The 288,358-nt window shown below is 38.9% G+C and overlaps 1 protein-coding gene and 2 pseudogenes across 2 annotated transcripts; 2 read left to right on the top strand and 1 right to left on the bottom strand.

The window, feature by feature from the left end:
* Positions 1-11,525: 11,525 nt before the first annotated feature.
* SLITRK4 (SLIT and NTRK like family member 4) lies at positions 11,526-23,206 on the bottom strand. 2 transcript variants are annotated; one of them, XM_059678909.1, is made up of 2 exons: positions 22,865-23,206; positions 11,526-18,367 (listed from the first exon to the last, which is right to left on the bottom strand). In XM_059678909.1, exon 2 carries the CDS (start codon positions 18,315-18,317, stop codon positions 15,804-15,806), a length of 2,514 nt encoding a protein of 837 aa, XP_059534892.1. In that variant the 5' UTR covers positions 18,318-18,367; positions 22,865-23,206; the 3' UTR covers positions 11,526-15,803. The 2 variants fall into 2 exon arrangements, with proteins under 2 accessions (XP_059534892.1, XP_059534893.1); XM_059678910.1 differs by lacking the exon at positions 22,865-23,206 and adding an exon at positions 22,019-22,203.
* An 82,168-nt stretch (positions 23,207-105,374) lies between these two features.
* LOC132225264 (ATP-dependent RNA helicase DDX1-like) lies at positions 105,375-107,790 on the top strand (annotated as a pseudogene).
* Positions 107,791-161,549: 53,759 nt separating this feature from the next.
* LOC132224535 (neurofilament light polypeptide-like) lies at positions 161,550-286,482 on the top strand (annotated as a pseudogene).
* The last annotated feature ends 1,876 nt before the right edge of the window (positions 286,483-288,358 follow it).

Here is a 288,358-nt window from a genome sequence, read left to right as displayed (position 1 = left end):
CTTAAGAAAAGCAAAATCTAGTCGAGCTTGTCAAATAAAACAACAAATCTGAACTTTGTTAAGTAGAGAATTTATTGGAAATAATTATTGCATGTAGGATGAAAGGGATAATCGCAATAAAGGGAAACTTGCAATAGGGTGAAGACTTTGATCATGAGATCTGCAAGTGTCTCAATGGTCAGGGATGAAAGGGCTTTCCTTTTACAGGGAAAGATAAACAAGGCTAGAAATAACTAGGTGTGAGGAGTGGTATGAGCAAGGGTGGCATGATGGGATGGAAGGTCAGAGAATGTTTTACTCTCAAGTGGAGGCTTTAGGCTGCTAGTTCAGGCTGAAGGTGGGTAAAAATTCAGAGGTCAGGAGAAAGAGGAGAAGGCTGACAAAATATGGTCAATTCTAGTTAGTGGGCATTTTGTTATGATTTTTCAATGGGTTTAAACATTTCAGCTAATCATTTTTGAGATAAAGGATGGAAATTTGGTGTATCTATGTCTGTAGTTATTATAAGAATTCAAGGGACTCATTCACAAGACTGCACTAAATCTAGGGGAAGAGTGGTTCTTGGCTGTAAGTTCTTTCAGGGAACACAAAAGTGTTGGGGAGTTATTTCTTAACCACTGATCTTTTCCAGGAACACATGGCTCAGGTAATGCAACACTGTTAAGGGATAAGACCTGTACATAATTGAAAATGACCAAAGCCATGCTCTTATATAGGACTGTTCAAAGAACTTTCAGAATAGAGAGGAGAGGTCCACTAACTGGGGATCAGGGCAGGTGACCCAGGAGAGTTGATATTGTGGCTGAGCCTTGTGGGGTATTGATTTGTCTGCCAGAATAGCACTTCCCTTCTAGTTTTCTCTCTCTCCCTACCCCAAGACCCTCATGCACATACCCTCTAACCATGAAGTTCAAATGAGAACTGTCATCTTATAATTTAATTCACTCATTCAATGAAATTATTAAGTACCTACTTCTTACCAGACATTGATCTGGGTACTAGGAATATAGAGTGAACAAAACACATGGACTTTCCTGCTCTTGTGTACCTTATGTTCTAGAGGAGGAAGATGTGAAATATATGTCCTGAGTATATCTTAAATGAGTGAATTCCTTTCTCTCGCACTCTATCTTCCTTTAAGCCATTACTTAAAAGTTATAGATCATTTGGTCACTAATACTTTGGGTCCTCATTCTCCTCCTTACTCTGCATTCAATTATTTGTGCTTTTGTGGGTTTCTCCTCTCATCTTCTAGGCCCATACTATTTACCATGTACAGCAGTGTTTCCCAAGCTCTTTTTCCATCCCACTGGACAGCTGGGTTTTGATACTTCTATTAATAATAATAGCTCATATTAGTAATGATTCTGAAAACAGTGGTGGAGGTAAGACTTTTGAAAAATATATGTGATTACCCCTCCCTGAAATTTTGTTTTACATTTTAAGGCAGAGCATGCATCCTTACTCCCCAGTGGAAAATCACTGATCTAGACTACAGCAATAGTATCCATGGAAGATTAGGTTATTGTTTAGCAAATAATCATTTCCTCCCCTCTAACCTCCATTGGAGGAGTATTTATCCATGTCCCTTTGATGTTGGGCTTGCTTGTGTTCTTGCTTTGGTCAATGACATGATCGCAAGTAGGGGCTTGGTAAGTACTTGTGTGGTTAGTCTTGCCCTTTGTGCTGTGACACTGCTATGAGGAAAGCTTCATAATGGTGTTCAGGATAATGTTCAGTTGGGCCTAGAACAGCGGTTCTCAATCTGTGGGTCGCGACCCCTTTGACTCTCGAACGGCCCTTTCACAGGGGTCGCCTAAGACCATCCTGCATATCATGTCAGATATTTACATTACGATTCATAACAGTAGCAACATTACAGTTATGAAGTAGCAATGAAAATAATTTTATGGTTGGGTCACAACATGAGGAACTATATTTAAAGGGCCGGAAGGTTGAGAACCACTGGCCTAGAAGAATGAGAGACACACGAAGAAGACAGAACTTAACCTGAAGATTGTAGACAAGTCCACCTAGATCCTCTAAACTGCACACCTGCAGTCTACAGCAGCACCTCTGTAGCTAATCCACAGACCCATAGCCTGGAGCTGAGCCACTCCAGCCAACTCGTGATGCCTACTGCTGAGTTTTTTGTTTGTTTATTTTATTTTTTAATTTTTATTGGGGTGACATTGGTCAACATGAACATATAGGTTTCATATGTGGATTTCTAAGTTACAAAATCTATATATAGCACCATGTGTCCACCACCCAAAGTCAAATCTTCTCCTGTCACCTCATATTGGGACCCTCTTCTCCCCCAGAGGGAGAGATGTGCTGCTGAGTTTTGAGATAGTTCTTTTGTGCAGCAAAAACTGACTAATGCCCTAATTTTATAATTATCTTAGTAACATCCTCGTTATCTTCTTGCCTTCAAAATCACCTCTCCAATTTCCACAGAGTATCAGACTTTTCTTCCTAAAATAAAAAAGCTTAGATTATATCTCTCAACTTCTCAAAAATCCTCAATGGTTCCCATTGCCCAAAGAACAAAATACAAATATCTTCACATGGAACCCAATTCCTTAATAATTGACTCCAAACTACCTCTCTCAAACTTCATCTACTGTCATACCAATTACTACATTTATTGATTTAATAAATAGCTGTTCATCACCCACTATATTCCAGGTACTATGCTGGATACTGGGGATATAAGATGAACAGAATATGGATCCCACACTTCAGGAGCCCTTATTTTAATTAGAGAGACAGATAAGAAAACATGCAGTTTTGATACAAGGTGCAAGTGCTAATACAGGGGTCAGCATAGGGTACTATGGGGATGTATAGGAAGGGCTTCCTGAGGGAGGTAGCACTAAGATCTAAGATAACAATAGAAGTCAGTGTAGCAAAGATAGGAACAAAGGGTAGTTTAGGCAGAGGAATACAGCTATATGTTCAAAAGCCTGAGGACAATAGAGCATAGCACGTTCACATAATGGCAGCAATTTAGTTCAGTATGCCACATAGAATATTAATGGAGAGAAGGTAATAATGGCATGAAGTAAGACTAGAGAAGACAAGCAGAGGCCCAGACATGCTGGCTATGTTATACCATGCATGGTAAATAATTTACATGTTTTAGGAGCCATGCAGTGCAGAGAAAAGTTTGGCATCTATAGCCAGAATGCCTGGGTCTGTTTTCCAGCTCGGTACTTACTAGTGTGTAAGCTTGGGCAAGTTTTCAAAATCTCCCATTGTCTCCATTTCTTCATCTGTAAATTGGAGATAATAGTAACTTCAAGGTCTGGAGAATTCTCCAAGACTCCCATTTTTGTGCCTCATCTTTGTGGGGCAACACCACTGAGCATAAAGCCTCTCAAAAAGTAATGAAGTTTGGTGACCTTTCATCACAGCCCAACCTGACACCCTCTGGTGTTAACTCTAGATGCTCACTTTGACCTCCTGCCCTATGTATGACCTTGTGGCTGGTTTTGCTGTTTCCATGCCTCTCCTCTGGACTCATAAGGTCTTCCTTGCACTGACATTTTGCTTTCAATTTGTCCAGTATCCTGGTCCTGATTCTTGTCTCATTTCTTAGACTGTCTTCATCTGTGAAGTTTTCACCTGTGATTCTGTATTCTCTTAGGACATGGAGTCCCACAGCTGTTCCAACATCTGTCTTGAAGGCAATCCAAGTAGACTAGTACCAGGAAAGCCTAGTGAGATAACATGATGTCTCTCAGCAACACTGGACACAGTTGACCTCCATCCTTCTTGTAGCACTCATTCTCATTGCTCCCAGGACCCCACAGCCTCCTGGTTTTTCCTCCAGCTGTCTGGTTCTGATTTCTGCCTTGTTCAGGTGCTTTCTCATCCAAGTTACTTCAACAGCAGTGATTCTCACAATTTAATGTCAATGAGAATAAACCAGGAAGCTAGAAAATGCACATTCCTGGGCCCTGCCCACAGATATTCTGATTCAGAAGGGGCCTGAGAGTCTAGATTTTAATATAGATGGTGCACAGATAACATTGAAAAAACAAAGCTCAGAAATACCCGCACTTATTGCTGAGCCTTGTTTTCTAATTCTGTGATCTCCTTCTATGACCTTCAGTGTCAGTGATGATGATTCTCAAATCTATCTTTGGCCTAAACTGCTCCTCAGAGCTCTTGCTAGACAAAGTCAGCCATCTATCCGACAACTTGAAGACTTCCAGCAATTTCAAATTTAACATATTCAAAATGGAACTTGTACTCTCTTCATGTCTATCCTCCACAGCCACTTCTTCCATAGAATTCCTCATCTCAATGAATTATATATTCATTAGCCCAGTTGCTCATGGCAGAGAACTCTGAGAATCCTCTTTAACTTCATGTCATTCTTAACCCTCATATCCAGTCTATTGGCAAGATCTTCAGAGTTTACATTTAAAATATGACTCATAATTATATACTTCCTTCATCTTTAACAGTTTAGATCACCTTTTTTTTTTTTTTGTACTACTGCAAGAGCTTCCTTACTGGTTTCTACCACTTATACTCTGATCTTCTCTTCCTCTGGTTTCATCTTCAATATAACAGTCAGAAGCCTGTCTTAAATAAGCATAATCATGTCACCTCTCTTGCTTTTTGAAACCTTCATTGACATCCCAAAGCATCTGGAAGTCAGAATCCCTTCACAATCTAGCCTAGCGGTCAGTTGGCACTGATGACCTTTGGGACAAATACATTCCACCATCATTTTTAGTTTTTAGGAAGAAAGAGGGAGAGAGATTGAGAGAGATTACTTTATTGTTCCACCCTTTTATGCATTCATTGATTTTTTGTGCATGTGCCCTGACCAGGGATAGAAACTGAGACCTTGGTGTAACCCTCAACCCTGATATAATGGGACAACTATCTAACCACTGAGCTAATGGACTAGGGCCTACCACCTTTTTGTTAATAAAGTTTTGTGGAGACACAGCCACACCCATTTATTTACTTATTATCTACTAAAGGCCCAGTGCACGAAATTCGTGCACTCAGGGGGGTCTCTCAGACCAGCCTGTGCCCTCTTGTAGTACAGGAAACCATGGGGAGCAGACCTAAGCTGTCAATTGGACATCCTTAGCACTGCCATGGAGGTTCCCACTACTCTCTCTGCGCTCACCAGCCGTGACCTCAGCTTCTGGCTGAGCAGCTCTCCCCTTGTGGGAGCACATTTACCACTTAGGGGAAGCTCCTACATTGAGTGCCTGCCCCCTGGTGGTCAGTGCACATCATAGTGACTGGTCATTCTGCCATTTGGTCAATTTGCATGTTAGCCTTTTATTATATAGGATGGCTACTTTTATGCTGCAATGGCAGAACTGACTAATAACAAAGACCATATGGTCCACAAAGCCTCAGGTATTTGCTATCTGGCCCTTTGCGAAACAAGTCAGATAACTCCTCTTCTAGTCCCCGCCTATCTCACCAGCAGCACATAAGATAATTGTATTTTGGGGTCTTAGCCCGTGCTGTTCCCTTGGCTTCATATGCCTTTCCTTAACCCCACTCTTTAACAACTAATTTGAACTAACTCTTCAGGGCTTTAATTTAAATGTAATTTTTATAGGTAAGCCTTAGCTAACTTCCCTCCCCCTTCTCCTCACTCCAATATGCATAAGGTTGAATGAAGAAAAGCATATCAGGAATCTAACCTTGGTGTTTAGGAGAATAAGTTTAAGCGAGTCTTCCAATTCCAATTGATCTGAGCTGCACCAGCTTTACACATGGTATTACTGAAGGATAGCAAGAGAGGCCTCCTGGTGCACTGCTTATCATACACCTGAAATGCCCACATTTGTTCTACTAACTTGGTATGCTCCTCTACTCCTGGTATCCTCTCTTAAAAATGCATATAACTCTAAGAGCACTGACATACTAATGTGCATGTGAATTAGCTGCCTGTATCTGAATGCAAATCAGAGAGAAAGAAAAACATTAAACAGAATCAGCATTGTAATGAGAGTGGGGCTTCACGGGCAGTGAGTAGGGTGAAGTGGTGGCCTCAGTGGACACATAGATAGAGAGGGAAGCCAGAAGATCAATATGCCTTGCTCTAACAAACACTTTACCAAATCAGCAACAAAGCAAAGTACATATTTTTATTTTTTTATTATTATCTACTTAAACATAAAATTAATTAGGCAAGGGTTGTTTATACATTAACACTGTACTGTGACTATTTATAAGTGAAGTATGATTCTAAAGGGTAAAACTGCTAATTTTGAATAAGTTACTAAGTAATACCTGAAGGAACACTCTTTGTGATTAAATGGGTCAGTGAGTGCACAGTAGTCAATTTTGGAGGGTTCTAGTTAAAGTGTTGAATGAAAAAAAAAATTGCATTTCAGAGTGATCTTGGATGTATTCAGAATCTTTAAAAACTAACACCCAAAATAAACAATCCAAAACTCTTGAAGTCTGAAGATTTTTTCCCTTTCCTTTTTATGAAACCTCCTGTCTCTATGGAACACAATTTGAATAGAAATATCTGAGTGCCTTTTTAAAAATAGCTTAGATTATTTGAAGTTGCTATTCTTAATATAGTCTGTTGAGCTATAACCTGAACTAAAATTCTTTGGAATAAATTTCAATTCTATCTAATTGAGGGTAAATGAAAAATAGACTCAACTCCAATTAGAGAAGATGATATAAGAAGTAACCTTTATGTTTCATTTGCCAGTCTCAAGAAATAACCTCAAAATTAAAATGTAGGATTCAAATAATAAATATAAGCATGCCTTATCATTTCTAGTGTGAGGTTGTTACTAGAGTGCCATCTTCAGTGCAATGTACAGAGGAGGTGTTTTGGGTTTTTTGTTTTGTTTTGTTTTGTTGCTTTGTACAAAATTAAACATTAAAGTCTTCTTTTTGGAATGCTGACACATTGAAAACACTAAAAATTAAAGGGAACTTTATGTCTCTTCTAAAATGATGCTTAATATATAACTGGTATTTTGGGTTATTGATTTGTTATTCTCGTATCTAGTAGATATAATCTATTAGTAATTACTAGATTGAATATTTAAATGTTTGAGACAAAATATATATTTGATAGTTTTGACTTGCTTGATAAATTATTTTAGTGTATACACCAGAGAAACCTAGGAGCTTAGAGTTAGAAGTGTCTTCCAAGATCTAGTCCAAGCTTGCATTCAAATAAATTTTCTTGAATAATATTTATCCTTCTTGTTAGAATCATTCTCACTTTGGACACTTCCATGGATAAAGAACTCTGTATGTTGTATCTAGCTCATTCCAGTTATAGGCTGCTAAACAATCTTATGGAAAATGTTCTTATGCTACATTAGACTGTCTCCCTGAAGTCTCACCAACAGATCCTCATTCTCCCCTCTGGAACTTTCAAATAGAGCAGTGTAATGGAAATAGCATCATCCTGTGAGTCAGTAGAATCAGGTGGTAGACCAGAATGGCTATAATATGTTATTTGACCTTGAACAAGTCACCTTCCCTCTCTAGCCCTAGTTGCTCTTTCAAAAGAAATGGGATTGGGACCAAATGGTCTGATTTGAAAATTCAATGAGTTGTGTATGCTCCCATCTTTCTATGATGGTGTTTAAATATTAAAGGTGACTTTTAGCCAACAGGATTTTGGTTTAACACTGCTCTGATAACCTTTGAGATGGAATAAAGACTATTTAGTTCAGCCTTACTTGGCTACAGTAAGAACATTATCTTAGAAACTGGTCTTCTCCAATGTGATTATATTCAAATGAGTAGCTGAAATCAGATAGGCATGTGGGATTAAATACTAGTAACCTAGTTAATGTTCACATTCTACAGCACAGTCCAGGCAACCAAGATGACTGTGCAGAGAATGGAAATGCCTTTGAACTTGAGTCCTACTTCCTTCACAATGCACATATTCAAACCTACAAAAAGTCAAGAAGTTCAAAGGAAGGTGATCTACCATGACGTAATTTTAATAAAATGCCTCATTTTGTTTCTTTAAGGACACTAATTTTCTTAATTCCCATGTTATTTTTTAAATATTTTTATTGATTTCAGAGAGGAAGGGAGAGGAAGAGAGAGGCAGAAACATCAATGATGAGAGAGAATTGTTCATCAACTGCCTCCTGCACACCCCAGCAGCTGTATCAAATCTGAGCAAAGAAATATTTTCTTAGAGTGTGAGGAAAAAATAGTAGCCATGTGGCAAACCTACCCACATGTCAGCAATAATATACTTGCTGGGATTCCAGAGTGAAAACTGATTTCTTTGAGTCCAGCTCAGAAGCTAAAGTATTATACTTCACTTCCAGTGTAAGAATATAAAATACAAGGTTGACTTTTTTACTGATAACTCACTCTGTCTTCTTATAATTCTTTCTGTGTCAGCAGGACTTCCTTTTAAATCAATCACTTAATGTATTAACTTCTCTTTATTTCTAGAAGTTACCAAAGGAAATGAGCAGAGAGAAGTGTCCTGATTCTTTCTATAAATAACTGTGACTTTCCAAGGTGGAGATTGCCTTCTACATTGAGGGAAAGCTATGAGTAAAACAACTCATAGTTGTGACCCAGAAGATAACCAGTAAATAAAAACAAATATAGCAATGTAGAATACATATGCAATTGAAATGTTCTTTGGTTGTGATAGTTTTGCAATGGCGAATATATGCTTGGACATAGAATCCTAGATTTTTTGTGTGTACTGCCACTAAGTTTCAAACAACTGTGAAAAAATCTTCTTAAGCTAGTCCATGCCATAGATGACAAAGGCTGTTTATACCACCAGAAAAGAAGAATTTCCAGCAGAGAGAACTTGACAAATGTGATACATCCTGCTATGAAATAAGGGGACCCATGGCACAGACATAGCTTCCCAGGGGTTCTTTGCAGGAAATAGCTTCCGAAATATGCACTTGGTAATCTGTATTGAAATACAATTTCTGAAAACAAACCAAAAGGCCTAGCTGCTTGTTACCACTCAAAATGCTTGTATTTATTTATTTTGCTCCCTATCAAAATTCATTATATGCACTCAGTTGGTGTTGCTCAGTGGTTGAGTGTCAACCTATGAACCAGGAGGTCATGGTTTGATTTGTAGTCAGGGTGCTAGCCCAGGTTGCAGGCTCGATTCCCAGTAAGGTGGTTTGAAGGAGGCAGCTGATCAATGATTCTCTCTCATAATTGATGTTTCTATCCCTCTCTCCCTTTCCCATCCTCTCTGATATATATATACACTATGCATGTTTCACCTTTTGTTCTCATTAAACACAATACTACTTATTATTTTTTACAGCTAGAACTATATCAGGAGGCCCTGAAAATCTGTCAATCCATGATGTTAGTCATCCCAGGAAAAAATTCTATGGGGGCTGGAAAGGTAACTAGCTATTTTAATTGACCACTGAATTATTTGAAAACATATGAATTACTGGTGTTGTGTTGATATAGCATACATTTCATATATTTAAAAGAAACCAGAGAGAATAAGGAAAAATATGATTTGATTTTTTCTCTCTTAATAGTCCTTAGCCTTTATCCTCCCCAATCTTAGCTTAAGTACAGAGCTGTTTAGTCAGTAATCTTCAATATACTTTCTTCTCTTTTTTAACCTCCATGCTCTAATAATTTCTAATCTAATTCCCACCCTGGGGTTCTTTATTTTGGATCTAGATACCCCTCCATGATTCTCTGAATAATATCTGTGAAGGATGGTAGCAGGATTGATTTACATCGTGGTCAGCTACCTGGGAATTATGTACTGCAATACACACTAAGTAAGCTTATAGAATGAGGATAATAATGATGATAAAGTTAACAAATAAGGAAAATCAAAGCCAGATCTCAAGGTAATAGACATTATTGAAATCCAAGTAAGTCCTGGTAGATGGACTGGATCTACTTTTTACTATACATAATAAAATGATCAGGTTTCAATTTAAAGTGAAACAAAAAGAAGAAAAAAATATCATTTTGTCCACCAAATACCTACTTTGATTTGAAAAACCTAGGTAGTTGAGGCAGAAATGTTGTATTTGTTTACATCAATTGAATAATTCCTTTTGTGCATAATTCACTGTTTCTGTGCATTCGTGTGTGTGTGTGTGTGTGTGTGTGTGTGTGTGTGTGTGTGTGTGTTTATAGATATGCCTAGCCTATCCTGTAAACTAATAAACAATTGTACCAGCTAAAAATCAGATTATTTACATTTCTTTGGATGTTGAGCTTCACTAATTTCATGCTAATGAACACACTGAATGGCTACAAATATGACCTATAAGAAAAAACTTTTATTAGTGAAAACAGCATTAAAGTTACTGATTATCAACTTCGAATTTTACCACAGGGGTTCAATTTACATGAAACTATGATTGAAATATACATTGCAATTCTTATTAGGGAGAGCAGAGCTTATTCTGATTTCCAAAGACTTCCATGAGCAGTTTCCACTGTACAGCATGGCTTCCTTAGGCTGTTAACTAGCAGGATAAGAAATTATCTAGCATCTGTGAGTTGCCAACTAAGAGAAATATATTGTTCAGGAGCTTTAGAAGACTATTTCCTTCCTATAACTAGTTGAAACGTGATATTTTATATTTTTTCATTACATATTCATGTAATTTCTCTGAAGGCCTTGTTCATGAGTTTTTTTTTAAGTTAAACAAGTATTTCTCACTTTTTATGTATTACTAAAATCATCAAAATTTCTATTTAGCCAATGTGTCTATAAAAGCAAACTAAGGTGGAGGGCTGAGTAATTCTTTCCTGGTTCTGGATTCTGTAGCCAGTGGATCTGGTAATTATGATTTAATAAAAAATTGAAATTGTTTTATTCTCAAAAGCAATTATTTGGTTCAAAGTATTGAAGTAGTTGTCTCAGAGCCCCACTTCATTTTCCCTCTGTGGACATAAGAACAGCAGTCTAAAAATAACATTTAAATATTAAAAAGTCATAGTGTTTCATATCAGGCAATTCAGTTTGCTTTCCTTGATTTCCCCTTCTGAAATGCAATCTTATCAACCAGTGGAAACTAAGACAAAACGAAATTTAAAAATAGATTGAGGGTAGTTTTATACAAAATAAGCTATTAAAATTCATTTAACCTCCCATTTGCTTTTAATTTAACAAAGGACAGATCCCCGGCAAATCTGTAATTGAAGGTTAACAATTATCAGATGAATTTGATATATGTCGCCAGTAATTCCCGGTAAATGAAGCCACAAACAGGATATTTTAGTTCAGTCCATCTGACCATAGTGACTAATTGAATGAGCACTGGAAATGAAGCCAAACCTTTATTTGATGCCACTTGTCTACATAACTGAGTGGCTGGACCCAAAGCCCCAATGTTCAGTACTCAGAAAGAACTAAAATAAGTCATATAAGCATGTGATGTATATCCTGTGATACATAAAACTTTTAGTCCAAAAGTATTTGTATAAGCTGCCTATACTGTTTACATTTTCAGCATAGCTAGGTACAGACATAAAGCCACAACAATATTAAATTATATTACCTCTCTTTATATCTCTTTCTATAAGGAACTGTGCCTATAACCCACTTTATTGGTCAATACAGTCTGTTTATAATCTTTGCTACCCTCAAAGGAACCATAATGCAGTTGGCTCCTGTTTCTCAATCATAATGACCCTGGTAAAATAATGGACTGATGATTTTGATCATGTTTGAAAAATACAAATCACAATCCACCCGATAAATAGGTCGGTAACCAGTAATCAGTCAAGCTGGCCATGAATTATAGTGATCATAAAGTTTTTCTAAAAGTATTTCAATCAATAATTAAGACAATATTATATTTGCTTGTCTGCAGTTATGTCAGATTCCAACTGATTAATCAGAATGAGCAAGAATCAAAGCATGTTGATCTTGGCACTGTCCTACTCTTCTCCAAAGAGGCTGCCAGTGGAAGGGAACACAGATTGTAAAGATGTTTGAAAAGAAAGCATCTCTTAACATAGATTTAACAATTAAGTTGAATACAAACAGTATTCTAAAGCTCTATGTCTTACCCTCAAATCTAGGTGAAAAGATCAGTTCGGTTACTGCTTTATTTCTTCTGAAAAATAATGGAAAGATAAATATATTTAACAAACTGTGGCTTCAGAAATACCATTGTAGCAAACAATTTTATTAATACTTTCATAAAAATGGCATTTAGTAAATTTTCTCTAATACCTTGATGTTATTAAAAGCAAACAAAAGTCATTAAAACAGTTCCTTTCTGTTTGATTACTAATAATCAAATCAGGGTAAAAACAATACAATGTGTTTTCTTTACTTTATTTCAAAATAGTGATTATAAATACATTTTAATATATTTTCTCCCCCAGCTCTTTGGATGTGACAACAATAACAACAACAAGAACAACAAAAAACCTCACTGTGCTCATTTCATACAATGTCAATGTACAAATCATGCAAAAGATATTATAGATTAATATTACTGCCATACATTTCTAGATGTGTTCTCTTATTTCAGCAATACCTGTTGACATTACTCATGAGGCCATGCCCTGTATAATTTATGCATTCTTATGGCTTAAAGAAATGAAATATTTTTAAAAGCAACAAAAGAATGTTGGTCTTAAATGATTTTCTAATTAATATATTTATTGAGTTTATTATGCAGAATGGAAAACTAAATATAGAATATAAATTGCCTTATAGACTTCAATCACTATATTTTAATAGCTGCTTTCTCATAAAATTACACAAAGATTTACTTTTAAAGAATTGAATCATCTTTATTGATTTCATAAAAAAATAATTTAAAACTTGATTTATATTACATGAACATAATATATTGTCTCAACCCCTTCACTGAATTATATGCTCTAATTTACTTTGCAACTATTCTAATAGAGTCCAAGCACATGACACAGTGCCAAGAAGCCCACGATGTGTCAGACCACATTAGAAATGAACACTTCTTGGATTTTCTATATTTGAATCAAAACCAAAAATGCTGTATTGACATATATATCACTCCTTCAGGGGTTAAACTAACATCAAGGTTATAGTTGAAGTCAAGAAAATGAAGATACAGAATTTTAACTGCTCTTGTACTCAACTAAAAACTTATGCCTAACAACATTATCATAAAATATACAAGTAGAACTAATGAGAGACAGGTGCAAAATAGTATACACTGTATAATGTAGGCACAATGACTTTAGTTAAGGAGAATATATCAACCTTAACCAAGGATTTGTTACTGTCATTCACTTACAATTAGATCCTCCAAATAACCACATACATTTAAATTACTTTTTAAAAAGTTGAACATTTACACCTTTCAGCAGAAGAGTTTGAGATAGCCAATATGCTACAGGAAGCTTTGAGATAGTGGCAGGTCCTCCTGCCATTGACAATTGCAGAAACCTTGAATCATCTTCAAAGCATCACCACACTGAATAAAATGCATCATCCGAATGACCTATGATCCCCAGATCATGGATGGAGCTTTTTGATTCCTCCCATAAGTGTCTACTTAAGATTTTTCAATCCATCCACACTTTATTGACAGGATAAACCTTTTCATCTTTATCCTGTCAGTATGCATTAGGAGCCCTTTAACCCAATGATGCATGCAAGCATGGTAATGGTATATTAAAAGTCCTTATGAAATTATAGATGAAAACAAGCTGTTGGGCACACATCTTCATGTCCTTTCTTTCAAGGTCAGAAAGTATTTGTTTGTATTTTTTAAATATTCATATAAAGTTTTCACAGACATTGTCATGAAAATTAAAACTACACATTAAAGTATTAAGAGCACCAGCACATACATATGGAGACTATTTTTTTTTGCTATTTTAAAAAAATCTCCAATTATCGATATGTATGCATACACACACACACACACACACACATACACACACACACACGTCCAAGAATGCCAAGTTGTCTGTTTGTTTGTTTATCTTGGAACAAACATAGAAAGCCCTCACATTAGTAATCAATAAATGGACTGCTGTTACAACTTTAATCATAATATCATTTTAGAAGCTGTACTAAAACATTTGCCACTTGAAATTCATGAAGAATATATATGTTGTTTACCTTCTTGGTCATCTTACTTATGAATACAGTAGTTATAAGAGATGGAGCACAAAAAAATATACATACACAGGCAGACCAAGAAGGCAATGTGTTTCAGGATGTCACTGCTAATCGGGAGCTCCTAAAAATCTTCAAATATCTCCCATTATCAAGTATTTCCTTCCTTTGACCAAGTTTGACTCAGCAGTTAACAGCACAAGCAAACACAGTGGCATATCATTTGTAGTTGCAGAGTGTAAACTCATCTGAGATCAATGAAAGCATTTTACAGTGTGGCTTTGGTAGCCAAGAATACCATGATGTTTACTGTTCTATTTGGTTATCTGATAGTAGTCAGAATGATGAAAGAACAGGAATACTGATGCATATGAGATATAACTATTAACCTTACTCATTACTTTTTTAAATATTTGCCATTAAAACTATTTGAATTAAGCTCATATAATCCTGAAAAGCAAGACAACTGATGGCGAATAACAACTGCCCCAGACAAGATACTATAAAAAACTAAGGGATCTATTTTAAAATGCACAATCGGTAACAAATCTGAAGAGATAATATGCTAAATTCTCAAGAATAGCACAGAACTGCTTTTTTTTTTAATATTTTTGTTGCTTTTTGTTTTTTTTCTTTTCTTTTGTTTTTAAATTATACCTGATCACAATGTCCAGAATATTTCTGTACACATAAGCTTCAGTTTCAGTTTGGTATATTTTCTCTGTCTAAATTTATACTTATTGATAAATTCCCTGTGATCAGGAAAACAAGTCAGGCATATTAAATACATATTAAGGAGTACATATTTTTCTATTTAGTATACAAAGTACTTCATAAATATGAATTATGTTACAAAAATAGCTTTGGGTGCGCTCACACGGTAAGCACTTTGCTTATTTTGGACAACCTTTAAGGATTGTGGGTATTTCACATAACTGAGAACAAACTCTAATGTTAGTTTAAGTTGAGCCATGTTTAATTCTGATAAACGTCACGTATTTCTTAAGATCACCACAAACGCTATGTAACTCACGTTGATTTTTTTTCTCTCTTAGGTTTTATGTATAGACAGGTAATGCTTAAAGTGTTCAAATTTATTTTATACTTATGCAATGCATGGTATATTTTAAAGAAATATTTGCACAATTTAACATTATAAATCCAGTGGTTTCAAGATGCAGGCCATAAAGGTTATCGATTTACAAATACTATCGAATGTTCTCTCTTTGCATGCTTTTTGTTTTACTTTTCAGATAATCTTTACAGAGAGTTGTTACAATGCCACAAATCAGAAGGAGTATTCCAGTTCCACCAACGTAATCTACGTGCAAGATGAAGGATCCAGTTGAAGTGTGAACACTGGTACCAGTTTTCTTGACTTTGCTTTACAAAGCACAAAGAGAGGAAGGTTTTGCATTGGGGTACAAAACAGATTTGCCTCTTGAGGTTAAATTCAGTGTATTATGTATATAAAGCATCCCTTTGGCAATAGAGTTTGCAGTATCCCCACAGGACTCCACAGTATAGGTTTTATGCAGTAAAATCTATTGGAGAATCTCTTCTACTGGACACATCTTTGCAGCTACAGTTAATGAGACACCCTTGGAAACACCTGCCTCTATGCCTATTGATAATATAGTATTTGGAAGTTAGAAATCAACAAAAGGCACTTTCATCATTAAATAAATGTCCTCTGCATGAAATAAAATTGTGTGACCTAGATCTTGTTCAAAGCTGTCTGCTCCTCAAGGACTTGTAGGTAGTCGGGGGTACTCTGGAGTTTTGCCTTCAGTTCGAAATACTCACTGCTCTTCCTTTGCTCCACCACAATTTTACTGTGGTTGCCGCCTATCAATGACTTCTTGTTTTTCTTGTCTTGTTTTTCTGGATAACGGATCTCAAAGCCACTGACACCTATGCTGTTGTACTCCTTTTTGCTTTCGAGAAAATTCTGAATAAACACATTGGAATCCCTGCTCGGGAATAATTCATCCAGCTCATCAATTGTGCTCAATCTCTTCCTGCTATCCACATGTAACAAATCTTTCTCCTTGTCGGCAACATTTCTCATGATGACTTTCTGTCCTGGGGGATCTGAAAACATGAAGCCAGTTTCTGACTCTTTCAAGCCACAGGTGTGGCTCTTGCTCATCTGTTCTATGGTTTGTGGAATGAAAGCTTCTGTGCTCAGTCCATCTTTTTTATTGGTTTTGTGGTCATGCTTCCTCAGCTGCAGCTGCATGGAACCACACTCTGCATTCCCCAGGCCCTCATGCTTCACCGTGGGTTTCTTGTTTCGTCGCAGCACAAAAACAAGAAGGCAAAAAGCAACGAACACAGTTAAAATGAGGACCACTAAGATACTTAAGATTAAAATCGACAGAGGCACTGGACCTCCAGGAGGACTTCGAATGGGTCCCAGCGGGGTGGTGAAGGTAATGGCAGGTGCAGGGCTCGTGAATGGTGCAGATGGCTTGTTTAAGAGTTTGGGACATAAGATTTCATTTTTGAGGGACTTCAGTTCAATGTTGGCAAACTGAACGGGTGTTTCACATTTTAGTTCTTTCACAACAATCCCGTCATTCAACTTCTCCAGCCACAGCTTTAATGCCACCAAGTCACAAGTGCAGTCCCATGGGTTGCCCTCCAAGTCAATCTGTGTCAGAGACTGCAGCTGATCAAGAACCCCGCTGACAGGTAGGTACATGAATTTGTTGTTCCTCAGGTTCAGTCTCGCAAGGGGTGCTCCAGAAAAAATGTAAACGGGCAGGCTCTTTAAGAGATTGTTGTTTAAGTATAGTAGCTGCAAGTTTGGCAGCGAGTCAAAGGTGCCCGCTAAGATTTCTTTAATCAAGTTGTATTCCAAGTACAGATACTGCAGGTTATGAAGGCCTGAAAATATTTCAGGATAGAGTCTTTCAATCTGGTTGCCATTGAGATACAGCCTGCGTAAATTAGTGAGATTATGGAATACATCTCCCTTTATCACTGTAATCTGATTACTGCCTAAATGGAGCAAATCAAGTCCTTCAAACTCAGCAAAGTCTGAGATGTCCACATCTTTGATGCTGTTGCCATTGACATGCAACTTCTTGGCATTTAAAGGTTTCGGTATCAGTTCAGACATGGACTGTATATTTTTCTCTTGGCAGTTGACACTCAGTCCAAAATCCGAAGGATGTGTTTTGCAAAAGCAAGGCGCTGGACAAGGTGTAAGAGGAGGCACCCTTGTTTGGTAAGACACAATCTGACTAAGATTGCGGTTGGAGAGGGCTTTGCCTGCCACGATTCCAGAGATCTTGGAAGGATTGGTAGTTTTCGGTGGTTTGGTCACTAATCTGTGGAAGGATGTTTGAGTAGTGTGGCCATTGGGAGTGGTATAGCCGGTTTCCAGCTGAGATGGAGGCAGGATCCGTACATCAAAATCACTGCCTGTGCCCATGGGGCATAATTCTTGCTTGTTGGTTTCTTTTAAAAGCCTTCCATATAAGTCACTGGGAGTTTCACAGATAGCTTCTCCTATGTAAATGTTATATGGCATATTCTCCAGCCAAGCTTTTAAAGGCAACAAATCACAGCTGCAGTTCCAAGGGTTATCTTCCAGTTGCAATTCGACAACTCGGCCTATGTGTTCCAGAACTCCGATATAGGGGAGCTTCTGAATTCTGTTTCCTCGTATGTCCAGATGGGTCAAAGATGCGAATCGAAAAATATTATCAGGAAGGAATGAAATCAGATTGTCATTAAGAATGAGAACTTTCAGTTTGTGGAGCTTATTGAAGGCTCCTCGTTCAATATACTTGATTAAATTGTAGTCAGCCTGGAGATACTCCAAGTTCTCTATGCCAAGGAAAGTGTCAGCTCGGAGAATCTTTAATTCATTGTTGTTCAAGTGCAACTGCTTTAATGCACTGAGCCCAAGAAAGGCTCCTCCCTCAATGTTCTGCAGTTTATTATTTCCCAGCTGCAGGGATACTGCGTGTGAAAAATTCAAGAATGTATTTGGATAGAGGATATTTAAAAAATTGTTTTGGAAATTGAGGTGATAAAAATTTGACCAAGGCGGTTTCAGCTGGTTTGGTCGGTAGACTGAAACCTTCTCACAGTTGACATAGAGCACATTCTCCACTGACACACAGGAGCACACATTGCAAATTTCCACTGATATGTCAGAATCTGCATTTGTCGAAGAAATCAGGGCTGACAAAATCAGAAAGAGCCAAAGAAACATCTTCTTGCAATCAACATGCAATTTTATGCTTCTGAATAAAGAGAAATAACCTAAAAAATAAGAAGAAAACATTTTTTCAATGATTATTACTAGAAAAATTACTTGTATTTATAAATACAGTAACTAAAAATATGGCATGTGATAGCAAACACGTGACTATAGTTATTAGGTTTGAATTTTTAAGGTACCAAAAGCTCTGAGTATTCTCACTTAGTCGAACACTAACCACCAAAAATGCCATACATTTTATTTCCATACCTGTAGTTTATACAAAATTTGCATGTGCAGAACACATGACAAACAACAGCAAAAGACTGTTGATCATACTTAAACCTTAAAAATCTGAAATATTTTCTCTACTTGGACCACCAAACTGTGCCCTTGAACAAACACAGACCTTAAGCTTTCTATTTTCAACTCTAATGACTGATCCAACCCAGTCATGTCAGCCATGTAGTTAGCATCACAAAGGCATTTCAGCTTGTAAATGTCTACTCTCTAGGCTTCAGCTGGATAAGAGGCTGAGCAGAGAAAATATTAGATCCCTGAGTTCAACAGAGGATGCCAATGGGATAATTGGGTTGCTGTAAAGGGGAAAGTCAAAAGGCCAAGGTGGAAGGAGCCCTGGGAAGAGATCTGCCTGAACTTCAGCCCACTGGGAAGCACTTGCCATAAATCAGTTCATTCCTGTACACTGCTGCCTTAAAAAACCCACAGATGACCCTGTGAGGTTTAGAAAAGAACCGAGTAGGGAAGGCCAAGTTTTAGATTCTATTCTGATAAATAAACAGTATCTAGTTTCCTATCAGTGATCTTCCAAACAGGGAAAAAATACCTTTTGTCTTTGAGTCCCTGAAAACAGGAGAGAAACATACTTGCTCCTGCACTGTCTAGCTGATGTCCAGACAGCTTTCCCTCCCCCCAAGAACTGGTTGTCCTGCCTACCTGGCCCTCTTCCATTCCTTCATGTGCCATTTTGAACCCAGGTCTGACAGGCACTTGGCTCAAATGCTTATCTCTTTCACTTTGATCACAGATTGCCACTGCTGAGGAAGATGTAACACACTACGATTGTTGAGTGGCTATAGCTGCAGCCCCAAATACATTTATTACAGCAAATGTTTGTCCTAAAATCATCATTTCCCAAACACCACTTTCCAAATATTAGTACCCCATGCCTCTGTCTATAAACAAATCAAGAATCAATTTAGTGGAGTTTAATGCTTAGCAAATTAACCTGTTTTAGCCAATTCCTTAAATACCACATGCATACACAAAGATATGCAAATGCTTCATGGAAAAGATTAAAAGGGACAACATGGATTCTTGTTTTATTGATGCCATTTTAGCCACGTAAGTCTTTTCCATCTTGAATGGAAAGCTGGCTGCAATTTCAATATGGTTATCACCAAGTATTAATTAAATTACTCAGGAACACACAATGAGGGAATGATACAAAGCCAGAAGTGTCACACAGAAATGCCTTTGTGTCTTTTGCCCACGAGGAATTAGCTAGTGGTAAAATGAACATGTCTCAAGGTAGACAACCCAATAGACACGACTGAGAAAGATTTGCATTTTAAGTAGTTTGGTTCAGCATACAGGCAGCACTGCCTAGATGCTCATTGGCTGACTTATGGAAATGCATTCCCCCATTCACCATGACAGCTTGATTGATAGTGCAGAAAGAAGTCATAATTCTTACGTATGACATCATTCAAACCAACTTGCATTGTAAAAGCAAATTTTCACTTGATCTTTTTGCTTTGCTATAGATATGGTTTTCAACAGCCAACCAGGTTCGGTTGAGTCATTTCTTGTTATAAGCCCCCCAACCCCCCCCCCCCAAAAAAAAAAAAACCCCAAAGTAACCAAATTAAAAACAAAACAACAACAACAAAAATAACCTGAATTCAGTACACAAATAATAACAAGGAGCATCAACTGAACTGAAATTGCATTAGGAGCTACCCTCCTGCTCCTAATTTCTACTTTAAGTAAGCGGGGGTGGGGTTGAAAGGTACAAGGACTAGCTAGGAACTTCCCAAATGCAGGTCTGTGAAACGGAGGAAGCCAAAGCAGCTGGAGAAGCTAGCAAGGGAGCTGAGGAGTCCTCAGAGAGAAGGGGAGAGGGAAAGGGCAAGAGACCACGGAGAAGTGGAAAGAGGAGAAGGGAGGGAGCAAGAGGGGAAGGGGGAATTGCATGTAAAAAAAAGAAACGTCACATTCACATGGTACCACTAAAACATGCCCACTTAAAAAAAAATAGGGAGGGGGAATGAAGAGGGGAGGCAACAGAAAAAGAAAACACAAAGTATGAGTTGGGTACCAAAGTCATCTCTGGGGCTGCCAAGAGCTGCCCGGTTCTCCCCCCGCCGCCCCCCCCCCCCCTTAGGCTTCCAAGGCTGGCCAGGACTGCATAAAACTAGCCTTACCACAAAACCAGTATCTACCACAGTGCTGCGCCTGGCGCTCCGCGCGCTCCTGTGGAGGGAGCTGGCCTGTGGGGAACAAACGACCCAGGAGGGTGGGCCGAGGTGGCACCCCTGGAGCTGGCACAGGAAACCTCCGTCCGCCGCCTAAGGCAGAGGGGGTGCTCTGCTGGGGAAGGCGGTCACTGCCGCCCACTGTTCGCTACCTCACCTCGAGCCGGCAGCGATGCGCCTGGAGGGGCCATTGGCGATAGCGCTTACCGCAATGTTTTGCCGCATCCCGTTGCCCGGAGCCGGCACCAGCCCCCTCCCGGGTCCCGCCCCAGAGCTGCGGCCTCTAGGGTCAGGCAGCGGAGGCGAGTACCGCTGGGGATGTCGAGGGGGCTTCAGCTCATCTGCGCACACATTTCTTCTAGCGCTCTCCTCCCATAAGGGGCAACTGCTGGAGTTTCCATTGGCCTCTCTAGACCCGGGCGTGCGTGCGGTGGTTGGAGAAGAGATGACTAGCTCGGGCCACGAGGGCAATAGCCGCTGGGGTGTCACTGGCCCACTTGTCATAGGCAGAGTGACCCTGTCCTACCTTGGCCAAGAGCGGCGGTCCAGGATCCCCCTTGCCCGCCCCCCACCCCCCAGCCCACAGCCAGGCCAGCCACAAAATGCTGCTCTCACCAAGCCAGAAATCAGCTCAACATTTGGGCATCTTGTAAAGTCGCGCTGCCAGCACTTGCCCAGCTTTGCAGGGCTTTTAGAGTTACCCACCGGCTTCTCTCGTATCGTATCCCCTTTCTTGCAGGGTGCCAGCTGTCTTCCACCAGCTCCCGGGCTACTGCCCGGAGCCCCAGGTTCACGTTCGCCTAGAGGACCTGCGATAGGGGCACAGAAGACAAAGCCCAGCGCACCGTCCCTAGACTAGGACACTTTCCCCGCCGCCCCAGCCTCCCTGGGGGCAGCGAAGCTAAGGACATCGGATTCCTTCGGCCCTCAGGGACTTGTGACCACTCCGTGGACAGGCAAGAGGGAGCGGCGGCGGAGTAGCCACTACGGCCGCTTTGGCCACTCAGCCAGCCCCAAACCAACACGACCCAAACTAAAAATAATAAGCTACCGGCCCCCCTCCGCGCAAGAGCGCGCGCGTGTGCGCGCGCGCGCACACACACACACACACACACACACTCGAACACACACACTCACAGGCACTAGCGAGCTAAGCGGGGAAGAGGCAGCGTGTGTTGGTGCAGTTATCTCAGCCCCCGCTGGAAATTCACCCACCTCCGGAGCCTGGTGGCTCTTGTAGGGCCTCGGGCGCCGCGATCCGCGCTACAGTTTCAGCGAGGGTCACTGCGCGATCCCAGCTCCAGCTCGTAGGCACCCGCTCGTCCGTCAAACCCACGGAGCAGTCGGGGCAGGCAAGCTGGCGGGCAGCAGCGCGAGCGCGCACACACCCGGCCAGACACCGCGCGTGCACCCAGCCTCTCTTACAAGGGCTGCACCTTTACATACACTTGCTTAATCCCCGCCCCCGCCACCCCCACCTCCCTCCCCCCCCCCCCAGCACACGCGCGGCCCTCCCTACCGACACTCAAACACCTCGACCCCCGCACATTCCTGAGCTCCTCCGTCCCCCACCTAGACACCCCCACTTGATTTCTACCCACACGCCAGGAAAGAGCACACTTTCCTCCTGGCATCCGCCCCCTCTTTATGCCTAAAACATCCCCTGGGGAGGAGCGACCCCTTTTCTCTCGCAAAGAGACACTGGTTCCCTAATGCGAGGGCGCCAACCTCCATCCCCCCACCACATACACGCACACTCGAGTCCTTTCTCCTCCCCCAGTCCCCTAAGAACAAGGCGCGCGCGCGCACGCACACACACACACACACACACACACACACACACACACACACAACGAGCGGGCGTTCCTTTGAGAGAGCAACCAAGAACCCAGCAAAGCCAAAGAAACATCGAAGAGCCAGGGGGAAGATGGGTCGAGGGAGGTAGACAGGGGCGTCGAGTCTCCGAGAAACTGAATAATTCCAGGATCCAGGGGGGTGAGTCAACAACAATGACATTCAAAGGCAACAATTGCACTTGGGTTTTGTATCACGGTACGGTACCTTTGGCTAATTGTCACCAGGCAGAACAGAGGGCCCCGGGAGTACTTCTTCAGTAGCGGGCGATCCTGGATGGAGTCTTCTTTGTGGCCAGTTTCCCGGGATCCAGTAGTATTTGCACTCCCCCTACCTGTCTGCGCGTAAGGGGCTGGGGGCTTTAAGGCAAAAGTGTGAAGCTTTAGTCCAAAGTGAGACTATTTCCTGGATTTAGGAGTCGGTTAATTCTCTGTACCTCAGAGCTCTGCGAGCCTTTGGTGTCGAACAGGTTAAGCAGGGTGATTAAGGAGCAGGGGGTGGGGAGAGGGGGATAGAGGTAGAGGAAAGAGAGGTATGGGACTGGGAGAGATGCCGCACTTGCTACCAAAAGAAGAAGAAGAAAAAAAAAATCTGCTTTGGCTACTGAGCATGCCCAGTCCCTAGCTCAAGCCCTATAAGGGAGGCATTGTGTGCGTTCCACTTCTCCGGGCTTTGGTGGTGACCAGGAGGAGACTTTGGTTAGGGAGGGTGGTGGTGAATGGGAGACTTAGGGGAAGGGAAGCAAGGTTTAAAGCTTTGGGGCTGTGCAGAAGGGTTTGTGAAGAGACCCTCGGGATACCTCCCAGAGACAGGAAAGGAGACAAAATGGTCTAAGAAAAGTCACTTCAGTAGCCCCTTCACTGTCATGTCTGCACTAAAGAGGCTCTTGCAGTTGCATCTCAAACATCCATCCAGAGTCTGCAAATCCCGCGTGTGGATAGTCTAGGGCAGACCCCTTTTTTCTACCCATTTGTTAGTGCTTCCACCAGAGAGTAGGAATATCCCCGGGAAGAGCTAATGTTCCAACCAGTTTCGTGCAGATTGGTAATTGAGTCCTTATGTTTGATAAGAAAGCAAATTTAACTATGTTGGCTATCTTGTCTGTATTTCAAATACCTTGTTTTCCTAACAAGAAACGGCTGAATCTGTCCTTTAGCTCCCTTCCCCCCTAACCTTGCAGTTTTGTAGGGCTTGGCAAAGAAAAACAACTCTTTTTCTTTACTTTGTGTCTGTGGGAATAAACTGGCTTTAGGTAAATAGAGCTAAGTTATAAGTGGGAAGTATTTCCCTAGGACTCCTAGTAGTCCACTCTTTCACACATTTCAGGTAGTACTGCAGGGCCCATTTATTAAGGATCTAATCCACTTATTCAAATTCCAGCAGCTCTATCTACTACAGGGATAGCCAGTACCCAGAAATGCTTTTACTTAGAAATGAAAACCTCTTTTAAGCTAAAACTAGCAAGAGCTTTGAAACCAGAATTTGGCTGTCTGCCTGAACTCCTACAGTTAAACATTTACCATAATTGGTTGATGTTTAAAGGCCTCAAATTGAGGCAAAAAAATCCAATGAGCAAAGGATTTATTACATTATTTGTGACTACTGCCTTACCTTCTATATCATTTGTAGTATCTATTCATGTGGTTATTCTTTTTTAATTTTTGTCATTTCATGAGGCTGCCTTTAGGTTATAATGTTGCAAATGTTTTCTGGACACAGTATTAATACAGAGATGCACATGCATTATTTAAATGAATATTTAAATAGATATGTGTATATAGGCATATTTCTTTGTGACCTTGGTGAATATTGCATCTTTTATAAAGAACCTTTTCTTCACCTCCACTCTCATTGCTCTTAAAATTTTCATCTTTCTCTTTTAAAATCAACCTAGAGGCAGAAATTGAGTGGGGAGCAATGGTAAAATTTTCTATATTTAATGGGAAATCCATTATGAAATAACATTGCTTAAGGAAACATGAAAGAATCTGTCCATAACAACATATGTAATTGTGCAACTCCTCTTGGTAAGGTGAAATATGTTTCCTTCATAGGTAACAGCTGCAGTACGTTGAAAAATCCCTTTACTGTTGTACATTTGAACAATACAGACCCTGCTAATTAAGAACTCACATTTGTACTATATTGTACAATGAAATGTGAAAATGGTAATGGATACCAAAGCAAGTTGGCATTCATTCTAAATGCAAAGGTTTCAGGAAGCTACAATATATTTTATTAGGATAGGTGAATTGTTTGTCCTTTACTATAAATGTTAACAAGATTCAATAGGATGAGCCAAACATTTTTTACCTGAAACTATAATGCACATTCCAACTATATCATAGCTGAAAAGGCCAGGTTTGGACAGTAAATATCAGATGATTTAAATGTTTGTCTTTATCAACTTTAAAAACTTTTGAGAGTTGACTATATTTGACTGCAATAACTGTGGAATGTTCTCCATATGGATCTGGAGACAAAAATCTGAAAAAACATCAATACATTAAAGTTAATAATAGTGCTAGTAATCTTATTAACATTGACTCATTAAAATGAATGCTTTAGTTTGCTGCTTAAATGTGATAACGTGGGTACTCAAAGAAATAATATAGAAGTAACAGCTTCCATGCCTTTTGTTTCTTTTGCATTCAGAGTAATTTAAAAAAACCAACCCTTTAGTCCTGCAGTCTCCTTTCTATCTCTTGGAGCTACACGTGATATCCATAGGACAACAGTAAACTTAGGGAAATTGCTAGCTTAAGAAAAGGAAAGTAAATATATAAATAAATAAAAGTGTTAAGGAAACTTCAGCACTATTTATGGAGATCAAAAGAAAAACAAAATTGGTGTTCTAAAATGCATGAATGCAAATATGGTGAGCCAGATTTGTCATAGCTTCAGTTTTTCTTCATGTTCCACTGCCCTTAACCTTGGCTTTGAAGGGAGTAGACCTGGAAACACAGTACTGTGCTGATGCACTGTGTCTCTCTCCTTCAGGGCAAATAAAGAACTGCACCAGGAATTTCACCAAGCTTCTGGACAGCCTTAATTCCAAAGGCAGCTCTAGTAAATCAAACACTAACAACAAAAAATAACTCCAACAAAATGTGGCCCTAGTCAGTGGTCTTTCACTTTCATTGTATTTTTCATTTACTCTACCTTATCCTGCTGCTGCTTAAAATCAAATTAGCCTTAATATTGGTATCCAGGTATCACAGATTATTCAGTGTATCTTAATTCAAAAATTTATTTATACTCTGGAATTTAAAATAATTACAAACTTGGCATATCTCTAAGTGGAATACAAAACAAGCTCTTAGGATGTTAATATATCTTCTTCAAAGATGTTTCTATGATCAAATGAATTTAGGAGACCCTGATAAAGCTAAGCATTTTTTTTTAATTTGGGAATTCAATTGTATTGAAAATGAATTCTGACTTAGAAGGGAAAAGGGCTAGGTAGAGCATGTACAATTTCTCATACTTATTTGACAATGTAATCCTTTTTCAGATATACTTTGAGAACCCTTGTACTAATTGCTCATTTTTTTGCAAATTTTATGGAACTTAGAAGCTGAAAAGTAGCTTTCAGATCATAATCTAATTCATACCGTAGTTGCTCCTATCTATTGAGTGCCACTTCTTCTTAGTCATGTTGTCCCAAAACATCATTTTGTTCTATGAACAATACTACAAGGGAGAGATTCTTCTTAAAAAACAAAGTTCAGGGAAGTTAAGTGATTTCCCCAAGATCACACAGTGAGTAAGTGACAGTCAAGATTTGACCCCAGGTTTTTGAGGTTTTCCTGAAACTGTACTATTCCTTGCGCATAGACGAATCAAAGCATTTTTAATTTTGAAAGCTTAATAGATAAACCAAGCTTAAAGAATAAACCAATAAAGGACATGAACATAAGTTGTGCACTACAGGCACTACAGGGTCTCTTAAGTCAGCTGATTTTACCCTTCCCCAATAGTGGGCTTATTCCATTCACCCTGCTCTTTCAATTTTTATACCTGAGTTGGTTCTGAACCTGTAATGATATCTCAAGTGTCTCCTTTGCTACTGCCAAATGCAGCCATGAAGCCCGGCTTGTGTAGCTCAGTGGTTGAGCGTCGACCTAGGAACCAGGAGGCTGCAGTTCGATTCCTGGTCAAGGCATATGCCTGGAATGCAGGCTCGATCTCTGATCCCAAGGATGGGGCAGACTATCAATGTTTGTCTCTCGTCATTGATGTTTCTATCTCTCCCTCTCCCTTCCTCTATGAAATCAATAAAAATATATTAAGAAATTAAAAAATAAAGCAGTAAGATTCATCCCTACAGTTATTCCAGAGTTAATATTATATCTGGTAACCTGGTTTTTTGTTTGTTTGATTGTTTTGTTTTTCAGAACCTAAGAGGTCAGCTGTTAATGTATTAAGGTCTGAGTACTCCAGGCATTGGTTGATTTTTCACAGGATATTCCATTCACAAATTCTTTCTGGAGGATTAATAGAAAAGAATATGCTAATTGGAAGGATCTTTGTAATTTTAGCTCTTAGTGAGTACTTGTTTATATGGCTCACTAGTACCACTTTGTATTCGTTAGAATATCATTTTTCTTAGCCACAGATGCAGACATAATAGTATCTGTTCTGTTTACCCATTTCTTTCTGAGTATTTTCTAACTTGAAGAAATCTCATCTTTCTAACATCAGAAATTAAGGCCTAGAAACAAGCACAACTGCCCTCAGACAACAAACAGATAATAAATATTGTGAAGTAAAAAATAGGGAGTTAATAGCCAGACAATCTACTGTGAGAATTATTCCCATGGGCTGTACAAGTTCCATAACACCAACCAGAGCTTTGTCAGAAAGATAGAACGTTTATGAGAATCCTTCCATTTTTACCATGCTCAATTCTATCTGGGAACCAGAATACCGTCACCAGCCAGAAAAACATGTTTTCATTTTGCAAAAATATTGAGGGTCATTTTTCCCAATGCTTTTATGCTTTTATTAGAGTATTATTTTTCCTTAGAAATTTAAACTTAAACTTTTCCTTCAAAATTGATCTGGGTTAAAGCCCTTTCCTTTTTGTTTTAGAGGTTACTTTTGTAAATTCAAAACGTGGTCAAAATCAGGAGCACAAAGCAAGGCAGAAAAGGCATAATATGAATATCTGAGTTATGGTGTGACTGTATCACAATCACTATATCAAAAATAAAATTTATCCTTTTCTGAGGCTCAAAGGGTAAAGTCAGAGGAAAGCATGACATCTATGTGAGCCAGTGTTATTTGTCTGTGATTGACTATCTTCTTTTTCATTTCAAAATTGAAGCTTGTATTTCCCCAATCTGACTCAAATTGAGTAATGCCTACCCAGATAAGGTCTTCTTGAGAAAATGGTCCTCAGTTATGTGCCTAGGGATCATGTCATTTCTGAGAATTCCTGCTATATCTGTAATGTGCATAGTATTGTTGCTTAGTCACAGAGTTTGAGGGTTTAAAGGGACCTTAATATTCTTATGGTTTAACCATTCCCAATCAAGCTGAACTCTTTATCAGAATAACACTCAATGCTTGAATATACTCAATGATGGGGAGCTCACTGACTGTAGAAGCTCCACTGAATCATCTAGAAAATTAATTACAAAATTTTTGAAATCTTTGCTGTATTGTAAATGTGAAAGGAACATAAAAATAGAACAATGGGAATTTTAAAAAGCATGAAATTTGCAACCAGATGACTTGGGGTGAAATTCTTGCTTCACTATTTAATAATTCTATGATTTAGGTCAGTTAACTTTACTGAGCATTCACTGCCTCAGCTGTAAAATGGGTATGGCAAACTCAGTCTCCTTGAGTTTTATGAGAATTAACTAAGATGTTTACAAAATACCTAGAATAGTGCTTTTCTGTCACAGGACTATTTTCTCTTCTTCATGGATAGAACAAACTACTTAGACAAAAAACATAGTATATAGACTACATATTTGTTTTCTACTCTAGTCTATCAAAGGATGATGAGTAGAAGAATGTTATGGGATTGTTTCTTTGTTTTGTTTATTTCTAATTATTTCAAAAGCTAGAAACTATTATGTAAAAATAAATTCATTGGAGCTTATACTTCCTGTTATCTTTTAGTTAGTTTTCTATTTTCATCATGTTGTTAAACATTAAATTCAACAACAACCTCTGTAGAGCTGAACATTACAAACATCAGGATTATTTTTGGTCTTGCTTGCCAGAGCATCTTCTGCTCTTCAGCCCCACAATAAGTGGGGAATAACATTATTTAAACAAAGTTCCTCATAATGGCCCTGGAGAGAATATTAAAAATATATATTCTGGAGTGTATCACTGAATATATTTTTGGAAAAACAAATAAAAAGGGAGAAAGAAACAGGAGGGAAGGAACCAAGTATATATAGCTGTTATTTGTAGCTTTATTTGTAACATGTACAAAAAAGCTCAAGAACTTAGGGGCACTAATTTTATCATTTTTATCTATAGAAAACAGGTATTTTTAGAAACTTAATTACTTGAAAACCTAGCTTTATTCTAGCCATAAGATTATTTTGTCACCAGAATGGCATATGTTGTTTTTAGATAAAAGAAAGTTGATCTGACAAGATGTGATTAGTAATAACTAAGATCACATTTGTGTGATAAATTATACATAAAGTAACTCAATCTCCACCACTCAATAACTATTCAGATGGATATAGTATATATATGCATGTATCTGAGTTACTGTTAATTTATTTTTCTTAGAATATTCATTGTTGGAAATGTTGAACTCTAACTTATATTATTTGTATTCTATTTGTAATTCCCTATAGTAACAATATTCTATTGTAAAAAATGTTCAAGGTATGAGCTCTAACCAATGTATTTTTCACAGAGTAAAAATTCTTAGGCATTTTTCTTCTTACAGCTAAAGCTATTCTTTAAATTTTTACCATCTTTATCTGTGAAAGAATATGCAGAAAACCAAAACTATAGGATCCAAGAGCTCAGAACAATGAGGAAAATAAAAATAAAAATAGGCCATATAATGATGACTTCTCTCATTTCTCTGTGTTTCAAGAGATGTGAGTTTCCTGAACCTTGAAGGGAGAAGAGTCTTATTAATTGCCACTCTGACTTCTTGACAATCTCTCCTATATGGCAAATGTCAAGGCATCTCCATGAGGGGGCAGTGGTCTTGGGAGCCTGAACTCCCATTCTTATCCGTCCATGTATACTTAAGACTTCAAGTCAAAAGTAGAGGAAATGTCATTCTCTAGTCCAAAATATGGTGAATAGTCAGACTTGTGTTGGTCAGTTGACCAGTTATGCCTTGCGAATCCAAAGAGCTATAGCATTGGTAGAAATGTTTTTAAGTTAGCACTAACATTTAAACTGGAAGTTACATATGACAAGAACTTATAATCTGTGAATAAATATTTGTAAATTAGTTGTAGAATTTTGTAAAAGAAATTTCTAAAGGGGAGATGTCTTGCTATAAAAGAATTTAAATTTAGTAAACATATTATAAACCCTACAAAGATATACTTTCATTTATTATTTCCATAGTAATAAAGGACTGGCAAAAACTGGTGATCAAGCAGATTTCAAATCAAAAGGTAATTATTTTGGGGTCTCTTTTTAAGCATTATATAAGGTATCTCCAATTTATTACAGATTCAGCTTTTATCATTTATTAAGACAAATGGCAAGAATAGATTGTCCTAGAGGAGAAAATGGAGAAAATGGATAAAGGAGAAACAAATGACATTTTAGCATAGCCATGCATATGATTTATAAATTACACATAACTCTCAAGTAGCTTTTTCCCCTCATTCAAATCATTATCCACTTCAAGTAATTACAGTAAGTCCTCACTTAACATCATTGATAGGTTCTTGGAAACTATGGCTTCAAGTGAAATGGCATAGAACAAAACCAATTTTACCATAGGCTAAAATATATGAACAAGAGTTAAGTTCTTAGGTCACAAAAACATCACCAAACTTCTAAATAAAGATCTCAAACACTCCTAATATCAAACATTGAAATAAATGTAACCTGTACATACATTTAAGAAAGATTAATAAAAACAAGATAATTATTTTTCAACCCACTTATTCAGGGTGGCTGGTGGCTGGAGCCTATTATAGTTCAGGGAGCAAGGGTGACCCACCCTGGAGAGGACACCCTTCCATTGCAGGACAATTACATACACTTACAATCACTCATTCTGGGACAATTCAGATACACAATTCACCTCATGCAATCTTTGGGGTGTGGAAGGACACCAGATTCCCCAAGAAACCCATGTTGACATGAGGAGAATGTGTAAACCACAGTGACGGTGGCCACACCCAGGGAATTCATTTTTTTTTTCATTAACATTACAACATTGAACAAAATGACATTCATTATTTGAGAACTTGCTGTACTTTTTTTTTAACCAAACATTTTCTTTCTTTCCCACTGACTATAAATTATGTATTTGCATTCAGAGCTTTTCTGGAAAAAGTCAACTTTAATCCTGAAGAGTTTCTAGAGAGCCATGTTGCATATTTTTTAAAAATATCTTTATTGATTTCAGAAAGGAAGGGAGAGGGAAAGAGAGATAGAAACATCAATGATAAGAGAGAATCATTGATTGGCTGCCTCCTGCATGCCCGTACTTGGAACTGAGCCCGCAACCCAGGCATATGCCCTGACTGGGAATAGAACCCAGGACCCTTGAGTCCACAGGCCTGTACTCTAACCTCTGAGCCAAACCAGCTATGGCACCATGTTGCATCTTATACCACATAGACATAAACTCTTCAAAAGTATAACAAACCAGTACCACTCCCTCTCCCATGCCATCCCAATTGTTGATTTGGTAACTGCACATTGGGAGCATCAATATTAAAAAGAAATTAGCATGTTTCACTCTCTCTTTCCTAGGAATAGAAAATTGCCTTTTCTTTCAGACTCTGAGAACTCTATGAATTCAAGAACATAAGAAGTTTAGTTAAGGTAGCCTGACTGCAAATAATCTTCTCAAGCATAAAGTGCAGTTCATTTGAAATCTTTATTGAATATCTATTAATTACACATCAGGCTTTGAATACCAAGGTGAAAGGTATTGTCTTCCATCAAATGGCAAGGTCAACAACTTTTATGTCCTTCTGGAGATGACAGAGTCCAAAACTTTGGTATTCCTCATAATCTCTGAGTTTATTGATAAAGCAGATGGCACTATCCTATATACTAAAAGGCTAATATGCAAATCAACTGAATAGCAGAACAACCGGTTGCTATGACGTGCACTGACCACCAGAGGGCAGATGCTCAACAAAGCAGCTGCCCCCTGGTGGTCAGTGGGCTCCCACAGAGAGAACGCTGCTCAGCCAGAAGCTGGGTTCATGGCTGGCAAGTGCAGTGGCGGCGGCGGGAGCCTCTCCCGCCTTCGCAGCAGCACTAAGGATGTCCAACTGCTGGCTTAGGCCCACTCCCTGCAGGAAGCAGGCCTAAGCCAACAGTCAGACATCCCCCAAGGGCTCCCAGACTGCAAGAGGTCGCAGGCCAGGCTGAGGAACTCCCCCTCTGAGTGTACAAATTTCATGCACTGGGCCTCTAGTGTTATAATAAAAAAGCATTCTATAATGTATTGAATAGAAATGCCCTTGAATCACTCAATGCTCATTTTTAAACTTTACCAAATTTCTCACTTTTCTGAAATACTGTAGATGAAGGTAATAATGGTAGGCTTCCATGGCACATATTCAAGGAAATTAAGAAAATCAGAACATTGTCTTTCATCAAATGGCAAGGTCAACAACTTGTATGTCCTCTGGAGATGACAGAGTCCAAAACTTTGGTATTCCTCCAGAATACAGAGTCAAAATTTACCATGTGCCAGGCATATTTAGAAAGGACATTAATAGGAAATGTTCTATAAAATAAGAAATTCAATCATTTGAAAGGGCCAGAAATGGAAATAACCAATGTAGCCAAAAGAAACAAATGAAAGAAGACACCAAAACAGCAGAAATCTTTTCAAATTTGGTGTCCCATTTATGAAAGCTTCAAGAAGGGTGACATAAAAAGGAAGAAAGCTTATGTTTTTTCAGGGTGTGAACATTATAGAGGTGTGTTAGGACTTGGCTTCTAAGTAGAACTAAAGTGAAAAATAGTGACAACTATCTTCTCCACTTCATATATATATGGATCTAGTGATCAAGGAACAACTAAAAAAATTCCAACTTATTCTCAGAAAATAAAAGCTGCTGGCAATAATATCCTAAATATAGCAGGTATGGTTTTACATCATTTCTCTCTTTTTTATTGATATACACAAATGTGCCACAATATTTAAATGGGTCATTTGAAAAATATTTTAAGAGAGCTGAATCTTACCAAAATTATTTACTGAAAAGTGGGTTCCTTTATATTTATATTTTTTGGACTGTTTTAGTATGTCAAAACAGACTGGAGATTTATTTCATAGAGCTGTTTAGCCTTGGGACTCCTACCTCAGCCTGACAGTGATGCTTTCTAATGGTTGTTTATGGATGTCAAGACTTTACACCTTTTTTTTTCTGTTTGCTCTGATTATTTTTTTCTGACATGGTGTTTAATTTGTGCTTTTGCTTAGTCCACCACTAATAAACAATACTTGAGGGAATGTTGCATTTGAATTTGAGCAGAGATTTCATTAGAACTTTGATAGTCAGGATTTGCCATTACTTTTTTTTCAGTTTCATTGCTTTATTGCATAAGCAACCCACCATCCCCACCTGCCCTTCTTGGAAAAAGGAACAAAGCCAGAAAAGCAGCCATCCCAAAACATTTGCAGTTCAGCATCCTACACTGAAATCATCTTTTGCTAGTCAATGTCCTTGTAAGTTAATTTTTTTTTCTTTACAGAACTATTTGGGAAGAAAAAAAACTCCACATTTTCCCTGCTGTTGCTATTGTGTTATTATTTGACTGATTTTCAGTTTACTCGTCATTCATCTGGATTGGTGCCAGTATATTTCCCCAAAGGTTTAATATGGAAAATTATTTCTTTGGCCATTTTGAATCTTAGCTCAAAATTTTCCTTTTCCATATATAAGAAACTTCATAGCTATTTTTTTTATTAATGCTCACAACACTCTTGTAGATTATTTAAAAAGACATCATAACACAGTTTCTAATATAAGAAACAGACTAAAGCTAACTTGATTAAGTTACACTAGTTAACAAGTTAGGAGCTAGGAAAGAACAAAAGTAAACAATTGTTAAAATCCTGGGTTTCCTGGTTCTCAGTACAATGCACTAAAATGTTCTTCTAGCCCAGCTGGTGTTGCTCAGTGGTTGAGTGTCAACCTATGACCCAGGAGGCCATAGTTCAATTCCCAGTAGGGCACATGACTGACCAGTAGGGGGCATGCAGGAGGCAGCCAATAAATGATTCTCTCTCTCATTGATGTTTTTCTCTCTCCCTCTCTTCCTCTCTGATACATAAAGTATATGTATTTTATTTTATTTAAATATATTTTATTGATTTTTTTACAGAGAAGAAGGGAGAGGGATAGAGAGTTAGAAACATCGATGAGAAACATCGATCAGCTGCCTCCTGCACACCCCCTACTGGGGATGTGCCTGCAACCAAGGTACATGCCCTTGACAGGAATTGAACCTGGGACCTTTCAGTCCGCAGGCCGACGCTCTATCCACTGAGCCAAACCGATTATGGCCATGAAGTATATGTATTTTAAAATGTTCTTCTATGACTCTATTAAGGCAGGTAACTGTAATATATTCATCATTGATGAACATAAAACAGTTTGGGGATGCTGAAAGAAACTAAACTGGAACCAAGTCCTACTGTCAGGGTAAAGTGGAGTTGTTGGGACACTGCTGACAGGACCAGCAAGTAATCAGCAAGGATAAGGTCTTTTCTCTCTCCTCGAAATTTGCAGTCTTCCTCTAGCTCTCCAATTAGCAAAGCTTAATAAGGATCCAGTTAGCAAAGGGAACTGTGGTTCAGAGTCCCAGAGCCAGGATCACAGAGCCGTGTATAGAAGTGTGCATTTGGCCCTGAGAGCTCACTTTTTGGATACTTAGTATCCATAGCCACCCTTCTACACATATTCAGTTTCCATACATACAACAAAACTCTATGTTTTTTATCCTTTCTCCAAATAAAGATGTTTCTTCCCTGCCCGGCAGGCAGGCATAGCTCAGTGGTTGAGCAGTGACCTATGGACCAGGAGGTCACCATTTGATTCCCCATCATGGCGCATGCCTGGGTTGCAGCTCAATCCCATTTGTGGGGTGTGCAGGAGGCAGCTGATCAATGATTCTCTCTCATCCTTGATGTTTCTATCTTTCTCTCCTCCCTTCCTCTATGAAATCAATAATATATATATATATATATAACAAAAAAAGATGCTTCTCCCTTTCCCTCAAAGCCAAAGCAAAGCCCTGACAGTCACTATGTCCATCTCTAGCTGATATTAAATGCTCTTTTAAGTCCACCTAAACATTATGTAACCTAAAGAATAAGTTGCAAAGTTAACTGCTAGCACAATCTTGACATAAAATAACAAGGGAAAGAGAGGAGGAAGGGGGAAAAAAGAAACTGTATGTGTGAAATTTTGTGTACATATGTATATCATATATAAAATATTATATTTATAATATATAATAAGTACTATGTAATGTATGTTTTTGTGTGTGTATATATACACACATAAGCAAGGAGGAAATAAGCAAAGCTGCTCCAGTATGTTTTCCTTCATGAGGCTGTAAATAATATTACAACTACCTTCTTCCATTCTCCCTTTTGTGTTCCCTTTGCATTAAGTTAGGACTTAACTAGTCATTTTTTTTTCCTAATAAAGTGACCCAAACCTTCATTCTCAAAGCCTTTGAATGCTCAGTACTGCCCCTCCCCCTTTTTGCATTAGTTTTCCATTAACCTTTTCTGTTGGCCATGAAAGTATTAAGAATCAGCATGGAAGTACTAAGAAGGCAGTTCCAAACATAAACCTTTTTACTTATATTGCATATAACAGCAACCGAAACTATCATTGCTAATCAGAATTAATCTTCTAAGATCAAAAAACTATAGATGGCAGGTGACTTCATTGGCATATTGTTCAATAACATCATAGATTATTAAGTTAGAACTGTTACTGATGTCAGCCTTCCAGATCTCTTTGCCTGTTGTGGCCATAAGAGGCAACATGGGCTGTATCCTGAAGAATGACACAGTGGAAAGACCCATAGGCAGTAGCACACATTGTCCCGGGCAGCCTGGTTGAAAATGTGGAAAACTGAGCAAATTAATTTTGGTTAGAGTATTATATATATACATATATACTGCAGAGAGGAAGGAAGGGGAGAGAGAGATAGAAACATCAATGATGAGAGAGAATCATTGATCGGTTGCCTCCTGCACGCCCCATACTGGAGATCGAGCCCACAACCTGGGCATGAGCCCTGCCTGGGAATCGAACCATGACTTATTGATTCTTAGGTCGATGCTCAACCACTGAGCTGTGCCGGCCAGGTAGTTAGAGGTTTTTTTAATTAAAATTTAAAGTAATTACAACGATTTTCAAAATGCATTCACCTTCCATTTGTGATAGTAAACAAATTAAGGCTATGTCTAGTTGACTATGACACAACAGATAGATTTGACAATTCAATGATGGATCAATTTAGGTGAACTACACTGACCTTCTACAAGTTAAATATCTTTGGCCAAGACAAGCCTTCCAACCTTCCTTTTTTTTTTTTTTCCTTTACACAGACTTCACATATTGCCTTGTGTTTGTCTCATCTTTATTATTTCTGTCATACACTGTAGCCCCTAGGGGGTCTTCTTCACAGCTTCTCTCTTTGTCCCCCAAATATTCTTCTTAATTAAAGTGTTTTCCTATTAATCACTATGAGAATAAAAAAAAGATCGTGGTGACTAGAAATACCATTATCTCATTCATTCACCAAATCATTTTTTTAACACTTACTTTGTGCCAGGAACTATATGCTAAAGCACTAAGATTTCAGCAGTGGAACTAAACAGTCCCTGCCCTAATGGAGATTACAGTTTTAAGAAATTATGTGATGGTGGCTATATAGATCTCAGGCATATTTCAGTTTTTGTAGTCATTATCCCTTTTATATAAATTCTTACTCTCTTACTAGAATAGGACAGTATCTGTATTTTAAAAAAAAAATCACCCCCAACCTGATATATATATATATATATATATTTCAGAGAGGAAGGGAGAGGGATAGAGAGAAACATCAATGATTAGAGAGAATCATTGACTGGCTGCCTCCTGCACGCCCCCTACTGGGGAGGATGGAGCCCACAACCCAGGCATGTGCCCTTGCCCAGAATTGAACCTTGGACCCTTCTGTCCACAGACCTACGCTCTATCCACTGAGCCAAACCAGCTAGGGCCCGATTTGATATTATGTCATTGAACACTTGCCTTAACTTTTTAGACTCTGGTCCAAAGTAGATTCAGGACTGTACCATCATTATACGTGGAAAATTTGGCTATAATTTTGAGTTGTAGATATTTCTCTCTCTTCTAGGATCATTTTCACAATCTCTAAGTATGTTCCTCTTTGCCACCTAAACTTTACCTTTATGATCTTGCTTAAGACAAGTGGCTTCCAACCTATCTTCATTTCTTTCATCTCTCCTAGGAAGACTCCAAATCCAAGAAGTCTTACTCTCTTTCCTATTTCTGCCTCTGGCCTGAATTAATGATTTTCTTGAAAAAAATAAAAACATTAACCATATTTTAAGATTGGTTCTGTAGTCAAGTTAGTTGTGATGTTTTTCACCTATAGTTATAGTTTAATGAACTTTTATCTGTGAGCCTGATCTCTCTGTGTCTCACACTCATTAATAATCATGGAATTTCTTTATGTCAGGCACTATTTTAGGTGATTTTTATATATAATTCCACCTAATTCTCATAACAAGCTTTGAAGAAGGAAATTTTATTATCTCCATTTTATAGAAGAAGACATTTAGGTCCAGAGAGGATGAGGTAGGTTATTTAAGGCCACATTGAGGCTGTGATCTTAATGGTTGGTGTATTCTTTATTTATTTGTAATATGTTTTGATTGATTTGAGAGAGAGAATACGGGAGAGGAAGAGAGAAACACAGATCCACTATGTCATGCATGCATCCTATTGGGGATCGAGCCCACAATGCAGGCATGTACCCTGACCAGGAATGGAACCCATGACCTCTTGGTGCATGGGACAAGACTCAAACAACTAAGCCGCACCATCCAGGGCATGGTTGGTGTATTTTTTCAAGGTCTTGCTCTTAATATTTTGTTAAGATAATCAATAGCTGTAATATATGAGTTCCTGGTAAGATTTGACTGAATACAAGAACAATGTGACTTAATAGTGCCTGTGCAAATAGGCTTCATTAATGAAACACAGTATTTGTAATAGAGAAGGTGATAATTTGTTCTATTCTCTGTTGGAAATTCTATATCTGAAGTAATATATTCTATTCAGAGTACCATGTTTCACAAGTAATATTAAATCTAGAAAGTATCCAGGAAGAAACCTTTAGGTTTGGGAACCATGTTAGATGAGAAACCATTGAAGGGACTGATGGTGTTTTACCTGTGAAATTGGAAACTCTTACAGAAAAGACATTAAACTGCTATACATTTACAGAGGGCATAACTATGCTCAGTAAATGCATAGGAGAGAAAGGGATATTTGAACTCACATTAAGATGGTGTCTTATGATTAGAATGTCCAAAAGTGGAACGGGCTACTGCAGCAGAGTGGAAGTTGCCTATTTCCTGCAGGATTCATTTAGTTGAATCACTTTTGGAAAATGCTGAAAAAGAGATCTAGTATTGATTTAGTCATGTCCAATGAAAATCATTGATATATGAAAAAACAACTAGCATATTGGCATGCAACAAGTGTTACTGTTCAGGCCCATTATTTCCAAAAAGCAGATTCCACACCCTACCTATTCTCATATTTACTTACTAACTGAACCTTTCCTTCTTTTTGGCTAAACCTGACCATTTCCTATAATCATTTTTTTTTTTTGCTGTACCTCTAGTTATTTGCCTCTATTGCTCCCTTTGTCCAGAATCCTAACCTAGTCCCATCCATGCCTACAGAAGTCCTGGAAAAACACTTCAAGCTAGATATCAAATGCCATCTCCTCAACAAAGCTCATAATTGAGCTTGTCAACCAATTGTGCTTCCTCAAAACAGTGTACTTCACTATCTTTTAGAGTCAATCAATCATACCTAACATCCCTTCCATCAAATTGGACACTTTTCATGGAACTATTGTCTTAATCCATTTTTGTATTTACCTCCTATTCATACTAAATGAATTCACCTCACAAAGCAGGCAAAACCACTGTTTCTTAGATAACTTCTCATATTTATCTGTAAATTATGGTGATAACAGCATCAGACAGAATTTTAAATGATTTTTTCTGTCTCTTAAAATACATCCCATTGTAATCCCATGCAAATTACTGTAGAAGGTTTCTGGTGGTAAATTCAAAGCACATTAATCATCTTTTCTTTAAATAATTTTTAATCAACCAATATTATACAATTTTGCATGCAATTAAAAGTGTCATAGTGGTTGAGGAATCTTTGTTTCAGCATTTAAAACATATATTTTGGCCCAACCAGCATGCCTCAGTGGTTGTGCGGTGACCTATGAACCAGAAGGTCACAGTTTGAATCCAGGTCATGCCTGGGTTGTGGGTTTGATTCCCAGTGGTGGGGCATGCAGGAGGCAGCCGATCAATGATTCTCTCTCATCATTGATGTTTCTATCTCTCTCTCCCGCTCCCATCCTTTCTGAAATCAATAAAAAATATATATGGCTTACAATTTTTTATTTAATTTCTGTGCTATTGTTGAATCACTTATTTCAAACTTATGCTAGTCATCAAGGCAATACCAGTTGACAAAATTACCAAACGTTATAGGTAAGATAGCAAAGACACGACATTACTATATATTCATTTGTATTTACCTATTTGTTTAGGCTTTTTAAAATTAAAACTTAATTCAGCAGGTTTTTTCACAATAATCAGTTTTATAATGAAGCACAAAATATTCTATTTTTTGTATTTGCAACATGTTTCATTTCATTCTCCATTTTTATTTTTCCCTTATCTAAACTCTTATACATTAAATGTTTTGGGTTATCTAATCTCATTATATACCCTTGAAGTTCCACAATTTTGCAGAGTTTTCCCAGATTGCTTAAAGAAGTGCCAACCTTGTACTCTTCCAGCCCCCTTTGGTCATAAAGCTTCCTCCCATCTATACTAATAAAAGCCTAGGTGACCACCATGCCCTCATGTCATCACAAGATGGCTGCTTCTATGTCATCAAAAGATGGCCATCCCACGTCATCACAAGATGGCCACCCCCACATCATTGCAAGATGGCTGCCACAAGATGGCAACCACAAGATGGCAACCACAAGATGGTCGGCAAGGGAGGGAAATTGTGGGCAATCAGGCCAGCAGGGTAGGGCAGTTGGGGGCTAACAGGCCAGCAGGGGAAACCAGGCTGGCAGGAGAGGGCAGTTGGGGGTGACCAGGCATGCAGGGGAGTGATTAGGGGGCAATCAGGCTGGCAGTCAGGCAGGCGAGTGGTTAGGATCCAGCAGTCCTGGATTATGAGACATCCTCTGAGGGTCTTAGATTGGAGAGGTTCAGGCTGGACTGAGGGACACCCCACCCCCCAGTGCACAAATTTCATGCACTGGGGCTCTAGTGTTTCATAATCTACCCAACGATGTACTTTTCTGGAATGTCGCTGACTGGTACTTTGTTTCTCTCTCTTTCTCTATGTCTTGGTTTGATGGTTTGATTCCATTTTTGTATTTTTAATTGTTTTTATTGCCTATATAGGTTGCTAGGTTTCCAAAAAACAATCTGTGTAATTCACTTGGTAGAAGGCCATGCAAAAAAAATTTAATGGATACATTTTTTTTTAAAGGCAAACAGTAGCTATGCTTCCTTCAATTTAATATCTGTTGGTGTATAGAACAGGTTTGCTTCATTGAACTGTAATGGATTTGGCTGAATTAATATTTGTTCTGTTATGACTTGTTACTCTGTGTTTTCAAAAAAGAAAACAAAAATGTCTCCATAGATTTACTGTATTGTTTGTTTTATGGCTCACTTAATATCAGGAAGCTTTCACTTTAGTGGTATAGATATTATAGCAGCGCTATAAAGTACTAAAAACCTGCCTTACAGGTTGTTGTTTTTGTTGTTGTTTTGTTTTGTGTTTTTTTTTTGTAGTTAAAAACAAATTCTGACCAAAGATTTATATATATAAGCAGGTAGAAAAGCATGTTATCTTTTAATAACTATGCTCAGATATTAGGTAAAGCTATGTTCAACGTGTAATCTAATATGGACACAATATCATGACCACCATGCTAATAGTTTCTGGTACAGGTGCAAGAAGACTTTCACTAAACATGATCAGACAGTTATGCACCTGAAAAGAGCACACCATATAACTTTTAAATATATTTAGATGGTAAAATAAGTCTAACACCTCAATTTTGGTGTGCCGTTATAATCCATGCCAAAAAGGAAAACAAAGTTTATAAAAAGTTCACTTTCACATGTTCTGTTGAAATCTGCTGGCACCTTCAATTTTGACTATTTAAATACAGCTTTCTCCATCACAGCTGGTTGCCTGTGAATGAGAAATACTTAAATATACTGCTAAATTTTCTAAATGAAATTTTTAGAAACTCCACATTATGCATCTGCTTATGCAATTTCAGTTAAATTATAATACAGTATAGTAGTAATATATTTCTTACTTTGCTAATTACTTTATTAGCTAATTAGTATTAAAACAGACTGCCAGAATACCTAATAGGATTCCTTAACTGCTGCTTAGTGTTAAAGAGTAGAACTGCTACCACTGGTAATTCACTGAGAGATTTTTTAAATGTTCTTGCCATATTAATAATAATTACAAATGAGTTGCAATTAGATTCCTAAAGTATTAGTGCATGGTGCTGGCATGGGACTCACAACCTTTATGAGAATGAGTGACTAATATTTAACCTCCCTAACAAGTTACCTGTGATGAATTTGATGAGCCTAGGACACAGCGAGGAAATTCTCAAGCAAGATCAGTAGGTCAGAGAGTATAAACTCAAGGCCATGTGGGGTTTTTTTGTTTTCTTTTTAGTTTTTTTTTTGTGTGTGTGTGTGTGTTATTATTTTTCTTTGTATACTTCCTATTGTACCTAGCACAGTTCATTGCACACATAAGGTAGTCGACAATGATTTGCTCAATGAAATAATTGAACTATAAGAATTCAAGGTCTGTCCTGAGTCAGGATCCAATAGATAGTAAGCACTTACTTTTTTTCTTTATACCCTTGGGAAATTTTGGGTGGCTCACATCCATTTGTACATAAGTCCAAAAAACACGTCAACTGTGTATGAAGCATGCACCCTCTCCATAAAAATCTATATTTAGCTAGAGTGACAAAATATATAGAATTTTTAAAAAATGTAGATTTGTTTGAGTAACAGACCCATATGTGTATACTTATGATGACTTATATACACTTATATTTATAATAAAAATATTCATGTTGGAAACCTTTAACATATAGCTTAAGGAAACAAATATTCAAAAGGTTCAACATAAGCTTCATTTTGGCCTCCACATATTGAATTCCTCAGTCATTTTTCAGCTGTATGAGTATTACAGTGTCTTCTTCCCTGAAAACTATCATGTAACTGAAAAGGAACTAATTTTGGAGTCATGTAGACCTGTGTTTTAATCTTGGCCATTCCTTTTACTTTCTGTGTGGTCTTTTTGGGGTTCAATAACTTCACCTATGAAATAGTACAGAAATAGCATCTATACCACAGGCTTATGGTGATAATTCAGTGAAGTACACATTACATTATAGTTAGTCACGGTATACTAGTTACCTTGCACCTGCTTACGACAAACTGTCTACATATGCAGCTGGGAGAATTGTATATTGAAACCCATGAAACTTTATCTCAGTAGAATTTTTGTTTTTTCCCAAAATCACTTTAAAATCTATTTACATTATTAAACACCTGAGACAATTCTGGTATTCAGAATCTCTGTATTGTTTTGTTAAAAATTAAATTAAAAATAAAATCATGTATGAAGATGTACAACATGATGATTTGATAAACTTATACATATACATAGTAAAATGATTACTACAGTCAAGCTAATTAACATAGTTACCATTATTTTGCATGTGACCAAAAATATTTGTGAAGTCTAATCTCAGCAAATTTTTAGTATACAATACAGTATTATTAACTACTAGAGGCCTGGTGCATGAAAATTCATGCACTGGAAAGGGGGTTCCTCAGCCTAGCCTGCCCCCTCTCACAGTCTGGGAACCCTCAGGGGTGGGAGGTGACCCAGAGATCAGGGGAAGGTGAAGCCCCCATCACACCTCTGCTGCTGCCACTGCCGGCAGGGCAAGCCTTGGCCGGCCTTGGTTACCTGCACCTCGGGCTGGCCCTGGGTGGCTGGGGAGCTGAGGGGACTGGGGGACTCCGGCAACAGGTGTGCAGCAAGGCCGGGCCCGCCCCGGTGGGACTGAGGGGACTGGGCACTGCCATCTTGTGGCTGTGGGCACCGCCATCTTTGAAGGCATGAAAGTCAATTAGCATATTTCCTCCTTATTGTCTGTGGGCACCGCCATCTTTGTGACAGCATGAGGGTCAATTAGCATATTCCTTCTTTATTAGATAGGCTAGTCATCATGCTTCATATTAGATCTCTAGACTTATTCATCCTGCATAACTGCAGCTTTGTACCCTTTGATCAACATCTATTTCCCCCACATCACCACCCTTCTACTCTCTGTGTCTGTGTATTCAGCCTTTTTGTAGAGAATCTTTATTGTCAATTAGGACACTTTGTCAGCTAGGGCTCTTATCACCCAATAGTAGGCATTATCACATTTGAATTATGAGTATGTCTTATTAAGTCACTCAAACATAACAGAAGAACCAAAGGACACTCAACTAAGGAATGTTTTCAGATAATATGGACTAAGATGTCATTTCTACTACTCATAGGTTGGTCTCATAAACCAAACCAAATTGAATTTTCTAAGTCTCATGATCACAGTTGTAAGTCATTACATTGTTGCCTTTGGTAAATGCATCTTCTTAGGTAGCTTCAAGTCATTAACCATTAACACAATAGAAAACTAACACTTAGCCTTTGGATCTGGCTGCCAGCAGATATAGCACAGACTTAACCTAGTCATGAGAAAGGAGCAAAGGTTTATTCAGTTCAGCTGACCATACATTTGAAGAATGCATTGTGTAGTACAGTGAGTCTTCCAGACATTATATTTTGTAAGGGTCAACTTTGTGACCCTCTCAGGGAGGGAAATATCTATCTGGTGCCCTAGGGTGAATCCTAGAGTGTTGAGGCATAAACCCCGTTAATGAAGCTTCAGCCGGTTCATGATTGGTTATTTAGTGAAAGATTAGTGATAGGCTAGGCATAGAAGATAATACACAGGGCCAGCCTGAGGAGAAAAAATAGCTGACTAATCAGAATGAAGGGCACAAATAGGAAAAAAAAAATGGGAATGTGCATTTAGAATGTAAGCCACTGCTGGGAAATTCTGAGGCTACAAATGGGTGATTAAGTTGCTATAATACGTTCATGCTGATATGAGTGATGAGTGGTGGAAATCCTTTAAAAAATGAGATGAATTGTTTGATCAGAGATGAGTGAAAGAGGAATGTGAGTAATGGAAGTTCAATCATTGCACAAAGTAACCCACATCCTTTATTAGGATGAAACAGGAGGTTAAGAAAATACTGTTACACATTAAAACCAGATTTTCATAACACAGCGTTCTGTACCCCTTGCAGAAATAGAAAAATATCCTAAAATTCATATAGAATCTCAAGGGACTTGAAGAATTGCCAAAACAAACTTGAAAAGAACACAATTTGAGGACTCACACTTTCTGACTTCAAAACATATTACAAAGCTACAGTGGTCAAAATAGTGTGGTTTTTAGCATAAATGCAGACACAGAGAACAGTAGAGCAGAGTAGAAAACCAAGAAATAGAAGGGTGTTAAGATCACACAATAGGAAAGGGACAGAGTCTTCAACAAATGTTTGAAAAGCGGATGTCCACATGCAAAAAACTGAAGTTACCCTACACCATATTAAAAATATTAACTCAAAATGAATTAAAGAAATGAACATAAAACCTAAAATGACAACAATCTTAGAAGAAAACAGAGGGAAAAATCTTCATGAGATTGACACCAAAATTCTGAGCTACAAAAGGAGAAATAGATAAATGGGACTACTTTAAACTTAAAAACTTCTGCACTAAAGAAAAAACAAAACAAAAGGCAACCTATGAAATGAGAGAAAATAACTGAAAATCATGTGTCTGATAACTAGTTAATATTCAGAATATATAAACAACAACAACAAGTAACATGATTTAGAAAATGAGCAGTATATTTAAGTATTTCTCATTCACAGGCAACCAGCTGTGAATGAGAAATGGTCAACAAGCATATGAAAAGATGTTCAACATCATAATCATTAGAGAAATACAAATCAAAACTACAATGAGATATCACTTCACACACATTAGGATGGCTGTTATAAAAAACAAACAAACAAAAATAGAAAACAAGTATTGGAGAGGATGAAGCACATGTGCACTGCTGGTAGGAATTTAAAATGATGCAGATATTATGGAAAACAGTATGGAGGTTTCTCGAAAAATTAAAATAGAATTACCATATGATCCAGTAATGCTACATCTAGATATATATTCAAAATAATTCAAATCAAGATACCAAGGGGATAGTTGCACACCCATGTTCATCACAACATTATTCACAATATCCAAGAGTAGAAGCAGCCCAAATGTCCATTGTCTGATGAATGGATAAACAACTGTAGTATGTACATACAATGGGATATTATTCAGCCTTAAAAAGGAAGGAAATCCTGTCACATGATACAACATGGATGAACCTTGAGGACATTATGGTGAGTGAAATAAACCAGTTGCAAAAAGCAAATACTATGTGATTTCACATATACATGGTATCCAGAATAGTCAGAACCATGGAAACAGAAAGGAGAATGGTTAGTTGTCAGAGCTGGGAATAAGATGGAATGGATAGTTGTTTGCTGGGTTTCAGTTTTTGCAAGATTAAATGTTTCTAGGGATCTGTTACACAATAATGTAAATGTAGTTAAAACTACTGAACTTTATAATGGGAGATTGTTAAGAGCTTAAAGTTTATATTATGTACTTTTTACTACAATAAAAAAAATTAAAAATAGAAACTTAAATAAAATGTCCTGAGCCTCTGTGGCTGCAATTATAGCCATAGCAAACAACATTAATCTCCCTACAACCTTAAAAAGAAGGGCTGGCATATGTGATTTATATCAATGAATCAGGTGGTTTAACACTTTCCAAAGGTTACACAACCAGCTGGCTGCGAGGCAGAAGCCAGATCTGATTGTCCATCCAAAGGTGTCTACCACCTTACCCTCTGCTATGATGGCATCTCTTAAAAATTCTGGAAGAAATGAATGTCTCTCACATTGCCTCATCCCTTCTCTCCTCTGTTAGTTGAAAGAAAAGAAAATATTTTCCTTGGTCTTTTAGATGTGTACCAGACCAAGAAATGCTGCATGTAAGTAATGTGAATCCTGCTAAATAAAATGTATATGACATAATAGCACTAAAATATTTCAAAATACAAAACACTTCTGGAAAGAGATAAAAAAAAAATAATGAAAATGGAGTACTGCAAATATGTCTCCATTTGACACAGCCCCTGTTGAATGTCTATTTTTGAACCTGTAATATTTCCCACTGTGGTGTGTCCTGCCCCAAAATACATGTTCACTACTGATTTAGAAACATATTCAAAGTGATATTTAACCTTTGATTTTACCACAATTTTAGAAATCTGTTGTTATATTTTTTTTCAGCCACCAGGTGGCATGCGTTTTGCTGATAAAATATGCAATGAAAATGTATAATAAAAAATGTATCCTAAAGAGAAAAATTATATCAAGCCTTACATATCTAACAAAAAGATAATGATAGTCGATTGTATCATGAATTCAATCAATGAAAACTTACATGCTAATATATTTGATAATTATGAATATGTGACAAAGTCCTTAAGAGCTTTAGGGTAGACATTTATCTTAGTGGATAACTCACAGGTAAAATTAATTTATAATTAATTAAAGATAGTTGAGTACAATTATTTAAAATTAACTTAAGGCATTAACTTCACTAATGAGCTGGTCTTGTAAGATGGAGGTAAAATTATATTCTTTTCAATTATAATGTGTAACCTTGATTATCAATGAGAAGTTTACACACTATTACCCAAGTATCAAACTAAATAAAGGTAAAGATATGTTTCATTTTAAAAAAAACCATCAAATATTAAGAAAAATTAAAAGGCAATTATTCTCCCCACCCCAAAAAATCATTCTACAAAAGAATTTACAGCAGCGTTACCAAAAAAATAATTTCTTTAGAGTATTTACCTTTTCATCTGACATCACGTAAAATGGAAGAAAGGCCAACCCAATGCTTATTAGGTTGTAAAATTCCCCCTGGGGCTGTAGGAGATTTTGGAGATGTGGCAAGAGAATATCAACCATCATATTCCCTCTCAATGGTTTATTTTTCCTTGTACCTTCAAACCCTAATCCAGGTAGCTAAGCCCTTTTGGGTTCAGCATTCAGGAGAACCATCTGACAAGGCACAAAGCTGAGAATGTAGTATTCATAGCTTTGGTTTCCAAAAATGTATGCTCTTAGGGAATGGATAAGACTACTGGCATAGAAAATTATATATATAAAACAGCATTGTATGAGTGAGGGTGGGGTGGGAAGTTGAGGAAATAAATTTGTTTCTGGAGGCTAAAATAGATCTCCATGGCTAGAGAGGAGTAAGGCATCTGCAGATCCCAGCACAAGGGTGTCAATACTCTTCCTAAGTAGAACCCTGGGGAGGTGCCAAATCCAAGAGAATGAATGTTTGCGTGGTATGTCTAGCCCAGTGGCTCCCAACCTTTTTTTGGCCATGCCCCACCTAAGCATCTCTAAAAACCTGATGCCCACCCCCCCCCGTGACATATAATTCTTATTATTCAAAAAGTAAACTCTTATTCATGTGGAGGAAGCCTAAAAGCCCATTCACTTGGTCTAAACAAGCTTTCAAAGAAGATGGCATCTATGAAAGAAAAAAAATAAAAGAACTAAAAGACAGTGAAGTACTAAGGAAGAAATCACTAAGAAATTGCTAAAAAAATAATATGAAGTGATATGAAAAAAATAGCAAATAAAGTTTCAAAACATATGATAGAGAACTTAAATGCATAAATATGTCACTATATATCCTATATAATAAAAGGTTAATATGCAAATAGACCAAAAGGTGGAACAACTGGAACAATCGAACAACTGGTTGCAATGATGTGCTCTGACCACCAGGGGCCATATGAGGAACATGGTGGGCGTTGGCCGTGGCGGGATGGTGGAGCGGGTGAGTGGGGGCACCAGACCAAGACAGGGCATCCGTTTCTATCATCAAGCGAGCCTCTGGTGGTTACTGAAAATTCTTTGCTTCTACACACTACGATCCTGCCAGGTGCTTGCACCCACTGCTGGCGCCTGGTGCCAGTCCTGATCCCTTGGCGCCATCAGGGGTTGTGAGCAGCTACTGTCAGCCCAATTGCCCCTGAGAGCTTCTCCACCTCCCCCTGCTCCTGAGGGGTGATCAGAGCAGCAGCCGCCATTCACACCCATTGACGGCATCAGCCCTGCTAGCACCGGCTGCTGGCGCCGACCCCAACTGCTTTGTGCTGTCAGCCAGTGCAAGCAGGGCCTGCACTGTCAGCATGTGGGAGAAGCAGCATTGGGAGCGGGGCTGCTGGCAGACAGGGTACCAGGAGCTGCAGTGGGAGGGGGCATGGAGGATGGGCTGAGAACTGCCCCTGTGCCCACCTCAGTCTCGTGGCCCACAGTTCCTTTAAAGGTGCACAAATTCATGCACTGGGCCCCTAGTATTTATATATTGTATATGAGGCCCCTAGAACCATAATAAATGCAAAAACTTCACTGTTAATAACTCATTCCTGAATTGCTCCCCCTTAAAAATAAAATTGTCCCCCAGTGGGGCGTGTGCCCCATGTTGGGAATCACTGGTCTAGACACATGGGGCCTCAGTGACAGCCTTGAAGAGATGTGTCCACCTTAGAGTTGCAGGGAGGTAGCGGAGAGGGTCCTGTGTGTCAAAGAATGGCATGCAAGTACAGTGCATTATTGACAGACCTCAAGGGGCCACATGGGTGGAATGAGGGTGGTCAGCATACCTGTACAGTGACCAAGGGTCACATGAGATCATAAATGTCTCAAGGGTTATCTGCATAGACAGATGTCATCAAGGACCAGAGTCACCCTCTGGTCTATATCTTGGTCAGAAGTTAGCACGCCCTGCAACCCCATGGTAGGAAGGGAAACCCCAACCTTCCTAAGATGGTTTATTTAAGGCAAAGGAAATGAGAGCTTAAAATTGAAATTGTGTTGAGTCCTAAAAAAAATAATTAAGGTTGTATAGCTTCAGATATCTGATGCTATTAGTATTTTCTAAACTTAATTCCCTGAACTTAATTCTCTTTTGTTCTTCTGTAGTATTTGGTAAATTTCTCCTTTAAACATTAGCCTTTGTCAACTCTACAGGTAGGCACTGAAGAAAAAAAGTTTTATTTCCACAGGTGGACTGTAGTTTTACAAGAAGGGGAGAGCAAGTTACTTATGGGACCAACCTTGGATCGATGTGGTCCTTTAGAGGACCCCAGAGGAAGGTGAAACTCTAGATCAGTGGTTCTCAACCTGTGGGTTGAGACCCCTTTGGCGGTTGAACGACCCTTTCACAGGGATCGCCTAAGACCATCCTGCATATCAGATATTTACATTACGATTCATAACAGTAGCAACATTACAGTTATGAAGTAGCAACGAAAATAATTTTATGGTTGGGTCACAACATGAGGAACTGTATTTAAAGGGCCAGAAGGTTGAGAATCACTCCTCTAGATAGATGTATTCCTACCTGATGATTCTCCTAGAGTTAAAGGAGTCAAAAAATATTTTTCTGACATAAAATACTCATATTCTAAAGGGGAAATAGATGTGTCAATCAATGTATACAGAACTTGTTATCATTGAGTCTGAGAAGTGTCCCGATAGAGAACAGCACAAGATATTGCTAAGAAATATAAATGAACAAGGAGAACTATGTAATCCAACCAGACATAAATAAGCCTCACCTATATAGACTTTTATTGTCTGTAATTGTCAGGACATGTGTGTATATGTGTGTGTGTTTGTGTGTGTTTGTGTGTGTGCGTGTGTGTGTGTGTGTATTTATTGTGTATATGGGGTCATTTGCATAGTTTAAGGCTCTCTGGTAACAGATTCTTGATTGTAATCAGTAGGGTCTCTTCAACCCAGATATCTCTATATATAAAAGCCCAGCGACCATTACAACAAAATGACCGGATGACCAGAATGACCGGTCGCTATTACGTGTACTGACCAACAATGGGCAGATGCTCAATGCAGGAGCTGCCTCCTGGTGATCAGTGTACTCCCACAGTGGGAGCGCCACTCAGCCAGAAGTTGGGCTCATGGCTGGTGAGCGCATTGGCAGTGGCGGGAGCCTCTCCCGCTTCCGCAGCAGTACTAAGGAGCAGCGACCCAAGTGGTAAAGAGGGAGCAGGCGGGTAGTTCGGAGCAATGGGTCAGACATTCCCTGAGAGATCCCAGATTGTGAGAGGGCACAGGCCAGGCTGAGGGACCCAGTATCCCCCTCCCACACGAATTTCATGCATTGGACCTCTAGTTTATTTATAATAATAATTTAAAGCGTTCTTTAACTTGAGGGCTTCATGAGATTGACAAGAAGGTCTATTGAGAATATCTGTGCCCACACTCTGGAATGAGAAATTTATGTCTGCGTAATTATCTATAATAATCTCTGCAGGGACTACAGATTTTCTGATCTTGGTTTCCAGTATGACGGAGGGGAAAAGAGTTTTCATTCTTTCTAAATCCGTCCTTCTGTCTCATGAGTCCTGGTTTGTGTTGCAATGTCCATATCTTATTGGGGCTTCCTTAATTACGGATCTTGGAGAGTTCTTAACCATTGCTCACCAACACCAGGGATGGCTCCATAATGCCATGGCTCTCCATGTCTCTAGTTTGGGTACTTCAGGATTTGTGGTCCTTTTCTCTGAAACCTGCAATACTAGAAAGGGTTGTCTAACATTTGTTGAGTACCTACTATGTTTGAGAATCTCTTCTAAGCATTATACACATAGTAATTATTTTGATGCTCATAGTAATTATTTTGATGCTCATCACAGAGTGAATGAAGTGTCTCTTTTAACTTCAACTGAAACTGCAAATAGCTCCCTAGTTTTGTTCTGTCATAACAGTTCATAGTTTAGACCATTCAAAGCTCTCACAAGCAAGCAGAGTTGAGGACTTGACTGTGTTCATACTTCATTCTCAGTAACACGGGAGTGACACCAGGATTATCCAATCCTGGAGGTGTCAGAGAAGGTTTCTTTAAAAAAAAAAAGTCATGCTTCACTTTGAGTTAATAGGTGACTAGCAATTTTATGTGAAGGGTGGGGGTGAGAATAGCCCAGCAGAGAAAGCAGTTATGTAGAAAGAAACATTACTAGAACAAAAATTCTTGGCTTATTTTAGGAATGGCAAATTTTTTGTTCATCACATCTAGTGAAGGGGATTTTGTAGCAGAAGTCTGCATTTGACACAAGCACACCCTGAGGATGATGAGTCAAAGCAAGTCATTTAGTGATCAAGCCCAGGTGGCTGCCCAGTCTCTCCACGCAGCCTGCTGGTTCCCTACTCATTGCTACTTATATAGCAACTCTCAAAAAGTGGTGAAATTAAAATTTCTTTGTGGGGACAAAAGGCTATAAAAGAAATCCAAATGCTAGATGGAAATGTAGAGTCTAATAAAGCCATGTTCATTAGTCCAAAAATAGAAAATTAGAGCAAAATATGTAATAGTATGTGGAATTCAGTAGCAATTGGAACTCATAGCATAAATAGGTTCACTAAATATTGAATATGAGAACAAGAAAAAGTAATTCAGTAAACTACTCACCAAGTACTCCAGTAACAACTCAGAAAAATTTGAAAAATATATTTAATTTCCAATTGGATGTTTTAGTTTTTCTTTACTGAATTTTAAGAGAGAATTATTTTCTACTAGAGGCCCAGTGCATGAAATTTGTGCATTGGGGGGGGGGTGTCGCTCAGCCCAGCCTGCACCCTCTCCAATCTGGGACCCCTTGGGGGATGTCTGACTGCCGGTTTAGGCTCAATCCCTCTCACAATCTGGGACTGCTGGCTCCCAACCGCTCACCTGCCTGCCTGCCTGATTGCCCTTAACTGCTTCTGCCTGCCTGCCTGATCACCCCCTAACTGCTTCCCTGCCAGCCTGATCGATGCCTAACTGCTCCCCTGCTAGCCTGATTGCCCCCAACTGCCCTCCCCTGCAGGCCTGGTCGCCCCCAACTACCCTCCCTTGCAGGCCTGTTCACCCCTAAATGCCCTCCCATGCTGGCCTGGTCGCCCACAACTGCCCTTCCCTGCCAGCCATCTTGTGGTGGCCATCTTTGACCACATGGGGGCGGCCATCTTGTGCGAGGGAGTGATGGTGAATTTGCATATTACCTCTTTATTATATAGGATAATGGTTTGCAAAGTTGGAATATTTTAAGTCTTAGACCTGATTCAACAAAAATGTAAAGGGCCTACTATAGTGCAATTTTGTGTCCTACTGTGCTTCAGAAAATATTAACTTCAAGTTATTTTTCCTCAGATATATACTTTATGATAGCTATTTAATATGCTCTTATATCAATGCAATTCTTGCAGTAGACAACAGTTCATTGATCATTTGAGTTGTTGTTTATAATAAGGTTATCATAGACATTTTAGTAACATAAACATATTACTTCCTTGCTTTTATTAGTTACTTAGAGTAAATTTCCTTCTGCTGAATTGTTGGGCAAAGGGTATGATTATGTTATGTCTTGGTATGCATCACTAAATTATCCACTGAAAGGGCTGCATTAACATCTAGTGATACTAGCCATAAATAAGCTTATCTCTTCTCATAGTCTCTCCAGTATTGGGATTTATTATTTTACTTATTTAATATATAACACTTTGTATCTCGTTAGTGTTAAATTTTGCATTTTAAAACTCCTTAGCCAAGTTAAACTTATTTTTCATGTATGCTAGTATTTGTATTTCTTGTGAGAACAGATATGTCAGGTCAATTGATAATTTATCACCTGGGATTTTGGTGTCATTGCTTACCTCTCTTCATGTGGTTCCCATCTATTATATTTTACATTAAAAGATACAATTTTATTACATAACTTTTCTCCACTGGCTACTTTACCCATTCAGTAAGCTATCCTTGAAATGGAAAAGTAAGTAGAAGGGTGGGTACAAACAGCATACTTTTTAAAAATGCCATCATTAAGGAAGTTAATAAGTGATGAACAATAATTGTAAACCTTTTGAAATTTAGGGAAATAAAAGAATATTATGTCAACAATGCAAATAATTATGACATTACCATAGCAACTGTGATGGACTACTATAAAGTTGAATATTGAGATTCAGTTTCCATAAATATTCAAATATTTGATTACCTAATTGAAGCTTAGCTCAAATAAAGATTTCTTTAGACAATTTGACAATTTCTAAGCATGCTTTATCTGTAATTGGTTTTAGAGTCATGTAGGTATAATTGAAAACCTGGATGCTGGCTGTCAATATTTCATAAATGAATTTTCTAGGCTAGTTTGGCAACTGTGGTTGGATGGGATCAGTTAAAATTTCAAATAATGTTAATCCTCATGGAATTTGTAGACCAATTTTATGTTATTTTATAAAATGTGTAAGAATTGGGAGTTCTTTCATATAAAATATCCTATACCATTACCAATAGTAATAAAATGTAGGAGGCATTGAGTCATAATTTTGGTAACTAAAATATTTAACTACATAGACCGTGCATGTTATAATGATAAGTAAACAACTTAAGATGCTTAAATATACTATTCAGTATGATGGACAGTATTTGTCTAACATTTGTTGAGCATATACTAAATGAGAGAATCTCTTCTAGGCATTATACATATATCAATTATTTTAATACTCATCACCACACTGTAAATTAGTGTGACAAATGTCCCTCTACCCTTCTGAGATCTTGGCTGACACTCCCTGTAATAGAAAAACAGATTAGCAGAGAAAAAACAAACAAACAGGAGTTTATTAATATGTATACCTCATGTGTACATGGCAGACACCCTAGAAAAATGAACAACTAAAAGAGATGTCTTTAGAATCCAGGATTAATACCATCTTAAAAAGGAAAGGGGAGGGACAGTATAGATCTTTCAGGGAGGTGTAAATGATTTTTAGGAAAGTTGACTAGGACCTTAGAAGAACAGATGAGATGTATGATGGTTTGTGACAAAGTTTGTCTGACAAAGTGTTGACTTCTAGTCTCTTCTCCTGTGATAAGAATCAATCTTCCCTGGTTGCTGAAACTGCCAGGGAGAAGGGTCTTTGACAATTGGGTTCCTTTTGGAGGATCTGTGTTTGGGCAGATCAGGGAAGTTCTGAGAAAACCTCCCACTGCATTTGCTGTTTTCAAGTACCTACAGTTAAAAAGAATCAATATGTCAAAGTGGCATATTTTGGGGTGGCATATTCTACTATCCTTCAGTTAGTTACTGTTACTCTGTTTTATAGGTGAAGAAACAGAGGCATATAAAGCTTAAACTTGAACAAAAAGGTTACAATAGATGTATTTAGGTGGTGGGGATCCTCTCCTATTTCCCATTTTTCTATTATTTCCACATTTTCTATTATAAACTGCATTCCTTTTATACTGGTAAAAATTGAGTATGCTATTGAAAAATGTTTCATTTTTCATGCTGACAGGGACATATGTTGAGCTTCAGACCTGCTGAAATAGAAGACAAGTGTCAACTTCAGCCATCCAAATGGGCATTTTAGTAGCCATTCTAAGTGTATTCAGTTTTACCCACAGGGTACAAAGACAGAACAACCAACATGAGAAAAAGCTGCCCCTTCCTTTTTTGAAATAATAAAGAATAAAAAAGATGTAAGACATCATCGATCTCACAAGAGGGGTGTGAAAACAAACAGCCTCCTGGTGAAACCAACAAGAAAATTGTGGTTAGGTAGAGTTTTTCTTGGAGAAAAGGAAAACAATAGTTTGCTGCAAACCCCAGCTGAAAATATAAGATGTTGCAAAGATTTTTTTAGACCTGATGAGGATGTGAACTGCATTGAAAATACTCTCCCTTCCATTCTCAAACGTGAAGGCTTTGAATTCTGAGTCTTTCTTATAACACCGGTAAAACTAGCAAAGGAAAAGTGGCCACCTAAAAAGGCACCAAATAACATGATAAAAAGCAGTTCAATTTAATTCATCCTGACAAGCATTTATTGAGTGCATAATATGTACTGGGGCAGGCAGGGCTAGGCACTAATAATATAAAGATAAATAAAACAAGCTCTTTGGCTCATGGGAGGTTTTCCTCTATTGGATATGCAGGCATGAAACAGTTCATTTTAGCACAATGGGGTTAAGTGTAAGATGGTTTCAAAGAGCTGCTCTATTTGTGACATTCGGGGAAAATGGGATTAAATATATACCCTCAAGGGGCTGCAGTTGCTACTTCGTACAAGGACCTCCTTTATGTGCTAGGAGTTTGCCTAGTCTGTTAACTCTGTGAAGGCAAGGACTATGACTATTTTGCTCTCCACCTTACAACTAGAGCTTTAGTTAACTACCTGGCCTTGAGCAATTTTGCCCCCCCCCACACCCATCCACAGATGTTTTTGCTAGAACAGGTGTTGGGAAATTATGGACCCAAACCTGCCCTGTTTTTGTATGGCTCACAAGCTAGGATGGTTTTGATATTTTAAATGGTTACATAATGACCATGCTTTACTCCTTAGCCTGCAAAGCTTAACATATTTACTATCTGGTCCTTTACAGAAAAAAGTTTGCCAACCCCCATGCTGGAGCTTAGAGAGCAGAAATGGTGACTCAGTTGTAAGCAGCCCCTATTCACATCACCAGTCCTTGCCACATAAAAGGAAATTAAATCTGTGGTATATTTAGGGGGATCCCTACCGACTGTTAGAAGAATTAATAAGACCAATATTGTTCCAGATAGCTATGAGTTCTTTAGAGGTCATTGTCTTAACACAGTGGTTCTCAACCTTCCTAATGCCAGGACCCTTTAATACAGTTCCTCGTGTTGTGGTGACCCCTGATTTTATTGTTACAAATTTAACGTAATTAAAGCATAGTGATTAATCACAAAAACAATATGTAATTATATATGTGTTTTCCGATGGTCTTAGGCGACCCTTATGAAAAGGTCGTTCAACCGCCAAAGGGGCCGCGACTCACAGGTTGAGAACCGCTGGCTCAACATAAGGCCACGAGTAGATTCTGAACTATGTAAGTGCAAGAAAGGGTGTGAGTTATTTCTTCTCTATAATCCTCAACACCTGGTTTAGGGTCTGGAGCATAGTAGACACTCACTAAATCTTGGATGAGTGGATGAATAAATGAGTCACAGAGAAGATTGCTTTACATTTCAATTTGGGCTACACTGAAGTAAACCGCAGAGCTTTATTAATTTTCAAATTAAAAAAATATGTTAGTTCTGCAGATTTCTCTCTAGCCTGGTATCACTGGTTGTGACAAATCAGACCCCTCAACACACACGTTTTCCCCCATGTGTTTATGTCCATTGTTTCCATGGTTACCTGACTTCTATCTCCTCCCTGTCTCATGCAACTTTAATAGAAACTGCTTTAGTCATTTTGGTTTTTATCTTGATTTTCTTAACTTGTCTTTTAGACCTGAAATTCCCACTTCAGCACCTATGATTCGTTCAGCCAGAAGGCAATGAAAAAGATTTTGGTCCCAACTGAGAGTAGTGTCTCAGACAATAATACATTAAGTGTAGTAGTAGAGGGCATAACTAAGTGTCATTGCAGAGGAGGACACCTTCATCTTGCTTGGGTGAGTCAGGGAAGGCTTCAGAGAGGAGGTGACCATTTAGCTGAATCCTCAAGAAAGAGTTTTCCATGTGGGTGGGAGGAGAAGGGCATTTGAGGGAGAGGAGAGGGTGTTTATAAAGTCACAGAAGAGTCTGGCGATGTGGCTCAGTGGTTGAGCATCAACCTATGAACCAGGTCAGGGTTCAGTTCCCGATCAGGGCACATGCCCGGGTTGTGGGCTCAATCCCCAGTAGGGGACATACAGGATGCAGCTAATCCATGATTCTCTCTCATTATTGATGTTTCTATCTCTCTCTCCCTCTCCCTTCCTCTCTGAAAATAATAAAAATATATTTAAGAAAACTCATGATCATCTTACTAAAAAATAAATAAATAAAGGCACAAAAGAATAACAGCCTATGTAGTGTTCAGAAAGTTCTAGTAGTTCAGGGTTTCTTGAATAGAGAGTGTATGTGGAGGCCAAGTGGCAAGCAAGGCCACTTGGCCTCCACATAATATAATGGAGTGAAGACTTTACTTAGAGAGTGAAGAGGAGTCATGGGAGGACTTTTAGAACGGGATTAAAAGGAGAAAATTTGTATTTCAGAACAGGGGTAAGGAATCCTTTCCTGGAAAGGGCCAGATAATCAACATTTGAGGCTTTGTGGGCCATATGTCGGTTGCATATTCTTTTTCTTCTTTGTTTTTCTTTCTTCTCCTCCTTTTCCTCTTCTTTCTTCTCCTGTACCTCATCCTCTCCCTTCCTTTATAAGCCTTTGGGAAATGTAAATACCATTCTAACCTCAAGGGCCATATAAAAACAGACAAAGGGCTGGATTTTGACCTAAGGACACGGTTTGAGGACCTCCGTTCTAGAAGAGTGGTTTTAAAGTTTGAAGTCATTGCAGGCATTGTTCAATATTTATCTTTTGGAACTGTTGGGGGTAGAGGAATGGGGACAAGTGAGGTTGTGGGTCTGACTGGCAGTGTTGTCCACTCAGAAGCCTAGGCAGGGTTGTGGATTAGGGCACTGTAGCCTTCTTTTGAGGCACAGGTTGCTGAGAGAATGCTCAAAGCAAAGGCAGTTTCCTAGAAGTTTGCAGGCCAGCTCCACCGTCAATGACAACATGCAGTGGTTCAAAGAGTAGAGAAGGAAAAATGAGGCCAAAGGTTGACAGGAGTTCCATGAGGTATTCATGAAGCTTTTTATATGAAATCCATGGCTTCAGTGGGGGTGGGCTGGCAAGCAGTGGAAAGGGCAGATGCAGAGCAGAAAGTTACAGAAACAAATCATTAAACACCAAATTAACTAAACTACATATGGAACCATTTTAAAAAAATAACTCTAGCCCTAGCCGGTTTGGTTCAATGGTAGAGTGTCAGTCTGCAGACTGAAGTGTCCAGGGTTCGATTCCGGTCAAGGGTACATCTCCAGGTTGCAGGCTTGATCCCCGGTGGGGGGCTTGCAGGAGGCAGTCGATCAATGATTCTCGCTCATCATTGATGTTTCTATCTCTCTCTCCCTCTCTCGCTGAAATTAATAAAAATACATTTAAAAAAATAACTATCATTTTATGACTTAAAATTTATTTCATTTTATATATCATAAGTTCAAGCACTAATGATACTAACTTACAATGAGCAAGAAACCACAACATGCCAGGCACCATTTGAAATATACTATATGTTTTCTTCAAACCTCTTCTGAGCCCTGTAAGGCAGGAATAGTTATTAAGCCTGCCCATTTTACAGATGAAGACACTGAGGCAGAAATGCATGGACTAATTTGTTCAAGATGATACCCCTGAGATTTAAATGCAGGTACTCTGTTTGCAGAGCTTTCCTCTTCACCACCATACAGACTGCTCATCTAGGGAGAATGGAAGATTTGCTATTATAGTTCTTATAAGTTATCATCTACAAACTTACCACTTGTGTGCTTTCATATCTTTCCTCAGCAAGATGTTTTTAGATACTGTATTCACATCTACATTAATTTGCATGCTGACTTAAAACTAAAACTATCTAGAAAGTTTGTCCACTGCCTTTACCCGCAGGAAACAAATATCTTTTAAAGTTCAATCACCACATTAAACATTTACCATTTACCTTTCATACTCCCTCCTCTGAACTGAAATTTCCTTACCAGTCTCCAGCTCTGAATGCTATTTATATATGCAATTTGTTGAGTTAACACTTTTTAATATTATTCAAGAGCCCAGAAACCATGGCAAATTTTTGGAGGGGGGGAAATTCAAGTTTATAAATTCGGGTATTAAGCAAATTAGACCATATTATGACAAAGAGACCTTTGATTTTCATGCATGATGTGATAGAAAAAAGATAACAGAAAAATGTCATTCAAAGTTAATCTGCACATTCCATTTTTATCCTAATTGTGCGCATATGAAAAGGATCTCTGAACATTCAGAAGGGCTTTTCACTACTCATTAACCACACATAAATGCATGGGCAGTGGTTTGCCCCAGAAAATTGCCTTGAAGGTGACTTGAATGTATAGCTTCTGGTTAAAGGGCAAACCATTCCTCCTGGCCTCATCAAATTTTGGTTCTCTGTAGTTAGAATTGCTAATAATTGTGGAATTTATTACCAGTTCAGATGGCGTTTGGGTCATGGTCTGTGCAGCAGGGTCAAAGTAAAAAGAATACTGCCATGTGATTCAGTGTGAGACTTCAAACTACATTTAAATGGTTACAGCCCCGGCTCTTCAGAAATTAGATTCTAGAGAGCTCAGACTCATTTCCACAAATATATCTTTTGCCTTAGCTACATCAAACTACCTGAAAGCCCTCATACGTTTCAGTTTTTTGTTTGTTTTGCCTCTATACTAGTACATGTACATGTCCTCTCATTCTAAAACACTGTTTTCCACTTAAAATTTATACAAATAATTTTTAGGTATTTTTTCAGCTTAACAATGTTAATCAGCTTAACAATAACCCACAACCGTTGGACCAACTTATTTTTTCAGTTTAAACAATCTGTATTAATATTTAAAAATAAATTACATATGTGATACATAAAAACTGTGTGTTTTCCCTGTAATAGATTTAAACAACATGGAAATATACAGAGCTAAATATGAAAGTGTTTCTTTATCATTGGTACACTGTTTTGATATATATATATATATATATATATATATATATATATGTATATATATATGTATATGTATATATATATATATATAATTTAGAAAAATGCATAAATACGTAGATATGATATTTTTGTTTTTCTTTAAGGTCTGACTTTCTGTGTTTGCACTCCTAAATGTATAGTTTAGTTTTGCCAGCTATTGCACTTTATTTAAATGGAATAGTGTATGACATGTCTTATTTTCTTTACCTTCCATTTGGTTTGTGAAATGATTCATTAACTTTGTGTGGCTGCAGCCTGTGCAGTATGCTGCTCTGTGCCTATAGGAAGAAGAGGAGAAGGGAAGAGAGAAGGATACAATTAATTTTTTAATATTGATTTTTCCCACAACCTTGCACTATTCTTGTTAATTCTAATAATCTTTTCTGTAGATACATTAAAATTATCTAAACACAAAGGTGTAACAAATTTGTTCCTTTTCTACACTCCTCTCATCCTTTAAATCTTTTTTTTTTAAAATTGCTTTCTGCACTGTTTAGAACACCCAATGCAATATATATATAGCCTAAGGGACTGTCCTATCATTTGACTTCCGACCAATAGCTATGACACACACTGACCACCAGGGGGCAGATGCTCAACACAGGAGCTGTGGAGCTGTGGTGACTTGGCAGCTGCGGCTCTTGGGTGATGCACCTGGAACCAGAGAGGAGGGAGCCTGATTCTGGGGTGTGTCACCTGAGAACTGCCCTCTCACAATCTGGGACCCCTCAGGGGATGTCAGAGCTGGTTTCAGCCCGATCCCCACAGGGCCTCTAGTGTTGAATATAAGTGATATTAGCAGGTGTTCTTGTCTTAGTCCTGTTCTCAGGGAGGTTCATTTCGCCAATAAGTATATGTTTATTTTCATTGTTTGAACATCCTTTTGCAGACTAAGGGGATTTTCTTGTATTCCTAATTTGCTGAGAAGTTTATTTATTTATTTTAAAATCATGAGTGGATGTTGAACTTTATCAAATTTTTTTCTTAATCTACAAAAAGGATCCTAACTCCATTTTTTATCTGTTGGTTTTGAATTTCTAATGACGGAGCAACCTTGAATTTCTGTAACAAATGCAACTTTGATATGATGTATTATCCTTTATGTATATTGCTTTATTCATTTTGCTAATATTTTGCTTATGATTTCTGTATTATGTTAATGAATAAAATTGAATTTTTTTGTTTCTCCTTTCCTTATTAGAATTTGGTATATATAGTACACTAGGCACATAAAAAAGAGTTGGAATGTGTTCCTTTTACTATGTTTCTATTTTCTAGAAGAGCTTGTGAAAGATTGGAGTTTTTCTGTCTTTATTGTTAGTAGGCTGATAATTTAATACCTTTGATTATTTCAGGAATATTCAAATTTTCAATTTTTTAGCCCATATGGTTTTTGTATTTTTCTAAGAATTTTTTTTCCATTTGTTTACCTTTCAAAAAGATATTGGCATACAATTAATCAAAATATCACTTTATCTATAGAATTTGTCCCCTTCTCATAACTGAGAGCTGTTATTAATGACTTTTTTTTAAATCAATGTGTCCATAAATTTGTCAATTTTATTGTTTATTTTCTAAAAACAAACTCCTGATTGTGTTGATCTTCTCTATAACATTTTTCTATTTCACTTATTTCTGCTCTTAATTTTATTATATTTTTACATCTACTTTATTGAGTTTATTTTGTTTATTTTTCTCTTACAAACTGTTTTCCAAAGCAGCTTTATCATTTTACATTCTCGCCAGCAATGCACAAGGGCTCCAGTTTCTCTACATCCTCACCAATACTTATTATTATCTGTATTGTTGATATTGGTCATCCTAGTGGGTAGGAAGTGGTATGATACCGTGGTTTTGATTTGCATTGTCCTGATGGCAATTTATGTTGAATTTTTTTCTTGTGCTTATTGGTCATTGGTATATAATCTTTGGAGAAATATGTATTCAAATCCTTGGCTCATTTAAAAAAAATTGGGCTATTTGTCTTTTTATTATTAAGTTGTAAGAATATTTTATATATTCTAGATGTTAGTACCTTTTAAGATACATTATTTGCCATATTTCTTCTCCCATTATTTGGGCAGTCATTTCAATTTCTTGATTGTGTCCTTTAAAGCACAAAATGTTTTAATTTTTGACGAATCCCCATTTATGTATTTTTTTCTTTGGTTGCTTGTGCTTAAGTTGTTAAGAAAACATTGCTTACTTAACCCAAGGTCACAAATATTTACAACCATGTTTTCTTCTAAATGTTTTATAGTTTTGGCTACTATATTTAGGTCTTTGATTTGTTTTAATTTTGTATATGGCATGAAGTAGAGGTCAAAATTCATCTTTTGCTTCATTAAAGCCGTTGCAGATGTATGCCCAGATTTAATAAGAGGGAGCATAGCCTCAATTTCTCAGTGGCAGGCCATCAAGCTTGCATTGTAAGAAGAGACGGCGATATCGGATAAATATCAATGCTTCCATCTTTGTAGAATACAATCTGTCCTACATGGGGTCATTGAATAATCTAACTTTGGAGCTGGTCCATGAATTGCAACGGTATTCAAAATTGTATGTATAGTCATTCTTTTGAGGAGAAGGTCTATAGTTCAAATCAGAGCCATAATGGGGTCTATTTGCCAAAAAGTTAAATGCTAAAAGCTTTAACATTTAAGTGACTGGTAAATCTGTCATCTCATTGAAGGGTAGAGATTGTACAACAAGGAATCCAAATATTAATTTATAAAAATAAAGGCCTTTATGTGGATTTTCTCCACTAGGCTAATTGTGTGAAGATGGTAGAGAAAGCAGAGTAGGCGGGGCCCTTGTTCTATCCCCTCATGGCATATCAGCAGGTGCACTAATAACAGTACATGACCTTCACATGTCAGAGCTCAACTCTTGTCTAATTCAAATACTCTTAAATCCCTAAGCTGTCATATATCAAATTTTGAGTTGTTATAAAAGAAATGAGTGTTGTGCTATGCTATTTATTTTGAGTTGTTGCATGGTGGTGTTTCCAGCCAGTCATCAGTTCCTTTTGAGTAATGTTGCAAGTCTTAGTGAACATCAGGGTTATTGTACCACTAGTTGAATGTTTTATACTTATTTTATTTTGTCCTTATTATCTAATAAAATTAGAGGAAAATAGAAAATCGAATATACTGATGCACAAGTCTCATAAACTTAATATAATTGAGAGAAAAGAAAAATGGTTCCCTCTCAAAAGTTATAAATAAACCTTTAACTTCAATCAAACTTCAGCACAATAACTGTGTATTCACGTATGAAGGAAAATAACAAAATTAGGGGAACACATGAAATGATGAAGATGCATTGCAGTCAGGTTTTTATAGAATCTAGACTCAGTGGGATATAAACATGAAATGGATTTTCCCCCAGTTACTGTCTTCAACTACATTCTATCGAATCTCTCTTTTCTGTCCTTTAATAAAGTCTTGGACAAATTTCATAAGTTTCTGGGCTCTTTGGGTTATTAAAACTCAGAGTCCAGTTTACAGTTTCAATCTCAACCTTTATTTAACTTGCATTTCCCTTTCCTTCCCTTTCAACATAAACTGAATCTTGGACCCTGATCATTTAGGGTTGGCATGAAAGGGTCTAAAAGATACTTTCCTCTTTCAAAGCCTAACTTTTCCAGTGTGTTTAGGTAGACAGGTGGTGGGGGGAAATGGACACATTATCATATCTGCTTACCTCTTGTGATTGTGATTATATTCCCTTTTTGTTATTGGTTATTGCTGCTTCTCTGTTATCTCCTACTGGCTATCAAGATTCTAATCACTAGCTCCCTTGTGGGCCTATGTTTTAGTTTTGCAGGAGTTCAGTGGATTTGTTTATTTACATAGTTCTCTCGTGTGATGGATGAGGAAATGGTTCTCAACCTGTACAGTACAGTACTTTTCTACTACCCAGGAAATCTTAAGAATGTGTGAATGCATTATTAGTTGTCAAGGTAACTGAGACAGCACGCAGTATCCAGGGAACAGAAGTATTAAGTGTAATATGCAAAGGGATTAGAGTCAAGAACAATGCAGTCAAGGCATGAACAGTCCCAGGAGAATAGTAATATTCCCAATTCCAGTACCCTCCCCCTACCTTTGAGAAACACTGCTGAAATATTAAAATACTTCTTTATTCCTTGTCAAATATCAGATATCAGCTCCCTCATCCACTGCCTCACTAGTGCTCCTCTGCAGTGGCCAGCTCAGCCTCCAACCCAATATCCTACATAATCTAGAAAACATAGGGAAACCATCTGGCCTAGCAGGTAGCCCCCAGGATCCTGATTCCACACCAAGGCCAGAGTCTATTCTGGTTAGCTGATGCCTGCACATAAGCCCAATCATCCTTGCAACAACTGTTCTTGACTTTGATTCCTTTGCTTTTTCTTCTTCATATCTCTTAAACATTCTGGGAAGCTAAGGATAGAAAAGATTTGGGAATGATGGTTGGAGGTATTAGGACAAGACATGCTACCGCTTGATAAGTTTAGTGAACCCATAAGGAGGTGTCTGGCCACAATCCTTGCAGGCATCTTAAGAAGACAGGCTTGTTTGGCTCAGTGGATAGAGCATTGACCTGTGAACTGGAGGGTCCCGGGTTCAATTCCAGTCAGGGACACTTGCCCTGGTTGCAGGCTTGATTCCCCAGTGGGGAGTGTGCAGAAGGCAGCCAATCAATGATTCTCTCTCATCATTGATGTTTCTCTTTCTCTTCCTCTTTCTCTTTCTCTTTCTCTTTCTCTTTCTCTTTCTCTTTCTCTTTCTCTTTCTCTTTCTCTTTCTCTTTCTCTTCCTCTTCCTCTTCCTCTTCCTCTTTCTCTTTCTCTTTCTCTTCCTCTTCCTCTTCCTCTTCCTCTTTCTCTTCCTCTTCCTCTTCCTCTTCCTCTTCCTCTTTCTCTTTCTCTTTCTCTTTCTCTTCCTCTTTCTCTTTCTTTCTCTTTCTCTTTCTCTTTCCCTTTCTCTTTCTCTTTCTCTTTCTCTTTCTCCCTTTCCCTTCCTCCCCTGAAATCAATAAAAATATATTTAAAAAAAAAGACAGAGTACCTGGTGCCTCTTTGACCTCAGCTCTACGCTCCAAGTTGTCATTCTGGAGTAACAGGAAAAGTCTCACTCAACATCCTTTAACATCATAATAATAATTAAAAAATCTAGTTTCAAAGCGAGAAGTAATTAGAAACTTTTAACATTTTTAAATTAGTTCTCTGGGAATAGTGCCCAGTTTTCACAATTCTATTTTCCCTTCCCCTGGGAATGCATTATAAACAAATACTGGTGACCAAATATAGAAAAAATACATCCGATAAATTTAAATTCATGAAAAGTTTCCTAATTAGACTCTTCTGGGTCCTTGTGACTCCATGGAATAGTGAAGTAGTACTAGACTTGAAGTCAATACATTGGTTCAAATTATGCTTCTGCCATTAATGACTTGTTAATATGAATGAGACTGAAGTATCAAGGATGAAAGGGTTTAAGAAGTACCAATTGCCAGTTATAAAAATAGCCGCAGGGATGTAAACTATAGCATAGGGAATATAATCAATAATACTGTAATAACTATGTGTGGTGTCAGATGGGTACTAGATTTATTGGCTATATCACTTTGTAAGGTATATAAATGTCTACTCATTATGCTGCAATCCTGAAACTAAAATAATATTGATTGTTGAATGTAACTGAAAAATAAATTTAAAAAACAAACAGGAGTAGGGCCCTGAAAATAGATGATAGTGATAAACTTCCTAAATTTGATAACTAGACTGTTGTTAGCTAAAAGCAACTTCTTAGAGTATATGGGTATTCTGTGTTCTATTTTTTACAACCTTTTAAAAGTTTGGAATAATTTCAAAATAAAAAATGAACCACAAATTGATGGTCACTGGATGGGAGGAGGGTTGGGGGAGTGGGTGAAAAAAGTGGAGGGATTAAGAGGTAAAAATTGGTGCTTACAAAATGGTAACAGGGATGTAAAGTACAGTATATAGTTAACTAGAGGCCTGGTGCATGAATCCGTGCACCAGTCGGGTCCTTCGGCCTGACCTGCGGGATCAGGCTGAAACTGGCTCTCTGACATCCCCCGAGGGGTCCCAGATTGTGAGAGGGTGCAGGCCAGGCTAAGGGACCCCACTGGAGCATGATCTGGGCTGGGGAGGGACCCAGGAGGTTGGCCAGCCAGGGAGGGACCACAGGAGGGCTCCAGGGCGTGTCTGGCCCATCTAGCTCAGTCCTGATTGCTGGATCCCAGCAGCAAGCTAACCTACCAGTCAAAGCATCTGCTCCTTGGTGGTCAGTACATGTCATAGCAAGTGGTTGAGCAGCCTTAGCATATCATTAGCATATTATGTTTTGATTGGTTGAACTGACAATGGGATGACTGGACACTTAGCATATTAGGCTTTTATTATATAGGCTAATACTGGATAAATATGTATGGTGTAAAATGAGTAACAGACTTATCGGGGTGATCACTTCATAAAGTACATAAATGTATAATCATTATGTTGTACGTCTGAAACTAATATAATATTGTGTGTCAACTGTAACTGAAAAATAAATTTTAGCCTTGGCTGGGTGGCTTAGTTTGTTAGAGTGTTGTCCTAATACACCAAGGTTCCATCTCTGGTTAGGGCACACATAAGCAGCAACCAATGAATGCATAATTAAATGGAACAACAAATCAATCTCTCTCTCTCTCTCTCTCTCTCTCTCTCTCTCTCTCTCTCTCTCCCCCTTCCTCTAAAATCCTAAAATCAATAAATTAAAAATAAAGAAAAAAGACAGTAAAAAAAAAAGGAAAAAAGAAAGGATGAGCCTTAGGTTTGCACTGTGCAAATGTATGGGTCATGGTGTCATTACTGAGATGGGGTTGCTAGAGGAGCAGGTTAGAAAAAGATTATGAGTTTAGTTTTAGACATGTTCAATTTGAAATGCCTTTGAACTACCCAAGTAGAGATGTTCAGGAAGCAGATAGAGACTTTCTGGAGTTCAAAAGAAATGTATCTGAGCCGGAGTTATACATGTGGAAGTTAGGTGTATATGAATGATCATTGAAGCCATATGAGTGAAATGAATAATCTTAGAAGAACAAAGAGTCAAAGGTAGGAGGATCTAGGCATGCGTAATAAGGAATTGTATAGCATTTCATGTTTAGGTGGAAGAAAATGATTTAGTGCAGGAGCAGCAAGACATATAACAGGAAAAATCAGGAGACAGAAAGGTTAGTTTACTTTTTATTTTTACACACTCTTCTTTTTCCACTTTGTTTGATGCATTACCTGACATCCTTATCTATCTTATTAGCTAGACTTAATAACAGCAAGCTTTTCCTATGTTTCAGATGGATGTTGGTGCACACGTTGCTGTTCTTTTCATCTGCATTTTTCTGTTTTGAAAACTCTTTCCTCTGGAATGTCAAAGAGATGTTTCTGAAGCATGTGGTTCCATTGGTTTACTAAGAGAAAAAACACACAAAACGGATCCCTAAAAATGGTTTAAATGGCATATTTCACCCTATTCAGCAGAAGGCATTATTACCATTATTTTGTTATTACTTGAATTTTGTAGTTGTACATTTTCTCAGCAAAAAGGTGTAACTTTGAGCCCAATCTTGCATTCACTTTATGGGATTAGCTATTTGCATTTTCTTTAATTTAGTGACTGTGGCAATGTGCAAAGTTAAAGTAATATATATATATATTTCACCCTTGATCTTCTTGTCTTAGATTTATGAATAAATATATATTTATTTATATACTTTCCCTTGACCTTCTTTCAATAGGAATGTCATATTACTTCTGGGAGTGACAGATTGGTTTCTTCCCCCAATTCTATCCTCCTCTCCCCACCATACAGACAAACAAATATATATATACAGGTTTTTATATTCTTATTTGGTTTGTTTGGGAAATTGAAATTTCCCACACAAAGGTAAAACTAGAATACCTAATAAATAGGCTATCATTAAATAGCAAGCCACTAGAATTATTTGTGATGAATTCTCTTAATTCTATTCCTCAATAATATTCTATAATTCATAGCAGCCTTGTCTGGCTCCTTATAGTGATTTTGATGACCACAGAACCAAAAAAACAACTCATTAACTTTCATTTATTTCCTTTTATTTTGAGTTCACTGCAACTTAATTTAGTCCTGAAGAAACACATGCTGAAACAGTGCCAGAGATTGACTAAATACCATGGAGGTTAGCATTGCAAAAGCAGTCAAAACCAGAGCAAAATGTCCTTGAGTTTAAGGCTAAATTCAGCATGTCAACCAGGGTGATAACCTAAAGCTAACAACTTTGGAAGACTGGTCTGCTTCCACAGAAAAAGAAAAATGCTTATGTGTATGTGTAGAGTATTACAACATGACAGTTAAATTATAAAATAAAAACTTTGGTAAATATTCTCATCAGTTTTGTATTTTACCCAAGAACTTAGTCAGTTGCCACTCAGTAGGTAAAGATGCCAATAATGGTGTCCTCAAATGCAATCAACTGCATTCTTTAATATATATATATATATATATATATATATATATATATATATATATATGTATATATATATATATATATAATTTTACTGATTTCAGCAAAGAAGGGAGAGGGAAATAGAGATAGAAACATCAATGATGAGCGAGAATCATTGATTGGCTGCCTCCTGCATGCCCTACACTGGGGACTGAGCCTGCAACCGGGGCATATGCCCTGACTGTGGATCGAACCGTGTCCTCCTGCTTCATAGGTCGATGCTAAACCACTGAGCAACTCCAGCCAGGCTCAGCTGCATTCTAAGAGAACATGTTCTAATGAACCCATGCCATAATTCATGATTATGTGACCTGAGTGTGAGTGTGAAAGTGGGGAGAAAGGCACAGAGGAAGGAAACAATTAATTACTCCTATCAGGTATATGATTATCTATCTGTAAGAGGGTCAGGGATGGAAGGCTATCAAACAAACAACAAAACAAAACAACATTTTAGACAAATCTAAGCCCCAAAAGGAAATTGTTAAAAGGATAGTGAGTGACACCAAAAGTCAAAGGAAAAAGATTTCCACATATGCCTCTTTTACTTAGGTCTTTGATCAAATGTGGATTATTTTTCTAGGGCATGAGATAGGGGTGCAACTTCATTCTTTTGCATAAAGTTATACAGTAGTCTCAGTACCATATGTTGAAAAGAAAATCTTTTTCTTATTGAATTATTTTGACATCCTTGTCAAAAATCTATAGAGACAGAAAGTGGATTAGTGGTTGTCAGATGATGGAGAGAAGGAGTTTGGGAGAATGGGGAGCTATGGCTAAAGGGGAGAGTGTTTGAGTCATGGTGAAGGTATTCTAAAATGAGATAGTGGTTGCTAAAAAAATAAAAATAGAACTACCTTATGACCTAGTAATTCCTCTACTGGGTATTTATCTCAAGAAATCCAAAACACCAATTTGAAAAGATATGCACCCTATGTTGTTGCAGTGTTATTACAATAGCCAAACTATGTAAGCAACACATGTACCCATCAATAAATGATTGACTAAAGAAGATGTGGTACATATATACAATGGAATATTACCTGGACATACAAAAGAACGAAATCTTATCATCCTCAACAACTGTGCTGTACACCAGAAACTAATCTACACTAATAAAAGAGAAACATGGTAATTGGCGTACAACCGCTACCCTTCCCATTGGCTAATCAGGGCAATATGCAAATTAACTGTCAGCCAAGATGGCGGCCGGCAGCCAGGCAGCTTGAAACTAACATGAGGCTTGCTTGCTTCAGTGACGGAGGACTCCAACGTTCCCCGCCAGCCGCTGCAGGCCTCTGAGCCTGCAGTTTAAAACATTGTAACAAATATAGACGCTAAACAAAACCCCAGAAACCAGCTTTCAGCTGGCTGGGATCTCAGAGCTGGAGTAGATACAGAGTTTCAAGAACCGAAACAAAGTAGATACCTGCTTTCAGGAGCAGAGGCCTAAGAGCTGGAGCCTCAGAGCTAAAGCTGGCCCAGAATAAAAAAAAAAGAAAAGAAAAGAAAAAAAAGGAGCAGTTGGGAGCTTCAGTCCCAGCCTGAAAACAGCCCTCAGCCCCTCACCCAGACTGGCCAGGCACCCCAGTGGGGACCCCCACCCAAAAGGGTGTGTGACCAGCTGCAAACAGCCATCATCCCCTCATCCAGGCTGGCCATGCACCCCAGTGGGGACCCCCACCTTGATCCGGGACACCCTTCAGGGCAAACCAGCCAGCCCCCACCCATGCACCAGGCCTCTATTCTATATAGTAAAAGGGTAATATGCCTCCCAGCACTGGGATCAGCGGAGCTGAGAGGCCTCCTGGCACTGGGATCAGTGTGACAGGGGGCAGCGCCCAAACCCCCTGATTGCCCTGCGGCTCTGCATGTGACAGGGGGCAGGGCCACAACCTCCCTATCGGCCCTGCTCTGTTTGTGACAGGTGAAGGCACCCCAACCCCCTGATCGGCCCTGCTCTGTGGGTGATAGAGGGCGGCGCCCCAACTCCCCTATCGGCCCTACTCTGTGAGTGACAGGGGGGAGCTCCTCAACCCCCTGATGGGCCCTGCTCTGTGCATGACAGGGGGGAGCTCCTCAACCCCCTGATGGGCCCTGCTCTGTGCATGACAGGGGGTGGCACCACAACCTCCCCATCGACCTTGCCTTGAGTGTGACAGGGGGCGGTGCCCCAACCCCCCAATCGGCCCTACCCTGAGGGTGACTGAGGGTGGCATCCCAACCTCCTAATCCGCCCTGCTCTGTTCATGACAGGGGGCGGCGCCCCAACTCCCCAATCGGCCCTGCTCTGAGCCCAACCAGGTGCTGCACCTAGGGATTGGGCCTTCCCTCTGCCACCCGGGAGCAGGCCTAAGCCAGCAGGTCGTTATCTCCCAAGGGGTCCCAGAGTGCGAGAGGGTACAGGCCGGGCTGAGGGACTCCCCCCTCCCCCGGAGTGCACAAATTTTTGTGCACCGGGCCTCTAGTATAAAATGATATTGAATGTCAACCTTAATTGAAAAATAAAAACGAAAGAAAAAAATCTTTTGAGAAGAAAAATAAAATTAGATAATGGTGACAGTTGCACAATACCGTGAATATACTAAAAAAATGAATTGTATGCCTTTAATGCATGAATTATACAGTATGGCAATTATATCTCAATAAAACTGTTAAAATTTAACAAAATAATAATCTGTTTTTAAAAAAATCAAAAGAAGAGTTGATCAGTTGTGAAGTACAGGACCAAGGCAGTTCCAGAGATTGTGTAGCAAGAAATAACTGGCAGTTTCTTAAGGACCTTGCTTTCAGAGTGCCTTTTGCATAAACAGTTTTTTTTCTTATTAGTTTTGTATCATTCAGTACAAAATTCAACTTTTCAGAAGAGTAAATCAGGTTGGTCCAGCCTGAGGCACTTGCCTACTCATTGGGATAGGAGGCAGTGGGTGAGTGCCCTGGTTGTCAGTATATTAACATACTATGTGGAATAATAATAGCTAAGCCTAGCACATGGGATGATTTAGTCTGCATCAGTCACTATGTTAAGTGATTTGCATTTGACTTACTTAATATTCAAAATTACCCTATTAAGTGACTATGAGCATTATACACTCTGGACACTGAAATGGGAACCTAAGCTCATTACGGTTTAAAAAAATGCCCAAGGTCACAGCTACAAGGGAAGGAACTGTGATTCAGACCCAGGTGGTCTTGTGTTCTAGAGTCCATCCTTGGGTTAGTGTGCTTACCAAAGAAAAAGTGTTGTTACTGGAAAAAGAGAGAAGCAACACTGAGCTGACCAAAATGACACATGATGACCAGAGGATATAGTAAATTAGTAATTATTAAAGCCACGCTATGCCAGGAATTTTCACATATATGATCCCTCCCATTATGTTATTAATGTGCCTTATGAATCTACTCTTCACCCAGGAGGCTGCCTTATATGGGTTGCAACAACTTGAGTCCCTTGCCCTCTGGCTTCTGTTGGGTTCAGTGAATAAGAGGTGGGAAATTTAAGTAAAAGTGAAGCTAGCCCTAGCCAGTTTGGCTCAGTGGATAGAGCCTCGGCCTGCAGACTGAAAGGTCCCGGGTTTGATTCTGGTCAAGGGCACGTACCTCAGTTGCAGGGTCCTCCCCATCCTGGGCCCTTGTTGGAGCACGTGCAGGAAGCAACCAACCCCTGTGTTTCTCCCACATGAATGTTTCTCTCTGTCTTTCCCTCTCTCTTCCACTCTCTCTAAAAATCAATTGAAAAATATCCTCGGGTGAGGATTTAAAAAAAAAAATGAAGCTAAAGGGTAGATAATTTATTCCCTTGGCTTCCTCCCATATGGTCACCAAGGACTGATTGTATCCATTAACGAAAGCTTCCAGCTCCTCTCAGGTAGACTTCTCCTACCCACAATAACGGATGTTTCTTTGGGTTCCCATAACTCCTCCTTCTCTTTGATTCTTCAGGCCTAACAGTGATAATGACTACCCACTATTTTCTAGGAACCCCTGCTAGTTTTCCTTAACTTTACCCACACCTTGTAAATTGTCTCTTCCTTGAACATCTCCAAATATTCTTTTTGAAGGTGCATCATACTAGGACTGAATCATACACAGTAATCCTACAAGGTCAATCAATGTATGTTGGTTTTGTTGCTGAAGAATTGAGGCTGAGATAATTAAGTAACTCGACCAAGATTCCAATCAGTAATGATTGAGCCAGAAATCAAAGTATTTTTTTTAACTATCAAGCATTGTCTCTTTCTTCCCTGGGAGTTGGTTCTATAAGCTACAGCCTGTTGGCCATATCCACAGGAAAACTAAAAATTTGAATGAAGACGGGATGTATTTCAGAATAGATTTAAATGAGCATTACTCATTTTGACATTCAATTGATTATCCCTTCAAATATACTACAGTTTTAGCAAAGTGTTTCAAGTGTGTCATTATACCTAGCAATGTGAATCAAGTCACTGCCTAACTCTCCATCTATAATTACTGTGTGACTTTGTGTACGTTACTTAGATTCTTTTTGCATCAGTTTTGTCAATTGTAAAATTAGAGTAGTAATGGTGCCAGCTTTACAGAATCATGGAAAGGATAAAATGAGTGAATACAGTATACACTTGAACCACGCTGGGGTTAGGGGTGCTGAATTCCCAAGGAATCCAAAATCCACGTATGACTATAGTCAGCTCTCTGCATACAGACCCATGAAATGCAAACCTATGTTGTTCAATGGTCAACTGTATATGTATAGCTCTTAGAGTTTGATTTATGGTAAGAGGTCAATAAATGTACCTATTACTATTATAAATTTCAAGGTAGCCACTTTTTTTCCTTTAAAATCTATGGAGCTGACTTTCTTAAAAAAGAATCCTCCTACTTTCTAAAGATCAGAAGAAAGAAAAAGAGTTTCTGTGGTTTCTATTTTCTTTTAAACTTATCTTTACTGTTGAAAGTATTACAGATGCCATCCCCCCTTTACCCTCTATTAACCCCCTCCACCCCCCAGGCCTTCACCATACGATTGTCTGTGCCCATGAGTTAGGCATATATCCATATATCCATATAAATTCTTTGGTTAATCTCTTCCCACCTCCCCACCCCTCACCTTTCCTCTGAGATTGTCAGTTTGTTCTATGCTTCTATGTTTCTGGATCTATTTTGTTCATCAGTTTATTTTTCTCAATAGATTCTATATATGAGTGAGTTCATGTGCTACTTATCTTTCTCGGACTGGCTTATTTCACTTAGCATAATATTCTCCAGGTCCCTCCATGCTGTCTCAAAGGGTAAGAGATCCTTCTCCTCCTCCTCCTCCTCCTCCTCCATCTTTCTTCTTCTTCTTCTTCTTCTTCTTCTTCTTCTTCTTCTTCTTCTTCTTCTTCTTCTTCTTCTTCTTCTCCTTCTCCTTCTCCTTCTCCTTCTCCTTCTCCTTCTCCTTCTCCTTCTCCTTCTCCTTCTCCTTCTCCTTCTCCTTCTCCTTCTCCTTCTCCTTCTCCTTCTCCTTCTCCTTCTCCTTCTCCTTCTCCTTCTCCTTCTCCTTCTTCTTCTTCTTCTTCTTCTTCTTCTTCTTCTTCTTCTTCTTCTTCTTCTTCTTCTTCTTCTTCTTCTTCTTCATAGTATTCCATGGTATAAATGTACCACAGCTTTTTTATCCACTCATCTACTGATGGACACTTGGGCTGTGTCCAGATCTTAGCAATCCTAAATAGTGCTGCTATGAGCATATGGAGTGCATATGTTCTTTCTGATTGGTGTTTCAGGATTCTTACGATATGGTATTCTTAGAAGTGGGATCACTGGGGTTAAATGGCAGTTCCATTTTTAATTTTTTTGAGGAAACTCCATACTGTTTTCCATAGTAGCTGCAACAGACTGCATTCTCACCAGCAGTGCACTAGGATTCTCTTTTCTCCACATTCTCACCAGCACTTGTTGATTTGTTGATGGTAGCCATTCTGACAGGTGTGAAGTGCTACCTCATTATTATTTTAATGATTAATGACTTTGAGAATTTTTTCATATGTCTCTTGGCCATTTGTATGTCTACTTTGGAGAAATGTCTATTTAGGTCCTTTGGCCACTTTTTCATTGGATTGTCTTCCTTTTAAGTTTTTTGTTTTGTTTTGTTTTGTTAATCCTCACCTGAGGCTATTTTTCCATTGATTTTTAGGAAGAGTGGAAGAGAGAGGGAAAGACAGAGAGAAACATCCATGTGAAAGAAACACATCATCTGGATGCCTCCTGCACGAGCCCCTACCAGGACCCAGGCCGGGGAGGAGTCTGCAACCAAAGTATGTGCCCTTGACTGAAATCAAACCCAGGACCATTTGGTCTGCAGACCGAGGCTCTATCCTCTGAGCCAAACCAACTAGGGCCCTTTTATGAAATTTTATTATGAATTCTTTATATATTTTGGAAATTAACCCCTTATCAGATGTATCATTGGAAAATATGTTCTCCCATACAGTGGGCTCCCTTTTCATTTTATTGATGGTTTCTTTTGCTGTGCAGAAGCTTTTTGTTTTGATGTAGTTCCATTTGTTTATTTTCTCTTTTGTTTCCTTTGCCCTAGGACCATGGTCGGCAAACCGTGGCTCGCGAGCCACGTGCGGCTCTTTGGCCCTTTGAGTGTGGCTCTTCCACAAAATACCATGTGCTGGCGCGCACATACAGTGTGACTGAAACTTCGTGGCCCATGTGCAGAAGTCAGTATTTTGTGGAAGAGCCACACTCAAGGGGCCAAAGAGCCACATGTGGCTCGCGAGCCGTGGTTTGCCGACCACTGCCCTAGGAGATGTATCAGCAAACATATTACTCTGAGAGATGTCTGAGATTTTGTTGCCTATGGTTTCTTCTAAGATTTATATGGTGTCATGGCTTACATTTAAGTCTTTAAGCTTCTAGAAGGAAGGCAACCATTTTGAATAGATAGTTACATCCCATTTTTTGGACCCTTCAAGGTTCTTACTGCTTAAATGTCCCCTTTAATGTAATTGGTAGATGGGTAGAGATGGTTCCATGGTGAAGATAGCTTCATTGACCTATGCTCAGCAGGGTATAAATGGAGACCTTCTTTTTATGCTATGTATTTGTCTTGGTTGTATTTTCTTATGTGGCCCCCGCCCCCCTGGTGGCCACAGGCACTTCAATATTTTTTGCAAGGGGAACAGTTTAATGGCTACACTAAAATCAAGCTTTTTCACTTGGTCTGATGAGCACCTTGTTGAGTAGACAAAAATTGGAAAGAGTAATAGATTGTGAGTTATGAAAACTGAGTTCTAATTGAGTTGTTTCAATATATGACTCTAGATTTTGCCCAAGTTGCTAACCCACTCTTCGACTTAAGTATCTCATCTGTCAAAAGAAGTTGGATCAGTTGATGGATAGTCTTTTTCTCTCTGGAATACTGTGGCATTACTGAGGGAATCACAGCAGTTTATCAAAGTGGCCAGCCTTCTCCCTGCTTCAAAGACAAAGGAGAAAGAGCACAGGCTGAGATGATAAATACAAATGGACATCTATCATGGCTTTATCACTTACTTCCTACATAAATAATTGAAAATTTATTTATTATTGACTAGAGGCCCAGTACATGAAATTCATGCACGGGTAAGGTCCCTAGGCCTGGCCAGCGATCAAGGCTGATCAGAGCTTTCCGGCTGCAGGCTGGGGCCTCCTTTCCTTGGCTACAGGCTGCCAGCCAGGGCCTTCCTTTGTTCTGCGCCACCTCCTGGTGGTCAGTGCATGTCATAGAGAGCGATCAGTCTCCCGGTCGAATTCCTATAGGGACAATTTGCATATTAGCCTTTTTTATATATATATATATATATATATATATATATATATATATATATATATATCTTAATTTCCTTATTTTTAAAGGTAAGATATACTTCAAAATATTATCATTAAGATGAATCATGTCAATTTCCTAGTACACTATATGGTAGCTCTACTAATATTCAAGCAGCTTACCACTTAGTTGAGGAGATTAATAAAGTTCTCATAATAGAATTACTAGAGCATGGGAACTTGTGATTATCTTTTCCAAATTACAAATCAGGACATGAAATATGAAAAAATATTAGGCAAATTCATATAAACGTTTAAACATTATATTCTATTGTGCATTTATAGAATTCCCTTAGGTAAAATAATTAAAATAGAATGATGTTGAGTATATACTGGGAAATTTCTGGTGGCCATATATGTAAAATAAATGTCACTCATGACATATACAAATATATATACATGGCAGGGATTGGGGGATGGATAAGGTCACAAACATTTGCCCTGTATTTCATTGTTACTGTAGCTCTAACTGACCATTCTCTTAGCTCTGATAACTGCTCCTAGAATTGTTCTACCAGAAGTCAGTGGCACCACATAAAAAGCTGCTGTGAATCTCTGAACCACAGTACAGGATATACTTCCAGACTTCTGTCTGCTCTAAATAAAACATTACCCCTTTATATCTTAATTCTTTAATTTTCTAACCCTAATACTCTTTAAGATTATTTCCTCTATAATACTCAGGTTTCCCTAGGCAGTTTGGCTCAGTGGATAGAGTGTGGGCCTGTGGACTGAAAGGTCCCGGGTTTGATTCCCATCCAGGGCACGTACGTTGGTTGCAGGCTCCTCCCTGGCCCGGGCCCTGGTCAGGGTGCATGCAGAGACAAACAATCTATGTGTTTCTCTCACATGGATGTTTCTCTCTGTGATTCCCTCTCTCTTCCACTCTCTCTTTAAAAATCAATGGAAAAATATACTCAGATGAGGATTAAAAACAAAAAAACCCTCAGGTTTATTGATATATAGTATACTTATAACCAAATTCACCTCTTTTTAGTGGATATAGTTCAATGAATCTTGACAAATGTCATGTAACCACCACAATCATGACAGATTATTTCCTTCATCCCTCCACCCCCAATTATCTCATGTCTCTTTGAAGTCAATTTCCACCCTTCCCCTGCTGGACTCTGGAAGCAACTGATCTATTTTCTATCACTGTTGTTTTGTCTTTTCTAGAATTTCGTATACATGGAATAATACAGTATATAGTCTTTTGTGTTTGGCCTCTTTTACTTCACATAATGCTTTTGATTTTCATCTGCATTGTTAAGTACATTAGTATTTTATTACTTTCAGTGTTGAGTATAACATATTTTGCTTATCCTTACTCCAGCTCATGGACATCTTGATTGTTTCCAGTTTCTCTGTGATTATGAATAAAGGTACTATAACCAATCACATAGAGGTTTTTGTGTGAACATAAATTTTCATTTTCCTTACCTGGGAGTGGGATTGATGCATTGTCATATGATAATAACATATTTAACTTTATAAGAAAAATGCCAAACTTTTATCCAAAGTGGCTGTATCATTTTGCATTCCTACTAGCAATCTATGAGCGATCTGTTCTGTTTGCAGCCTCAGAAGCTTTTGGCATTGTCAGGCCTTTTACCTGTAGCCTCTCTAATAGGTATGTAGGGACTCCTAATTGTGGTTTTAACTTGCATTTCCTTAATGTGGCAACAGTATTTATGTTCAGAAATGTGCATGCCACTTCTTCTGTCAAGCCATTAGTGTATGAGTCAATCTAGTCAGGAGCTGAGCTGGGTTTAGGCTTTGTTGTTGCTATAGTTACCTGCTGTGTACACATATGCCTAAAAGAACTGACACATTACTTCAGTGATGGTTCGTTTCCTTGTGCTTAGTGGCAGACCGGTGTTTCTGGTTACTATCTGAGAGGTTTGTGCTGAGGGGAGGGCCAGTAGGGGTTCTCAGTTCTCCAACTCCCCTCTCAGGCAGACACAGTACATGTGAGTCTCACTGCTGGGGATCTTGCAGTGTTCCTACTCCTTCTCCCTGGTGGCAATGTCTGTCATGTATTTGCTGGGTATTTTGGATGGAAGGGAGATTTCAGCCCCTCTTCTCATGCTAGTTGATCTCCTGAGGCTGAGAGTTTTCTATTGTTTCTCCTCCAAATGCCGATGGGATTTTCATCTACCACTCTTCCAGCAGCTGTAACTTTGCCTGGGTCTTGGAAACAAGAGGGTTTCCTCTCCTTCCCCCTGGGGAAGATGGCTTGTGTTAGGGATGAGAGAAGACTAGGAAAGGTTTCTTGCCTTTCTCCTAATGGCATCCCATCACCACCTACATGCCTACAGTGCCGACAAAGGAACTCTCTTGGGTCTTAGTACCTCCAATTTGTCTACTATGCAGCTGTAGGAAGCCTGGGAAAAGAGCCTGAAAATAAGTGCAGACTCCCTTTTGTCTGGGTCTTTCAAGCATTATAAATTAATCACTAACACACAGTAGAATTTTAAGAATTCATTAAAATTTCAGTTGTTTTCTTCTTACCTGTTTTGTATTGGCCACCTCTTTCTGTCATGCACTCCCAAAGGTAGAAAAAAAAAAGTTTATGTGTCTTGTCCCTTTTCAAAGGGGCTTGTCAACTCTTTGAAATTTAGTTCAGCAAGTTGCTTTGTGACCTCAGCAATCTGAGAAACTCAGGAATAGCTCTTATTTTGCAGATTACCTGCCTTTTTCTTATTATCAGGATGGAAACAACATTTCCCTTATAGCTTTCTACATCCTAAGTAGAAGCAGAATTTTCAACTCATGCTTTTTTTATTTGATCACTCAGTCTACACTATTTACCTTGGAAGAGAATATGGCATTTCGTAGGTCACTACCATGGCAAGTGTAATGCTGGGCAAAAGGCATGCCACACCAAGGTCAAGTCCTTAAAATACTACCAACTCCCTCCTGTAAACCAATGTGCCATCTCTGGGAAGGAAATGAGAAACCTGGAGAAAGTAAGGATATTCTGGACACTGAAAGGAGGAGAGCCTTAACAAGAGGAGATGCAGCTCAAAGACTAATATATGAGGAATGATGTGTACTTTCTAACTTCCTTCCCTCTCTATGTCTGATGTGAGTCAGTTTGCGTTGATCTAATCATGGGATAGTGTCTTTAGGGTACTTCCATCTGATTTGAGCCACTTATCTCTCCAAAAGATGCTTATTCCTCTCCATCCATGGCTTGGCCTTTATCTAAAAGAACTGGATGTGTAACAATTCCCATGAGGCAACTTCATGGGTCCACTAGTAAAAGTTGCCAGAGAATTTTCCTTTGGCAAAGTCTTGGCTTATACAAATCATGGATTTGTAACCTGCCAAATGTTAGAATGCTTTAGCAGGGAGATTGAGAATATGGTGTTTCCCTACAATTTCCAGTCCATGATTCTTACTAATATAGGAACCTACTCCACTTTATTTAATTTATTTTTAAATTCTCACATGAGGATATTTTTCCATTGATCTTTTAGAAAGAGTGGAAGAGAAAGGGAAATACAGAGAGAAACATCAATGTGAGAGAAACACATTGATTGGTTACCTCCTGCACATGCCCTGACAAGGGCCTGGGCCGGGGAGGAGCCTGCAACCAAGGTACCTGCCCTTGACTGGAATCGAACCTGGGACCCTTTAGTCCACAGGCTGACACTCTATCCACTGAGCCAAACTAGCTAGGGACCTACTCCACTTTAAATAATTCCTTCTCATTTCTTAATTGAACTAATAGATAACTAATGATTTTAGAGTTATAAAATCCATCTCTTTGCCTTCTGTTACTATATAGATATGTCTATAAGAATTGAATCCAAGTCCTTATCAAGTGATAACCTCTCAGTGTGAATGAATATATCTTGACCATTCCAAAAATTCAGTAAGAGAAGAGGGGCACAGAAAAGAACATGTGCTTGCTGATATTCTAATTGGTAGGGTGTGGGCAGGTCTTATGGACACAGAATAAGGAAAGGAGAACAGAGAGTAGAAAATAAAGTAATTGAAATTGAACTTCCTGAGTTTGAACATGTGCTCAACCTAGGAGGCAGTAAACTACTTTGAGGAGAAAATGTCCCTAAGTAGGTAAGTGTCATGTTAACAAGGGAAATAATGATCCAGTCATTACCATTTTGAGGGTCAGAAAGTTTCTATTTATCCTATTGCTGTAAACATAACTCAAGGAAAGAATTGGGTGTAGGACACTGAACAGATCTTTTTTGCTCTCCACACTTCAAATTTCCCATCTAAGATAAGATAGCATTGAATTAGAATGTTTCTAAGGACCCTTCCATATGTATTTTTACGTTTTTAACTTGCCATGATAATATTTCATTTTGGTGAAGTAAAAGCTATTATTATGAATAATATGTGAAACAGACATTTTAGACTGTTTTCCTAGCTTTGTGTTAGATGGTTAGAAAACCATGTATCAGAGGCATTGATTTGGCATTTCAGTGTCTTTCCTGTATTGATTGTTGATCATATTCCAAGCAAAATTCAATTAGAAAACAACTGAAGCACTGGTCTTGGAAATTAAATAACATTGATTAGTAATCCTTTATGGAAAAATGGGGTTGATTTCAGACCTGGTGTGTCATGCTTGTATTGGCACCTGCTGCAAGACATTGTGAAGAAAAACTCATTGACTAGGTAATGAATCATATCATATCCTTTTGTATCCAACTTCATTGCCAAGAGTAAGAAATACATTGATATGATGCAAATGGAACCCTGCACTTTTTGTAATAATTTTTAAGTATAATAGCTTGATAAGCAGGTAACAATCTAGGTGCCAAAACATACAAAGTATATATTTCCAAAGAGAGAGAAAGAGAGAGAGAGAGAGAGAGAGAGAGAGAGAGAGAGAGAGAGAGAGAGAGAGATCTTGTTGCATTTCTTTACTTGTGTGATCAATATCAAGAATTTGATGCCAAATTTACTATGAAATTAATATCCAAGCTTCCAATTTTGGATACCCATAAGTCAGGAGCTTTGCTAAGGACAATTCAAACTTTATCATATTTAGTGTTCAAAACAACCAAATGAAGTAGTTACTATTATACCCATATCCAAAATAAGTTGTATAAAGCACACATAGGTAATTGAATGAACCATGATTTGAAAATGGCTTGATCTGATTTCAAGGCACTGACCTAGATATGCTGTGAAAGGATTTTGCACATCTAATTAAAGTCCCAAGGAAATTAACCTTAAAATATGGAGATTATCTGGTGAGCCTCACCCAATCAGGTGTTCCCTTTAAAAGCAGTGAGTTTCTCTGGCTGATAGCAGAAATGGAAGTCAGAGAGATTTGAAGGATGAAGAACATTCAACATAAGGAATCCTACTGCTCTCTGTGATGTTGTGAGAGTATCTATGAGAAGGCCTAAAGACAGGAAGTGCAAGAAGACTCTAGCAGATGAGAATGATGACCTAGCTGACATCCAGGAAATGGGGTCTTGGATCCTCCTACAAACATAACAAACTGAGCAGAAGCTTTAAATATGATTGTATGGTTCAGATTCAGCTCATGACCCATGCTCTTCCTCTTTGGCACAAGAATGGGAATGCCTAATACAGGGGCGACTCTTTCAGTCAGGTTCCCAGAATCAGACAATGCGTGAAAGTTATCAAGCAGAAATAAGGAGAATTAAACAGAGTCATAATAGCCATAACTGCTCTGTAGCCACCAACATGTAATGCAACTTAAAAACAAGTATTATTTGCCCTAGCTGGTTTGGCTCAGTGAATAGAGCATTGGCCTGGGAACTGAAGGGTACCAGGTTCCATTCCAGTCAAGGTACATGCCCAGGTTGCTGGTTTTTATCCCCAGTTGGGGACATGCTGAAGGCAGCTGATCAATGATTCTCTCTCATTCATTGATGTTTCTATCCCTCTCTCACTCTTTCTTCCTCTCTGAAATCAACAAAAATATATTTAAAAAAATAAATAATGAAAAAGTGTTCTTTGTGTACGTCATTGAGTTTTGGGGCTGATATGCCACAAAACTGGATGACAAATATATAATATATACAGCTTTTTATGTAGCTTTTAAAAATTAAATATTTTTATAGCATATTATTTGTCTATCACCAAATAACAAATTTAGTGGCTTAAAACAGTACATATTTATTATCAAACAATTTCCATGGATTAAGAATTTGGTCATTGCTTAACTGGATCCTCTGTTTCTGGGTCTCACAAAGTTGCAGACAAGATGTTGGCCAGTGTGTGGTTTCATCTGAGGCTCAGCTGGGGATGAATCTATCTTCAAGCTCAAGTGGTTGTTGGTAGCATTTACTTTCTTGCAGGCTGCTAGACCGAGGGCCAAAATTTCTCACTGTCCATCCACTGGAGACCCCCTTCATTTCCTTGCCATGGGACCCTCTCTCCAGAAGGAAATGACAAAACATGTCAGCTGCTTCTTCAAAGTTAGAAAGGGAGAGAGTGTCTCCTATCAGAATTGGAGTTACAAACGATGTAACATTATCACAAGTAATATCCTATCATCTATGCTGTATTTTATCAATTCAATAAAAAACATAGGTTCTGCCCACACTGAAGGGGAAGGAATTATACAAAGGTGTTAACACCAGGAAAAAGGGATCAAAGTGGGGCTAACTTGGAGTCTGTCCACCACAGATAGATCTTCTCACATTCCTAAATATTCTTCAAAAATATATACATTTTAAAAAATATGTTTTTATTGATTTTAGAGAGAGAAGAAGGGAGAGGGAGATAGAAACATCAATGAGAAAGAAGCATTAATCTACTGCACCCTGCATGCCACTCTGAAACCCAGGCATGTGCCCTGACTGGGAATCGAACTGGTGACCTCTTGGTGTATGGAACAACACGCAACCAACTGAGCTACACTGGCAGCACAAAAAAATATAATTGTTAATGTTTGTATATATCTCATGTGAATGTACAAGAAGTTAATTTATTATTCCGTTGTTCAACAAAATGGGTGGCTTATTAATTTTTTCTGTTAGAATTATCATTCTAGCAATGATAATTATATATCTTATACATGTATTATTATCCACATATTTATTTATTTTCTTTACATCTCTAAATGACATTTTATGGAATTAAAGGCTATGACTGCATCTAATGTCCTTGATAGTCACATTTTTTCCAGAAAAACGTATATCAACTTACAATTTCTATGCCTATCAGAGATGCATTGTCTTACCACCCCTTGGCATTTATATGTATGAATATATATATATATATATATATATATATATATATATATTTAAATGTTAACTTTTTATAGGGTTATTGATTGTATTTCATGTATTAATTATTGTGTTTCTTTTGTATTTTTTTCTGTTGCTGTATTAATATTTTTATTATTGGCTTTTTTTCCTCCCTTTTTTTTAATTTATTGATTAAGTATTTACATATGTGCCCAACTTTTAAGTATTCTTTATAATTAGAAATATTCACCTGTCTTTAATCTTAATCTTGAGAATTTACTTTCAGTTTTTCCTTTACCTTTTTTTTGTAAAAGAGAGTTTAAACATTTTTATGTAATAAAATACATAAAACTTTATTTGAAATTTCTTTCATTGTTTGAGTAATTAAAATTTTATTTCCCCTCTCAAGACCAGCATCATTTAACCTCTATTTCCTATTACATTTTATGGAGATTTATTTTTGTACATGCTATGCTCTGAGGTTTAAACATATTTTCCGCTGAAAATGGCCAATATCCCCATCATGATTTAATAAATGTTGCATCATGCCAAATTGGCTTCTAATGATTCTTTCATTAAATACTAAATTCTTATATATACTATTGTTTATATTTAAAGAATGCTTATTTTTATTATTCTGTTCTTGGTTCTCAATCCATTGTCAAACTAATTTAAGTTACTATACTTTAAGATATGCATTTATGTTTTTATGAACAACATTGGCATTTTATTAAATGGAACCACACAGGACCTTTTTTTGAGACAGTCTACATTAATTGGGGAGAAAGAGATACTTGAGAGCAAAAGTTCTTTCACTGTTTTATCCATTTGTGAGCATCTTAATTTAATTCTATTGAGGTATTCATAAAATAAGTGAAGCAGAGCTAAACATATGCAGAAATGGTAAGTATGAGCAAGTCAGAAAGCAGTTATGCAATAAGCACTAGTATGGAAATCATTTGTTCATTTTCATTACATATACATAAATATATACACCTACTTTGAATTGCAATGATATTATTTGGATTTCTTTAAAATAAATAAGATTATACATTTTGAAAATCTAGGTGCAAGAAAGGACATAGAAGTCTTTTTTTTCTATTTCTGGATTTCCCATTGAGTTTTCTTTATATCTACTAGCTAATGAGCAATATTCTGCCTAGAGGCAAATGTAGCATATAACAATCCTTCCCTTATTGTAACATATTCAAAAGAATATGCAAATTATTTTACAATAGTAAAATCATGACAGTTCTCAGGGAAAATAATTTCCATTTCCACCAGGAGGTGTATATAGATAAACGAGCATAATAAATAGAAGTGAGGTCCTTGATGCATGACCATCTCCTGCCACTTCTAACCCCTTCTAGTAATATATTCACAAATTGGAGCAATAGTTTCAAATAGTTTCTTATTATCTGAATGACTCAGATTTCACTGTTTATCTAGGGGAAGGCAAATGTCCAGACATTTCTACTTCATGCCCTCATTGAACCTTGCTGGAATCTTCTTGTGTACTCAGATTTTGAAATAAAACAAACAAACAAGAAAAAAACTTTTCACTTCTGTACAAAAGCAGAATTTGCATAATCAGTGTTCTCTACCCAGTGTTCAGGTATATAAAGAGACCCGGATGGTTATTAGAGGCAATTTCTATTGATTACATATGCATAACTACTGCAGCTGGTGAGATCCTAAGAACTTGAAGCAGCCAGAGGGGTAGGTTCTCAGAACACACCATTATGGGAACTCTCCAAGCTGCCAAGAGTTATGACATTTCTACAGCTCAGCAGCTATATTGGAGAGTGCTATTCTTGAGAGGCACTGTACATTTATTTTCAAATAGAGTCTGGAGAGGGGAGAGAATTCTGAAAAAATAGAGAATAATAATTAGTAAATAAATGATGTGCCAGGTGCTATGCTAAAAAGTAAATGGTGTTTCATTTAATTCTCACAGCAACACTATGAGGTAGGCACTATGATAATTAGATTCCCCATTCAATTAATTTTCCATATAAGGATACTTTGGGAAGTACAATGGCAGCTATTAATAAGTAAACTCAGATAAAAGGCATAATATGGGACTTTCTGAGAAAAACTGTAAATATGATCCCTCTTTTATAATCCCCATATTACAAATAAGGAAACTGAGGTTCAGAGAGATTAAATAATATTCCTAAGCTCCACGGCTAGAAAAATAACAGCTATAGCATTCCAAAATTCTTGAATTTACCACTTTATGGAGTAAGCAGTTCAATAAGAAGTAGTATTTCAGGAAACTTTTTATAGAGGATGACAGATTAATAACATTTCTGTTCTACTTCCTTCAATAAAATCCTCCACAAAATAGTAAAAAAGAATAAGAGACAGAGGAGAAACCCCCTTCTTTAATGAAACCAAGAAGTGTTACAATCTCAATCCATAACATATATATAATTTCTGCCAGGAAAATAGCACGCATAAGCCCCTGTTTCAAACATGTACTTAAACATATATCCAATCAATGCAAACAGTAAAGTAAAATAAAGAACAAAAAAGTGGAGAAGCCATAAAATGAAAGGGCTTGGATCAAGTATTGATTCCTTTAATATTTGGAATTTAAAATAAAAACTGTAGAAATTAAAATCACAGGACAGAAAATAAATTTTATAAACACTGATAATATAAAAACTGCAATAGAGCTGACAAAAATGTGAAGGTGTGAGGGATGAGAAGAATGGGAGGAAATTTAAGTATGTGAATATCTTCCTTATAAGTCACTTATAGTAGATGTTTAAGTAAACTAATTAAATTTAGAAAGTTAAAAGACATATAAAAAAACAGAAAACTTCAATGTTACCAGAAGGGGAAAAAAAGAAATGTAATTAAACCTAGAATTTCATAGCTTTACAAATGGCAACCACAATCCCTTCAAAGCACCAAATCAATAATAAAGTGAAAATCAATAATGAAAAGAAAATTAGAACCTGATGATGATTAAGGCAAAGCTAAGACTATCATGTTAACATATATATCTGAATGTACTAGTTGACACAACTAGACAAATGAAAGAAACAAAAAGGAGTGACACAATTATACACATTTGCAAATAATATAATTATCCATCTGGAAAACTTAAGAGGATACACCCTGCCATGCTCTACACCAGTGATGGCGAACCTATGACACGCGTGTCAGAGGTGACACGCGAACTCATTTTTTTGGTTGATTTTTCTTTGTTAAATGGCATTTAAATATATAAAATAAATATCAAAAATATAAGTCTTTGTTTTACTATGGTTGCAAATATCAAAAAATTTCTATATGTGACACAGCACCAGAGTTAAGTTAGGGGTTTTCAAAATGCTGATACGCCGAGCTCAAAAGGTTCGCCATCACTGTCAACTATACCCTTTACTTGGATTATCTCACATAATTCTTACATTAACCTGTTGATGTAGGTGTTATTACCTCCATTATATTGATAAGCAAACCAATTTCAGAAAGATTGAATTTGGCCAATGTCAAATGCCAAGGTTCGAATACACCTTGGTATGACTGCATACTAAACTAGTTTTTGGTTACTTTTACCACAGATATGTATAAGGAGATGAACTGAACTGAAAGAATATAGCAATTGTGATGGCATTTTAGAAACTATGATATCTGGGTAAGAGAAATACTTGCAGGAAACAGCAAAGATGAACAGTGGAGAAAATGCTGCATGAGGCAAGTAAAGTCCAGTGATGATCATGCCACATCTTTCCCCCCTTTACATACTTATCACTTCAGAATGGTCCAGGGAATGTGTTTTTATCCTTGTATCTTTGAGGTTTTTAATTTTTAGAGATATATAACTCCTAAATCAGTTGATATTCTAGAAACTTACTATAAATGTACATTTGTTTCTAAATTTTACTCCATAATTTTGTCCTCCTAAAACAGTATGCATTTTTGATAACTATTTTTAGCATCTCTCACAAAATTGTATTTTAAACTGCAGTTATGTTGGAGGATCTTAGTTTATTTGGTAGAGCACGTTCTGTACCTAAATGAAGACAATTTAGACCACACAGTATAGTCTATGATTTCCTAACTGTACAGTAGCTAAAAATTCAGCAGCACATTGATTAAGGTGTATTCAGAAATTTCATTATGTAATTCATCCCCTTCCACATTTTCTCAATCTTGCCATCCCCAAGGAGATTTTATTATAGGTTCTTCCTTGCTTCTCAGGTGTATAAATTTCTAATTTATGTGATTTACTGTACATTTATATGCCCTAGCATAGAATCCATTTTACTTCTGCCTTGTTTTTGCCAAAGTCCACACAAGCTTGTTTTCCTTTGGAGAGTAAGTCCTTTCTAGATATGCTTATCTGAGCACAAACTACAAAGAAGCTAAGCCAAGCAGCAACAAAACAGAGTTCTAGCCTTTCAATGCTTATCTACTGTCAAGTTGCATTGTGTTGATTAATTTATGGGGCTGGACTTCTTTAAAATCCATAGACTTTTCAGGCTTAGAACCCTTAGCCACAAAGTCAGGAATTCCAATTTGATAGCTTTGTGGAATGTGTCATTGGGATTATACTGAGACCAGTTGTATAGTGACAAATCATGCCTTGAGCTTTTGGTCAGAAAAGCATAATATAAATCTAACACTTAAATAAATGTTATGTTCAATGTGCCAGAAATCTCCCAAGATCAAATTGAATAGCAAATACTAGCAGGAAGTCCTGTACCATACACAGACTATGCTAATGTAACTTATAGGCAATGTTCAAAACAATTCCATATTGTTGATCTCTAATAATAATTTTCATGTGAATCCATATGCAAATATGGACAGGACTGACCTTATTAAAAGTTTAATTATAGCCCTGACCGGTTTGGTTCAGTGGATAGAGCATCGGCCTGCGGACTGAAGAGTCCCAGGTTTGATTCCAGTCAAGGGCGTGTACCTTGGTTGCGGGCATATCTTCAGTGGGAGGTGTGCAGGAGGCAGCTGATCAATGTTTCTCTTTCATTGATGTTTCTGACTCTCTAGCCCTCTCCCTTCCTCTCCGTAAAGAATCAATAAAATATATTTTAAAAAGTTTAATTATAAAGAAAGAATCTTCTAAAGTGCACGAATTTCATATTACTTTAGAATATAGTAACCAAATACTCTAACTGTCCAAGACATATTTTTTGTCTCTTTTGTCTAACTAGAGGAGGGAGGGAGGAAGGGAGGGAAGAAGGGAGGGAGGGAGGAAGGAAGGAGGGAAAGGAGAGGAGAGGAGAGGAGAGAGAGAGAGAGAGAGAGAGAGAGAGAGAGAGAGAGAGAGAGTTGCAAGTGATCTAAAACAATGAAAACTTTCATGCAAATCAATTACTACTCACTCATAAAAACGGTCCAATGAACAAAAAGACTAATTGTCAAATTGTCAAAGATCTGTCCCCTCCTCTGATATAAACAATGTATATACACTAAATAAAAATTCAGAATTTAACTTGTCCTGAAATGAGGGTGTATCTTACAATCAAAATGATCTATGTGGGTATTTAACTAGGCCAGTGACCTTTTTAAATTTTTATTTTTCAATTTCATTTTAAATTAAATATTGTTTTGTATTAGTTTCATGAGCACAGCATAGTGGCTATACATCTATCAGGGTTAAAGCTCACAGCTAGTGAATGTGCTCTGACTGGGAATCAAACTGGCGACCTCTTGATGCATGGGGCAACATTCAAACAACTGAACCACACTGGCCAGGTAGAGTGTATTTCTATTTTGTTTGTTTCTTTCTTTTGTTCTTTAGATTCCACATATAAGTGAAATCATATGGTGTCTGTCTTTCTCTAACTGGATTATTTCACTTAGCATAATACCTTCTAGCTACATCCATGCTGTCACAAATGGCAAGACTTCATTTTTTATGGCCAAGTAATATTCTATTTTATAATTTATATGTACCACAATTTTTTAATCAACTTTTCTATTGATGGACACCTAGATCTGTTTGATATCTTGTCTACTGTAGCTAATGCTGCAAAGAACTCTGGGGAGTACACATCCTTTCAAATCAGTGTTTTGGGTTTCTTCAGATATATGACTTTCTGACTGAATTATGTTGCTCTCTGTTTGAGCCCTCCCACCCAACAGAAAGATGATCCATCTACAAAAGGAAGCAAACTGATGAAATTTTACCTGTGCTGGTGCTGAATCAAAGCCAATACTGCTTAAGTATTTATTTTTCTGAAAGAACTCTTATTAAAAAACTTCTCCATTCTATTGTTTCTAGTTAGTGGAAACCTATCATGAGTATTTAAATCTCAAAGATGAGCTACATTCTAAATCTGCACCTTATGTTTCTCAGCTGAGTCTCTTCAAATTATATATGCATTTTTGTATCTGTATTCCGATTCATTTTTCACACTTTCACAGTCTGGAATGAGAACCATACATTTGGTAGTTTTTGACCTATTTTTAAGATTTGTCAATTTAAAAAAAAATACTTTTGCCTTTGCACAGAAGGAACAACCACTTTAGATTGAATTGCATTACAATTATTTTTGTAAACTAAATCCAAATTGGGTCACAGTGTTATTTTAGCCTTAAATCAACTTTAAGGTAAGTATTTTTCCATTATTTCTGCTTTAATGGATCTTCTTTCTAGATATGATTGCTTTTATTCTAATGGCCTTGTTAACTGTAATTCTAGACTATAGTTAACTATAGTGCCACATACAAGTATTTCCAACTTGTTCTTGAACACAATCTTTGAAAATGTTCACTCTCATGTTTCCAGTCCTCTGTGGCCTCAAACTAATATGCTTAAATGACTTCTAATCATTATGGTTTACTAATTTTAAGCGATTTTACCTTGCTCCATCCCAATCATTAAAGTCCCATAACACTTTAGGGACCATCCATTCAATATCCTTATATCATGGCCAAGAAAACTGATGTCCAGAGAGATTATATTGTTTTCCAAGGTCACACAGCTTGATAGTAGCTAAACCTAAAACAGAACTCAAGGCTCTTCACTTTTGCAACAAGGCTCTTTCCACTCTACCATAGTATATTTACTTATATGACTAATGTCTAATTCATATATCTTATTTTATGTTCCAAAATATCCATAATATTCTTATTATTCTAATCTTTGACTGGAATTTTTGTGAAAATAAAGATAATGTAATCTACTCTTGTCCTTATCATCCCAAATCATCTCCAGTATCAATAAAAGATGTCTTCATTTCCCTGTATGGCAGGAAGCACATTAACATAGCATTTTAATTTGAATTAATGGTAACACTTAGAAAGGAAAGCTGGATCAAATACTATAACTGATCTTCATTATAATTCCAGTAAGGCCGGCAGCTGCACAGTTATAGCCATGTTGTGTTATGAATGTTTCAAAAAAGTAATTAAATAAGTGGCTCTGGACAAGACATTAGAACAAAGGTGATAAAGTCAATGACACATATACAAATTAAAAAAAAAGAAGAAAAGAAAAACCCATAGTAATTACTTTATTTAAATATCATTACCCATGATTTTAAGTATTAATATTTATATTTTCAGAAAAAGGACACTACTAAGGATTTCACATGACATAAATTTTTAATATATTTGATTAATTATGATGAAAATTACATGTGTTTATAATGACCTTTGGAGGCATTCAATAACAAAATAGCATAAAAAAATCTATGGGTATAGATACAGTGATGGCGAACCTATGACACGTATGTCAGAGGTGACACGCAAACTCATTTTTTGGTTGATTTTTCTTTGTTAAATGGCATTTAAATATATAAAATAAATATCAAAAATCTAAGTCTTTGTTTTACTATGGCTGCAAAAGCAAAAAATTTCTATATGTGACACAGCACCAGAGTTAAGTTAGTGGTTTTCAAAATGCTGACATGCCGAGCTCCAAAGGTTCGCCATCACTGGTATAGAACATACAAATCTCTGGATTTCCTGTCAAAGAAAATATGTAACCAAATACAAAACAGAATGATTATGTACTCATGGGAGCTAAAGAAAACACGCTGTGTTTCTCTTACAAGTGTGTATAGTCTAAGAGAATGTTACATTCTAAAGTAAAGCAGAGGATTGAGTCATAGCTCCTATGCAGTCCATATGCTGCTTTAAAGTCTACATGTAGTCCTTGAGGTGAATGAAAAGGCAAACTCAACTGAGATAAGTAAAATCTTTGCTCAGAGAAAGCACAGGTACGTATGTGATTGAGTATATATATTAACAAAGCAGGTGCATTTCTGTTTAAGTAGTCACAAATAGTCACACACATATATTTTGAGACAGTAAGTTGCTATTGTGCAAATAAATTCAGTTTGCAACTGGCTTTTAAATCATTAAGGAGTGAGTCTATCATAAGGTAATAAGCAAACATTTCAATAGAGCTAGAGTCACAGGAAGGCCATGCCTCTGATTTTTTTTCAATTTAAGAATATTCAAAAAGAACAATTGAGAATGTTATCTGGAAAAATCAATGATCAAAGTACCTGTCCTGCAATTATGTGGACAGGTCATGAGAGAGAATATTTCAAGGGGAAGGGAAGCTAAATTACTGAGATAATTGCTTCCATTTCCCTACTCATTTTTCATGTGTAAACACAATAATTTGCATTCTATATTGAAAAACTTTTATGGCCATTTGTTGATATTACTGACTAATTCTGGCTTCTCTTCATGGTCATTACTCAAATCGGAGAGCATACATGTTAAATAAAAGACAAACTTGAAAACTAAAAACATGTTTACAGGAGAGGCCTTGGAGGAAAAACAACACTAAATTAGTACCTTTAGCAATATGCTGGAATTATCTGGGAAATTTGTTAAAAATAGAGAATCTGCCCTAGCCAGTTTGGCTCAGTGAATAGAGCGTTAGCCTACAGACTGAAGGGTCCTGGCTTGATTCCAGTCAAGGGCACATGTCCAGGTTGTGGGCTCAATCCCCAGTAGGGGGCATGCAGGAGGCAGCCAAGTAATGATTCTCTCCCATCCTTGATGTTTCTATCTATCTCTTCCTCTCCCTTCCTCTCTGAAGTCAGTAAAAATGTATTTTTAAAAAAGATTAAAAATTCTCACGTTTATAATTACTTTTAAAAAGAAGATTTAAAAAAATAGAGATTCCCTCTTTTTATGGGTTACAGGAATGAGGTAACTAGCTCCCCAGATAATTCTGATGCATCTAGGAAGGCCAACAGCAGTGATGTTTGGGGACAGCTGAACTACATCATTGTAAATATTTAGCTGTTAAGATTCCCTAGAAGATTTCTTATATATTTCATAGTCTGAAATCATGCATTTTACCTGAATCCTTTTCTGAGTCTATTTACATGCCATTTCCCCTAAATTACCAATCAGAGCAGTTTCCATGTGGTATTTTCAAAGCAGCACAACTGGAGAAAAGGGCACTTTAAGATCTATAAAAACTGCTATCTAATAGGCCTATTGGCCTGAAACTTCTATTTGGAGGATGTTTCAAAAATAACTGGTTGGGTACAGACTATTTTTTTTGTTGTTAGGATTAAATAGATGTATTTTCCTGTTTTTCCTAACTACCACCACTCACCAAAACATGCACTAATATTTATGGAATTTCTGCACAACTAATCTGATATAGTTATTAGAATGATGAAATTTACAAAATCAACATAGTTACTATACATAGAATCATCCATTGCTCAGACTCTTAAGGCAATCATTACTGAAGGAAACTACAAATCTTTCTCAAACCAGTCATTAAGCTGTGACCAGGAAAGCATTATATTTTAAATGACAAAAGAGTTATTTTGGTTTTTCAAATCCTGATGTATCTGAGCTATCTCACTTGCTTGAATTCATGATATATTTGGACAATTTCCCTCTTACCAAAGTAGGCACAATGTTTTCCAGTGATGTTATGATAAAGAGTAACAAACATACCTCTGGAAGAAAACAAAACAAAACAAAACAAAACATGGTTTGAACTATTTAGCAATTTTCCTGGCATTTTCAGTTACTCTAGCCAATTTCAAGCCACCAAATTGATGTCATTGTATGTAGAGCTGGGAAGAAATCCACACAATTGGTTGGCACAAGCTGGTGTGATCTGCTTCTAGCACACTGTGTCTATGCGGTTTCAGGTTGCAGCTACCAAATTTTAAGCAAGGCACAATTCCATCTCACTTCCTCATACTATCACTGTTAGTAACTGGGGAAAAACAGAGAAGAGGCAAGGATCCTTGCTCTGAAAGAGCTCCCAGGCTTTATGGAGAATATAGACCCAGAGACAAATCATTGTTATGCACAAAATAAGTTTTGTGAAGGGGATGAGCGCTGGGTGCTAAATGAGCACCAAAGAGGAGCATCCAACCCTACTTGAGGACTAGGAAAAGGCTTCCCTGAGAGCTGACATCAACCCAAATCTCATAGGTAAAGTTGTGGGCCACACTTTGATAAACCTCACGAACAGGAGAATAGCTGAGTCTGGAGGGGTAACCCAAGACCAGGTTCTAGAACCTAGAAGAACTTGAATGGTGCAATTAGAAGCTTGTACTAGTACATTATCTCTGTTGTTAATAGAGGACCATTAAAGTGTTGGGGAATACTGGATGCAGGGCAGAAAATGCATTTGGTGAGACGTAGACATACTGGAAGTAGAGACAGATACTGGGCAAAGCTTAGGGAGCTCATACAAACCTCACAGAAACTTTGATACAAGGTCATAAGGGCTTTAAGAAAGTTATGAGCTTGGCTGTGGATTGTTTTCTAGTTTCCTGTCATGCATACACAACGAGGTTGTAAGCTTCATGAGTTGAATATGGAAGTTTAGAATGCTACCAATTACACAGATGTCTCTGAATAGTCATGTGGTGGTATGGAGAAGCAAAATATACTAGTGTTTTACTGAATGTTTCAATTTCCACCTGGAGTTTGATTCTATGTAGATATATCCCACCTGGTATGTAAAAGAAATAATATACAGAAAATAACTAATTTTGTTTAGGTCTTTTTTCAGTTATAAACACATACAAAATTAACATGAACTGTAAATGTATTTTAAAACTTATCACATCACTTATTAGTATATAAAAATGGTGTCTATCTCTAATTTTATCTAGCATTTACAAATTACTTATAAATTTATGTCTGTTTCTCTGAAAAACATTGGTCAAAAATTTTAATATACAGAAGAGTAGTAGTAGTACTTTAATACTACTGGGAAATAAATTGCAGTGGCTTATCCCAGCATTTTTCAACCTTTTTCATCTCATGGCACACATAAACTAATTACTAAAATTCTATGGCACATCAAAATTTATTATATTTTTTGCCTGACAAAAATAGATATAATTTTGATTCATTCACACTGGGTGGCTATTGTTGCCTTGGCTATTCTCATTTTTTTATTTGACAACTTAGGGGAAAAGAGGTCAGTGCCCCTGACTAAATAGTCAGGTATTGTATGTTTTTTAAATTCTTGAGATACACTGGTTGAAAAATCACTGGCTTATACTAACACACATAACAATATGCTACAGAGGAAATGACCTTGCATTTGATTGTGATCTGGAGACTTGTGACATTGTGTTATATTCTCAAGTCCACTTCTCATAACCAAGCCCTCTATTGTAAACACAGGTATTTCTCGACTCTAAAATAAAGTAAAAATAGCATGTTCTCTTTGGAAAAGATTTGATGAACTGGATTTATTTTTCATGACACAAAATGTTCCCTCTTTAGTATTAAATATACCAAAAATAATTCGCACAATTTACTAGCTTTAGCAGATAAGCTGAACAATTATATAAAAACACTACTGTATATAACATAGAGGCAGGACAGAGACAAATTTAGTGACAGGACTGAAATTTTCTTGGTGTTTGAGCCTGTGCCTCATATTGTATAAATGGTGTTTTTAATATTCTTCAACTTCAAATATTTGGTCAAAAGAAAAGGAGGAGCCTGGCCAGCATGGCTCAGTGGTTGAGCGTCAACCTATGAACCAGGAGGTCATGGTTTGATTCCTGGTCAGGGCATGTGCCTGGATTGCAGGCTTGATCTCCAGTGTGGGGCATGTAGGAGGCAGCTGATCAATGATTCTCATCATTGATGTTTCTATCTCTCTCTCTCCCTCTCCCTCCCTCTCTAAAGTCTATAAAAATGTATTTTAAAAAAGGAAAAAAAGAAAAGAAGGAAGTTAATATGCATAGGTTAGAGTATGCTCTCTCTATGGTTGGAAGCCTTTATTTAAAATAAGAAATATAAGTGCAGTCTGCACTATGCTGCAGTAACAATGTTAAAAATCTCAGTGATTTAGTACAGTAAGGACTTATATTTTGTTTACAAGTTCCACACAAATGGGCAGTGAGACAGGGGAGGTATGGTAGGTTTACAGCTTAATGGAAGGTCCATGTTGTAATGCTACTATTTTTTTCTGGAGCTTCCAGAGCACCAATGTCAGGGAGAGATAAAGCTTGGAAACTTTCACCTAATTTTAACTGCTTTGGAGAGGGAGTGACACATAATCGTTTCCACTTATATTTCACTAGCTAGACTTAATCACATGTTCCCACCTACCTGCAAAGGAATGTGAGGATGCAGTTGTCTGTGTGTCTATTAGTACAAAGGAAAGGGGAACTGGGTATACAGTTGAGTGCTGGAATACCTACCACAGAGGACAAAGAACTAGTATGTTAAATGTATGGAATCAGAGCAGGAAAAACTTAAGAATTCCACTAGAACTTGCCTTTCAGATCATGGGCTCTTTAGCTACAAGAGCCATGTCTTATATGATTTTGAATCTTTAGTGGCCATGACAATGCCTGAATATATAGGCATTCCAAAAATGTATCAAATGATTGATTTTCCTAAAATTTATAGAAGAGGTAGAGTCAGAATTGTTTGAATTGGAAGTGTTCCCAAACCACAAAAATACTGGATGCATTAGATAATCTATGTAATAAAAGCCTAAGTGACCATTATGGCAGAATGACCAGAATGACCGGTCGCTGTGATGTGCACTGACCACCAGAGGGCAGACGTTCAATGCAGAACCTGCTTCTGGTGGTCAGTGCACTCCACAGAGGGAGCACCACTCAGCCAGAAGCCAGGCTCACCACTAGGGAGCACAGTGGCAGTGGCTGGAGCCTCTCCCGCCTCCACGGCAGTGCTAAGGAGCAGGGAGCCGAGCAGTAAGGAGCAGTGAGAAGGCAGGCAGTAAGAAGTGAAGGATCCCATACTGTGAGAGGGTGCAGGCCAGGCTGAGGCCCCCCTTCCAGTGCATGAATTTCGGGCATCGGGCTTCTAGTAATATATAATCAGTTTAATTATAAATCAATTGATATAAATCAGTTTGGTATAGAGATAATCTACAAGTTCAACATAAATTGTCTGTTTTTTATCTCCTGGTTCTAATTGTTTCCTGAGTGTGGAGACATGCCTAAGTAAAAGAATTCCAAAAGCTGGATGACAAACTGAACTGAAACAGCCAATCAAGAAAAGCTGTCAACATCCACTTATGCCTACTACAGATTCCATCACAAGTGCTGCAAAATTGACTAAGCTTCAATCTGTGCTGTTTTTGTATTCACAGAAACATAACTAGAGAACTGGAAAACACCTTAGGAAGCATTTTATCTAGAGATGGCAACTAATAAAACACCACTCCCCAATTCTCTGCCCATAGCAGATTCTCTGATATATACTGGTGTGGCAAAAGTAGGCTTACAGTCATTTTTTATGGAAAATAATACAATAATTAATAAAGAATAATACAAGAATAAGCTCTGTGTTTCGCATACTCACAACTGTAAACATAATTTTGCCCTACCTGTATTTATATGGGCTTGTAGGTGAACTCAAGGTCATGCAGATAATTGCCTTGGGCTTATGAACTGTAAGGTATTATGCTATGAGCTTTATATGAATTATCTAATGTGTTCATTCTAGCAACTCTAGAAGGTAGGTAATATTATTTTCCTCATTTTACAGGTGAGGAGAGAGGCTTAGAGAAGTTAAGTAACATGCTTATGGTTACACAGTTGGTAAGTGGGTACAGAAATCTTTGATTCCAGATCTGGTGCTCTTAAGCACTGTAATTAGTCATTGTGATATAGTGCAATTAGAATGGACTATGGTGACAACATTGAATAAGGACACACAGACTACTTCTGAACATGGTGACCCAAGCAATAACTTCCAGTAAATGGTGGTTGTTGAGGAAGTTTTAACTTACTTTCCTTCCCTGTCAATTCCCTTAATTCAGAGAAATTGAGAAAGCTAAGACCCAGGGGGAAGAGGTTTGTATAAAGTTACCTTCAGGGAGATGGTGGCAGAACCAGGAATAAGAAAACTCAGCAATCCTGACTTGGAATCTCAGGCTCTTGCACCAGGATATCCACTAAGATCTTTGTCCAGCATGGGCAGCAGCTCAGAAATCAAGGATTCATGGTTCCCATTTGACAATAGATCACAAAGAGGATCCAGTCTCAGGACATGGAGCACTTGAGCATTTCTAGAGTATCCCGTGAATACTTCCTTAATGTTTTCCCACAGAGCAGCGGTTCTCAACCTGTGAGTCGCGACCCTTTGGCGGTCGAACGACCCTTTCACAGGGGTCACCTAAGAACATCCTGCATATCAGATATTTACATTATGATTCATAACAGCAGCAACATTACAGTTATGAAGTAGCAACAAAAATAATTTTATGGTTGGGTCACAACATGAGGAACCGTATTTAAAGGGCCAGAAGGTTGAGAACCACTGCCACAGAGCATTTAGTCAGAGAAATCAGGTGTGCTGAGGGCCATGCAGAACTTCAAAGAAGGATCAGTGACTACTTTAGTTTGATTGCCTCCAAACAGACTAAATTAGCCCTGGTGCCTCTGGTCATTGATGAGGCTGACTCATAGAGAAGATGGAAATCCAGAAAGTCATGGACAGGAAACACAAAGGAAGAGGGGGAGAGGATAAGACAGAAAGGGGAATGATTTAAAAAAAAGGTAAAATCATGAACATCTGTTATGTTGATTTGTAGAGAGAGCTTAACACAAATTATCATCACTATACCTGTGCTCAAGCTTAGTTAGCTGCTCTCAAATTTAACACATTGAAAATAATTCCACTTCATTGTGAAGGCTGTGGCTTCTCCAGGGCTTGTTGGCGCAAGATCTTTTTCTTACCTTAATTACTTGTTTTAATATATATATATATATATATATATATATATATATATATATATATATATATATATATATATATACTAGAGGCCCATTGCAGGAAGATTCCTGCCAGAATAAGGCTTCCTGAGGCCGGAGCGAAGCAGTGGAGAAGGGAGCGAAGCCGCCTCATTCCCTCCCATCTCCGCTGCCTGGCTTCCAGCCTTCTCCCCTGCTCTCCCTCCCGGCCACCCCGGGTCACACAAGGGAGGGCCAGATGGCCACCAGGCAGGCAGAGGATCACTGCTGTCCCACCTGGCCGCCCCAGATTGCACACAGGAGGCCCAGAGGGAAGCAGGGCAGGTGGCAGATGGAGTTGTCCTGTCCTGCCTGCAGTATGCAAATTAATGGCCATGGCCATCTTTGTTGGGTTAATTTGCATACATTTCTGATTGGCTGATGGGCATAGCAAAGGTATGGTCAATTAGCATCTTTGTCTTTTATTAGTGTGTAGATTGATTAAGATATTACATATGTGTCCTTATCCCCACATCACCCCCTATCCCCCCGCTCATGCCCTCACCCCCCTGTTGTCCATGTCCATTGGTTAGGCCTATATGCTTTCATATAAGTCCTTTGGTTGATCTCTCCCCTGTTTTATTTTATTTTTAAAAAATACATTTTTATTTATTTCAGAGAGAGAGAGAGAGAGGATGGGAGAGATAGAAACATCAATGGTGAGAGAGAATCATTGATCAGCTGCCTCTTGCATGTCCCCTACTGGGGATAGAGCCCACAACCCTGGCATGTGCCCTTGACTGGAATTGAACCTGGGACCCTTCAGTCCACAGGCCACTGCTCTATCCACTGAGCCAAGCCATGGACTGGATTTCAACTTTTCCCACTAGCCTTTCTCCAGTTTGCTAGGTCACTATCTTTGGGGCTCTGAAGTGTAACAAGGACCTGGGAAGGCAAGCTGAGTGCCTGCTATTTCAGACAAAAGCTTCAGTGAATACACTCTTCTGTTGATTTTAGGTGTATTCTTCTCAGAGATGAGTGCTAGCTTTCAATGAAGGGTTTGTAGAAGCACTTGAACCTTTTCAAGAAAACTCTGAATTTCTAAAACATGATGGGTGACAAGAGGTAAGGACTCTGGATGTTTACACAGTAACTTCCTTTATAGTTTATTTTCTATTCATACGTTGCATGCCTTGAGCTCTTCACATTGCTAAGGAAGCAACAAGAAAGAAACCTAATTTTCCTGCATCTCATTGTGCTAACAGAGCCAAAATGTTGAGTGAAAGATGGAAATAAGTGAGGGAATTTTTACATTATACTTAAGAGCATTGACAGAACATCCCATTCTGTGTAATTTAAATAGCTGAATGGAGCAGGCAGAGTTTAATTAAAGAAAAACTATGAGCTACAAACTTCAGACAATGATTCTAATGGGCGCTTAACAAAAGCTAAACTCTATCTTCACTAAACTCATTTGATTAAGAGAGTTGTAGATGTCAGCCTTGGCAAACAACAGTCCAAAGGGTGAGTTTGGAGCTACCATCTGTGCCTGGCCAATGTGGCTCAGTGGTTGAGTGTCAGCCCATAAGCCAAGAGGTCACCGGTTTGATTCCCTGTCAGTACATGCCTGGGTTGCAGGCTTGATCCCCTGTAGAGGCGTGCAGGAGGCAGCCAATTGATGTTTCTATCTGTTTCTCTCCCTTCCTCTCTAAAATAAAGAAAAACATTAAAAAGGCTAACATTTATGAATTTATGAGTCATTGTTGGTAAAATATACTGCTCTTGTGTCAAGTAGGGGTTTTAGGAAGGTGTGTGTGTGTATGAATTTTCATGGAAAGCACAACCTGGTATTTTGGTGTTACCAAGAGAAGCCCTGCTGAGAGGCATAGCTTTAGTAAATTCACTAAAGTTCAGTGTCTGATATTCAGCCTCAGTGTCAGAGATAATCTCTTTTCTAAAATTGGGGGGAAGCCTAATTCCCTTGGTATATGTGTTAATTATTTTCAGTCAAGAATAAGAGCCTGGGGGTTAGATTCACCTTAAGATAAGTTAGTGATCTCTGCCCTGACCCACTGTGTGCTAATTTTATTATTACATGCCCTGACTCTCTGAGATCAGTCCCATTTTGTCTACCCATAAGAGTTGAATGAGGTGCAGGCAAATTTTCCCCACAGCTTAGTTTTGTTGTTGTTGTTTTTTCTTTTCTTTGTTTGTTTTAATCACTTCTTTAGCTTTTATTGGTGGGAAAATGAGGAGGCTCAAACTGAAGTGCATGTGGAGATCTTGACTTACATGACCTTAAATCATATATATTTTGGATAAAGGGGAAAAAAAAACATAGAAATTATCTTCTAATTGAACCTACTAATTAAATCTGAACCTCAGTGATTGCAGGAAATGGGATCGTATTAGCCTTATTTCTCAGGTTGACTCAACATTAATGCCTGATTATGGCTGGACCGTCTTGGTACATTTATATTCTTAAAAGGGCACTTTCCTGTTTAATGATGGTGGATGTCGGGGACTACCTGGTAACCCTGGTCATCACACTGTTGTCTTATATTACAGTTTTAGTAATTGGATCCATGTTCTAAATCCCTGTTTATATATTTCTGACGTTTTTCCTTTCCCACTGGCCTCACAGGGTTTATTGACAGGCCAGCAGAGGACATTTGGCTCAGGTGGACTAGAAAGACCCAAACAAGAAAGTGGCCCCATCCTCATTTCTTGGAACAGCCTGTGGTCACCAGCACAATAGGAGGCAGCCACACCAGAGGGCGAGACCGCAGGCCAATGGTAACAAGGGCCACTTACAGCCCACAGTCTCAACTTATAGCCTATAGCACTCATCGGTCTGAAGGACAACGAACTCCATCTAATCAGACTAGAACACTTACATCCCTCTGCCTCTGCCCCTTGCGGTTTTTGTGCATAAAATTCAACCCCAAGGACAGCGGAGGCTGAGTCCTAATCTTCCCTAGTTGTGGCTCCATCCCCTCATTCCCTCTAATAAACTCCCCACTTGCTCGCTGTGTCCACCTATTTCATTGAACTACTCCAATCTTACATTTATTTAGGGTTATAGATTAGGTTTCTTCTTTGCCCTCACTCAATCCCTCCAGGACTGGAGCTGGTAAAACTCAGTCCCATAGTTCAATACTGGATGCCTGATGCTAGACGCCCTGTGCTATCTCTCTTGACTAGACCCCTGCTTAGAGCTGATGGCTAGACCATCTTGGTGAATTTGCATTCCTTATTCGGAGAGGCATACATTTATTCTCTATGCAGAATTAACAACAATAACAACTACCATGGCACTCTTGGTGACATTTGGGAATTTCATGGATAAAAACAAAATCTGATAAGCTTCTAAATGAAAATTACAGGTAATTTTAAAAGGAAGTATATCAGATTGTTATAAGATATCCAATCTACAGTAGTTAATACATATTCTCAGATTTTAGAATTTTACCCTTACGGATATCCTTCATATGTGAGGAAGAAATGCACTTTGATATGCAAGGGCTTGGAAATCATGAGGTGAAGGGAGGTGTTCCATATTCCTATGGTTTCTTCTTAGCCTTTTAGTGAGTCTATGCTCTTGATGATGAACTTTCCATGAGGTCCTCAACTTTTCTCCCTCCTTAGGTGGGAGATACTGGCTAGAATGGGCCGGAATTGGTTATTTTCCTTTCCCTGGGACATTTAGGCTCTGATAATACCCTGGCAGGCTGGGTTCTGTTTAACCACATTGTTCTGAAGGCAAAGCCTTTGTAAGAATAACAGTGTGTTAGTGTATTCCAAAATGGTTCCTTCCCACTTCCACCTGCCAGAAGCACAGGGCATTTTCTGTTATTTACTGTGCCAACCTGGTTGAGTTCCTGGAGGTAAATCTCACAATATTTTGGGAGTCCCTAGGCAGATGGCGTTATCGGCAGGACCAAGGCCAAAGGAGTCTGTACCTGAATGCACAAGGGATGGGGCAATTTTGGGGTCTGAAGCTGAGACTACAATTGGTACCTGAGCATGGGCCTGCCTTCTCTAAATTGTCCTGCTTGATCCTGCAGGGTTTCACAAGCTCTTACCTGAATCCTAAAACTCCCCAAATGTCACTTTTGTCTGTGTATGTCTGCCTAATTGTTGTTGCTATGGGGAGTTATGAGTGGGAGACCTCCTAGTCTGCCATCCTGTTCTGAAGTATTTTTTAAACAAATTTGAAAAAATAAAAATTGTTTACCCACATATTTAGCATTTTCAGTGCTTTGTATTCCTTTGTATGGATCCATATTTTCATCTGGCATGATTTTCCTCTTGTCTACAGAATACTTTCAACATTTTTTTATAGTGCTAGTCTGAAGGAGATGAATTGCCTCAGTGTTTCTTTTTCCTGAAAAAAGTCTATTTTGTTTTCATTTTTGGAAGATATTTTTCACTGAGTAGAGAATTATAGGTTGAGAGGATTTTATGTTTTTAGTACTTTAAAATGTCACTCTAATGTATCTAGTTTGCATTGATTTGGAGGACAAGTTCACAATCATTTTTATGTTTATTGTGCTATACCTAATGCATCTTTTTCCGCTGGTGATTTTTAAGGGTTTTACCTTTATCACTGGTTTGCAACATTTTTATTCTGATGTGCTTTGGCCTGTTTTCTATATCCTCTTGCTTTGGTTTTATTGAGCTTACTAGGTAGGCCTCTAGGATTATACTTTTTATCAAATTTTGAAATATTTCAGCCTTAATTTTTCAAATCCTCTATTATTTTATTCTGGAATGTCAATTTCACATGTGTTAGGCTACTTTTTGTTGTCTCATGGGTCATTGATGATGTGAGATTTTTTCCATTTCTTTTTCTTAATAAATATATTTTTATTAATTTCAGAGAGGAAGGGAGAGGGGAAGATAGAAACATCAATGATGAGAGAAAATCATTGATCAGCTGCATCCTGCATGCCCCACTCTGGGGATTGAGCCCACAACTCAGGAATCGAACTATGACCTCCTGGTTCATAGGTCAACACTCAACCATGGAGCCACGCTGGCCAGGCTCTATTTTTTTTCTTGATGTATTTTGTTTTGAAAAGTGTCTATTGTTATATTATCAAATTAATTAACTTTTTCTTCTGCAGTGTTTTCACTAAAATCTCTCTCAGCATTGTGGAAACTCCAAAACCTCCTTCAACTCTGAAACTCCCAAATTGTTTATGCAAGGCCAGTGTAGTGTAAGTGAGCTATAATCTTATCTTTTATCTCTTGGTGTCAGTAGACAGTATTAAAGTTGATAAATCATGAAATAATGATATAATATATCTGCCTGTTTCCCCTGTGCCTAGAAAAATATATGATACATATTAGATGGTTAATACATTTGGTAAATGCATGGATGAAAATAGGATTGGAGGTAAAAAAGGTCAATTAAAGTAGATGTTTTCTTTATAAGGTCTTATTATTATTTATCTCTTAAATATAACAAGATTCTTATATTATTTTGAAATAATATAGAAAAAATTAAATTGATTAACTCTCAATTTAATTATAAACAAAAGATATCTGCATAATTAATATATGCTAGAAAATTTAATTGGAATATAACACAGAATAAGTCCTGAAAAAAGAGACATTCTCTTGGTTAAGTAATGTGGTTAATTACTTTAGATACTTCAACTCCTATTGCTGCAGTAGGCATAATCAGCAGGAAGCAAAGTATCTGAATCCCATTTTCTAAATCAGAATTATTCAATCTTGGGTCCATGAAATATTAGTGGTCTTATGTATGTATTAACAGTTCCACAAGTGGTTTGTTGGTTTTAAAGGAAAAATAAATGAAATAAAATTTAAAACTAAGATTAATTTCACAGAAATTCTCATTCAAATTTCATTATTATCGGATTCTTAAAGTTTTCATATGTACTGTAAGATTCCATTGAATCTCATTCGACTTCCATGTCATTAACAAAACGGTTTTGCAATCTATAACATACACACAATAGAAGGACAAATGCTAAACATATTAAAACAGTTCAATGACAGATCCAGAGACAGAGAGGCATAGATTGGACCCTCGGGCCTCGGAGGGAAGGTAGGGAAGGGTGGGGGTAAGGCGGAGAGATCAACCAAAGGACTTATATGCAAGCATATAGGCCTAACCGAAGGACACGGACAACAGGGGGGTGAGGGCATGAGTGGGGGGCGGAGGTAGGGGGTAATGTGGGGATAAGGACACATTGTAATAACTTAATCAATAAAAAAAATCTAAAAAAAATAAAACAGTTCAATGAGTTTTTACTAAGTAAACTTACCCATTTATCTGGTGTCCATATTAATATACACATTATCATCAGCATCCCATAAGCCCTTCCAACTCATATTTCTAACAAGAGAATTACTTGCTCATATCTATCAGCATAGATTATTTTTAAGATTTAAGTAAATAGAAATGTCATTTTAATATTATTTTAAATGTTCACCATACATGCCTTCTCCTTGTAAATAATCCATTAAAATATATCCCCATATCAGCGTGGAGGTGCGGAGGGAGGGAGCGCAGGCCGGGCCGCGGAGGACGCGAGAAGATGGCGGCCTTCTGTGAGATGGGTGTTATGCCTGAAACGTGCAAGCTGTGGAAGAGATGGATTGGCTTCTCCCAACTGATATCCAGGAAGAATTCATCCCACTTATCCTGGGAGGCGGTGATGTGCAGAAACAGGAAGTGGAAAAACTGGTGCTTTCAGCATTCCAGTTATCCAGATAGTTTATGAAACTCTGAAAGACCAACAGGAAGGCCAAAAGGGGAAAACAACAATTAAAACTGGTGCTTCAAATGGCAAATGAACCCATATGACAGAGGATCTGCTTTTGCAATTGGGTCCGATGGTCTTTGCTGTCAAAGCCGAGAAGTGAAGGAGTGGCATGGATGTAGAGCTACTAAAGGACTCAGGAAAAGGAAGCACTACTACGAAGTGTCCTGTCATGACCAGGGGCTGTGCAGAGTCGCGTGTTCTTCCATGCTGGCGTCTTTAGACTTAGGTACTGACAAGTTTGGATTTGGCTTTGGTGGAACAGGAAAGAAATCCCATAATAAACAGTTCGATAACTATGGAGAGGAATTCTTTATGCATGATACCATTGGGTGTTACCTAGATATAGATAAAGGACACGTCAAATTCTCCAAAAATGGAAAAGACCTTGGTTTGGCATTTGAAATACCACCACATATGAAGAACCAAGCCCTCTTTCCTGCCTGTGTTTTGAAGAACGCTGAACTAAAATTCAACTTTGGTGAAGAAGAATTTAAGTTTACACCAAAAGATGGTTTTGTAGGTCTGTTCAAGGCGCCGGACAGCTGCGTTGTCAAATCACAGCACACAGGTAATGCGCAGGTGGCACAGACCAAGTTCCTCCCCAACGTGCCCAAACCTCTCATCGTTGAACCCTCCCAAGAGTTAGCTGAACAAACTCTGAACAACGTCAAGCAGTTTAAGAAATATGTTGATAATCCTAAATTAAGGGAGCTTTTGATCATTGGAGGTGTTGCATCCCAGGATCAGCTCTCTGTTTTAGATAATGGGGTGGATATAGTTGTCGGCACTCTGGGGAGACTGGATGACCTGGTGTCCACTGGGAAGCTGAACTTGTCCCAAGTTAGGTTCCTGGTCCTAGACGAAGCCGACGGGCTTCTCTCTCAAGGCTACTCGGATTTTATAAATAAGATGCACAATCAGATCCCTCAGATCACCTCCGATGGAAAAAGGCTGCAGGTGATTGTTTGCTCTGCTACTTTGCATTCTTTTGATGTAAAGAAATGTCTGAAAAGATAATGCATTTTCCCACGTGGGTTGATTTAAAAGGCGAAGATTCCGTCCCAGACACCGTGCACCACGTGGTTGTCCCCGTGAATCCCAAAGCTGACAGACTCTGGGAAAGGCTGGGGGAAAACCACATTAGAACTGATGAAGTACATGCAAAAGATAACACAAGACCTGTTGCTAACAGTCCAGAGATGTGGTCTGAAGCTATTAAAATCCTGAAAGGGGAGTATGCTGTGCGGGCAATCAGGGAGCACAAGATGGACCAGGCAATTATTTTCTGTAGAACCAAAATCGACTGTGACAACTTGGAGCAGTATTTTATGCAACAAGGAAGAGGGCCTGATAAGAAGGGACACCAGTTCCCCTGTGTTTGTCTGTATGGCGACAGAAAGCCTCATGAGAGAAAGCAGAACTTGGAAAGATTTAAGAAAGGAGATGTAAGATTCTTGATTTGCACAGATGTGGCTGCCAGAGGAATTGATATCCATGGTGTTCCTTATGTCATTAATGTCACCCTGCCTGACGAGAAGCAGAACTATGTCCACCGGATCAGCCGCGTCGGCAGAGCTGAGGATGGGCCTGTCCATTTCCCTGGTGGCAGCAGAAAAAGAGAAGGTGTGGTACCATGTATGTAGCAGCCCTGGAAAGGGGTGTTACAACACGAGGCTCAAGGAGGATGGCGGCTGCACCATATGGTACAATGAGATGCAGTTGTTCTCTGAGGTAGAAGAACACCTGAACTGTACCATTTCTCAGGTTGAGCCAGATATAAAGGTACCTGTGGATGAATTTGATGGGCAAGTTACTTATGGGCAAAAAAGGGCAACTGGTGGTGGAAACTATAAAGGCCATGTGGATGTTTTGGCACCTACAGTTCACGAGTTGGCTGCCCTTGAAAAGGAGGCACAGACGTCTTTTCTGCACTTTGGCTACCTTCCTAACCAGCTGTTCAGAACCTTCTGATTCTAACACCCCGGGTAAGACTTGAGTGATGCGGCTGTTGTCCTAAAACTCTAAAACGGTTGTACTGCTTCCAGGCAGCAGCGTTTATAGTCACTTAAACTATTAATGCTAACTCTTGCATGTCAAGAAACATGGAACATTAGTCATAGGAATTCTTCATGTAATGGCAACCTAATGAAAGTAATAAATGTGATGACTCAAATTACAATAATTAAAAAATAAAATAAAATAAAATATATCCCCAAATCATCACTCACACACACACACACACACACACACACAAAGGATCAATGGCTGTAAACAGTGAACTACAATGTACAATGTAAAAGTAACAATGAAAATGGTAATATAAATAGTATGATTCAGAATAACATTTCAAACATAACTAGAAAATAAGACTCCAGTGAGAATATATATCTGTGAATTCAAGAAAGAAAACATGAATATGCAAACGTGATGGGTTTACTAAAACATCCAAAAGGAAAACTGGAATTAGAAAACAATGAAAATGAATATCCAAAAAGTTAGATTTTATTCAATTGGTGTGAATTTTCACCTAGTTATAGATGCACTGTTACAAATTTAGCTATCCTGTAGCCTAAAGCTACAGATAATTATTTTTTATTATTTTCAAACAAAATACAGTGACCTCATTGGTAAAGCAATATTTTCCCAATCAGGTTTGACATAAATTTATCTAGAACAGTGGTTCTCAACCTTCCTAATGCCGCGACCCTTTAATACAGTTCCTCATGTTTTGGTGACCCCCAATTTCATTGTTACAAATTGAACATAATTAAAGCATAGTGATTAATCACAAAAGCAATATGTAATTATATATGTGTTTTCCTATGGTCTTAGGCGACCCTTGTGAAAGGGTCCTTCGACCCCAAAGTGATCAGGTTGAGAAGCGCTGATCTAGAAGGATAAAGATAAATGTGTTACTTAAATTAAATCAGACACAAAGAATACATGAGTGTCTTTCAATATCATACTCATCATGAGAAGTAGGCACAATGAGATACAATTAACACTAAAGAAAGTTGTTTAAATCAGCTACAGGTGTCTCTCATGACAGAATAACTGGTATGAGAATTGCCCTCCATCTATAAATTACTAGAAAAGTGGGCAAAATATATGAACTAATTGTTTTCAAAACTTGAGTAAAAGACAGCACAGGAGTTTGAGCCCTGAGAGAAAGGAAATAGACAAGTTGAGTTCATAAATTTCTATCTGGAGGCAATTTCTAGCCTGTTACACAGAAGTGGAACCCAAGAAATACTTAGAGGCCTTGTTGAATTGAGGTGACAGATATTGTTGCTCAAGGAAACTGAGGCAGCTAGAATTGTGGGAAATACTAGAGAATAAGGAGCTATGCAAGAACGAGACTGCAAAAGTATTTTGATGAATGCTACACTGAGCATGTTTGACATGAAACTTTTTAAGGAGCCAAGCAAAAACAAAAACAAAAACAAAAACAAAAACAAGAACAAAAACAAAAACAAAAGAACCTCTAGGGCAGTGGTTCACAACCTTAGCTGCACATTAGAATCACCTGGGAATCTTTTTAAAATCCTGATTTCTGGGCCTCATTTTCCAGAAATTCTTTTTCTTTGTTATGGGGTGGGGCCACAACATTAGTAACAAAGAAACAGATTTTCCGGAGGATGAGGCCCAGAAATCAGGATTTTAAAAAGATTCCCAGGTGATTCTAATGTGCAGCCAAGGTTGAGAACCACTGCTTTAGGGTAATTGTGCTCCCAGAAAAAAAAAATCCCACTGGGGAAATAGATATAAGCTGACCATGTTCCAGAGCTTACAAAGCTCCCAAAGACATTTCAATTGCTACTACCTAGAGTGAAGAGACCACCTTGAAAACCCAGAATATCTAGCAGAGATCCAGAAGAGTTAACCATAGTAAAGTCACTCTAGACCTGTTGCAATTTTTAAGAACAGGGCTTGAAAGGATCATGTTTATCTACAAGTAACTTAATTTCCCCTCAAATAGATTTCAACACTCCTTAAAAGAAATAAAACACCTAAACAATTAGCAATTAAAAGTTACAATGTATACCATTCAATAAAAATAGTAGACATGGGAAACAACAGGAAAATGTGAATCATAAGTTAGAGAAGAAATAAAATCAATAATAACTGGCTCGAAATGAACTGAGAAGATGAAATTACCCAATAAGAACTATAAAATAGCTCATTTAAATATGCTCAAAGACTTAAAGTATGAATCAGCTACCTGCATCTAGAAGAAATGCTAGATCACATTTCCTTTTATTTATTACTGAAATTCAATTCTACAAAAGAAAAATTTAAATTCTCACTTAGTCAATGATAATTTAGTAACCCAATATTAAGACTAGAAAAGATGCACTAGGAATATTATCCCTGAAGGGGCACCAGCTCTGTGTGTAGCAGGTCACAGTTTGTTATGAAAACAAAGAAGTGTCGTGTGAATGTTATTCTACAAACTGTGGTAATCACAGAACACCATTATGACATCTTGAAGCTAAGCCAGTGAAAATTGTGAAACTGATCAAATCATAGACTTTGAGTGAATTTTTTTGCATGCCATGTTCAGAAATGGTCAAAGAATAACCCTTTTTCCTTGCTCTTGAGGAAAACTATGCATATATGAGGTGTTTGGTTTTTTTTTTATAAGGGAAAGATGAAATAAGATTTTGCCTTCACACAAGAAGAGCAATATATTCAGTATCTTGAACAGCCTAAAGTTATGATTTATTTCATGGACAAGGCATCATTACTAGTACTTGTAATACTATGGAATGTAACCTATCAGAATGTATTAAGTGCAAATGGCTTACAAATGGATTGCCAAGAATTTGGCTTTTTTTTCCAAAATCTAAAGATCTTCCTCAATTCATTGAAGAAAGAAACCAATGACATATCATTAAGCATAGTTAAAACCTACATTTAATGCTTTAATAGAACATGTAGAATATTTTTCAGAGCCAAATGAAACCAGAGACTAGAATTGGGATCTATTCTCTCACAAGTTCAAATATCCAACGTTCCAGCTGTTGAGTGCAATGTGCTTGTCAACTTTGCATCCAATGATGCACTGATAATAGTTTTTACTGAGACATGTCTCCATAATTTCTGGGCCCTCATTTGTCTTAATATCCCAATCAATCTGAAAAAGCCATGAAATACTTGCTGCCAATACCAATACCCCATAATTGTGAGTTAGGCTTTTCTAATTTAAATAAAGAGTAAAATCAGAAACTGATCATCTAGCTCAGTCTATCCATAAGTCAGATAAAGATTTCTGGTGAAAGATCCCCATTTATAGGCTATAGAATAAAATAGTTTTATTTATTTTATAAATGTAAATATATGTGGTCAGAATTAGTTAAGTGTCATTATACATGGTGTGCATAAAAGGAACAAGAGGGAGGCAAGAATGCTTGTATGGAGACCAAGTTGAAGATTATTTTCAGTAGTGTATGAGAAACATGACAATCATTGGGATAAGAGTGGAGATTTAGTTGGGTGCTAGATCTTTGGGACATGATGAGGATAAAGTGAAAAGAATAATTAAAATAAGGCCTATGATTTTTACTTTTATAGAACATTCTGTCTTTTATTGTGACTGAGAGCACCGAAAACAGAACAAGTTTCAGGCTACTGAAAAAACATTCTATTTTATTATGGTGTCTAAGAACTAAGAAAACTCAATAGGAATGTACAATAGGAAGCCTGTAGTATAGGAGAGAGATTTTGATTGGACTTAAAAATGTTAAGTCATCATAATATTTATAAGATTAAAACCATCGGTTTGATAATATCATGCAGGAAGCATGTTAGTGAAGAAAGTAGAGGAAAGATCTATAAGGAATAACATGTAAAGGTAAAGTAGGGAAAGATTTCAGGATAATATGGTGTCAAAGAAGTCAAAAGAAGAGAGTCAAGAAGGAAGGAGTGGAGAATCGACTGACTAGAGGGTGATTGAGAAACAGTAGCTGAGGACTACAAATATCTATTGGATTTAGTGAAATATATTTCATTAGCAACCTTCTGTTGAGCAGTAGCATTGTAGCAGAGTAGAATTCAGACTGGATTTGGTTGAAGAGTGAATGATAGGTGCATTGAAAGAGTGAGTACAGACAAGTTTTTAGAAGGTAAGTTTGAGCATAAGGAGAAAAGAATTAGAGCTGACTGAAGCAGTGATATCAAGAGGGAAATTAAAAAAATAAAAGCAGATAAAATTAAGAATATGTAATTGTTTATGAGAATAATTTGGTAGAAGTGGAAAAGTTGAAATACAAAAACAATAAAAAGCTAGGAGAGTGTGAAAATGCAAGTACAATTTGAGTGATATAATTTAGATGGAAGGAGGCATGCCTCTTCAATTCTACCTGGAGAGAATAAAGAAAAAGTGATATGGATGTAGGTATGCTTGTAGAAGGTGAATTCATCTGCTCAGATATATATGGGATGGATTTGTGATAATGAATGTTTCAGGAAATTGGGAAGGATTTGAATTCATTGTAAAGAAAGGGGATCGAGGTGATTAGAGAAATCTTAGTAGGATTGCTACCTAGTGGGAGAACCCTGGTTGAGGCTAGTAACCACTAATTTTAGAATATTACCATCAGCCAAGTTTTGTTTCTTTTTAATGTTTGATGGCAAGGTCAGAAGTAAAATTTAGGTTTATCCAGGATATTGTCAGATTTTTATGATGAAAGGGAGATTAGAAGCATAGTTGAAACTATAGACTATATAAACTATATAAGGTAAGGATTATGCTAATAAAAAGAAAGTTGAAGGATTACTAAGAATTTGAAGTATAATTTCAAAGAAAAATAATGAAAAGAACAAACAAATAAGCAAGCTGAAGATTATGGTAAAAAAAATTGTAATGAGTTGAAGATATAATATTTCTGAGCGATGGTCCAAGTGTGTGATTGTACAAGTTGGCTGAAGTACATTGTAGAAGGAATACATTGAATGTCATAAAATTGAGGAACCAAGTTGTAGAACAACTCATCTACACTGACATAGAAGTTACATAGTATGATAGCAAGGCTTGAGATAAATAGAAGGCCTGTGAAACAGATGACCTTGCCTTGAATGAATGAGTGGAGGGGGAAGACTTTTGGATATAGTAACAAGAAGTAGGAGAAGATGGCTTAGCCAGAGGGCATGAGTCACAAAAAAGCAGGACTTTTAAAAAATAATACAAGCTGGAGTAATAATGTTCTGAAAGTAGTATTGCTGAGTTAGTAGGACATTGATCGCAATTCGAAATCTGAGTGGTGGGGGTTTGTGGAAGAATGAACAGCTTCCACTTGAGAGGAATGACAATGTGCTTATAGCAGAACTAGATTTACACTGAGAGAAATTTGTTTAGTGAGTAGAGTGCTTGAATTGATTACATTAGAATGTCACATATTCAGGTCATGACAATATTCAGGTTGTGACTTTATTTTCCCCCAACTTATTTATTTATTTAATATTTTATTGTTGCAAGTATTACATATGTCCCCCTGTTCCCCCATTGATCTATTCTAGCCCACATCTACTGTGCCTCCGCCCTAGGCCTTCACCACCCTATTGTCTATATCCATGGGTTATTCATATATGCATACAAGTTGATCTCTTTAGTGAGTAGAGTGTTTGAATTGATTACATTAGAATTAAGCATATTTAAGTCATGACAATATTTAATTTGTGACTTTAATAGTGGAAGGTTAAGGAATTTTTTTTTTTTTTGTAGAACAGGAAGATTAAGAAAGTGAGAAACTGGTTGTTGGGTAGGTTCCAGATAGGAAGGAGACCTTTTCCAGAATGCAGGAAAAAGTTTGGAATAGAGAGGAGTAACCAAGTCAGTAGATAAAAGTGACGAGATGGGAGAAAATGAGCTATATAGATGGATATATATATCAAAGGAGCAAGGGTATTATTATGGGAAGAGTAAAGGTCTGGTTATAGTAATAGGAACAAGGATAGTACTAATTTGATCCCCCTCCTCTAAAATAGGTGTGAAAAAGCCTTAACTTGGAAAGAGATATATGCCATCTGCAAAAGACATATAGATTTAAAGCATAATTCCTTTGGGAGGTGACTGGAAATTTTTATTTAGGAATTCTGGGATTGGGGCCCAAGAATCCGAGGGTTTAACAAGTGCCCCAGGTAGCTCTGATGTAAGTAATCCATGTTCATACATTAAGAATTATTTTTCTAAATGTTTATATTTCTAAAAGAATGAGAATAAATCATGGGAGAATAACTATACCCCAAAAAGCTTTGCAGTAGAGTCAAGCACTCCTTTCTCTGCAGATCTTCAGTGGTGACCTGCAACATGAACCTTGTGGATCAGCACTGGTAGTGGAGAAATGTGATAGTCGTAATGAGGATTGGAAAAAGGGCAAGCATGAGTGTCTGGGGCCACCAAACAAGAGTATGGGATATAGGAAGTGATTAGTAAGAAAAGATGTGTCACCTGGATTGGAACAGGTGTGAGAAGGGGTAAGTTCTGGCTGATTTCACTGAATCATTGCATTCTCAAAGCATGCTTCAATACTCAATTCTATTTAAACTTTTGTTTGGCACTTCTCATTTTTTAAATTTGTATTACTCTTATTTCTTTATAGGGCTAACTGGGCCTCTAAATTGTGAAATTCTTTTTTTTAAAAAAAATATATTTTTTATTGATTAAGATATTACATGTGTGTCCTTATCCCCACGTTGCCCCCTACCTCCCCCACCCGCTCATGCCCTCACACCCCTGTTGTCCATGTCCATTGGTTAGGCCTATATGCTTGCATATAAGTCCTTTGGTTGATCTTTTCCCCTTACCCCAACCCTCCCCTACCTTCCCTCCAAGGCCCGACAGTCCAATCAATGCCTCTCTGTCTCTGGATCAGTCCTTGTTCATCAGTTTATGTTGTTCATTATATTCCACAAATGAGTGAGATCATGTGGTGTTTATCCTTCTCTGACTGGCTTATTTCACTTAGCATAATGCTTTCCAGTTCCATCCATGCTGTGGCAAATGGTAAGAGTTCCTTTTTCTTCTTCCTCTTGTTAAATACCTTTCAGCATTTCATATAATGCTGGTTTGGTGGTGATGAACTCCTTTAGCTTTTTCTTATCTGTGAAGCTCTTTATCTGACCTTCCGTTCTGAATGATAGCTTTGCTGGATAAAGTAATCTTGGTTGTAGGTTCTTGCTATTCATCACTTTGAATATTTCTTGCCACTCTCTACTGGCCTGCATGGTTTCTGTTGAGAAATCAGCTGACAGTCGTATGGGTATTCCCTTGTAGGTAACTGACTGTCTTTCTCTTGCTGCTTTTAAGATTCTCTCTTTGTCTTTTGCTCTTGGCATTTTAATTATGATGTGTCTTGGTGTGGTCCTCTTTGGATTCCTTTTGTTTGGGGTTCTCTGCACTTCCTGGACTTGTAAGTCTATTTCTTTGACCAGGTAGGGGAAGTTTTCTGTCATTATTTCTTCAAATAGGTTCTCAATATCTTGCTCTCTCTCTTCTTCTGGTACCCCTATAATTCTGATGTTGGTACGCTTGAAGTTGTCCCAGAGGCTCCTTACACTATCTTCATATTTTTGGAATCTTTTTTCTTTTTTATTTTTCAGTTGGGTATTTTTTGTTTCTTCATATATCAAATCTTTGACTTGATTCTTGGGATCCTCTTGTCTGCTGTTGGATCTCTGTATATTATTCCTTATTTCAGTCAGTGTATGCTTAATTTCTAGTTGGTCTTTTTTCATATCCTCCAGGGTCTCACTAAATTTATCGGTGGTTTCCAGAAAATTCTTGAAAAACCTTATAAACGTGGTTTTGAACTCTATATCCAATCGTTTGCTTTCCTCCATTTCTGTCATTTGTGACTGTTTCTTTGTCTCCACATTTTGTATGCTTCCCTGTGTTGGTAGAGTGGTTTTGTGTGCTAGGTGTCCTGTAGGGCCCAGTGGCTCAGCCTCCCCAGTTACCTGAGGTGGACACTCTTGGTGCACACCCTTGTGGGCTTTGTGCACAGCCTTGTTGTAGTTATGCCTTGATTATTGTAGGATCACTGGGAGGAATTGACCTCCAGGCCAATTGACAGTGAGAATCAGCTGTGCCTGCAGTGGGAGAACTTCTGTGCTGAAGACACCCTTCTGGGGCAAGACTTGCTTCAGTAGGGCTTGGGTGCTCACTCAGTCTGCGCCCTGAGTGTGTCCCTTATGGATCTGAGGAGTTGTAATCTGGATGGTCCCCCTCTGACCACTGGGTACACTGGCTCTTGGATCTAAGGAGGTGCTAATTTAGCCTCTTCCTGAGGCTACCCAGCAGGAGCTACAAAGAGAATTGCAGATTCCCCTTCCTTTTTTGGAGTTTGGAGGTGCCCTTATGAGGCCCAGCTGTAAAGCAATGCAAGCTGCTGTGGGGCCTTGGGCCTTCTCTTGGAAGTTCTGGGTCTGTCTGGCCCAGCTGCAATTTGTTAGGTAATTTTCAGGTTGCAAAGGGCCAGGGTATTCATATGCAAAAGCCTCTGCCGCAGCCTGGGTGGGGCGGAGTCTCAGGGAATCAAAGGGCAGAGCAAGCAGCTATGGCTGGTCCTCAGCCCTTCCCTAAGGGGCCGCGCGTCTCAGTATCTGGTAATTTAATTGCTACAAGTACCTCTGAGGGAAAGTCGCCCTCAAGTTCAGAGTTCTTCTGCCTGCTGCCAGACAGTCCAGTTTCTCTCCGTATGAGTCCTGGGTCCCCAGAGACTACCCGGAACCGGAGTTCAGAGCAGTCGGGAGCTTGTGACTCCCTCCCGATTCAAAAAGACAGCCGTGTCCTCAGGTACCAGCCCCTTTCCTTGCGCACGCTCGAGTCTCTGTACCTTTGCACTTTACTTCCGCAGCTCCTCTGAGTCTCAGTGTGCTTTTCTCTTTTCTTCTAGTTGTAGAATTTACACTCAGCCAGCCTTCCTGTAGTTCTGGATGATGTTCGTTTTGTCTTTTCATTGTATTTTTGAAGTTGTTGTGGGAGGCAGCATTTTCCTGGTGTTTACCTATGCCGCCATCTTAGTTTCTCTAAATTGTGAAATTCTTGATGGCAGAGGCCATTTAGTACTTTTTTTTTTTTCAGTATTCTCTGTGCCAGTATGGAGTATAGCACAAAATAGTGCTCAATAAGTTTTTGTTTGATGAACAAATGTCTGAATTTCATTGAGGCTATAATTCAGCGGGAAGTGGGATATTGAGGGTAAGTTTCAGGGAACAGTGATACATATGAGCATAGGAATGATGAAAAGATGGCCTTGGTAAGCTGAGAAACTGAAGTTTTAATGGCCAAGTATGGGATATGCTGATACCTACAATACTGTTATATCAACTAAAGTCCTCTTTGCATAGGTTGACAAGATCTTTTATAAAGATGTGAAATTATGATAAGGGCAACATTTTGGTTTGTTATACTTTGAAATTGAGCATAATAATCATATCATGGCAAAATGCTTATTTCCAGAGAGTTATTAATTAGTCATTACACAACTGTGTGTTGTCAGTATCAAGTGTTTTCTGTCATCAAATTTCAAAAGAACTTTTTATCTTGTTTCTGCATGGGAATCAGGAAATTCAATAACCATGAATATTTCAAAGGGCTTATAATTAAAACTTCATGTGCTTGGCACGCAAACATGTTTCAAAGATTGAGCCAATTGTTTGCTGATTCTGATGTCAGTCAGCACCCGTGCATGCTAACAGCTGGCTAGTAAATGCTGCATGGCATCACTTCTCTGCTACCATGGCAGCAATGAAATATCTCTTTTTTGGATAGCATCATTAATATTCAAGACAGAGTCAAATAAATTCTCATGCGGTATCTTCTATTAAGTTTTCCATGTGGGGCAACATAAGCTCACCTGAAGATGGAGATAGACAAGTTTTACCATGTTGAGCCACTGAAAGAATATAGCCTACTAGTGCTAGAGACAACAGGGTGGTCTTATTCCTTTCTGGGTGAACCTAAGGGAAGGCCAAGCTGTCCAGAGTCCTTAGAGATGGGGGTGGGTGTCCGTGTAAGATCGGGGTAGGTTGGTAATGAACAATAATGGTTGCTGAAACCGGTTTGGCTCAGTGGATAGAGCGTCAGCCTACGGACTGAGAGGTCCCGGGTTCAATTCCAGTCAAGGGCATGTACCTGGGTTGCGGGCACATCCCCGGTGGGGGATGTGCAAGAGGCAGCTGATCGATGCTTCTCTCTCATCAATGTTTCTAACTCTCTCTATCTCTCTCCCTTCCTCTCTGTGAAAAATCAATAAAATATATATATAAAAAAATAATGGTGGTATGTGTATCCAAGTTAATAAATACTAGGGGTTGTGTACAAAAATTCAAAAGAGTCAAAGTCAAGGACAATGAGGAGAAACCAAGATGGCGGCATAGGTTAACGCCGGAGATTGCTGCCCTCGAACAACCACTTCAGAGATATAACTAAAGGACAGAACAGACAGCATCCAGAACCACAGGAAGGCTGGCTGAGTGGAAATTCTACAACTAGGAGGAAAGAGAATATCATACCCAGACTCAGAGGAGGCGCAGTGCTGAAGTGAAATACTGAGGTGTGGAGTGCGTGCGCGGAGCGGGCTGGCGGCGGAGGGCGCGGTTGTGGTTTTCAATTGGGAGGGAGTTTCAGACTCTGAGCTCCAGATCCGGGCGAGTCTCTGGGGACCCAGACTCAAATGGGAGAAGCGAGACTGTCTGGCTTCGGTCGGAACTCAAAGGCAGCTTTCTCTCCGAGGTTTGCAGCCATTGCTGGGACTCTGAGAGGCAGAGCCCCTAGGGAAGGAACTGAGAGCAGCCATAACTGCTCCCTCCGCCTGCCCTGTAGATCCCCAGGGACCCGCCCCGCCCAAGCCAGGCTCAGAACCATTTGCCGGATAGCCTCAGGCAAACGCTAGATTAGCACCGCCCTAGAGATCCAGCACAGAAGCTCACCCACTGCAGACACAGCTGACTCTCATAGCCAGTTAGCCTGGAGGTCAAATCACCCCCGGTATTGCTGACATCAATCAAGGCTTAAAGGCAACAAGACTGTGCACAAAGACCACTAGGGGGTGTACCAAGAAAGCATAAAAAATGCGGAGACAAAGAAACAGGACAAAACTGTCAATGGAGGATATTGAGTTCAGAATCACACTTTTAAGGTCTCTTAAGAACTGTCTAGAAGCTGCCGATAAACTTAGTAAGGCCCTCGAAAAGACTGGTGAGACCGCCGATAAATGTAGTGAGATCCTCAAGAAATCTAATGAGACCCTCGATGTTGTGATAAAGAACCAACTAGAAATTAAGCATACACTGACTGAAATAAAGAATATTATACAGACACCCAACAGCAGACCAGAGGAGCGCAAGAATCAAGTCAAAGATTCGAAATGCGAAGAAGCAAAAAACACCCAACTGGAAAAGCAAAATGAAAAAAGAATCCGAAAATACGAAGATAGTGTAAGGAGCCTCTGGGACAGCTTCAAGCGCACCAACATCAGAATTATAGGGGTACCAGAAGATGAGAGAGAGCAAGATATTGAAAACCTATCTGAAGAAATAATGACAGAAAACTTCCCCCACCTGGTGAAAGAAATAGACCTACAGGTCCAGGAAGCGCAGAGAACCCCAAACAAAAGGAATCCAAAGAGGACCACACCAAGACACATCATAATTAAAATGCCAAGAACAAAAGACAAAGAGAGAATCTTAAGAGCAGCAAGAGAAAGAAACCCAGTTACCTACAAGGGAATACCCATACGACTGTTAGCTGATTTCTCAACAGAAACTTTGCAGGCCAGAAGGGAATGGCAAGAAATATTCAAAGTGATGAATAGCAAGAACCTACAACCAAGATTACTTTATCCAGCAAAGCTATCATTCAGAACGGAAGGTCAGATAAAGAGCTTCACAGATAAGAAAAAGCTAAAGGAGTTCATCACCACCAAACCAGCATTATATGAAATGCTGAAAGGTATCCTTTAAGAAGAGGAAGAAGAAAAAGGTAAAGATAAAAATTATGAACAACAAATATGCATCTATCAACAAGTGAATCTAAGAATCAAGTGAATAAATAATCTGGTGATCATAATAGAATCAGGGACATAGAAAGGGAATGGACTGACTATTCTTGGGGGGGGAAAGGGGTGTGGGAGATGTGGGAAGAGACTGGACAAAAATCGTGCACCTATGGATGAGGACAGTGGGTGGGGAGTGAGGGCGGAGGGTGGGGTGGGAGCTGGGAGGATGGGGGGAAAAAAAGAGGAACAAACGTAATAATCTGAACAATAAAGATTCAATTTAAAAAAAAAAAGTCAAGGAAAATAGTTCCAAACTATCTCCAATATGAGCTTCATACATTGACAGCATATTGAAGCCTAGACCCCAAACAAGGCAGAAAGATGCATAAAAAAGCAATGAGAAAGCAGTACAGATGCAAACAAATCTGCAATATGCCTTGAGGCATCCCCCAGGTGGACTGAAGCACCCATGGTGGCTCTTTGTGCCACTGTGAAAGGACACTTTTGAATTAATTAAAGGAGACAACTAGAAGATACAGTGATCACCTGCCTTCTGCCATGCAATGTAAAGAAAGACTATAGTCAGAAGTATTTATCAAGTGCTTTGTTAGAAGCTTGCATCCCTACTTGCAGAACTCTACTCAATAGTTCCAAATGTTGACCACAGAAAGTAGGAAAGCTAGAGCTTCATTTGTTTCATAATCAAAATATTGAAGAAACACAGACCTGAGCTATTAAAATTATCATTAAGCATATGGGAAAACTAATGCTTGGGAGGAAGAGGGAGCAATAGGACCCTTTCCATGCCTCCCCTTTCCTTGTAAGTCTGTGACTTTGGCTTGGCTTACTGCTTTCTCTGAGTCAGTGTCTATGATCTTATCCATTACACTCTTACTGGTGAGCGATTGATTTAAAGTTTTTCTTTTTTATTCTTGTTCTCTGTTGATTACAAACTTCCATTTCTGGAGAATAGATTTCATTAAGTCATTTCTGATAACACCAAGCCAAGGTCCATTCAAATTACAGTGTGATACACAGTTCCTTTATTGTTTCTTATAAAATTTATAATTATTTTCTTTGGGGAGTGAAGGTTAAGGGCAAAGTACTATGGCCTGTGCAATTTTCTCTAATTCACAATATAATAAGGCCTAGGTATACCCTGATTTGGTCCCAAACCAATTTTCATAATTATGCTAAATACTCTTTTGCTTCTGTAAAACTAAAATGTCAAACCTTGACTTCCCCAGCCCTACTGCTACAGGTAGTATTTCATGAAATTACAGGCTTTGTGCCACCCAGGTCATGGGCTGATATTGCAATATTGGTCCAAACTGGCAGAATATTAGAAACCTTATTCACATTAGTGGGTGGAGTCTGGAACTGGTCTTGCTGTTCTAAGCTCCCAAATACCCACCTCACCATAAACACTGGGCATCTGCTGCAGTTCCTTTATAGCTAGTTTAGTCCCTCTTTGGAGCTATGCCCAAACTCCCCTCTCCACTTGGATGTAGCCCTAGTTCTCTACTTAGCTGTTGCCAATTCCTATTCTAATAGCTGGGCCCTGTCTTCAATTACCAGGTGTTAGCTTGCATCCTATGCCAAACAAGACATACAACCCAGCACTAAGAGGTTGACTTACATTTGAATGCAGACTATCTTCTGGGGGTTCTCATTCTTGTGTTATGCTCACCATATTAAAAGCATTGCCAATATAATTGCTGGCTCCCATTATCCCTGAGTTTACCACATTCACTAATCATTACATTCCTCAGGGCCTAGCAGTAAAGTTGGATTAATCCCTATAACCTTATCCCAGATAATCTATAGCAGCTTCTTATCCTTCCAAGCTAGCATGCCAGGCAGTTGAAATATGTCTTGGGGGTGGTATTAAACTTTCTTAAGATAAGTCCAATGATTTTAGAAAAAAGTAGAATCAGAGAAAAGGGGCTCATCTCCTGTATGCACCAAGAAGACAAAGAGCATTTTCACCAAGGTGAACAGCAGAGTCGAGCTCAAAGCAGCTGAGGACTTGACATTCTCTAATTTTCCCAGCTCCAGCCCCACTTGGTTGCTCCCATAATACTTACAAGCTGTAGGTTAAGTCCCACCAACTATATGAATCTACAGTGAACTATCCTGGCAGGATGTCAAGAATCTCATCTTCACAATTGGGTGGGATCTAGAGTTAGTGTTTCTGTCTTGTACCTAATATACTTGGAGGTGTGTCTTGGGTACTTTAGGACCCTCTGCTTCACAGGCATTCTCTGTTCTGCTGCATTTATGTCCAGCCCGTATCACAATGTTCCCTCTTTGTTTTCTTAATTTGTACTCCTCATCCTTAGAAACTTGTGCAGAACTCTAGGGCACTTCTTTAAAACCCTTATGCTCTGTTAACATCATGTAAGCAAATTTCCTTGAATAATTGGATCTAGTTTCCCATATGCATAATTTTCAACCAGATGGATACATTCAACCCCACCCCACCCCTAGAATTCATGCTGAGCTGATTCTCAGCATCATAACACCACAAAATGCCCACTGTCATGTCCTACACATCATATCAGGACTTATTGACTATCAACACCACTCACTCCTGCCCGGCTGGCATGGCCCAGTGGTTGAGCATTGACTAATGAACCAGGAGGTCACAGTTTGATTCCTGGCCAGGGCACATGCCCAGGTTGCAGGCTGGATCCCCAGTGTGGAGCATGTGAGAGGCAGCCAATAAATTATTCTCTCTCATCATTGATGTTTCTATTTCTCCCTCTTCCTTCCTCTCTGAAATCAATAAAAATATATTTTAAAAAATGCTCACTCCCAACTGAGTTAATCATGACCTGATTTGAATTTCTTAACCATATTAGAGGCCAGATCTGGAGCCAAATTCATCCCTATATCACTCTTCTGACCCCAACTTTGCTCCAGAATTATTCAAGTCCAGCTTCCTTTTCTTCCCCACTGACCTGATAATTTTCATATCTAAGATTTTTATACTTAGTCCCCTCCTGTCAAGATAGGATAGTCTCTGGTTGTAGCAGAGATACTATCCATGCAATGAAAATCCCTATTCCATATCATGGTTACAGCACAGTCTGAAAAATGAGGAATTGTCCAGCAAATATAATTTGATTCTGCTTAAACAATGTTTTAGTGTGTTGTTTTTTTCTGTTTCTTTTTAGACATTGTTCAATAAGGCTTATCTAACCCTTTCACTGTAAGCTCCACCACTCCATATTGACTTATAACTGTCCTTCTTTGCTCATTTAGCATATCTGCCTAGACTGTGAATGCATTTACATTTGTGACAAAACCTAGTTAAATTATGTTTAATGAAGAGTGAAAAGCTAAAATAAGCTTCTGGAAAAAGAGCAATTGCAAAGGAAAGAGAATCAAGCTTTTAGATTTATAAATTACTCAAGTATCTATGATTGCAAATTTGCTTAATGTAATACAACATATTGGCACTAATCTATTCAATATCACATGGAATTAACAAGCTATGCATATGGATTATAAGGATCTATAATAAGAAGAAACCCCTGTGACAGAATGCAAGGAAGAATTTTAAAAGAATTTTGAGGGAGTTAAATAATTAAGGTAGATAATTCTATTCAGAAAATATAATAATTTAAAATACTAATCAATTCAAACAGTGTTTTTATTTCTGTTAAGAACAACTGAGAGTCAAAGGAGGGGTTTGAAGATGCTGGTGGTCATATGTAGTATTGATTTTACTTAATGGAAAATTTAATCTATACATTTCAACTGTGGTAAAAAAAATTGATATCTATGAAAAATAAATATAAGACACACTGTTAATGAGAATGTAAATTGGTACAGCCACTATGGAAAATAATATGAAAGTTCATCAAAAATTAAAAATAGAGCTACATATGATCCAGCAATACAACTTCTTAGTATTTACCTAAAGAAACTGAAAACATCAATCTGAAAAGATACTTGCACCCTATGTTCATTGCAACATTATTTACAACAGCCAAGATATGGATACAATCTAAGTATCCATCAATAGATGAGTAGATAAAAAAAAGTGGTTGGTACGTATGTATAATATATATTACTTGGCCATAAGAAAGAATTTATTTTTTGCTATTTACAACAATATAGATGGACCTAGAGGTTATTATGCTAAGTGAAATAAGTTAGAGAAAGACAAATACCATATGATTTCACTTATATGTAGAATCTAAAAAGAAAAACAAACGAACCAAACCAAACAGAAATAGACTCATAGAAATAGAAAACAAAAGGATGGTTGCCAAAGGGGAGGGAAGTGGGAAGATGGGCAAAATAAGTTAAGGGAAATAAGAGGTACAGAGCATAGTCTGTCAACATTGTACTGAAATTGGCAAAGGGCCATAGACACTGTTTTCCCCATGATGATCCTGAAGCAAAATTGGAAAATTCTAGAGAAGGTGCTTATATTGACAGACTTCAAATCTTGGTTTCATCACTTAATAGCTGTATGACATTCAACAAATCACATAAGCTTCTTCCTCCCCTTTGTGCCTTTGTGATTGGCTATAGCCCATATTTGATTGGAACATTTATATAATTCCTGTCTTGGGAAGTGGATGGCTTGGAGTGGCAGGGAAGATATTGTCTGCATGAAGAGAATGTGCTATGAGGAAAGAGGACATGGTAGGATTTGTCATAGCTTGGATTCTCCTTCAAGAAGCTGATGCTGAAACAAAGACGAGCATGTTTATTAAGGAGTGTCTTTGGGATCAATATGGATCAAAAGGAAGAGGGAAAAGCAGGATTGTTTCTTTGGGATCAACATGAGTGGGAAGGAAGGAAAAAAATCAAGATTGGGTAGAGGAAAAATGTGGTCTCAACAAAGGTCTCAATCAATGCCATCATGTGTTTTGAAGCTGGAATGGTTCTTTAGAGTTTTCTGCGTTTGGATAGGAGGGTTTTGCTTTTATACCACTTCAGTGATTATTTATTAGATGTTAGCTGCCCCAGGAAGGGGGTGTGACCTTTGGCAAGGTAGATCTCTTCAGCTGAGGCATTTCTGCTGAGAGCTGAAAATTGAGGGCTACACTCCAGCCAACACTACCCACTGTTGAAGGAATAAATCTTTCAGTTTGAAAGAGAGGTCTGAGTGGAACATCAGAATATTTACTGAAGACAATTCTGCACACATTGGAGCATCATTTATCAGCTGGAGTTTTCAGCAATCTATTCCCCAAAGTGAAGTTGTCCTTGTATATCTATTCATTGCTTTTGGAATTCTCAACTATCTGATACCTCACTGTGAAGGAGTCATGGTCAGGAGTTTGAATCTCATGTTCATTTTTTCTAGGATTTTAAATTATCATTCAGGTTATTAGATGTTTATGAAATATGCATTGGATATCTAAAATATGCTAGGTGTATCTCTAGACACTGGGAATACAGCAGTAAGCAAGGTGGACACGGTCCCTGCATTCCAGTATCCTACAGATCACAAGGGGATATATTTTTCTTCTTAGATAGCTAATCCAAGTAACTTGGTAAATATCAGCTATTCTTCCTGAGAGCTAAATGAACTAAAACCAGAGTTACAAATGGGATACTCCTTAAGTTTTTTTTTTTATGATATGAGAGACTACAGTTTAGTATGCCATTTAATTAAGTACAAAGATTGAATGAGTAATTGGGAGGAGGGACTACATTTCTACTTTCCCTTGTAAATAGCACCCCGTTTGTCTTCAAGATGCCCATATCATACCCACATTATGATTTAACTTCCTGACCCAGATGTGGTTTTTTTTGAGTTTTATTTTTATCTACTTATTTATTTAATTTACCTTTATTGTTTAAGGTATTACAGGTGTCCCCTGTTTTCCCCCATTGATCCCCTCTACCCACCTCCCAACCTCCCCAAGCCTTCATGACCCAGACTTGAGTGTTTTTTATCAGAAGCCTGAAGATTTGCTTCAAATTAGTATATGTATTAGCAAATAGCTAGGAGTAAGAAGGTGGCTGGGGAGGGAATGACTAATCAACTTAAGTAACAAAGCTTAATTGAAGCTCAGTAGCCTCTGGGCATAAGATTTAAAGTTGAATAATTAAAATTCAATTGTTTTCCTGTCAGATATATTAAGAAATGAAGTGCATAGCTGAAAGAAATCATAATCAAACTGGGTTTACACAGGGCTATTGGATCAACGTTTTAAGCTTAATTAACCACTCAATTGTTGTTTTTCTACATACACTGCTTGTGAGTTACCAGGTTAGTCATGGCAGTCAACAAATAGTGAAAACACAATCAAGCAATGGCTATTTTTCCTTAACTGATGCATTGGCTATTTTGGAGACATAGCCTCAGAGACATTTAATATAAATAACAAAAAATGAAAAATAATAGCAACTTCTATTTATTGAGCTCTTACGATGTACCAGTCTCTTGACATGCATCCTCTTTTAGCACTCAGGTCAATCCTATGAGGTAGGCCTTATTCATATCTAATTTTTATAGAGGAAAGTAAGGCACAGAAAGGTGAAATAGCTTTCTTGGGGTCACAACAGCTGCAAAGTAGTAGACTCAGAATTGAAACCCCACCTGCTTTACTCATAAGCTCATGCTGTTCTTTTGTGCCAACCTTCTTCTCATTGAAGCCATTTCCACCTCACTTCTTGTATACCTCAACACCATAAAATTTATGATTATAATGCACTCACTTGCAGTCATTGGTGTGTTTTAGTTCTAAATATGTTTGTCAGTTGATGGATGAATATGAATGGTACATTAAAACAAAACAACAAGCTCCATCACTAATATGTATTAAGTGCCATGAGTCAGTCTTGGTTCTATCTTGTGTACATCAATTATTTAATCTTCACAATAACACTCTGAGGAAAGCACTATAAGTACAGTATCTCCACTTTACAGATGGAATAACGGGGGGCATAGAGAAGCTAATAAGTGCTTGCTTTAAGCTAAGGGTTGGCAAATCTACCTGTGGCTTGGTTTTGTACCACCTGGGAGCTAACAAAGGTTTTGGCATGTTTAAAGTGTTGGAGAAAATAAGGCAAAGAAAAGTATGTAATTAAAAAAGATCAACAACTATGTCCCCTACAAAGCCTACAATATTCACTTTCCTTTAGAGAAAACGTCTTCCAACCCCTGGTATAAAGTGTAAGTCATGGAAATAGTAAGTAATAAGACAAGATATATTTATTTAGAATCCTAACCATGCAACCATTGCCCCTATTAAAGTGTTTCACCTGATAGTTTAATAATAACAACACCAATACTATCAATAACTTTTATTTATTTAGTACTTACTTTGTGTCAGACACATGAAGATGGACTTTACATAATACGTGTTTTCATTTACTACTCAGAAAACTCCATGAGGTGCTTCCCAGTTGTTGTTTGTCTCATTCAGCTTCCTTTTTTTTCTTTCTTGCAAAAAATACTCCCAGTTTGTTCAGATATCTTACGCTGCTCCCCATGCCATGTAGTAATGTGGTGGAAGTTGGCCAGCATCATTGTCTGCTCAGAAGTAGGTCCCCATGGTCTAAGGCTTCCAGGATAGTCCCAGTTCCCATGTAAATATTCATCAGGAATGAACATGTGATCTAATTCTGGCTGGTGAGACTCCAGAAGGGGGTCTTCTGGCTAGAAAGTCTTTTGCTAGAGTTTCCTTCATCTTTAGAAGAGATACTATGAGAGACTGCCCTTCTTCTGATATTGACATGTTTGTATTTGATGCCTTAATGTGCTACAGATACACTGCTCTGTCCCTTAGGGAAGCAACATCAACTTAGGGAAGAGGAAATAGAATTGCAAAGTAGTTGAGCCAATCCTTGGCATACTGTGCTTGGAGGCTGCCCTACCTTGGGATTTTTCATAATAAGAAATAATGCATTTCTTTATTATTAAGCCTGATTAAGAGTTAACATTTTCTGACAACTGATCTCTATAGTTAACATTGTCCCCATTTTAGAATTGGTGAAATTGAACAAACATTCTTCTGGCAGATCTGAGATTTGAACCTAGGCCTTTTCTACTATACTATAATATAATTTTCCATTATATTCTTCTGACTTGATAAGAATAAGAGAATAAGTTTGACATAAAAAATGATACATTTTATGCTGTTAAGTAATTGGAAAATTTATGTCAGTGGTTAGTTAGTTGTCTTTTAGATATGATAACACTTTTCTCTCTGCCAGGCAAGGATGATATTACAAAACTCATGGAATATACAGAAACATATCACAGAGGAAGCTGCCAGATTACATGTATTCATGAATACATATGAATATCTTGAAAAGATTTAAAGTGAAATCTGTCCTCAGTCTATGACAGAACTGCCATTAATGTGCAGTGGCTCACACAGCTGGGTTGGCTTAATACAGTCAGCATTGTCATTTTTCAACTTGGGGCTGCTTGCCTCATGTTCTGAAGTTGAATGGAATTTTATTCAATTGCACCATTAGAATGATGTTGTCCTACATAGGAAAACATTAACATCCAAAGTTTCTCAAATTTTGTGTCTTTTGGCAGTATACCAGACACAATGCTGAAATGATAATTATGACTTCCATTTTAAAATACACTGTCTATAAAAACTCAACGTATCTATAATACTCAAGATTTATGATTATCCTATCTAATAAAGAGGTAATATGCAAATTGACCATCACTCCAAGACACAAGATGGCCGCCCCCATGTGGTCAAAGATGGCCACCCCCATGTGACCACAAGATGGCCAACAGGGGAGGGCAGTTGGGGGGAACCCAAGCCTGCAGGGGAGGGCAGTTTGGGGGGACCAGCCCTGCAGGGGAGGGCAGTTGGGGTTGACCAGGCCTGCAGGGGAGGGGAGTTGGGGCAACCAGGCCTTAAGGGGAGGGCAGTTAGGGGTGACCAGGCTGGCAGGGGAGGGCAGTTAAGGGCCATCGGGCCAGCAGGGGAGCAGTTAGGCATCAATCAGGCTGGCAGGGGAGTAGATAGGGGGTGATCAGGCTGGCAGGCAGAAGCAGTTAGGGTCAATCAGGCAGGCAGGCAGGTGAAAAAAAATAACTTTTGAGTGCCAGCAGTCCTGGATTGTGAGAGGGATCCCAGATTGGAGAGGGTGCAGGCTGGGCTGAGGGAACCCACCCCCTGTGCATGAATTTCATGCACCAGGCCTCTAGTAAACAATAAAATCTCAAAATCACAAACACTAGCTTGTCCTTAAGTATATGTAACTGGTGTTTAAGGATATCATAGCCAACTTGAATCGAAAATCATAACTAAAATTCTCACTGCAATTAGTACAATTTACATTTTCATAAATACATATGCACATACATGTCATTTATATTTGGAAACCTAAAGGTCAAATATATGGAATCGAAGATGGACTTCCAATATTTATTCACTATTTCAATCTAGATATTTAGAACATACAGATAATTGTGCCCTCTATTTTAAAATACTGTCTATAAAAACTCTAGATTTTAAAAGTAATTTTTAAATATTAATGTGTTAATTTATTTTAGAGAGAGAAAAAAAATAAATTTGTTGTTCCACTTATGTATGCATTCATTGGTTGTTTCTTGTATGTGCCCTGATTGGGGATTGAACCCACAACCTTGGTGTATTGGGATGATGCTTGAACCAATTGAGCTACCTGGCCAGGGCCATTTACGAGTAATTTTAACAATAAGTTGAGGTTTCCATATTGCTTTATTTTGTGAATTTCCATTTGCAGGAGTTTGTAATGCCTTAAAATTTTCAATTTACATGAAATCATGATTTTAAAATTTTAACAGTGGGAAAGATTTCCCTGTACTTTCTTTTAAGACTATAAAGTTATATGAATCATTTTTCCACCATAAATTAGATCGAGATTTTTATTAATTTTAGTGGCATCATTTAATTTTTTCTTTGATTTTAGAAGTTTCATTCCTGGGTGGTGATAACATGAACTGTTAACCAAAGACATGATGCTTGGTTCCCAGAAGCATGAAAAAAAATAGCTTTTGGCACACCATCATGCAGACTAATGGAGAGGAGCAGGAGAAATCTCTGAATGTTTACCATGATTTAATGATCTCTTCAAAACCATCCCTTTTTCTCTCCTCAACCAGCAGCCAATATGTTCAGAGAGCAAGAAAGTGTGGAAGAACACACAATGCTCTACAAAAGGTAATATTTAAAAATGAGCCCAGGATCTTCCACTGCTATTTTTATTTCCTTTCAGTTTAATACTAAGCCAATGGTTTTTGACATAATTCCTGAAATAGACACAGATTGCTTACTTTAAAGTCACTTAGTGAAAGAACCTGCAATGGTTTGAAATGTGAGAGCTTGGTTTTAGAGACTATTCTTCCCATATTATACTTAAAGTATCAAGACACATGCCATGAGTACCCACAGAAATAGAATCAAAGGTAAAGATGCATTACAATTTTTTTCTAAAAAATTGCCAGTAGGATTTTTCGTTCATTCATAGGACTTTCCTAAGGATGATCAAAGCCAAATGAGAAATTTATTAACTGGTTAGCATGCTAGGCTAATGGTTTTAATTTTGCATTTCCTATTTTTATTCACAGGTATATATAAGCATGATGAATTATCTTCAATTAGCTGAGCACACATTAGCATTTCACTTGGGTAACCTGCTGTGAGCCCCCATAGTACCTTGTATTTTCCCTATCAGAAGGCTTGCCTGGATTCACTGTACATGCTATTCCATTATCTTGTTCAGTGCTGTTCTGCCAGCATATCTGACACAGAAATATCCAATTAATTGACAAGGGAGTGAACACATCTCCAGTCACCCTACAGTGTGTCATGAACTTTCTCAAAAACAAATTAGCATGTAGGCCAGAGGCTTTTGAAATTGAACAAATACAAAGATGTCATTACACCTAGGGGGCGGGGGTTAGAAATAATTTCAAGAACCCAAGCCCCTCAGATGTAAAGTTGCATTTTTTTCTCTTTAATCTCTTAGCATTCATTCATTCATTACTTCAAATCACTTACAGCCTGGCAGGGAATACAGACATTGAAGAATTAATTGCAATACAGTGTGATGAATGTAATGACAGGGGAATTTGAGGCTACTGCAAAAGTATGAAGCAGGGGACTTTACCTAGACTAAGAGTTCATGATGGCCTCTCTTAGGAAGTTAACAGCAAATATAATACTTTTCTTAACACCGTCCCCTATCATGTTTTAATTCATGGGTTTCTCAAATATATTTATAAAGGAGTGTATATAAGTATGACAGTATAATTTGTTGGCATAAGCATTAGGTGCTATTTAGAAAGTCATAAATACAAACAAATATCCCCCTTCCCTAAATAAACATCCAGAAATTCAGTAATATATAGCCCTACTCATCTCTGACCTGTCTAGCTAACTGAAATTGTGCATGTTCCCCTATCCTGAGTAGAAAGGGCCATTTTGCATGTGCATGTGTGTATATGTGTGCATGTACATATATGAGTGTGTGTTCTTATTTCTACTCATTTTCACTAATGGCATTATTGCACATTTCACATTTTTCAATGACATTCTTCTTGACACTAGGTTTTCAAATGGTGTACACCTGTGGCATAACATTTAAGATGCTTTCACTGCCAAGACTGACAACCAGAGTTGTAGAAAGGAAGAGAACAGATACTTCTGAATTGCTCAGGAAACTCATTGAAGACCATGTTTGAAATTGCTCAAGGCAGAAAAGTCCTGAATGTTCATTTAAATCTATCACCACACTTTTAATGGCAGTTTAGGAGGTGTCACTACTTTGGAGCACTGTTCTTTTTGAACTAAAAGAGGCTTATGAATACTGTAAAAAGACACCATACCCGACAGAGAACTGATGTCAATAAGCCAGAACACATTGTCTAAATGGATGAACAAGTGAGGACGTACAGAAGACAATTTCAAGAAATGTGAATAAATGAATTGGAAGATATGGCATATTTAAGAAGCAGATACATTTAAGGTATTAAGATTATAACTTTTATTTCAGTTCCTTAAATAAACCACACTCTTTCACACCTCAAAGCCAACTCTTCATTTGGCTAGCTCCTACTTTATGATTCATAACGGTAGCAAAATTACAGTTATGAAGTGGCAACAAAAATAATTTTAGGGTTGGGGGTCACCAGAACATGAGGAACTGTATTAAAGGGTCGCGGCATTAGGAAGGTTGAGAACCACTGCAACCTCCCCTGACTTTCAATTCTAAGCTACCCACTGTTTTTTATAAATTTCTTTCCTCTAGAAATTATCACAATTTTAATTATATCTTTATTAATATTATGAACATCTTTTGTTTCACTCAATTTTAAAGTTAAATAATGTAGAAATTATGGCTGTCTGATTTACTGGTAATTCTCAACACCTATCACAGTGCTGGGCAAATAGTAAGCACTCAATAAATCCTTGATGAATGAATAGGTTCATGAGTAATATATCATTGGAACCACTGATTTCATGAAGAAGTAAGAGAGTGATTTGGGGCAAATTGCCAGGACTGGTATTATTGACTGCCAAGGTCTTTTATGCCATTAGTACCTAAGAGATCCAGTTACCTTTAGCCATCATGAATGGGGGTATGGGGTTTCTTTGGGGGTGATGAAATGTTTTGAAATTAGATAATGGTAAGTGGTACATTAGTCATAATGCACAATTCTGTGAATATACTGAAAACTATACTGAATGGAGCACTTTAAAATTGTGAATTTTATGGTATGTGAACTGTATCAATTATTTTTTAATCCATGAAAGAGACTGACCAATGTGAACATCGATAGACTTTAGTGACCTGGGAGTGGTCTGAATTTACAGTTCCATAGTCCCCCAAAAGACAGCTACATGTTTTCAACATTTACACTAAAATTTAGCATAGAGTCAATTTTATCAAAAACCAAGGGATTTGCAATTAGTGGTATAAGATTTTAGGGTTTTTATATCACCCAGCCTACTCCATGCCAAATCCCTGCAGTTGTGTGATATTGCTCCAATTTTCCATGTGGAATTTTTTAAGCTTCCGTGACACAGGAAGGAAAGGATTTCACGAAGGATTCAAATGTCAGTTCACTGGCTACCATTTCCCCATCCCTACTTTTCTACTAGGTGACAATTCTATAAGTAGGAAATCATTGGCAGACTGAAATTTCTGCTCCAGATTCTTCTGTCTCTGTCATCAGGAGGACTTACTACTATGACTTTTCCTTCTGCCTAATCTGCTTTTCTCACTGCCATTCAGTCTGATGGCTAAAACGTTTTCAAGGTGAAAGCTTTTCAAAAGAGATAAACTCAGCCAGAGGCTTTGCTTGGCTATGGAAAGACATAGTACTGCTTTGAAACTTTTACTGTTTGCTAAAGTACCTCAGTAAAAGCCAATAGCCTCAAAGCCACATGTCAGGGCCTGGGCAGAAGAACACAGAACACAGGGCAGCAGTTATAAAGTTCCAGCTGTCTGTTGGAAAGCAAGAGGCGCTTTGGCACCAAAAAAAAAAAAAAAAAAAAGATGAACATCCATAGCAAAAAACTTTACTGGACTATGAGCCGCTAGAGGGCAGGGACTTGTCATGGTTTCTTCTATTTGCTATTGATTAATATCACCTCCTAAACCAGTTTATTGCCAATTAATGCCTCCTTTCACTCTCAAAAGTGTCCTTGTTTAGATAAGAACTTATATGATCACCTTAACTAAATATGGTAACACATAAGTGAGAGCTATTATTATTATTATTATTACTATTATTATTATTATTACTAGTAGCCCTGTGCACGAATCCGTGTGCCAGTAGCTTGCCAGTAGTTTGCTGCCGCCCTCCAGTAGCTCTCCACCCACTGCTCCCCCTTTGTAGCTCACCCGCCCCCCTTGCCCCCACCCCCCTCATAGCTTGCTGCCCTGCTCCTTCCTGTGGCTCTCCACTGCCCACTTGTAGCTCACTGTCCCAGCCTTCTGCTGATCCATGATCCAGTTGTTACGCAGTAGGTCGTTATGCTTCAAGGTGTAACAACCATTTGCATATTACATCTTTATTATATAGGATTATTTCAAATGATACCTGGTTCTCTGATTGTTACCTTTGAATAACTTTGAGCTGTTATTACTTTTAAATAAAAACTTTAATTCATATTATCACTACTGTTCAGATAAATCATTTAATTTTTTAAGTATATGCAAATATATAAGGAGATAAGGCAGTAAGTGTTTAAAAAAGTGAAGAAAAAAACACAGCAGAATAGGGCCATGGCATAATTTTCTTACAACTTAATGCTGTCTTAAACTAGTTCCCCACTCTCTCTGAAGAATCTTAAATAATTTGTAAGTTATTTCCTTCCTTTGTAGCACATGGTGATCCTAATTTATAATGTCACGTTAGTCATATTCTTGGGGATTTAACATATTAATTTACAAGAAATGTCTTAGAGAAACACAGCATAAGGAGTTCATTATCACAGTTTTGCTTTTAAAAAATCATGAGTAGGCAGGAAACAATAATAATACTAATTTATTCCAGTAGTAGGTAGTCCTAGAAATCTCTCTCTAAAATTCAAATCAGATTGCCACACCCTTTAAAAAAACAAACATAGCTGTCACCATGTTTCCGAATAAAGTATTCAATTCATAGTATGGCAACACAGTCGTCCTTACTCTGACCCAAGACTATGGGCCAGCTTTTCCTCTTGCCATCCCCATTTACTTCTGCACATCACCTTACAAGGGAACAGTGATCATTGTTACCTTATGCTTCTGTATGTCTTGTATGTGTTATTCCTTCTGCCAGTAGCAAACTCCTACTATTGATGAAAGACCAATTTCAAATACTAGTATCTATGTGAATGCTTTCAGAATCCTTGCCTACCCTTCTGACCTTTTGATCTAGAATTATGAAGTTCAAATAAAGTGGATGGTTGGAAGGAAGAATGATAATACAGGAGCTAGTAATTGTGCATTTCTGTGTTAAATTTTCAGTGGCAGTGAAGGATTAGACACATGTTTGCTCAAAGAAAGGGATGAATTTCTTGTTCATATTCCCTTTCTCTTTCTCTCATAGCTAGCACAGGGCTCCCTCCAGAATAGCGGTTTCATAAAAACATGTATTCATAGTGACAACCACTGTCATTATTTATGGCTAACAACTCCACTAATATTTTCACACTAGATTTTTCCTGGATTATAAAATAAATATAGAATCAATTAAGACATTAATAAATAAAAATAATCATAAAATTGCACATTCTAGTGATAAAAATATTTTATTTTTTTAATATTGTTCCTTTCTTATTTTTGGTCAATCTAGCTAATGGTTTATCAATTTTGTTCATCTTCTCTAATTAACTTGGTTTTGTTGGTTTTCTCTATTCCTTTATTCTCCATTTAATTTCTGCTCATTTGTTTGTTTATTTACTGCTTAATCCACCCTTTTTCACAATCCTCCAAACCTCCCTTCCCTCTGAGAGCTGCAGTCTGTTCTCTTTATCTGAGTCTGTTTCTACTCTGTTCATTTTCGTTCATTAGATTTCACATGTAAGTGAAATCATATGGTATTTGTTGTTCTCTGGTTGGCTTATTTCACTTAGCATAATACTCTCCAGGTCCCCCCATGCTGTTGCAAAAGTTAATATTGCCTTCTTTTTACAGCTGAGTAGTACTCCATTGTGTAAATGTACCACATCTTTTATTATTTGTTATTGAATTTATTGGAGTTACATTGGTTAATACAGTAATATAGGTTTCAGGTATACAATTTTATAATACATCATCTATGTACTGTATTGTGTGTTCATTACCCCAAGTCAAGTCTCCTTCAATCACCATTTATCCCCCCTATACCCTGTTCTACCTGCTTCCTATCACCCTTTCCTTTTCATAATCACCATACTTTTGTCTGTGTCTGAGGTGTTGCTGTTGTTGGTGTTGCTTAATCCCTTCACCCAGCCCCCCAACTCCCTCCCCTCTGACAGCTGTCAGTTTGTTCTCTGTGAGTATATTTCTATTTTGTTTCTTAGTTTATTTTGTTCATTACATTCTACAGATAAGTGAAATCATATGATGTACCACAGTTTTTTATCCACTCATCTACTGATGGGCACTTGGGCTGCTTCCAAATCTTGGCTATTGTTAATAACACTGCAATGAATAAAGGGGTGTAAATATTCTTTCAAATTATTGTTGTTATTTTTTTTGTTTTGTTTTCAGATATATCCCCAGAAGTGGAATTGCTGGGTTATAAGGCAGTTCCATTTTATCTTTTTGAGGTAACTCCATACTGCTTTCCACGCTGGCTGCAACAGTCTGAATTCCCACAAAAAAAGTTCAGTAGGGTTCCCTTTTCTCCACATCTTCACCAACAGTTGCTGTTTGTTAATTTATTGTTGATAGCCATTTTGACATGTGTGAGGTGAGAACTCTGTGTAGTTTTAAGTTGCATTTTTCTGATGCTTAGTGATGTTGAACATCTTTTCATATGTGTATTGGCCACCCCTGTATGTCCTCTTTGGTGAAGTGTCTATTCAGGTCCTTTGCCCATTTTTTAAAAACAATAATTTTAGAGAGAGATAAAGGGAGACGGAGAGGAAGAGGGAGAGAGAGAGAGAGAGAGAGAGAGAGAGAGAGACATCAATCTAAGAGAGAAGCATTGATTGGCTGCCTCCTGCAAGACCCCTACTCCGGAACAAGCCCACAACCTGAGCATGTGCCCTGACCACTAATCAAACAAGCAAACTTTTTGTGGATGGGACAATGCTCAACAAATTGAGACACATTAGGGCCCTTTGCTCATTTTTAAATCACTTTTTTGGAGGGTGTTGAGTTTTACAAGCAATTTATGAAAATTGGATATTAACCAATGATCAGATGTATCATCGGTGTATTCTCCAATTCAGTGGGTTGTCTTTTAATTTTGTTGATGGTTTCTTTTTCTGTGCAAAAATTTTTAGTTTGATGTAGTCCCATTTGTTCATTTTTTTTTCCTTTTTCCCTTGCTCAAGGACATATATCAGCTTTATATATGGCACGAGGATGCATTCCAAAGCACAGTAAACTTTCACATTTTTAGCTTTTATTTTCCTCTGGGCCCTGTTAGCTTTTCTTATGTACATGTCATAGTCTCTCAGTCAACCAGGAATATGTGGAGACTTTATGTCCTCAAGTGTCCCACATACATGCATCCAGACTCTCAGTTAGACAGGGCTGTTCAGATAAATTGGGTTTACTTAGTTCTCTCTTGTGTATTTGGGTGAGTCAGCCAAATACACGTAAGGTGCTTTTCAAGTCGCTCCCTGGCTTGCTCATTTCCAGGATCTCCCTGTTAAATTTCTAGCTGGCCTTCCAATCTGATGCCTACCCTAACAGGGACTACAACCTCTGATTAGCAAAGTTGAAAATCTTCCCTATTTGTCACTGAGTATGTGTTTTCCATCCTCACGTAGGCCCTCATTAGCAATAAAGCTGTTATTTCTAACATCCAACCCTATCCTGGTATCACAACTGTTCTGATTGAACTCAAGGGGGGTGGGAACAGCCTCAGGCCAGAACACCATAGACTCCTAACAGTTCTTAATTGAATTTCAGCATATTTTGTGAATAAACTCCTTTCAATTTGTTGCTTGCCTTAGGTGAATTTTCATATCCTTTAAATGGTTGTTATCAATCACTTGTCCAATTTTGTAGATTTCTTTTGGGGGGGTGCCGGAAGCCGGTCCATCCTTGCTGCTTGACACAGTCGCTGCAGGAAAGAAACATCTGCACAGCATATGTTTCAAGGGACCTGGCGTATATAGCATACTGTTCTTAATATGTTTGCTCCCCTTAACGCTGTGTGTTTTAACCAAGGTCACCTCTCCGAGAAAGGTTGTTTCCCCAGGTAGGAATTTTTCCCTGAAGTCAGGGAGGGGATGAAACTCCTTAACTAAGTGCCAGGCGGGTAGTTAATCACTACAAACAATCATGCTTAAGCTACATAATCTTTACTCCCTGGAATGGAGATAAGAAACGCCCTAACCTTTGGAATAGAGATTGATAGGATTGGAATCAACTGGTATAAATACAGTTGTAACAAGACAGAAACACTCAGAACTTAGAACAGAATCAAGAACACAGAACTCAGAACACAGAACTTAGAACACAGGGCTTGGAAGACAGGACCAAGAGAGACAGAGCCTAGGCACAGAACCTACACAGAACGTTCTCTAGAGACAGAAGAACTTCGCTGGCGAGAGCATGCCGGAGGATCCTGGACCGGGACTGGCCTCGGAGCCTGGAGGCAGAGCCTGGCGAGAGAGCATGGCAGGGGATCCTGGACTGAACCTGACTGCGGAGATTGGCAGGAGAGCCTGACTAGAACCTGGTGACTAAACCTGGCTGGAGATCCTACGCAGAACCTCTCTGGAGATCGAGACCAGAACTTGGCTGGAGATCCTGGCTAGGCTGCTGATCAACTGAACGCTGTCTCCGTGTCATTCCTTCTTCGCCGACTCCGTCCACACGTTTGGGGACCCCTGGACCCGCTGGGGTTGGACCCCGGCATCTGGCGCCTGAACAGGGACCCCTAGGTAAGCGCCCCGCACTTGGGATGGTTCGGACTCCACCGTAGGAAGAAGGTGGATAGTCTTCGCCGACTCCGTCCACACCTTTGGGAACCCTTGGAACAGGATTCCCTTAGGTAAGCCCCCCCCCCCCATTGAGAACCCCACACTCGGGACGGATAGGACTCCACCAGGGTACTGCAGACCCCCCTACAGAGGATAAGTAGGGTAAGAAGGTGGATAGTACAGAACTTAGATTGACAAGATGTGCCATACTGAGTCCAAAGAAAGAAGACTCTGTATTGATTCTTAGGTTGAGAAGATGTGCCATACTGAGTCCAAAGAAAGAAGACTCTGTATTGATCTTTAGATTAAGAAGATGTGCCATACTGAGTCTAAAGAAATAAGACTCTGTATTGATCTTTTAACACATATGTTTGCTAGCAGAGGAATTAAGGTTACTCCCAGTCAGACAGAACATTTTATACAAGAAATACGTCCATGCTTTTCTGAGGAAGGAAAGGTGCCGGAAAGGTAAATGTAGAGGCATGGGAGAAGGTAGGCCCAAGGAGCCTTATCCTTAACCCCACTGCAGCCTTTCCACCCCGGGAAAGTGCAGGATTGGTCTCCCTGGGGTGATAGATCAGGACTCAGGTAATAGCAGAAAGCACCAATCCTACTCTTAAAATGGATACAAGAGAGCGTTTCAGGTTTTTCTTTTTAATGCTTGCTTTTAAAAAATAAAAAAGGGGGAATTTGCCGGGAGCCGGTCCATCCTTGCTGTTTCAAGGGACCTGGCATATATGGCATACGGTTCTTAATATGTTTGCTCACCTTCTTGGCGCTGTGTTTTAACCAAAGTCACCTCTCCGAGAAAGGTTGAATCCCCAGGTAGGGATTTTCCCCTGAAGTTAGGGAGGGAATAAAACCCCTCAACTAAGTGCCAGGCGGGTAATTAATCCCTTTAACTACGAACAATCATGCTTAAACTACATAATCTTTTCTCCCTGGAATGGAGATAAGAAACGCCCTAACCTTTATAATAGAGATTGATAGGATTGAATCAACTGGTATAAATACAGTTGTAACAAGACAGAAACACTCAGAACTCAGAACTCAGAACTCAGAACTTAGAACAGAATCAAGAAGACAGAACCTACACGGAGCCTAGAGACAGAAGAACTTTGCTGGAGAGAGCATGCCTGAGGATCCTGGACAGGGACTGGCCTCGGAGCCTGGAGGCAAAGCCTGGCGAGAGAGCATGGCAGGGGATCCTGGACTGAACCTGACTGCAGAGATTGGCAGGAGAGCCTGACTAGAACCTGGTGACAGAACCTGGCTGGAGATCCTAAGCAGAACCTCTCTGGAGATCGAGACCAGAACTTGGCTGGAGATCCTGGCTAGGCTGCTGATCAACTGAACGCTGTCTCCGTGTCATTCCTTCTTCGCCGACTCCGTCCACACGTTTGGGGACCCCTGGACCCGCTGGGGTTGGACCCCGGCAGGGGGGATAAGAGTTTTTAACTTGTTCATTTCTCCATAGCCATAAGCACCCTACCCACTAGGAGTGTATTTCTTGCATAATTGATAACTGCATGGTAGTTTGTTGTATTAAGTAATAATTTATTTATTTAAACCCCTACTCTTGGCCATTTAGATTCCATTGTTTTGCCTTTATAAAATCTCATGAATAGTTTTTGCATGTGAATCTCTCTTTCCCTAAGGTCATTTCTATAATTGGAAATATCAAGTCAAAATGAAAATTTTCAAAGGTTAGAAATACATCTTGCCAAGAAAGACCACAATAATGTATGCCTCCCCAGCATGAAAGGAGAATGTTTGTCATAATATATCCTCATCTTTATTGGGAATTAATTTTAAAATATATATGTATTTTAATAACTAGACAATTGAAAAGATCTGGCATATTTTGAGTTACTTTTCCAAATGTCTGTAAGTCTTCATTTAGGATTAGTGGATTATTTCCTTTTTCCTGATTACTTCATTCATTACCTGTTCTTGCAGCAGAGTAGAATATAATTTCATGTCATCACATACGACATCATCCCCTTTATATTTCCAATCCAGCCATTTTTTTAGCAACAGCATTTTCATTATCAGTTCTTCATTGCTGTAAATTGATTCATCCAATTCCTAAATTTTAACTTTTAATTAGGTCACAGGAATATCTTTTGACTTTCAATGAATACAAATTCAAAGTTCCTTTGTAAAGTAGCAATCTAACTTTTATGTTATTTAAGAAGAAATATGATGGACAATAAATTGCATTTTTAACCATTTTGCTTTTATCAGAATACTTTCTGAATAGTGACAAAAATATATTTAGCATTCTCCATTGTACGTATACATTGTATGAACTCAATGAATGCATTTTTGAGATTATGGTTCTGAACATTTTATTCAAAAGCCTCTTTCTTATAGAGATTTATCATTGTTCATTCTTCTTTAGCTATAATGGACTGAATCCAGAAAGATACCCAGTGTAGATTATAAACAGTACCTCAGCAAATTTGTAAAATTTGACAGTGTTCACTCAGAAATGTCTAGTAATATCTATTAAAATAAGGCCTGAGGTGGGGTGGGAGTTAGATGGAGGGGGGAAGTGGGGAATATCAATAATGCTGTCAACAATAAAAAAAAAACTTTAAGAAATTAGTCTTTCTTTGGAACTAAACTTTTTACCTGAGGTTTCTGCTTCTTACTGTCCACTGAAATCCACTCATCTCACAATAGCCAGAGCGATCTTTTAAAAATTCAGATTATGTGATTGCCCTTCTTAAAATGATTTTGTGTGTGGTAGATTAAGAGACAAATATCTCACATACAGGGATATGTGCCTCTTTTCAATGACTTTGTTACTCCTTCTTTTAAGAGGTAAAGCCTATTTCCCTACCTCCTTGAATCTGAGGTAGCTTTCTGCCTTGCTTTGTGCTAAAGAATGTGGTGGGAATGATGTAATGAAAGTTCAGGAACCTTGGCTTCAAGTGGCCTTACAGCTTCTGTTTTCAAACCCTTAGAATACTACTGAATTTGTCATGTACGGAAACTGGTCTAGACTAAAGACAGATAAGTGAACACGCTGAGTGGAACACAGCTATCATAGCCAACAGCCACCAGAGTCTGATAAATGTGTAAGTAAGGCTATCTGGGGATTTGAAGCCCATTGAATCCTACAGGTGAATACTTCCACATGAATTTGCCATTGAAAAACCAGCATAGGACCTGACCAGTTAACTCACAGGATCATGAGAAATAATACGTTACTATAGCTTTAAGACATTAAGTTTTGAGGTCATTAGTCTGGTAGAAATAGCTAACTGATACAAGTGGCATTATATTCTAGTTTCTTATTTTTGCCTATAAAACCCTCTATTATGTATATATATTTTAGAGACCTGGTGCACGGAATTCATGGACTGGAAGGGCGTACCTCAGCCCAGCCTGCACCCTCTCCAATCTGGGACCCCTTCGGGGATGTCTGACTCACAATCTGGGACTGCTGGATCCTAAACACTCACCTGTCTGCCTGCCTGATTGCCCCTAATCACTTCGGCCTGCCAACCTGATCACCCCCTAACCACTCCCTTGCCAGCCCAATTGACACCTAACTGCTCTCCTGCCAGCCTGGTCACCCCCAACTGCCCTCCCCATGGAAGGTCTGCGGTGCAGGTGAGTGGGATTCCTGGCTGGCATGCCACTGACAGCAAGCTGAACAACAGCCAATTTCACCAGGAATGGGGCTCCCTCTTCCCTCCTGTCAGGGTCCGGGTGCAGGGGAATGGGATTCCTGGTTGGCAGGCCGCTGACAGCAAGCTGTCCAATGGCTGATTCTTCAAGGAATGGGGCTCCCTCCTCCCTCCTGTCAGAGTCCAGTTTGAAGGTCGACCACACCTCCGATCGCATGAGACCCAGAATTTCTCCATGCCCTGGTTGGCCAGGGCCCACAGCTCCCTCCCACCGCCACCCAGCAGCGGCTCCCACTTCCTCAGCTCTCTAGCCTGCTGTTTGGTCATCATCTGGTCATTTAGGTTGTGACAGCACCTGGCTTTTTATATATTAGGATATTTTCCCATTGATTTTTAGAGAGTGTTGGAGAGGGAAAGACAGAGAGAAATATCGATGTGAGAAAAATACACTGATTGGTTGCCTCCTGCATGTGCTCAACCAGGGCTCAGGCCAAGGAAGAGCCTGCAACCAACGTATGTGCCCTTGACCAGAATTGATCCTGGGACCCTTCACTCCACAGGCTGACACTCTATCCAATAAGCCAAACTGGCTAGGGCTGAAATATATTTTCCAATGCTATCCTTCCTATTCTTATCACAATCCATCTTGTTGCAAAATCCTGAAGCAAAGAATTGTCCTTGACATCTCCCTCTTCATCAACATCCTTATTAGCAAGCATGTTTTTCTTTCTCTAATCCTATCATGGCCAGAGACCAGAACATGAGCTATCTCTCACAAATAAAAAAAGGCCAGAGTATTAAGCCTCAAATCATTTCCACTGGCAATAAAATTCAAAGCAAATACTTCCTGATGGTTGATGAGCATAGGTAATCTAAAGTTTGCCAAGATTTATGATGATGAAAATACTTAGTTTTATGAGGGTATGAGTAAACATGCATTTGCATAACATTTATGGAAGGCAATTCTGTAATATCTATTGAGAATTAATATATGTATATCTCTCTGAAATAATAAGACTTCTTCAAGATAGTAATCCTAAGGAAATAAATAAAAAGGAGAGCAAATATATATATATATATATATATATATATATATATATATATTTCCATGTCAAGATTTGTAATGACTACTTCCTTTTCCATTGTATTGATGTTAATAATTTATCTAATAAATCCCTGTTGATAGACATTTTCATTATTTCAAATGCATTTTTAATATGAAAATCCTAATATATATATATATATATATATATATATATATATATATATATATACATACATATATGTTTTGAGGTGATTAGTTTGGTAGAAATAGCTAAAATTATATATATATATATATATATATTATATATATAATCTACACTAATAAAAGAGAAACATGCAAATTGACTGTCCCTCCACTATGCCCACCAGCCAATTAGAGTGAGTATGCAAATTAACCCAACAAAGATGGCGGTTAATTTGCATACATAGGCTCAAAGCAAAGACTGAAGACAGCATAGAAGGAAGCCAAGCACTGCAGAAGGGAGTGAAGCTGCGGAGAAGCAAGTGGGGTGGCAGAGACAGGAGGGAAGCAAGCTGAGGCGGGCTTCACTCCCTTCTCTGCTTTGCTCCGGCTGCAAGAAACCCTATTCTTGCAGGAATCTTCCTGCAACAGGCCTCTGGTATAATATATATATATATATATATATATATATATATATATATATATATATATATATTTATACTCCTGTCTATACTGAATATATACATATATATTTAAGAAAAAAAGTAGTAGAGCAGAGGGAAGGTAGGGGAAGGTGAGGGGAAGGGGGAGAGATCAACCAAAGGACTTATATGCATGCATATAAGCCCAACCAATGGACACAGACACCAGGGGTTGAGGGCATAAATGGGCAGTGAGGGGAAATGGGGGATAAGGACACATATGTAAAACTTAATCAATAAAGAATAAAAAGTAGTAGAGCATGAAATATGTTATTATTTTTTTTTTACATTTACAGTACATATAGTAATTTGCCATCCCTGGTTGAAACTGTATTTCATCACCTACCATGATAATTATTTCAAAGCCAATCTGATAGTGGAGGAAGAGGCAACTTGTGTTTTGTTTTCTTCAGCATAGGCATTTTAGAGGAGTGGAGGGGCCCTGGGATCAGATAAAGGGACATATAGTCTAAAGTATCTGTATCCATTAGTGTGAGGTGAGCTGGCCTCTGTTTCATGTAGGCAGACTAGAGAACTTGTGGGGCTCTTATTGAGGGCCATGAGAGCAGAGTGGTATCTAATAGCTAATCTTAAATTATTTGCATTCTATTTCAATTCAGCAAAGTTTTGCCAATTTTATACTCTGATAAGAGTTGTAAGTTAGAGAAATGTAGGAAAAGGCACATGGTCATGTTATGAGAAAGGCTTTAGGACAGGCAGTTAAGAGGTGACAGGAGGTGAAATGCAAGGTTTGGAGCAAAAGTTCATAGCAAGTCAGTTGTCTTAGGTGATGTGCAGAAAAGATGCAACACTTACACTCTGTCAGCCTCAAAAATATAGTGTGGGGAGAAGTTTTCATATATATATTGGACTTGATGAAGTCAAGCCAGATGGGACTTAAACTTTCCTTGGGTAATAAAAAGAAGTATAATTCCTGAAGACTGGAGAATTTAAAGTCAACATCAACAAGAATTCTGATGTTTGTTATTACGAAAACAAAACTACTTTTTTAAAAAAAACTTTATATAAGGATATGTGGGTCAGATAACACAATGGAAGGGGAACTGATCATCCTCACTGATTACGTATTCTGTGATAGGAGTTATAGTTTATTTGTGCTTTCTGAGAAAGATGTTAGTAGCCCATACTTGTGAGACATGCACCCCCCAAAAAAGCATTATATAATTAATAGAAATAATTTTGCATAAACTTGTTTGGGAGGGTAGGAACACTCCTCTCTATATATAACATCAAATAATTATAAAATGAGTATATTATAAGAAAAATTGTCATTGGGAATCTTGTATTAGAAGTCCATACCTTTTGGTGTCTCCCTATGAGTTCTTGTGTAATCCTCCTGTCTCTCCTCAATACTGCCTATCATGTAATCTCTCAGTAGAGACATAAGTAAAATCAGCTGTTCACCATCTTAGTGGCAGAACCATAAAGAGGAGTTTCTAAGCATGGACTCTTGACTTGGTAGACAGCCACAGGCTGAAAATCTATAGTGAAGTAAATAAGAAGGGCATGCATATTGTATAATGTTAAAATACTAACAAACACACAGAAGACAACTTTCATACACATTTATGTATGAGCATATAAATAAAAGGGATCTAGGAATAGAAGTGATATTAAGTAACACCTATATCCCAAGCACTGTACTTGGTAGGTGATGAATATTACTCAGACTTTCATGCCAACTAGCTTCAGTTTAAGTTGTGTTTATGGAAGGTACAGGGGGAGACTAAATGGCAAGAAAATGAGAGAATGCATATTTTCTTTTCTTATATTTCTTGTAAAGCCTTTGAGAAAGTCTGAAGCAGATTGAATGGCCTAGACTTCTGAGCTTTGCATGACAGTACAGTTTTAGGGGTCAAATGCCAACTTTTTCTTTGGTAGTCTTGGTAGTGCAGTGCTCATGGGCACTAGATGCAGCCTCAGCAACAACAGCGATGGATGACTAGATTCACCATATTTCTCAGGATCAGTAAAAAATGAATGCTTTAAGGTATTTAAGCTTCCACTGAACAAATTTACAAGAGTGATATAACAGTTGTATTTTAAGACATAAATATTTAAACATCCCAGAAATTAACACTACTTCCACTACTTACATTTAAAAAAAATTTAAATATCAGTGGAAAATGTGCAAACATTTTTAGACTATATATTAGCACAAAAGAGGCCCACTATCCTGCAAGATCAAGGACAGCCCCTAATCACCTCTCTCGTGCAATTCATGGGAAAGGCAGAAAGAGGAAACTCAGGACAAGCAATTTCCTTTTAAGTGAATCAGAGGTTATACAGATTGCTTCACTCCTCTTTCTTTAGTGATAACTTGATGACACAGCCACACCTAATTAAAAGTGAGGGCGGGAAATTTAACCTTTAGCTGGGTGTTCATGTGCTCAGGTAAATTCATTGACTTTAATAAAGAAAGATACATTTTCTTATTGGCAAATAGCAATTACTTCCACAATGTGTTCAAAAGCCAATTTCACAGTCTTAAATTTATATCTGAAATACTTAATAAGGTTTCCATTTCCTAGCCTCCATAGACCTCCTAGCTGCCAGAACCAATTTCCTATGAGCCAGAATTTCTACTTCTAAGAATATAAATTCATTTAACAAATATTGATCAAACTTTTACTATATGCTCAGAACTCTCCTAGTAACTAAGGATATGGTTTTGAATAAGATAAATATTATCCCTGCCCTCATGGAGCTTATTTTATGCTGGGGGGTCTGATGATAAAGTTAAGGAAAGTTACTACAAAATATGGACAAATGTTAGCAAAAGTAAAAGCAGCTAGCATTTCCACCTTAAATATTTCATACCCAAAGCAAAATTGCAAAGAGGTACCATGTATGATTATTAGATATATAATTATGTATTTTATAAAAATTCATGAAATAATCACAATATTAAGTGTGTATGTTGCTATACACAGGCTATAACAAGAGACAGAGCCCTAGATGGTCTGGTTCAGTAGATAGAATGTCAGCCCGTGGACCAAATGGTCCTGGGTTCAATTCTGGTCAAGGGTATGTACCTTGGTTGCAGGCCCCTTCCCTAGCCCGGCCCCTGGTCAGGACTGGTGCAGGAGGCAACCAATCGATGTGCTTCTCTCACATTGATATTTCTATCTGTCTTTCCCTCTCTCTTCCACTCTCTCTAAAAATCAATGGAAAAATATCCTCAGGTGAGGATTAAAAAAGAGAGAGAGAGAGACAGAGAAGGACCCAGAAACTCCAATTCTGGGTATTTATTCAATGAAACTCAAAACACTAAATCTAAAAGACATGCATTTATGTCTATTGCAGCATTATTTACATTATCCAAGATATGGAAGCAACCTAAGCATTCATCAATAGATCAATGAAGAAAGAAGTGGTGCATATACACAATGGAAAACAATTGAGCCATAAAAAAGTAATGAAAATTTGCCATCTGCAACAGTATGGATGGACTTAGAGGCTATTGTGCTGAGTGAAATAGGTCAGAGAGAGGAAAAATGCCAAATGATTTTACTATATGTGGAATCTAAAAAAACACACAAGAGTCAGAAGATGGTGACCAGGAGGAAGGTAGAGAGGGAGAGAGTGTGAGAGAGTGAGGGAGCGATAGAGGTGTATGTGGACGTGTATGGTGTGTGTGTGTGTGTGTGTGTGTGTGTGTGTGTGTGTGTGTGTGTATGAGCTAGGGACAGTTAGATCCTGCAGGTCTTCCAAGGGGCAGCCAAACCGGGCAGTCTTAGACAGCGGAGCCCCACTGCCACTGCGGACACTCTGGGGGCAGCCAACGCTGGCACAGAGACCACACCATCTTGAAAAACAGAGCTGCTTGAGACCAGGATCCTGGCCTTAGCACAACCCAGTCAGGTCTCAGATGCAAACCAGGACCCTACAGCCACTGGGGATGGAGACCTGCGTCCAAAGCTACAGACCCAGAGACACCAAGAATCCAGACATCCCAGCTGTGGATTTCTGTGAGTCACAGAGCCCATCCCCCTCCCCTCAGGCTTGCAGCAGCTCCATAGGAACTGCTAGACCCACCCCTAACACAGGGCCGCAGCGCTGCTACAGGAATTTGAGCCTGGGCATGCAAAGACACTGGGAATCTGTTCCCCACAACACAATCAGGCGAACAAACCCCACATCCACGCAGGGCGGCAGTGCCACCTGACTTTGATTCTGGGCAAGCGCACAGGAAAGTCTGTTTTCCACAGCGCAGGAGTGGACCTCCTGCCAACACAAGTGCTACTGTGCAACCAGGTCCCCCAAGCAGACCAGGGACCCTGATTCTCCGCACCAGAGGCAGAACTGAGCGCCAGTTACTTGACTCTGTTTCTCATCGCGAGTGCCTGGGATCCTGGATTCCCAGTGCATTCACACTAAGAGCCAGTGACTCCAATTTTTGGCGCATGCACACACAAGGACCCTGATTCTCAGAGCGAGGCTGCACCAAGCAACAGAGAGTCTGATACTCTATTCTTGGTGCTGGCACAGGGGAACTCTGACTCCTGGCAGGTGCTAGGGGATTCTGATTTGGGGCACATGCCAGCAGGGTCTCTGTTTCAGTGTGGTGCAGGAGGGGTCCCTGATTCTAGGTGCCTGCACCAGGCCACACTGAGTGCCAGTGACTCTGATCCTGGGCAAGCGAGGCTCCCACTAACCCATGGCAGCCACATGTCTTGGTGTCAGACCTCTTCAGTGATACTCGGGTGGTGCGAAGCTCCCACTGCACATGGCCCAGGCCCAGGCAACTAGACGTTTGAACCTTCTAGTGATAGGCAGAATGGGGAGACGGCACAATCCCCAGATGAAAGAAAATGAGAACTAGCCAAGAAAGGAAATAAGTGAAGCAGAAACATGCAACATGACAGAAAAATAATTCAGAGTAATGGTCTTACAGTTCATACACTGGATGGATGAGAAAATCAACAACCTATGCAAAAATCAAGAAGAAATAAAAAGTGATATAGCTACATTGGAAAATACCATGGAAAATTTCAACAGTAGGCTAGAAGGAGCAGAGGACCGAATTAGTGAGTTAGAAGATCAGGTAGAGGAACAAGCCCAATCTCAACAGCAACTGGAGAAAAAAATTAAAAAGCAGGAGGAGAGCCTAAGGGAGCTTTGGGAGAATGCAAAATGAAGTAACATACATATAATAGGTCTGCCAGAAGGACAAGAGGAGCAGCAAGGATTAGAAAATCTATTTGAAGAAATAATGACAGAAAACTTCCCTGATATGGGGAAGAAAAAAGTTGCACAAGTACAGAGTCCCAAGCAAGATGAATCCCAAAAGACCCACACCAAGACATGTCATAATTACAATGGCAAATGTTAATGACAAAGAGAGAATTTAAAGGCTGCAAGAGAGACAGAGAGTTACCTACAAAGGATCCCCCATCATATTTTCAAATGATTTCTCAACAGAAACACATCAAGCTAGAAGGGAATGGAAGGAGGTATGCAAAGTGATGAAAAGCAAAGGACTGAATCCAAGAATACTCTATCTGGCAAGACTACCAATCAAAATTGAAGGGGAAATCAGGAGCTTTGCAGACAAAAAAAAAGGCTAAGAAAATTTATCACTACCAACCCAGCAATGCAAGAAATGCTAAAGGGAATGCTATAAAAAGGAGAAATAGAAAGGGAGGAAGGAACACAGGCATAAAGTACAGAAATGGCTACAAACAAGTACCTATCAATAATAACATTAAACATAAATGGAATAAATGCTCCAATGAAATGACATCAAGTGAGTGAATGGATAAGAAAACAAGACCCATATATATGCTGTCTACAGGAGACCCACCTCAGAACAAGGGACTCACACAGACTGAAAGTAAAGGGATGGAAAAATATCTATCAGGCAAATGGAAATGAAAAAAAAAAAAGCTGGGGTAGCAATACATATATCTGACACAATAGACCTCAAAGTGTAGACCATACAAGAGACAATAAAGGCCATTTCATAATTCTAAAGGGATTGATACAACAAGAGGATATAACTCTGGTAACATTTATGCACCCAATGCAGGAGCACCCAAACACATTAAAAAACTTCTGGAAGATATCAGAGGAGAGATTGACAGCAACACAATCATTGTAGGAGACTTTAATAACCCATTAACATCAATGGATAAATCCTCTAGACAAAAAATTAGCAAAGAAACATCAATCTTAAATGAGTCACTAGATCAGATGGAGTTAATTGACATTTTTAGAACATTCCACCCCCAAACTACAGAATATGCATTCTTTTCAAGCGCACATGGGACATTTTCAAAGATAGACCACATACTGGGTCACAGGCAAAGTCTTTCCAAATTCAAGAGGATTGAAATCATACCAAGCATCTTCTCAGATCACAATGGCTTAAAATTAGAAATCAAATACAGTAAAAACAATCACAAAAATTCAAACACTTGGAGGCTGAATAACATACTATTAAACAATGAGTGGGTTACCAAAGAGATCAATGAAGAAATAAAACACATCCTGGAAACAAACGACAATGAAAACACAACAATCTAAGATCTTTGGGACACAGTGAAAGCAGTCCTGAGAGGGAAGTTCATAGCATTACACGCCTCAAAAAACAAGAAAAACTGATAATAAACCATCTAACTCTGCAACTTGAAGAATTAGAAAGAGAGCAACAAGAAAAGCCTAGTGTGATCAGAAGGAAAGAAATAATAAAGATCAGAGTGGAAATAAACAACATAGAGGCAAAAAAAAGATCAATGAAACCAAGAGCTGGTTCTTTGAAAGGATAAACAAGATTGATGAACCTCTAGCCATGCTCACCAAGAAGCAAAGAGAGAGGACCCAAATAAACAAAATCAGAAATGAAGAGGTGAAATAACAACAGACCCCACAAAATATGAAGAATGGTAAAAAAAACAAACAAAAAAAAACCCAATAATAATATGAGCAACTCTACTCCAACAAACTGGTCAACCTAGAATAAATGGACATATTCCTAAAAAAATATGACTTTCCAAAACTCAACCAGGAGGAATAAAAAAACCTGAATAGGCTAATAACTATGGAGAAAATTGAAGCTGTAATAAAACAACTTCCAACAAATAAAAGCCCTGGATCAGAAGGCTTCACATGGGAGTTTTATGAAACATTCAAAGAAGAAATAAAACCTATATTCCTCAGACTATTTAAAAAATTTTAAGAGGAAGGAGCACTTCCAAGCTCTTTCTAGGAAGTCAGCATTACCCTAATCCAAAAATGAGATAAAAACAATACAATGAAAGAGAATTATAGGCCAATATCCCTCATAAACATAGATGCCAAAATCCTCGACAAAATTCTAGCAAATCAAATCAAGCAATACATTAGAAAGATCATACAGCATGACCAAGTGGGATTTATCCTGGGGATGCAAGGATGGTACAATATCCACAAATCAATAAATGTGATACACCACATAAACAAACTGAAAGATAAAACCATATCATCATATCCATTGATGCAGAAAAGGAATTTGACAAAATTCAACACCCTTTCTTGATAAAAACTCTCAGCAAGGTTGGAATAGAAGGATTGTACCTCAACATAATAAAAGCCATATATGATAAACCCACAGCCAATATCATACTCAATGGGAAAAAACTAAAACCATTTTCCCTAAGAACAGGAACAAGACAGGGGTGCCGACTCTTCCCACTCCTCTTCGACATAGTACTGCAAGTATTAGTCATTGCGATTGGACAAGAAGAAGAAATAAAAGGCATCCAAATTGGAAAAGAAGTAAAACTGTCCTTATTCACAGATGTCATGATATTATACATAGAAAACCCCCAAAGACTCCATCAAAAAACTACTAGACTTAATAAATGAATTTGGCAATGTAGCAGGATACAAAATCAACACCCAGAAGCCTATGGATTTTCTATACACCAATAATGAACTCACAGAAAGAAAAATTTAAAAAGCAATCCCATTTACCATTGCAACAAAAAATTAAGATACTTAGGAATAAACTTAACAAAGGAGACAAAGGACCTGTATTCAGAATACTTCAGGATAAAAAAAGAGATAAAGGAAGACATGAACTAATGGAAAAATATACCATGTCCATGAATTGGTAGAATCAACATCATTAAAATTTCCATAGTACCCAAAGCAATATATAAGTTCATTGCAATCCCTATTAAAATACCAACAGCATATTTCAGAGACCTAGAACAAATTCTCCAAAAATTCATCTGGAATAAAAAAAAAAAAATACCCCGAATAGCTGCAGCAATCTTAAGAAAGAAGAACAATGTTGGAGGGATCACGATACCAGATATCAAGCTATACTACAAAGCCACTGTTCTCAAAACTGCCTGGTACTGGAACAAGAACAGACATATAGACCAGTGGAACAGAACAGAGAACCTAGAGATTGACACAAGCCAGTATGCTCAATTAATATTTGACAAAGGAGGCATGAGCATATAATGGAGACAAGAAGTCTCTTCAATAAATGGTGTTGGGAAAACTGGACAGATACTTGCAAAAAAAAAATGAAACTAGACCACCAACTTACACCATACACAAAAATAAACTCAAAATGGATAAAGGACTTAAACATAAGAGGGGAAACCATAAAAATCTTAGAAGCCATAGGCAACAAAATAGCAGACATATGTCATAGCAATATCTTTACCTATACAGCTCCTAGGGCAATGGAAACTAAAGAGAAAATGAAGAAATGGGACTACATCAAAATAAAAAGCTTCTGCACAACAAAAAAAGCCATTAACAAAACAACAAGAAAGCCCACTGCATGGGAGAACATATTTGCCAATGTTATCTCTGATAAGGGTTTAATCTCCAACATTTACAAGGAACTCATACAACTTAACAAAAGGAAGATAAACAATCCAATCAAAAAATGGGCACAGGACCGAAATAGATGCTTTTTGAAAGAAGACATTCAGAAAGCCAAGAGGCATATGAAAACATGCTCAAAGTCACTAATTATCCAAGAGATGCAAATCAAAACAACAATGAGGTACCATCGCACACCTGTCAGAATGGCTATCATCAATAAATCAACAAATGACAAATGCTAGAGAGGATGTGGAGGAAAAGGAACCCTTGTGCACTGCTGGTGGGAATGCAGACTGGTGCAGCCACTGGGATAACAGTATGGCGTTTCCTCAAAAAGTTAAAAATGAAACTGCCATTTGACCTAGTAATACCACTTCTAGGAATATATCCCAAGAAAACAGAAACACCAATCAGAAAGGATGTATGCACCCCTATGTTCATAGCAGCACAATTTACCATAGCTAAGATTTGGAAATAGCCTAAATGCCCATCAGCAGATGAATGGATTAGAAAACAGTGGCACATCTACACAATGGAATACTATGCTGCTGTAAAAAATAAGGAATTCTTATCATTTGCAACAGCATGGATGGATCTGGAGAGCATTATGCTAGGTGAAATAAGCCAGTCAGTGAAAGATAAATATTACATGATCTCACTCATTTATGGATAATAGAGACCATTATAAACTGTTGAACTAAAATAGAGGCAAAGAGGCATTGAACAGACTGTCAAACTACAGCGGGAAGATAGGGGAGGGTTGGGGGGGGGGGCGCGGTAAGAGATCAACCGAAGGACTTGTATGCACCCATACAAGCGCAACCAATAGACACAAGACACTTGGGGTGAGGGGACGAGGGCAAGTGCCAGGGGTTAGGGAAGGCTGGGGGGAGGTCAGTGGGGGGAAAAAAGAGAGACATATGTACTACTATTTGTAATACCTTAAACAATAAAATAAAATAAAATTTAAAAAATAATAAATAATTTATAATATGATTTGATAATATTAAAAAGTAAAAAATAAAGAAACACACAAAATAAGTAAACAAGCAGAATAGAAGCAGACTCATAGATATAAAGAATATTTTGAGAGTTTCTGGATGGGAAAGGAGTTGGGGAGATGGTTGAAAAAGGTGAAGAGATTGAGAGGTACACGTTTCTAGTTACAAATAATCATGGGGATGTAAAGTACAGCTTAGGGAATATAGTAAATAATATAATAACTCTGTGGTGTCAGAGGGTACTAGATTTATCAAGGTGGTCACTTTGTAAGTGATACAAATTTCTGATCCTGAGGTTGTATATTTGGAACTAATATAATCTTGTATGTCAAGTATAATTTAACAATAAAAAGGTTAAATAAATAAAGAGTATATGATGTTATAAATTAAATCTCTTTAATTCTAAAATACATAAATAAAGATATATGATATTCTCTGATTACAGAAAATAAAATGAACCTAATGTCTCAAAATTAGAAAAAAACAATAATTTTAAGAAACTCTTAGGTAAGAAGCAAAATACATTAAAATTTCAGAACTCACAGAAATCAATTGCAATGAAAATTAATATCAGAACCTGTAGGGTATAGGTAAGGCTGTGATTAGAGAAAAATCTATAACCTTAATGTATATCAGAAAAAATAAAGAATAAAAGAAAACTGAAACAGGCATCTAGAATCAATTAGATAAGGAATGATAAAATAAACAAGAGAAAAGGGGTAATTGAATAAAAAAGAAAAACTCATGGACACATGCCAGGAGCCGGTCCATCCTTGCTGTTTCAAAGGACCTGGCATATATGGCATACTGTTCTTAATATGTTTGCTCACCTTCTTGGCACTATGTGTTTTAACCAAGGTCTCCTCTCTGAGAAAGGTTGCTTCCCCAGGTAGGGATTTTCCCCTGAAGTTAGGGAGGGAATAAAACCCCTCAACTAAGTGCCAGGCGGGTAATTAATCACTTTAACTACGAACAATCATGCTTAAGCTACATAATCTTTACTCCCTGGAATGGAGATAAGAAATGCCCTAACCTTTGTAATAGAGATTGATAGGATTGAATCAACTGGTATAAATACAGATGTAACAAGACAGCAAGACACAGAACTTAGAAGACAGAACCAAGAGAGACAGAACCTAGGCACAGAACCTACACAGAACGTTCTCTAGAGACAGAAGAACTTCGCTGGAGAGAACAAGGCAAAAGATCCTGGACAGAAACTGGCCTCAGAACCTAGAGACAGAACCTAGCGAGAGAACATGGCAATAGATCCTGGACTGAACCTGATTACAGAAATTGGCAAGAGAACCTGACTAGAACCTGGTGACTGAACCTGGCTGGAGAACCTGGACAGAACCTGGCTGGAGAACCTAGCGAGGGAACATGGCTACACAACCTGGCTGGAGATCCTGAACAGAACTTGGCTGGAGATCCTGGCTAGAGATCCTGGCTAGGCTGCTGATCAACTGAACGCTATCTCTGTGTCATTCCTTCTTCGCCAACTCCGTCCACACCTTTGGGGACCCCTGGACCTGCTGGGGTTGGACCCCAGCAGACACAGACACCAGTGTGGTGATTGCCAAAGGAAGGGAGGTGTGGGAGATGGAGGAGGTTATAAGGGGAACAAATGGTGATGGATGGAAACTTGACTTGGAGTAGTGAACAGACAATACAGTATACAGATGATGTGCTACAGAATTGTGCACCTGAAACCTATAAAATTTTGTTAAGCAGTGTCATCCCAATAAAGTTAATAAAAAGGGAAAATATATTTAAAATAACAAATAAAAAGAAAGAAAAGCAGGAGAAGGTATTAATAAAATAAAAGCAGAAATAAATTAGAAAAATAGCAATAGAACTAATAAATAATCCTTAATTATGATTCTTTGACTAAAATCAAGTAAAATAGGCAAATTTTAACCTAACCTAATCAGTAGAAAAAAGCACAAATATTTGAAATAGTAAATGATAATAAGGAAATAATCATATGAAGATATAAAATTAAAACCAAAATAAAAAATTTCAAACTCTATGCTAATAAATGTGAAAACTTGAATGAAATACACAATTTCTACAAAAAAGTAGCTTGCCAAACCTGACCACAAAATTGATAGAAAATAGCAACAGACTAATTTCTACACAAGAATTTGATAGAATTATCAAAGCAATTATCCCACTTAACAAACACAAAAACAAAATCCAGTTCATATTATTTCATTGGAAAATTCAATCCAGCTTTTTTGAAATCTTTATTTTTTAAATTTATCTTTATTGTTGAAAGTATTGTAGATGTCCATCCACATTTTTTCCATTGACCCCCCTGCACCCTGCACCTGTTCCACCCCACCCATGCCTTCATCACACTATTGTCTGTGTCCATGGATTATGTATATATGCATATATTTTTTTGCTTAACATCTGCCAGGGCTGACCAGCAGACTCTGAGTGATGGATGAATGATTACTCTGACACAGGATTGCTGTGAAAGAGAGGGCTAAGGGACTGCCTGGCAAAAGGAACCAGTCAGCCTAAATCACCTGCCTCTTTAGGCTTTTATTATAACAGAAGTTTGAGATAAAGTTTATCTTTTAGATACAATCAGTAGGGTAGGTAATCCTGTGTCTGCAGTGTCCTTTAAGCAAGGACACCTAAAGATTAAGCATAAAGATCCCTGTAAACACCTGAGGATCTGCACATATACAGGCTTGTTTGGAAAGGTCAAGGAACAATTAGGGGCATTCTGATAAACAGGGGTGGGCCACCTTCATTGAATTTCCTTTTTGGAATTACCTTCTTACAGACCTTTTAACCAAGTCTCCTGTGCTCCCCCCAAAATTTCTTCCCCCAAGGCCCCCTACTCCCACCTTCCCTCTGAGATTCACCAGTTTGTTCCATGCTTCTATGTCTCTGGATCTATTTTGTTCATCAGTTATAAAGTTGACCTACAATATTATATTATTTTCAGGTGCACAACCTAGTGATTAGATATTTAATTAAAATGAAGTAATTATCCCGATAAATTTAGTACCCATATGGTACCATGCATAGTTATTAAAATATCATTGACTATATTCTTTGTGCTATACTTTATATCCCTGTGACTATTTTATAAAATCAACTGTGCTTCTTAATCCCTTCTTCTTTTTCAAGTATGTTTTTATTAATTTCAGAGAGGAAGGGAGAGGGAGAGAGAGAGAATCATTGATCAGCTACTCCTGCACGCCCCACACTCGGGATTGAGCCCACAACTCGGGCATGTGCTCTGACAGGGAATCGAACCATGACCTCCTGGTTCATATGTCAATGCTCAACCACTGAGCCACATGCTTGGCCTCTTCACCCTTTTTACCCAGTCCCGCAAAACCCCTCCCCTTTGGCAATAGTAAAAATGTTCTCTGTATTTATAAATTTATTTCTGTTTTATTTATTCATTTATTTTTTTCTTTAGATTTCACATACAGGTGAAATTATATAGTATTTCTATTTGTCTTTCTATATGCCTGTTTTGATTATATTTGTAATGTAATAACCAAAAAAAGTAGTACAGTTTGATATCTGGTATTGTGATTCTTCCAACTTTGTTTTTCTTTCTCATGATTGCTGAGGCTATTTGAGGTCTTTTGTGGTTCCACATAAATTTTTAGAATACTTGTTCTAGATCTGTGAAATACACCATTGGTATTTTAATAGGGATTGCACGGAAACTATAGGTTGCTTTGGATAGTATGAACATTTAATGATGTCAATTCTTCTAATCCATGAACCTGGTACGTGCTTCCACTTGCTTGTACCTTCTATTTCTTTAATCAATGTCCTATAGTTTTCTGAATAGAGGTTAGTTTACCTTCTTGGTTAAGTTTATTCCTAGGTATCTCATTTTTTTTTTTTTTTTGCAATGGTAAATGGGATTGTTTTTTGGTTTCTCTTTCTGAGAATTCATTATTGGTGTATAAAAATGCCATTGGTTTATGGATGTTAATTTTGTATCCTGTGACTTTTCTGAATTCATTTATTAAATCTACCAGCTTTTTGGAGGAGTCTTTAGGGTTTTCTGTGTATAATATCATGTCATCTGTGAATAATGATGGTTTTACTTCCTCCTTTCCAATTCGGATGACTTTTAGTTTTTATTCTTGTCTGTTCACTGTAGCTAGGACCTCCAGTACTATGTTGAATAAGAATGATGAAAGCAAATATCCCTGTCTTGTTCCTGATCTTAAGAGAAATGTTTTTAGTTTTTGCCCATTGAGTAAGATGTTGGAAATAGGCTTGCCATATATGGTTTTTATTATGTTGAGATCTCATCTCTCTATTTCCACTTTGCTAAGAGTTTTTATCAAAATGGTACTGGAATTTGTTGAATGCTTTTTCTTCATGGATTGATATGATCATGTATATTTTACCTTCATTTTGTTTACATGGTTTATCACACTTATTGATTTGCAAATATTGTACCAATCTTGCATCCCCAGAATAAATTCCACTTGGTCATAGTGTATGATCTTTTTAATGTATTGCTGAATCTGATTCACTATTTTTTTTTTTTTTGCGGATTTTAGCATCTATGTTCATCAGGAATATTGGCCTGTAATTTGCTTTATAGTATCTTTATCTGGTTTTGGAATGAGGATAATGCTTGCCTCGTAAAACAATCTTGGAAGCCTTCTTTCCTCTTAAATTTTTTAAAATAGTTTGAGAAGGATATGTGTTAATTCTTCTTTGAATGTTTGGTAAAATTCACTTGTAAAGCCATCTGGTCCAGGACTCTTGTTTGTTGGGAGGCTGTTTTTTTTTTTTTTTAATACTGCTTCAATTTCATTAGTTATTATCAGCCTATTTAGGTTTTCTGATTCTTCCTGAGTGAGGTATGGAAGACTATATTTCCAGGAATTTGTTCATTTCACCCGGGTTGTCCAATTCATTGGCATATAATTGTGCATAGCATTTTCTTACAATCCTTTGTATTTTTGTGACATCAGTTGTTATTTTTAGCTCTTACATTTCTGATTTTAATTGTTTCCTCTCTGTTTCTTGAGTCTGCCTAAATGTTCATCAGTCTTGTTTATGTTTTCAAAGAACCAGCTCCGGGTTTCATTGATCTTTTGTATTGTTTTGTTTTGTTTTGTTTTTTTAGTTTCTATGTCATTTATTTACACTCTGATCTTTATCATTTCCTTCCTTCTATTTACTCTGGGCTCTTCTTGTTCATCTCTTTCTATTTATTTTAGTTGTAGGTTTAGGTTGTTTATTTGAGCTTTTCTTATTTCTTGAGGTAGGTGTAATGCTACGAACTTCCCTCTCATGTCTGTTTTTGCTGTGTCCCATAGATTTTGAGTTGTTGTATCTTTGTTTTCCTTTTTTTCCAGGAAGTTTTATTATTATTATTTATTTCTTGATTTCATTGTATAGTCATTCATTGTTTAATAACCTGCTATTTAGCTTCCATGTGTTTGAATGTTTTTGAGGTACTTTAACAATTGTAGTTGATTTCTTTTACCATGCCATGGTGATCCCAGAGGATGCTTGATATGATTTCAATTTTCTTGAATTTCTTAAGACATATTTTATGTCTTAACATGTAGTCTGTCTTTGAGAGTGCTCCATGTGCACTTGAGAAGAATGTACATTCTGCTGCTTTGGGATGAAATGTCCTGTAAGTATAAATTAAATATATCTGATCTAGTGTATTTTTAAGATCACAGTTTCCTTGTTGATTTTTTTTTTTTTGGTATGGAATATCTATCCACTGATGTCAGTGCAGTGTTAAAGTCCCCTACTATATAACTGTATTGCTGTAAATCTCTCCCTTAAAGTCCACCAAGTCTTTTTATATATATTTAAGTGCTTCTATATTGGTTGCATATATGTTTACAAGGGTTATATTTTCTTGTTTGATCTATCTCTTTAATATTATGTAGTGAACTTCTTTTTCTCTTGTTATGGCCTTTATTTTTAAGTCTATTTTGTCAGATATGATTATTATTATCTCAGCTTTTTCCCCCAGTTTCCAGTAAATATTTTCCCCATTGCTTCCCTTTCAGTCCATGTGAATATTTTGTTCTGATGTATGTTGCTGGTAGGCAACATAATGGGCTGCGTTTTCTTATCCATTCAGCTACCATATGTCTTTTGATTGGAGCATTTAACCCATTTAAAATAAGGTTACTATTGATAGATACTTAATTATTACCATTGTTTCTTTATACCTATGTTCCTCCCTCTCTCCCTATTTCTTCTTCTTAAAGCAGTCCCTTTAACATTTCTTGTGATGCTGGTTTTGTGGTAATGTATTTGTTTAGACTTTTTATTTGTCTTGGAAGCTCTTTATTTCACCTTAAATTTTAAGTGATAGCCTTGCTGGATAGAGTAGTGTTGGATTCAGATCCTTGTGTACTTTATGCCAATCTCTTCTAATTTTAAGTGTTTCAGTTGAGAACTCAGCTGATAGTTTAATGGGAACTCCTTTGTAGGTAACTTTCTATCTCATGCTGCCTTTGAGATTCTTTCTTTGTTTGTAACATTTGCCATTTAAATTATGAAGTGTCTTAGTGTGGATCTCTGGGTTCATCCTCATTGGGATTCTGGGTGCTTCCTGCATTTGTGTGACATGAGACTTTTTCCTTCACCAGATTAGGGAAGTTTTCTGTCATTCTTTCTTCAAACTAGTTTGTTTGTTTTTTTTCCTTGCTCACTCCCTCTCCTTCTAGTACCACTATGATGCAGATGTCATTACATTTTACATTGTCCCAAAGTTCCCTTAAACTATCCTACTGCTTTTTAATTCTTTTTTTCCCTCTTGCTATAATTGGGTGTTTTTTTCTTCCTTATCTTTCAAATCACTGATTAGATCCTCTGTTTCATCCAATAGAGTTTTATTCTTTCTTGATATCAGATATGCTATTCTTACCTTTCAACTGGTTCTTGTCCATGTTTTCTATATACTTTTTTATGGTGTTGAAGTTTGCACTAAGTTCATTGTAATTCTCAATAAGTTCCTTGTCAACCTTATAACATTTACTTTGAACTCTATATCTTAAAATTGCTTGCCTTCATTTCATTTAACTCTTTTGCAGGAATTTCCTCTTATTCTTTCATTTGGGGCTTGTTTCTTTGTTTCCCAATTTTGGCTATCTCTTTGTGTTTGCTTCCATGCACTAGATAGGTCTGCTATGACTCCCAGTTTTCATAAGTGGCATTATGTAGTAGGTGTCCTGTGGGACCAGTGGCACAGTCTCAATATTCTTCTGAGCTGGATGCTCTAGGAATGTTCCTTGTGTGAATTATGTGGGCCATCCTGTTGCAACTCGGTCTTGATTATTGTTGGACTATCCATGTCTGGGATCAACCATCAGGGTGGATGACTGTGAGGCTGAATTCTTACCATGCATACAAATTGTTGTACAGGTACTGGCCTCCTTGATACTCTATAGGCTGTACCAAAGTCTCTCAAAGTGCCCTGCACACTTCTTCTTCTGGCCCATAGCATTTAGGTTTGTTGGGATCAGGGCAAAGGCTGCTCCCCAGTACCCTCCTCACAGACCCCATATTGGATCTATTCTTCATATTAGAGTTTTATAATAAATTGAGCTCTATTAAGCCAATAAGAGAGATGTATTTGCATTTGAATCTTAGAGAATTAATACTAATTTAACAAAAAAAACACTATATCCACTCCCTTAAAGATTATACTTTGTTCACTTCTTTTATTTATGTACTAGAGGCCCGTACAAAATTTGTGCACTTGAGGCGGGGTGGGGGGGGGGCGGGGGTGGTTTCCTCAGCCCAGCCTGAGCCCTCTTGCAGTCTGGAACCCCTTGGGGGATGTCCAACTGCCAGTTTGTGGCTGGATGGCCTTCTGCTGCTGCACAGCCTGCTGCTTGAGCTTCAGCAGCTGCTGCATGTGCATGGGCTGGGCCACCATTGTTTGTCCTGTGAACATCATCGAGTGGGTGAGACAAGCACAAAGGCAGGCTCACCCTGAGTTTCCTGCACTTCCCTGAGTCACTGAGTTGTTCAGACTGACTGCCTTCTACAGAGCATGGCACTGGGATCAGGCCTAAGCCAGCAGTCGTACATCCCTCTCGCAGTCCAGGACCTCTTGGGGCATATAGCAGTGTGCCAAGCAGCAGGCGGCCAGGGAAGAGCCCAAATCTGGCCGGGCACCATGCTGCTCGTGCTCATCCCAGCCCACTGCGCCTGCTGCTGCCGCTTGGTAGTACTGCCCCAGAGTCGGGAAAGGCTCCCACCATGGAAGCTGGGCTTAAGGTGAGTGGCGCTCCCCTTGTGGGAGTGCACTGACCACCAGGGAGCACCTCCTGCAATGAGCGTCTGCCCCCTGGTGGTCAATGTGCATCATAGTGACTGGTCATTCTGGTCTTTCCACCATAAGGGCCATTTAGGCTTTTTTTTAAAAAAATATATTTTTATTGATTTTTTTACAGAGAGGAAGGGAGAGGGATAGAGAGTTAGAAACATCAATGAGAGAGAGACATCGATTAGCTGCCTCCTGCACACCCCCCATTGGGGATGTGACCACAACCAAGGTACATGCCCTTGCCCGCAATCAAACCTGGGACCCCTTAGTCCGCAGGCTGATGCTCTACCCACTGAGCAAAACCAGTTAGGGCATATGCTTTTATTATATAGATAATTTTGTCTCAATTATGGTAAGCCTTCACAGCATATTATGCTAAAGCCAAGAGCTCCTTGTAGAATAGAACCTCTTTAAAGCAGCCTACTGTTAAAGCTTAAAATATTGAATAGAAATAGCAGGCTTTGGGGGGAAATTACAGGTTTCATATATTTATAATATGAGGATCTGTAGTGTTGTGAGATGGAAGAGAATCCATTAAGGTTTATTATTTTCCATTAAAAGCAAAAAACATGCTCAAGGAGACTGTTGTTAAAACTGACTTGATTTAAGGAGGAAAGAGGTTGAATAAACACACGAATCACTAAGAAATGGTTAATCAGCTTTGCGTACCTTATTATAAGAATCTTTTAATACTTGTTAATTACATGCATTTGGTATCATATGTATAGGGGCTGTTGAATATAATAAAAAATACTATAGGTTGCATTAAAGTATCACTTGTTAAAAACTATTTTAGATGTTTGTTTAGACTCATATAAGAAATATTAACCAAATGTGCTCTCATATTTGAAACATGCTTTACATATAACCTCAGAAATGAATTTATCTGTGCTTGATGGTCAGGTCTCTTCTTAAGAGATTGCTGAATCCCTAACTTCGGAAAAGTAGGGCAGCTGAGACATTGGGTAGGGAACACAGTCCTCATTTTTATATGCTACTGGATATTAATTCAAGCTGTACTATTGAAAGAGAGCTGTAGTATAGGAGAAAGAACATCAGATAAGAAAATCACCTCACCTCTCACAGCATCATTGTTCTCATCTGTAAAAGAGAAGTAACAGTACCAAGAAAATTCATGTTGTATATATTTTTTCTAATATAAAAGGTGATTTGGGGGGATAAATAGTGAATGTGAAAGTCCTTTGCATATTGTGAAGTTCCATGTATGAAATATTATCTTTCAGTTTTTCTCTAATAACTGAATGTGTTTTTAGATGAATAAAAAATAGAAGCAACATAAATGCAAATCAATCATGTTACATTGTGTAGTCAGTCCAATCAAGCCCACAAAAACATATTTTTGCGATGATTGCATAAGTAACAAAATTCATTTATTTATTGTCCCATGGACTTATGTAAACTTCTATTTTACATAATTATATTTTAAAATATATCTGTAGATATTAACCAGGGCACTTTGAAAAATGCACTTGCATTTAATACAGCAATATTTAAGAATTGGAAATAAAATTAAAATAGATCACACATAAGGAAATTAGCACTTAAAAAATCTAAGTACACTTTTTAAAAATGAATCTGAATAACATTAATACCTTATATCAGGATAACATTTCATAGTTTTAAAACATGTTTCCACTTGCATTACTCTATTTAATTTTTACACTCACCCTACATAGATATTTATATATTATTATGCTGATGAAAAAATTGAGATTTTAGAGTTTATTTAGGGTACTACTGATGGTAAAGGCAGAACTTCAGTAAAAATTAGTTTTTCTAGTCCCTAAATCATTGTACTAAGCATCATTATTGATTTATTCAAGATATATATTAGGACACACTATATGTCAGCTTTTCCATATTTTAAGTAGAAACTTTCACATAAATGATTTTTATTACTGCTGGTTTTAATATTGTTTCATTAATATGATAAATAAATGGTAATAATTCTGCATATCTGGGTGTATTCCTGATATCATGGTTTTGCCTGATATCTCTTTTGCTATGCTTTATATATTTTGCATTTTAAAAGGTCCTACATGTCCTAAATGATTAGATATTTAAATCAGAGTGAGTAACTTTAAGGAGTTAGTTTTCTGCAGGGATCTGAGAGTGATGGGCACACAGTTGGAGAAATGGCTGGGAAGTAAACACCCTATGTGCCTGTCCCTGTGTATCTCACTATTCCATTATGCTAAATAGACCGGTGTATCAGAGGATGGTGCTGAAGCTGTTCATTAGTCTGGATTAAAAATGCGAGGATCCCTACAAGTAAAGTGGGATGAGGTTGGGAATGGAGTTTTCCAGAAATTCTAAATGTCATGACATTTTCTATTTTTGCACAACAGAGGCAGTATGGACTAATGGGCAAGAATATTTAGTTGAGAGCCAGTGGCCACTTTGTGAGATGGTGCAGGTCACATTTCTTTTCCAATTTGCACACATCACATCTGCAATATATGGATACCAGGCTTTTCAAGAGAACATCTAGGGCTCTTTCTAGGTTTTAGTGTAGGAATCCTTATACATTACTTTCTGATTTAATAGCCTTCGTTCCCCTTTCTAACTGTCCTCAGCCTGGCAAATTCATACACATCCTTTAAGACACAGCGATAGCTCAAACGCAATCTCTCTCCTAACATTACCCTGACATCCACAAGAATCTGTTCTTACAAGCTTGTTCATTCAACTGTATCTACTTCTAGTGTTATATGGTAAGGTACCATATTCACTTGTCCAAGAAAGCTATCTCTCCTCTAAAACAGAATTTCCTGATGGCAGAGATCTTATCACATTAGTCTTTGTGTGCCCATTGCATATTAAATGCCCATTGCAAACTAATTCTAGCCTAGAACAGACACTAAATAAATGTCTATGGAAATGGTAGTATCAGGGCCATCTTCAATGGAGCATTGTCCCCAAAAGCATCGTCAGCATATGCTAAGGGTCTACCTTGTGCAGAACAAAGAGACCTACAAGACACTTGGTAGTATACATTCTCTTCTAATATCCATTCAAAAGGAATGAGCAAAAGAAAGATATGAAGAGATGCTCTTTTAATGTTAAAAATATATGCACCCCTATGTTCATAGAAGCATTACTTACAATAGCCAAGATCTGGAAACAGACCATGTGCCCATGAGTAGATGAATGAATAAAAAAGTCATGTACATTTACATAATGGAATAATACACAACCATAAAAAAGAATGAAATCTTACCTTTTGCAACAGCATGGCTGGAACTGGAGATTATTATCTAAGGGAAATAAGCCAGTTAGAGGAAGATAAATACCATATAATCGCACTTATATGTGGAATCTAATGAACACAATAAACTTAACAAAATAGAAACAAAAGCATTGATACATGGAACAGACACAGCTGTCAAAGGGGAGAGGGGACTGATGAAAGAAGGTGAAAACATTAGTCAAAGAATATATATGCATAACCCATAGGCAGTGTGGTGATGGCCAGGAGGAAGAGAGAGCGGTGGCTGAGTGGAGGTGGGTACTGGGGACATCTCTAATAGTGTCAACAATAAAAATAAAGTTTAAAAGAGTAAATGTGCATGGTACTGGAAAGTAGAGTATTTTCTTTACAAAGCAGTTAATGGCTTCATGACAATAAGATTCCCCTTCAGGCTTTAAGAAATGAAGAATTTATATACTCAACTCCTATTGGAGGCAGCAGACATTGTGCATAAAATATCCCATCCTTTATGTAACAAGATGCAAACTCAATGTATACTGGCTAAAAATTACTGAATTTTTAACATTTATTATTTGAACATTTCCTTTATTGACTTTAGAAATGTTTTAACAGTTGCGTCAAATTCATTATTATTTCAAACTGAATCCTCTTTCATGGTTTCTGCCATTTGGCCATATACAAATCCCAATAGGCACACCATTTTAACTAGCCCCCAGAGTATCTGAAAATCATACTACCTGGAATATATCAACTCATAGATATAAATTTCTTCTGTACATATAAAGGAGATTTTGACATCAATAAATGAAGAGTATAGGCTTCAGATTATTCACTGAGGAGATGCTTACATCCTGGCTTTTTAATAGAACACATTTTCTTTCCTTTTGTTTATAAATCTTTCAGCACCGTGTGAATCTTAATTGCCTGTTATAATTCAAGGTAGATATATAATAACAGGCTTTATGACAGGTAAGTGCATACACTGAAATGGAGAAAAGAGAAGGTAGAGCATTGAGAGAACAATTTTAAAAACCTATAGATATCAGCTGTCTTGAAACCACATCTGCACATCCATGGCCAGCTCACACCTCTCACCTGTAGTTCTCAATTAATCTCATCAAGGAGCCTAAAGTATAGACCTGTTGCATCCACACGTTGCACAAATATTTATTCAAGGGAATAAGAGTAAGGGCTGTTACTTCACTGCTTTGATTTATGTAGACACTGAATTCACTAAAACTTAGTTCAGTTTGATGGAGAATCTGAAGTGTGGATCTAATTTATGTTTCCAGATCATAATTTATGGAAGTGTTTGGCTCAAATTCTCCTTCTTCGCTTGTAGTTACTTATAAAGGGCGGAGGGAACACCCGGTAGGCAGGACTGGTAGGGTTAAGGAAGCATAGCTGAGTTGGCTGATGGAGGCCAATAAGCTCAGTGAACAATTAGCTCTAGTACAGTGGTTGGCTTAGAGGTAGGCAGATGGCCTAAAGTGGTCTAATCTATGTGATCTGCAGAATTTCTGATGTGGCTTACCTCAGACCTTAACATTAACTCAGAGGTGATACATTTTAGGAAAATAATACCATAATTAGAACTGAATGAGTTCTAAGGCTTATGTCCTATAACCTCCAACATGCATTCAGAAATCTCTAAACCAAAAGATATCTCATAGCTTGCAATTTTAGTCATTGGAACCATTTTTCTCAGGGGTCCAAAATAATTCACGGATTGTCTTATGAAAATGCTTTCAACAAGTGTGTAGCATAGGAAATGGTTTAAGTATACTTAAAGGTGAGTCATATGCCAAAATATTTTATTGTTAGGGAAAATGCATGCACATAACCCAGGATATGAATAAATAGAACAATTAAAAAAGGATTTCAGCCCTGACCGGTTTGACTCAGTGGATAGAGCGTCGGCCTGAGGACTGAAGTGTCCCAGGTTCGATTCCAGTCAAGGGTATGTACCTTGGTTTCGGGCACATCCCCAGTGGGGGGGTTGTGCAGGAGGCAGCTGATTGATGTTTCTCTCTCATCGATGTTTCTAACTCTCTATCCCTCTCCCTTCTTCTCTGTGAAAAATCAATAAAATATATTTTTAAAAAAGGATTGCACTATGTATCTTGATATATTTAATTTGGAAAAAATTCCCCAAACTTGGGAGAGTGACAGAGATAATTGACATTTGAAAATCCAGAAAGGCACAACATGGGAGATAGTTTGCTTTAACTTATGCACTAGAGATAGCTTCAGTTATATAAGAAGATCAAATATGGAGTCGATTTGAAAACCAAAGCTTGAATTGAGGCAAAGCTATTGCTTTGAGTGATAAACTCATATACAGTTTTGTGTCCAGCATCTTATTAAACTACACCTCTGTTATGAACTGACAGAAGTTACTATTAGTGCACTTACTTCACTTGTATTATCTTTCCAAAAGAAGTTGTGTGGGATAGAAGAGGAATATGGGATGAGGAATCAGAAAAAGTGGACTATAATCCTAGTTCTTCAAATTATAAGCATTGTAATCTGGGATAACTCATTTAACTTCTTTGCATTTCTGTACTTTCATCTACAAAGTGGGAATAATGTTAATACTCTAAATCTGTTTCTTAGTTAAATGTAATAATATGTAATATATTACTTATTTTTATTGTTATTGAAATATTATGCACTTATTACATAATATTAATAAATATGGAACACTATAGTAACAAAGTTGAAAATCATCTACATGTGTATTACCTTGAGATAATTGCTGTTCATGTTAATGCATTACTTGCTTTTGATGTATTTTTTAATATAATTGAGATCATTATAAATAATTTTCTATTATTTACTTTGATTTAATGTGTGATAATCATTTCCTTGGGCCTTTCGGAGCATTTTGTAATATGACTTTAGTGGCTATATATTTATAGTATTAATTTATTTGTTTAATTAAGATTTATCTATTTAGGTACTTGCAATTTGGGGGTTCTATATAATGATTCAGTGAAAATATTTATGTATAAATATTTCACTGACTTTTAGTCTATTTCTCTAGGCCAATTTCCAGAATTGGAATTATTGGGTCAAAGACTATGAACATTTTTTTTAAATCCTCACCCAAAAATATTTTTCCATTGATTTTTAGAAAGTGTGGAAGACAGAGGGAAGGACTGAGAGAAATATCAATGTGAGAGAAACACATCGATTGGTTGCCTCCTACACAAGTCCCAACCAGGGCCCGGGCCAGGGAGAAGCCTGCAACCCAGGTACACGTCCTTGACCAGAATCAAACTCAAGACCCTTTGGTCCACAGGCCGACGCTCTATCCACTGAGCCAAACCGGCTGGGCTATGAACATTCTTCAAAAGATTATGCACACTACCAAATTGTCCATTGAAAGTTTAAACTACTTAATTCATCCACCAGGTCATTATGAGAGTATCTGTCTTACAGCAACTCTACTAACATTTTGCCCTTAAAATTTTCAAATTTCATTGAAAATATAACCTTGTATTTTGAATAATTATTTTGCAATCTTTGATTATTCATAAAATAAGATATTTTGAAAAAGATTTCTGGAGCAGCAAAATGTTATGTAAACAGTATTATTATTTGAAGTCAGTTATTAACACTTGTCTGCCGTCACCTCTGGGTTCAGAGGTGCCTGCCTACCCATGCCCTGGGCCTTGTCTGTAGCTAAACCATAACCCTACTGCACCATGACACACTTTTCAGAATTCTGATTTCTCAAGCTTTGCAATAAGCATCGAGTTTACTTGCTTTGGATTTCTGACTTGATTACTGATCTATGAGAACTTAATTACTCAACCACAGCACTCCAAGGCCCACAGTTCACTTATTGACCTCTCTGAGGATACTCACCCCCTGTAGAGGCATCCTACAAATGTTATGAAGTTGCTATTATTGGGACCAATTTAATTCTGTGAAAATATTAGAGATGTTACTTGTTCTATTGTGTGGTGGCTAAGGGCAACATGAGATTAAGTATAAGGGAGCTCACTTCATATTCTTATTTCCCATGGGAAATCACATCAAGTTTAATTTTGCTTACATGAATTATTTGAATAATTATATTGAAAAGATAATTTTCAAATGTGTAGATCATATTGGTGGTAGAAAATCAAGACAAGTAGCAAATTAAGATTTACAATGTGATCTAGACTCTGCTGGTATGAAATCTAGGCAAATGTTGTATTTAGCTAAATCAGCTCATGGAAAATACCAGTCCAACCAGATTTTTGACTGCAGCAACATGGAAGTAGACAAAGTTGGCTAAACTGATGGTATTTGTTTTGTCGGAAATTGGTATGACTAAAACAGCCAGTAGGACAGAATGTGTCCCATGTTTAATTCCTGGTCCTTGTTTGACTCTTACTTGGATATTTGTTTTTATACTGATCCCCAGTAACTATTCTTGGCTTTTCCCCCAATCTGCCTTTATTTTTTTCTCCTAAAAGCCATTCAGAGGTGCTCAATGATAGGGGCTAAATTTGCTTAAACTCATTTTGTAATCCTTTCCACCTAGAATAGATTGCTTATCCCCCTGCCCCATCTCATAAAAATGTAGACACAGTTTTGTAATTTTTCTCTGGCCAGCTACCACTCCTCAGATTAATTTCTACTGATCCTAGCAGAGACTATAAAGCAATTTTATTGCTCAAATGGAAGCAAATTCTAATTAATATACTAATTTTCATTTACATGAAATGGTGGGTACCTCTGTAACACTACACAATACCAGTGAACCAACAATAAAGCCATCCAAGATAGCTTTGGAGTAACCTTTGGTATTTTAAACAATGCCTGTCTGGACACATAAAATGAACTAAGCTTGATTAGGTGCCTGGCCTTTCTCACCACCCTCCACAGTGCTTCTCTCCTTCTTCCCCAAGAATGAAGTGCTCCCACAATCCTCTTGCTCTTATGACTATGAAATACTTCTCTTAGAAGATCCCATTAAATTCCTTACAAAATGAGGTACAAGAAATGATGAGGCTGAATATAGGCCTCCTTCCAAGAAAACTGGATTATTAACTGTTGAAGTTAACATTGCTTAAAGCAATGTTATAGATGTCTACTTTCATGATGGCAGACACTTGGTACTTACACCAACTGCTCTTCCCTCCTACATTCACAGCAGTCATTACTGATTGATCGTAGCACTCTTTACTGCTGAGGCAGGAAACAACTTCCTTAGAATTTTTCTCAACATAATGCTTCAGGTAGTGACTGCTAACTAATCTGAATTGATGTTTAAAATAAAACTTATTTGCTACCTGTGATTTTAATAAAACTTTTTTAGATTGGGAAACACAGCTGATGGACATGTTTGGAAACAAAGTAATTTCCTCTGAAATCATACCATGTAGAAAACAGTTCATAATCTATGTGTATAAGACACATATATCCTAGAAGAATTTCTCATCTTTCTATTGAAATATTTCAATTGCATAATAAAAAGAAGTTATTTGAATCAGATATGCATGGGTTTAAATTTCAGCACTGTAACTTAATGTATGACCCCAATAGTGTTAATGAACTCGTTTGAACCTGAGTTTCCTGTAGGTAAATGAGAATTAGTGTGCCTACCTGCTACATCATAATTAAAATGCCAAAGGTTAAAGACAAAGAGAGAATCTTAAAAGTGGACAGATAAAAGCAGTTAGTTACCTACAAGGGAGCTACCATTATACTGTCAAGTGATTTCTCAACAGAAACTTTGCAGGCCTGAAAGGATTGGCAAGAAATATTCAAAGTGATAAAAAAGCAAGGACCTACAATCAAAATTACCCTACCCAGCAAAGGTATCATTTAGAGTCAAAGGACACATAAAGAGCTTTTCAGACAAGAAAAAGCTAAAGGGTTACATCACCACCAAACCAGTATTATGTGAAGTATTAAAGCATCTTCTTTAAGAAGAAAAAAAAAAGATAAAAATACAAGTAATAAAATGGTAGTAAATACATATCTATCAACAATTGAATCAAAAAACACAATAAACTAGTAGGAGAGAATTAAACTCATAGATACACAGAACATTTGCAGAGTTGCCAGATGAGAGGAGGGCTGGGGGGATGGATGAAAAAGGTGAGGGGATTAAGAAGTGCAAATTGGTAGTTAAAGAATAGTCATGGGGATGTAAAGTACAACATAGGAAATATCTACACTAATAAAAGACAAACATGGTAATTGGCGTACAACCGCAACCCTTTTCATTGGCTAATCAGCGAGATATGCAAATTAACTGTCAGCCAAGATGGCGACCGGCAGCCAGGCAGCTTCAAACTAACATGAGGCTTGGTTGCCTCAGTGACGGAGGAAACCAACGTTCTCCGCCTGCGGCTCCAGGCCTCTGAGCCTGCAGTTTCAAACATTGTAACAAATACCGCCCGACTTCAGCCAGCAGATTTGCAACTTTGTAAGCAAATGCCAGAAACCTACTTTCAGCAGCTGAGGCCTAAAAGCTGGAGCCAAGCCTCAAGCTAAAGCTGGCCCAGAATAAAAAAAATAAAAAAAAAAAAGGAAAAAAGGAGCGGTTGGGAGCTTCAGTCACCCTCAGCCTGAAAACAGCCCTCAGCCCCTCACCCAGACTGGCCAGGCACCCCAGTGGGGACCCCCACCCTGAAGGGGGTGTGACCAGCTGCAAACAGCCATCATCCCCTCACCCAGACTGGCCAGGCACCCCAGTGGGGACCCCCACCCTGATCCAGGACACCCTTCAGGGCAAACCAGCTGGCCCAACCCATGCACCAGGCCTCTGTCCTATATAGTAAAAGGGTAATATGCCTCCCAGCACCGGGATCAGCGGAGCTGAGAGGCCTCCCAGCACCGGGATCAGTGTGACAGGGGGCAGCGCACAAACCCCTGATCGCCCTGAGGCTCTATGTGTGACAGGGGGTGGGGCCACAACCTCCCTATCCAACCTGCTCTGTTCGTGACAGGGGAAGGCGCCCCAACTCCCTGATCAGCCCTGCTCTGTGCCTGATACGGGGGAGCTCCCCAACACGCCCCCACGGGCCCTGCTCTGTGTGTGATGGGGTAGAGCCATAACCTCCCCATCGGCCCTGCCCTGAGTATGAGAGTGGCGGCGCCTCAACCCCCTGATGGGCCCTGCTCTGTGTGTGACGGGGGCAGCGCCCCAACCCCCTGATTGGCCCTGCTCTGTGCGTGAAAGGATACGGAGCCCCAACCCCCCTGATGGGCCCTGCTCTGTGAGTGACAGGAGGTGGTGCCGCAACCTCCCCATCGACCCTGCCTTGAGTGTGACAGGGAGCGGTGCCCCAACCCCCCAATCGGCCCTACCCTGAGCATGACTGAGGGTGGCATCACAATCTCCCAATCCGCCCTGCTCTGTGCATGACAGAGCGGTGCCCCAACTCCCAAATCGGCCCTGCTCTGAGCCCGACCAGGGGTTGCACCTAGGGATTGGGCCTGCCCTCTGCCACCTGGGAGTGGGCCTAAACCAGCAGCTCGTTATCTCCTGAGGTGTCCCAGACTGCGAGAGGGCACAGGCTGGGCTGAGGGACCCCCCTCCCCCCTGAGTGCACAAATTTTTGTGCACCGGGCCTCTAGTATTCAATAATATTCTGATAACTATATGGTGTCAGATGGTTGGCAAGATTTATCAGGATGATTACTTAGTAAGTTATAGAATGTCTCAGCACTGAATTGTACACCTGAAACTAATATATTTTATGTCAACTGTAATTAAAAGAAAAAAATGATTTAAAGTAAAATAAAATGTTATGTGCAACATGGATTGACCAAGAGTGTACTGCCCTGACCGGTTTGGCTCAGTGGATAGAGCGTTGGCCTGCAGACTGAGGGGTCCCAGGTTTGATTCCGGTTGGGGGCATGTGCCTTGGTTGCAGGCACATCCTCGGTGGGGGGTGTGCAGGAGGCAGCTGATTGATGTTTCTCTCTCACGGATGTTTCTGGCTCTCTATCCCTCTCCCTTCCTCTCAGTAAAAAAAATCAATCTAATCTAATAAAAGAGAAACATGCAAATTGACCGCACCTCCACTACGCCCAAGCCACACCCACCAACCAATCAGAGCGACTATATCCAAACTAGCCCAACCAAGATGGCGGCCAGCAGCCACGGAGCTGGAGCAAGCTGGAGGCTTGGTTGCCCTGGCGATGCAGGAAGCCAAGCTTCCCGCCTTCCCTACCAGGCTGTGGCTGTGGCCTCCACTCAATGCAACAAAGTTTCAATTATAGAAGATAAATAAATCCCAGATACCTGCTTCCATCCAGCCTCCACTGGGAGCTTGGGTGGCTGGGGGGCTTAGCCAGCCTGCAAACAGCCATCAGCCCCTCACCCAGGCTTGCCAGTCACCCAGCAGGACCCCCCTCCCTGAAGAGGTTGTGGACAGCCTGAAAACGGTCCTCAGCCCCTCACTCAGGCTGGCCAGGAATCCCAGCAGGACCGCCACCCTGATCTGGGACACCCTTCAGGGCAAACCAGCCAGCCCCCACCCATGCACCAGGTCTCTATCCTATATAATAAAAGGGTAATATGCAAATTGACCTTAACAGCAGAACAACTAGGAATGACTGGCCACTATGACACACACTGACCACCAGGGGGCAGACGCTCAATGCAGGAGCTGCCCCTTGGTGGTCAGTGTGCTACCACAGGGGGAGTTCTGCTCAGCCACAAGCCAGGCTGACGACTGCCAGCACAGTGGTGGTGGCAGGAGCCTCTCCCACCTCCTCAGCAGCGCTAAGGATGTTCGACTGCAGCTTAGGCCTACTCCCTGCTGGCAAGTGGACATCCCCCGAGGGGTCCCAGACTGTGAGAGGGCACAGGCCGGGCTGAGGGACCCCCCTGAGTGCACAAATTTTTGTGCACCGGGCCTCTTGTAAAATATATTTTTTTAAAAAAAGAAAAGAGTGTATTATACTAAGGAAATAAGACAGACCAAACAAGACAAATACCGTATAATTTTGCTTTATCTGGAATCTAAAGAACAAAACAAAGAAATAAAAAAATAGAGACTCATAGATACAGAGAACAGGCTGATGGCTGCCAGAGGAGAGGGGAGCTAGGGATGCTAGGTAAAAAGGGTGAAGGGATTAAGAAGAACAAATTGGCAGTTACAAAATAGTTACAGGGATGTAAATGACAGCATACAAAATATTGTCAATAACATTATAATAACTGTTATGGTGCCAGGTGGGTAAATAAAATATCAGGGGGAACACTATGTTAAAATGTATGATTGTATAACCACTATGTTGTACACCTGAAACTTATACAAAATAATATTAAATATAAACTGTAATCTTATATAATAAAGAGGTAATATGCAAATTGACTGTCATGCTCTCACACAAGATGGCCACTCCATGTTGTCACAAGATAGCTGCCACAAGATGGCCGGCAGGGGATGGTAGTTGTGGGTGACTGGGCCTGAAGGGGAGGGAAGGTATTTGGGGGGGACCAGGCCTGAAGGGGAGAGAGGGCAGTTAGGGGTGACCAAGCTGGCAGGGGAGGGCAGTTGGGGGTGACCAGGCTGGCAGGAGAGGGCAGTTGGGGGCAATCAGGCCAGCAGGGGCGCAGTTAGGCATCGATCAGGCTGGCAGGGGAGTGGTTAGGGGGTGATCAGGCTGGCAGGCAGAAGCGGTTAGGGGAAATCAGGCAGGCAGGCAGGCGAGCAGTTGGGAGCCAGCAGTCCTGGATTGTGAGAGGGATGTCCAACTGCCAGTTTAGGCCCTATCCCCGAGGGGTCCCAGATTGGAGAGAGTGCAGGCTGGGCTGAGGGACACCCCCTCAGTGCATGAATTTTGTGCATCAGGCCTCTAGTCAAAAGATAAAATTAAAAAGAAAGAAATATACACAAGGGGCAAAAACCTTACAATTCATTTAATCACCAGATCAGTATACCAGAGTTGCAAGGGTGTAATCAGTGGCTTATACTGGAGTGGTTAAGGCCCTGCTTTCTACTTGCTGCATGCACCACTGTTGTTTGATCACTTTCTTTGACTCAGTTTTCCCTGTATCTCTCTTCTTACATGATACCATATTATAAGTAAGGGCTTCCTTGCTCACTCTTTCAACATAAAAGAGAATTTCTCTAAATTTAGATTTCCCTCAGATATTTTATCAGTCTAGATTTTCACTATCTCTGAAATAAGTCTCACCCCAAGCTTTTTATGTTATACATTAATTATAAAGCAGTCAAAACTGGCCTAGCACCCTTGGTGCATTGATATTTTCAGCTTTTATCACTATTTTATTTCAAATAGGTTATGTTTGAAAGATATTGAAAATCTTCAAAAATTCCCTGATTTTATAATAATTCTTGCCTCCCTGACAATATGTATAAGTCAAGTGCAGTTTTCCAGTATTTTCCTGCTTTGTAACAATCCTTTACATTTGCATAATAGTGTGTAATCCAAAAAGCACTATCCATCATTACTGTTTGTAACTCTCCCAGCAATTCCATGTAGTACCTAGGGCAAGTATTGTCACTTTTTGGCATATAAAAGAAACTAAGCTAAAGCAAGGTTAAATATTGTGCTTTAGGTCAAAATGCTAATACACAGTAGAGCTCAGAGTAGAAAAAAGTTCCATATGAAAGTTCAAATTGTAAGCATATCCCAATACATAAAACATACACAGAGTATAATTTTAGTCAATAGAACTAATAAATATGATTTCATTTCCAGGTCATAGGAATATCAAAATCTCCCAAAATTCAATTTAATTTTGATTTGGAGCAATGTATTCTCTTTTTTGGATCTCAAAGGAATCTTTAATTAAAGTAAGATCAAGTACATTGTCTATTATACATTCAGAAAACCATGAACCATTCCAAATTCCGGTCAGCAGACAATCTCTGGAAATGCAGGAAAACCTGCTATTTTGTACTTTGCTGAAATAAAGTGTGTAACCAACCAATGATTTTGATGAATGTCATGGTCCTCTTTAGGTCAAGGTTATGGATTGGGATCTTCCCATGAATTACTGTGAAATTTTATTTGTCTTATCAAATTTCCAATGATAATGATTCACATTCAAGCTAGGAACTGACAAAACAGGAAGGGCTTAAAAAATTCACATCCTTCAAAGCTGGAAGAAAAGGTATAAAGAATGCTAGACAACATATCATGAAAGATGTGAGTGTGAAGAGGCCAAGATGAATGATTGTGTTTAATTATTTCTATGATCTGTGTGCTTTGAGGAAGAAGAAATATATTAATTAATTTTAGACTTTCTTAATCTAAATATATGTATATATGTGGTAAAACACAACAAAACAAAACACCACCACCACACCCATATCAGAAAAGCTAAGTTTAATAGCTATATATTTAGAAATAGAGTCACTAATTTCAAAAGCAGTACTGAGGACAATGCAGAAATAAAGAAAACATTATTAATTAGATAACTGAGAAGAAGGCTGCAAAGACAGAAGAAAAAGGAAAAAAAAACAACTAGAAAAATAGAAAAGGCAAAAATAAATTGTATCACTAATCACATTAAATGTAAAAGTTTCAATACATCTTTTATGAGACAGAGGAGGGGAAAATGCATTTATATTCTTCTTAAAAGAGAAACACTTAAAACAAAATCATGCCTAAAGGTTAAAAATAGAGAAAAATACATTTGAGGCAATGTGTAACCAATGAAAGGTAGTGTCTCATTATTCATATCAAAGAGAACAGATTTAAGTCAAGGGCATTATTGTGGTTACACGTGGACACTATCAAAAAGATGGTGGTCATAACCTTGTACAGACCTCGCAATGTAGCCTTGAATTATGCAATTCAAGGATCCTGGTTTCAGTTCTGACCTGTATGGAACTTGGAGATTGTAACTCCAATTCTTAAAATAGGATAAAAGCTGAACAAACTGAGAAACAATGAAATTTCTAGACTCTTCAGAGAACTGAAGTCACAGGAAAACCATTACTCTGTGATCTGGACAGACAGGTAAATATAAACTATCACAGCTGAGATGAGCTTATCTGGATCAGAAGACACTAGACCCATATACTGGTAGGAACAATTAAATGGTCATATTGATGAATTGCTGAAGGATTTGTGGGGACTAGTGGAAGAGAGAGAATCTACTGGGGTCCAATCTTATTAATACTTTAAATGGACTTTCACTACAGAAACCCCATCATGCTCTCATGGTGAAGATAAAGGAAAAAATTATCTTATGATGCTTCCAGGGTGAGGGAAAAAGTAAACACTTTGAAATAGACCTAGAGTGTCCTCCATAACAAAGGCCTATTCTGCAGGAGAAAAAATTTTACCAGAGTATTATCCAACTTGGGGAAGAGCAATTAGTCAACTCCAGGGCCGTCTAAACTTTCTAGAAAAAATAAAAGGCTAGGAAACACTTCTAAATACCACAGCCTAGATATTTAATTCCACTAAAAGACTAAAATTTAATCAAATAGTATAGATTGTTTGCTCCTTCCCACATTGTACTAGCACATCAACATGGCTGCAGCATGATAATGGTGGGTTACCACTGAAAGAACAGTAAAGCTTAAACTTAAACAGCTAAGCAGTTCTTGGGGAAAACTGAAAGACGACAGAGGGGACTGGAAGTGGTCATTAAAGGTCACTGAAAGCTCTGGCATCTATGGGTAAAGAAAACATAATCATAGCCCAAATCCTAGCCAAGTTAACATATGACTTTTCTTATATCTATCAGACCAACCTCTACCGGCCTTAAATGAAACTTTCAGCACTCATTCCAGGAGTGTCCTTCAAGAGGTCAGATGCATTATCTTTGATTTTTCACAAATCATTGCCTCTGAAATGCTGTCACTGGCTAACTGCTTTTTACTAGTATTTATCCAAATCAACAACAGTTTTTCCACCTCTTGAATTACCCATGATCATTGTCTCTTTGACACCATTGGCAACATTAGTACTCTTAATGCCCTTTTTATTTTTTTTTAATTGTACTATCATCCATTTTGTCAGCAACAAAAGCAACACACACACACACATAAAACAAACAAACAAGCAAACAAACAAAAAAACCCAAAAATATTCACAGCACGATTTCCTGAGATGTTAACAAGGTGAGGTTCAGCTGTAAACTGATTCATACTAGTGTATTCTATCCTTTGTGGCCTGAGAGATGCTTTTGTAATGCTGATATGTCATGCTGATGTATAGGCATGAAAGGATTGTCAGGTGGAGAACTGAAGTTTTTCTTCAAAAAGGGAGACATTTTTTTTCACCATGAACTTGGTGGAGAACCGAATTGATTGAGATGGGAGATGTTTGGGAACCTAGGTTTGACTGTTACACTTACTTGCTACCTCTGCATAACCCAGAGGTTCTCAACCTGTGGGTCGCGACCCCTTTGGCGGTCGAACGACCCTTTCACAGGGGTCGCCAAGACCATCCTGCATATCAGATATTTACATTACGATTCATAACAATAGCAACATTACAGTTATGAAGTAGCAACGAAAATAATTTTATGGTTGGGTCACAACATGAGGAACTGTTTTTAAAGGGCCAGAAGGCTGAGAACCACTGGATAACCTAACCTACTACTACATAAATTGGTATCTTGAGATGGAGTGCTGGTATAACAATGTGTTGTTATACCAAATATGTGTTGTTGTTTTAACTTTTGGGTGCCAGGTAGCGAGGTAATAGATAAAAGAAGTTTAAAAAGATGAATTTTATGGCATGCAGTGCAAATCTTTTAACAAACTATTACCTGTAGCAACTTTGAGACACAATCAAATGCATATTTAGCCAGCAGCCCTTGAGTAAAGGGTTGAAAAACAGAAAGTTTCTAGTGTGTCTTGGTGGTTATTGCCTGTAAAAGTTTGGCAAAATAAGAAAGAGATAAACTCAGGATACAGTCACATTGCAAGCAGAAATGAAACGGGAAGGGTTAAGGAACTAGGGGCTTAACTTAGCAGGTTTAGAAAGGCCAACTGTTTTCCAGACCCAATATTTTCAGAGTGAGGTATAAAACAGATGTTGAGAGGATAGGATTTCAGTAATTCTTCTCAGTTGAATAAAGTGATTCAGGACAGTGATCAGGTTAAAGCCACAGTTCCACACATATTCGAACAGATAGCCACAAGATAGCTACTATTAATGGAAGAGAGAACACATTCGTTTCTGTGTGTAAGGAAGCAAAATAGATCAGATTTGGAAATGCTAGTTGGTTTGGTTACTGATGCATGGAACTGACTTGCAGCAAATGAGTTAAAATCCTTCAAAGCCTCTGATAATTTGAGTTGAAACAATTTGCAACTCTATCTTTCAGCATCCACAGTAAGTAAGCTGAGACAGCTGTGGAGCCACTAGGAGGGCATATTCTCATCTATTTAAAATGTGACCAAGGAAGATAATGTAAAAGAACTTCCTAGAAGGCAGAGTCTGGACTCAGCAATAATTAACAAGGATTCCCTCCCAGTGACTATAATTGGGACTTAATCAAGAGACTTCTGCCACCCATGGGGTAAGGGACATTCCTAAGGCCTGATTTTCAGGATGCAGCTTTGCGATGTACTAGTGACTGATGGGGTATATATTCCCTCCCTCCCTCCTTACATAATTCCTTCTTTCCCCACCCCAATATCCTTGAACTTGATTCACTGTTTTTATTTTGTCATGTGTGGTGGTGGTGGTGGACAGATAAATTATCTTCTCTAGCCCATACCTCACCAAACTGAAAGTGATCACATCTAGTCCTAAGGGAGAGTACTGGGAATAGCCTGGAGAGTCTGAAATTTGAGCTGGATTCAGGACAAGGAAGGGACTTTGGTTTGTTTCCTTTATGGGGCAGGTGAACATTTTTTAATTTTATGGGAAGGATAATGAAATGAATACTTAGTTACTAGAAGGGCAGATTATGACAGAAACAAATGCTATCCACCTGGCGACATAGGGAGACTACATTTCTCAACCCCTTCCCTTGCATCTAAATGAGACATAGTGAATAGTAGTTCTGATATCATTGTAATAACCTGGTTATTATTTAACAGGAAAAGAATAAAAGGGAAGACTAAATATAGGCATGCCATTTACACAGCTTTGCCAAAAGCTGAATTTAACACTGTCCAAGTCTGTTCCCTACTCATCCATGGGGGAAGGGACTAGACAAAGACAGTTTAGAGCAGTGGTTCTCAACCTTCTGGCCCTTTAAATACAGTTCCTCATGTTGTGACCCAACCATAAAATTATTTTTGTTGCTACTTCATAACTGTAATATTGAATATCTGATATGCAGGATGGTCTTAGGCGACCCCTGTGAAAGGGTTGACTGCCAAAGGGGTCGCGACCCACAGGTTGAGAACCGCTGGTTTAGAAGCATGCCCAGTAAGATCTGAATGACATGAGGACTAATTGCCCCTGGAAATAGATAATTGGCCAGGATGGGTGTGGCCACTGCAATCTCAAAAAACATAAATATTTAAACTTCGAAACAAAGAAATGAGCTCTTTCTCTCTCTCATCCTGTGGGAACTCCTGCTGCAGGGTGGTGGGGGGAGGAGGTGCTGCCCTCCCCTTGTGCCTGCATGGCACACAGCCATGTTGGGCTCCACACATGAACTAATAGACTTTAATCTGGCCTGAATGCTGAACCACACCCAGCTGCAACATAGAACAGAAGGTCTGGACACTGGCCTTGTTTCTGACTCTGTTGAGCTCCCAGCTGCCCCTCTTCTAGGACTGGCTTGAGGAAAATGGGGCTTTGGAAACTGAGGAATATAACTCTACACCAGTAAAGCTTCCTTCCACATTCCGAGGGGGCTTCTAACAATGCTTCTTCTAGCGGAGCCCCAAGAATCTTTCTCCCCAAAACAATAGGGGAGTTTCACCCATGGGCATCAGTGCTAGCGAAGGGAATGTGTTACAATGTGCATTTTGTTAAGAAACTGAGATTTTTGAGTTTGTAAAAAGCAGCCGATCTACACTGATACAATAACAAACATATAAAACACAGATTTTATGGAGAGGGTAACAACAAATAACTACGTAAAGATATAATGAAAATCACAATATATGAAGACAGATATTTAAATGCTCCTGAAAAATAAAGTGAAATACAAGCCTTAAAGCATTCCTGGAAATAAGATTCTTATACTTAAAAGTAACACAGAACAACAAAGTCATACCCATGATAATTATTTATTCACTGAATAATATTAAATCAAAATATGAAACAAAACATGTATAGATAGTAAAAAGAGAAAAAATACAATCATCTTGTACTGTATTGTACTATATTGGAGTGTGTTACGCACACAACTTGCTTTGTCTTTGACGAGTCAAATTGGTAAATACAAATCATATAAATGTAGTGAGTGTAAATAATAGGTTTTGTGTATTTATCCATCTAATTGTAAAATTCTTTTCTGGTATACAAATGTCAGTTTAATAAGCTGTTGTATATTATGTCATGTCACATAGCAACTTCACAAATTCTACAATTCAGAAATAGAAAAAGCCAAAATTTTGGACCATAATGTCTTTGGATTAAAAAAAAAACACACAAAAGATTGATTGGTGCTTCAGGTTTCTTAGGATATATTCCTAGAATTGGGATCACTGGGTCGAATGGCAGTTATATATTTAATTTTTAAGGAAATTACATATTTAATTTTAAGGAAACTTTTATGTTCATAACAGCACAATTTACAATAGTTAAGATCTGGAAACAGCCCAAGTGCCCATCAGTAGGAGAGTGGATAATAAAGCTGTGGTACATTTACACCATGGAATACTATACATCAATGATGAGAGAGAATCATTGGGTGCCTTCTTCACGCCCCTTACTGGGGACCATGCCCTCAACCCTGACATGTGCCCCTGACCAGAATTTAACTCAGGTCTCTTCAGTCCACAGGCAGACACTCTATCTACTGAGCCAAACCAGCTAGGGCCTAAGCATAAAAATTTAAGGATGTGGCACCCTGGCTGGTTTGGCTCAGTGGATAGAGTGTCTGCCTGTGGACCCAAGGGTCCCGGGTTCTATTCGGGTCAAGGGCACATACCTCAATTTCAGGCTCCTCACCAGCCCTGGCCCCTAGTCAGGGCCCATGCAGGAGGCAACCAATTGATGTTTTTCTCTCACATTAATATTTCTCTCTGTCTTTTCCTCTCTCTTCCACTCCCTAAAATATCAATGGAAAAATGTCCTTGGGTGAGGACTAAAAAAATAATAAAAATTTAAGGATCTGGCTACAGTGGCATTCTGTAAAATATAACTGGCCAAATCACAAATATTCAAGTGTTTAGTATAACATAATCAGCTTCAATTGATTTAATTTTTAAAGAAATTTATAAAATTAACTACATGATCTAAGCATAAAAAGCAAAAATTTAAAAAGTAAATAGCAATAAAAAGAGCAACTTCTGGCAAGCTTGATCAAAGGGAAAAGGAGAAAGAAAACCACATATAACACATATATAAACATTTATAAATGTAAAAAGAGATGCGACCATAAATTATATAGGTTCTAAAATTGTGATACGTAGCTATGTAAAAGTTTACGCTATGAAGTAGAAAGTATTTTTTGAAAATGCTTTATTGATTTTTAGCAAGAGGGAAAGAAAGAGGGATAGAGAGCGCTAAACATTAATAACAGAGAAACATTGCTCAGCCACTCCCTGTATTCCTCCCACTGGGGACCAAGCCTGCAACTTGGGTATGTGCCGTGACCGGGAATCCAACTGGTAACCTCTTGGTTCATGGGTCGATGCTCAACCACTTAACCACCCCAGCCATTCTAAAGTAGAATGTCTTGATTAAATAAATGATGTTTTTAGAAAAAAGTTAGTCAATACAAATGTATTCAAGAAATAGAAAATGTTAAGTGTGTCAATTAAAATAAACTGTAGTAAGAAAAAAAGAACTGCATTAAAAACGGTATCCACTCCAAAGATTTTATAAGTCAATTCCTCTAAATTGTTATAGGAAAGCTCATTAATATCAATTTATACTCTTATAGAACACAAAAGAATATGAGCTACTCTTCAATTAATTTTATAAATATAACATGTCCTTGATACAAAATTATATTTCTTGCTACAATCTTCTTTATGCACACAAAAAATACAGGTTATCCCCAAAATGTGTGCAAACTTCGAATAATTAATAATTCCAGTGAGTTAAATCTGAAAACAAACATCAGTTGAGCTATCAGCTGTTCAAGTGTGTGTACATTTTTTTTCCATACCCTGTATGATCTCATAAAATACTAGCAATTCAAACATAGACCTATAGTTACAGAATTAGTAGGATTCATTTCAAGAATGTATATACACTGAGTGGCCAGATTATTATGACCACCTGACATTTGTAGGCAAATTAGCCATACACTGAATCATATGGGATATGCTGTCTGCAGTTACCAAGATAAAATGTCTCTAATTCACACAGGAACACAAGGATTGGATAGTTGAGCATTGGAAAAAAGTCATGTGGTCTGATGAATCATGTTTCCAGTTGCATCATGCGGATGGCAGAGTGAGAATTTGGTGGAAACAGGATGGAAGCATGCACCCCACAGGCATGAGTACAACCTTTCAAGCTGGTTGGGGCAGTGTTATGGTTTGGGGCATGTTTTGATGGCATGATTTGGGCCCTTTAATTCATGTGGAACAACGTCTGAATAGCACAACATACCTAAGTATCGTTGCTGATCAGGTTCATCCTATCATGTTGATGGCATATCCCAATAGAGATGGCTTCTTCCAACAAGACAATGCGCCATGCCATAGTGCTCGTATTGTGCAGGAGTGGTTTCAAGAACATGAGGGAGACTTTACCTTGCTTAGGTGGCCCCCACAATCACCAGATCTCAATCCAATTGAGCATTTGTGAGACAAAGTTAAAAGAGCCATCAGGCAGCTGCACAACCATCAAATCTCACAGAACTGGACAGTGCTATTCATTAGGCATGGTGTCAGATTCCTTGCATCACCTTTCATCATCTCATGGAATCAATGCCAAGAAGAATCACCGCAGTATTGAAGGCAAAAGGTGGCCCAACGAAGTACTGATGGGGTGGTCATAATAATCTGGCCACTCACGTTCAAATATATTCCACATTCAAAGGCTGTTATATCGCATTGTTTACCCATATCTTCAGAAAAAAAATCACTTCTACTGTCATGGTAAACAACCTGCTTCCCTATTTATAGTGGTCTGGCCCTCTAGCAACTTCAGCACGAAATTATAGCTGATTTGCCTACAAACATCAGGTGGTCATAATAATCTGGCCACTCAGAGTTTCTTTTATTCTCTTTTTAAATATTTTTATTGATACTTAGAGAGAGAGGAAGAGAAAGGGAGAGACAGGAAAATGTTGATCTGAGAGTAAAACATTGATTGGCTGTCTCCTTCATGCCCCCTACTGGGAATCGAGCCGACAAACCTGGCAACTGCCCTGACAGTGATGAGTGGGTAAAAAGGCTGTGTTATAATTACACCATGGAATATCATCTACACTAATAAAAGAGAAACATGCAAATTAACAGTCCCTCTGCGATGCCCAGAAGCCATGCCCACCAGCCAATGAGGAGTGAGTATGCAAATTAACCTGACAAAGATGATGGGTTAATTTGCATACACAGGCACCGAGCAGCCGGGGTCGGGGTGGCATGCGCAGAAGCTGGGGGCAGGGCTTAGAGCTTCCCCTGCATCGCCATGGTGAAGCGGGGGAGCTCCCACCCCACTGGAGTGTGTGCGCGGGTGCCGGCGGAGGTTTTCACTCTGCAGCCACTTGTGTGTGCACCAGCACCAAAAGGCCTGTGTCCCCAGGACAGGCATCCTCAGGAGCCAGGCCACCCTTAGCCTGTAGGCCCATGCCTATGCCCAGAGCAGCCAGGGTCCCGGAACATGACAGAGGGTGCACGTCGGGCTGAGGGGACTCACCCCCTCCCCATGCACAAATTTTGTGCACTGGGCCCCTAGTCTATATTATAAAAGGCCAGTGGCTGTAACGCTGTAGCACCGTAACGACCAAATGACCGGTCACCAGAAGGTGCATGGAGCACCTCTCGGTCCCTCCCCGCACACACCCCACCCCCCTCCCCCCGGGGTGCCAGCAGTGTCAGGAGAGTGTCATGGTGCTCCGGCAGCATCCGCAGTGTGCGAGGTATTGTGGGGTGGCAGACATGGCACTGATGGCAGGCTAGGCCTAGAGGACCCTACACTTGCACAATTTAATCGTGCATTGGGCCTCTAGTGCAGCTATAAAAAAGAAGGATCTTTTACTCTTTGAGACAGCATGGAGGAACCTAGAGGATTAGATTAAAATGATAAAATATATCTAAAACTTACATATGGAGCTAATTGAGTGCCTTTATGACAGTTATTTTAAATTCTTTGTCAGGCAGCTCATAGATCTCTATTTCTTTAGGGTCAGTTTCTAGAGTTTTACCTTTGGACTTTTGATTGGGCCATTTTCTTTTTTATTTGTAAGCTTTGTAATTTTTTTCTGGGAATTTGGTATTTGAAAAAAAACACCACCTATCTCAGTATTTGTCTACTGGCTTCATGCAAAAGGAAGGCCTTTATTAATCTGGCTGGCTGGAAGTTTCAGGACCTCTTGAACCTTTTCCATCTCTTGTTTTCCCCTGTCAACTGCCTGAAGAACCACAGCTCTGTATCCTGCTCACCTGTTTCCTGTGGCCTCCAAACCCTGGTGTCAGTCCCATTAGTGCTTCAAGTCAGGTGAGACAGAAACCAGTCCCTTGAACAACCCCCAGACAAGCCAGAACATTGGACAACATGATCTACTTTTTTTGTTTCTCTCCTGAGGGAGGACCCCGAGTATGGATTTTTTTCTCTTGGTTGCTCTGTGCTATACTGCATAAGTGAAGGGACATAAGCAGGTGCACCAAATGCTGTGAATTTTCTTACCCCTCTCACTCAAATCACTTCTTGGTTTTACATTGGCTTTGGTGCTATAGTCTCTCAACCATTTTCTAGAGTTCTCACAGAGGTATTCTGTTCTATATATTGTTGCTCACTTGATATTTTTGTGGGGGTAAGAGAACCTAGAGCTTCCTCATCTTCCATCTAGCTCAGTGGTTCTCAACCTTCCTAATGCTGTGACCCTTTAATACAGTTCCTCATGTTGTGGTGGGTGGGCGCCAGATGCCAGGGTCCAACCCCAGCAGGTCCAGGGGTCCCCAAAGGTGTGGACGGAGTCGGCGAAGAAGGAAGGACACAGAGACAGCGTTCAGTTGATCAGCAGCCTAGCCAGGATCTCCAGCCAGGATCTCCAGCCAAGTTCTGGTCTGGATCTCCAGAGAGGTTCTGCTGTTTATTGTCTTGTTACATCCGTATTTATCCCAGTTGATTTTAATCCTGTCAATTTCTATTACAAAGGTTAGGGCGTTTCTTATCTCCATTCCAGGGAGTAAAGATTATGTAGCTTAAGCATGATTGTTTGTAGTGATTAACTACCCGCCTGGCACTTAGTTAAGGAGGTTCATCCCCTCCCTGACTTCAGGGAAAAATTCCTACCTGGGGAAACAACCTTTCTAGGAGAGGTGACCTTGGTTAAAACACACAGCGCTAAGGGGAGCAAACATATTAAGAACAGTATGCTATATACGCCAGGTCCCTTGAAACATATGCTGTGCAGATGTTTCTTTCCTGCAGCGACTGTGTCAAGCAGCAAGGATGGACCGGCTTCCGGCAGTGACCTCCAATTTCATTGTTACAAATTGAACATAATTAAAACATAGTGATTAATCACAAAAACAATATGCAATTATATATGTGTTTTTCGATGGTCTTAGGCGACCCCTGTGAAAGAGTCATTCGACTCCCAAAGGGGTCGCGACCCCACACATTGAGAACCGCTAATCTAGCTCTACTTAGCAGGGTTTTAAACTTTGTTTCCTTTGACACCAGATTCCACATTTATATATACAATTCCATTTTGTCTCCTAGGTAAGGTCTCCTTATGCTCATCTCCATTTCAGGTTTAAATACATATTCCTGCTCTCTCGCTATAATTACTCAAAAGTGAACAGGTTTTAGATATTTAAATGACTATGCTGTTACAAAATGTACCACAGGTGAGTTTCATTTATAAGTAAGACTTCTATTTAAAACACTTTCTAGCCCTGACCGGTTTGGCTCAGTGGATAGAGCATTGGCTTGAAGACTCGAGGGTCCCGGGTTCGATTCTGGTCAAGGGCATGTACCTCGGTTGCGGGCACATCCCCAGTTAGGGAGTCTGCAGAAGGCAGCTGATCGATGTTTCTCTCTCATCAATGTTTCTAACTCTCTATCCCTCTCCCTTCCTCTCTGTAAAAAAATCAATAAAATATATTTTAAAAAAACACTTTCTAAGTGCTTACATGTTATAAACTTTATTCAACAAATATATTTGACACTATGGCATAGATGTTGATTTAAGAAGAGGATAAATGGATGGTGACCTGGAATGGCTTACAGATTTGTGAACTATGCTGCACTGCCTGCAAGGTGCTATAACAGAGGTCTGGACAACTTGCTAGGGATCTTCAAAAAAGAAAATGATTGAATCTGCATTGGAAATTAAGTTCTTCACTCATATACGTCATTTGAGCTGGTTTTTGAAGGATAATGGGACTTGAGTAAGTGGTCGATATGTTATGGATATTTCTTGCAGAGAGCAGTGGTTAAATTTGGAGAGGGTAGAAAACAAAAGGTGAGACATTTCATTTATTGTAGTAAGAGTAGAAGAAGGGGAAGGGCAAAGGGTGAATTTATTAGAGGGTGAATTTTAAAGTGTTAAGATAACCTGGCCCTCTCCCCTGGACTTGGAGGTGATCTTCCAATGAGATACAAGGCTGTATGTTGCTAATTTGGGCATCTGAGCCCCTGGAATCCACGTGAGGCATTAGATAAATTTCACACAGCTGTCTACAGGGATTGGTTTGATTCCCCAGAATCTTATCCAGAAGGATCCCAGATTTACTACACATATCTACGTGCTCTACAAAATTCATGCTAACATAAACAATGAAGGTCCTTTAAACCCAGAGATTTGATCTGAAGAATAGGGTCAAGCAAAACAATCTTACACGGAGAATGTCATGAAGGTGGATCCAAAATCATTTTTTTAAATCACAACCTGCTTTGAATATAGACTTTGGTCATATAGACTCAAAGTCACAAATTACATGTGACCTTAATCAAGTAAGTTATTTAAGCTCTCTGAGCCTCAGGCTCTTCATCTCTGAATTACAGGTAATAACAGTGCTATGAGGATGAAATAATGCATTAATGGGATTTGCATGTATCTTGTGGTACACAAAATAAAGTTTTTACTGTCTCTAACCCACCCCAGCCTAAACTGAGTTATTATGGACATTTGAATATGCTTATCTATATTTTCTTAACCCCGAGTCATGTCTTTCTCTTCATTATTTCTATAATGAACCCTGCAAATACCTCCAATTATGAAAATCTGGCTGTGATGGTCCTTGGTACTTCCTAGCATGCATCTGTAAAAAACTACTCACCCAAACTTTATGTAGTTGCCCAGACCACACTGACCCTACTGCTTGCCTTCCTCCATATTACTGGCCATATACGGGCATTTTTGTTACCTTGAAATCCAAATCTCAACCAATGAATTCCTGCTTTACTGGGCCTTACCTGAATGAGCAGAACAGGGAAGATACTTGGAAAATCCTCACTTTGAATTTTGGTCCTCAAATAAATCTTTCATTTGTGTAATAGCGGATTTCTTTATTTAGAAAAAGTCATTTGCTATGTGTCCCAAAGGATGGTTCAATACCTCATTCATTGTCTTTTCTAGCTTCTTTCATTTTCACAATGAACAAGCCTTCATTGAACTATCTTTAAAATTCTACTTTTCAGGAAAACAGCCAAAATATTAAAACAGATGTCAAAATTTATTTTCTTAGCTTGGAATTATTAAATGGATGCCTATTCATAGATAATATTAAATATAATTACATGCTATAACTAAAATTTAAACTAACGTTTTCCTTCCAAAACATTTTAAACAATGCTTTAATATAAGGGTTTCATTGCTCCAGTCTATCTCTTACCCATGAGTGATTTCTCTTTTGTCTTCATTTTCAAATTTTAAAGAAGTCTTTAATAACTTAATCTCTCTGGACACATTAAAATTGTAGTCATTCACTGACTTCTCAACCCCTTCAAGCTGAAGCTAGTACTATTACTTTTAATTTCAAGATCAAGAGCACCTCCCTACCCAGCCTGCCTAATCCTGAGTTAGTTAATCCTGGTCAGGGCTGGAATTAGATCTGTGAGCACATTTGTAATGTTATCTAAGGCATAGCATGTGTCTGTAAGCCCTGTAGCTAGACCTGTGTGGTCTTGCAGCCACAAGCTTTACCTAGTATTCCCTCTAGTGTTCTACTCACCCATCCATATGACTGGCTTTCACTGCCATTTTTTTGACTCTCTCTCTTACAGGTTATTTAATTTCTCCTGTGATAAAACCCCATCACCTTGACTGAAAACCTAGGATCCTGCTTAGGTCTTGTAAGATGCCTATCTCAAGGAACTGGATAAACTTTGGGTAAATTTTTATTACAAATGTAGAATATCAAATTGAGGCTAAGGGCTTGGGCTGATGCAAAGGTCAATGCTCCAAGTAACCTTCTTGGAGCCCTGATTCCTGTGTCATGAGTTTTTCACATCCTTCAGATGATATGTTACCTACTTACAGAAAATTTACATTAGCTCTATTTGACTTTTTGACACAGGAGTCCAACTGAAACAGTCTTTGTGTCTCTCAGCACCTGCTCAACACACATTATTCTTCCTTTCCCCAGCATGAAAGCCAATGTTTCTCACCAAAGTGTACCTAAGTGATTACAGCTGTGGAACTGGTAATCATGGTACTCAACCTGACAAAACACTGAATCACAGGACCCCTTTTCATAGAGTATGTCCCTCAATTATGGCTAGGTGAGAAATTAGCATACTTGCTTATGGAAACAGGATCTTTTGTGCTTTCTCGGCTGAATAAATCATGTAGCTGGTTCAATTTGCTAAATATAACCATTACAATTTATCAGTGAGCAAAGCAAAAAAAATAAAGTATACCTGCTGAGCCTCCTTTTCAACATCCTATTGAAATATAAGGAAAGATGCATAGAAAGAGCAGATAAACTGCAGAGAAGGGCAGTCCATATGTTGAAAGTTCTATCTTGGTGGAAAATCTACTAAACGTATCTTTTGCGGGGGGAAATTAAAGAATGTTTGGAAGAAGGGAGGAAGAGATTTTCCCTCACGTTGGACACTACAGATGAGCAACTAATTGCTACAGGATAATTATACAGAGTGACCATATCTCTTACTTTTCTCACAGCAGTCCCAGTTTATACCTGCTTTTCTGGTATAAGTATTAATAATGCCACTTCCACTCTGAAGACTCCCAATTTGGATGATATGCAGTCTAACTAGGGCTGCAGAGTGTCCCAATAAAACACACAAGATTTATTAATGGCTTCAATATATATTTTTACATATTTTAACAACTTTACCTTCAAGTCACACAATCTCCCCCTCTAGTATCATTAAATTGTCTTAGCTTACCTGGAAAGTATATACACTTGGGGAACACTCTGTCATTTCTGTTCCCATTCCTACCAGCACTTTTTCAGATATTAAAACACCTCTAAAATAATATTGCAGGAAAAATGAGGCAGAGGATGCATCACCACAGGAGAGAATTTTAATGCCTAGAAATTATTTTATTTCTCAGAATGGCGAAAAACTTAGACTTTATGCTACCTTGCAGAAGCAAAAGAAAACATCTGTAAAACAAAAATAGGAACAAACAAGAAAGCACAAACTGAGATAAAGGAAAATATACAAATGGATGACTAAAACAAGCAAATAATGACACATGAAACTAATCCAATACAGCAAAATAAAGTTTCATTTTGGAGGCAATGTGAAGGAAAACTCAAGCGGTAAAGTAGAAGAAAATGTAAGAAATGATAATCACACAAAAATATTATGTGATTTCGAAAATCAAAGAATTGTAGGTGTTCAGAGAAGAAACTCGGATAATAGAAACCTAAACAGTAAAGAAAAATAAAATGTTCCCTTTCTGATAACAGATGTGCATATATAGATTAAAAGTATTCATTAATATTCGGGTAAAAATAATGAAAATTACCTTGGCATATGTTTGCAAAAACTTTAAATATTAATATTAATTTTGCAAATTTCCTAATCATCAAGGGAAAAAAAAATTTAGTGGCAAATGCAGCAAAAATCAACCTAAATGCAGTTTTCTACTCAGGAAATATTAAATACATGAAGAAAATGAATAAATGCCTATCGTGTTTTGGGGGATAATAAATTGTGACCCAAGATTTCTACCCAACTGACTTCTAATATGTGTGGGAAGAAAACAATGATCTCCTAAAGCAGTGATGCCACCTCCCTTTCTCTTTTTCACTTCCTGGCACACACAAGAAAGGATGTTTTTATAGCATAACTAATGGCCCGGTGCACAAAATTCTTGCATGGGGGGGGGGTCCCTTAGCCCAGCCTGCACCCTTTCCAATCTGGGACCTTTCGGGGAATGTCTGGCAGCCGGTTTAGGGCCGATCCCACAGTTGGACATCCCTCTCACAATCCGGGACCACTGGCTCCTAACCACTCACCTGCCTGCCTGCCTGATTGCCCCTAACCACTTCTACCTTCCAGCCTGATCACCCCCTAACCGCCCCCCTGCCAGCCTGATTGATGCCTAACTGCTCCCCTGCTGGCCTGATTGCCCCCAACTGCCCTCCCCTGCCAGCCCAATTGTCCCCAACTGACCTCCCCTGCCACAACCCGCCTCCTTCGCTGGGACCCACCTCCTCCGTGCAGCATGGAGCCACAGGACCCCTAGGCCTCACCACATGGTGCAGCCACAGGGCCCTGCCTCTGCTGTGCACATGGCCATCTTGTGGTGGCCATCTGTGGTGGCATCTTGTGGCAGTCATCGTGTGGCAGCCATCTTGTGACGATGTCATGTGCGAGGGTCACCTAGGCTTTTATTAGTATAGATAAGGTAAGTACATGTGGCTGCTCACAACAAGAAACTGTTGGCCTGAAGTCTCTAAATGACTCAAGCTATGACTTACCACCCCACATTTGAAGGGGGTCAATTCCTAAGCACATGTCCCCCACTTTAGGTACAACTTCATGCTATGGGACATGAGTTGGGAAGCTCTCTTCTCAGATGTACAAGGATTCACATACACACACACACACACACACACAAATATATTGTTCTCTCCTCAGTAGAAATTGCCTTAATAGTACCTCAACTGAAAGAAAAACAAATTTAGAATCAAAGAATGATATTTTGAAGAAAATAACTAAAGGGACATTAAAACCAACTAAATATATAGGATGGTAAGCATGAACAACTGCTAAAAATAAAAGTACTACATTGATTTCAAAATACTAAAGCTGTTCTTAGAAAATATTTTAATGATTAAAAATTACACTTTTATTTTGAGTTTTTAAGTATATATCAGCTGTATTTCAGGCCAAAATCTAAGTGTCATTCTTGATTTGTCTCTTTTCTTCATGGATGACATTCAATCTGTCACTAATGATGCCAAATCTACCTCCCAAATACTTCCCTCTTTCCTCTGTCTTGGCCCTCTCCGATCCATTCTCCACACACCAGTCAAAATGCTCTTTTGGAAACACTTTTCATATTATATCACTGTCCTTTAACCTCCTGCAGTAGCCCCATGCCTAATTACCCTTTGGTTACAATTCAACTTACAAGGCCCAGCATGATGTGGCTTCTAATTACATCTACAGGCATATCCCTTACCTTTGTCTCCTTTTACATCTTTATGCCATGCCTCTCCTCACATGGGCTTTATACATATACAACTTTTATATATTCCTGAAGCATTTCCCTCTCCTACTCTTTTTTTTGTTTTGTTTTGTTTTTTGTTTGTTTGTTTTGTTTTGTTTTTTGTTATGGCTCACTCCTAATTTTCCTTCAGGTGTCAGTCTTTCCCCCTTATGTCAAGAAATCATTCCTGATCATTAACCTCCCACAATATGCTATGATCATCACACCAGAAAGAGGGTCAAACAGTTTGTTTACACATGTAAATCCTCTTGCTATTTGACTGTGAGCTCCATGAGGGCTGCAGTTCTATCCATCTTATTTACTTCTGTCTAGCACAGAGACATCTTAATATTTATTGAGTCAAATAATGAACTGGATAAGTGATTTTCAAAAGAGATTTTTCAAAGTTTTAAAAGCTTCATTCAGTTCATTTGAAGGCTGTAGTAGAGTAGGAGGAGGTATAAAAGATGAGAGGAGATAACAGAAGGAATGGTTCTGGCACCCCAACCTCACTTCATTTATAGAAGCTGCACTTTTTATCAATACTGTGTATGAAACTTTTGTTTCTGATTTTGTTTGAGAAAATACTTTGCTTAGAGAAAAGTTTAAGAAACATCTGAACTCCATGATACTGAAGGTCCCCAAAAGCTCTCCACTCTGAAATTTTGTGAAATTGCAATAAATTAAATGGCTTCAATAATCTATACTAATAAAAGGATAATATGCTAATTAGGGCAGATATCTTCCTGATATCCTTCAAGACAAAGCTGCAGTGGCTGCAAGTTCTGAGGCTCAGGCAGCCGGGGGAAGCCTGGCACACCTTTGGCCCTTCTCCAGGAAGCTCTGGGCACCCCGGGGTGGGTGGGCATTCCACTCTGCCGGAGGTCCCCCAAGGCCCTGGGGACCCTCCGCCACCTCCCATCTCCACCCTGATTCCTGGAGCTCTGGGGCCCACAGGAAGGAAGTGCACTCCTGTGGCCACTGTAGAGGGGCAGCTGGCAGCAGATTTGGGGGACTCCGGGGAAGCCTCCTAGCTGCGGATGCCCGAGTCTGTTTTGGACCTGAGGGGGAGCAACTCAGAAGCCGTCAGTGTCTAACTGCCAGTCTCTGGGAGGTGGGAGTGTTTCCACTGTCCACCAAAAAGTATGACCATCAAACTGTTCACAGTCTTAGTGCAAGCGTGGGTCCATGGCTGAGGGATTGAAGGCCAGACCAAAACAAAACAGCAGAAACACCCTGCCCACCTTGGTGGGTGCAGCAGCAGTCCTCGTGCCCTGGGCAGTGTAGAAAGTGCTACCTTCTCCCGGGTCCTGTGCTGGCACCACCGCCTCGCTCACCCTCAAGCCCCCCTGAGTCCTGGCAGAGATGTGTGTAGGGCAGTGGTCGGCAAACTGCGGTTTGCGAGCGACATGTGGCTCTTTGGCCCCTTGAGTGTGGCAACGAAGTTTCAATCGTACTGTACGTGTGCGCCTGCATGTGGTATTTTGTGGAAGAGCCGCACTCAAGGGGCCGCAGTTTGCTGACCACTGGTGTAGGGCATCCTGCAGGAGTTGTGCTCTTCTGGGTGCTTTTGCCCAAAGACACCCTTTGGGATGAATTCAGAGCCACATTTCACTTCCCAAGAGACTGGAAGAACCATGTAAAAGGAATTCAACAATTCCTTTCCACATCTCTGTTTATTCTTTTGAATCCATGAAACGATCTTTAAAAAAAGCATTCGGGCCACCTAAGAGAGAATGCACTTTCTGGCCAGACCATGCAGGATTCTTTTGCCCAACAGGTTAAAGGAAGCAGAGAGCTGGCACAGTGGAATTGGCCCTGGTGCCCTATGAGGAGACCAAGGGAATGGGGTTGCAAAAATTCCACAAGCCTCTCGCCACCTTCTTGTTCGCAAACCACACCATCCCAATCCACCAGGACTGGAGGCAACTGGGAGTCACAGCCGTGGTTTGGGATGCAGTAAGCAAATCCCTGGGGCCTCTGAAAACATCTGCAATTGATTATAAGACTGGTCTTTATTTAAAAAGATATAAAAGAACAGCTTTGTTGAGATATAATTCATATACTGTACATGTCACCTAAAGTGTACAATGAACTGGTTTTTTAAATAAATTCAGAGTGGTACAACCATCACCATGCTCAATTTTTAAATATTTTCATGATCCAACCCATTCAAAAAAAATTGTATCCACTAAAATCACTTTCCTGATCATTTTCCCCAAAATACATTGCATTTTAAGGGTGAGTAAAGGAAAGTTGAGGGAACTTAAAATACTGCACAAAGGATATTATAAAATGACAAAACCCCAGGTGAAGAACATGTGTTTTCTTTTTTTTAACATCTTTTTATTGATTTCAGAGAGGGAGAGGGAGAGAGAGATAGAAGCATCAATGATAAGAATCACTGATCAGCTGCCTCCTGCAGGGCACCTACTGGGGATGGAGCCCGCAGCCCAGGTATGTGCCCCTGACCAGAATCGAACCTGGGACCCTCCAGGCCACAGGCTGATGCTCTCTCCATTAAGCCAAACTGGCCAGGGTCATGTGTTTTCTTTAAGTTATGCATGGTTGTAGTGGTCCCCAAATCTATACTAATAAAAGGGTAATATGCTAATTAGAGCAGACGTCTTCTGGATGACTTTTCGGATGTCCTTCCAGACAAAGCCACAGGCAGCTGCAAAGGGCCCAAGCCCAGGCAGCTGCAGGAGGCTATGAAGGGCCCAGGATCAGGCCAGCAGTGGCAGCAGCAGTGGGGTAATGGAGGCGGTGCCTTCCCCTGATCCACCAGGTCACCTCCTGCAGAGGGAGGCAAAACTGGGGGCCGAGGCAGAGGCAGTTAGGGGCAATCAGGTTGGCAGGGGAGAAAGTTAGGGTTGATCAGGCTGGCAGGGGTCAAGTTAGGGTCTAACAGGCCAGCAGGGGGACAAGGTAGGGGTGATCAATCCTGCAGGCAGAGGCAGTTAGGGGCAATCAGGCAGGCAGGCAGAGGGGTTAGGGGCAATCTGGCAGCCAAGCAAGCAGTTAGGAGCCAGTGGTCCTGGATTGTGAGAGGGATGTCTGACTGCCAGCAGTTGGTTATCCTCCGAGGGGTCCCAGATTGGAGAGGGTGCAGGCTGGGCTGAGGAACCCCCCTCCCATGCATGAATTTCATGCACTGGGCCTCTAGTCTATATATATAAATCCCTAATATGCAAATAGATCGAACAGCAGAACAACCAAACAACTGGTCAATATGATGTGTGCTGACCACCAAGGACATGTGTGGAACATTGGCGGGTGTCAGCAGCAAGTGGCAGAGCACAGAACATGGTGGGCAATGGCCATAACAAGATGGTAGAGCAGGTGAGCGGGGGCACCAGACCAAGGCAGGGCGCTGTTTGCTGTCATCGGGGTGAGCTTCTGGTGGTTACTGAAAATTCTTTGCTCCTATGCAGCAAAGTCCCACTGGGAACTTGAACCCACTGCTGGTGCCAGCCCTGCTTGCACCTGCAGCTGGCACCAGAGCCACTGCGTGCAACTGCTGCTGGCGCCAGCCCCGATCACTTGGCACCATAAGTGGGTGTGAGCAGTGGCCTATCACCCTTGAGGGTTTCTCCACCTCCCCCTGCTCCTGAGGGGTGATCAGGGCAGCAGCCACTGCTCTCACCCACTAATGGCACCTGACCCACTCACACCTGCTGCTGGCACCAGCCCCATTAGCTCCACACCATCAGTAGGTGCAAGCAGGGCTGGCACTGTCAGCACATGGGACCAGTGGCGGCAGTGGGACTGCTGGCAGACAGGGGACCGGGGGCTTCAGTGGGAGGGGCTGGACAGGGGTGTGGAAGATGGGCCAAGACTCACCCCTCTGCCTACTGCAGCCTCATGGCCCACAGTTCCTTTCAAGGTGCACAAATTAGTGCACTGGGACCTAGTATAAGATAAAAGCATTAAACTCTGTTACATACAAAAGGGCCTTCAAAGAGGTTTGCCCCAGACTTAGAACATTTTCAGATAATTCACCAGAGCATTAACATTATTGTATAAAACAACCAATCATTCAGTGAGCTATGTCTAGGAGGATACTTTTTTTTTCAAGAGTGCATAGCCTACTGCTTAGAAACAAATTACTATGTCATGCCTACAGAACTAGAATACTATTACATTGAAACTGTTATTGAAACCCATGATAGTACCATTTTATTTTAGTTACTAACTGAAATAAACCTATAAAATCCATGGCTTTTCTCTTGCTTCTGGGAGCTTCTTGATTCAGAAAATGTGATTGAATATAAAAGGAAATATTCAGAGAGGAAAGACAATTGCACAACTAATTAAATCACTTGCCTCTTGCCTCAGAGGTTAATGAGCATCCCAAGAAAGGATCATAAAACCAAAATTAGACATTTTAGAAATGATATGAATAGGTATTATAATCTTACTATTAAAATTATTAAAGATTTTAATACTTCTCTCTCTTTCTCTCTATAATACTTTCATATTATAAAGCATAGGATTCATGAAGTGTCAGGGGTTTTGGAGACAATATGGCACACATTTTCTGCTCATCAAATGTGGAAAAGAAGTCTAAGGAAGGAAAACAACTCACCCAAGATCATTCCACCAGAAGAAACAAGACTGGATGTTAGGTCTAACTATTCTTAATTAGAAAATTTATCTTTGATACCAGATTTCAATCTTTTTGTATTTCTAAAAAAATCTACACTAATAAAAGAGAAACATGCAAATTGACATCACTCCGCTATGCCCACCAGCCAATCAGGATGAGTATGCAAATTAACCCAACAAAGATGGTGGTTAATTTGAATATGCAGGCAAGGAGTGAAGACTGAAGACAGTGTAGAAGGAAGCCAAGCACTGCAGAAGGGAGTGAAGTGGCAGAGATGGGAGGGAGCAAGGCAGCAGAGAAGGGAGCGAAGCCCGCCGAGGCTTCTCTGCTTTGCTCTGGCCTCAGGAAGCCCTATTCTTGCAGGAATAGGCCCAGGGAAGCCGTATTCTTGCAGGAATCTTCTTGAAATAGGCCTCTAGTATAATAATATTAGGCAGAATAATATTCTCCATGAAGCAATGTAGCATAGTAGAAATAATATAGGTTTTTGAGGAAAACAGACCTGGGTTTGAGTCCCAGTTAGGCCTTTTTTCTGGTTCCTTAAGCTTTGGGCCTCAGTTTCCCTCCCTGAAAAACTAACATGGAAACCATCAATTGTGGCAAATTATACTTTTCAAATATGACCATAACAACATTTCCCATTCTGCATGTTCTTCCACAATGTGACCTGAATACTCCTACTATCAGTAGGTAGACCTTTGTTATTTCCCCTCCAATTTAATCGGCCTTGTGATTGCTTTGAGTATTAAAGGGCAATGGAGTCATATAACTTCCAAAGCTAGAATGGAAATGGCTTTGAAGTTTCTACCAGTTTCTCTTAGGACACTTGCTTGGAGGAAGGTAGCAGCCAGCTATGCATTAGAACTGCTCTGCAATGACTATGGTTAACTGGTGGACAGTCCTTGCTGAGATTCTAGTCCACAGCCAGCTACTGCTGGACATGGCAGTGACTCTTCTCAATGTTCACAACAGTTGAGCCCTCAAATGACAGAAGCCCCAGCTGGCATTTGGCTGCACTGGCATGAGAAACCCTAAGAATTAGAAAACTGACCCCTTCCTAAATTCCTGACCAGTGAGATCACACAGTAATTTTTTTTGTTGTTTTACTCTAAATTTCAGGTCATTTGTTATGCAACAACAATAACCAGAGCACATACTACATAAAGACTAAAAGGTAAAGCACATAGTAAAGTGCTCACCAAATAAACAGACAAACATAACTAGCTATTATTGAATTACATTAAGCACATACTCATTTTTTATATAAGGCAATGAGAATTTCTCATTATACCTGATTTAAATTCAAATTCAGGAACATATGATTGGTTCAAGTTTTTCTGATTCACTTTCTTGCCCTCACTTATACTCTGAAGTTTTTTCTTTCTCTAAGTCTTGGTCTTAGTCATTTGAACCTGACTATAGTCTAGCTAACTAATATGTACGCATAATATTTGGATGGTGAGTATATTGTACGTGTGACATTTAAAAAATTCTCCCAGTGCAGATATGTGTCTACATAAAAATAATAATATGCTTCTAGGTAACAGATTTATGTAGACTATATGCTTAGAACATATGCATAAAGCCACACAATATAAATTGCATCTGATCAGTGGTCCTTCTAATATATGAAAAACATACATAATAGTGTTCTGTGACATAAGAAGAAAATACCTACTCCATAAATAATGATGATAATATTTCTGTGCAATGAAAAAGATAGGACTCTTGTTTACAACAGATGTTCATTAAACAAAAATGAATATAATCTTAAATGCAGTAATATGGCTATTTGTCTGCATATCACATAATCTGACAATAGTCAGATCTCTAGACAATAGTTGTGCAGTGAAAATTGCTATATGTCAGCATGAATTAATAGGGCTTCGAGCTAATTCAATGTCCAGACAGAAAAATTTCCAATTTACTTGGTTCCTCTTGAGAAGCTATTGTTCATCATCCCCTTGTTCTTATATCTCCCATCCCTGAACATATTATGTATATGAAAAATTTCATCTATTGCTATGGATAGAAGGAAGGCAACTTCCATTTATGGAGTGCACACTATCTACCAGGTGTAATGCTGCTATTTCAGTATTATTTCATTCTCTTAATAGAGTGTTGTAAATCAAGAGGACACTTGGATATAAATGTTTAGTGAGAGTATAAGTAAATACTCATTCTCTTTATAGATCCATAAAATGTTAATCTTGGAAGAAATTACTAGAGATCATCTAGTTCAGTGATTTTTAACCAAATTTTTGGCCTTAGTTCAGTCAATATAGATAAAATATAATTACTAATAGTATATCTTATTATAACCAGAAGACCTGAGGGAAAGTAGAGTTAGGGTAGGAGCATGCATATTTTGAAAAAATAAAAATCACCCAGGATATTTGATGTTATTTTAAATGCATGTTTCTGTCCTTTTCATCCCTCCACTCACCACCCTCCCATTTCAGTGAGAATCATGAAGGAACTGAGCACTATCTTTTTGAAAAGAAAACAGTTGGAACATTAAGCCAATTGAGAGGAAGTGATTCGGCCAGAGTGCAAACTACAAGATAGTGTTAGAGGTGGGTTTACAATCCTTGACATCGTTATGTTCTTTCTTTTAGGACACTGCTTACTTCTCTTTCAAACTGTGCACTAATTATCAGTATTTTAAAAAAATGTTGGATTTGACAACTAATCCAGCCATCCATATATACAGAATTTATTGTGTCCAAAATGCAAATTATATTAGTGCAAGGACGTGATGGTCTTCATTTAAAAATATGTTTTTATTGATTTCAGAGAGAGGAAGAGGGAGAGATAGAAACATCAATGATGAGAGAGAATCATTGATTGTCTGCCTTTGCATATCCCACCACCACCACCACCAGGGACCGAGCCTGAAACCTGGGCATGTGCCCTTACTGGGAATCTAACCATGACCTCCTAGTTCACAGATCAACCCTCAACTACTGAGTCACACCGGCCAGGCTGGTCTTCATATTTTAGTCAATGTCTCATTTGCAAGATAAAGCCCAAAATGCTGATGCTCTAGTCATCATCTGTAACTCCATACATAATGAGAAAAAAACCATGCATATTGATTACTTCCATTGCAAAATTAAGTTGATGGGGACTTTGGGATGGTCATACCACCATAGGAATTAAAATTATAGCCTGAAATGCTATCTGAACATGAATCAGTGTATTTTAATCACTTGCAGAAATCATTTAATGGGTGTCCACTCCCTTAGAAATGTATTCTTTATGGTCATTGGTCATTATGTTGATTGATATTTTTATATAAATGTAGGTATAGAAAGCAGATGGATTTCATTTGAGTTGATTCTATAGTCCTTATTTGTATACTTTTTATTAATTCATTATAGTACAACATTCAATTTATTGTAATGTAACCAGCATAGAAAATGAGCTCCTCCCATTGGCTTATTTCACCTTTATAAATTGTTTTATAAAATTCAATCATTGGACAACAAAACCATTTGATTTTCAATATTGATGGTAAATGATGTAGTTTACTGGTACCAAAGTATCTTGGCATTCAAATTCAGGATAGATTCACCTTTTGCTCTGAAAAATCAGACTCACCTTTGAGTCAAATGAGCTACACCATCACAACCTAATTAGGTACTTGGTCCCCAAAGCAATTTAAAAGAATTAGTGAACACATTCATCCTAGTTCTCCCAGAGTGCAATTCAAGACTGCTGGAAACTAACTGAAGAGAAGACACTGCCCACTTACTCAGGGGTAAAAGATACTTGCTTTCCTATGACTTTCACTCTTTAATTTGTTTTTGTGTCATCACATTCTTAATCAATATCACTTAGTGAACCTTAAACTTGATCTCTACTCATTACAAAATACTACTCATTCTGAGCATTTGGTCCTATTTTCTTCTTGCATACCATCCATTTCACCAGTGTGACATCACTCATTTTCTGCAACAAATAGTAACCCTTCCCTTAAAATTAAGATTCTCTTGCATTGTAACATTTTCTTTCATATGAATTTCCATTTCTCATTTCCATCACCATCTTTTAGCATCCTTACTTATAGAGAAAAAATGTCAGTGTTTATATGTTCTAAACAAAGGTACTTCTTTAGTTATTTATCTGTTAATCACAATTTGCAAGTTTGCAAAGGCAATAACTTCAATTTGAAATTAGAGCTAGGGATTGCATTATTTCACTCTATTTAAGTGAAATCAAATGGTTAGGTCCAGGAAAAGAGAAGATTAGACAGTAGAACTAGAATCAGATGCCTGAGAGTATGTGTGGTGGTGGTGGTGGATGGGATATCTTTTGCTTTTTCTTTAAATTCAATTGGGTAAAAGAGGCACAAGGTCCACTTTGTTCCTATAACTGTGGCTTAGATAGAAAATTTTAGCCAATTTTTGTTTGTTATCATCTATAAGGGGAAAAGTTTCGTCTACACCACTAAAGATGAGCCCAGGGACCAGCATGTTTTCTAGCAATATGGGTTTAAGAAGAACTAAAAATGTATGACTAGATGGCACTAGTATTTCATTATAGAACAAATAAGTGAAAGAGAGGGACAAGATACTAGAAGCACACACTCTATTAAATAAAATTATTTCTCCAATTAAAAATTTAATGTGACTGCAAATAACCTGGGAATAAAGAGTAAATTTGCATAAACTGTTTAAAAAGAGATTCAGATTCCAGATTTTGATCTGTTAAAATTACACTAACCAAGTCACGATGACTAATTAGGACACCAGTGTATTCATACTGTGGCCTCAGAAGAATTTTAGCAATATATTTAATCATTAAAAATAAATGACAGGTAAATAAACACCATCTAATTGATTATACCATAGATTACTTACTGTGCCATGTCAAGCTTTCTTTATAGGTGGATTTGTCACTTTTCATGTGTGTGGATTGTCACATCATTATTTTAAAGTAAACATCTTAGCTTTGGTGACATTTCCTGATTTTGGGGGGACTCACAGGACATCTTAAACATTGCATGGATTAAGTGCCATCTGTGCATGCTAAATGCTGACACCTACTCCTAATTCAAAATTAACTTTAGATCATGTTTGTCATGTATAATAACTAACCCAACTACTATGTAACACTCCATTTTAATCTTCATTTCCACATATTTTGGAGTTAAATGCAAGGTGGCTAGAACTGAGAGAAGTCATTACCTATTCACAGAGAAGATGTGCCACTGTTTGCATAGACATACATTATGAGATACTATTCACTTTGTCTTGTCCTGCCTTCTCCAGCCCCTCACAGTTGGAGGCAATGATGCTCTCCACCAACACAGGAACATGGTCCCTGAGCCAATCCTCCTGAGAGCAGGCATTTAAAAAGTACCACAGCAAACTATCAGGTGGAGCCTAGAGCTAAACTTTGCTCTTGATTTAGCAGGCAGGTGTCTGTATACCTGCATGATCACCATTTCAATACACTCTCTATGATGGCTACAGTTTTAATACATGGGTTCTTTATCATCTTACAATTCCCACAGGTAATACAGACTTTTCTGAAACTTACAGCCAGGTTTTGTTGTGTTAAAATTACACTAACCAACTCGTGATGATTAATTAGGACTCCAGTGTGTTTATACTGTGGCCTCAGAAGAACTGTAGCAATATATTTAATCATTAAAAAGAAATGACAGTGCCCTAACCGGTTTGGCTCAGTGGATAGAGCGTCGGCCTGCGGACTGAAGGGTCCCAGGTTCGATTCCGGTCCAGGGCATGTACCTTGGTTGTGGGCACATCCCCAGTGGGGAGTGTGCAGGAGGCAGCTGATCCATGTTTCTAGCTCTCTATCCCTCTCCCTTCCTCTCTGTAAAAAACCAATAAAATATTAAAAAAAGAAATGACAGTTAAGTAAACACCATCTCATTGTTTATGCTACCCAATTATTGTTATCTTCTTAGATGGCTGGATCCTGCATATTACACCTGTGTTCCCTATCTTTTCCTCCATTCCTTAGATACAAACTAGCATCTTGCTGGGGGGAAAAAACCTGAAACCACATACTTGCTAAAACAAGCTGCAAATCATCTCACCTCTTTGGACTTCATTCATTGGACAGTTTGGCCATGATACTCAAGAGTGCTATTCTATACCTAGACTTAACCCCTCTAAGCTCCCCTCTGGCTACCCTTCCCTTGCCCCACCAGCAAGCACCACCACTAAACCTTATCCCCTACTTGACAAAGCTAATCAAGAGATCATAAATATAGGTTTTAACATGGTATCAGCATTCCCCTAATCCCATTCTCTGCCTGCTTTCATTATTTTCAATAACACTAATAATGAATCCCAGGTAAAATAAAAATAGTATAACATGACTCTTCGTGAATTGATCATGCTGTCAGCATGTTCATTGCTAACCAGTTGCATTTGGTCTGTGCTGCATTAAATCTGGAGTTAAATGCAAGGTGGCTAGAACTGAGAGAAGTCATTACCTATTCACAGAGCAGATGTACCACTGTTTTCATAGACATAGATTATGAGAACTTACAACAGAACTTACTGAGAATGGAGGATGAAGATTTTGATATCTGCGTCCAATCCTTTGAACACGTCTGCCTCCCCTTCTTCCTGATGACTACTTCTAATACACTTTTATTCTGAGATACAATGGTTTGAAATAAATACTATGTTTAAAATGTGTGCTTTGTAATTAGGTAGTCACATACATGTAGTTGAAAACAAGATCATAATACTCCACTCAGAAACATATAATTTAAACAAGTAAGAGGTTATGTATTCTAAGTAACCTTTTGTTTCTTGAACAACTATTTTTAGTATGCAAATATACAGATGTTCACACTTGTTGCTCTATAATGAATAAATTGTGTCAGATTTAACAAAAGCATAAGCTATAGTTTAGTTATAATTTTAAAAAGAAAATTTCAATGCATCTTTTTGTGTTTTACTTATATAGAGCTTCTTTATTTGGCTACAGAATCTACACATATCCTCAACAACATGAACATTGTGATATATATATATATATATATATGTAAAACTCTTAAGCTGATATGGCCATAAGTGTCTAAGTAATACTTGTTTTTAACTGGAATATCCACTGATTATGCCAGATACTCAGTTCAGCTAAACCAAAACAACAGATTATAAAAATTACTGTCAAATATTCATGACTTATCAAAATTGGAAATGGTGCAGGAATCTAATGTTCCTTGCTAGGTTATATTTCTTAGTAAGGATTTGTCAATATTAATTATGTACTAAGTTATCAAGCGATTTGTACAGGGTGGCCTAACATCTTCATTAATGTATTACTAATTCCTCAGTCTTGATATATGCATTCTAAGGAATAAAATGATAAATTATAAACATTTCAATGGAGAAAAGGAAATTATGTCTCCATAGGAATTTTCTATGCATAACCTTGAAGTTTAATGACATATACTAGTATAATAAAACAATTATTGTATTTATTATCTAATACTCCTATATGCATATTTATAATACATATATTTAGATATGTGTGAATTTATATTACAGATTAGAGGCCCGGTGCAAGAATTCGTGCATAGGTGGGGTCCAGCTGGCCCACCCTAATTGGGGTGATCCAGCTGGGCAGGCTAGGGGGGCAGGGCCATGGGATGTTGGCTGGGCAGCCCCGCCCCTGTTCGGGGTTGGGGGGATGATCGGGGGCGTGGCCGGCTGGAGGGAGAGGCCTGAAGAAGATCCACTGAGCTGGAGCTGAGCATGGGCCCCAGGCTTCCCAGGGAGGATGGCTAAGCAAGGAAACAGAAACCACCAGAAGGCTCTGCAAACAGGCCCTGAGCTCCCTTTGGCCAGGCAGACTCAGAGCTGGTGTCTCTGTGTGTACATTAAACACAGCCCGGCACTCGCCTTTGTTGGTCAAATCCATTGCATTGAAAAACTGGTTCCCCTTCTTCTTTTGGGGGCCTTACAACAAGTACAGGCCAATAGGAAGACGTGGGCCCCAGTGGCAGAGCCAGGCCCCACAATCACCCAAATTTAGGCCTAACACGACTGGGTAGCTATCTTCATGGAACAGAGCACACTGCCTTCTAATCTTAATTCTCCCCTAAAATGTGCCCAGCTGCTCCTCTTTAGCCGGGATAGACTGACTAAGAAACCAAAGACCAAGTTTCCTTTGAGGTGGGATCCACCAGCAGTTGGCCCCTCACAGGCGGCTGCCTTCCCTGCAAGCTCCTGCGCTCTGAGCCAGTCTGTTTCTTGTGGTGCTGGGTCCTGGGCTGCTGGTTGGGCGGCAGGTCCACAGGGTTTCTCTCTGCAGCCTTCCTGGCCTCCTGAGCAGTACCCTCCGACCTGGAGTGCCAGGCGGCTGTCCTAGGGCCAGGAATTGAAGAGTGGAGGAGCTGGTCCATGCCGAGAGGGACCCGCAGGTAGCCAGGTAGCGCCCCCCACCCTGTTTCTCAGTCTAGCTCATGTGGATTGGGACAAAGCCTGATGCCCAAGACTGGCGCCATGTGGGGAGGGTCACAGCAGGGAGAGGGATGCCCTGACATGCCAGCCTTGGTGATAATCATCTCGGTGCCCAGCTGATTGAATTCATCCCACAGAGCCTTAATCTCAAGTTGCATGCTCACACTGACTAACTTCACGTTCTTCTTTACCAGCACCTTGGCGGTGGCTGTGCAACGAGCCCCGGGGCCCTTGGGCTCTGCAGCAGCACTGGTGGTGGCCCCTGTGGCCAGTGTGTCATAGCAACCGGTTGTTCTGCCTTAACGGTCGCTAGGTTATTATTATATAGACTAGAGGCCCGGTGCATGAAATTCATGCAATGATGAGGGGTGTCCCTCAGCCCAGCCTGCACCCTCTCCAATCTAGAACCCCTGTGGGATCGGGCCTAAACGGGCTGTCAGACATCCATCTCACAATCTGGGACTGCTGGCTCCCAACCACTCATCTGCCTGCCTGCCTGATTTCCCCTAACCACTTCTGCCTGCCAGCCTGAGCACCCCCTAACCACTCCCCTGACAGCCTGATCAACTCCTAACTGCTCCCTTGCTGGCCCAATCATCCCCAACTTCCCTCCCCTGCCAACCCAGTTGCCCCCAACTTCCCTCCCCTGCAGGCTTGGTTGGCCCCAACTGCCCTGCCCTGCCTGCCATCTTGTGGTGGCCATCTTGTGTCTACATGGGGACAGCCATCTTTAACCACATAGGGGCGGCCATCTTGTGTGTTGGAGTGATGGTCAATTTGCATGCTGGTTGTGACTAATTAGCATATCCAGTCATGACTGTGAGGGAATTGTGACCAATTTGCATATTACCATTTTATTAGTATAGACTAGAGGCCCAGTACACAAAATCCATGCATGGGCCGGGGGGAGGGTGTCCCTCAGCCCAGCCTGCACCCTCTCCAATCTGGGACCCCTCGAGGAATGTCCGACTGCCCATTTAAGCCCGATCCCAACTGGACATCCCTCTTACAATCTGGGACTGCTGACTCCCAACCGCTCACCTGCCTGCCTGCCTGATCACCCCCTAACCACTCCCCTGCCAGCCTGATTGACACCTAACTGCTCCCCTGCAGGCCTGGTTGCCCCCAACTGCCCAACCCCTGCTAACCTGGTCACCCCTAACTGCACTCCCCTGCTGGCCTGGTCACCCCCAACTGCCCTCCCTTGCTGGGCCAGTCTCCCCAACTGGCCTCCCCTGCAGGCCAGGTACCCCCCAAGTGCCCTTCCCACAGGTCTGTTGGCTCCAGGGTGTGTCTGGCCCATCTTGCCCAGTCCCATCCCACTGGCCACCTTCTAATTAATTTCCTTTCAATGTGCATGAATTTGTGCACCTGGTCACTAGTCAAAATATAAAACATTTCTATCACTCCAAAAAGTTCCCCCATGCCTACATCTAGTCAATATCAAATCCCCGTAGGCAATTATTGATCTGATATTTGCAAACAAGGTTAGTTCACCTATTTTTGAACTCCATATAAACTAAATTAGGCAGTAACTGCTCTCTGTGTCTGGTTGCTTAAGCTCAGTATAGTGTTTCTGAGTTTCATCCATGCTTGTGTGTCTATCAGTTTATTTTCTTTATTTAGTAGTATTAATTGTATCAATATGTCAAAATATTTATGTTAGTGAAAATTACGACTGTTTCCAAAATACAGTGATTTTGAAAAAAAAAAAACACAAAAAACCTGCTATAAAAATCTGTGAACAAGTTTTTATCTAAATATATGTTTTCATTTCTCCTGGGTCAATACCTGGGCAAGATCCCTTTGCAGAACATTTGTAATTAAGCCTTTTAGGACAACTTCTATACTTGCCTTTACTCTAAGCCTAGTGTAGTCCTACTACTGCAGTGTGATTCTTCTGAGATCTCCACTGAATGGGTCAGATATCCAATTCTGGCTGGTCAAACTTATATGGATTCCAGTCCTATGTAAGCTCTCAGGATTGTTCACCTTATGACTCTCTAGTGTTATTTTGCCTAATGCTGTGAAATTTTACCCTCTGTATGTGCAACTTTGTGCTCAGAAATAGACTCATGGGAACCCAATGCAGACTTCTGAAGCTTTTTTGTCTATGTAGAACCATCTTTCCAAAATTCTGTCCAACAATTGTTAGCCACATCAGCCTCTTTGGTTTGTTTTAATCTTCACCAAAGGATATTTTTCCATTGATTTTCTTAGAGATAGTAGAAAAGATATGGAAAGACAGAGAGAAACATCGATGTGAGAGAAACACATTGATTGGTTTCTTCCTGCAAGCGCCCTGACCAGGACCCGGGCTGGGGAGGAGCCTGCAACCCAGGTACATGCCCTTGAAATGAATCAGACTTAAGACCCTTCCATCTGTAGGCCGAATCTCTATCCATTGAGCCAAACTGGCTAGGGCTAATTCTAATATCTGACTTAAACAAAATCCTGTGCTGTGCTTAGGTCCAATATTCCCGCACAATGGTGCAGAAGGTGCCTTTGGGTAGAAAGACTGGTGATCATAAGTTTCATCTTTGTCTTCTCTCAGGTATCACTGTCATGATCTACATGTTTTTCAATGTCTGAAAACAGAACTTTTATATATTATATTCATTTTTCTAGTTATTTCCAGTCTAATACAAATCAGGTATCAGACACTTTGAGGTGACTAAAAGGCAATATCCATGTATATTGTTTTTTAAGGTGGCCAAAGTACAATCCTTCATGCAAAAGAGAGCATGATATTTAGAGGAGTAAAAACATTATGTATTGCTTCTAGAGGGGGATAATAACCTCCTGTAAATTTCTCATGGATGGCATAGAGAGAAGAACACTGGTTTCATCACATGTTAGAGACCTTTGAGTTGCATATGCTTCTTTGGTTTAGCATGATAAAGAGAGGGATGGTGGAAATAGGTAAATATTTTAACTCAATTCAAATGAGATATACTAAAAAATATTAGCTGGAAAATGGGCCAACTCCTATGCAAATCTGTCTGTCCTCCAGTTACAGGTGTGCCAAGGTTTTTCTACCAAAATCCAAATGCAGGGTTTTCCAGGTATAAATTTTAAGTCTGAGGGTGGTAGCGCAGCATTTTGTCAAATAAAGGCATGTTTTATTGTGAATTTCATGCAAACATTCTTATTCTAGTATTTTAAAATTCATTATTCTGTTGACTTGCTGCTTTCATATACTTTCATAAACTTTACAATGCAGTAGTTCTTTTGAGATGATCTGGCAACACCACTCCTAAGGAAAGAGAATGAGGCCAATGGAGAGAACACCCCACAGACTCTTTGTGTTGGTAAACATTTGATCTGCATAGCTATGATCTTGTGTCACAGTGAATAAACAGAAATCTACTACGAGTATCTGATAAAACAATATAGAAACAAAAACTGGAACTTTAGCTTAACTATTCACTATGTTTCTGAAAATTATTTCATATATCATTAGAAGTAAAATATTTTTAAAATTTATTACAGACTCAATATTATCAAAATGTCAGTTCTGGCCAACCTGATCTATAGATTTCATGAAATTTTAATCAAGCTTTCAGGAAGTTATTTTGTGGATATCAATGAACTGATTCTAAAATTTATAAGGAGATGAAAAAGACCCAGAATAGCTTAACATGATAATGAAGAAGATGAACAAAGTTGGAGGACTGACATTACCTGACTTCAAGATTTACTATAAAACTACAATAATAAAGACTGTGTAGAATTGTTAAAATAATAGACAAATATATAAATTAAATAAAATAGAGAACCCATAAATAGACACACATGAATATAGTCACCTGATCTTTGACAAAGGAGGAAAGACAATACAATGAACCAAAGAGTCTTTTCAACAAATGGTTCTGGAAAAACTAGGCATCCACATGCAAAAAAATTAATCTAAACAAAGATCTTACACCTTCCTCAAAAATTACCACATATTGGACCTGCAACCCAGGTACCTGCCCTTGACCAGGAATCAAACCCACAACTCTCACGTGCACATGCTGATGCTCTAATCACTGAGCCATGTCAGCCAGGGCTGATAATACTTTTGTACATTCCTTTTTAATGTTAAATATTATATCAATAGAGGAGTTGTTTTTTTTCTTTGCAGAAGTGGTGGAATAATTGTTTCCATGTATACTTGCCCTAGCATTACAGAGTCTTTACTCTGGGGATCTGGCCTCCTTAGTCCTTCAGTTCTAGAGGTCTGAAAATAGGATCATTGAGGAAATTGAGCGAAAGATAATGACTTTTGATAGGAAATAATACCCTTAGATTCATGATCATCTGTTTTTTTAAATGTATGTTTTATTGTTGATAGTATTACAGATATCTCCCATTTTCCCCCCTTCACCCCCTCTGAGCCCCTACCCCCGCCCCCCAGGTCTTCACTACCCTATTGTCTGTGTCCATGGGCTATGCCTATATAATAAGAGAGGGATATGCTAATTAGCCCAGATATGCTAATTAGTCATGACCAGTATGCAAATTGACCACTCCAACACATATGATAGCTGCCCCCATGTGGTCAAAGATGGCCGCCCCCATGTGGCCACAAGATGGCAGACAGGGGAGGGAAGTTGTGGGGACCAGGCCTACAGGGGAGGAGGGCAGTTGGGGGCTATCAGGCCTGCAGGGGAGGGCAGTTGGGGGAGACCAGGCCTACAGGGGAGGGCAGTTAGGGGCGACTGGGCTGGCAGGGAAGGGCTGTTTTAGGGGACCAGGCTGGCAGGGGAGGGCACTTGGGGGCAACCAGGCCTGGAGGGGAGGGCAATTGGGGGCAATTGGGCTGGCAGGGGAGGGCAGATAGGGGCAATCAGGATAGCAGGGGAACAGTTAGGCATTGATCAGGCTGGCAGAGGAGAGGTTAGGGGGTGATCAGGCTGGCAGTCAGGTAGGCAGGCAGGTGAGCAGTTGGGAGCCAGCAGTCCTGGATTGTGAGAGGGATGCCCGACTGCTTGTTTAGGCCTAATCCCTGTGAAATTGGGCCTAAACGGACATCCCTCGAGGGGTTCCAGATTGAAGAAGGTGCAGGCTGGGTTGAGGGACACCCCTCCCCCCAGTGCACGAATTTTGTGCACCGGGCTTCAGGTATATATATAAAGGTTAAGTGTCCATCCAACTAGTAGCTATGACACGCACTGACCACCAGGAATTGCTCAATGCAGGAGTTGCCATGACGCGCACTGGCCATTTAAAAATAAATGGCACCACAGACCTGGCACCGACAAACCTACACTTCCCCCAAGTGGGACACAGGCCCTGCCACTGCTCCAGAGCAACACCCCACCAAATCGCAGCCAATGCTGCCAAGACCCTATGGCACAAAATGCAGCCCACAGCCCAGCCCAGCCCAGCCAGGAAATGGTCACTGTGGGAGCCAGGTAATGACATCACATAGCAACGCCTGTCTTCCTCTCCCTAGTGACTAGCCTCCTTGGAGTTTCTTCAGCCCAGGAACACGACTTGCTTTATAGCCAGGTGCAAACATTTTACACTTTAACCAAATGTCTGTGAAGCATTTTCCCATGTCTCATCTTATTTGACTCTCACAGAAGTCCTGGAGCAGGTAGATAAGAGACTTGGTGGAATCCTATTTTCTTTTCATTAGCCGGAAAATGGAGATTTAGAAAGTTTAAAAACTTGACCCGACTGAAAAGAAGTAAGAAATGGTGGAACTTGAAAACGACTTCAGATTTTATCACTGCACAGAATACAGTCAAACATTGCTGCAGTTAAATATTTTACCCTTTGTTCTCCCTGCATGATCTACAATAATAATCTGCTCTGTCTTGTTATTTATGGCTGTGTTTCTAACAATTACCTGAAAGAGAAGTTGGGGTGCTTCACTGGGCTGGAAAAAGTTTAGCTAAATCAGAAAGCAGGTCTAATTAAGCAAGTTTATTCTATATATGTAAAAGGCTAAGTTGACATGCGCATACGCAATACATATAAAGCTCTCATTGGTGCCGATCACATGTGTGTGCTTCAATCTGTCATTGTAGATTGTGAATTTGGTTGACACTTCTATTATAGAAAAAGGGTGAACAGCAATATTAAAATATTTCTTCTAATTAATTTCCTTTCTTTTTTTTTAATATATTTTATTGATTTTTTACAGAGAGGAAGGGAGAGAGATAGAGAGTTAGAAACATCGATGAGAGAGAAACATCGATCAGCTGCCTCCTGCACATCTCCCACTGGGGATGTGCCCGCAACCCAGGTACATGCCCTCGACCGGAATCGAACCTGGGACCTTTCAGTCCGCAGGCCGACGCTCTATCCACTGAGCCAAACCGGTTTCGGCTAATTAATTTCCTTTCAATGTGCATGAGTCATGCACCAGGACACTAGTAAGTATATATAAGTTCCTTGGTTTATCTTTTCTCATCCTCCCAACGCCACATTGAGGTATGCAGTCTGTTCCATTCCTCCTGCTTCAGGTCTTATTTTGTTGATCAATTAATTTTGTTCATTAGAGTACACAAATAAGAGAGATCATGTGATATTTGTCTTTCTCCAATTTGCCTTATTTCACTTCACATAATATTTTCCAGGTCCATCCATGTTGTCCAAAGAGTAAGAGATCCCTCTTTTTTACAGCTGCATAGTATTCCATAGTGTAAATGTCCCATAGCTTTTTTATCCATTCATCTACTGATCTTGATTAAATTTTAATTTATTGTATAGATTCAGGACTGACACCTATTTGGGCTGCTCATTTAAAAATGGTGTAATCTATTAGCCATCTCCATAAATTTCTGCAGGTCAGGATTTCTCTATTTCCTCAAGATCCTATCATCGAATTGCTATCAATGAGCCCATTTTTGTATTAGCAACTCCTGTCATTAGCTTTGGCCTATAGAAATCACCCCCACTAAACTTCATAGAAATGCTGGTGTCCCTTTCACCTTTGCTTTAGTAAGTGATATATGCCCTGGGTCTCCAATGAGACAAAATTATCTGGTATGTTTTTCTGCTGTGCACAGTCTATGAAGTATGTCTACTTCTTTAAAACTTTTAACCCTTTTTTTGTGTCTTCCATGGTGATTCTGGAATTTCAACCTCACTTCTTATAAAGGAACTTTTTTGTTGTTTTTGTTTTCTGGTAGCCTTCCCAACAGCATTTCCCCACAATATTCCAGGTTCCTTGCATGGATTTTAAATCTTGTAACATGGATAGGTATTCTCAAGTTGACGAACTATCCTTTATCCAAGTTTAGGTTCTACTCCTCTCATCCAGCACCCTCACAATCCAGTCTTGTGTATATTTCCTGGCCCCTGATTGTAATAATAACCTCTGAGTGCTGAGATATTTATATAAATCATGTAATCCTCACTGAAAAGTTTGCAAAATAGACATTAGTTAACATTTTACATATATGAAGACACTGAGGTTTTAAAAAGATTAAAATACTGGTACAGCTCACACCCTGAGTAAGTGATATGTTAATCTCATTTCAGAACTCATGTTTTCAATAGTGCTCTTCTCTGGTTCAGGAAATCAACTCATAAGTGGTAGATTTAGACAGAAGGGTGATTTCTTGACTCTGTAGGGTACTTTTCTAGTCATTGCATCATCACTTTAACCATCAAATTACTAAGATTTTAACCATGAAATTATGCCTTATTGAATGAATCTTTGTGCATACTCTGCTGTGAGATAAAAAATTTTACTAAATGGAAAAGTCCCTGGAGAATGTAATTACTAAAATTGAATATAATAACTATAACTGAAGTTTATACAGGAAAAGGTGTGTGGAAGAATATCTGTTAAATTATTAACTGTGCCACCAACCATAGCTTTTACCACAGATTTATCTCTCGGAGCCTAGATCATTTCAAATTATGTCTATGAAAAAGCCAAACTAGATCATCTGTTAAGGATTCATACAGTTGAATGGGACCAAAATCTATAATTTAAATATACAGAAGCCTCATTTTTATAAGCAGTAAAATACAAAGGTCAAAAACATAATTTATTCTTAACATTTTCTTCCAAGATATATATATACCTTAATATGCAAATAGACCCAATGGCAGAACAACTGAACAACCGAACAACCAAACAACTGGTCCCTATGATGTGCGCTGACCACCAGAGGGTGCACATGGAACATGGTGGGCATCAGCAGCAGTGGCAAGCACGGAACATGGCGAGCATTGTCCATGACAGGATGGTGGAGCAAGGGAGTGGGGGCACCAGATCAAGGTGGGGCACCAGTTGCTGTCATCGGGGAAAGCCTCTGGTGGTTACTGAAAATTCACCGGGTACTCGCACCTACTGCCAATGCCTCCACCTGCTGCTGGAGCTGGCACCGCTCACACCCGCTACCAGTGCCAGAGCAGCTGCTTGCATCTGCTGCCAGTGCCCAGCACTAGCCCCAATCACCCCGGAGAGTTTCTCCACCTCTCCCTGCTCCTTAGGGGTAATCGGGGCAGCAGCTGCCACTCGCATCTACTGACCATGCCAGACCTGCTCACACCCACTGCTGGCACTAGCCCCAATCGCTCTGCACAGTCACCGGTGTGAGTGGGGCTGGTGCCGTCAGCACATGGGAGTGGTGGGAGCAGGGCTGCTGGCAGACAGGGGACCCAGGGCACTGGTGGGATGGGCCAGGCAGGGTTGTGGAGGATGGGCTGAGACCCGCCCCTGTACCAACCGCCGCCTCGTGGCCCACAGTTTCTTTCAAGGTGCACGAATTCATGCACTGGGTCCCTAGTTTACAATAAAATTATGTTAACACTTGTCACTTGTAGGCAAATAAAGTCATCTTATCTACCTATGCAACTTGAAACACTTATTTGACAGACTAGAGTTAGAAGCCTCATATACAACCAGTCTTTATAAACTTTATTCAATCACAGACAAAAGTGAAAGACTTGAAAGTCCACCTTAAGTGAGAAGACTCAAGAGAGGTCCTGTGTTACTAACTGAAATATTGTCATAGAGATATGCCTCGCAAAGCTTCCAAAATAACTAGAGAAGCACAAAAATATTCATGTGAGAGAACATTTATACTAAGCTTAATGTAATTAGCAATTGGTGCAGCAGAAATGGAAAGGGGATGCCTTGAAAATATGTCATTTATTCTCATCATTCTGCATATCCAAAGTAAACCTTATCTTGAATTCAGTCTCAAAGTAAAAGGTGAATTTTAATCACATGCCAGAGTAGAAACTGACCTCAGCTAGGAATACATGCTTTCTGCCACTAATCTGTTGTGTGACATTGGAAAAGTCACTTTCCCTTCGCAGGGCTTATTTTATACATCAGTAAAATGAAATGATCTCAAGAGCCCTTTCAAATTCTAAGAAAAGCTATGATAGCAAATAAATAACTTTGTTGGTTTTCATGATGTCTGTAAAGTGGCTGACTAAAATATTATCTTTTCATATGGTTGTTGTAGAGACCCTGTTTAAGGAGAGGTTCCTCAAATAAGTGACTATTATTCCACTTTCTCACAAGTGGGAGGAAGTTCAGAACATGCTAATTGAGTAAGCTGGAAATTCCAAAGATCTGCAAATGGAACAGGTGCAAATGTAACTGGTGATAATTGATGACTAATTATGCAAGCAATAACACACCCCAGGTTATGGGCTTGTCTGCCAATATATACACACCTTGAGTGTAAGTATATTAGCAGGTAAACATACACCCTGGAGGTTGTACTGTGCAGAGAAAATGCTTCTGAAAACACATGCTATTAAGTAGAGTATAAGATTCTAAAATATATTAGTACATAAAATAGTTCAACCAGAAACAAGTCAACAGGCCTAGTTCCAAAGAAAATCCCCTTGCATATCCCACTTTAACAGCCCTCACTCAGCACTTATCATTCTGACCCTTCTACTTACACCTGCTCAATCCAAAATAAGCCACTTGGAAAATAATTAAATGTGTTCATTTGCCTTTAAAAATAAACTGTAATAAACTGAAATAGAATTTACTGAGAATTCATAGAGTGATGCCTAGAAAACGTTTTCTCATAAAGGATCAAGTATATGTGTCTAGTCTGCAGTAAATGGTTTCCTAGTCTCTTTATTCTGTTGATGGACCCCAGGAATCTATAGATATAAAAGCTTATGTGACTGTTACGACTGAACAATCAGTCCCTATGAGGCGCACTGACCACCATGGGGCAGATGATCAATGCAGGAACTGCCCGCTGGTGGTCAGTGTGCTCCCACAGGGGGAGTGCCACTCAGCCAGAAGACAGCAGCAGCAGGGCGGGGATGAGCGCAAGCAGCGTGGCACCTGGCCCCAGTTCAGGCTCCTCCCTGGCCACCTGCTGCTTGATGCACTGCTACATCCCTCAGGGGATGTCCAACTGCCAATTTAGGCCTGATCCTCGAAGGCTAGGCTGGGATTGGGCCTAAACTGGCAGTTGGACATCCCCCGAGGGGTCCCATATTGCAAGAGAGCACAGGCCAACAGGGCTGAGGGACACCCCCTCCAGTTCACGAATTTCATGCACCAGGCCTCTAGTTGATATATATAACCAATATAGTTGAACAAGGACAGCCAGAAGAGCAATGCTGAGAAGAAAACTGAAGGAAATTATAAAAAGGAAAGATTATTAGTTTTGTTCTTTTTTTTATTATTGTTGTTGTTTGTTTTTTGCATAGTAAGAATGTCACTTGGGTAGGTTTCAGAGAAGGGACACGTTTCCCAACTGAGTATTAAGTAAGAAATGGTCAAATATAGACTAATTGGGACCATTGGTGCTCAAGATGCTCTGAAAGTTCCCATGTCACTCAGAGTGAACACTCAATCCATGTAATGGCTACAGCCATAGATATAGCCATCTGGTGCTTCCATTCTTCCCTACTGTTTTCCTCTCTCACTCTGTTCCAGAAGTACTGGCCTCCTTCCAGTTGTGAAAATATTAGTAATACAGGTACCTCAGAGACTTTGAAGCTGTTGTTTCCTCTATCAGAACAGTCTTCCCTCAGATATCTACATGGTTTGATCCTTTACCACCATCAATTCTTTGTTTCAATGAATATTCTCAATAAAAATTTCTCTGTCCATTCCACCATCCATGCAATATAAAATTGTAAACTGTTCCACATTCTCTACATATTTGCCTTCATTATTATTGGCCATATGAACTTCTAGTATTTAATTTAGTTTTTAGTTATTATCACTTTCTCCCTAATAGAATGTAAGTTCCAGGAAGGCATGAATTTTTCCTGTTTGGCTGCCTGGCATAAAACCAATATAGTTGAACAGTGTCTTGTATATTGCATTTGGTTAATGAAAATTTGTTGTATTAGCCCTAGCCAGTTTTGCTCAGTGGATAGAGCATCGGTCTTTTGTTGGGGTCCAACCCCAGCAGGTCCAGGGGTTCCCAAAGGTGTGGACGGAGTCAGGGAAGAAGAAATGACACAGAGACAGCGTTCAGTTGATCAGCATAGCGAGGTTCTCCCTTTATTCTTCTGTTACATCTGTATTTATACCATTTGATTTTAATCCTATCCATTCTATTCCAAAGGTTAGGACGTTTGTTATCTCCATTCCAAGGTCACTACTCTATTGTTCTGTTAATCTACAAGGAAGTAATTAAAGGAGATTATCCTAAGTAAAGATTATGTAGCTTAAACGTGATTGTTCCTAGTTAAAGTGATTAACTACCCACCTGGCACTTAGTTAAGGGGGTTTACTGATACCCTTCCTTAGTCCTGTTAATCCCTAACTCCAGGGAAAAATCCCCACCTGGGGAAACAACCTTTCTCGAAGAGGTGACCTTGGTTAAAACACATAGCGCTAAGAAGGGGAGCAAACATATTAAGAACAGTATGCCATATACCCCAGGTCCCTTGAAACATATGCTGTGCAGATGTTTCTTCCCTGCAATGACAGTGTCAAGCAGCAAGGATGGACCGGCTTCCGGGAAATTCCCTCTTTTTTATTTTTTAAATGATAGCGCATGTGAATCAGCGGCCACCTCTCGGATTGGGTTGTTTAAGACTCGGAAGACCTGTTTGTGACTTTGCCAACAGGTCAGTCCGAGGTTTAACCCTATATCGGCTCCCCACAGCCTTTGGACCCAAGGGTCTTGGGTTCGATTCTGGTCAAGGGCACATACTTTGTTGCAGGCTCCTCCCCGGCTTGGGCCCTGGCCAGGGCGCATGCAAGAGGCAACCAATCGATGTGTTTTGCTCACATCGATATTTCTATATGTCTTTCCCTCTCTCTTCCACCCTCTCTAAAAATCAAAGGAAAAATATCCTCAGATGAAGATTTAAAAAATTTTGTTGAATTAATGAATAAAAAATATCATCAAAGTTCTAGCACTAATAGAGGTTAAATGTTGAGACCTAGGCTTAGAATGTTGGTCAAGTAACTCAAATGTTTGTCAAAATCATTACATTCACAAGAACGTATAGAATTTTTTCTATACATATGAACATAAAGATGAAGCCAATTTTCTAGCTATATAGCTATTCAACCTTGGCTTTCAATGTTCCAAGATTATACACCAGAGTTCAAAAAAGGCTTCATAAAGAACAAAAATTGTGGCATAGCATTCTCAGGGTGATAATTTCAGCTTAACCTCAGTGAAATATCTCCTTCCTATTTACCTATAATTTTATCAGGTTGTATAAAATGAAATGGATAATATTTGACAAATTTTTACTTAAACAATGTAACAATCACAAGATTTTACAAATGTTTAACCTTCATATGTTTTAAACTAATACTTTCCAAATGAGTTGAATCAATCATTTTGCTACCTTCAAAATGGAGTGCTCTTATTGGGAAGATTGTTCCAGTCACCTTGAAAGAAATTGTACTATTTCATGCCTAGCCTTGGCTATTTTCAAATCTGGTTGCCTTCATCTTCCACACTGCTCCAATCAGATATATTCTGGAAGTATGCTAATTTCACTCAAAACACAAAGTAAAATCCATTGCTATTGACTAATTTCCTTAGAAAGTAGTTGAATTATTAAGGCTCCTTATGGTATAGGTGATAGAAGCCCAATTCTAAATGAATTAGCTTAAGCAAAAATGGGACTTTATTGATTCATAAACTGAGAAGTACATGAACTGAAATGATGAGTCTAGATGCTCAAATCCTTCTCTCTTACCACCTCTTTTTGTTTGCTTTGCTGCATTCTGCATAGAGGTACTCTACATGTGATGGCTAAGATGGCTACAGATAGCTTTAATCTCACATTCTCCTGAATTAATGTATTTGAAAGGTTTCTTTCTAATTTATTGGGGAAGATACTGATGAGTTTTCTACTGGTCCAATATCAACTCCTGGGCCAAGACTATATCCAAAGATGAAGTACAATAATTGCACAGCCTGACTTATGTGTATTGGTAGGCATAAAAGTTTGTGGGATGTGTGCAGATCAATGTAATTGACAAATCTACCAAAAACTCAGGCAGTTGAGGGTGAGTAAATCAAAAGCAAGGTTTAATACTTAACCAAAGAGAGGATAGAAATATGTACAGAGAATATAATCATCATCACCATCATCATTATCATCATCATTACCATCACAAGTCCATTTTTGTGTATCTATTTGGCAGAATGAATTCAAAGAATCTTACTGAAATGGACCAGGTGCATACTTCAGGCCTAAGTAAGATAATTATCAAAAACTCATCTTTGTTTCTAGGATTTAGATTTGCACTGTGGCAATGTTTACCGACCCTGAAAGTGTCCTCATGAATCCTAGGGACATGGGTTGGTTTTGCAGAAGGAAGAGATTTTTGGTGTTAGGTAAGTGAAATCAATGTGGGAGGCATTTAGCCCCTCCTGTACTGATAGATATTGTTTCTCATTAAAAATAATAATAAGAAGAAAGATGAAACTATGGAATTCTAGGAAAACAAAACATTACCAAGAATCAAGTAAACTCTAGAACAGTGATGGTGAACCTTTTGAGCTCGGTGTGTCAGCATTTTGAAAAACCCTAACTTAACTCTGGTGCCGTGTCACATATAGATTTTTTTTGATATTTGCAAACATAGTAAAACACTGACTTATATTTTTGATATTTATTTTATATATTTAAATGCCATTTACAAAGAAAAATCAACCAAAAAAATGAGTTCGCATGTCACCTCTGACATGCGTTTCATAGGTTCACCATCACTGTTCTAGAAGGTAGTCTATAATGGGTTTAAAATAAAATGTGCTAATATCACTGGGGAACAATTTGAAACAATAATGCTAAATTTCCTGGAGGGCTTAAGGGATAAAATTATACAAGAAGTAAAACTACTTAAAATTCATGTCATTGATAGACAATATAATGATGATCTTAGGTGGAAAGTCATGTGCAGAAAACACTTGGGTTAGCCTAGAGGTTCCCCACACAGCTGGAGAGCTTTGTTTGCTTGTTTGTTTCATTATCCTTAATCCTAGGACTCATCCCAAACCAGATGTTCTTAAATTTTGATGTAAATTAAAATAATTAATGAGAAGTGAGCTCTGTCTCATGATACAGGGGTTTTCTAAACTTGGAAAGAATAATCAGATTCAGGGAGGCTTTTAAGTATGACAAGCACAGTTAGTAGTAATAGTAGCAGCAGTAATGGTATTACATGAACCATCATCATTGGTTTTGTCTGATATTATTGTCAAATTTTTCTACATCAAGTCTATTATATAGCATACTAGAGGCCAGTGCACAAAAATTTGTGCACTCAGGGGGGAAAGGGGGTCCCTCAGCCTGGCCTGTGCCCTCTCACAGTCTGGGACCCCTCGGGAGATAATGCCCTGCTGGCATAGGCCTGCTCCCGGGTGGCAGAGGGAAGGCCCAATCCCTAGGTGCAGCCCCTGGTCGGGCTCAGAGCAGGGCTGATTGGGGAGTTGGGGCGCCGCCCCCTGTCATGCACAGAGCAGGGCAGATTGGGAGGTTGCGATGCCACCCTCAGTCATGCTCAGGGTAGGGCCGATTGGGGGTTTGGGGCACCGCTCCCTGTCACACTCAAGGCAGGGTCAATAAGGAGGTTGTGGTGCCACCCCGTCACGCACAGAGCAGGGCCGATCAGGGGGTTGGGGCACTGCCCCCTGTCACGCACAGAGCAGGGCCCATCAGGGGGGTTGGGGCTCCTTACCCTGCCATGCACAGAGCAGGGTCGATCAGGGAGTTGGGGAGCTCCCCCCTGTCACACACAGAGCAGGGCCCATCAGGGGGTTGGGGCGCTGCCACTATCACACTCAAGGCAGGGCCGATGGGGAGGTTATGGCTCTACTCCGTCACACACAGAACAGGATCCGTGGCATGGGGGGGGGGGGGGGGTTGGGGCGCCGCACCCTGTCACACACAGAGCCGCAGGGCGATCAGGGGGTTGGGGAGCTCCCCCGTATCAGGCACAGAGCAGGGCTGATCAGGAGGTTGGGGTGCCTTCCCCTGTCAGGAACAGAGCAGGGCAGATAGGGAGGTTGTGGCCCCATCCCCTATCACACACAGAGCCACAGGGCGATCAGGGGGTTTGGGCGCTGCCCCCTGTCACACTGATCCCGGTGTCGGGAGGCCTCACAGCTCCGCTGATCCCAGTGCTGGGAGGCATATTACCCTTTTACTATATAGGATAGAGGCCTGATGCACGAGTGGGGGCCAGCTGGTTTGCCCTGAAGGGTGTCCTGGATCAGGGTGGGGGTCCCCACTGGGATGCCTGGCCAGCCTGGGTGAGGGGATGATGGCTGTTTGCAGCTGGTCACACACCCTTCAGGGTGGAGGTCCCCACTGGGGTGCCTGGACAGTCTGGGTGAGGGGCTGAGGGCTGTTTTCAGGCTGGCGGGTGATGGAAGCTCCCAACCGCTCCTTTTTTCTTTTTTTTTTTTAATTCTGGGCCAGCTTTAGCTCTGAGGCTCCAGCTCTTAGGGCTCCGCTCCTGAAAGCAGGTATCTGGTTTGTTTCAGTTCTATAGTTGAAACTCTGTATCAACTCCAGCTCTGAGATCCCGGTTTGCTGAAAGCTGGTTTCTGGGGTTTTTTTTTTAGCTTCTATATTTGTTACAATGTTTCTTAAATTGCAGGCTCAGAGGGCAGCAAGGCAGGCGGGGAACGTTGGAGTCCTCCGTCACTGAAGCAAGCAAGCCTCATGTTAGTTTCAAGCTGCCTGGCTGCCGGCCGCCAACTTGGCTGGCAGTTAATTTGCATATCTCGCTGATTAGCCAATGGGAAGGGTAGCGTTCGTACGCCAATTACCATGTTTCTCTTTTATTAGATAGGATAGACATTGCCACAGAGACAAGCACAAGAAATTCTAGTTTGAAGTTTCTTAATATTAAGAAAGTATATTTTCTTTTCTTTTTATTATTTGACAAAATTTGTATGACAGGGAAGAGCTATTTGTTGATAAAAATACAAATACTGTGTAATCCTGCCATGGATAATTTAGAGATAATTACACCTACTGAAAGGCAGCACAGGTGGTTGTTGTTTTTTCCACAATAATGTTCCATTTCATTTCAACAAGCAATTGGCAATTGCCTCTGCAAGGTTCTACTCCATACTAAATGGCAATCAGAAATGCGAAAGCATTGGCACCAGATTTCATATTCCACAATAGAACAAGAATAATCTTATTATTTAATTTGAAGTGAAGTCCTTTCCATGTTCTTTATTTGATGTATTTTCTTTTCTGTCAGAGACTTGTAAGTAGGTTGTAATAGGAAAAACCCACTTGGATGCTAACATATTGCCATAAATAAAACAATCAACAGTGTGCTATCTTTTATCATAGAGGATGCTATTCTAATTCCAGGTAGTGACAAGAAACAATTGCTACTATATCAACTGTGACTGTTTCAAACCTTAAAGTAACTTCTGGGAAACTTGAATGTGCATTTTTTTTTTCCTTCCAAGAGAGGTATGTTATGAACCTCTCTGACCAGTTTATTTGACCTAAAACTCAACTGGGTTTAGTGATGCCCCCAAAGAAAGAATATTAAGGCATAAGCACCATTTTCATATTTATGGGAATGAAACAGCATGATAAATCTCCTATTTATGACAAATTTCTTCCTGGAGCAATTCACTACCTCACTTCTCACTAGTGCAGGATACTTCTGGCATAAAGCTGACAAAGGGGCTGAATAAGGAATGTACTAAGGTGCTCATTTATACAGAGTTAATGAAGGTTTAGTCCTAGGATGATAAATATGAACAAATAGAAGCTATATCAAATTTTGGATAGACAGACTAAGTGAATAGTCAGCTTAAAGGGAGAGTAGTGGGGATAAGTTAGATACTGAGGAGTATCTAAGAGAAAAAAATGCTTGAGGAAGATGACCAGAGACAGAGCAAGTAACTCCTTATGCCTATGAGGAGTTACTGCAGTTATTTGTTCATTGGGCTTGTGGGCCTCAGGCACTGGAAAGAGGAAGCCATTGATGGCACTGCTCTGGCAACCTTTCTACATTAATTATCCCAATTCAATATTCTTCAAAAGATATTTATTAAGTACCCTGAGATACTCACCAGTGTGCTGCATTAGACCCACAGCTTTCCAGCAGAATGGTTTATGGAAGAGAAAGTGGTCACTTTCATTGTCCTTGTCCTCCTGTAGTTGGTTAGGAAAGGCCACCAGAGCTCTGTGCTAATGATAATTCTGATACTATATCTGAGATCAACAGGAATGTCTGTTCCACCTTTTTTATAGTTTATCAGGAAGGATTAAATGAGATAACCTACCTAAAGAGTTCAGCATCAGGCCTGACACAGAGAAAACTATGTGGATCAGATGTATTTCAGTATAAATTATTACAAAACTCAAATCAAACATATTTCAAGAATAAAGAAAACTGACTGGTTCATTAACTGAAAAGCTCAGAGGCTATATATGCTTCCAATTTTGAACCAAAGGTTCATTAGTAGCTCTATTTCTTTACAATTATGTCAGTTCTGCTCTCTTACCTGTGCCAGATCCTTCTGCAGACTGGTTATAAAATGGCTCCAGCAATTCCAGGATTCACATCAGTTGCTCAACCCAGCAGCCTATATTAGAGGGAGCTTCTCTAGAACAAATGGGGAACAGATGTTGGACTTTTAACTACAAAAATAAAAAAGATACACTATTATACAATAAAGGTATACTATTATACAAGTTGAGTGACTAGTGGCTTCTGTGCTACCAGTTTACTAAATCTTGTTTTATCTATTTAGAATTACATTTGTGAAACTTATATTTTAATAAACAAGTCAAAACTAGTCATAGAATAAATTAACTGAGCAATGAGTTTTAATAGCAAGGCTGATTGCTTCACATAAATCTAACTTTGTCCAACACAATCTACATAGAAGAAGAATGATCAAAACCAGTTACACATCACCAGGTTTCTAGCTATGTGCCTGATCTTGTTAGAGGAAGACATTAGAATTTGTCTACCCCCTACCAACACTGATTCCACTGTTTTCCTGGCTCATTTCATAGGTCATTTTTCTTTCTCTGGCCCTAAAACTAGATGTAATTCACTCCCTATCTAGGGTCAGTAGAGAGCCTACAGGTAGCCGTAGTACTGGTTCTATCCAATCTAGTTAGTACACACTAGGTACCACATATTCTATTCAGATCCAGAATTACCCTGAGATACTCACCAGGATGTGAAGAATACAATAATGTAGATATAACCAAGGTCTTGAAAGAATACAGTAGAAGTAACTTTCCTTGCCTGAAGTAATCAGACAAGTTCCCTAGCTAAGGTAGGCTTTGCGCTCAGTCTTTGGGTTCAGAAGTTGTGAATGGGCCAACAGCTAAAGAAACATGATCCTATGATAAACTAACAAATGTGTTACCAAATCCAGCAAAAAGATGTTTGAAAAACTTGAGATTTCTTACTTCTACCAACTGAAGTATGTGAATTCTACAAGCTAGATTTTTACATAACAACCGTATTTTAGTTAAAAACATACAGAGCACTATCAGTCATTTATATTTTAGTGATTTTTTTTCTATCAGAGTGCTTCACGGTTAATTCTCAATAGGTATGCCTTGCTTTAAAAACTGGGAATTGAATTTCAGCTCATTACTACAAGAGTTTTCTTTACCCTGTGATTAAAGTGTTGTGATTAAACCAGAAATACGTAAATGCCTGGAAACTGTATAAAAGTATTTGAAAACACTGATCAACATCAGGAAACAGTGTATAACAGTGTTTGACAAAACTTGGGGATCACTGTTAAAGAGCAGTACACTGTAGAATGATGTTTGACAGCACTTGGAATTCACCTCTAAATGACTGGAAACTGCCTACATTGAAGTTCTAACCCCCAAAGTGAAGGTATTAAGAGGGGTGGGGCCTTTGGGAGATAGCAGCTTTAGATAAGGACACGAAGGTGGGGCCCTCAAGATGGGATTAATGCCTTTATAGAATAAGAAAGGGGAACAGAGATCACTTTCTTTTCTTTCTTCCTTTTTTTTTTTAATTTCAGAGAGGAAGGGAGAGAGAGAGAGAGAGAAAACACACACACACACACACACACACACACACACACACACCACAATAATAAGAGAATCATTGATTGGCTGCTTCCTGCACCCCCTACTGGGGATGGAGCCTGCAATGTGGGCATGTGCCCATGACCATAATCAAACCTGGGACCCTTCAGTCTGCAAGCTGATGCTTTATCCAGAGTCAAACCAGTGACAGCAGAGCTCACTTTCTACACTCTCCCCACCCCGGTCCTTGTGAGTACACAGTGAGAAGGCAGCAGTCTTCAAACCAGAAAATGGGCTCTCAGTAGAAATCAAATCTGCTGGCACCTTGATCTTGAAATTCCCAGCCCCCAGAACCCTGAGAAACAAAATCCTGTTGTTTAAGACACCCAGTCTATGGTATTTAGTTATGGCAGCCCAAGCTGACTAAGACAGCTGCACAACTGGCAATTTCATGAGATGCAGATGCCTGTATGTTTGTGCATATATGTATGTCTGCTTGCAGAAGATGTCTCATTTTGCAATGAATTTTACAGAAAGTTTTATAACTACAAAATAGTATATGATGGTTAAAATTGCCTATAATTGCACATAGTATGGACGTTTTTGCTATAATCAAATGTAATCTAATCAGCAGGGGAGGTCCAATGTTATTTAATCTAAGGAAGCAGTTTTTATTATTTACTTATGGTTGTTTTTTTATTGAGTTCAGAGAGAGGAAGGGAGAGGGAGAGAGAGAGAGATACATCAAGGATGAGAGAGTATCATTGATTGCCTGTTTCCTGCACACCCCCTACTGGGGATCAAGCGGCAACCCAAGCATGTGCCTTGACTTGGAATTGAACCATGACCTCCTGGTTCATGGGTCTATGCTCAACTACTGAGCAACACTAGCTGGACCAGTTTTTATGTTTAAAATCACTGAATATTTTTCTCCAACCACAATTCATTTGGAGCTCCAATATTAAAGTGGAGTCCTTCTACCCTAAACCCCACTTTACACATGAGGAAACTAAGTACCAAAGAGGATGAGATTTACACAGCCAGTAACTAGCAAAGCCCAGTCATAAAGCCAGTTCAGTCTATTATAACATGTAGGTTTTAATCCCACTTCTATCACTAATTAGCCATACCACTTAAGCAAGCCATTTAAACTACCTGAGTCTCAGTATTCAATATTTGCAAAATGAGGATAATAAGATACCTACTTTATAATGTCTATTTGTAAGGATTACATACAGTACTATATGTGAGAATTCCCATTAAACTTAAATGTGCTGTATAGGTATTATTTATCATCATCATCATCATCACCATTTCCTGATACCAAACACAGTGTTTTTGACTCCATATATGTAGCTTTTAACTTTATTTTAGCAGTAGTGTCATTCATTCAAACATAATCTTCCATAGAATTACATGAAATAAACCAGATGAAAATGGAACTGTTCTGATTGAAGTGGGGATAGGACTCAGGTACCTTTCCCTTTGCCATATCCTCGGGAGATCTGGAAGGGTTCAGCAAAACCTATAGGATATAGGAAACACACTTAGAAAATAGTGTGACCCTATATCTTTTTTTTTTTTTTACAGATGGACAATGTATTCCCCTCTCTCCATATCTTATCTCAGATCTTCTGAAATATAAGTAGGTAAGGATTTTATTTCTACCTCTAAAAATCAGCAGAACTAACTGAGACATTCTCAGGTGGAATAGGTCAAACTGCACAGAACAATGTTAGCAAGATAATTAGGTCTATGTAGGTTGAATCATCAATACTCAGACCCCCCCCCAAAAAAAAATACACACACCAGCCTTGTTAGTCAATTTATACCTACATGCTCCATGAGATCTGGCATATACCTTTCAAATATACCAGTAGCACAAACAGCTGCAATAAACCTTGTATTGCTTGACCAGAAAGGTGCAATGCAAATCAAGGAATACTGTTATCACCATTGATGTTCTTCTGATAGTCATTATCTCATTTAATCCTCAAACTGACCTTGTGAGGAAACTAGAACTTCCATTTTAGAGATGATGCATCAAAGCCTCAGAGAAGTTAAATGACTTTCAAGCAAGGCAGCCTAGATTCAAAATTAGCTCTATCAGATATCAAACCTTTTGTTCTGCTAAATCCCAAAGCCACAGGAAAATTCACAATTCACTCACCCAGCAAGAATTATCCATTGCCACTATGTTCGAGGCACCATATAAAAATGAAAAAAATAATTTAGATTACACTCTGAAAAAATTCCAGAGTAATGAAAATAATACACAGGCATGTTTATACATAATCTGAAGTTTCTAGATCGATTGAGAAAAGTATTTTTAGACATATGGTAGTAATAATTTACTTGAGTCACACTTTTTTTTTAATCTCCATTCTCAAAAGTCATATGTTTTGAGAACAGTGTCTTTGTAATACAGCTTGATATCTGATATTGAGATCCCTCCTACTTTGTTCTTCTTTCTCAGGATTGTTGCAGCTATTTGGGGTCTTTTTTTCTATAAATATTTTTTTAATATATTTTATTGATTTTTTACAGAGAGGAAAGGAGAGAGATAGAGAGTTAGAAACATCGATGAGAGAGAAACATCGATCAGCTGCCTCCTGCACATCTCCCACTGGGAGATGTGCCTGCAACCCAGGTACATGCCCTTGACCGGAATTGAACCCGGGACCTTTCAGTCCACAGGCCAATGCTCTAGCCACTGTGCCAAACCGGTTTCGGCTCTTTTTTTATTCCAGATGAATTTTAGAGAGTTCACTGTAGGTCTGTGAAATATGCTGTTGGTATTTTAATGGGGAGTGCATTGAATCTGTAGATTGCTTTGGATAGTATGGACATTTTGATGATGTTGATTCTACCAATCTGTGAATACGGTATGTTCCTCCATCTGTTTATGTCTTCCTCTATCTCTTTTTTCAGTGTCCTGTAGTTTTCCAAGTACAGGTCTTTTACCTCCTTAGTTAAGTTTATTCCTAGGTATCTTAATTTTTTTGGTATGATAGTAAAAGGGATTCTTTTTTATCTCTCTTTCTGTAAGTTCACTATTGGTGTATAAAAATGCCATAGATTTCTTGGCATTAATTTTGTATCCTGCTACATTGCTGAATTCATTTATTAGATTTTTTTTATCTCTCTTTCTGTAAGTTCACTATTGGTGTATAAAAATGCCATAGATTTCTTGGCATTAATTTTGTATCCTGCTACATTGCTGAATTCATTTATTAAGTCTAATAATTTTTTGATGGAGTCTTTAGGGTTTTCTATGTACAGTATCATGTCATCTGTGAATAATGACAGTTTTACATCTTCTTTTCCAATTTAGATATCTTTTATTTCTAATTCTTGTCTAATTGCTATCGCTAGCACTTCCAGTACTATGTCGAATAGGAGTGATGAAAGTGGGCATCCCTGTCTTATTCCTGTTCTTAGGTGAAATGGTTTTAGTTTTTGCCCATTGAGTATGATGTTGGCAGTAGGTTTGTCATATAAGGCTTTTATTATGTTGAGGTATGATCCCTCTATTCAGATTTTGCTGAAGGTTTTTATCAAGAAAGGGTTCTGAATTTTGTCAAATGCTTCTTCTGCATCAAATGATATTTCTATGTGGTTTTTATCTCTCAGTTTGTTTATGTGATGCATCGCAATTATTGATTTGCAGATATTGTACCATCCTTGCATCCCCAGGATAAATCCTACTTGGTCATGGTGTATGATCTTTCTGATATAATGCTGGATCCAATTTGCTAGAATTTTGTTGAGGATTTTAGCATCTATGTACATGAGGGATATTGGCCTATAATTCTCTTTCACTGTGATGTCTTTACCTGGTTTTGGGATTAGGGTAATGCTGGCTTCATAGAATGAGCTTGGAAGTGTTCCTTCCTCTTGGATTTTTTGTAGTAGTCTGAGGAGGATAGGTTTTAGTTCTTCCTTGAATGTTTGGTAAAACCCCCCTGTGAAGCCGTCTGGTCCTGGGCTTTTGTTTGCTGGAAGCTTTTTGATGATGCTTCCATTTCCTCCATAGTTATCAGCCTATTGAGATTTTTAGATTCTTCCTGATTGAGTTTTGGAAAGTTGTATTTTTCTAGGAATATGTCCATTTCCTATAGGTTGTCTAGTTTGTTGGAATAGAGATGTTCATAGTATTTTTTAACAATCCTTTGTATTTCTGTGGGGTCTGTTGTTTTTTCACCTCTTTCATTCCTGATTTTGTTTATTTGGGTCCTCGCTCTTTGCTTCTTGTTGAGCCTGGCTAGAGGTTCACCAATCTTCTGTATCCTTTCAAAGAACCAGCTCTTTGTTACATTGTTCAAAACTGCCTGGTATTGGCACAAGAACAGACATAGAGACCAATGGACTAGACTAGGGAACCCAGAAATCGACACAAACACTAGGCTCAACTAACATTTAATAAAGGAGGCAAGAACATACAACGGAATCAACACAGTCTCTTTAATAAACGGTGTTGAGAAAATTGGACAGACACATGCAAAAATGAAACTAGACCACCAACTTACACCATACACAAAAATAAACTCAAAATTGATAAAGGATTTAAACATAAGATGAGAAACCATAAAAATACTAGAGGAATCCACAGGCAGCAAAATCTCAGACATATGCCGAATCAATATCTTCACCAATACAGCTCCTAGAGCAATGGAAACTAAAGAGAAAATAAACAAATGGGACTACATCAAAATAAAAAGCTTCTGTACAGTAAAAGAAACCATCACAAAACAACAAGAAAGCCCACTACATGGGAGAACATATTTGCCAATGTTATCTCTGATAAGGGTTTAATCTCCAACATTTACAGGGAACTCATACAACTTAACAAAAGGAAGATAAAGAAATCAACAAATGAAATTAACTTAATTATATATATTGTGCATAGATGTATGCATATATAAACATAATCAATCTTGACATGTTCAATAATATAGCTTGTAGAACTTTTGATAAATGATAGATAGAGGTTGATTGAAAAAATGTGTTAGGTAGGAAGTTAGACATGAGTGGCTGTGGTGGGGCCTGCCCTGGAAACTGAATAGGGTTTCTACCAACATTGCCTTCAGATTACTGCTCTATGGACAGCCCAGCAGACTTCCAGCAGGCAGGTTCAGAGTCTGCTGGTTCTTGGCACAAGCTCAGAGGAAAGCAACATGATGTGCAATCTCACTAGGTTCCTAGATTAATTATAATAAAATTAGAAATTTGGTTTTGACCTCGACCCTGAGGATTTTTCTGTATGCATTATGCCCAGAAGAAAGATAGTTTCTGTCAATCATCTACCGAGAAAATTCCTCTGTTAAACCCAGGAGTTTGGGCCCATGCTCTCTCTCTCTTTCTCTCTATCTCTCTCTCCCTACAAGGAGCACACCCATGCTATTCCTTTTCCCTTCCCCCACAGGCATGTTTCCCCCAACCTCTAAGGGACCCCATGAGACTTGCAACCAGGGAAGAAATGAGCAGTTGCAGATTGTCCTGGGCTAACCCCTGGACCTGTCCCCAAAGCTCCGTTTTCTCTGACTTCCCAGTGAGCTAAAGCAGTCTGGCCAATCTCTCTCAATCTCTCTTTTTCTCTCTCCCCCCACTGGCCCACTCCTCATCTTCAATATACCTTCATAAACCCCATTTTGTTTTACTTTCATTTTCATTGACCTTAAAACCTTTTCTGCCTGATGAAAATAACCCAGGTCCCAATCAGTAACCAAATTGGTAACATATGTAATACATAATTGCCTTAAAATGGACATGAGTCTATTAGTTCAGTGCTGAGGACACAATGCTAAACACTGGACTTATGCTAAAAGAAATTGGAGTATCAGGGTCTGGATCTGCCCTTTCCTCTAACTCTACATCCCCCACCTTATCAAAGTATCTTGCTTACCATCCCCATAAAGTACCTTTCAGTTTATACATGGGGGGCTACAAGTGGTCATGTTCTAGGAATTGGTTTTAGGTCTAGCAAACTATATTCCTCCATTCTGAAAGTCTCTTCCCTTTTCAATATGTACACATTGAAGGAAATAAGGAAATAGACATCAAAAAGAAAGAAAACTAACACATAAATTTCACCAAAGATAAATTTCACCCTTCACTGAAAGATAAACACTTAATAAAATAACTAGAGTCCTGGTGCATGACATTCATGCACTGGGAGGGGGTGAGGCTCAGCCCAGCCTGTGCCCTCTCACAATCTGGAACCCCTTGGATGCTGACTGACTTCCGGCTTAGGCCCACTCCCCGAGGGGTCCTTAGCACTGCCATGGAGGTGGGAGAGGCTCCCTCCACTGCTGCTGCACTCACCAGCCGTGAGCCCGGCTTCGAGCTGAGTGGTGCTTCCCCTGTGGGAGTGCACTGAGCGCCAGGGGGCAGCTCCTACATTGGGCTTCTGCCCCCTGGTGGTCAGTGTGCATCTGCTCCGGCCGATCTTCTGCTGTTCAGTCGATTTGCATATTAGGGGCTTATTATATAGGATAATACGTAAGTATCCCAATATTTCAAATATTTTTCATGTAACTACATCATATATATATATATACAATCTTTTAGCCCACATTGCTGAATTTATAGAGATTTTCAAAATGTTTCTATTATTAAGAATGGCATTGTGGTGAACATATTTTTACCTATGCCTTATCATGAATATTCTATTAAGCAATTAGTATCAATTCCGAGAAATTAAGTCAAAAGCTATTTTAAAATTAAAATATTTTTTATGTATAATTTCTAATGCTCCTCCAGAAACACGATGAATTTATATGCTCATCAATAGAGAATGGGAGAATACTTTCCTTGCCCTCCAAAAAATACTTGGTGCCATTATTTTTATTATTTGCCAATATGATAGTTGTGATTGTTATGTAACAATAACCCTGAAATATGAAGAGCCATTTGATCTATAGAGGTGAATCTTCTGTTAGAAATTTTTTCTGACTTATGACTTTGACATTATCTTTTGTTCTCTTCATCAGAAATACCCATTATGAGGATATTAGATTACCTTTGTTTACTTTCCATATCTACCATTTGATAATTATCATAAATTCTATACCTTTACCATTAGAAAGAAGTCCTTGGGAATTTTCGACCTTCAGGGTAGTCTGCAGCAAGTATGTGTTCTTTCTTGGTGTCTTCCTTCATCCTAGCTTAAATTTTGTTGCTCTTAGCAATTCCTGTTTATATCTTTTTATGTATGGAGTGATCCCTAACAGCTGTTTCCATATTTTACCAAAGATAAAGATTTCTCCTTGGCTTTGAGGTGGTTTCAAAAATAAGAATCTCAGCTTGTTAAAAGCAGAACTTTTACCTCAGCTATTAATTGCAGTCATACCTTGGTTCTCGAATGTTTCCCATCTCAAACCGGTTCTTGAACAAGTTGTTCATGGAAAAAAGTGTCCATTTCCTAACAAAAATTCATTTCTGGACTTGAAAACCCTTTATGCTGATACATCAGCATGACAAAAAACATTTCTCAGGCCACAAACAAATGAGAGAATGTGAGTCAGTTAACCGTACTGTGAATATTTTCTTTTGGTTTTGTTGCTGGTGAAATGGATGATAAGCACAATTTTAAAATGTAAAGAGGCCATCAAGTGTACTGATATTGCTAAAGGTATGGAAGTGCTCACAAAACAATGATCACAGGCAATTGAAGAGGTAGAAAAACTGTTGCTGATTTGGATAAAGGAAAAGCAGTTAGCAGGCGACAGTATTTCAGAGGCAGTGATACGGAAAAAACGAAGATGCTACACCCTTGAAATGAGTGCTGAAAGTGATTGTTTAAGACTAGTAGGGGTTGGTTCAATACATTTAAGAAAAGAAATTTTTTTTATAGATTAAACAGTATATTAGACATGTACTGTATATAAGAAAAGTTAAAACAGAATTATTTAGTGTTATGGAGCAGATTAATTCAACTTACATTATTTCTAATGGGGGGGGCAGGGCGGATGATTCAGTTTTTTAACAAATTGTTTGACAAACAACCTTCTGGAATGAGTTAAGTTCGAGAACTGAGGTTCCATTGTATTTATAAACCCATGATACGTATAAATATCAATAACAGCTATCCACATTTTGTTAGGATAATTTTTCTTTTATCCTTTTAATACCATTGTGATTTAACCTGCTTATTAAATAACTTGAAAGGAGCAAAGGGAAAGTCAAATATTATAGGCATTCATTTGTGCAGCTTTGCTGGAAGTTGCAGTTTAGCATTCCCCAGGTCTATTCCCCACAGACACCTGGAGGAAGGGACATGTGCCCACTAAAGTCTAGGGAAGGTACTTGACAGGCAGTGACATCTGGGAACAGGTCATTGACCAGAGTAGGCATGGCCACTGAAAGCATGAGAAGATTTGAGATACTTAAGCTCCTAAACAAAGGGGTTTGCTCTCTTAACTCTCTAGCTTGCTCATGTTTGACTCCTGGCTTGTGGGACTCTCACACTCCTGAATTTGGCCACAGGGCCATGTGGATTCCACATATTGGACTGATAGACTGCAATGAGCTTAATGCTTCACCGGACCCAGCTCCACCATTGAATGGAAACTTTGGACACTGGTTTTGCTTCAGCTCTGCTGAATCCCCAGCTGCACCTCTTCCAGGACTGGGTTAAAGAAAATGGGACTTTGGAAACCCAGGAATATATTTCCACACAAATAAATCTTTCTACCACATCTCATCAACCACAAAAGAAAAACTGTCCTTCTATTTCTCAATGCCATCTTGTCACTTAGTAGATAATGTCTATTTCTCAGAATTGTGGAATTTTTATCACCTGTCATTCTAATTTGAGTTCAAATCTTTTTCATCTTAAGCATGAAATCTAAATAGAGGTTTAAAAGGAAGTAATATTAGAAACAGATAACTTATCTACAATTCAAGAATTATCAAGCTGGTTTGACAGACAGAGCTGAACTTTATCTAAATATCAGCTGAGTATTTGCCGTCCAGTTATTGTTAAACATTTTCCATTTATACTCTAAGTAGAAATTTGGGATACAGAGATACTGCTCTTGCCACCATCTTCTCCTGCTTTCCCATGTGCTCAACAGAGCAACTTAAAATTTCTGAACAAACTATGCTTCCCTGGTGCTTTAGTTATATTCTTCCCTCTGTTGGAATGCTCATAGCACATACTTCATACTGCATGTTTTATCTTACTAACTTTTACTAATTATTCAAGTCACCTCAGGTGCCATACCCTCCATAAAGCCAATTTTTATCCCAAACTCTAGGTATGGCCAGGTGTACCTAGAGCACCTTGAGCATCACTCAATCACCATCTCAGATTAAATATGTCTCTATCTGAATTGGTATTCACCACTTGATCATGAGTTCCTTTAGTTCTATATTCCCAGCAACTCAAGTAAAGTATGGCTCTAAGAAAAAACTCAGAAAATATTGAGTAAATGAATGAATGAGAAAAAAGCACCATGAGCATAGGTAAATAGAAAAGTCTCAGTACATTGTTTTATTTTATATTCACAACTAGGGGCCCGGTGCACGAAATTCGTGCACTGGGTGTGGGGCGGGGGGGAGTGTCCCTCAGCCCAGCCTGCCCCCTCTCACATACTGGGAGCCCTCAGGCGTTGACCCCCATGACCCTCCAATCGCAGGATCGGCCCCTTGCCCAGGCCTGACGCCTCTGGCCTAGGCGTTCGGCCCGGGCAGCGGGGACCCACAGCTGCAGCGGCCCCGAGATCATGGGCTTCGCTTTAGGCCCAGGCAAGGGGCCCCTAGCTCCTGGGACTGCCAGCTTTGACCATGCCCAGCTCCCATCGCTGGCTCCACCCCTACTTCCTGTTATCACTGGCCAGGGCGGAAAAGGCGCCTGATTCTCCGATCATGGCTGGGGGGCAGGGCAAAGGCGGCCCCAGGGCCGCGTTTGCCCTGCCCCCCAGCTCTTAGCTCCCCCCTGGGTTTCCAATCACTGTCAGTGGCAGGGGGCTTCTTCCTGCTTTCCCTTTAGCCTCCCTGCATTGTGCCTACATATGCAAATTAACCGCCATCTTGTTGGCAGTTAACTGCCAATCTTAGTTGGCAGTTAATTTGCATATAGCCCTGATTAGCCAATGAAAAGGGTATCGTCGTACGCCAATTACCATTTTTCTCTTTTATTAGTGTAGATATCTGTGCAGGACAATATCATTGATACAATTTTACAAATAGGTAAATTTGTCCTAAGATATCAAACTAATTTTCTAATGAACTTTACTTAGTAAGTAGAAAAAGCCCTATTTCTGTTATTTCCTTCCTCCCTTCCTTTCTTCTAGATTTATCTCAGCTTATGCTATTATGTAGACAAGGGTGATAACGCCAAGAAGACAAATGTACAAGGATGCTGAATGTTAATGGTTCTGGTGTTTGACACTTGTCTTTTTGAAAAGATAACTAATTCCTTTTAAGAAAAGAAAGTATGGGCTTGGAAGTGGAGGCTAAAGTAAGTGATTCTGGTAAAGAGGGCAGTGATGACCAAACCACAAAGGATTGTAGTGGAGTAGTGGCGTGACATGTGCTTTGGAGTCAAGACATTCATGAGTTCATATCCTCATATTATTATTATTTGTTTAGACAAACTTGGGTTAGGCTTTTAAAGTTCCTTTGCTTCAGGATTCTCATTGTAAAATTAACAAGTACAATCTATCTGAAATGTTTTGACGATGAAATGAGATAATGAATGAAAGGGTCTAATGCCACAGTGAATACATAAGAAATGCTCAGCCGATAATAGGCCTGCTTTAAACTTTCAGTTATGGAGGTAACAATTTATAAAGCATTTGAATATATCCATTGGGGTGAATTTAATCTAAATGGAAAATTAAAAAAAAACAAAAGTTCCTTGTTGGTGTTTTTCATGGACAGAGAAAAAGAGAGAAAAATCCAGCCAAGACACTAAAATAGCCCAAAGAAAAAGAAAAAAAGAGAGATATATAAGGTGAAGTTATGACATTTTTTGTCCTTTTTTATTTTCTTTTGAAAACAGGTCATCATTAAGGTTTGTCAAGAATGATACCACTGTAATTAGTGGGAAATGATATTTGGGGGTTTGGAATAAATTTAAATTACTTTCTAAAAAAAAGTTGAATATTGGTGTTTTAGAATAATAATACACATACCCATGCCCATCCTATTAAATGCTGATTTAATTGGTATGGGGTAAAACCTGTGCATCAGTATTTTTTAAAATAAAACTTTACTGTTCAGATTATTACAGTTGTTCCTCTTTTTTCCCCTGCATAGTTCCCCTCCACCCGGTTTGAACCCCACCCCATGCCCTTACCACTCCCCCCCCCCACTGTCCTCATCCATAAGTGTAAGATTTTTGTCCAATCTCTTCCCACACCCCTCACACCCCTTCTCCCCTGAGAATTGTCAGTCCACTCCCTTTCTATGCCCCTGATTCTATTATATTAACCAGTTTATTCTGTTCATCAGATTTTTTATTCACTTGATTTTTAGATTCAATTGTTGATAGATATGTATTTGTTGTCACTTTGATGTTCATAGTTTTTATCTTTACTTTTTTCTTTTTCTTTCTCTTCTTAAAGAATACCCTTCAGCATTTCATATAATACTGGTTTGGTGATGATGAACTCCTTTAGGTTTTTCTTATCTGTGAAGCTCTTTATCTGACCTTCAATTCTAAATGATAGCTTTGCTGGGTAGAGTAATCTAGGTTGTAGGTTCTTGCTATTCATCACTTTGAATATGTCTTGCCACTGTCTTCTGGCCTGCATAGTTTTTGTTGAGAAATCAGCTGACAGTCGTATGGGTACTCCCTTGTAGGTAACTAACTGTTTTTCTCTTGCTGCTTTTAAGATTCTCTCTTTGTCTTTTGCCCTTGGCATTTTAATTTTGATGTGTCTTAGTGTGTTCCTCTTTGGATTCCTCTTGTCTGGGGTTCTCTGCGCTTCCTGAGCTTGTAAGTCTGTTTCTTTCACCAGGTATGGGAAGTTTTCTGTCATTATTTTTTCAAATAGGTTTTCAATATCTTGCTCTCTCTCTTCTGGCACCCCTATAATTCGGATGTTGGTATGCTTGAAGTAGACCCAGAGGCTCCTTACACTATCTTCATATTTTTGGATTCTTTTTTCTTTTCTTTTTTCTTTTTGTGGTTGGGTGTTTTTTGCTTCTTCATATTTCAAATCTTTGACTTGATTCTTAGGATCCTCTAATCTGCTCTTGGATATCTGTATATTATTCTTTATTCCAGTCAGTGCATGCTTAATTTCTAATTGGTCCTTTTTCATATCTTTGAGGATCTCACTAAATTTCTTGGAGGTTTCTAGAAGATTCTTGAGTAACCTTATAACTGTGGTTTTGAACTCTATATCTAGTAGTTTGCTTTCTTTCATTTCTTTCATTTGTGACATGTTTATTTGTCTCTGCATTTTGGCTGCTTCCCTGTGTTGATAGAGTGGCTTTGTGTGCTAGGTGTCCTATAGGGCTCAGTGGCTCAGCCTCCCTAATTACCTGAGGTGGACACTCTTGGTGCACGCCTTTATGGTCTGTGTGCACAGTTTTGTTGTACTTAAGCCTTGATTGCTGTTGGTATCACTGGGAGGAATTGACCTCCAGGCCAATTGGCTGTGTGGACCAGCTGTGTCTACAATGGAAGAACTGCTGTGCTGGAGACACCCTTACATGGCAGGACTTGCTTCAGTGGGGCTTTGGTGCTCACTGAGTCTGCCCCTTAAGTGTGTCACTTATGGATGTAAAGAGTTGTAATCTGGTATGGTCTCACACTGATCAGTGGGTACACTGGCTCTTGGATCTCCAAGGAGGTGCAAAGTCAGCCACTGCCTGGGGCCACCCAGCAGGAGCTACAGAGACATCTGCAGATTCCTCCTCTTTGTTTGGGGTTTGGAAGTGCCCAGAGGAGGCCCAGTGTGAAGCAAGGCAGGCTGTTGCTCCTGGACCTTGGGCCTCCTTTTGCAAGTTTTGGAGTTCTCTGACCCAGCTACAGTTTGTTAGGTTTTAGGCTGGAAAAAGACAGGCCATTCATATACAAAAGTCGCTGTGCATAGCTTGGGTGGGGTTGTAAATTGGGTGGGGCGGGGTCTCAGGGAATCACCAGAGTGGAGCAAACAGCAATGGCTGCCAGTCAGCCCTGCAACTGGGGAGGTCCCCGGGTTTCTCTGTCCCGCGGTCCCGTACAGGAACAATGATCACTGCGAGCACCTCTGAGAGAAAGCTGCCCTCATGTTCCAGCCCAATGCCAGACAGTCCAGTTTCTCCCCGTATGAGTCTGGGTCCCCAGAGTCTCACCTAGAACTGGAGTTCAGAGCAATTGGGAGCTTGTATCTCCCCCCTGATTGAAGAAAGCTATAGCACACCCAGTTGCCAGCCCGTTTTGTGTGCGCCTCCACACCTCCGCACCTCCACACCTCCTACCAGTCTCAATGCACTTTTTTCTTTCCTTCTAGTTGTAGAACTTTCACTCAGCCAGTTTTTCCGTGGTTCTGGATGATATTTGTTTTGTCTTTTAGTTGTAGTTTTGGGTGATTGTTAGAGGCAGCAAGTACAGGTGTTTATCTATGCCACCATCTTGGTTGTCTCCATCAGTATTTTTTAAATATATTTTTATTGATTTCAGAGAGGAAGGGAGAGCGAAAGAGAGATAGAAACATCAATGATGAGAGAGAATCATTGATCGGCTACCTCCTATACGCCCTCTACTGGGCATCAAGCCTACAACCCAGGTATGTGCCCTTGACCAGAATTAAACAGGAGACCCTTCAGTCTGGAGGCCAATGCTCTACCCATTGAGCAAAACCAGCTAGGGCTGTGCATCAGTATTTTTCACAAGCTCCCAGAAGATTCTAATGTACAGCCAGAAGTGAGAACAAGTCCTCTAGTTTACCTTGGGCATCACCAAGGATAGGTAGCTATGATGTGAAATCTATCTGTCCTTTTGGTGCTAATACTTGACAATTATTTCTCAGCTAGGCAGAGTAGTTTAACCTCTCCTACCTCTCTGCTGGGGAAAGCAATTCCCTGCCAGTGACAATCATTACTCTACTGGGCATGATGAACTCTACCACTGCTATAACAAGCTTGGAATATCCTGTCAATGCCTCAATTAGAAAGCCACATTTGTAAAACTGTCTGTTTGTGGCGGAGAGTTAATGTTTGTTTAGTTGGGGCAATGAATCAAGGAGTGTATCAATAACAGCTGTGACTCTTTGGGACTTCATATTTCCAGCATGGAAGCAGTGACAAGTGGAAACCAGCACAGATGGGTGGACTCTTGCAACTGCCATTAGATATTTTGAAGGGGAAATTCCAAGTCAATCATTAGGGTGTGGGTAAATTCGAATTTGAATGTTTGGCTTAATGAGATTGATTTTTTTTTTTAGAGCAGAGTTCGACAAACATCTTTATAAAGGTCTAGTAGATCATAAACATTTTAGACTTTGTGGGCTACAGGCAAATTTTTGTTTACAAAAACAAGGACTTGGCTATATAGTAGGTCCCCTTATCCGTGGGGAATATGCTCCAAGACCCCCCAGTGGATGTTTGAAACCACAGTACCAAATATTATGTATACTATTTTTTCTTATATACACACATACATTTAATGGTTTCTTTTTGGCATGTCTGACTTGCCAGCATCACTGCCCTTGTGCTTTGGGTCATTATAAAGTAAAATAATGCTTACGTGAACATAAGCACTGCGATATCATGACAGTCGATCAGATAAGCAACATGGCTACTAAGTCACTAGCGAGCAGAAGCATATACAGGGTTCAATAAATGTTTTTGGAATGAATGTACAAGGGAGGGAAACTGGAGAATGCAGTGTAAGATAATGATTGAGGAAGGAAAGTGTAAGCATGAAAGATCTAGGAAAAATGCGGCAGGATTTCTAGGCAGAAGGAAGGCTCACTTGGGGGTCCTTCTTGGGAATAGTTCTGTATCCACAATTACACTTAGCTGATTGTGTGCAGGTGAAGAATAAGTAGAAAAGTAGATTTAATGATTGGGGCATTGACAGAAGTGATCACAAATACTGGAACGAATTATACTATTACCAAAAGGCAACATTTTTTTCAATTATAAGTAATTAAAAATCTTGTGACTGTTGACACTAGAGGGTATATTTGAAAAACTACTGAAGGATTACTTAAAACAAAAACAGAACCATAATAACAAAAGAGCTAGTCTAATGACAGTTTGGAAGCCAGACTTCCCTCACTGCTGGGGATTGATGGAGGGAAGCCTATAAAAGACTTGATGGTAATTCTGTACTGCTGATCTTGACAATTCTTTCATGTTTCAATTCTGATTCGATTTTCGTGTTATAGGAACTGCACTATATGAAGTTTCAAGGAAAAATAAGTTTACAGCTTTTGGCAGCTGAAGACTGTCTAATTAAAAGGTTCAAAACTAGAGCTCCCAGGTGCTCCGGGATATGTTGGAAACCACAAACCATTTCCTTTTCAATGTACTAACTAGTGCCAAACTTTAAGCACTTGGTTAGTAGTAGGCTGCGTCTCAAGGAGACCTCACTTTAGAATTCACCACAGATCTGATCTCAGCAACAACAAAAAACATCTCACTTTAGCTACAGCCAGAGGCAGTTGGAGCAATCCCTAGTGAGGAAATGAGGGGCATCTGGAACTCTCAGGGGAAAGGCCACTGTCTTGTAAGAGGCCTGGCAGAAAGCTTGGGGCTAGCTCTGGAGAAGTGTCTGCAGGGGATAACAATTACATGGCTTTCGGCAAATTGTTATTAACAGCAGCTGAGAGTTTCAAGATGATAATAGAAACAACAAATTAAGGGAGGAAGACAAGATATAAAGGTAAAGCTTTTGGGTAGTAAGGATCAAAGCTGAAATGCACTTGAATTAATGGTGCCAAAATGCTTAGGCTCAAAGCAATAGGGACAGCTAGATTTGCTCTCAGGAGACTGTTCCTTGGTTTTGAATAAAGTGTATGAAAATTGGACTATTTGGTCACAACTAATGATCTTAGAGGTAATATGGATCCTGATGATACCTGAGGATTACAAATCCATGTATAAAACATGCTGCTGCTGTAGAAAACCCACTACCTTACCAAATAAAACAGCTTATCTGAAAAATTAAAGGACTAAGACTCAGAATTTCAGAATATTTATAAGTCACGATATTCAAAAGTGTAAGTCCTCAGGAATCAGAGGTCATAGACGGTTGTGCATGTAAAGAGATGCCTTCCAGGTTATGAGTTTCTGACGGAAATTTACCCAGATCTAGAAAAACATTTGGAGAAGTGGCTACCATACGAAATAGACCAATGAGTTGATATACAAAAGCCTACATCTGACTCTCATAACTTGCAAATAAACTTGCAGTCTGACAGAATCAACTGAATTTTAATCAACATATTGTAGACACTATCACCTAAGCAATGGTGAAACCCCTATATCATTTCTGTGACATACTAATAATACACCATAGGTGAGGCTACTGGATTGAACCTGGGTGGTTTTTTTTCTTCTTAAATTTTCAATTGATGACTCAAATGCTTATTGATCTCTTAGAAGCAAGAGATAAGGAGTGAGCTAGGGATTTCTTAAACTCAGAATGAAGTAATACTTGATTTAAAAAAAAGTACCCCCACAAGATGCAGATGAAGAAATATGCATTAAATTCTATTCATTCATTCATACTTCCAGTGGTAATGTGTTGGCGATTACAGTTCATCAGTTACTAAGCTAGCAGCTGATGGAGAAGCCATGGTCCTTGTCTTCAACAAGCTAGCAAAGGAAGGAAGGCAGATCCCTAAGATGACTTATCACCCTCCCACTACTTACCTACCTTTTGCTCTGCTTTTTATTACAAACAAATACTAAAACCAATAATCTATTTCTAACTCTATGTGTTAGTAGGGTCAAGAGTTAAATAGACAAATCTGATTTCTTCTAATCATAATAGCAATGTGATCCATAGAGGCAAAAAAGTTGTTAGCAATGACACAGTGCTGCTCTCAATACTACAATAAAGGCATGAATAATAAAAAAACACCAACTCATAAAGTCATGCATTCAATGCATGTACAGTTTTTAAATGGCATATACTAAAATTAAGATTTGGATGAACAAAAACAGATCCAGAGACAGAGAAGCATCGATCAGACCGTCAAACCTGAGAGGGAAGGTAGGGGAGGGTGGGGGTAAGGGGGAAGATCAACCAAAGGAGTTGTATGCATGCATATAATCATAACCAATGGATACAGATACCAGGGGGGTGAGGGCATGAGTAGAGGGGTTGGGGGTGGGTAATGGAGGGATAAGGACACATATGTAATACCTTAATCAATAAAGACCTAAAAAAAAGACTTGGATAGGACAGTGTTAGCACTTAATCATGGAGAAATATATCGATCAAACCCACATTCTATTTATTTATTATTGATATAAGGTATTACATATGTGTCCTTATCCCCCCATTTACCCCCCACCCCACTCCTGTTCATGCCCTCACCCCCCTGGTGTCTGTGTCCATTGGTTAGGCTTATATCCATGCATACAAGTCCTTTGGTTGATCTCTCCCTCTTACCCCCACCCTCCCCTACCTTCCCTCTGATATTTGAGCATCTGATCGATGTTTCTCTGTCTCTGTTTTTGTTCATCAGTTTATGTTGTTCAATATAATCCACAAATCACATTCTATATCTTAAGTTCAAGAGAAAACTGTATACCAAAAAACACCGCACCTCAAGAAATAGAGGGACTGCTGATTGATAGAATTCTTATATTTGAATATCTAGTCAGTTTAAATTTTATGTCAAACTACAAATTATATTTGACACCTATCATCAACATAGAGCTTTTCTACCAAAAAGCCACTTTCCCTGGTGTGAATTCATCTCCCGCCTCTCATAAAGCACTGTGCAATATTCAGTGTCTCTTATAAACACCAAGGAAACCCCAAAATAATTTTATTTCTAAGTGTAGCTAATGTGACAATGAATCACATTCCAAAGTGAATCTCAGAAACATCCCTATGAAAAGTGTGTCCGGTCTGTGGAATGAGACTGTAACCTTACACATAATGAAAAATCCAGTCCTGCACTTGCAAAATGTAGCAGATGCTACATGTATGAGCTGCATTAGTCAGTCAGTCCAGCTGTAATTTTCTTATCCCAAGCTATAAATGGGGAGGAAAAGGATGAGAGAAAACTTCTAAAAACTAGGCATGCTTTTCCTTTAATAATTCTGCTTCTGCACCTCTAATCTTGCTGTTTGTAACTGGGCCACTTTGTGTATTCTGAACTTCTCAGATTATCCTTACTGTGTTTTTGAATTAGACATTTTTGTACAGGATCTCCTGCCCTAATGAAACCTTGAAGGCCAAATGGCTGGCTTGAATTGGTGCCTGCCTAGTCCCCTAGGTTGGGTGGAAGACACACTGGACTTACCTTTCTTTTTGTAAAATGAAGGGATGGCCTACATGAGAGCCATAATGACTTCCTGCCATCTCCCTACATATGAATTATTCTTGTTATACTACTAAGTAAATAATAATGTCACAGAAAGAACAATCTTTCCAAAGTGTTCACATTTTAACCACCCCCACTCATATTTTGCTTATGGAAAACACTTAGTAGAATATTAGAAAACACAGGATTTAGCCCTAGCCAGTTTTTCTCAGTGGATAGAGCATTGGCCTGCAGACCAAAGGGTCCCCTGTTTGATTCCAGTCAAGGGCACATACCTTGGTTGCAGGCTCTTCCCTGGCCCGGGGGCTTGGTCTGGGTGTATGCAGGAGGCAACCAGTCCTGTTTCTCTCACACTGATGTTTCTCTCTCTTTCCCTCTCTTTTCCACTATCCTTAAAAATCAATGGAAAAATATCCTTGGGTGAGGATTAACAACAACAACAAAAAAAACAACAACAACAAACAAACAAAAAAGAAAATATAGGATTCAGTCATTATGCACAAGACAGCTAAACCCTTTGTTTACTTGATTATGTCAGATAGATAAAATAAAAAAACTAGTAGCTTACATATTTAATGGAAATTATTGGCTTCTGGATACTTGGAAAGACATATTTAGGAGAAGGAATTTTCATTTCTTCCCATGGGAAAAGAACTACTTACTATACTGTACTTCCACCTTTTCCTCTACCTCTTTCATAGCTTCCCCCATGGGAGGTGATGTGATTTTCATTGGGCAGCGTGATTCGTCAATTATGATATACTAGGGGCCCGGTGCACGAAATTCGTGCACTGGGTGTGTGTGGGGAGGGGAGTGTCCCTCAGCCCAGCCTGCCCCCTCTCACATACTGGGAGCCCTCAGGCATTGACTCCCATCACCCTCCAATCGCAGGATCGGCCCCTTGCCCAGGCCTGACGCCTCCGCCAGAGGCATAGACCCCCATCACACTCCGATCGCCTGATCGGCCCCGTGCCCAGGCCTGACGCCTCCGCCAGAGGTGTCAGGCTTGGACAGGGGACCCCCATCACCCCCCGATCACTGGCTCTGGCCCCCGCCGAGGCCTGAGGCCTCTGGACCAGGAATCATGCCTGGGCAGGGGACCCCCATCTCCCTCTGATCGCTTGCTCCACCCCCCGCCCAAGCCTGATGCCTCTGACCCAGGCTTCAGGCCTGGGCAAGGGGACCATCATATCCCCCCAATCCCCGGCTCCGCCCCCACCCAGGCCTGATGCCTCGGCCAGAGGAGTTGACCCTCATCACCCTCCGATCACCAATCACCGGATCGGCCCCTTGACCAGGCCTGAGACCTCTGGCAGAGGTGTCAGGCCTGGGAAGGGGACCCCCAGCTCCCCGCGGTTGCAGGCTCCGCCCCTGCCCAGGCCTAACGCCTCTGGCCTAGGCGTCCGGCCCGGGCAGCGGGGACCCGCAGCTGCAGCGGCCCCGCGATTGTGGGCTCCGCTTTAGGCCCAGGCAAGGGACCCCTAGCTCCCGGGACTGCCAGCTTCGACCGTGCCCAGCTCCCATCGCTGGCTCCACCCCTACTTCCTGCTATCACTGGCCAGGGCGGCAAAGGTACCTGATTCTCTGATCATGGCTGGGGGCAGGGCAAAGGCGGCCCTGGGGCCGCCTTTGCCCTGCCCCCCGGCTCTTAGCTCCCCCCTGGGTTTCCGATCACTGTCAGTGGCAGGGGGCTTCTTCCTGCTTTCCCTTTCGCCTCCCTGCATTGTGCCTACATATGCAAATTAACCGCCATCTTGTTGGCAATTAACTGCCAATCTTAGTTGGCAGTTAATTTGCATATAGCCCTGATTAGCCAATGAAAAGGGTATCGTCGTACGCCAATTACCATTTTTCTCTTTTATTAGATAGGATTTTACTATTGGGCATTTCCTAGGCTTTTAAGGTTTGGTCCTACTGGTTTTCCTCTTTTACTTTCTATCATATTTTATATGAAAACATTTTCAATATCATTAAGAGAAGACCCTCACTGGCTGTCAAGACCTTAAAGAAACTCAGCCACTGGTTTGAATAACAAAATAGAAGTCAACTAAGCCCCTTATTAGAATATATGAAGGTGTATAAGTCTAAGTCTATAAACATGTAAATGTAACTAGGAAGCTAGCATCAAAAAGATTATCATTGCCACTGTCTTCCATATACTCTCTTCCCCCAACTACTATACCTGTTTCTCTAGAAACTCACATCTTGTTGACATCCTTTTCATGGCTGTCTTCTTATAAGGACAAAATTCCTATTGGATTTTGTACCTCCCTTCCTCCAGTATGACCTTGTTTTAACTAATTACATCTGCAATAACACTATTCAAAATAAAGTCACATTCTGAGATACTGGGACAGTACACAATATCTTTTCAGGGACAAAATTTATCTCATAAGAGAGGAGTTATGTAAGGTGTTATTAAATGAACAAGGCATTTCAGAATCAAGTAGTTATATTGGAAGTCAGTCAGCTATTGTCCAAGTATATCCATGACTAGAACTCAGATCTTGATGACATGTTTATTTTAGAAATTTTGTAGAAATAAGAAAAGAAGAAACCAAAGTAGAATATAAAAGAAGTGATTTGGCAACGTGTCAAAAATACTTTTCCAGTATCTTTCAAACAGGCATCTAGATTCTAAGTATCTCTGAGGAGCAGTTGAAATGACAAATAAGAATAAACACACTTATTTTAAAAGAGGATGTGTTCATGTTTGGAAACAATGAATGCAATACATGATTATATTATTAAAAATTGCAAATACAAGAAAGTGTAAAGAAGTCCATAAAATCGTACATATCCTCAACACCAGCCACTCATTGTTATACAAACATTTTACATAGTTATCTTTACACACACATACACACATACACACTCTCACACACAAGCACCATACTTCCAAATCCATGGAGCAAAAAACTCCCTCTGTAGATTGTGAAGTTATTTAAAACACATACACATTTCTAAAATCATTAAGTTGAATAAAATTCTCTTAGATATATAATGCTCTTTCAAGTAATTGTACACACTCTGTGATAAATATATATTAATATATACTATTACTGGAATAGGAATAGCTTTTTTATCCTGTATTTTGTTTTTTAATCAACTTTTCCCAAGCCACTAGTGCAACCATTAATGCATAGTCTTAATTTTTGATGTTATAAACAGAACACACAGATTCATCATAAAAATATCTGAAAATAATTCTTTTTTTGTCATTTAACAGTATGTTTTGAGATAATGAAGACTACAAATACCATTTAATGTTAGGCAGCATAAATTAAATGAAAAAGACAATAGCTCTTCTGTTGACATTAAACATATTATGTCAACTCTATTGTTTGTAAACTGGTAGATTTTATGCTTCACTATTCAAATAACTGTTGCATATGTAAAGCTTATGACAGAACTGAATATGTTCCTTAATTGTTAAAGCAGACATGACTTTTATCACATTTGATACTATTAATAAATTGATTATTAAGAATGGCTTGAAAACCTACAGAAGTTCAGGGATAAGAAAAACTCCCTACACTATAACTGGCTAATTTGACTTTAAAAGGAAAAACAGTGTTCAAAGGTAGGCAAAACACTTGATAAAATAAAACCAAAACAAACAAACAAACAAAAAAAAACAAACAAGAAAAAAAACAGGAGACCTGGAATATAGCTTTGGCTCTGCCACAGTATAGCCATAAAATTTGTTTAACTGTCCTGCTCTAATCGATAATATTAAAGGATTACTCCATTGGGTCCCTAAGGGCCTTTCCAGCAATGATACTTTAAGTATTGCTGGTAAGGTCATACTGTTGTCTGTGTCTGTGAGGTTTTGTTTGTTTGTTTGTTTGTTTTGCTTAATTTCTTTAGTATTTTCACTCAGTTCTGCAAACTCCCTCCCCCTATTGGAATACTACACACACACAAACATCTTATCCTTCATGACAAAATGGATAGACTTGGAGAGCATTATGCTAAGTGAAATAAGCCAGTTAGAGAAAGACAAGTACCATACGATTTAATTCATATGTGGAATCTAATGAGTAAACTAACAAATAAAATAGAAACAGACTCCTAGAGAACAAAGCATTTGCATTTTTAATTCAGCTTTGGTCCTGAACTGCTTATGACTTACTCTTGATCCTATTTTCTTCTGACCTTCTGTTTTTTCTCCTATGTACATACTCATTTGGTTTCATTCTCCGACCTTCTATTAGGTATACTGGTATTCATCACTATTTCTCCAGGCATAACCTTTTATCGCTTCTGTAACCTTTAGTTTCTCTGGGGAACATCATATCTGATCTCCTCTGTGCTGTCTCCAGGCTTCTATGTGTGTTTGATCTTTGCGTGTTTGGGGTGCCCCATCCATATAAGTATAAACCAGAGTCCAAAGTTTCTTGAATGTTGGAAGGCACTTACATACCAGAAAGCCTAGCATACCGGTAAGGGGGGATTTGGTGACTAAAAGACAATTAGGCAACATCCTTCTTGACCCACCAGGCCCATCCAGCTGGCCAAGAGGTAATAGCCTCTAGTATACTGTACAGACACAATATTTTGCTGCCTCAAAATATGCAGGGCCTTGTTTTTCATTTTTGCTCCAAAATAGGCTCCAAAACATAGCAGGCCCTGACAAGTCAAAATGTTAATAACACAAATGGGCATTACATGAATCGTGGTTTTCGGTCAATTGAACAATTCAAAATCAATGCCCATTCTCCAGTCTCACTTTCTAACCAAGATGCTCACTTCTCCAGCTTGCCATTCTTGCTTCTGAGTATTGAACCTTGTGAGTCATCTTTAGTTTTTTTCTCAATTTTCTCCTTCCCACGCTCCATTAATCACCAGGCCCTGTCAATTCTTTCTAGTGCGTCTTAGAACATGAACTTTGCTGTCTGATGATATTGCCATTTCTCTATCTTCAGCTCTCTTCACACTGGTTCTCCCTGTTTCATGGCTTTGCTCATTCTACCTTGCATTTTCTTATCAAATTAATTATAATATTTTCATTTAAGCATGAACAACCCAGATCAAGAATCTACAGAGCCTTCTATATTTTTTATTCCAAATCTTCATTCAGCTAGGCCTTTAAGGGTTTCTCAAAACTGGCTCCATTTTACCCATATTCTATCCCAATATAACAAAATATGATAGAGTTCAAGAACCAAATGGAGTAGGTTAAAATAGCTATTACCATTTATTAGCTGTATGAATTTGGAAAATTTACTGAACCTGTGTATGCTTTGGTATCCTCATTTGAAAAATAGGATAAAAATACTAACATTATAGGACTATTGTGAAAATTAAATTAGAAAATACAAAAAAAAGAATCATAACAGTTAATAGTGTATAATAAATTATCAATAAGTTATGATAGTAACAGTGATAATGATACTACAATCTGAATCACATTTCTTCAAATAAGCTATGCTTTTATATTCATTACTATTTTTAGGCTTTTTAAAAAATTGTCTACTTATTTGGCATTAATTTTCAAGGGAAAGACCATGGCCTAATTTCAGCTATATTCCTTAGCAGACTCAGATACCTTTGGCAGTCCTGTAAGGTAGTTTTGGGCAATAAATAGCTGTCTGTCACTCTAGAGTGTGTCATTCTTGCATTTCTGGTTAATAAAACTGTTATATTAGACCATTTTTATGGAAATCCCTAATAGACCACTTCATAAGGAAAGCTATTTACTGTCTGTGGAATACCCCTAATAATTATATCTCTGATTGAGTCATCTAATCAATTGAATCAATGAAATGGTGAAAGAGTAGATCATGGTTTGGATACTAATTGAAGATGATTTGCTAACCTTTATTCTTTAAACTATGGCCTCTGAGGTAAACATATTAAGTGACACATATTAAGCATTCTGGCTTAGTTTGATAAAAATTGGAAAATTCAACATTACTAGTATGTTCTAGAATAAGGAGTGGTCTTGAATGAAGGGCCCAGGGCTTTCAGCCATAGCTTTGTTATTCAGTTGTCAAAATTCATCAAGTCCCTTTCCCTCCATGATCTTTAATTTCCTCCATTGTAAAATGTTGGGATTATACTAGAAGATACTAAAGGCTTTTGCTAGTACTAATATTTATTTCTCAAAATTTGGGGCAACACCAAATTTTGGCAGCGTATTTCACTTTTAATCAGAAATGTTGGATATATGGAGTAATACTAGTTGAGGCCAAGATCATGGAATTGATTCACAAAGTCACAAATAGGAAAAGGTTCAAGGATATAATGTAACATTAAGACTAGTCATATCATGTATCTATTCTATAGGAATATTAAGTCCATACCTTCTTTATTTGTTATTCATTCAAAAATACTAAGCACATGTATCACATTAGATATTGTGCTGCATGCTGGGATAAAGTTATGAACAAGACAAATACAGTTCCTCATTGAATTTACAATTCATTAGGAGAGACAAAAATAAAACGAAATACATAATTAAATACTGAAAAAATGAAAGAAGCAAGTTTAGTGAGACCAAAGCCTTCTCATTTGATCTTCCTCAAACTCTTGTAAGTTATAAATTATCATCCATGTTTAGCAATGAAGAAGTACTATGTGTATATCAAATTGGGGAGTTTTAGAATACAGAAATAGTACCATATGAATGCTATGTAATTGGCCCAAGAAAACACAATAAAACTTCCAGAAAGAAAGACAATATTCTGAAAGTACTAAAAAGCATATTTTGATGCACAGTTCCTCATCACATCACTTGTTTTTCATCATATGTATTAAAAACTTCCACATGTTCATTCCTATGATGACAGCATCAGCCTGGTGGGCTCTTTATCAATTATGAAAATCCTACTTATCTTTTTAAACTCAAGTCAAATATAGCACACTTTAGAGGCCATTCCTATAATCAGAATGCATTGTTATTTCCTCTACCTTTCTACAGAGCATTCTTTGGATGTGAATTACAGTATTTACTGCATTCTGCCTTATGCTATATTAGTTTATGTCCCATGGACTCCACTACTCATTTATAATTCCTTGAGGAAAAGGACTATGCTTTATGCCTTCCTGTATCCCACGTGATGTTTTGGAAACAGTAGATGCTCAGCACAATATCTGCTGTTGGATGAGTAAATAATTACTCCTATATGCTCCAATACTCTCAAGAATTTTCAGATTTTGTGGAACATTGCTTTTCATAATTGCCCATATCTACTGTTAGCTCCAGTTTATTTTCATATATATATATATATATATATATATATATATATATATATATATATATATATATATATTGATTACAGGGAGGAAGGGAGAGGAAGAGACAGATGGAGACATCAATGATGGGAGAGAATCATCAGTCGGCTGCCTCCTGCATGCCCCATACTGGGGATCAAACCCACAACCTGGGCATGCGCCCTGACCGGGAATTGAACTGTGATCTCCTGGCTCATAGGTCCACGCTGACCAGGCAACTCCTATTTCTTAAAGAAAGAATAAAAGGATCAGCACAAAGTTTAGCTGAGCAAGTGGTCAGGTAATATTATTTTGAGGTTTAAATACACAGGAGAGGACCTAAGCCTGGTAACAGATGAGACTGACATGCCAAATATATATGCCCATATACAACGTCATTGAGGAAGCAAAGTCTTGGTCCGGAACATTCTGGGGCCCTGTTACAAGAGGAGGATGACATGAAACTTATTCACCATTTGTATCTGATCTGAAAATTGGAGAGACTATAGATAACTTGCAATAAAACATTGGGAATGATGACTCAGGTACTCAGATACTCAGCCAAGATGCTGACATTTGTTAAAGAGGAAATGGATGGAACTAGAGCAGAGGACTGTGCCTGCTGTAATTACATTAAAGGTATTATGTTTCTTTTTAACAGCCAAGATATTAGATTTAAACATCTGACCTTGCAAGAGAAAAACAGGTGACTTTTTACTTAATTTTTTCTCTTTTTTTCTGAACTAATGGAGCTACATTTTTTGAGGGTAGGGTATAGGGTGGCAGATGGTAAGGTGGAGCAGAGCAATATGGCAAAGAAAAAAAGATAAAAAGCCAAATATCCTGTATTTCGGAGCCAGAAAGCTGACCACTTACCTAACTGGAAGGAAACATCCCCTGGGATATAAATTGGGTCAGCAACCAAGCTTAAAGAAACAGTAATTAATATTAACCCTATTGGCATTGTGTCTACATGTGAGCACACCCAGGGCTATAAAGTGATATCCCCTTACACATTCAGTTTACAGTAGGCACATTTCCTAAAGATTTATTAGGATTATGGGCTAGAGGGACAGATTTAGAAATAAGAAGAAATATTAACACTGTGATTTAAAGAAAATATTTTTCTGAGTTTCTCATTAAATATATTGGTACAAAAAATTCATAAGTAGCTTCCCAATGAGCCTCTTTTCAAAAGCAAATGTATAACTTCTATCTCTTTATTTAGGTCAATTGGACAATCAATTAAAAGCAATTTATCTATGGGCATTGTTATTATATCTATGAAAGTAATAACACTTATTTTTAATTGTATTAAATCATAATTTAATCCCCAATATAGGGCCTTTCACTTCCTAGATTGATTTATAATTCAAAATTTACACATTAATACTAATTTTATATAATTGCATGAAAATTATTTTAATTTAATAATGGCACATTTCAGAAACGGCTAAACTCCCCTAAGGCTAAGAATCAATTTGAGAAATATTAAGAAAATTTCACAAATTACAGTCAGTCAGTGCACTCAATGCAATGTGGGAAGTGAGTACACAGGCTGGCACTGCTACTTGCTAAGTTTAGGCTTTTAGAGCTGTTGTTGAACTCCCTTTTCCTTTTTTCTTTGCCTCAAGCCACATTTTCACTGTCTTAATCTTTGTAATGGATTAAATCATGTCACTCCAAAAGGTTTTTATGTTCTGATCCCCAGTACCTGTGAATGTGAAGTTGTTTGAAAATAAATTAGGGCCTTTGCAGATATAATCAAGTTAAAATGAAGTCATTAAAGTAGATCAATAAATAAAGAAATAATAGATAGAAAGACAGATAGATAGATGATAGATGATAGATGATAGATGATAGATGATAGATTGATAGATGATAGATATAGGCAGATAGATAGATAGATGATAGATAGATAGATAGATAGATAGATAGATAGATAGATAGATGATAGATAGATAGTAAAACAGAGTAGATATACAATGGCTGTTTCTGGATAAAAAGGAAAAATGTTGGACAGAGACAGATATGCAAAGGGGGAAGATGATGTGAAGATAAAGGGAGAAGACAGCCATCTACAAGCTGCAGAGGAAAGTCTGGAACAGATCCTTCCTTACAGCAAACAGAAGGAAGCAACCCTGTTTACACTTGATTTTAGACTTCTAGATTTCAGAACAATAAAACAATAAATTTCTGTTAAGTAACCCAGTTTGTGATACTTTGTTATGGAAACTCCAGGAAGCTACTACAGTTCTGATTACCATTTCCCTTAGGGAAAAACAACAACAAAAAAAAACACAAAAAAGAGTGGGGTTATAGGCATGCTATAACCAAGGCACTTTAGATGAACACAGAACTAGCTTCATGCCACTTGAATCCTTTAGAACAGTGGTTCTCAACCTTGGCTGCACATTAGAAGCACCTGGGAATCTTTTTAAAATCCAGATTTCTGGGCCTCATCCTCCGGAAATTCTGTTTCTTTGTTACTAATGTTGTGGCCCCACCCCATAACAAAGAATCAGAATTTCCGGAGGATGAGGCCCAGAAATCAGGATTTTAAAAAGATTCCCAGATGATTCTAATGTGCACCAAGGTTGAGAACCACTGCTTTAGAGCCTCTTACCAGCAGAACTTAATAGGCAGCACTGACAAAGGAGAAATGTGGTGTTTAGAGTCCCAGACCAACCTCACAAAGCAAAGTATAGAAAGAAGGATGATGTGGAACTGAGGGACGCTATCTTAATTATTGACAAAGTGCAACAAGCCAAAAACCTGTGAAATGGAAATGGTACATCCAATTGGGGGTCAAGCCAACTGCAAGAATAGATAGCTGCCCACCCAGTAGGTACTGAGATGGCCCCATTGCCTGCTTTGCTTGAACTACTAGCTAGATGGGGATCACAATTTTGAGACTAGGTACCATACAAGGAAGCCTGTTTCACTAATGGGTAAGCAAGTTCAATGGACTACTAAGCCATTTGTTATAATACTGGTACAACCGGTGGCATTGGCTGCTCTGCAGTATCTATGGGTATAACTTCAAGTGTTGCTTTTGATAATAATTCATTCCCAGGTGATTCTAATGTTCAGCCAAGGTTGAGAACCACTGATTTAGAATATATCCATATACTTAAACAAACATATACATACATTTATAAATATATATATATGTACTAGAGGCCCGGTGCATGAAAATTCATGGACTGGAGGTGGGCGTCCCTCAGCCTGGCCTGCCCCCTCTCACAGTCTGGGAGCCCTCAGGGGCAGGAGGCGACTGGGAGAAAAGGGGAAGGCAACACTCCCATCACACCTCTGCTGCTGCCACTGCCAGCAGCACAAGCCTTGGCCAGCCCTGGTTACCTGAGCCTCAGGCTGGCCCTGGGCAACTGGGCAGCTACCATCCGAGGCTTGCCTGTTCCTCAGCTGGCCCTGCTTGCCTGAGCCTCAGTCAGTGGGGGGTACAGGAGGACCTGAGGCCCCTGGCGGCGCTGAGGGGACTGGGCATGGCCATCTTGTGGTTGTGGGTGCCGCCATCTTGTGAGGGCATGGTGGTCAATTAGCGCATTCCCTCTTTATTATATAGGATGTTTATTTCTTTTGAAAAAAATATTTTTATTGATTTCAGAGAGGAAGGGAGAGGGAGAAATATTAATGATGAGAGATAATCATTGATTGGCTGCCTCCTGCACACTCTCTCCCCACTGGAGATTTAGCCCACAACCTGGGCATGTGCCCTGACCAGGAATCAAAGTGACCTCCTGATTCATAGGTCGATGGTCAACCACTGAGCCATGCTGTCTTGGATTTAAAATCTTTATTGTTGAAAGTGTTACAGATATTCCCCTTACCCCCTTCCAATGACCCCTTCTAGCCCACCCCCATCCCCCACCCCAGGCCTAAACCACCCTATTGTCTGTGCCCATGGGTTATGCATTTATGCATACATATTCTTTGGTTAATCTCTTCCCTCCCTCCCAGCCAACCTAATGCCATATGCTATATGTGCATTATTTTACTTTAACTATGAGGTACATATTACATTATGTGTTTTACACATATAGGATCTGATCAGAAAAATTTAGTAATATGTCTAAGACTACACAAAAAACAGGTGAGAGAGCTATGATTTCAACTCCACTTAGTCTGACTCCATTGTCTCAACTTTACTGTAACAATGTCCCTGATCATTGTTACATGAAGTTAAAGAGGAAGAAGAAAACCTATATTAGTTTCTACATAAGTAATGTCACTGGAGGATTTGATTAAAGTCTTATCCATGGGGGAAAAAGAAGAAAAATTCATTTAGTTTAGCTTGACCAGAGCATATTCTAGGAATAGGGGTACTATGTCATGTGAATAGAAGGGTAGGCTGGGCCTATATTGTAGAAGTCCTTCAATGCAAGATTGAGGAATTCTTTTTTTATTGTTGAAAGTATTACAGATGTTTCCTATTTACCCCTCTTGTCCCCCTCTCCAAACCCCCATCTCACCCCAGACCTTCATCATACTATTATCCATGGGCTATACATATATACATATATGTTCTTTGGTTAATCTATTCCCGTCCCCAAGACTGAAGACTTCTTAAAAATGATCTTATGGCTAGACAAATTTGTTTTTTGCCTCTCTTACTTCACTCTTTCTTAGTGAAGCATTAATAAAAACCCCATTTCTGCCCAGCCGCATGGCTTAGTGGTTGAGCATGGACCTATGAACTAGGACAGTGGTTCTCAACCTTCCTAATGCCACGACCCTTTAATATTGTTCCTCAGGTTGCGGTCACCCCCAACCATAAAATTATTTTTGTTGCTACTTCATAACTATACTTTTGCTACTGTTATGAATTGTAATGTAAATATCTGATATGCAGGATGTATTTTCATTGTTACAAATTGAACATAATTAAAGCATAGTGATTAATCACAAAAACAATATGTAATTATATATGTGTTTTCCGATGGTCTTAGGAGACCCCTGTGAAAGGGTCCTTCAACCCCCAAAGGGGTTGCAACCCACAGGTTGAGAACTGCTGAACTAGGAGATCACAGTTCAATTCCCAGTTAGGGCACATGCCCAGGCTGTGGGCTTAATCTCCAGTGTGGGGAGTGCAGGAGGAAGCTGATCCATGATTACCTCTCATCATTGATGTTTCTATCTCTTTCTCTCTCTCCCTCCCTCTCACAAATCAATAAAAATATATATTTAAAAAAACATTTCTTTTGATAGTTGGAAGAAAATATCATAATCAACCAAACTTTGGCCCAGTTACTTGCCTATCTTAAATTTTGTGTCTGGAAATGACATGAAACTGAAGAATCCAGCAGAAAAAAAGGTGCGCACCTGCAGGGAGTGAGCCCAAAGTAGTTTCCAGGATCTCTCATTGTGTCTTTCAAACCAGACTTCCGGAATGCAACATAGTTCAAATTTATGCCCCAAAGTCTAACACAATCTTTATTTGAATAATAATCACTGTGTTTTGGTTTTACATGCCAGCTTTTTTCACATCTATTTAACTTTTTGTTAAAATGCTTGAAGTATAGCCTCACATATTTTACTATACATTGTATACTATACTTGAAAATAATTAGAATTGCTCTCAACAGTAGTATGTCTCTTCATATCAAAGGAAAATATATAAACTCCAATACATATTTGAATTTTTGTGAATGAATGAACTCTTAGTAGAGATACAGGGATGCCCTCACCAAGGTGCCTATCTCTCTGATATATTTATAATACAATAACACATATTGCATATGTATGTAATTATATCCATATCTCATTAATATATGTGTCTCCACAAATGTATATTTGAAATGTAGATTACTTATGCCTTTTTAAAATGTGTTGCTATAAATAATTAATTGCCATCTGTTCCTCTAATTTCTTTTTTATATTCTAAAAATTCCAATAAAATCAAGAAAATCTGCATAGATTTCTGAAGTCCTATGTGTGTTAAATTATAACACCTACAGAGGGATTGACCCAAGTCAGAGGACTGGGCTAGGGAGAAGAGCACTAGGAAATTATTGATGAATCATTGATTACTGTGTAGTTGACTTTAGACAATTTTTTTAGCCCCTCTTACTCTTAGTTTTCTCATCTTTAAGTGAAAATAATAAACTTCAGAGTCCTGGGATTAGGCAAACTTTATCAAAGGTGACAATAATGAGAAAGGTGTAAATTTTCAAAGCGCTACATAATTATAAGTTATTATTATTAAAATGCATGGATGACAGTATAAATAAATAAAAACAAGTTTAGAATAATTAGAAAGAAAAGAGTTAAACCTTCTTCCAGAGGTTCTTTAAAAAGTGAAAGATGGCTATTGTTGATACCTAGGAAGATATTTCAATTCAGTTCACCAACTATTTGCTGAGAATATACTGTCAATTCATCTATTCAATAGCTAATTTATTTCAGACATCAGGTTAGGTGCCAAGGATAGAGCAATAAATAAATCAAAGATCCTTGCTCTTATGCAGTATAAGGGCGGATAGGTGGAGGGAGACATACAGTAAAACACATATATAATAGAAAAAAATAATCAGATTTCATTGAATCTAAGATACCATTGATTTTAAGGCATATTAGTGTTCACCACTAAGAAAGAAACAAAAAAAATCATTGTTTTTTGTAACTATGACAGGCCATTGGTTGCAAGATACATTACAATTTCAGAGACGGTAACATGAAATAAGCATTGCATCTTAGGATCAATAAACTATAGTAAAAAATTAGTAGGTCATAAGTAATTGAAAAAATAAAAAGTCTGGGTTATATGGTGATGTTGCAACATTAAATAGGTTGGTCAATGTACAGTGGGACCTCAGTTCTCTAACTTAGTTTATTCCAGAAGGCTGTTCAACAAGTGATTTGTTTAAAGGCTGAATCATTTTTCCCCATTAGAAATAATGTAAATTGAATTAATCCATTCGAGACCCCAAAATGATTTTGTTTTAACCTTTATTATATACAGCATATGTATATGTCTAATGTACTGTTTAATCTATAAATACTTTTTTTTTTTTTTTTTTTTTTTTGCTAAATGTATCGAACCATCCCCTACTAGCCTTAAATGAATCACTTTTAGCATTCAGCCCAGGGATGTCTTTCAGGTCAGCATGCAGCAATTTGCTTGTTTATATATCACTGCCTCTGAAATAGCTATCACTGGCTGTTTATCCAAATCAACAACAGTTTTTCTACCTCTTCAGTTGTCTGTGATGATTGTTTCTCTCACACTGTTAGCAACATTAGCACTCTTGATGGCCTCTTTATGTTTTAAAATTGTGCTAATTGTTGATTTAGCCAGCAACAAAATCATTCTCTCCTTTGTTGACTGAAATATGCTTTTTGTCATGTTGAGGTATCATCTTGGAAGGGCATTTTTTCTGTGAACAACTTGGTCAAGAACCACATTGTTTGAGATGGGAGGCGTTAGAGAAGTGAGGTTTAACTGTCTTAGTTTCCTAGGGCAAACTAAGTATCACACACCAGTGGCTTAAAATAACAGACAGTTTTTTTCTCATAGTTCTGGAGGCCATAAGTCCAAAAACACTTGCTATATTTAAGACTCTAGGAAGAATCTTTCCTTGCCTCTTCCTAGTTCCTGTGACTCCCAGCTATCTTTGTTCTTCTTTGGTTTGTGGTGGCATCACTCTAATCTCTACCTCAATCTTCATATGGCCTTCTCTGTGTTTATCTGTATGCCCTCTTTTTTGATAAGGACACCAGTCATTGGAGTATGGCCCACCCTCATTCAGTACTGCCTCATCTTAACTAATTATATCAACAAAGACACTATTCCCACATAAGGGCACATTTTGAGGTTCTGGGTGAACATAAATGGGGGGTAAGGGAGCACTATTCAATTCACTACAACTTTTTGTGTATGTTGAGAGAGAATGAATCTAACAAGTAGGCAACAACAAAATTAAGAGAGGTTTGGTTTTATTCACAGCCTTAGTACCAAAAGTAGGTCAGGTTTGGTGGAATCCCTGTCCAAATATTGGCTCTCCAATTCTTTCTTAAATTTTGGAGTCAACAAATTATTTTCTTTACTGAAGCCAGTTTGAGTTGAATTTCAATCACTTGAAACCAAAACATGTTGATATCAAATAACTGACAGTACTTCTATGTGGGTAGAGTATAAACTCTAAGGCAGGAAATGGCAATGGCACTGGAAAGGCAGGCAAGGGGCAATTCATGAAGAGTCTTGTGTCCCATGTTAAGAAGCTTAGACTTAACTTTTGGGAAATAGCAAGCCATTAAAAGATTTTAGGCAGGGAATCAAGAGTGACAGGACCAGGGTTATATTTTAGAAATATTACTCTGGCTTTTTTATAAAGAATAGTTTGAATGTTGAGGAAAGACAAGAATGCTTTGGACAGTTGTTACATATTATCTATCCTTCCCAATGAATTAAATTCCTACCTACAATCCTGCTACCAGACTTTATTTGCTGCTAACCTATAGGCATTTCTGGAAAACCACACTTCTTAAGATATTGACAATTTCTGGCCTATAGCAATGCAAAAATGTTACTAATGTCATTGTCTTTTTACCTGCTCTTTTACCTTGGTCTTTCCCCCACAACTGATTTAATACCTGCTGTTTTGAATCCTTTTCTAGCCTCAAGGATATATATTTAATTTCTCTTCTCAACTATCCAGTCCTATTGCTTATATATGCCCAAAGAACTTGCATCTCATGAATTAATCAAATCATGCTCAAAATTGCCTTGCTCAAAGACAAATCTTCTCCTGTCACTATATATTAGGACCCCCTTTTCTCCCCAGCCCCTTCCCTCTGGCAACCACCAAAATGCTGTTTGTGTTCATGAGTTTCAGTTTTATATCACACTTATGAGTGAAATCACATGGTTCTTAGCTTTTTCTGACTGACTTATTTCACTTAGCAAAATGTTCTCAAGGTCCACCCATGTTGCAAATGGTGCTATTTCATCCTTTTTATAGGCTGCGTAGTATTCAGTTGTGTATATGTACCACATCTTCTTTATCTAGTCCTCTATTGCAGGACACTTTGGTTTTTTCCATGTCTTGGCCAGCGTAAATAATGCTGCAATGAACATAGGGCTGAATATATCTTTGCAAATACATGATTTTGAGGTTTTTTAGCATATACTCAGGAGAGGAATTACTGGGTCATATGGTGCCTTTATTCTTAATTTTTTTTTTGAAGAATTGCCAGACTGTTTTCCATAGTGGTTGTACCAGTCTACAGTCCACCAGCAGTGAATGAGGGCTCCTTTTTTCCACAACCTCTCCAACACTTTTATTATTTGTCTTGTTGATAATGGGCACTCTAACAGGTATGAGGTATCTCATTGTAGTTTTTATTTGAATTTCCCTAATTACTAGTGAGGTTGAACATATTTTCATATGTATATTGACTATTCATATGTCTTCTTGTGAGAGGTATATTTTCAGGCCCTCTGCCCACTTTTTAATTGAGTTGTTTGGTGTTGAGATTTATGAGTTCTTTATATATTTTGGAAATTAAATCTTGGTTGGAGCTGCTGTTTGCAAGTTGGATGGTGGTCACACAGTGCAATATACAGATCTTATAGAATTCCACACCTGAAACCTGTATGCTCATGTTGACCAATGTCACCCCAACCAATTTACTTTTTTAAAGAGAAAGTATGTACATTATCTAAAGGTGGAAAATCACAAAACCTTAAGAAATAGTCAATAAAATCTAAATAAAGTGGAAAATTTTTTTTTGTTACATTTTCTTCACCTGGATAGAGACCTTTGGATCTATTTTTAAAAAATAACTTCAGTAGCTTTCCTAACAGAAAGCAAATATTATCCATTGAAATTGATTTCACTGAATATGCTATTCTTTTATCTGAAGATATTGGCTTTCTATGCAAGTGATTATTTATATTTCAGTGATAGCATTTATAGTGTTAAAATAAAAACATTCAATGCTAAAACATTTCTGTTATGTCAAGTAGCTTGTGTTTCACAGCTTTTGCACAATTGATAAATGTAAGCCAAATGTTTATAAATATAAAGGAATAAAGATAATTCAATTTTTAAAATCTTTTCTGAGCAAAAAATATACTCCAATTACTGTGGTAGAGCATGGGGATAATGGACTTAACACATTGTGGATGGATCACGAGAGTTCTCACTCCATATTACACACTGTTTTACAAAGTATCATACTTTAAAAAGATATTAGCTTGTAAGAACATGTAATAAATAACTTCAAAATGCAATGGGTATTTAATTTTAAATCTGCCTTTAACATTTATGTAAAATGTTTTTTGTACTCATTCAATAGAAACTTATCTGGTCCCTGGGCAAAGCTAGCAATAAAACTACTGGTCCATAATGTGACATAGACCCCACTCTTTTAATGCTTGTCTATAATAAGAACGACGTTTAACTATAAAAGAGTTGGTGAGTGCCAAACTCTCGTAAAGGTGTATATACATTTAACTTATTATTAGAGAACAGATAATGTTCTTGATTTATTCTGCTTGGAAATTTAAAGTTTTATTCATTTAAATTGGGTCTTGAAATATGAAGAGATGATTTCTTAGATAGTTGGTGAGTTTACAATAAACTACACAGAATAGCTAGAACTAAAAGTCAAGTGAAATGGGTAAAAATTAAAGTACATAAACCCTGGCCTAAAAGGGATTGAATCTTTCCTTATTTAAAAATAATAATTTTGACTTCAAGCCTTTAGCCTATCATACAGGTGGGAATTTCAACTAAAGTCACTTTTGATGATATTTTCCCAGGGCAGTACCAAATCATATAGGAAATTATGCAATAGTAGAACACTGGGAAAGGTCCTCTGAACATCACTCACTGATCAGGAAGCATACTGTCCCAGTGCATATGCTCCTTTCAAGTCCACTGACTCTGTTGCTTTAAAGCCATGGGTGGGGTGAAGGTATAAATAACTAACAATCAGAAACTTAGAGCCATTTCTCTTTAAAATATTGCCTTTTCCCCAAGGCACAGACAGGAAACAGAGTCTGAGGCCTGCTATTCATGGGGCCCAAAGACTTTTTCCTTTTCAGTTCAGAGGGATTTCTCATTATTCAGAGGAAAACAGCTTCCCTAGATACACTCTTTTTCTCTACTCTTCCTATTAGACTCATGGCATATTCTCCTCAATAGGCTTAATCTTAGGGGAACAAAGCCAAAGAGGAAATTTTCTTGACAGTAGCTTCTATTTTATGCTCAACCACATTCTTCCCCTGAGACAAGGAAGCAGAATTTGATACATCCTATCTAATAAAGAGGTAATATGAAAATTGACCATACCTCCAACACAGAAGATGGCCACCCCCATGTGGTCAAATATGGACACCCCCATGTGGACACAAGATGGCCACCACAAGATGGCTGGCAGAGGAGGGCAGTTGGGGGGGACCAGCCCTGCAGGGGAGGGCAGTTGAGGGTGATCAGGCCAGCAGGAGAGGGCAGTTGGGAGGGACCAGGCCTGAAAGTGAGAGCAGTTGAGGGAAATCAGGCCTGCAGGGGAGGGAAGTTAAGGGGGGGACCATGCCTGCAGGGGAGGGCAGTTTGGGGTGACCAGGCTGGCAAAGGAGGGAAGTTAGGGGTGACTGGGCCAGCAGGGGAGTACAGTTGGGGGTGAACAGGCCTGCAGGGGAGGACAGTTAGGCATGACCATGCCTACAGGGGAGGGCAGTTGGGGGCAATCAGGCCTTCAGGGGAGTATTTAGGGGGTGATCAGGCTGGCAGGGAAGTGGTTAGGGGCAATCAGGCAGGCAGGCAGGCGAGCAGTTGGGAGCCAGCAGTTCTGGATTGTGAGCCAGACATCCTCCAAGGAGTCCCAGATTGGAGAGGGTGCAGGCTGGGCTGAGGGACACACACCACTGTGCACAAATTTCGTGCACTGGGCCTCTAGTTTTTGAATAAAAACAAAGAAAAGAAGAAAACAAAGGGTAAAAATATATTTTTTTCTTTATTTTAGAAATAGAAACAGACTCATAGATACAGATAACAGACACAGCTGTCAGAGGGGAGGATGGTTGGAGGGCTAGAGAGAGAGAAACATTGATGTGAGAGAGACACATCAATTGGTTGCCTCTCATACAAGGCCCGGACAGGGCCAGAGTTAGAGCCTGCAACCGAAGTAGGTACACTTGACCAGAATCAAACCTGGGACCCTTAAGTCCATGGGCTTATGCTCTATCCACTGAGCAAAACCAGGTAGGGCAAAAAACAAATTAAACATTTTTAAAAAAGAAGAAATTATCAAAAGCCCATATAAAATAGGAGTTCCATTTTTAACTTTTTGAGGAAACTCCATACTGTCTTCCACAATGGCTGCACCAGTCTGCATTCCCACCAGCAGTGCATGAGGGTTCATTTTTTCTCCACATCCTCGCCAGCACCTTGTTGTTTGTTGATTTGTTGAGGATAGCCATTCTGACAGACGTGAGCTGGTATATCGATTTATTTGATTTGCGTCTCTCAGATGATTAGTGATTTTGAGCATGTTTTCATATGTCTCTCAGACTTCTGTATATCCTCTTTTGAAAAGTGTCTATTTAGATCCTTTGCCCATTTTGTGATTGGATCTTCCTTTTGTTAAGTTGTATGAATTCTCTGTAAAGTTTGGAGATTAAACCCTTATCTGAAATATCATTGGAAAATATGTCCTCCCATTCACTGGGCTTTCTTGTTGCTTTGTTGATGGTTTCTTTAAAAAATGGAACTCCCATTTGACCCAGTAATTTCACTTCTAGGACTATATCCCAAGAAACCAGAAATACCAATCAGAAAGGATATATGCACCCCTATGTTCATGGCAGCACAATTTACAATAGCTAAGATTTGGAAACAACCTAAGTACCCATCAGCAGATGAGTGGGTTAAAAAGAGGTGGTACATCTGCACAATGGAATACTATGCTGCTATAAAAAATAAGGAACTTTTACTATTTGCAACAGCATGGATAGAACTGGAGAGCATTATGCTAAGCGAAATAAGCCAGTCAGAGAAAGATTAATATCACATGATCTCACTCATATGTGGGATATAATGATCAACATAATTTGATGAACAAGAATAGATCCAGATTCAAATGACAGAGGAGGGGGGAGTGTTAGAGTGCAACCAAAGCACTTGTATGCATGCATATTAGCATAATCAATGGACACATTCACTGGGGCAGTGGGGGCTTGCCCAGTGTGGGAATGACTGGGGGGGTATCAAGTGGGGAAAAATGAGACATATGTAAAATTTTAGGCAATAAAAAAGCCCATCCTATATAATAAAATCCTAATATGCAAATCATTCAAACAGTGGGTGGAATGACTGGATGCTGTGATGCGCACTGACCACCAGGGGGCAGATACTCAAAGCAGGAGCTGCCCCCAGCCCGCAGGCCCCAGGCCAGCCAAGGCGGGTGCCAGTGGGGGCCCCACATTGCCTCCCCAGTCTCACTGCAGAGTGAGGTGACTGGCAGCAGCAGCAGTCGGAGTTGGGGCAGGCCAGCAAGCGGGGTCGGCGAGCTGGTGGTGCCAGGCCAGCCAAGGTAGATGCCAGTGGGGGTCCCCCAATCTCCCTGCAGGTCACCCCACAGATTGGCCCTGATCACCAGCCAGAACTAGAGATACTACCCATGCACGAATTTCCTGCATCAGGCCTCTAGTATAGAATAAATAAATACATACTTATGTAAATACATAAAATTATTCTATGTTATAAAATTCAAAAAATAGAGAAATAAAATATTCTTACATTTCTAATGTTCTCATCCTCTTCCAAGGTCATGGAGTGGAAAAGGGATCAATGAACATTAAACAATGATAAACCAAAAGTGGATTTTTAAAAATCTATGACAATAAGTCATCTAAGTATATATAACTTCCAAACTGACTGAAAATAAAATGATATTTTCAAATACTTAATTCATCTAAAAGAAATAGCAAGACAAGTATGAGAGAAAATTAGATAAGGGAGGACAAATATAAATCCTAGTATGAGATAGTAGATATAGATCTAATTATATCAGTAATTGCACTAAAAATATATGACTGAGATGCCACAATTTAAAACAAATGTATCAGGTATAAATGAAAATCCCATGTAAAATGTTATAGTAAGAAAAAAATAAAAACCACAAAAAATAAATGTATATGGATAAAGGATAAAATTAATAAAATAAGTCACAAACCTACAGACTATGGGGAGGCTCAATATTTCCAAAAATTTGGTTCTTTGAAACAAAAAATAAAGTTGGTATATACTGGAGAGGGAGAAAGGAGGGGGAGGGAAAGGAAGGAGAGAAATAGAAGACCAAGAATATCTGTGTGTGTGTGTGTGTGTGTGTGTGTGTGTGTGTGTGTGTGTGTGTGAGAGAGAGAGAGAGGTATATATATATATATATATATATATATATATATATATATATATATATATATATATATATATGTAATATGTAAAATTAAAAAGATACATCACTATAAATGTTACTTAGATGTTACACACATTTAACAGATAAACTATATTATGAGGAAACCTATGATAAAACTTTTTAAAACTCATGTAAAGAGGACTCATTCCAAAAAAAGCACACACAAAAAACATGTTTCCAGAATTGATACAATAATAAAAAACTTGAATATCATATCAATATTGAAGACATTGAATCCTATACAATAAAGAGATAATATGCAAATTAACCCTCACACCCTCACAAGATGGCTGCCTATTACCAGGCCAGCAGGGAGGTTACTGAGGGACAACCAAACGACTGAACAGCAGGCTGTGTGGGGTGACCAGGCTGGCAGGGGCGTTAGTGAGGGATGAACAAATGACTGAGCAGCAGGCTGTGTGGGGGGACCAGGCCAGCAAGGGGGGCAGTTGGGGGCGACCAGGCCATCGGGGGGGCAGTAAGAAGTGACCAGCTTAGAGGGGAGAGGGCAGTCAGGAGTGACCAGGATGGCAGGGACTAGGCAGTTGGGGCTACCTGGCCAGCAGTGGGGGCAGTTAGGGACAATCAGGCTGGCATGTAGAGGCAGTGAGGGGTGATCAGGATGACAGGGGAGGGGGCAGTTAGAGGCGACCAGGCAGGCAGGCAGGTGAGCAATTAGGAGCCAGCAGTCCAGGATTGTGAGAGGGATGTCCGACTGCTGGTTTAGGCCTGATCAGACATCCCCTAAGGGGTGCAGATTGGAGAGGGTGCAGGCTGGGCTGAGGGGACCTCCCCATGCACGAATTGTGTGCACCAGGCCTCTAGTCTATAATAAAAAGCATTTCCACAATGAGATGCTAAGACCAGGTTATTTCATCAGAGAATTTTACCAAAGATGAAATTTAAAGAAGAAATAGCCTCAATCATTTACAAACTCTTCCATAGAAAGAAAACAAAAATCTCCAATTCATTTTATGTAACCAGAATACAGTCATACCAAAACAACTGGTAAAGAAATTACAAGTATAGAGAATGACAGGCTAATCTAACTTATAAACTAAACACAAGCATTGTAATAAAAATATAAAAAAATAATCAATTATTAATACATAGAATATCATTATAGTTTTTCCCATATTGAGCTTGGTTTAACATTTAAAAATAAATCAATGTAATGCACCTCATTAACAAAATAAAGGAAATAAATAATGTATAATGATACCATTATAAAAATCTGGTTATTACTTAACAGAAAAGGAGTGAAAAGGAAGAATAAATGTAAGCATGCCATTTACACCACTTTGCCAAAAAGCTGCTTTTAGCATTCTCCAAGTCTATTCCTCAGGAAGGAACTAGACAAATACAGTTTAGATACATACCCAGTAAGGTCTGAATGACATGGGAAAATGCTTGCCAATCAATCACACCTGGAAACAGGTAATTGGCCAGGATGGGCATAGCCATGGCAAGGGTGCAAAGTTTAAATATGGAAACTTCTAGTTGAAGGAGCCACTTCTCTCTTGGCTCCAGGGCACCTGGCTACTATGGCCTTTGCTGCAGGGGGCTGCTCTCCCCCATGTGCACATGGCTGTGGCCATGTAGACCTCCACACATGGACTAATGGACTTTAACTAGCTTGAATACTAAACTTCAACTATCCACAACATGGAACAGAAGCTCTGGACACTGGCCTTGTTTCTGGCTCCACTGAACTCCCAACTGCCGCTCCTCCAGGACTGGCTTAAGGGACAGGAGACTTTGGGACCCAAGAAATGTAACTTTATGCAAACAAACCCTTCTTTTACATTCCATTCTACCATGGGAATCTTGCTCCCCCAAAGTACAGGGGAGTTTCATTCCCCGGCAATAATAATTTCAATTTTTATACAGAAAAAAAAGTTGAGAAATTCAATACCTATTCATGAAGAAATAATGTAGCTAAGTAGGAATAGAAAATTATTCATCTGATGCAGGAGACATAAAAAATAGAGCATATATCATATTTAATGTTGAAGCATTCTTGTTGATGACAATTACAAGTTAAAAGAACCCACTAATACCATGTCTTTTCAATATCTCACTTCAGTTTCTAGATAGTGCAGTAAAGCATGAAAAAAAAAAGCATATAAAGATTTAAAAGGAAGTAATTAAAATGCCTTATATGCAGATGAAAAATATAGTGAAGAAACCCTAAGAATCTATAGATATATTATTTTAATTATATGTTAATATAGCTAAAACACTAAATGTAATATCTTTATCACAGCAAGAACTCCAGTAAAATGAACTTTGTTAAACTAGCATTTAAATCATATAAAATATATCATGTACTTAGGTATATATGTAGCTATGAATGTGCAAGACCTCTATATAGAAAGCTCTAAACTATTATTATGAACAAGTAATGGAGATTTAAATATATCAAGGGTGTATTAGCCAGGATCCTCTAGAGAAAAAAGTGTATATATATATATATATATATATATATATATATATATATATATGAAATTTATTGTAGAAATTGGCTCACTTGGTTATGGCGGCTGAGAATCCCACAATCTGCTGTCTGCAAACTGGAAAACCCGGAAAGCCAGTGGTGCAATTAAGTCTGAATCCAAAAGGCTGATAACAGGGCAGGGTAGCACTGGGGATAGTGCACTGGTATAAATCCTGGAGTCGGAAGGCTGACAACCAGGAGCTCAAACACTCTAGGGCACAAGATGATGAAGTCCCAGCTCAAGAAGATAGATAATTTGTCCTTCCTTTGCCTCTGTTCTATTCAGGTCCTCAACAGATTGGTGAGAGCCAATCTATTTACTGCAAATGCTAATCTCTTCCTGACACACACTTAGACACACACACACCTAGAAATAAAAGAGGATTACCTGTTATCTGGGTGTCTCTTAGGGCAGTCAAGTTGACACATAAAATTAAACCAGTACCCAGTGGCCTATATATAGTTATGGATTAAAACACTGAATCATGTGAAGATATCATTTTTCTACAAATTGATCTATAGATTTTAACATAACTACAATAAAATTTAACTGTTGAATTTGACAAGCTGATTCTAAAATGTATATGGAAATGCAAAGGTACAGGCATAAAAGATCAATGAAACCGAAAGCTGGTTCTTTGGAAAGATAAGATGGATGAACCTTTAGTCAGACTCATTAAAAAACAAAGAGAGAGGACCCAAATAAACAAAATCAGAAATGAAAGAGGTGAAGTAAAAACCAACACCATAGAAATATAATGGATTATCAGAAAATACTATGAACAGCTATATTTCAACAAGCTGGACAACCAGGATGAAACTGACAAATTCCTAGAAAAATACAACCTTCTAAAACTCAATCAGGAAGAATCAGAAAACCTGAATAGGCTGAAAACAACTGATGAAATTGAAGCAGTCATCAAAAAACTCCCAGCAAACAAAATCCTGGTCTGGACAGCTTCACAGGGCAGTTTTACCAAACATTCAAAGAAGCACTAACACCTTTCCTCCTCAAACTATTCCAAAAAATCACAGAGGAAGGAACATTTCCAAGCTCTTTTTACGAGGCCAGCATGACCCTCATTCCAAAACCAGATGAAGATACTACAAAGAAAGATAATTTCAAACAGAAACTATGAAGAGGGTTTCTTGGCAATATATCATGATTCTATTTCATAGTCAAAATCTAAGTCATTATTTTTATTTTTTTTATTTTTGCAAATCAGGTTCAGAAGTAATAAGTAGTTAAATATCTCACAGTGAAAACATAAATCATATGTCTGACCAAAGGAAAGTCAACACATTTAAGAGTATGCAAAATGGTGGCAATCCTGTTTACTTGTAGTGTCCAATAAGAATGCTGTTCATGTCCATTATGATAAATTGCTTATGGTTTGAAAAGTATATAACCAGAAAGTTGCCAGTAACATTGTATTAGTGAAATATCTAGTCAGCTGCATGGAACTGAAACACAAGCAGCAGTAGCTGAAACTAGATAGATGGATGTTTCTTTCCCCTATATGTCACAGTCTGATCTCGTAGCTTAGATCTGCTCTATGAAATGCTGAGTTATGCTTACTTGATGTTTCAGGTTGTCAGGCCCTGAACTACTTCTTTATACTCATTCTGTCTTTCTTTGAATGCAATCCCTCCCTGCTAAGTTGAGAAGATATCAAATGACTCCTCACTTGTGTTCTAGTCAAACAGAAAGGAAAATAAGCAGGCAAAGATACACCTGTTCCCTTCAATGATACAACCTGGAAGTTGCAACTACAACTTATACCCCATTGGTCAGAACTTGGTCACATGACTGAACATAGCTAAAGGAGGCTAGTTTTCTTTGTGGAAGTGGATATTAAGGAGACAACTGTCATTATCTTCCACAGTCTCCCTCTTTGCATTTACTGCATGTACTAGGAAATAAGCATTAACAATACTGATCCATGTTCACCAGAAGCATAAAGTCTAGAAGAAAAAAAATGCAGACTTTTCAACATGTTTTATTTTAGAATGTGATAAATAATTTCTCTAAGGAAGAAGCAAAGAAGAAATACTATAAGCACAAGGAGCATATGATGAAGAAATCAATTCTGGTTAGGGAGCTGTGTAGACTGTATGCAATGGCATTTGAGATATGTGCTAAAAGAACAAAAACTATTACATGGAAATTTAGAAAGAGGGAATTTCAAGGAAAAACGGTAGGAAACAAAACATTGCCTTGGTAGGAAACTATGGGGAGGGGTGGATTTTACTTGGCAAGGGCGTAGGATCATTTCTCCTTTTAGAATATCTATTTGTGCTGAACTCATTTATTCTGTATTCTTATTCAATCATTCATTCATCAAATATTATTGGCTACCTACTATGTGCCAGGCTGTCCTATTTAGCTTTGGGGATTCTCTGCTCTCAGGGCATTTATGATACAGTGCAGCAAACAAACAATCATATATTTATACAAGTAAATTAACACAATTATTATATTGAGTGCTCTCATACAAAATATCAGGAAATAAATTTTAGATTAGGTAGGTGTTCAGAGAAAGTATTTTTGAGAAAATTGTATTTAATGGGAGATTATAAGAATGAGTAATTAGTGGTATGATGTATAGTTTAGTGAAGACTGTCCCAAGCAAAATATCAGATTATATAAAGTTTATGAGATGGGGAACAATATGGCAAGGTAAAAGAATTGAAAGACTTGTATAGCAAAGATTAGACAACTGGGCAGGTGTCAGAGCATGAGTGATTTTCTAAGCCATGTGTTAGATTTTGCACTTTATCCAGAGGTCAATGGGAAATTATTGAAAGGTTCTGAGTAAGAAAATGATATGAATTAATTTATTTCTTAAGAAAATTACTATGATCGCAGGGTTGAGAATGGGATCTATAATGCTTAAGGCACTGTAGGGCTAAAAACAGGGAAAGATGGTTTAAATCAGATCAGGGAGTGACTTTGAAAGATATGTAGAAGAATGTATGGACTTTAGGCCATACGATAACACTGACTACATGAATTAGATTCATCATTCTAGCCTGTTCTCTACAAAGTCAAGGCTTTGCTATCCCATTTTCTTCTTACAAACTCCAGAAAATTTAGATAAGAACTGCTAGCAAAGCATTAACCCAGTGGGCACTCACAAACATTATTCTGATGACAGTACTCATTCTAAGGAGAATCAGTGAGAATCATCGCCCTTCATAACTTTGTAAAGCTGAGAGGATCTTCAGGGTGGACTGAAAGCAAGGCAGCAATAAACACTTTCAGGCAGCAGATCAAGACAAATGGCTGGCTGCTGGCAGATATTAAAAGGCAAATCAGCTTAATTCACAGCTAAGAAAGCAAGAGGCTAAAAGGAAAGAGTGTCAGATAGTTGACTATATTTTTGCATGCTGCAAAATGAAAGAGGGGACAGTACTTAGGCATCAGAGGCTCTGATTAATATGAGTTTCTTATAATTTCATAAGATGAATAACACTGGATTCTATTATTACTGTCTCCATAGCTACGTTTATGTCATTTTTTACTTTGAAATATCCAGCCATTGGCCCAGAGGAGACTTAACATGGAAATTAATATTTTAGCTGTTACTTTCTTATTGAGAATAAGTATATATATTAATATTAGGTTCTAAAGACTTTGTCTCACATGTGATAAGATGAATCCCCTACCTCCCCCCCACACCCTTGAACAAAAGTCAGGGTAAGAGTTCAAGAAAGGGACTTATATGAAGTCCCAACTTCTGGTTCACAATTTATCCCTGCTTGGGGATGCATACCTGATTCCTCAGTAAGTGAAGTGCTTAAACATTCATCTGAATTAGCATCTGCGAGGTCTGTGAAAGCCTCAGATGGCAGTACAGAGGAAAGGGACAGCACCTGATGCCTAATCCCCTAGTGGGCCTACATGAATAAATACGGTTTGTGGGCAAGAAGTTAGAGCTGTCATCATAGAGAAGATGACCCTTAAGATCATAAGGGACTATACAGGTGATTTACCTCCATGCCCAACAGAAAACGGCTTTAGATTTAATTGTTCAGTGGTATAACCAGATGTAGTATAAATACAGAGAGGTCTCTTATGGTCAGCTTTGATTTTTTTCTGTAACAATTCAAAATTGTCCAAGTTGACATCAATAAACCATAAAATTCCAGAGGTGTAATAAGAGCAAAACAATTCAAGGAGCAAGCTACATATAAGCCAAAAAAGTTGGGCTAAGGAGCAAGCACTAAAGCCTGCACTTTCATGGGAAGTTTTCTACAAGCTGTGCCTATAAAGTAATTTGATTTTCTACCAGTCACACAAGAACACTTGTAGTCCTTTTTCGGTGTGCCTTGCATTGTACACAGCTTAAGCAAAAATGTGTGTTTTGCCCTAGCTAATTTGGTTCAGTGGATAGAGCGTCTGCCTGTGGACTGAAGGGTCCTGGGTTCAATTCCGGTCAAGGTCACATGCCGGGGTTGCAGGCTCGATCCCCAGTGGAGGGCGTGCAGGAGGTAGCCGATCAATGATTCTCTCATCATTGATGTTTCTCTCTCTCTCTCTCCCTTCCTCTCTGAAATCAGTAAAAAATATATTAAAAAAATAAATTCTATTTTAAAAATGTGTTGTGTGTGTGTGTGTGTGTGTGTGTGTGTGTGTGTGTTTGTGTGAGTGTGTGTTGTGTGCTTGTCATGTACGTGGAGGCCGAAGGGAAGTGTCACAGGGAACTAGAGAACCTGTTTAGATCTTTTTTAAATGGATGAATGTATTTTATTTTTCTCTTTTACCACTGCAGATTTTTGCCAATACAGGCTGAATTCATCGCTATATGATGGATTTTTTTATAAAGAAAAATAAAGAAACACTCTTTATTTTTAGCAGATGATTAAATTGATCATTTACTTAGAAAACTGTGCCTTTGTGTTAGAGTCATCAAAGCCTTATTAAAATTCACTTATTCTTTTCTACTTAAACCTATTTTTATTTTAATATGAGGGTCTTACAACTGAATATACCAGGTTTTAGTATTGTATATTAGTCAAGCCTTTTTGTTGTGGTGGCTAAATAGAAGGGTTCTTTTATACTTAGTGAATAATTTCAGCTCCCTTACTGAATAGCTCTACTAACTAAATACGCCATGTATTTGTTCCTTTTGATTTTTGATAAAATTGCCCAGGTTTGGTTTCCTAGGAAATAGTTTCTTGTCATGGAGTAATGAATTTGGAGTGATTAGCTGCTTTACTTATTTGTCCGATCATTTTGTCATAGGATTGAAAGGTCTGCTGTGAAAAGTGGTGTGCTGGTATGAAAGCTGTAGTCACCCCTTTGATGGACATCGATATGACATGGCAGCCAGAACACTGAAATAAAGAGCAGGCAGAAATGGGTTCTAAGAACTGACTTGTCCACTTACTGGTTGTGTAAACAGAAGCAAGTCACTTAAACTTCATTGAACATCATTTTTTTTATTTGTAAAATGGAAGTGGTGGGTACCTTCCCGACCTGACTCAGAGAGTTGTTGATGAGTAATGGATATGACAGTGCTATAGGCACAGGAAAAGTCTTCATTAGTATTAACTCACTGACAGTATGTTAGACCCAGAGCATGCATGAATGAGTACTCCCCATTTCTAATCTCATGCAACTGATGGTCTAGTGAACCAGTAAATCATGTAAATATAGGCATTAAAATTGCAGTGGGTATCATCATATACGACAGTAGAAAGCTCAACTTGGAGGACAAAGTGGTAGGGGGTGAGGAAAGTCAGAAAGCATATGGGAGACAGAAACCACTGAATATATATATTTCAGATAGGAAGGGAGAGGGAGGGAGAGAGAGAGAAACATCAATGATGAGAGAGAATCATTGATCGGCTGCCTCCTGAATGCCCCCACTGAGGTCCAAGCCCACAACTGGGGCACGTGCCCTGACCGGGAATCAAACTGTTACCTCCTGGTTCATAGGTGGATACTCGACCATTGGGCAATACCAGCAGTGCTGAGCTAAGTCTTTATAGTTAAGTTCATGTAGGTGTTCCCTAGGTAGATAAGATGGAGTAGAATATTATAAGCAGATAGGATAAAATGAGAAGAAATCAGAAACAGTAAGATATGGGAGGGACAATAACAAACTGTCTGGTGTTGCCGAGGCACAAATGTGAAGCAATGAGGCTCCAGAGGCAGAAAGGATCTGCACCATGACAGCTTTTCAAGCCACAGTAAGGTGTTTGGACTTTATTCTATAGGAAATGGGGAGCATTGTTTTAAGAGTCCCTTCCAAATGTTTAAATAGTATCCTTTACTGCCTTATTGAGAGTGCTAATTTAGTAGAGAATTTATTTAGAATACATTGCAATCAACTGTTTGCTTATTTGTCTTCCTGACTACATACACTGTGAGCTCCTCTTATCCCCAGAAGCTTCAATGTCCAGCATATAGTCAGAGCTTAGCAAAAGTCAGATAATAAATGAGTTAAGTAAAGTCTTTAACTAGGGGAGTGACATGGTATAGATTTTCATGTTAAACACCCTGGCAAAACTGGGCAAGGGTAGTAGATGAGAAAGGAATGAAAATGGCTCCATGATTTTGTATCTTCCTACTAAAATTTGGCTTCTGATAGTCAAATTGTATTGGTTTACCCCTATCATAAAATTACAAACCATAAAGAAAATGACGATTTGTTCACTGAATATGTAAATAGAGTAACCTATATCTTGGAGAGTGGAAGTAATAAGAAATTAAGAAAAGTAATAGCATGCCTATTTAGTAAAGACCTATTTATTTGATCTAACACCCCTGAAGTTCTTTACTAAAGAGATTAGACTTCATGGAGCTTTTGCTACAAATTAATGTTAAAGCAAAGGATCTATGTTTGTTTGGGTTTTTTAGATGTGCTTATTAGAGCTGTGGAAATATGGTTTTTAGAGGTGTTAGAGAATTTCCTTTAGCTTCTTATTTTGAAACTGGGTCTCCTTATAACACTGATTATATTATATCACTTGTATTCATTCAGACTTTCTACATATATAAAAGGCTAAGTGACCGACCGTATGTCCATCTGACTGTCCGACTGGTACATATGCCACTCACTGGCAATTTAAAATAAACGTTGACTCACACATGCACAATACATATAAAACTCTTGCTGGTGCCAATTGCATGCCTATATAAATTTTATAATACTACTAGAGGCTCAATGCATGAAAATTCATGCCAAAGTAGGCCTTCCTTCCCCCGGTTGCCAGCACCAGCTTCCCTCTGGCACCCAGGACCCAGCTTCCTTCCTCTGGCTGTCGGCAAGTACCCGGGACCCGGGCTGCTTCCCCCTCCAGCCACCCACAGGCACCCGGGACCAGGCTGGCTTCCCTTGGGCCCCGGCTTCACCAGGAAGGACATCCGGTCTAATTAGCATATTACCCTTTTATTATTATAGATATTATATATACTATTTTGACATTTAATTTTTTTCAGTGATGTAATTACCACACGAATCTTTCTTCTAATTAATTTCCTTTCAATGTGCACAAATCTGTGCACCAGACCACTAGTTTTAATGATAGATTTTTCATAAAAATATTCACTAGCTATTCAAAAAAATTCACTGACCAAAGCATCTCATTTATAATTTCTCTAGAGTAAGGGGTATGCTAAATGAATTTAATGTCTAAGTTTAGGAAACCATAAATTTTATGGGAAGTAGCCTATTTTTTTTTTCATTAGCATTTCCTCAGCATTGAAGCTGCCTTACAAAACCCTTTACACATCAACTATGAATATCATAACATGATTTTTTTTAATTTAAAGAACAGGAAATAAGAGTGTTTTATATTTACTTCATAACATTCACTCTTTTTTTTCTGGAAAAATGATTACCTCCTTGAGATCACCAGGTTTTAAATCCTATGCTCAGAGAAAAGATTTTAAAAAGGAGACTCAAGTATAATACTTGGCCACTGAGCAAATGGAGATTACTTTTGAAGAGAAAATAGAAACATTTTGACATGACTTTTATTAAATTGGTCTCTTAAGTGGACACTGTAAGTCATATCAGTTTCCAAAGGCTATGTCCTACCTTTACAACTGGTTTAATCTGAGAAAATCTAAATGCATTCCAGAGGCAGAGAGAGAGAGAGAGAGAGAGAGAGAGAGAGAGAGAGAGAGAGAGAGAGAGAGAAGTGTGCTATTAATATAAGGAGCTGATCAACACACTGACAATTCAGTGTAGGAGTGTGGCCAAAGGAAGTTGCTGAAAAGTAAAAAGCACACACAGTCACAATTACGTCACAATCACTGGAATATATATTACAGGATGGCCTGCAGTTCTTAGTCCCCTAAATCATTGAAACAATGTTATAATTCTGCTGACAGCCTAAAAGGCACACTATGTATTCAACTTTATCTCTGTAGTCTAATACCAATTTATATGGTAAAGACAGCTGACAAATCTTTAGCTTAGGGCTGCCTGAATCTGGTACCATAATGTGGAAACTTGGAATCATGGGCTCTGGTTGATACCATGCCTATAACATATTCTCCTGCTGATACTGAAAGCTATGACAATCTGAGAGGCATATTATCTACTGTAAACTTTCCATATTTGAGCCCTGCTCCCTGTTTTCATAGTCATACTATTCTCAACTTGAAACATTTTCTCATGGTTTCAAAAATCTAGGTATTTGTCTTGATCTTAATCCTCATATACAGATTTGATTTGATTCCTTTCTGTTTCCTACAAGATGGCGGAACTTGAATGATTAAACCAAATTCTATACGTATTCATGGGGAAATCAGCTGAATCAAAGCATTCTCTGGAAGTTTATCTGGAAATATTTGCATATTATGGAATTTTGCAATTCTAAACCATTTTAAAAATTCAGAGAAGAGTCTGGTTTTACTTTAGTTGGGTTGCTACATGTGAACAGGGGTGCAGTGGAACAGTGTGTTTTAAATGGAAACAGCAGCATGGCACAATGGTTAAAAAGCAAGGTTGTTAGAATCAGATTAAGAATATTTCAATACTAGATCTGCCATTAATTATCTCTGTGGCCTTTGGAAAGAATATTGACCTCTCTGAGCCTTAATGTACTTATTTGTGAGTATGGAAAACAATTATCTCCCACACAGAGGTTGTAAGGATTAATGATAGTATGTATGATGACTTGACACCCTGGCTAACACAAAGTAGGTGCTTGATGTAAAATAGCTATTATTGATGATTGTTCTCATGCAAACACTATATTAACTTATATATTGATAAACATGATTCACCTACCATTTCTAAGGATGGAAAATGATTTTTTCATCTACATATAATATGCCTTTTATTAAGCTGTCATTGTTTATAGCAATTTATGTAATACTAGAGGCCCGATGCACAAAATTAGTGCAAGGAGCTCTGGCCCCCACTGCAGCAGAGGCCGCCTCTGCCTCGGTCCCCACCCACCATGTAAGCTGCCTCTGTCTCGGCCCTCACAACCCCAGCTTTGTCCAGAAGGTCGTCCAGAAGGATGTCCAGAAGGATGTCTGGTTTAATTAGCATTACACTTTTATTATATAGGGTTACCTGAAAATATTTACCCAGTATTGAAGCATCCATCTTATATAAAAACTGCTGTTTGAAATTTTAACCCTGCTATTTTGGCTTCTGTAAACACTTGTTTGCTTAAATAATAATGAAAATAAGACTACTCCCATTCCAGAGAGGCCGTAAACTATGCCCCAGACAGAGTTGTCAGTGCTGACACCAGGCCAGGCCTTGAGATATGATCTCATGGCCCCTTCTCAGCACGCAGGCCTTCTTTCTCAGAAGGCCTGGAAGTCTCATTCCAAATTTGGGAAACAAAGGACTGGAAAAAGTATAAATAGAAAAAGTTTTCTCCATGTTGGGGGGCCCAGAATTTGAAAGACACATTTTTCTCTGGGCCTGCGCAGAATTTAATAATAAAATGTAACTCCTTTTCTCTAAGTGTGGCTTGGTTTTTCTCTGGTCTTCTGTAACATTAACATTCTACAGGTTATTCAATATCCATAATTGGCTTTTAGAGGCAGACGGAGAGAATATAGAGCTCTTTGTTATGGTTTTTTACAAAGAGTAGAAATCAGTGTCAAAAAGCAATGTGACATTGACTTCTCTGACACTTTAAATTTAGTACCATGTATTTTTCTGTTTCATTTTTTCTTTTTCAATATATTTTTTATTGATTTCAGCCAGGAAGGGAGCAGGAGAGAGAGATAGAAACATCAATGATAAGAGAGAATCATTGATTGATTGCCGCCTGCATGTCCCCTACCAGGAACTGAGTCTGCAACCCAGGCATGTGCCCTGACCAGGAATTGAACTATGACCTCCTGGTTCATAGTTCAATGCTCTACCACTGAACCACACGGGCTGGGCCCTTTTACTCTTTTTAGAAGCTGAATTGAAGCAATATGCTTTTACTTAAAATTAATTCAATTTTGTCTTTTTCTATCAAAATGTTTAAAATTCTTGCTGTTTCTGATATTTCAGGGCAAGTCATTAAGAGGTTGGACAGCCCAGATGCCTTTCCCATTGCAATTTCAGATTTGATGCCATCATATTTAAATGGTTTCTAGTGCCCTATGACAATCTAATTAGCTAGGGGACTGTTAGTGCTGACAATCAAGCAGCCTACCAAGAAGTAAATTATGCTCTCAACTCTAGCAACTGTCAGGGTTTGAGACCATCAGATAAATTAAATATCACCATATAATTATTCATTTCCTCCATTTAAGCAAATATATATATATATATATATATATATATATATGTAATTATTTTACTAAATAAAATTAAAATAAACTGAATAGTTGAATTGAGGATCAGTTTGTTTCTCTAGAAAGGACAAAAGGATAAAAATTACAAAAAAATGTGTTATTAGTAATAAATGATAAGTAGATATTGATTGTAGAGTCTTCATTATTATTCTCTTAAAGTATTTAAAATTTCATTATTCTTTATATTTAGCATTTGGCTGTCATTGTTTTATTATGATGAATCTGACTTCTAAATATTTGTTACATCTTTATGATATTCACCGAAGCTTCAAAACTCCATGAATGATTTATAAGTCTAGGCATAGGGTTTTTTCTCTTCGTTCTATACAGTAGGAGTGAGGCATGAGGATGCATCATCTCACTGACTCTATTCACAGTGAGAAAAATTCCCAAAAGGATGATGTGCTCTTCTTTGTTACAATCTCCATATGATAATGCCTAACACAGTCTATCTCTTTTACTGCTACTTCTGTCAATCTCCCCCAAATAATTTCCTCTGCAATATGATGCAACTCTTCCTCATACAACCAAAAGCACACTCATCCCTTTTCTAAGAGAAGATCCAAATTCTCCTGAATTATTTATTATAGTTTCATGACAGGACCTCCAGAGGCTTTCCTTTTCATCCCTAGTACTTTGTGAGCCCTCCTCAATGTTCTTCACCTGATGTACTAACATGTAAAAGTACCACCAGCCAGTAAACCCATCTCAACAGCGGGAGGAATTGACATAAAAGAGGAATATAAACAAAAGAGAAGAACTCTAGACTATGAATAATCTGGTCTATCTATATTTTGTTGAAATAATAAAATGGAACTATGTTTCCCATAATCACATTCCCTGCATAGATCCCAGTTATATTGGGCTATGAAAGATATCTTGCATGTGATTTGTAAGGCAGAAATACAATGTAAGCCATATTCTTATTATGCTCAGAATGTTGTAGCAGAACAAAAGATACTGTTGCAGTTCATGCATGAAGCTTGTCCACTAGCTTGCCTGTTTATATGCAGTGGCAACCCCAAGTCTTTCAGCATTGCTGGATCTATTCTTTCAGTTTATCTAACTCCTGATGCAGGTATTTGAAATTACTCCATGTTTCAGGGTACCAGCTTCTCTTGCAGGACACTCCAATCCTGAAAATTGGAGGCCTGGTGGCAGTAAGCAACCAACATGAGTTCTAGTGTATTTTTGTGAGTCCCAGCTCATCCTTGAAGGTTACAGTTTTTTCTAGCTACCCCCCTCTTCACTTCCCATATGTTCTCCCTGACTATCCACCTATTGACTTCAAGCTCCAGAACATGACTCAAAAGAACAGGTCATCCACCACAGATTGTGTAACCTAATAAATCTGTTATTACATACACATACACACTATTCATATATACATATACATATGCACATATATGTGCACATATATACATATAGGGTGGGCAAAAGTAGGTTTAAAGTTGCTCACATTGAAAAAGAATATAACTAATAAATAATACTACAATATTATTTCCTCAAAACTGTAAACCTACTTTTGCCCCACCCTACATATGTAGTCATATATATATATATGTGTGTATTCAAAATGCACTATAATAATACATTGTATAAAGAAGAAATCAGGATTCATAAAGGAGCATTTTTATTCAGACAATATGATTCCTTACACAAGAAAACCCAAGATAAATGAAATGTACACAGATACAGTTACAAAAATTATAGAATAATTTATAATAGCAAAAAATGATATAGAAACAACATATGATACTCAAAAGGAAGTGGATAACTATAGTCATTATGAATTCACTCACTGGACTACTATACATAAGTGGAAATTAAACATGGATAATTTTCCTAATCTTGAGTAAAAATATAAAACAAGAGAGTTGTAGAGGGATCTAAACAAGATGTTCCCATTTATGCAAAATTTAAAAATATGAAAATCAATGTTTATATATATGATATGTGCATGTGTAATAAACTTATAAAGCATGGATGGAAAGATAAACAAATACATTTCTGGTAGTAGGTAGTATTTATATCTGGGAGGGCGGTGTAGGAAATAAGGATAATGAGATCGCCAAAGGTTACCCAGGGACCTTAAATGGTATTGATAATATTTTATTCCTTAATCTGAGTAGTGGGTAAACAGGTTTTTATTAAATTTTTATGTACACCATTTTTATGTTTGAAATAGTTTGTAAGAGAGTCTTCCATACAACTGGGACAATTTTGGTGAGATTCACATGGGCTGCAAATAGTCTCAGACTCTGCCGGGAGCCGGTCCATCCTTGCTGTTTCAAGGGACCTGGCATATATGGCATACGGTTCTTAATATGTTTGCTCACCTTCTTGGCGCTGTGTTTTAACCAAAGTCACCTCTCCGAGAAAGGTTGAATCCCCAGGTAGGGATTTTCCCCTGAAGTTAGGGAGGGAATAAAACCCCTCAACTAAGTGCCAGGCGGGTAATTAATCCCTTTAACTACGAACAATCATGCTTAAACTACATAATCTTTTCTCCCTGGAATGGAGATAAGAAACGCCCTAACCTTTGTAATAGAGATTGATAGGATTGAATCAACTGGTATAAATACAGTTGTAACAAGACAGAAACACTCAGAACTTAGAACAGAATCAAGAAGACAGAACCTACACGGAGCCTAGAGACAGAAGAACTTTGCTGGAGAGAGCATGCCGGAGGATCCTGGAGAAGGACTGGCCTCAGAGCCTAGAGACAGAGCCTAGCGGGAGAACATGGCAAGGGATCCTGGACTGAACCTGACTATAGAGATTGGCAGGAGAACCTGACTGGAACCTGGACACTGAACCTGACTGGAGAGCCTGGACAGAACCTGGCTGGAGAACCTAGCGAGGAACATGGCTACAGAACCTCGCTGGAGATCCGAAGCAGAACCTCTCTGGAGATCCAGACCAGAACTTGGCTGGAGATCCCGGCTAGAGATCCTGGCAAAGCTGCTGATCAACTGAACGCTATCTCCGTGCCCTTCCTTCTTCGCCGACTCCGTCCACACCTTTGGGGACCCCTGGACCCGCTGGGGCTGGACCCCGGCAAGACTCTAGGCATCTTCCGAGATGATCTTATGCACATTTCTTCCCGAAATCTCTTTGTCAGGTGTCTTCAAATCTTGTTTGTCCCAAGTCCCTGATCATTTGACCAGAGAAGACATTAGCCACAGTCTGTGATTTGGTGTCAATTAATACAGTGGGCTATGTCTCCTTCATTTCTCATTCTATATCATGATTTCAGGACCCAGTTATAAATATGTTTTGGATTCAGAGCTTATATAATACTCTGTAAAACAGCACGTCAAACTCCAAAAGTCATCTCCCTGCTGTTTCTTTAATCAGGTATTGAAATGTTGAGTTTATCATTTAATATGAACAGCTGCTTCTGTGCTATAGGCCAGTAAATTCCATAGGCAATAGTCCGTGTTTCACTTTTAAGGAAGAAATTTAGCCATGGTTTAGGAGAGCATCATTGGACATTAATCTGTAAATTTACAGGCAGACAAGATTACTATCTGCAAATCCAGAATAAAGTTCATTCCAATGTAAGTATTGACAGGAGGAATCTATAATTATTATTGATTCACGTAGCTGGCTATTATGCAGTACCAAGAAAGATACACAGTATTGGCTTCTGTTGTTTGGCAGTTTGGGCCCTCAGGAGTTGTAGTAAACAGATCATGTTGGCTGGGAGAAGTCCAAGTGATTCAGCCCATGAATTACCTTCATTGTAGGCATTATATAATGCTCTCTTTATTCATGAGCTCACTGTACAAGCAGAAAATGGTTATGGGTGTTCTTAACGTCTTCAGAATGGACCATTTGGTCCATCTGATTATTGAGATTCCTCTGCATTGAATACCCTTGGGTGTGTCTTTACATGGGACAGTGATTTCATCTTCAATCTGTGTGCCCATTCTGAGAGGTCCAATTCATATACCTCTTCTACAATGCTCATGAATCCATATTTTCAGTTTTTTTATTTTTCTTAGGGAAACTATACATCTGGATGCACTGCTTGAGGTTATGCCCACTTTATCTGTGTCTTTCAGGGCTGCTCCTGAGTGGGGGTGTAACACCACCACAGTCCACTATTTGCAGGTGTCAGCATATAGACATTCCTCCATATGCAACCTTCCATTGGAAACTACCTAGGAGGCCACAGTGAGGGAGCTATAACCATATGGAATGAGTAATCACATTGAGAATATAAGTTATCTGTGACTACAACTTATTTCTGCCTTCCAGGTCTGCTCAAGACTGGTCCTATAAATCACACTTCCACCTGATGGTAGGTTGTTTATTGCTGGGCTTGATTTTACCACTTGGAGTTTAGATAGTACATAGTTTGTCAAGAGAAAATTGGATTATATAGTCACATAATGTCCTATGGTTGGACTTTCAATCTCCACAAAGACCATATGGAATGACTTTAAAAAGTCATTTGATGAAGGAGCCATGACTATGCTGAAAACTCAACTCTAATTCTATTGTGACTTGCCTTAATTTCCATTCAGCATCCACATCTGCCACAGATACTTCTGGATCTACTGTATCCAAGGGATCAGTCCTCTATTGTTTAGTCAAGCAAATGGTGTTTTCTTAAATTGGTTAATTGAGAATATTTTTTAAAAAGTCCTTTTCATGTTTTGGGCACAGAGCCGAGGCTGTATTTAAAAACGTGTTCGTATGTGTGTATGTATGCCTGTGGTGAAAAGGGAGCATCATCATGCAGTTGGCAATATTTGTATGATGCCAAAAACAATGTTTGCTAAAGCTACTCAGTGCAAACAAAAGTTAAACATAGCCTCCTTGTGGAGAACATGTGAATAGCTGATGCTAGCTTTTATTGAATATGAGGCAGGGAGAGAGCTAGGGAGGAAGAGCAGGTGAGGGAAGCAGACAGTAAACTTTAGTTTTCTTATATATTGACAAATTTACCCCAACATCTGCCCTGGTCCTATTTGTTTTTACAGACTGTAAGAGAAAAAGCTGAATTGCATCCTCCTTGTCAGACTTCTAATGGAGAATGTACACAATCAGCCCTGCATTAAGAAAGAAAATAGAGACAGAAAGTTGCTTCATGAACTGAAGCAGAGAAAAAGTTAAATTACAACTGCAATGAAGCCAGGTGATTAACAGAAATTAACACATTTTAGTAACAAACAAAAGAAATTAAGAAGTGGGAAACTGGTTGGGATGTGTTCCTACCGTGGTATATTTAAGTGTTGCCAGGCTGTTCCTTACTGTGGATGCAACATTTTCAGTACATCAATTTATAAATGAATTCCCCCAACACCAAACTGAATAGCTTATTAACTTTTATTTCTTTTTTTACTTGAATGCAAGGCCTTGTGTCATCTTCCTGTGAAAGTAGACAGCAAAAACAATGCTGATTTCTAAAATCCAACTGTTGGAAGGATTGGCAATGGGCTAGAGACTTCACACTAGTTTCATGGCTGAGTCACAAAACATGTAGCTGTATAAAAATGCAGCCAGCTGCCATCCCAAAAGAAACTCACTTACAAAAGTAGGGTCACCAGTTTGTTTTGTTTTCCTTGGTGGAAAGGTGATGATGCTAATTGTGCTTTGTCTTGTATTATCTGGCTTTTTACAATGACAAAAGATGAACAAAAGAAGAGGAGGAAAGGCCTGATGTTGATAATGATTGGTTCCATTAATGCTCAGGGAAACCTCTGCCTTTCAGGGTCATCAATGTATGTATCTCATCTAACAAAAGGGTAATATGCAAATTAACCATCACTCCGACACAAAGATGGAGGCACCCATAGCCACAAGATGCGGGCACCCAGTTCCCTCAGGCCAAACTGAGTCCCCAGTCCTTTAAGCCTGATCTGATTACTATTGCAAGTGGACCGAGAAGGTTTTCAGCAAGTGTGAGAAGCAAGCCTTGGCGGGTTTGAGGGAGAGCCAGCAGGCTCAGCACTGCTGCCGCCAGGGGAGTCCCTTGGAGTTCGGTTCTGAAACTGCAGGGACCTGCTCCAGCACAGGCTGGGGAGGAAGTGCCACTGCCGCCCGCTCAGTGCCAGGTCCCTGGTTAAGGAAGCAGGTCCAGGTCGCAGCCACGGGGCCTGGCGGAGCTGTCTCACACAGGACCATCGTGGCTGAGCTCTGATGGGGGCAGCAAGAGCCTCCGGGATCACTGTCTGCCCTAGGGCCATCTGCGGACACCGGTGGAGCCTGTGCAGGTTGAACATTTTAATGAAAATGAGACTCCTGCACCCCACCCCACCGTGACCCAGTCCCCGGTGAGGAGAGGGCAGCAGGATTGGGGGTGCAGCCTCGGACCCCATTAGGAGACACTGGGACTCAGGAGGGGCTGGGAACAGCCTGCAGGTATGCTACGAGGAAGAGGTGCTGAACTGCCAGGACTTTGAGGGCCAGCTGCTGGAGGTGCGCAAAGGTGCAGAGGGGGTGGCTCTCGCTGGTGCTGAGCTCGAAAGGCGCATTGACAGCCTGATGGACAAAATCGCCTTTCTGAAGAAGGTTCAGGAAGAGGAGATCACTGAGGTGCAGGTGCAGATCCAGAGGCTCAGATCTCCATGGAGATGGATGTGTTCGCCAAGCCCGACCTCTCTGCAGTGCTCAAGGACATCCGCACCCAGTATGAGAAGCTGGCTGCCAAGAAAATGTAGAATGCCCAAGAATGGTTCAAGAGCCCTTCACCATGCTGACTTAGAGCACTGCCAAGAACACCAAAGTGGTGCACACAGCCAAGGATGAGGTGTCCGAGAGCCGCTGCCTGCACAAGTCTGAGACCCTGGAGATGGAAGCATGACAGGGCATGAACGAAGTGCTGGAAAAGCAGCTGCAAGAGCTGGAGGATAAGCACAATGCCAACATTAGTGCTATGCAGGACACAATCAAAAAATTAGAAAATGAGTTGGGAACTACAAAGAATGAAACGGCACAATATTTAAAACAACACCAGGACCTCCTCAATGTGAAGATGGCTTTGGACATTGACATTGCAGCTTACAGGAAACTCTTAGAAGGTGAGGAGACCTGCTTCAGTTTCACCAGCATGGGCAGCATAGCCAGCGGCTACTCCTAGAGTTCCCAGGTCTTTGGTCGATCTGCCTACAATGGTTTATAGACCAGCTCCTTCTTGATGTCCACTCACTCCTTCCCTTGTTAATACACCAGCCACGTCCAGGAGGAGCAGATCGAGGTGGAGGAGACCACTGAGGCTGCAAAAGCCGAGGAAGCTAAGGATGAACCCCCCTCTGAAGGAGAAGCTGAAGAGGAAGAGAAGGAGAGGAAGAGGAAGAAGGTGCCAAGGAAGAATTTGAGGACGCAAAGGAGGAAGAAGGAGGTCAAGGTGAAGGAGAAGATGCCCAAGAAGCTGAGGACGAGAAGAAAGATGAAGGTGCTGGGGAGGAGCAAGCAACCAAGAAGAAAGATTGAGCCCCCATTTTCTTAACTATTTCAGGAATAAGCCCCCAAAACCTGGTCAACCCCATCTCCAACCAAGCAGTTGAGTTCCCGGTACTATATGAATTAAGAAGTCAATATATGTAACATTCTGAGGTGACTCAGGTTGGACATTAAATGTTGTGCTATGACTTTTCTCCTTATGCAGAGTATCTGCTTGCAGAGTGGCTTCCTGGCTTGCTGCCAGACTGTGCATAGTCCACGCTTATGAGTTCAGGATCTGTGGCAATGTGAATAATTCAGACGTTTACAATAAAAAACACATCAATACATGAATTCACTAATGTTAATCTTAAACTTCATGAAAAAAAATAGTCCTTTGAGTCTTTGGTGGTTAGAAATTAAAGACCTCAAATCATGTGTAATAAACAGTAAATAAAATTACACTGAATGACAAAAACAAACACAAAAAACATCAGGGGTCAGGAAAGATTCAAAGAACTGGGGAATCATTTCCAAATCTGGAAGGGAAGTCACAGGGTGTATATTATTGCTACGAATACAGTATTTCCTATTCCTTACATATGTACAATGTAATGTATTAGATGTCTTCCTATAGCATGAAGTACGTATTCTCATAGAGTAATACTGGTAGATATGTTACAGTTATGGCAGTATGTCATATCCTATCTATACTAATAAAAGGGTAATATCATAATTAGACCATGAGAACTTCCTAACATCCTTCCAGACAAAGCCATGGTGACAGGGCTGAGGCAGAGACGGTTAGGGGTGATCAGGCCAGGAAGGGAGAGGAGTTGGGGGTGAGCAGGCCAGCAGTGGGGGGCAGTTGGGAGCGATCAGGCCAGCAGGAGGCAGTTGGGAGCAAGCAGGCAGGCAGAGGTGGAAATTGGGGGAGATCAGGCCGACAGGGGGTGCAGTTGGGGGCAAGAAGGCTGGTAGGAAGAGTGGTTAGGGGCGATCAAGCAGGCAGGCAGGTGAGTGGTTAGGAACCAGTGGTCCTGGATTGCAAGGGGGTTTTCTGACTGCATATGCAGTCGGACAGCCCCTGAGGGGTCCCAGATTGGAGAGGGTGCAGGCCGGGCTGAGGGACACTACCCCCCTGTGCATGAATTTCGTGCACTGGGCCACTAGTTCTTCCATGAAAGAAGTTTGTCTCAGTGAACAAATCATATGAAAATTATATGGAACATTTAATTCATGTCTTTTTATTATCTTTTCACAGCATAGTGCAGATGTTTTCCCTTAGAAACAATATTTGTAAATGATGACTTCAAACTTACATTAGCCCCCAAACTGACTTAGTTCACAATAGAGATGAAATACATTTGCAGTATGCTTTTAAAGTCCTCTATAGAGCCTTTTGCATGCATGGCATATACAAGTATAAAAAAAAAAGAATGATTAATGAAAAGTTCAGGGCTTCCATTGAGCTTCATATTATGGGAACACAAGCTCTGCAATGATAAGGATGAGCAGCGTGTCAGCAGACAGAGACAGTGCCTGGTGTTGGAGAAGGATGCATATGGATACATGTCAGGTCACAATGGCAGCATTCAAGAGGTTTTAATAGCAACTATTCCTACTAAAATTTTGATTCTCACTGCTTCTCTTTCTTTCTTTACTTCCTGTCACCTGCCATTTCTCATTTGTTTTGTTTTTTCCTTTTGTTACATTTCCTGTAACTAACTGAGATCTTTCTTCTTGGCATTTACAGTCAATTTAATCCCCCCCCCACATACACACACACCCTTAGAGTGCTTAGACTCCCTGTTCTTCAGGGTTAAATGTCACATTCTTATGAAGAGGCTTAAGGTGATGGAAAGAACATGGGCTTTGCAGATACACCAGCCAGAGTTTTTACTCCTGGCTCTTTACTTACTAGTGGGGTGATCCTAGTGGGGAGGGTAGGCGGTGTTTTATTAAATTCACTGAGGCTCAGCTTCTTCACCTTTAAATTACAGCCAATAACACCTGTCTTAGCTCTCATCATCACACCTCCAGGCATATGCTCAGGCTGACCTCTCTTCCTGGAATGCCCTTCCTCTGCATATGCACTTAAGTAATCATTGTTCACCCAGCCTTCAAGCCTCCAGGTAGAAGCCTTCATGGAGCCCACACATTAGGAAGTGTTTGCTGCTTTGTGCTCCCTGGGCATCATGCTCCTTGTTTCTACTTTAACACTTAATATTACCCATCAGAATGATATTTATGTGTCTCTCTCGCACTGAACCAGGGACTTCAGGAAGACAAAAGTCATGCCTTCATACTTTTGATAT

This window comes from Myotis daubentonii, chromosome X, assembly GCF_963259705.1.
Source record: "Myotis daubentonii chromosome X, mMyoDau2.1, whole genome shotgun sequence".
Classification (NCBI taxonomy): Eukaryota; Metazoa; Chordata; class Mammalia; order Chiroptera; family Vespertilionidae; genus Myotis; species Myotis daubentonii.
The sequence above is the reverse complement of the archived record's forward strand: the minus strand, read 5'-3'. Positions and strand labels throughout refer to the sequence as shown.

Bases quoted from the DNA above. Each gene is read 5' to 3' on its own strand.
- SLITRK4 (XM_059678909.1), bottom strand. From the start codon at position 18,317: ATGTTTCTTTGGCTCTTTCTGATTTTGTCAGCCCTGATTTCTTCGACA.